General features: G+C 35.7%; 12 protein-coding genes, 2 long non-coding RNA genes and 1 other non-coding gene across 38 annotated transcripts; 8 read left to right on the plus strand and 7 right to left on the minus strand.

Moving 5' to 3' along the window:
* Positions 1-15,050: 15,050 nt before the first annotated feature.
* Positions 15,051-17,886, minus strand: LOC147759531 (uncharacterized). The gene is made up of 8 exons (XM_086997482.1): positions 17,616-17,886; positions 17,234-17,360; positions 16,997-17,050; positions 16,566-16,616; positions 16,328-16,390; positions 16,027-16,080; positions 15,778-15,825; positions 15,051-15,073 (listed from the first exon to the last, which is right to left on the minus strand). Exons 1-8 carry the CDS (start codon positions 17,814-17,816, stop codon positions 15,051-15,053), a joined length of 621 nt encoding a protein of 206 aa, XP_086853608.1. The 5' UTR covers positions 17,817-17,886.
* A 51,198-nt stretch (positions 17,887-69,084) lies between these two features.
* Positions 69,085-73,284, plus strand: LOC106155544 (uncharacterized). The gene is made up of 3 exons (XR_001237620.2): positions 69,085-69,299; positions 69,551-69,639; positions 70,428-73,284. It is a non-coding gene; the product is annotated as an uncharacterized LOC106155544 (long non-coding RNA).
* Positions 73,285-78,312: 5,028 nt separating this feature from the next.
* On the plus strand, positions 78,313-112,043 carry LOC106155540 (WD repeat and FYVE domain-containing protein 2). Of its 2 annotated transcripts, none has more exons than XM_086998070.1 (11): positions 78,313-78,581; positions 102,489-102,630; positions 103,744-103,798; positions 104,303-104,453; positions 104,673-104,785; positions 105,231-105,357; positions 106,181-106,286; positions 106,696-106,797; positions 108,569-108,699; positions 109,027-109,135; positions 109,723-112,043. In XM_086998070.1, the coding sequence occupies exons 1-11, from the start codon at positions 78,454-78,456 to the stop codon at positions 109,750-109,752; spliced, it is 1,194 nt and encodes a 397-aa protein (XP_086854196.1). In that variant the 5' UTR covers positions 78,313-78,453; the 3' UTR covers positions 109,753-112,043. The 2 variants fall into 2 exon arrangements, with proteins under 2 accessions (XP_086854196.1, XP_013385878.1); XM_013530424.3 differs by lacking the exon at positions 78,313-78,581 and adding an exon at positions 100,825-101,007.
* Positions 83,598-90,475, minus strand: LOC106155538 (uncharacterized). 2 transcript variants are annotated; one of them, XM_013530421.2, is made up of 6 exons: positions 89,854-90,475; positions 88,416-88,778; positions 88,129-88,209; positions 87,745-87,808; positions 86,313-86,447; positions 83,598-86,157 (listed from the first exon to the last, which is right to left on the minus strand). In XM_013530421.2, the coding sequence occupies exons 1-6, from the start codon at positions 90,268-90,270 to the stop codon at positions 84,344-84,346; spliced, it is 2,874 nt and encodes a 957-aa protein (XP_013385875.2). In that variant the 5' UTR covers positions 90,271-90,475; the 3' UTR covers positions 83,598-84,343. The 2 variants fall into 2 exon arrangements, with proteins under 2 accessions (XP_013385875.2, XP_013385874.2); XM_013530420.2 differs by having other exon boundaries at positions 88,416-88,781.
* LOC106155543 (uncharacterized) lies at positions 93,268-98,076 on the plus strand. Its single transcript, XR_015331525.1, has 3 exons — positions 93,268-93,429; positions 96,279-96,464; positions 97,830-98,076. It is a non-coding gene; the product is annotated as an uncharacterized LOC106155543 (transcript).
* LOC106155541 (dehydrogenase/reductase SDR family member 12) lies at positions 111,464-118,514 on the minus strand. Of its 4 annotated transcripts, XM_013530426.2 has the most exons (9): positions 118,343-118,514; positions 117,768-117,865; positions 116,803-116,936; positions 115,343-115,521; positions 114,560-114,641; positions 114,232-114,299; positions 113,711-113,909; positions 113,124-113,261; positions 111,464-112,929 (listed from the first exon to the last, which is right to left on the minus strand). In XM_013530426.2, the coding sequence occupies exons 2-9, from the start codon at positions 117,821-117,823 to the stop codon at positions 112,817-112,819; spliced, it is 969 nt and encodes a 322-aa protein (XP_013385880.1). In that variant the 5' UTR covers positions 117,824-117,865; positions 118,343-118,514; the 3' UTR covers positions 111,464-112,816. The 4 variants fall into 4 exon arrangements, with proteins under 4 accessions (XP_013385880.1, XP_086854199.1, XP_086854198.1 ...); XM_086998073.1 differs by lacking the exons at positions 116,803-116,936; positions 117,768-117,865; positions 118,343-118,514 and adding an exon at positions 116,647-116,690; XM_086998072.1 differs by lacking the exons at positions 116,803-116,936; positions 117,768-117,865; positions 118,343-118,514 and adding an exon at positions 116,491-116,559.
* On the plus strand, positions 118,399-146,988 carry LOC106160166 (AP-1 complex subunit sigma-2). 5 transcript variants are annotated; one of them, XM_086998082.1, is made up of 6 exons: positions 118,399-118,567; positions 119,514-119,692; positions 126,787-126,895; positions 132,486-132,623; positions 134,616-134,664; positions 145,526-146,988. In XM_086998082.1, the coding sequence occupies exons 1-5, from the start codon at positions 118,565-118,567 to the stop codon at positions 134,631-134,633; spliced, it is 447 nt and encodes a 148-aa protein (XP_086854208.1). In that variant the 5' UTR covers positions 118,399-118,564; the 3' UTR covers positions 134,634-134,664; positions 145,526-146,988. The 5 variants fall into 5 exon arrangements, with proteins under 5 accessions (XP_086854208.1, XP_086854206.1, XP_086854207.1 ...); XM_086998080.1 differs by lacking the exon at positions 134,616-134,664 and adding an exon at positions 136,858-136,932; XM_086998081.1 differs by lacking the exons at positions 134,616-134,664; positions 145,526-146,988 and adding exons at positions 136,858-136,932; positions 141,413-144,747.
* On the plus strand, positions 119,703-122,505 carry LOC147759532 (uncharacterized). 2 transcript variants are annotated; one of them, XM_086998077.1, is made up of 6 exons: positions 119,703-119,948; positions 120,938-121,001; positions 121,292-121,396; positions 121,633-121,737; positions 121,846-121,950; positions 122,169-122,505. In XM_086998077.1, exons 2-6 carry the CDS (start codon positions 120,938-120,940, stop codon positions 122,285-122,287), a joined length of 498 nt encoding a protein of 165 aa, XP_086854203.1. In that variant the 5' UTR covers positions 119,703-119,948; the 3' UTR covers positions 122,288-122,505. The 2 variants fall into 2 exon arrangements, with proteins under 2 accessions (XP_086854203.1, XP_086854202.1); XM_086998076.1 differs by having other exon boundaries at positions 119,707-119,948; positions 120,938-121,061.
* A 12,980-nt stretch (positions 146,989-159,968) lies between the features above and the next one.
* On the plus strand, positions 159,969-173,467 carry LOC106160164 (contactin-associated protein 1-like). 2 transcript variants are annotated; one of them, XM_086998074.1, is made up of 5 exons: positions 159,969-161,782; positions 163,334-163,467; positions 164,270-164,488; positions 164,707-164,931; positions 168,052-173,467. In XM_086998074.1, exons 1-5 carry the CDS (start codon positions 161,589-161,591, stop codon positions 168,216-168,218), a joined length of 939 nt encoding a protein of 312 aa, XP_086854200.1. In that variant the 5' UTR covers positions 159,969-161,588; the 3' UTR covers positions 168,219-173,467. The 2 variants fall into 2 exon arrangements, with proteins under 2 accessions (XP_086854200.1, XP_086854201.1); XM_086998075.1 differs by lacking the exon at positions 164,707-164,931.
* Positions 173,468-177,549: 4,082 nt separating this feature from the next.
* On the minus strand, positions 177,550-199,542 carry LOC106159484 (uncharacterized). 3 transcript variants are annotated; one of them, XM_086997021.1, is made up of 18 exons: positions 199,342-199,542; positions 198,833-198,926; positions 198,377-198,487; positions 197,999-198,114; positions 197,521-197,589; positions 193,595-193,619; positions 191,846-191,932; positions 190,941-191,080; positions 190,307-190,505; positions 189,378-189,548; positions 189,082-189,156; positions 188,594-188,707; positions 184,542-184,623; positions 183,650-183,755; positions 182,830-182,898; positions 179,713-179,922; positions 179,096-179,200; positions 177,550-178,898 (listed from the first exon to the last, which is right to left on the minus strand). In XM_086997021.1, the coding sequence occupies exons 2-18, from the start codon at positions 198,921-198,923 to the stop codon at positions 178,635-178,637; spliced, it is 2,034 nt and encodes a 677-aa protein (XP_086853147.1). In that variant the 5' UTR covers positions 198,924-198,926; positions 199,342-199,542; the 3' UTR covers positions 177,550-178,634. The 3 variants fall into 3 exon arrangements, with proteins under 3 accessions (XP_086853147.1, XP_086853148.1, XP_086853146.1); XM_086997022.1 differs by having other exon boundaries at positions 189,393-189,548; positions 198,833-198,969; XM_086997020.1 differs by having other exon boundaries at positions 198,833-198,969; positions 199,342-199,541.
* Positions 199,543-203,837: 4,295 nt separating this feature from the next.
* Positions 203,838-210,167, minus strand: LOC106171380 (uncharacterized). Of its 4 annotated transcripts, XM_013551697.2 has the most exons (5): positions 210,010-210,052; positions 209,804-209,902; positions 205,595-205,816; positions 204,850-204,964; positions 203,838-204,677 (listed from the first exon to the last, which is right to left on the minus strand). In XM_013551697.2, the coding sequence occupies exons 3-5, from the start codon at positions 205,805-205,807 to the stop codon at positions 204,439-204,441; spliced, it is 567 nt and encodes a 188-aa protein (XP_013407151.2). In that variant the 5' UTR covers positions 205,808-205,816; positions 209,804-209,902; positions 210,010-210,052; the 3' UTR covers positions 203,838-204,438. The 4 variants fall into 4 exon arrangements, with proteins under 4 accessions (XP_013407151.2, XP_013407149.2, XP_086853150.1 ...); XM_013551695.2 differs by lacking the exon at positions 209,804-209,902 and having other exon boundaries at positions 210,010-210,167; XM_086997024.1 differs by lacking the exon at positions 210,010-210,052 and having other exon boundaries at positions 209,804-209,989.
* Positions 210,168-214,695: 4,528 nt separating this feature from the next.
* Positions 214,696-220,090, minus strand: LOC106180042 (beta-1,3-galactosyltransferase 1). 4 transcript variants are annotated; one of them, XM_086997562.1, is made up of 3 exons: positions 219,825-220,090; positions 219,167-219,274; positions 214,696-218,003 (listed from the first exon to the last, which is right to left on the minus strand). In XM_086997562.1, the coding sequence occupies exon 3, from the start codon at positions 217,668-217,670 to the stop codon at positions 216,435-216,437; it is 1,236 nt and encodes a 411-aa protein (XP_086853688.1). In that variant the 5' UTR covers positions 217,671-218,003; positions 219,167-219,274; positions 219,825-220,090; the 3' UTR covers positions 214,696-216,434. The 4 variants fall into 4 exon arrangements, with proteins under 4 accessions (XP_086853688.1, XP_086853689.1, XP_013419358.2 ...); XM_086997563.1 differs by having other exon boundaries at positions 219,161-219,274; XM_013563904.2 differs by lacking the exon at positions 219,167-219,274.
* Positions 220,091-222,351: 2,261 nt separating this feature from the next.
* Positions 222,352-229,191, plus strand: LOC106171378 (uncharacterized). 3 transcript variants are annotated; one of them, XR_015331326.1, is made up of 7 exons: positions 222,352-222,478; positions 224,933-224,979; positions 225,284-225,433; positions 226,477-226,648; positions 227,337-227,555; positions 228,049-228,884; positions 228,956-229,191. XR_015331326.1 is itself a non-coding variant. In XM_086996983.1 (6 exons), the coding sequence occupies exons 2-6, from the start codon at positions 224,959-224,961 to the stop codon at positions 228,138-228,140; spliced, it is 654 nt and encodes a 217-aa protein (XP_086853109.1). In that variant the 5' UTR covers positions 222,352-222,478; positions 224,933-224,958; the 3' UTR covers positions 228,141-229,191. The 3 variants fall into 3 exon arrangements, 2 of the variants coding, with proteins under 2 accessions (XP_086853109.1, XP_086853110.1); XM_086996983.1 differs by having other exon boundaries at positions 228,049-229,191; XM_086996984.1 differs by having other exon boundaries at positions 222,354-222,478; positions 225,296-225,433; positions 228,049-229,191.
* A 20-nt stretch (positions 229,192-229,211) lies between these two features.
* Positions 229,212-240,446, minus strand: LOC147759533 (uncharacterized). The gene is made up of 2 exons (XR_015331327.1): positions 240,321-240,446; positions 229,212-230,425 (listed from the first exon to the last, which is right to left on the minus strand). It is a non-coding gene; the product is annotated as an uncharacterized LOC147759533 (long non-coding RNA).
* Positions 229,808-243,562, plus strand: LOC106171381 (uncharacterized). Of its 3 annotated transcripts, none has more exons than XM_013551700.2 (5): positions 229,808-230,007; positions 240,904-241,047; positions 241,421-241,592; positions 241,874-242,095; positions 243,066-243,562. In XM_013551700.2, the coding sequence occupies exons 1-5, from the start codon at positions 229,999-230,001 to the stop codon at positions 243,167-243,169; spliced, it is 651 nt and encodes a 216-aa protein (XP_013407154.1). In that variant the 5' UTR covers positions 229,808-229,998; the 3' UTR covers positions 243,170-243,562. The 3 variants fall into 3 exon arrangements, with proteins under 3 accessions (XP_013407154.1, XP_013407155.1, XP_013407153.1); XM_013551701.3 differs by lacking the exon at positions 229,808-230,007 and adding an exon at positions 239,289-239,504; XM_013551699.3 differs by lacking the exon at positions 229,808-230,007 and adding an exon at positions 240,356-240,525.
* Positions 243,563-243,793: the final 231 nt, after the last annotated feature.

Consider the following 243,793-nt stretch of genomic DNA (forward strand, 5'->3'; position numbering starts at 1 on the left):
CATGTTAAAAAATCCTTATCAAATTCGTATCAAAAACTACAGTTGTCGAAAAGATCTGTTTTGGGGTAATGGGTATTTCCTAGTAATTAAACGAACTTTTGTAGACTGTCAACTTTTGTCAATCCTCTAAAAACACGAAATTGGTCAGTTAATCGCCAATTTACTGACTTATCGTCTAAAAATCCTTTTTCTTTTGTAATTTTTTTTTTTTTTTTGTCTAATCAAATATGAAAAGTCAAAATATTATCAGAAAAATGACACTTTGATTGGTTAGAGTAAGTTTTACACAAACTTGGAAGTTCAGTGTTTTAATTAATGTTGATCTTGCACTTGGTACTTTCTTAATTCTGCTTTGCAGTCGGGATCAAGGGGTGATTGAGAACAAAAGGCCTGATTAGGTGCCAGTCCTGCAGTGCTGTTGGGTTATTTTTACTGAATGTTTCTTGATCACTGAACACCAGAGATCTTTGAGTTGATTAGCATTTTCTGAGTAAATGTGATTAGTTGTTTTAATTTAACCGGTTTTCGCATAACCTTTTCAATTTTGTTTACATATTGTTCTTAAAAATGACTATGACTAGGATAAGGTTGTAAACTGACCATGTCTTCATGCTGTTCTTGATTCGCACGACGCATAAATTTAATTGTTCACTCAAAATTGTGCCATCAAAATCCTATTTTAAGATTTAAAGAAAAGAAAAGATGACGCAAAATATGAGGTACATATTTATTTATCTATGAGAAAAGCACTCATCAAATTTGCATAATTGAATAATGTTTGATTGCTGTTTGGTGTTGTGTGTGATCATCAGCATGGCGACATAGAAGAAGTTGTGGTGTCATGAGTGTGTACCCGCGTGCGGGGTGGAATGCTTACATGAGATCATATGCATTTTGAATTTTCATTTTGATACCACCTTTGAATTTGGATAAAAATGCCCCTCGGTGAAATTTTGTATCAGTCACAAGACTAATACACCAATGTCAACTTTGAACAATGGCTGTAAAATACTTCACGTCAAATCTTCAACTTTCTCGTCGCAGCAAAAACCTGAGAATTTCTTGTTCTGGCGAGTATTATGTCGTCTCGTATGTAGTGTTCTTGAACACTTTTTCAAAACCAAAACGATTGATCTTGAGCGACAATTTTCAAAATGCATAGAACCTCCGACACATTTAGTTATAGATAGTTGTATTTAAGCTCGATTTACATCTCGAAATGCGAAGTCTTTATAAAAATTACTTTTTATGTAGAGCCAAAACGTAATGTATGGGTTTTGCATACATCTGTATAGTGGAATTACTTGTATTTGTTATAATAAACGTACATAAAAGTTGTAAGATATGTAGTTTTAAAAATGTGCAAAATGTCATTCCTGACTTTCTTTTCTTCAGCTCGACCCGAACCTTTGTTTATTAACTTAGTCTTCTTCTCCTTCTTGGTCTGTCGCCTTACCCACTGAGCCACTGCCCCAACTTACTTTTTCCTCATTCGTATGATCCTCTTGTAGTAGTCTAAATTGTTTATTTGGGTTTATTTTTGTAAAAGGTAATTTGCTAGGACCTAGAAGCTCCAGGAATCGAACTGGGGACCTTCTGTCTCAGAGGCAAGCGCGTTACCTACTTCTCTAACTGTTCCCACCCACCCTCCCCGGGCAGACTTTCTTCTTATAGTAACCGAAGAAAAATTTTGATAGCACCCCTTTGTAATTCCAAAGTGCCCAAGCTAGAAATCGGACCCCAATCCCAGGCTACCACCGAGCCGTGTAGCCATCAGGAAAACACCAAGACATTTTGTATATTCAGTAAATTTTTTATTAAGAACAATTCAAATTTATTTTACTGTATTCAGTCATTAATAAAACATGTATCTATAAAACATCATTGTCGTAAGTCTATTTATTACTGCAAATATCTGTGAGAATATGATTGATGTCTGCATTTAAATTCACTTAAAAGTGTAAAAATATAACATTCTTATCTATTCGACTTGACAAATAAATTGTCTACCACATTAATGGTCTTATGTTTGATCTTAATGAAACGAACAAAATCTTTCAACTTCTTCTTTAAAAAAAAAAACAATGGTGGATCTAGTCTCCGCCCTCCCCGAGGAGAGAGACCCATTCTGGACTCACATAATCAAGTCCTCGAAAGAATCCATCACGCCCCAAATGTCAACATCTGTCCCCTTTAAAATGTCCTGGATCCGCCATTGTTTTATCTTTATATAACAATGAAAACTATGAGACATTTGTTAAATGCTCTGTTTAAAATTGCACGCTTTTTTTTAAAGTCGGACACTTATCGTTGGGAACAAAAAACGGACACGCACTTTCGTTATATTTGGCAAAAAAGTGTCAAAAGTCCTACGTAAAATCATATACAACGTTTATACAGCTAATGACAAAATGTAAAGACTAATGAACATTAGATAATAAAATGAATATGAAAATTTAAAAAATCGTTACCCAAAAAAAAAAAAAAAAACTATTTAGAAAACAAACTACATGTTCACTTATGAAATCTGGATTAAAATCCAAGGTACATATCACGATATTTCTCATATTTCCTACATCTATTTTCAATTTCAAAAATCTTGTAACAAATAATTTGCAACCTTCTGAACATAAATTGTTCTAAATACGAGAAAATATCACGATATTTCTGCATCATCTGGTCAATAGAAGGAAAAACGCTGGTTAGAAAGAATTGCCGAAAACAGTTAAATTTGAAAAATAAAATAATCTTCAATCACATAAATGGTCCTATCATCTTTACCCAGAACCTGTATTTGTTCAACAGATTAATGGCAAAAATATAAGTCATTTTCATGATAAAAAGTGCCATATTTTACATTGTAAGAACTACATTCAGAGATAAATACTAAAAAACAAAATAAGTTGCTTTTCCATCCTATGAATGGCATTTACATGTACAAAATTAGCTTTTCAAGAAGGGAATTTTCGCAAATGAAAATTGAAATTTGTAAATTCTACATACTTCACTAGTAAAACAAAATAATCGATCTTGGTTCGTAAAATTACATTTCTTTTTCAACAAGTCAGCAAATGTTCAAATTTCAAGGGACGAAGTGCCTGTTTTCTCATCTGAACATTAAAAGAAAGACACACAATGATCGTCTGTTGCTACATTCTAGATTTCAGTCCATTTGGAGAATGAGACTGAAGCCGGTAAAAACAGAAATTAAGAATTCGACACCGGGATTGTAGAATTTATCAGCGGTTTCGATAGTGTTCCTTGGCGATTTATTTGAAATTGCTGAATGTTACAGAAAAAAATTTGGGCTTTAAACCGACATAAAATTTGGAATATTTTGCTTCCTTAATTCGCATTCGATCTAAACTAGAAAGTCACCCATTGCTGTCTTGCTGAAGAATACAACAAATAGTATCATTTTACATGTCACGTGTGACCAACTTGAAACTACGATAGTATAGAACATATTCCAATTCAATAAAATAAGCTTTCTAACGGATGACCATGCATTCTGATATATGATCACGTTTTAAATATATTACATTTAATTCCTATAAGACCTCAAATTCGTGATGTTATATTGATAAATAAAACACGTGAAAAAAAATCGCCTTTAGACAGAGCCTTTTCAAATCCGTCCCAAACAACATTTCGGGCTATCAACTCGCCCTTATTTCTTGAAGGATTCATCTTATAATCTGTCACGCAGAAATCTCAGTGACTTCAATTTAGCTCACACATGAAATGAAATATTAAATATTAATTTATGAAATCTTGTCAATATTCGAAATGGAAGTATATTACTGTACCCCCTTAATACTTGAATTATGTTCTTTACTCCAGAAATGGACGTTATATACCTAAAAGGCTATATCATATTCTATAATTCCACTGCCAACTGCTCACTAAATATCAACATGTCAATGGCCAGACCCTCACAAGTCATTTCACAGCATTTTCCCCTCCTTGGCCATTTCTCACGGTAAACTTCCACTGCCACTACTATTTCTACCGACGAAGGTCAAAATACTGAAAATGAAGTGCAACTGCATCTTCCTTTGTTTTATGAGATGCGATGAGATGAAGTGGTGGAGGAAATAAATAGTACGTTGGGAAAATGTTGGGAAATGACCAAAACCACTTTAAAGCAAACGGGTGTCAAAATACTTTTCAAAAATTAATCACAATTAACTTATCACTAAATACCTGACATTGATTTCTTAAAACGTTATATTGATATGGCTGAAATTACGACATTCTTATACTTATAATATGCAATACGCCTTCGCTCCACTTCCTGATCACTCAGCACTGAGGCAGTGACGTCTCCTTCCAGGCTGTCCATCCCATTACATTCATGGTAGGGGGAGGTGGCAGGCTAAAGTGGCCGTCTTTCCTTTTCAACTCTCACCAATATTTTACAGATGAAACTTCATTTGTACTTTACAACATTAAAAATACATTGGACGAATTTGTGTTTAGCATATTTCAAAAAATGCCAGACGAAAATTAACCTCAGATCCTTATCAACCCCAAATTGAAACGACATTATGTAGGTCACTGGCTATCTTGATATGACGCAATATGGTACAATGATTTAAATATCTGAGCAGTTTTTGTTGTTTGACCAACAAACCATGAGATTGAGCCATTTGGAGGTAAACAGAAATGCTGCAATCGGAAACTCGGTACTTTGCTCGAGATTTATAAATTTATAGACATAAAATAACCAGCGAATTATTTGTGAATATACGATGCTTCGATATTTTTATCTGTACAATAAAAGATATTTTATGCATATAATTCTCTCATCTTTGTTCATATTCTTTCATGAATGCATGTGTGAGTGTGTGTGTGCGCGCGCGCATTCTCTATTGTTAGCAAATGTAAGATCCAATGGCGATATGGTACCATACAATTAATGATTTATTGTAAATAAAGTGATAGACAAATATGAGAAAAACAGTAGAGTTGTAGGTTATCTACAAACTATAAGAGCTGTTCACGTACAGTTGCCGCCTTACTGAAGGTCAAAACCACATCAAGCGTGAGGAGTTCGATACGTTAGTAAGGTCAGCGTTTGACAAAACAACATTTTTCAATATCTCTAATATGAAATACGCATCTTGATATTAACGCAATAAAAAATAATAAAATAATTTGACTACTGCATATCTGCACCCTATGGCTGTACATAAGAAAGAATGAAAAACTGCAGCGAATCAAAAAAAAATTCATCTCGTCTTTTAACCCAGGGAGACTCATATCACACTTATTTTAAAACAGTTGCACTGGCTCCCTGATAGAGCACGCATTTTATTTAAAAATTTAACTTTTGAGCATGCAGTTTTTTTTTTTAAATTAACACTCAGATTAACACTCAGATGATAACTAAAAGCTGTCGAAGAGAGCCACGGTCTTCAGATGTATAAATTGGAGCGGGAGAATACAAAGGAACTCTTTATTTGCGTAGTTTAAAATATGCATGTTATCACTAGCTGGTGAAACACACTACATGTATTGCGGTCTATTTTATCACAGGTGAGGTGAAAATAGCTTAGCTTAAGCTTTCTTCATTGAAGAAAAATGATGAACTTCTGAGAGCTGTTTAAAAAAGAGATGAAAACCAAGTTTTCAGCTCACCTTATCTACACCTGAATGAAATTGACAGTTATATAAACACACGTCAATCATTACACTGATAAGTTAATATAGGTGTAATATAGTGATTACGCCAAAAGACAACGCGATATCTCCAGAGGTATTGATGAATGGAAAAGAATTTCTTCTTTTTTATATTTACACAACTTCATTTGCCGCCAGTTTTAACTCGACTGCTGGGGAGGTTGCAACTGCAATTGCCAATACTTCCATGTACCAGTTAATAAACAGTTATTATGCACGAATGGTAACAATTTATTATACCTCGCCAATATCCTTCAGTTATTTCAACCGGGCAGTACTATTCCATACACACATCTCCAACACATATCATATATCACATGATTATTCGACATACAACACTCAATGTTTTATCTTATAAAAGAAATGAAATTTAAAGCGCTTGTATTTTATTTCCCCGGGAAATGATATTTTAGCATGGGTCCAAACGTAAAAACAACTTTTCATATACGCGGTATATGCTAACGTCTGTCCTGTCTCAACATGGTTGTGACGACAACCACAAAATTATAGTCCGGTTGCTTAAGGCAAAAAAATGGCCAAATCGTGACACAGCGGATAAAAGCACCAAATTTTGCATGTGGGTACCTTTTGATATACTAAATCAAATAAGAGCCGTAGCCCACGGGAAAAAATTACCGTTTGGCCAAAAAATCCAAAATGGCCGCCAATTTGTGAAATTCTGTAGAAATATATACATACCTATGTTGATTTTTATCAAATAAAGTATTTTCTCAATGTTTTCCACATCCTTATTACCCATATTATGCACATATGTCAGATAACAACCGCATTCGAAAAGGACATCTTTTTTTTTTTCAAATGAAAGTCAAAGAAATTACGTTGTAGCTTAATACCACAATCTAACGTTAAATAAATCCTCTCTCGAGCGTGCGCACGCAAAAGCAATAAGGTCACAGGCAGACTACACCTATTCCCTGTGCACCTACAGTAACTATGTCATTTTTCTTTGTTTCCTCTAATGTCAAAATACAACTTTGTATCCATTACAGAGAGAGAGAGAGAGAGAGAGAGAGAGAGAGAGACGCTATTTCTACATTGAACTTGAACTGTAAATGAGCATAAAGCTTAAATTTTTCCTGTGAAAAATGTAATTTTATGTAATCTGTGTCGACGATATATTGTTTAAGTCTCTATTTGCCTGTCATATCGTAATTTTTCTACTGGTTATAACAAGGTAACAAAGATGAAGATGAATGTTCAATGACTCAATATTATACATAAAAATCACGAATTATTCGATTTCAAGAAAGCGAGATCTGGAGCACAGAGAGAAAGCCGTCTCCAAGACATACCCCCACCCACTCCATAATACCGTGTTTTCAGAATCATATACAGAATATGCCTCATTTCGAGAGTTCAGAACTAGGGGTCAAAATCTGGTATTTGAATTTAACTCCTTTCATGCAGAAAACCAGATTATTACCATTGGTTTGAATGAATAGTAATAAAAAGTACTGAGTGAAACTATTTCTGGCAATCAAGTTATCATTCGTACCTGCTACGTCAGTCTTTGAATCAAAATGGATGTAAATAGTTTATACGTTTTTAATTATGGTCATTTAATTTGCATCAGTACTTGAAATACACGTAAGGTAAAGCTTACACAAAAGGAGATCTAATGACAGAAGTCCAGTAACAGAAACACACTTCCTCGTCTTAATACATGTATGTACACATTAGTTGGGCCAAAGAGGGCAGTCCTGAGAAAGTTCCGTGCGTTTAATTTTTAAAATTAAAATAGATCATGATGAAATAAGAAATCTTAAACAAAATTTAATTTTGAAGGAATTAAATTTTGTTTTAATTAACACACATTTTATACATGTATGTACATTATGTAGAATACATATATATTTACTACTATCTCTGTGTCAGTTATTAAACTCATCACACAAATCTATGAGTTGCAGAAGATACAGGTATATCTAATTATGTCAATAACAATACCTTACGACATTTTGGAGGTGTAGATTGCCACTTTAAATGAAATTAAATTGGTGTCGGTAACTCATTCAAAATACAGAACATATAGACTAATACGAGTATCACTTAAACTTGCACAAAAGTATGAAAGCATCACGGAAGGATTATTGGGGATTGGGGAGGGGGGAGGGGGGCAGGGCCATCCGCGCACATTTACGTCTTAGAAGCACTCGAGCTTCAATGGAATAATGCTCGCCTGCAACGCGGGCAGTCCGTGTTTGATTCCCAACAGATGCAAAATCTGTTAAACCGACAACTATTTGGAAAAAATGATGTGCATTAATCCTGTCTTTAGAAACGTATTCTTTGCACAAGGGAGTTTCCTGGGTAGAATACTTTATGGTACGGCAGCTATGGATATGTTTCTAAATGAATTCCTGGGTGGCAGGCTTTGTCAGTGATGCGCTTTTATAACTGTTCTCTGATAACTACAAGAAACTTTTGTTATTTGTTCTAAAAACTGCTTGTAAAAAAAAGAACCAGAAACAGACCTCTTTCAGGTTGTTTTACTTCGACCAAGTGTAGTATAGTTGTTCTCAAAAATTGCACATAGTTGGTGCCAAAATAAATCCTAGTTAGCATGTGGCCCATCCTAATGCATGGCTCAATTTTTGGGGCCCACCCCTAGCCTTTTAGTAGACAAAAAGAATGTAACCCACCCCCTCCCCCCTCTCCCCCCGATATATAGCAATTGCTTTTTATAAGCACCTCGATATTAGGAATCGTTAATTCATAAAAAGGTAAATGGATACTGAATACATATATAAATAATCTAACAGTGTGTAGAGGGTACACGTTGTCTGCCCACCGGATAGGACATACATGTAGAACAAATTGGAGTAGATAGAGGGAGGGGGGAGTACTCTCAGACCCTTCTGGCTGTTACTAAATTCATCCCAATAGAAGTATATATATATCAATGCACCTTGAAAAATCTACATTATAGTTGTTAAATACAATCCGAGCTTTCGGCCCCTGGACCTTCTTCGGGGATTAAAAATACTTCTATTTTTATCAAGATCTATACTGTGAATCAACATGAATCCTTAAATTCATCCCAGGAACGAGTCGAGCTTTGGTTCGTAACAAGAAAAAATTCCGTTTGGTAGCTTCAATTAAATTTTTACTGATAAAAATATTATCGAATGATTTAATATCAAAATAAAGATTAATAAAAATCGCCACCTTTGGAATCTCTGGTTTGAGCATCACTTCCTGTCAGCTTTATTACTAAAGACAATCTAATTTGCATATAAGAGAAAAATGCATTTTTTTGTTTGTTTTGGGTTCATTACACATTTTTTTCATAATTTTCAAATATAAATGTTCCTTTTTCACTGATTCACTTATGAATATTTTATCAGTACGCGCAATTTATTAGTTAAACAATCATAAATAACCATCATATCCCAAGTGTATATGACGTAATCTCTCCCAGTTCATAAAAGTGGTAAAATAGCGATGATTGCCGCCCAGCTGGTGAAGTAGGTCAATTGCCTGTATAAAACTGCCATACGATTATCGATTTTTTCTAGTGTGGAACATTTTAGGGGGAAGACGGTGAGAGAATGTTATCAAGTTACCAAAAAATATTTGACATGAGTTAAGTTACTGAAAGCAAAGTATATTGTAATATTTTACAAAGTTAAAAAAGAGTCCCAATTATTTAATTTCACAGTGAATAATTTTGCAGATATCGTGAGACATTTTTATTTCATCTGCCTCTCCCTAAAATGGCGCTGACCGCGTTAACTCTTCAACTGCCGGGAAACGCAGAGAATCCAGCGCGTTGTGACAGCATGAGAACCGATATGTAGACATAGGAGCTGGGGTGGATTAAGAGAGAGTTAACCCCCCCCCTCTCACACACACCCATTTTCCAATCAGCAGGGAGAGTATGTGTTGGACTAACATTGTAAACTTTCCCTCAGCTCCAGGGCGTATATAAAGATGAAAAGCTATGTGCTTGCAACACTATTTCTACCCGGCAACCAAAGGCACTTCTTGAGAACAGTAAGTGGGTCACTCGTAGTGGACAGTGGTCAACAAGTCAGGAAGATAGCACTAGGGACACTTAGGTAAACCTAAGATCTAATAAACGTATATTAGATCTTAGGGTAAACTGACCCGTGTATATAAAACCCAGTGAGAACAGAGGGAAGAGATACAGGGGCGGATCCAGGATTATTTAAAGGGGTAGGGTCCGTTTTTTAGGAATGACAGGCAGCGGATGCAAAGCCGACCCTCGACCCCCCTCCTCCACCCTCATTGGCGTGGGGTTGGGACCCCACTGAAGGGTCCTGAAATTTTTTTGTATTTTAGAGGGGCAACGGTGCCATTTAGTATTGTTTGGAAATATGATTCAGCAAGTCAAAATTTTAATTTCAGAAAGGGACCATTGGTGTGATTTTTTCTAGAAATCAAAGGGGGTCAGGATCCCACTGACACCCCCCCTAAATCCGCCACTGATTTTGGTTTAAGCAAGCCCCTAAGAAGAGGGAATCATTAAAAATGTTCAAATGTGTAAAAGCAATTGCGACAATGTAAATTTTTAGAAAAAATACAGTATTTGGCAAATAATTCTGCAAAGAAAATACCACTTTGCTGAACGCAGTTTGCAGGTGGTAAGACAGGGGCAGTTCCAGGATTTGAAGAGGGGGGGGGGCAGTTTGTTTTTATGAATTACAGGCCTTGGATTCGAAGCTGACCCTTGGCCCCCTTGCGGTAGGGTTCAGGACCTGCTGAAGGGCCCAAAAATATTTTGGTGTTTTGGAGGGCAAAATCGGGCCATTTAGAATGGTTAAGAACTATAAATCAGCTAGTTTAAATTCCGATTTTGAGAGGGGGAAATTAGTGTTGTTTTTTTTTTTTCTTTTATTATTATTATTTTTTTTGTAGAAACCGAAGGACCCCCCAATCCCCCTCTAAGACCCCATTCCCATAGATTTTAGATCGATCTATCCCTGTGGGGAGTCTCACTAGATTACTGTCAGCTTAGCCGGCTTAAGCGTCTGTCCCGCCTACTAAAAGCTGTAAGGGGGTAATTAACTATGGTGCCCGCTCGGCTGACTGCAATTTAGCGTGAACCCCCAGGGAGTTGGGTTGATCTAAATTTAAATCTCTGGATCGATCTAAATCTCTGGGAATGCACCCTAAATCTACCACTGGGTTAGCCTTTTTTTAACCACTAAACTTCCCATGTTTTGTCATTTTGATTTGTTCACGTATACATTTATTTATTATTATTATTGTTAGTATTGTTATGCTAGAATTTAATTTGTTGACTACAGCTCAGCATTCCTTATGAGTAACTAATACAGAATGTTGACAGAGTTAGGTGGACTGTTGTGTTGATTGATAACTTCTTAAAATATTGAAATGACACTCTTTGAACTGGGAGAGAAGAGGGATTGTAAAAATTCACCAAGTGTGATTAACAACAATTTCTAACATTTTTCAATCTGTAGTAGAATGCAGACAAATGGAACAAAATATAAATAATGGTTGTTTGCAAATTTATTACTTATGACATGCAATTGAAATATTTAGTAATTAAGTTTAAGAACCAATTTTTGTCCAGTGACAGAGTTAAAAATGTACATTATTACCATGTTTTTTTTGCTGTGTTGTCTGTCCTAGAATCATTATGAAAAAAGTTATTAATAGAGTTTGATGACATGTGTAGAAACTGAGGGGACCAAGAAACAAACAAACAAACAAAAAAAGGATTTTGGTTGTGATTCATTTCTTAATAAGTAGCTAATTAATAAAATTCATCTGTTTATCAGCTCATTTAGCAAAGCAGGTCTTAGGGATTTTGTGTGTGAGAAACAGAGAGAGAAAAACTGAGCCAGGGAGAGAGAGAAAAAGAGAAAAACAGCCAGAGAGAGAGAGAGAGAGAGACTCAGAGTTAAAGAGCAAAAGAGAAAGAAGAGAGAGAGAGAGAGAGAGAGAGAGAGTGTGTGTGTGTGTGTGTGTGTGTGAAATGAAATGATTTCATTTTACCCACTCATTTGTATGGAAAAGACTGCTGGTACTCTTGGAATAATTGTTTTAGAAAGTGAAAAGGTTTGTGAATTTTGTCTATAACAAAGTGACATGAAACCTAGGAAATATTACTGATGTGAACATATCCCTTTTTTAATAAGACCAAAATCAGCTGGGATTTTAAAATTGTTTTTATTAATTTGTTTTATACTTTTCAGTTAGAACTCATTTACCTCTAAGGATCCGAAGTAATTGGAATATTTCAAGCTGCCCAAATGTCTGAACACATTATGACCCGTTTTAAATAAAGCAAGACAACTACAGGCCATGCTTGCAGCTTCTTATGAATACGGTAATGTGCCAAGCATTTCGACAGGCCCAGTCAATCCGACCACAAAAATTATTTTATAAAATTAATTTTTCTGGGCTCAAACAATTAGTCCATACGTCAAAATCATGGGACAGAATTTTTTTCTTGTTCCGATTGTTCGACCACATCGTCGACAAGACTCCGTAAATTTTCAAGCCAGTGAAATAGATGCTGCATGCCTCGGCCCTTTGTCAATTGTTGTCCTTTCAGTAGCTCTCGTCAATGAGGAAGAAACAATTAATTGAAGATCTAATCTGGAAGCATGACGTACCTGTCTTTTCCTTTGTCCCCTATGACAATAATAGTGCTTATAGACATACAAATTTTGCTATTAAGCAGACTTGCCCTCGCTGACTGATTCATCACGCCCGTAACTGGGGAGGGGGGGGGGTTAAAAAAAGGTCTATGCTGGATGAAACCAAATATCGACAGTGGGTAGAATACGTCGTAAACACCTTCATATAGACCATATATCGCGTTTGCTAGCACTAATAAAAAGTTTGGGAAGAATAAGCAATTTATTTTCAAGTTCGATTGAAATATATATGCAGATGGGGAAACGTTCTTGAAGTCAACACCGCAAGATTTTACATTTACTACAATCGACCGAAAGATCAGCGGGATCGACCGCCCAGACTTCTTGGCGCCAAATACCATGCGCTGTCAAAATCTGACGAACACGTGTCGCTGTTCACCTACATGGATAACTGATTTGTCAACAATAAAAATGACGTCTTCCTTAACTCCATGGGAGCTTCATAGAGAGTTCCACTGGGTATTTACGTTACCTGTGAGTCACTTTCTATTTCCCCAGATGCATGAAATGTTGATAATATTTAGCGTATTCCACGGCGAACTCCATTCCTGTGACCCCCTCCCCCAAAATGGGACCGTCTTCATTAACATGTGGATTGCGCTATGCTAGAGCAGACCAGATAAAACCAGTCTCTCATTTCTGCATGTGCTCAATTCTCACGTCAAATTATAAATGCGCCTGTTTTGTGAAAATTATGGCAAGTAAATGCTTTTTTTACGTTCTGGTTGTATCAGTGGGGTTTTCAATATGCACCGTGGTTTGTGCACAGCGAGAGTATATAAGTAAGAAAATCGGAAGAATGCCAGCAAAATACTGTATGTCTATCGGCACAGGTACGCTCCGTATTTTGCCTTTTGTCAATATGTTTTTATATGACGTTTTTTAAATAAAATACTTAATAGTAATTTGAAGTTACACTGATTTCCGTTTGAGTACCAGTTGGTATTCTTTGATACGGGTGATTGAATTTTCTTCGGAAGTACGTACGTCTACGCATCGACGCTGAGCAAGCCTTGCGGGTTGAAAACAACTGATCTCAGACTGGTAAAAAATTTCAATTCGGTTGATTTCAGTTGTCATATTAAAATTCAAATAGGGCGTACGTAGATCACATAACTATTTGAAGTCCACTAAAGCCACCGGTTTCAAATATAAGTGACCGGCCTTTGTTTACAACACCTGTCTCCGGGGAAATACTCGTCCCACTTGTGAAGCGCATCATGAAAGTGATCGTAGGTGAGGGAAATATATCATCAAAAATTATAATTGTCGTCTTTTTTAATGTTAAGTAATGTTAGCACATATTGTACACAGCAAAATAAGATTTCAGGAGGATAAAACATGGCTGAAACACATGTAAGGCGAAAATTGCGGCTTATCTTGCGTAACACTTCCGGTAAAATGCAATACTTCCGGAAAGATGGATGTTTTGGCAGATGCCCCTAACAATCCGACGATATCAAAGGTTTCCATTTGCTGTATTTTAATCAATTCGACCAAACTGACATTTCCATGAAATTAATTAATTAATCTTGGTCGAATTGTTTGGCATATTACCGTACCACTATAATTACTGAAGACAGTGATTTCTTTTTGTATTTTTAAGTATCATATATAAACTGACAATTGTTTCTCATGAAAACTAGCCATATCCAGACATTTCCTTGGTACTGCGCACCTTCTGTGACATTCCATCCCTTGATATTACAATTTGGATTAAGAAACTTGCATAATTAAAGAATTGTCATATCTATTTTATTTAAATGTGAAAATGCTGAAATGTATAAGCAAAAATATAATACTCAGTAATTGAGCTGTTTTTGGGTAAGTACATATACCACTGTTCATGTATGTATCTATAGTTAAATGTTTTTTCAATGTAAAAGAAGTAAAATAAGAAATGTGATTAAACATTTTGAGATAAATTAGCTAGCACTGGGATCAGGGAGTCAGAATTTTTTGAAATAAAGTAATTGATGTAGTACTTCATTTATTGTGCATTGGAATAAAGTAATTGATGTAGTATTTTATTTATTGTGCATTGGAATAAAGTAATTGATGTAGTACTTCATTTTATGTGCATTGGAATAAAGTAATTGATGTAGTATTTTATTTATTGTGCATTGGAATAAAGTAATTGATGTAGTATTTTATTTATTGTGCATTGGAATAAAGTAATTGATGTAGTACTTCATTTATTGTAAATAAAGGTCAGTAGTAATAAGTACTTAAGCTATGAGGTGATGACTTTTTCATTATTGATATGTCTTATTGTTATAATTATTGTTATATCTCACACACACTACATTCATAAGTAATGATCAATGTAGCTATCTTGAGCATAATCAGGCGAAAAAAAAATAAATAAATAAAAATAAAATAAAATAATAATCCTGTCTGTTGGTATTGGAAGATCAGCAGATTATAATGTTAGGGACATGAAATGGATGTGAAATGTTTGTTAATAAAGTTTTTAACATTGTGGTTGAGAGATTCCTGGGTTCAAAGCACTGCCTTTTTGCTGGAAAAGTCCACTCTTAATCAGAATTTAATCTAGGCTCTTTCTCAAGTTTGGACAACTATTGGGGTTTACTATTGGGGTTTACAGAAAATTGCATTTTTATTGTAAAACTAAGATAATGATATACTGAAGTTTTTTTAATTGACTGCCACAGTCGTAAAAATTCTCTAGTAGTTCTGCACTGTCCTCCCTGCAAAATAAGATAAAAACATTAAAATATAATTCACTTAAAACATATTAGTTATTAAAAGGCAGCAATCCAACAACCACCAGCTCTTGGCTGCTATCATATAATAATTGCCATTAAAATACATTTTTTACCAGTTGTTTGACATAGTTTGCCTCTTAAAAACTTCAACTTAGCTATGATGCCATCCAAAAAAGGAAGCAAACAAAACTTTCATATGACAGTAAAATTAATCTGTTCTTTTGAAAATGATGTCAAATTTTCCTAATTTCTGAATGTTTGAAGTGATAATTTTTATTTAATAATAATAATGAATAATAATAATAACCATTTATGTCCTTGACCTGTGCCTAAAGCAGGATGTAAAAATGTTAAATAATCTCCGCCACCGTGAAGGACGGCGATCCTTGGGTGCTGAAATATATGACAAAACATTACTCCGTAAAATGCTATAATATATTATAACCTTCAATATACAGTCTGTGCACCATCTTATTTCATAAATAAATCAACATTGAAACACATTTACCACTGTTAAGAATAATCAAATTTTGAATGTCAATTAATACTTGCCAAGAGAACAAATACTAACTGTTTGCACAACATAAGGAGTGTATGTATGTGTGTGTGTGCATGCAAGTGCATACACAATCACATTTTAACACTGTAATAAGTAGATACCTATTATATAGACCCTGTCGTCTTACCTCTCTCCTTCACGTCCTCTATCACAATTTTTGTGTCTTTGACCTCAACTGAAGAAAAAAATGGAAAACAAAATAATTCTGTCCATGAGCATAACAAGGATATCACACACAGACAAAGATACAATAATGAATAAGATCACCTGACAGTGAATTAACACAATGATTGTGTATGAGAGCCTGCTTCTCTGTGTGTATGTGTGTGTGTGTGTAAACTTTTTGGGTGTGTTTAAATGGACCTAACTTTCTTACCTCTTTTCTTGATATCCTCAGCAAGTGACACACTGTTTGCATCTTTAATGTCGGCTGAAGCAAAAAATATGGAATAGAAACCAAATGAAACAAAATCCATGTTCAAACAGAATTCGGGCACAAATACAGAATTACATTGGTGAAAACACATTCAAATACAATTCACTTAAAATAAATTTGGATCTTCTTAAGTATGCTAAAGACAAGACTTTGGATAAGCAACGTGGTGTGTGTGTGTACTGTGTGAGAGTGCATGTTAGTGCATGTGGACACATGTGCATTACTGAGTTTCTGGTCTCACCTATCTCCTCAATACTTTTAACAACTGTTAAAACTGTTGCATATTTCTTGTCTTTGGTATCAACTGAAAGAACAGAAGCAAATTTAAAGGAGTGCAAATCATGTTCAATCTTTACACAGTTAAAAGCATGGATTTTTCTGAAAATAAAGAGTGTGTGTGTGTGTGTGCAAGTGTGCACATGTGTACATTTCATATGTGTATTTAAATAATAAATATTTTACTGAGATTTCTGTCTTACCAGTCTCTTCAGTGTTAGGAGCCTTTACTCTGTTATCATCCTTGGTATCAACTGAAACAGAATAATTAAAATGAAAAGGAATACAATTTATATTGAATCTAAGCTTAACACGTTACGTTACGGCAGTAGTAATGTAATTACAGGTAAGTAAGAAACAAGAGGGGATGTGTTAGTCAGTTATGTTTTTTTATTAATCTGATTGCATTCTGAAGTTTCCATGGAGTTAGTGCACATTGACTAGGTAGACAAAATTGACCAAATTCATTGTGAATGGTCCCTGGTAATCAACAGCTTCAAGGGTCAAGACTTGCACCCTGAGAGTTAAGGTGTTTGTAGTCAAAAACATTGATAATTTTACTTCAAGATTCCTTGCAAATAGTGAGAATGAACAAACACACCAAGTAAATTGCTAAAATCAACTGAATTATTACCTGCAATTTGCTTATCACTGGTGTGGACTTCAGGTTCATATGTGTAGTTAGACTCTGGAATAAGATGCATACATTTTTTGTTATTCACAAATCATGATAAAGACATTGTGAATGAAATAGTCTAAATTTCATTAGATAGAATTAAAGGGCCATTTCCTTCCATATCTTACATTTTATATAATAATATTGTTAATTCGCCTTTCTTTCCATTAGTTAGATTTAATAGAATTACAAGACCTTTTATTTCCATGTCCAGTTCTCCCCATGTACAGGTCACTTCCATGCTGTCCTTGGTGGTCACCTGGAGGCACCTGTTCCTAAAGGGTTCAGGCTCCCATATCCAGCCAGACCCAGGGTGGTAAGGCTAGATAAATAAATAAATAAATAAATAAATTGAAGATAAGTTGATGTCTGAAATGAAAAAGAAAATTCAAATGAAAAGATACATATATTTAAAATTTGACTGATCAAATACATTGTAATCTACAAGAAATGAATGAAGCTAAAAAAAAAAAACACTTAAATTTGTTGAACTTAGATTTTATTTTTCAATAAAAAGGAAAATTATTTTCATCTCAGTTCATTTGTCATTACAAATAAATTAATATATTATACTTACGTTTTGCGGTCTAACAAACTTCCACTCTATATTTGCAGCCTTGGGCAGAAGAACTTCCGCCCTTAGAACAGGGACACCCAACTCGGTGCACCTAGCAAGGTTTACACCACGTTGGGTGTCCCATGTTCCAAGGGCAGTTCCTCTGCCCACTGCTTTGGCTTTTAAGATATTGTCCTTTAGGACTATTCGAACAGTGGCCATGGCTGTTCAAAATGAAACAGAAAATAGAAAGAAATCTTGTCAATATATCTTTTTTGATGTTGTAATTGCAGACATTCAAATCACTCACTAAATATAAAAAAGGGATATATTGCATTCTTATTATGAATAAGTAAGTCAATTTCTTTTTCATTTATATAAGAACATTTAAAAGTATGCAAGAGCAGTTTAGGAAAATGTATTGATTTGGTAGAACATGTATTAGACTTGGTCCCCATACCTAGATCTATCTTACATAGGATCAATCCATCTCCAAGGGGTTTCTCCCTAAATTACAATCAACTTAAGCAGCTTATATTAGAAGTGTGCCAGAAGCTGCTAGGGGGATATTAATGATCATTTAGCACCTTCAGTAGGAGTGGCAGACATCTAAGACGCTTAAGATGAAAGCAATTTTGGGAGAAACCCCTTGGAGATGGACCGGTCCTGTTAGATCGATCTAGGTATGGGAACTCAGTCTATGACTCATACAGTGTACAGCCTGATTATATATTAATAACTCCTCGTGCATGCACACAGACACACACACACACACACACACAACTTACGAGCACACTGCTCTTCTTTATTATTTTCAATTTCCATATCAACTGACATCTGCAAGAAATAAATCAAATCATACTTTAACAAGTTCCAATATCTTTCTTTTGTAGTGATACACACCATTATATTGGGATGATCAGCAAAAAATTAACGTTGTGTAACAAGAAATTCTCCATAACTAGGGAGGTCAGGTCACAAAGCTCACGCAGTCGAAAACGGGAAGAAATCTAACCTCGCTGTTTGTTTTCTATCATAACTTCCAAGATTTGGGTCCTATGATAAATATGAAAATATATTTAAAAAGTGCATTGAATGGGCTTTCTAACAATATGTGTAACAATGTATCATGTCTCCGTTGTAAGCCTCCAGCCACGAAAATGCTGTGAGAAATCGCTGGTGATTTCACTTCCTCGTTTGGTTCCCACTATTTACGAATTTTGCTCAACATGCGCGTTTCGCGCCATTTTTCTAAAAGCTCCGTACGGCGTCCCGGATGTTATTTCCTCATATTTGGACACATATTCATGAGAAAAATGAATCAAGCGTTCGAGTGAGGGGTTACAGAAGTTTACTCAACCGAAAACAGCAACCAAAACTAGCTTGTAAAGTTTTTAATCGTGTTTTAGAGTTAGAATAACGAATTTCTGAAAGTTCTGTAACCCCTACCTAAATTTTTTAACTAATTCTCGGTTCAAATCAGTTTTTTATTTATCATTTTTTGGTAAGATAGAGCCGTAACAGCCGTTAGAAAATCAGTGACTTTGATCTTACCGCAAACAAAATGGCGGACGCACCAAGCTGTTCTGCTGATGAAAAAGCAACTGCACTTTCAGTACCCAAAGAGGATCAAGATATCAGAATATCTAATCAGAAAATCTTTGAATTGTTCACGAAACCCAGTGATATTGATAAAACGCCTACAATTCAATAATATAGAGTTTATTTTATTTTTCAAACAAAGTATGAAATAACGTATGATATTGATGGGGCTAATGCTTTTTTCGTCTTTGAACTCGTCAGTGAACATAAAAGGGGAATGTTAATTAAAATCATGGAGATATGCAATAACTCTAGAATGGTTTATGACAGCCGAACAAAAGGGAACAAAATAAATAAATATTTATTTATTTTTTCTTAACAACAAAAAACGGAAAATTCCTAAAACTGCCATTATGTTATGGCAGTCTCCCCAAAAAATCTCGCTGGTTTTTGTATTACCTACCTGCTATGATGTCCAATATCAATTAATTTTTTTTGGCAAAATTATACCTTACCAAAATCGGATATTATTTATTTTCATTGTGCATTCTTGTATTTTTTACTAGTTAAACCTTAAAATCGTATATGCAATTGTCATTGTAATATTGGTTGCCATGGCAACAGTGACAGAGTATTTGTTTACTACTTAACTTAAATTAATAAACTGAGTACCAAGAGTGTTTCCCACTTCATATTCAGTTTCAAATTCATGATAATGTGTAAAAAGTAATTCAAACAGTTACCATAGCAACAGCTATCATAATGACGATTTTCATAGCAACAGATACATTAGAAGCTATCATTCTTTATTTTAGTGATGGCACATTATTTAGCATTATTTTCATCCAAAAGTAGCCTTTGGGCAGTGATGCTGAAGCCTTAGGTTGAAAAAAAAAAAAAAAAAAATATCGATCGCTATTGATATTTAGCAATGGTTGCCATGGAAATAATGGATAAATTACAGAAAATTGAATCTTGTCAGATTCTTCTTGGCATAGTGTAACTTTCCAGAAAATTTCAAATGGATATTTCACTCCATTCAAAAGTTATGCCAATTTTGTTCTATTGATTGGGCAATTAGGTGACACTTTTGGCTTCCACTGTTACATATGCTTGCATACAAGACATTTTCAAAATTTTGTGGCCGACTAGCATTCTTGAAAATTTAATAACTTTTGATTGGCTTGCTTGATTTTCAAAAATTAAAATGTTTTGGAAAGCTCATGAGTTGCTCTATCAGATAAAATCATTTTGGCTGATATTTATGTTACTATCAAAGTTGACCTGACCTCCCTACCATAACCTGGATACAAACTTTCATGGTCAATTTTGAACAAAAATATAACTTACCAGCGATTGTGCAAGATTATCTCTTTACTTTGTTTACTAAAGCAATAAACAGGAATAATTACTGTATAAAGAAATTTGATTGGACGGCTCCTGTATTGTTCCTTAACTTTAAACCAATCGGAATGGCGCTATTTTGACGGTCTCGACGTGACACTCTCTGCTTTACAAATCACACTATATCACACACAACTAGAGCCTGGTTATCCTGTGTAAGATGCTTATGCCCCCATCCTTGCACGGTTTTTTTGGGAAGCAGGCGATGAACCTCTGACTCATATCGGTTGGGGTCTATGGTGTAAACCCAAAGTCTCACCTCTTGCACAGCGCCATCTATACTCAATGTTAACATAGCGTCAGTGATAATGCCGAAAATTTCATCAAACTTTCTGCACACTGAGTGTCATCCTCTGTCAGGGCCTTCTTAAATGGTTCTGTCATAGTGTCTATTGCAAAACTTCACCTATGAGGTCAGGATAAAACATCTGAAATGAAGGATACATATATAGGTATGGACTGTGTCAGTTGTTCACTGTTCACATCACGATGCAATGTGCTTGTCACAATGTGACGATATTTTAAGTTTTATAGACCGCAAGTGCTTATGGAAAACAGACAAGATTGAATGCCGTCATCCACTTCAACTTTTTCATCTGTAATGATGCAACATTTTGCGATGGCAGGTGAGATGATTATAAATCAAAGCACAACTGACGTTTTGTCTTCTTTTATAAATACAATTTCTTATTGTTCTTCTTGAGTCATCTGACGAAATAGTAATAACTTGACTGTGGAGTGATCACTTACGTGTATTAGTACCACCGTCCCGAGCTTCAGACACCACTGGAAATCCACTTCTTCTGTATTACCAGCACTAGTATAGTGTAACTAACAAAAATACTAATTTTTTACTCATTTCCTCACGGTTTATTTGTTGAACAGAACTAATATAATGTCATTACTCTCAGACTCTGGAACTTCTTGAGGAAAATGCCTGACCATTGAGTTTTTTGTCCCTTCCAGTCCATTATATGACTTAAGTCTACTTCACTGACCTAAGAAGAACAGAAATCACTGCCACAATGGAACACAATGACTCCAGACTGCTACACTATGCTAGGAAGCACAGGACTATACTGCCACAATGGAACACAATGACTCCTGACTACTACACTGTACTAGGAAGCACAGGACTATACTGCCACAATGGAACACAATGACTCCAGACTGCTACACTATGCTAGGAAGCACAGGACTATACTGCCACAATGGAACACAATGACTCCAGACTACTACACTGTACTAGGAAGCACAGGACTATACTGTCACAATGGAACGCAATGACTCCAGACTACTACAGTGTACTAGGAAGCACAGGACTATACTGTCACAATGGAACATGATGACTCCAGACTACACTATACTAGGAGGCACAGGACTATACTGCTACAATGGAACACAATGATTCCAGACTAATTTTCAAGATGGTCAGATAACAACATGAGTTTCATTTATTAATTCATTTATTCTTTATATGTAGATCATATTGTCTTCTGGATCTTTTCATATTTCAGGGAATTTTTGATTCTATAATGCTGCTTGATTTTAGCCTTTCAGTAACTTTTCATCTAGTTCAATGTAATGCTACCCTGAGTGTCAGGGCACAGTAAAAGCTAGCTTGTTAAAAATCTTGTGATGGGGTCGCTTTAACTAGCCCTGAGGAACAGTGACAGTGTACGATTTCTGTCAATCAAAAAGAACTGCTCCGCAGTTAATCTGCTGTTGAATGTCATTAAACCAAAATGAAACGTAAAACAGATTTAATTCTGCTTTATTTAATTTTTTATTTACTGTATTTAAGATGTAAAGTGAAAAATAAATAATATGTTTCTAAAAGAAAAAGATATATCCAATGTTTTTGTATTTTTGGCTTATCAAAGAACATTTGCTCCTGAAGATATAAACACAATACATGTGCTTGCCCTGTACCAAGTTTGACAGCTACACTGTATGCCCGATACCACTATAAAGGCTGCGCAATGGCTAGACCAAACTCCGTTTTTTAAAGCAGAATGTTGCTTGTGTTGTGGTACTGACCTTCGACTGCAAGATATTCTTAGTTCAAACTTCAGTTTCCACTTCAGCCACTTAGCTTCTTGTCTCGTCTAGATAACGTCAGCGCAAGTCGGGAAAGGCAGCTCCAGGCGGTCAAACCTGTGACGTACGAGACTTATGACTTCCAAATATGCAGCTTAGGCGCAAACATCTGTGACATACAAGACTTGTGACTTCCAAATATGGAGGTCAGGCGCATACATCTGTGACATACAAGACTTGTGACTTCCAAATATGGAGGTCAGGCGCATACATTTGTGACATACAAGACTTGTGACTTCCAAATATGGAGGTCAGGCGCATACATTTGTGACATACAAGACTTGTGACTTCCAAATATGGAGGTCAGGCGCATACATTTGTGACATACAAGACTTGTGACTTCCAAATATGGAGGTCAGGCGCATACATTTGTGACATACAAGACTTGTGACTTCCAAATATGGAGGTCAGGCGCATACATTTGTGACATACAAGACTTGTGACTTCCAAATATGGAGGTCAGGCGCATACATTTGTGACATACAAGACTTGTGACTTCCAAATATGGAGGTCAGGCGCATACATTTGTGACATACAAGACTTGTGACTTCCAAATATGGAGGTCAGGCGCATACATCTGTGACATACAAGACTTGTTACTTGCAAATATGGAAGCGCCCCAGGCAAAATTTTGCCGAAGGACGCCTCCAGGTGGCTAGAGTTTCATATTGCTGATATGGGATATATATGAAATCAAGATCGAGCTGGCAATAAGGAAATCTAGAACCTAGGGTATGTAATGCCTGATATTTGGGTGAATTTGTGCTGCTACTGATGTAAGAATTTTTATGTAAATCTCTCAGGTATTTTATTGCTTTGTCAAAGAAACCGAAGAAACAGTTTTAAGACCCATAAAAAGAGTAGATAGTTTTAAAGATAAATTTTTTTATCATCTTCCAGCTGATCACACATGTCCTCCACATAAGTTGGTATGTGGTAATGGCCGCTGTATTAACTTTATCATGGAGATGTGACCACAACAATGACTGTAGAGATGACAGTGATGAGGAAGGGTGTAGAAAGTGTTACTGAGAATGAAGATGGATATCAAAGAAATGGGTTGTCAAGTAGTGGGTAATGGCCTTTCTGAAGCTGTAAAGATTGCTTGTCAATTTAGTACACATAGGAATTTAGAGACAAGTAATAGGTGCATTTTACTCAGAAAATATAACTTCTTTGTTAGAAAACGTGATATAAAATTGTTTCAGCTGTTTAAGTACAAGTATTGTTCCATTTCAAGAACTGTTGTACAGCCAATTCATATACTGCTATTGAAAAAGTTGTATGTAAGCATGTGTTATCAATGCCAGCATTCCAGACTTGTTCACCCGACTAACGTGCAAACTTCTGCTGCATCACACAGGCTCAAGTATGCGATGAAATAGATCACTGTAATGATCACTGATGAAAATGGCTGTCCATCAGCAACTTGTGCCCCAGGGATGACCAAGTCCATCAGAGTGAACAGAGGAAACCGTCAACAGGTAAATTAAATATGTGGATCTATCATAGATGAAAGCTTTCTGACTACAAACAAACATTAATGAATTCATATATATAAATCTACACATATTTGAACTATCATTTTTGTTCAATAGATTGTAGGGGATTATTATTGCCTGTCTGATACAGAGGAGAAAAATGACTCTCAAGATTGCAAAATTTAAGGAAATTGAAAACATATGTGTACATTTTTAAAATGTACAAAGAAAAGCAAAAAATGATATACAAAGTAGTTTATGTTTATCAACTGTGATACAATAATCAATATAGGGTGCCATCTACTCTCAGCAGGTTGGTTGTCATGGATCACCATGCCTCTCAATCTTGTGCCATTGGCTTTATCTGTATTTTTGATTGGTTCAATCTTTAATGTTGTCCATCCATGCTGTTTTTGGTCTTACTTTTCCTTGTTTTCCATTTAACCCAGAAACTCATTGTAAGGAGTTATTTGCATCAGGCATTGGTAGTAAGGGGAGTCTTGTATGGGTATATATTGTTTTCCAGATGACAGTTATAGATAATTTGCAACCTCCTACACAAACAAACTCAAATCATCACATTTTCTTTTTTCTTTGATAGTAAATAATACATTGCAATATTTGTTTTGGTCAATTCTCACACTTCTGATTATCAATTTCCGATAAACTTGGCACTTAAAAAAGACAGTCAACTGATTAGCTTATCACAGATTTTTATTGTTGTTAAGCATCTTTTGTGCAAATTTCAGAAGTATTGGACAAGATTTGACAAAATTATTAACATCTAACTATTTTTAGTCATGGAATTTGTCAGTGTTTTCAGTTTAATTTTCATTTTTTTTAAATATATCGTCTATAGAAAATACTTTTCATTAGACACACAGTCAACTGATCAGATTATCACAAATTTTTATCGATGTTAAGCATCATTTGTTAAAATATCAGAAATATTGGAACAGATTTGACAAAATTATTTATCTAATATATCGTCTGAAGAAAATACTTTTCATTAGACACAGTCCACTGATCAGCTTATCACAGATTTTTATTGTTGTTAAGCATCATTTGTGCAAATTTCAGAAACATTGGACAAGATTTGTCAAAATTATTAACATCTAACTATTTTTAGTCATGGAATTTGTCAGTGTTTTCAGTTTAATTTTCATTTTTCTTAAATATATCGTCTATAGATAATACTTTTCATTAGACACACAGTCAACTGATCAGATTATCACAAATTTTTATTGATGTTAAGCATCATTTGTTAAAATATCAGAAATATTGGAAAAGATTTGACAAAATTATTTACGTTTAACTATTTTAAGTCATGGGGTTTGCCAGTTTTTTTCAGTGTAATTTCAGTTTTCTGAAGTTTATTATTCTTTCTTTCCAGAGTACCCTTACCATGAAAAAGGAGGCAGTGAAAGACAGCAGCAGGAGCAGCACTATGTCTTATCCATGTGTACAATACATGACAAGTGGCAAGATTTAGGACATTGTCAAATATTCTGCTAACAACAACCCATTCCAGAAACCCATTGTGAGGAGTAGCTGACTTCTGACATTGATAGTAAGGAGGAGTCTTGTATGGGTATATATTGTTTTCCAGATGACAGCTGTAGGTAACTTGCAACCTCCCACACAAACAAACTCAAATCATCACATTTGCTGTTTTGTTTGATAGCAAATAATACATTGCAATATTGAAATATTTGTTTTGGTCAGTTCTCACACTTCTGATTATCAATTTCCAATAAACTTGGCACTTAAAAAAGACAGTCAACTGATTAGCTTATCACAGATTTGTATTGTTGTTAAGCATCTTTTGTGCAAATTTCAGAAGTATTGGACAAGATTTGACAAAATTATTAACGTTTAACTATTTTGAGCCTTGGAATTTGCCAGTGTTTTTGTGGTAGTTTTCTGTTTTCCGAAATATATTGCCCCAAAGAACACTTTTCATTTGACATTGACAACTGATCAGCTTATCACAGACTTTTATTGTTGTTAAGCATCATTTGTGCAGATTTTAGAAACATTGGATGAGATTTGACAAAATTATTAACGTTTAACTATTTTAAGTCATGAAATTTCCCAACTTATATTCAGTGTAATTTTGAGTTTTCTCTAATATATCGTCTGAAGAAAATACTTTTCGTTAGACACAGTCAACTGATCAGCGTATCACAGATTTTTATTGTTGTTAAGCATCATTTGTGCAAATTTCAGAATCATTGGACAAGATTTGTCCAAATTATTAACATTTAACTATTTTAAGTCATGGAATTTGTCAGTGTTTTCAGTTTAATTTTCATTTTTCTCAAATATATCGTCTATAGAAAATACTTTTCATTAGACACACAGTCAACTGATCAGATTATCACAAATTTTTATCGATGTTAAGCATCATTTGTTAAAATATCAGAAATATTGGAAAAGATTTGACAAAATTATTTAAGTTTAACTATGTTAAGTCATGGGGTTTGCCAGTTTTTATGTACAGACACAGATGTGTCTGTACATATTGCCATCACCTGCGTCTGTCGTCGCCGTCGTCGCCGTCGCCGTCGCCGTCGGCGCCGTGCACTTTCCTTGTAAACACGATAAGTGGAGGGCAGTTTTACTTTTTGGCTTTATATTTACAGAGCTGATGAATATTCATAAAACGCAGGTCAAGTTCGAAAATCAGTATGATCGGGCCATTATTGTAGAAGTTATGCTGTTTTTTCACTTTTCAGCATATATGCAACACTGTAAACACATTTAAAGGAAAACCGATAGGCCTGTTGTCATGAAACTTACAGGAGTACTCAATCTTACTAAAATGCAGGTCAAGTTTGAAAATCGGCATGATCGGGCCACTATTTTAGTACTTATGCTGTTTTTTCATTTTTCAGCATATATGCAACACTGTAAACACAATATAAGAAAAACAGATAGACCAATTGTCATTAAACTCACAGGAGTGGTCAATCTTTCTAAAACGCAGGTTGAGTTCAAAAATCAGCATAATCGAGCAATTATTTTAGAAGTTATGCTGTTTTTTCACATTTCCTCAGATTCAATTCTTAGGCATGTTAACAGTCTCATTATTTAACTAATAAGATACGTAAAAGTGTTTGTTTGACATATCCTGCATCTTTACAACATTGTTAGTTGATTTTGTAAAAATGATGGTAAACTTGTTATCGTGCATTGTGTAATAAAGTTTCAAAAATGGAAATAAACTCATATCATTGTAGTTTGTCAGATTGAATCATCCACTATGTTCAGAATCTCAGAATGGAGGAAAATGGACATTTAACACTGCTCTATTGATATTTTTCCCATCTCATCAATTTTATTAGTTGATCATATAAAGATGGCAGTAAACTGTTAATTTTGTTTTATGTTAAAAATTGTTAAAAATGGAAAAAAAAAACATTTCAGAACAGTGCTGTCTTGTTTACAATTTGGCATATTCAAGTTGTGACTTTGAAGTTCCATGGGCCTGAAGACCTTTGCTAGTCACATTTTCTGAATATCCATAATACTAATATTTTATTATTAAAAAATTGATGGTCATTATGCTGTTAAACATTATGTAATATTGCATCAAAATTTGAAAAAAACCTATTTTGTGCACTGCTTCCATGATGACCATTTAAGAAAAACCATGTCACTTCAGAATCTCAGAATGAAAGAAATTGGATGTTTAACACTGCTCTATTGATATTTTTCCATTCTCATCAATTTTCTTAGTTGATCATATAAAAGTGGCAGTAAACTTTTAATTTTGTTTTATGTTAAAAATTGTTAAAAATGTAAAAAAATAACATTTCGTAACAGTGCTGTCTTGTTTACATTTTGGCATTTTCAAGTTGTGACTTTGAAGTTCCATGGGCCTGAAGACCTTTGCTAGTCACATTTTCTGAATATCCATAATACTAATATTTTATAATTAAAGTTGATGGTCATTATGCTGTTAAACATTATGTAATATTGCATCAAAGTTTGAAAAAAAAACTATTTTGGGTACTGCTCCCATGATGACCATTTAAGAAAAACCATGTCATTTACTGTTCTCAAACTTACAGGAAAGAAACATGGGACTAAAATACAGCTTCAGTAGGAAATACAGTCTGTTTGGTAATTCTTGCTGCCAGTTAAACAGTTATTTTGTGAAAATTTAATTTTTCACATATTGGCATTTTCAAGGTGTGACTTTGAAGTTCCACGGGCTTGAAGACCCATGCTAGTCACATTTTCTGAAAATCCATGATACGTATATTTTATTATTAAAATTGAGTTATTATGCTGTTAACCATTATGTAATATTGCATCAGAATAGAAGAAAACACAATTTTGGGTGCTGCTGCCATGATGACCATTATGGGAAAACCATGTTACTTATGATTGCCAAACTTTCAAAAAAGAAATACAGGACTAAAATGCAGTCTGAGTTGAAAAAGCAGTCTAAGGAACTTCTTTTTCTGGAAGTTATACATTTTCAAAGTGTAAACTTGTCACATATTTTAATTACATTGGTATTACCTGTTGAGGATAATTAAAATTTGATGTTGAATTTGCAGTTAAACATAATGTATTTTTGCATCAGAATTGACAGTAGCCTATTTTGTGCATAGTTATTTCCTGTTTTTTGTCTGTACATTTGACAGCTTTGCTGCCTTGTTTTCAGTGTAATTTCAGTTTTCTGAAGTTTATTGTTCTTTCTTTCCAGAGTACCTTTACCATGAAAAAGGAGGCAGTGAAAGACAGCAGCAAGAGCAGCACTATGTCTTATCCATGTGTACAATACATGACATGTGGCAAGATTTAGGACATTGTCAAATATTCTGCTAACAACAACCCATTCCAGAAACCCATTGTGAGGAGTAACTGACATCTGACATTGATAGGAGTCTTGTATGGGTATATATTGTTTTCCAGATGACAGCTGTAGGTAAATTGCAACCTCCCACACAAACAAACTCAAATCATCACATTTGCTGTTTTGTTTGATAGCAAATAATACATTGCAATATTGAAATATTTGTTTTGGTCAATTCTCACACTTCTGATTATCAATTTCCGATAAACTTGGCACTTAAAAAAGACAGTCAACTGATTAGCTTATCACAGATTTTTATTGTTGTTAAGCATCTTTTGTGTAAATTTCAGAAGTATTGGACAAGATTTGACAAAATTATTAACGTTTAACTATTTTGAGCCTTGGAATTTGCCAGTGTTTTTGTGGTAGAGTTCTGTTTTCCGAAATATATTGCCCCAAAGAACACTTTTCATTTGACATTGACAACTGATCAGCTTATCACAGACTTTTATTGTTGTTAAGCATCATTTGTGCAGATTTTAGAAACATTGGATGAGATTTGACAAAATTATTAACGTTTAACTATTTTAAGTCATGAAATTTGCCAACTTATATTCAGTGTAATTTTGAGTTTTATCTAATATATCGTCTGAAGAAAATACTTTTCGTTAGACACAGTCCACTGATCAGCTTATCACAGATTTTTATTGTTGTTAAGCATCATTTGTGCAAATTTCAGAAACATTGGACAAGATTTGTCAAAATTATTAACATCTAACTATTTTTAGTCATGGAATTTGTCAGTGTTTTCAGTTTAATTTTCATTTTTCTTAAATATATCGTCTATAGAAAATACTTTTCATTAGACACACAGTCAACTGATCAGATTATCACAAATCTTTATTGATGTTAAACATCATTTGTTAAAATATCAGAAATATTGGAAAAGATTTGACAAAATTATTAACATTTAACTATTTTAAGTCATGGAATTTGTCAGTGTTTTCAGTTTAATTTTCATTTTTCTTAAATATATCGTCTATAGAAAATACTTTTCATTAGACACACAGTCAACTGATCAGATTATCACAGATTTTTATTGATGTTAAGCATCATTTGTTAAAATATCACAAAAATTGGAAAAGATTTGACAAAATTATTTACGTTTAACTATTTTGAGCCTTGGAATTTGACATGTTTTTGTGGTAGTTTTCTGTTTTCAGAAATATATTGCCCCAAAGCACACTTTTCATTTGACATTGACAACTGATCAGCTTATCACAGACTTTTATTGTTGTTAAGCATCATTTGTACAGATTTTAGAATTATTGGATGAGATTTGACAAAATTATTAACGTTTAACTATTTTAAGTCATGAAATTTGCCAACTTATATTCAGTGTAATTTTGAGTTTTCTCTAATATATCGTCCGAAGAAAATACTTTTCGTTAGACACAGTCCACTGATCAGCTTATCACAGATTTTTATTGTTGTTAAGCATCATTTGTGCAAATTTCAGAAACATTGGACAAGATTTGTCAAAATTATTAACATCTAACTATTTTTAGTCATGGAATTTGTCAGTGTTTTCAGTTTAATTTTCATTTTTCTTAAATATATCGTCTATAGAAAAAACTTTTCATTAGACACACAGTCAACTGATCAGATTATCACAAATTTCTCGATGTTTAGCATCATTTGTTAAAATATCAGAAATATTGGTAAAGATTTGACAAAATTATTTACGTTTAACTATTTTAAGTCATGGGGTTTGCCAGTTTTTTTCAGTGTAATTTCAGTTTTCTGAAGTTTATTGTTCTTTCTTTCCAGAGTACCCTTACCATGAAAAAGAAGGCAGTGAAAGACAGCAGCAAGAGCAGCACTATGTCTTATCCATGTGTACAATACATGACATGTGGCAAGATTTAGGACATTGTCAAATATTCTGCTAACAACAACCCATTCCAGAAACCCATTGTGAGGAGTAACTGACATCTGACATTGATAGGAGTCTTGCATGGGTATATATTGTTTTCCAGATGACAGCTGTAGGTAAATTGCAACCTCCCACACAAACAAACTCAAATCATCACATTTGCTGTTTTGTTTGATAGCAAATAATACATTGCAATATTGAAATATTTGTTTTGGTCAATTCTCACACTTCTGATTATCAATTTCCAATAAACTTGGCACTTAAAAAAGACAGTCAACTGATTAGCTTATCACAGATTTTTATTGTTGTTAAGCATCTTTTGTGCAAATTTCAGAAGTATTGGACAAGATTTGACAAAATTATTAACGTTTAACTATTTTGAGCCTTGGAATTTGCCAGTGTTTTTGTGGTAGAGTTCTGTTTTCCGAAATATATTGCCCCAAAGAACACTTTTCATTTGACATTGACAACTGATCAGCTTATCACAGACTTTTATTGTTGTTAAGCATCATTTGTGCAGATTTTAGAAACATTGGATGAGATTTGACAAAATTATTAACGTTTAACTATTTTAAGTCATGAAATTTGCCAACTTATATTCAGTGTAATTTTGAGTTTTATCTAATATATCGTCTGAAGAAAATACTTTTCGTTAGACACAGTCCACTGATCAGCTTATCACAGATTTTTATTGTTGTTAAGCATCATTTGTTAAAATGTCACAAAAATTGGAAAAGATTTGACAAAATTATTTACGTTTAACTATTTTAAGTCATGGGGTTTGCCAGTTTTTTTCAGTGTAATTTTCAGTTTTCTGAAGTTTATTGTTCTTTCTTTCCAGAGTACCCTTACCATGAAAAAGCAGGCTGTGAAAGACAGCAGCAAGAGCAGCACTATGTCTTATCCATGTGTACAATACATGACATGTGGCAAGATTTAGGACATTGTCAAATATTCTGCTAACAACAACCCATTCCAGAAACCCATTGTGGGGAGTAACTGACATCTGACATTGATAGGAGTCTTGTATGGGTATATATTGTTTTCCAGATGACAGCTGTAGGTAAATTGCAACCTCCCACACAAACAAACTCAAATCATCACATTTGCTGTTTTGTTTGATAGCAAATAATACATTGCAATATTGAAATATTTGTTTTGGTCAATTCTCACACTTCTGATTATCAATTTCCGATAAACTTGGCACTTAAAAAAGACAGTCAACTGATTAGCTTATCACAGACTTTTATTGTTGTTAAGCATCTTTTGTGCAGATTTTAGAATTATTGGATGAGATTTGACAAAATTATTAACGTTTAACTATTTTAAGTCATGAAATTTGCCAACTTATATTCAGTGTAATTTTGAGTTTTCTCTAATATTTCGTCCGAAGAAAATACTTTTCGTTAGACACAGTCCACTGATCAGCTTATCACAGATTTTTATTGTTGTTAAGCATCATTTGTGCAAATTTCAGAAACATTGGACAAGATTTGTCAAAATTATTAACATTTAACTATTTTAAGTCATGGAATTTCACAGTGTTTTCAGTGTAATTTTCATTTTTCTCAAATATATCATCCATAGAAAATACTTTTCATTATACACACAGTCAACTGATTAGTTTATCATAGATTTTTATTGATGTTTAGCATCATTTGTTAAAATATCACAAAAATTGGAAAAGATTTGACAAAATTATTTACGTTTAACTATTTTAAGTCATGGGGTTTGCCAGTTTTTTTCAGTGTAATTTTCAGTTTTCTGAAGTTTATTGTTCTTTCTTTCCAGAGTACCCTTACCATGAAAAAGCAGGCTGTGAAAGATAGCAGCAAGAGCAGCACTATGTCTTATCCATGTGTACAATACATGACATGTGGCAAGATTTAGGACATTGTCAAATATTGTGCTAACAACAACCCATTCCAGAAACCCATTGTAAGGAGTAATCTGCATCTGACATTGATAGTAAGGAACCTCCCACACAAACAAACTCAAATCATCACATTTGCTGTTTTGTTTGATAGCAAATAATACATTGCAATATTGAAATATTTGTTTTGGTCAATTCTCACACTTCTGATTATCAATTTCCAATAAACTTTGCACTTAAAAAAGACAGTCAACTGATCAGCTTATCACAGATTTTTATTGTTGTTAAGCATCTTTTGTGCAAATTTTAGAAGTATTGGACAAGATTTGACAAAATTATTAATGTTTAACTATTTTGAGCCTTAGAATTTGCCAGTGTTTTTGTGGTAGTTTTCTGTTTTCCGAAATATATTGCCCCAAAGAACACTTTTCATTTGACATTGACAACTGATTAGCTTATCACAGATTTTTATTGTTGTTAAGCATCATTTGTGCAAATTTCAGAAACATTGGACAAGATTTGTCAAAATTATTAACATTTAACTATTTTAAGTCATGGAATTTCACAGTGTTTTCAGTGTAATTTTCATTTTTCTCAAATATATCATCCATAGAAAATACTTTTCATTAGACACACAGTCAACTGATCAGATTATCACAGATTTTTATTGATGTTAAGCATCATTTGTTAAAATGTCACAAAAATTGGAAAAGATTTGACAAAATTATTTATGTGTAACTATTTTAAGTCATGGGGTTTGCCAGTTTTTTTCAGTGTAATTTCAGTTTTCTGAAGTTTATTGTTCTTTCTTTCCAGAGTACCCTTACCATGAAAAAGGAGGCAGTGAAAGACAGCAGCAAGAGCAGCACTATGTCTTATCCATGTGTACAATACATGACAAGTGGCAAGATTTAGGACATTGTCAAATATTCTGCTAACAACAACCCATTCCAGAAACCCATTGTGAGGAGTAGCTGACTTCTGACATTGATAGTAAGGAGGAGTCTTGTATGGGTATATATTGTTTTCCAGATGACAGCTGTAGGTAACTTGCAACCTCCCACACAAACAAACTCAAATCATCACATTTGCTGTTTTGTTTGATAGCAAATAATACATTGCAATATTGAAATATTTGTTTTGGTCAGTTCTCACACTTCAGATTATCAATTTCCAATAAACTTGGCACTTAAAAAAGACAGTCAACTGATTAGCTTATCACAGATTTGTATTGTTGTTAAGCATCTTTTGTGCAAATTTCAGAATCATTGGACAAGATTTGTCCAAATTATTAACATTTAACTATTTTAAGTCATGGAATTTGTCAGTGTTTTCAGTTTAATTTTCATTTTTCTCAAATATATCGTCTATAGAAAATACTTTTCATTAGACACACAGTCAACTGATCAGATTATCACAAATTTTTATCGATGTTAAGCATCATTTGTTAAAATATCAGAAATATTGGAAAAGATTTGACAAAATTATATAAGTTTAACTATGTTAAGTCATGGGGTTTGCCAGTTTTTTTCAGTGTAATTTCAGTTTTCTGAAGTTTATTGTTCTTTCTTTCCAGAGTACCCTTACCATGAAAAAGGAGGCAGTGAAAGACAGCAGCAAGAGCAGCACTATGTCTTATCCATGTGTACAATACATGACATGTGGCAAGATTTAGGACATTGTCAAATATTCTGCTAACAACAACCCATTCCAGAAACCCATTGTGAGGAGTAACTGACATCTGACATTGATAGGAGTCTTGTATGGGTATATATTGTTTTCCAGATGACAGCTGTAGATAAATTGCAACTTCCCACACAAACAAACTTAAATCATCACATTTGCTGTTTTGTTTGATAGCAAATAATACATTGCAATATTGAAATATTTGTTTTGGTCAATTCTCACACTTCTGATTATCAATGTCCGATAAACTTGGCACTTAAAAAAGACAGTCAACTGATTAGCTTATCACAGATTTTTATTGTTGTTAAGCATCTTTTGTGCAAATTTCAGAAGTATTGGACAAGATTTGACAAAATTATTAACTTTTAACTATTTTGAGCCTTGGAATTTGCCAGTGTTTTTGTGGTAGTTTTCTGTTTTCCGAAATATATTGCCCCAAAGAACACTTTTCATTTGACATTGACAACTGATCAGCTTATCACAGACTTTTATTGTTGTTAAGCATCATTTGTACAGATTTTAGAATTATTGGATGAGATTTGACAAAATTATTAACGTTTAACTATTTTAAGTCATGAAATTTGCCAACTTATATTCAGTGTAATTTTGAGTTTTATCTAATATATCGTCTGAAGAAAATACTTTTCGTTAGACACAGTCCACTGATCAGCTTATCACAGATTTTTATTGTTGTTAAGCATCATTTGTGCAAATTTCAGAAACATTGGACAAGATTTGTCAAAATTATTAACATTTAACTATTTTAAGTCATGGAATTTCACAGTGTTTTCAGTGTAATTTTCATTTTTCTCAAATATATCATCCATAGAAAATACTTTTCATTAGACACACAGTCAACTGATCAGATTATCACAGATTTTTATTGATGTTAAGCATCATTTGTTAAAATATCACAAAAATTGGAAAAGATTTGACAAAATTATTTATGTTTAACTATTTTGAGCCTTGGAATTTGCCAGTGTTTTTGTGGTAGTTTTCTGTTTTCATCAATATATTGCCCCAAAGCACACTTTTCATTTGACATTGACAACTGATCAGCTTATCACAGACTTTTATTGTTGTTAAGCATCATTTGTACAGATTTTAGAATTATTGGATGAGATTTGACAAAATTATTAACGTTTAACTATTTTAAGTCATGAAATTTGCCAACTTATATTCAGTGTAATTTTGAGTTTTCTCTAATATTTCGTCCGAAGAAAATACTTTTCGTTAGACACAGTCCACTGATCAGCTTATCACAGATTTTTATTGTTGTTAAGCATCATTTGTGCAAATTTCAGAAACATTGGACAAGATTTGTCAAAATTATTAACATTTAACTATTTTAAGTCATGGAATTTCACAGTGTTTTCAGTGTAATTTTCATTTTTCTCAAATATATCATCCATAGAAAATACTTTTCATTAGACACACAGTCAACTGATCAGATTATCACAGATTTTTATTGATGTTAAGCATCATTTGTTAAAATATCACAAAAATTGGAAAAGATTTGACAAAATTATTTATGTTTAACTATTTTGAGCCTTGGAATTTGCCAGTGTTTTTGTGGTAGTTTTCTGTTTTCATCAATATATTGCCCCAAAGCACACTTTTCATTTGACATTGACAACTGATCAGCTTATCACAGACTTTTATTGTTGTTAAGCATCATTTGTACAGATTTTAGAATTATTGGATGAGATTTGACAAAATTATTAACGTTTAACTATTTTAAGTCATGAAATTTGCCAACTTATATTCAGTGTAATTTTGAGTTTTCTCTAATATTTCGTCCGAAGAAAATACTTTTCGTTAGACACAGTCCACTGATCAGCTTATCACAGATTTTTATTGTTGTTAAGCATCATTTGTGCAAATTTCAGAAACATTGGACAAGATTTGTCAAAATTATTAACATTTAACTATTTTAAGTCATGAAATTTGTCAGTGTTTTCAGTGTAATTTTCATTTTTCTTAAATATATCGTCTATAGAAAATACTTTTCATTAGACACACAGTCAACTGATCAGATTATCACAGATTTTTATTGATGTTAAGCATCATTTGTTAAAATATCACAAAAATTAGAAAAGATTTGACAAAATTATTTAAGTTTAACTATGTTAAGTCATGGGGTTTGCCAGTTTTTTTCAGTGTAATTTCAGTTTTCTGAAGTTTATTGTTCTTTCTTTCCAGAGTACCCTTACCATGAAAAAGGAGGCAGTGAAAGACAGCAGCAAGAGCAGCACTATGTCTTATCCATGTGTACAATACATGACATGTGGCAAGATTTAGGACATTGTCAAATATTGTGCTAACAACAACCCATTCCAGAAACCCATTGTAAGGAGTAATCTGCATCTGACATTAATAGTAAGGAGGAGTCTTTTATGGGTATATATTGTTTTCCAGATGATAGCTGTAGGTAACTTGGAACCTCCTACACAAACAAACTCAAATCATCACATTTGCTGTTTTGTTTGATAGCAAATAATACATTGCAATATTGAAATATTTGCTTTGGTCAATTCTCACACTTCTGATTATCAATTACCGATATACTTGGCACTTAAAAAAGACAGTCAACTGATTAGCTTATCACAGATTTTTATTGTTGTTAAGCATCTTTTGTGCAAATTTTAGAAGTATTGGTCATTTGACAAAATTATTAATGTTTAACTATTTTGAGCCTTGGAATTTGCCAGTGTTTTTGTGGTAGTTTTCTGTTTTCCGAAATATATTGCCCCAAAGAACACTTTTCATTTGACATTGACAACTGATCAGCTTATCACAAACTTTTATTGTTGTTAAGCATCATTTGTACAGATTTTAGAAACATTGGATGAGATTTGACAAAATTATTAACGTTTAACTATTTTAAGTCATGAAATTTGCCAACTTATATTTAGTGTAATTTTGAGTTTTCTCTAATATATTGACCAAAGAAAATACTTTTCGTTTAGACACAGTCAACTGATCAGCTTATCACAGATTTTTATTGTTATTAAGCATCATTTGTGCAAATTTCAGAAACATTGGAAAAGATTTGACAAAATTATTTACGTTTAACTATTTTAAGTCATGGGATATGCCAGTTTTTTTCAGTGTAATTTCAGTTTTCTGAAGTTTATTGTTCTTTCTATCTAGAGTACCCTTACCATGAAAAAGGAGGCAGTGAAAGACAGCAGCAAGAGCAGCACTATGGCTTATCCATGTGTACAATACATGACATGTGGCAAGATTTAGGACATTGTCAAATATTGTGCTAACAACAACCCATTCCAGAAACCCATTGTGAGGAGTAATCTGCATCTGACATTGATAGTAAGGAGGAGTCTTGTATGGGTATATATTGTTTTCCAGATGACAGCTATAGGTAACTTGGAACCTCCTACACAAACAAACTCAAATCATCACATTTGCTTTTTTGCAATAATATATTGCAATAATACATTGCAATATTGAAATATTTGTTTTGGTCAATTCTCACACTTCTGATTATCAATTTCCAATAAACTTGGCAGTTAAGAAAACAAAGTCAACTGATTAGCTTATCACAGATTTTTATTGTTGTTAAGCATCTTTTGTGCAAATTTTAGAAGTATTGGACAAGATTTGACAAAATTATTAATGTTTAACTATTTTGAGCCTTGGAATTTGCCAGTGTTTTTGTGGTAGTTTTTTGTTTTCCGAAATATATTGCCCCAAAGAACACTTTTCATTTGACATTGACAACTGATCAGCTTATCACAAACTTTTATTGTTGTTAAGCATCATTTGTACAGATTTTAGAAACATTGGATGAGATTTGACAAAATTATTAACGTTTAACTATTTTAAGTCATGAAATTTGCCAACTTATATTTAGTGTAATTTTGAGTTTTCTCTAATATATTGACCAAAGAAAATACTTTTCGTTTAGACACACAGTCAACTGATCAGATTATCACAGATTTTTATTGATGTTAAGCATCATTTGTTAAAATATCACAAAAATTAGAAAAGATTTGACAAAATTATTTACGTTTAACTATTTTAAGTCATTGGGTTTGCCAGTTTTTTTCAGTGTAATTTTCAGTTTTCTGAAGTTTATTGTTCTTTCTTTCCAGAGTACCCTTACCATGAAAAAGCAGGCTGTGAAAGACAGCAGCAAGAGCAGCACTATGGCTTATCCATGTGTACAATACATGACATGTGGCAAGATTTAGGACATTGTCAAATATTGTGCTAACAACAACCCATTCCAGAAACCCATTGTAAGGAGTAATCTGCATCTGACATTGATAGTAAGGAGGAGTCTTGTATGGGTATATATTGTTTTCCAGATGACAGCTATAGGTAACTTGGAACCTCCTACACAAACAAACTCAAATCATCACATTTGCTTTTTTGCAATAATATATTGCAATAATACATTGCAATATTGAAATATTTGTTTTGGTCAATTCTCACACTTCTGATTATCAATTTCCAATAAACTTGGCAGTTAAGAAAACAAAGTCAACTGATTAGCTTATCACAGATTTTTATTGTTGTTAAGCATCTTTTGTGCAAATTTTAGAAGTATTGGACAAGATTTGACAAAATTATTAATGTTTAACTATTTTGAGCCTTGGAATTTGCCCGTGTTTTTGTGGTAGTTTTCTGTTTTCCGAAATATATTGCCCCAAAGAACACTTTTCATTTGACATTGACAACTGATCAGCTTATCGCAAACTTTTATTGTTGTTAAGCATCATTTGTACAGATTTTAGAAACATTGGATGAGATTTGACAAAATTATTAACGTTTAACTATTTTAAGTCATGAAATTTGCCAACTTATATTTAGTGTAATTTTGAGTTTTCTCTAATATATTGACCAAAGAAAATACTTTTCGTTTAGACACACAGTCAACTGATCAGATTATCACAGATTTTTATTGATGTTAAGCATCATTTGTTAAAATATCACAAAAATTAGAAAAGATTTGACAAAATTATTTACGTTTAACTATTTTAAGTCATGGGGTTTGCCAGTTTTTTTCAGTGTAATTTCAGTTTTCTGAAGTTTATTGTTCTTTCTTTCCAGAGTACCCTTACCATGAAAAAGGAGGCAGTGAAAGACAGCAGCAAGAGCAGCACTATGTCTTATCCATGTGTACAATACATGACATGTGGCAAGATTTAGGACATTGTCAAATATTCTGCTAACAACAACCCATTCCAGAAACCCATTGTGAGGAGTAACTGACATCTGACATTGATAGGAGTCTTGTATGGGTATATATTGTTTTCCAGATGACAGCTGTAGGTAAATTGCAACCTCCCACACAAACAAACTCAAATCATCACATTTGCTGTTTTGTTTGATAGCAAATAATACATTGCAATATTGAAATATTTGTTTTGGTCAATTCTCACACTTCTGATTATCAATTTCCAATAAACTTGGCACTTAAAAAAGACAGTCAACTGATTAGCTTATCACAGATTTTTATTGTTGTTAAGCATCTTTTGTGCAAATTTCAGAAGTATTGGACAAGATTTGACAAAATTATTAACGTTTAACTATTTTGAGCCTTGGAATTTGCCAGTGTTTTTGTGGTAGAGTTCTGTTTTCCGAAATATATTGCCCCAAAGAACACTTTTCATTTGACATTGACAACTGATCAGCTTATCACAGACTTTTATTGTTGTTAAGCATCATTTGTGCAGATTTTAGAAACATTGGATGAGATTTGACAAAATTATTAACGTTTAACTATTTTAAGTCATGAAATTTGCCAACTTATATTCAGTGTAATTTTGAGTTTTATCTAATATATCGTCTGAAGAAAATACTTTTCGTTAGACACAGTCCACTGATCAGATTATCACAGATTTTTATTGATGTTAAGCATCATTTGTTAAAATATCACAAAAATTAGAAAAGATTTGACAAAATTATTAACGTTTAACTATTTTGAGCCTTGGAATTTGCCAGTGTTTTTGTGGTAGAGTTCTGTTTTCCGAAATATATTGCCCCAAAGAACACTTTTCATTTGACATTGACAACTGATCAGCTTATCGCAAACTTTTATTGTTGTTAAGCATCATTTGTACAGATTTTAGAAACATTGGATGAGATTTGACAAAATTATTAACGTTTAACTATTTTAAGTCATGAAATTTGCCAACTTATATTTAGTGTAATTTTGAGTTTTCTCTAATATATTGACCAAAGAAAATACTTTTCGTTTAGACACACAGTCAACTGATCAGATTATCACAGATTTTTATTGATGTTAAGCATCATTTGTTAAAATATCACAAAAATTAGAAAAGATTTGACAAAATTATTTACGTTTAACTATCTTAAGTCATTGGGTTTGCCAGTTTTTTTCAGTGTAATTTTCAGTTTTCTGAAGTTTATTGTTCTTTCTTTCCAGAGTACCCTTACCATGAAAAAGCAGGCTGTGAAAGACAGCAGCAAGAGCAGCACTATGGCTTATCCATGTGTACAATACATGACATGTGGCAAGATTTAGGACATTGTCAAATATTGTGCTAACAACAACCCATTCCAGAAACCCATTGTAAGGAGTAATCTGCATCTGACATTGATAGTAAGGAGGAGTCTTGTATGGGTATATATTGTTTTCCAGATGACAGCTATAGGTAACTTGGAACCTCCTACACAAACAAACTCAAATCATCACATTTGCTTTTTTGCAATAATATATTGCAATAATACATTGCAATATTGAAATATTTGTTTTGGTCAATTCTCACACTTCTGATTATCAATTTCCAATAAACTTGGCAGTTAAGAAAACAAAGTCAACTGATTAGCTTATCACAGATTTTTATTGTTGTTAAGCATCTTTTGTGCAAATTTTAGAAGTATTGGACAAGATTTGACAAAATTATTAATGTTTAACTATTTTGAGCCTTGGAATTTGCCCGTGTTTTTGTGGTAGTTTTCTGTTTTCCGAAATATATTGCCCCAAAGAACACTTTTCATTTGACATTGACAACTGATCAGCTTATCGCAAACTTTTATTGTTGTTAAGCATCATTTGTACAGATTTTAGAAACATTGGATGAGATTTGACAAAATTATTAACGTTTAACTATTTTAAGTCATGAAATTTGCCAACTTATATTTAGTGTAATTTTGAGTTTTCTCTAATATATTGACCAAAGAAAATACTTTTCGTTTAGACACAGTCAACTGATCAGCTTATCACAGATTTTTATTGTTATTAGTACCACCAGCGTGTACGCTGGCGGTACTCATGGTTTTAGTCCCGACCCGTCTCGTACAGCTCCGCCGGCTCCTGCGGCTCCGCCGGCTCATGCGGCTCATGCGGCTCCGCAGGATGGCGTGGGATACAAGTCACCGTTACCGCTTCTCCTCCTAGACCGCAAGGACCTGTGTCCCCATCTCTTGGATTTTGGTCACATATAATCTCAACTTGAACCCCCTGGGTTTTTTGTCTCAGTCGGTGCATTGGCCTGGGCGTGGCACTCGTTATAACGCACCCTTGTCAAAATTTTTGAAAATTCAATGCTAAATATCTCCCATACTGAAGGAATTATGTGAAAAATTTCTACAGATGGCTGACCGAAAGTCATATGTGGAGATTTCAAATATGCCCTTGGATTTGACCTTTGACCTTTATTTCAAGGTCAAACGGGCCAAAATTTTCTAAAAATGGGATTTTTTTGCAAAAAAATTATTATTTTATGCCGAATTTCAGAAACTTCACAGATCTAACTTATAATATTATGGACAGGTGTTACCCTTAGGGTCTTCTTTCATCTTCGTGATTTTGGGGTCAATCGGTGCATTTTCACGGGCGTAGCGGCCATTAGATGCCAAAACTGAAAACTCTCTCAAATTCTGGAACTGTTAATGCCAGAGACCTCTTGTTTTTTTCATTTTGTAGAGCTTGTCAAGCACAACACTGAAGGTGGTGTCCGTTTTTTGTTTTCGATACGGCTTACGCATTGTACTATATCGACAGTTCAACATCCAATATTTAGTGGTGAAAATAAAATGTGAAATACTACAAAATTAGCAGAGATATGCCCATAGTTACTATTGAACTTGAATAGGAAGTCATATACTTGTAATCTAACTGACTTGAAATTGACCTTTGACCTACTTTTTATGATGAACTGCACTTAGCAAGTTTTCTGATTTTTATATCTCCAAAACTGGCAAAGATATGCCCATAGTTACTGTTGAACTTGAATAGGAAGTCATATACTGGCAATCTAACTGTGATCCTGAAATTGACCTCTGACCTACTTTACACCATGAACTGAACTTTACAAATATTCTAGCCCTTATATCTCTTAAACTGGCAAAGATACGCCCATAGCTACTGTTGAACTTGAGTAGGAAGTCATATACTGGCAATCTTACTGTGACCTTTAAATTGACCTCTGACCTACTTTTCACCATGAACTGAACTTTGCAAAATTTTGTTCCCTTTTATCTCCAAAACTGGCAGAGATAGGTCCATAGTTACTATTGAACTTGAATAGGAAGTCATATACTGGCAATCTAGGAGTGACCTTTAAATTGACCTTTGACCTAAATTTCATCATGAATTGAACTTTGCAAATTTTGGTTCCCTTTTATTTCCAAAACTGGCAGAGATAGGTCTATAGTTACTATTGAAGTTGAATAGGAAGTCACATACTGGCAATTTATCTGTGACCTTGAAATTGACCTTTGACCTACTTTTCACCATAAACTGAACTTTGCAACTTTTTTAATGCTTATACTTTCAAAACTGGCAAAGATACGCCCATAGCTACTGTTGAACTTGAGTAGGAAGTCATATACTGGCAATTCACTGTGACCTTAAAATTAACCTTTGACCTACTTTTTACCATGAACTGAACTTTGCAAATTTCCATTCCCTTTTATCTCCAAAACTGGCAGAGAAAGGTCCATAGTTACTATTGAACTTGAATAGGAAGTAATACACTGGCAATCTAACTGTGACCTTGAAATTGACCCTTGACCTAATTTTTATGATGAACTGCTTTTTGCATGTTTTCTGGCCTTTATATCTGCGAAACTTGAAAAAAAATGCCTATGGTTACTATTGAACTTGAATAGAAATTCATATACTATGATGTTGAAATTGACTTTGACCTACTTTTTCACCATGAACTGAGCTTTGCATATTTTCTTGCTCCTCATATCTTCAAAACTAGCAGAGATGTGCCCGGTGTTGCCCCAAGGTTTTCTCTTTTGTCAGCATATATGCACCACTGACAACACATTTTAAGGAAAACCAATAGGCCTTTTGTCTAGAGAATCACAGGAGTGATCAATGGTAGGAAAATGCAGGTCAGTTCGAAAATCTGCTTGATTGTACCATTTTTATTCATATTTTTTGGCATATTTTGAGAACTCTTGTTGATTGCATTTTATAGAGCTTGTCAAGCACAATACTGGTGATGGTGTCCCTTTTTTTTGGGGGGGGGGGGGGTCTATACGAATGCGCTTACTCCAGCTGGTGGTACAATATCCGGAGGCGGTATCGCCTCTCTGATCCTCTAGTTAAGCATCATTTGTGCAAATTTCAGAAACATTGGAAAAGATTTGACAAAATTATTTACGTTTAACTATTTTAAGTCATGGGATATGCCAGTTTTTTTCAGTGTAATTTCAGTTTTCTGAAGTTTATTGTTCTTTCTATCTAGAGTACCCTTAGCATGAAAAAGGAGGCAGTGAAAGACAGCAGCAAGAGCAGCACTATGGCTTATCCATGTGTACAATACATGACATGTGGCAAGATTTAGGACATTGTCAAATATTCTGCTAACAACAACCCATTCCAGAAACCCATTGTGAGGAGTAGCTGACTTCTGACATTGATAGTAAGGAGGAGTCTTGTATGGGTATATATTGTTTTCCAGATGACAGCTGTAGGTAACTTGCAACCTCCCACACAAACAAACTCAAATCATCACATTTGCTGTTTTGTTTGATAGCAAATAATACATTGCAATATTGAAATATTTGTTTTGGTCAGTTCTCACACTTCAGATTATCAATTTCCAATAAACTTGGCACTTAAAAAAGACAGTCAACTGATTAGCTTATCACAGATTTGTATTGTTGTTAAGCATCTTTTGTGCAAATTTCAGAATCATTGGACAAGATTTGTCCAAATTATTAACATTTAACTATTTTAAGTCATGGAATTTGTCAGTGTTTTCAGTTTAATTTTCATTTTTCTTAAATATATCGTCTATAGAAAAAACTTTTCATTAGACACACAGTCAACTGATCAGATTATCACAAATTTCTCGATGTTTAGCATCATTTGTTAAAATATCAGAAATATTGGTAAAGATTTGACAAAATTATTTACGTTTAACTATTTTAAGTCATGGGGTTTGCCAGTTTTTTTCAGTGTAATTTCAGTTTTCTGAAGTTTATTGTTCTTTCTTTCCAGAGTACCCTTACCATGAAAAAGAAGGCAGTGAAAGACAGCAGCAAGAGCAGCACTATGTCTTATCCATGTGTACAATACATGACATGTGGCAAGATTTAGGACATTGTCAAATATTCTGCTAACAACAACCCATTCCAGAAACCCATTGTGAGGAGTAACTGACATCTGACATTGATAGGAGTCTTGTATGGGTATATATTGTTTTCCAGATGACAGCTGTAGGTAAATTGCAACCTCCCACACAAACAAACTCAAATCATCACATTTGCTGTTTTGTTTGATAGCAAATAATACATTGCAATATTGAAATATTTGTTTTGGTCAATTCTCACACTTCTGATTATCAATTTCCAATAAACTTGGCACTTAAAAAAGACAGTCAACTGATTAGCTTATCACAGATTTTTATTGTTGTTAAGCATCTTTTGTGCAAATTTCAGAAGTATTGGACAAGATTTGACAAAATTATTAACGTTTAACTATTTTGAGCCTTGGAATTTGCCAGTGTTTTTGTGGTAGAGTTCTGTTTTCCGAAATATATTGCCCCAAAGAACACTTTTCATTTGACATTGACAACTGATCAGCTTATCACAGACTTTTATTGTTGTTAAGCATCATTTGTGCAGATTTTAGAAACATTGGATGAGATTTGACAAAATTATTAACGTTTAACTATTTTAAGTCATGAAATTTGCCAACTTATATTCAGTGTAATTTTGAGTTTTATCTAATATATCGTCTGAAGAAAATACTTTTCGTTAGACACAGTCCACTGATCAGATTATCACAGATTTTTATTGATGTTAAGCATCATTTGTTAAAATATCACAAAAATTAGAAAAGATTTGACAAAATTATTAACGTTTAACTATTTTGAGCCTTGGAATTTGCCAGTGTTTTTGTGGTAGAGTTCTGTTTTCCGAAATATATTGCCCCAAAGAACACTTTTCATTTGACATTGACAACTGATCAGCTTATCGCAAACTTTTATTGTTGTTAAGCATCATTTGTACAGATTTTAGAAACATTGGATGAGATTTGACAAAATTATTAACGTTTAACTATTTTAAGTCATGAAATTTGCCAACTTATATTTAGTGTAATTTTGAGTTTTCTCTAATATATTGACCAAAGAAAATACTTTTCGTTTAGACACACAGTCAACTGATCAGATTATCACAGATTTTTATTGATGTTAAGCATCATTTGTTAAAATATCACAAAAATTAGAAAAGATTTGACAAAATTATTTACGTTTAACTATCTTAAGTCATTGGGTTTGCCAGTTTTTTTCAGTGTAATTTTCAGTTTTCTGAAGTTTATTGTTCTTTCTTTCCAGAGTACCCTTACCATGAAAAAGCAGGCTGTGAAAGACAGCAGCAAGAGCAGCACTATGGCTTATCCATGTGTACAATACATGACATGTGGCAAGATTTAGGACATTGTCAAATATTGTGCTAACAACAACCCATTCCAGAAACCCATTGTAAGGAGTAATCTGCATCTGACATTGATAGTAAGGAGGAGTCTTGTATGGGTATATATTGTTTTCCAGATGACAGCTATAGGTAACTTGGAACCTCCTACACAAACAAACTCAAATCATCACATTTGCTTTTTTGCAATAATATATTGCAATAATACATTGCAATATTGAAATATTTGTTTTGGTCAATTCTCACACTTCTGATTATCAATTTCCAATAAACTTGGCAGTTAAGAAAACAAAGTCAACTGATTAGCTTATCACAGATTTTTATTGTTGTTAAGCATCTTTTGTGCAAATTTTAGAAGTATTGGACAAGATTTGACAAAATTATTAATGTTTAACTATTTTGAGCCTTGGAATTTGCCCGTGTTTTTGTGGTAGTTTTCTGTTTTCCGAAATATATTGCCCCAAAGAACACTTTTCATTTGACATTGACAACTGATCAGCTTATCGCAAACTTTTATTGTTGTTAAGCATCATTTGTACAGATTTTAGAAACATTGGATGAGATTTGACAAAATTATTAACGTTTAACTATTTTAAGTCATGAAATTTGCCAACTTATATTTAGTGTAATTTTGAGTTTTCTCTAATATATTGACCAAAGAAAATACTTTTCGTTTAGACACAGTCAACTGATCAGCTTATCACAGATTTTTATTGTTATTAACCATCATTTGTGCAAATTTCAGAAACATTGGAAAAGATTTGACAAAATTATTTACGTTTAACTATTTTAAGTCATGGGATATGCCAGTTTTTTTCAGTGTAATTTCAGTTTTCTGAAGTTTATTGTTCTTTCTATCTAGAGTACCCTTAGCATGAAAAAGGAGGCAGTGAAAGACAGCAGCAAGAGCAGCACTATGGCTTATCCATGTGTACAATACATGACATGTGGCAAGATTTAGGACATTGTCAAATATTCTGCTAACAACAACCCATTCCAGAAACCCATTGTGAGGAGTAGCTGACTTCTGACATTGATAGTAAGGAGGAGTCTTGTATGGGTATATATTGTTTTCCAGATGACAGCTGTAGGTAACTTGCAACCTCCCACACAAACAAACTCAAATCATCACATTTGCTGTTTTGTTTGATAGCAAATAATACATTGCAATATTGAAATATTTGTTTTGGTCAGTTCTCACACTTCAGATTATCAATTTCCAATAAACTTGGCACTTAAAAAAGACAGTCAACTGATTAGCTTATCACAGATTTGTATTGTTGTTAAGCATCTTTTGTGCAAATTTCAGAATCATTGGACAAGATTTGTCCAAATTATTAACATTTAACTATTTTAAGTCATGGAATTTGTCAGTGTTTTCAGTTTAATTTTCATTTTTCTTAAATATATCGTCTATAGAAAAAACTTTTCATTAGACACACAGTCAACTGATCAGATTATCACAAATTTCTCGATGTTTAGCATCATTTGTTAAAATATCAGAAATATTGGTAAAGATTTGACAAAATTATTTACGTTTAACTATTTTAAGTCATGGGGTTTGCCAGTTTTTTTCAGTGTAATTTCAGTTTTCTGAAGTTTATTGTTCTTTCTTTCCAGAGTACCCTTACCATGAAAAAGAAGGCAGTGAAAGACAGCAGCAAGAGCAGCACTATGTCTTATCCATGTGTACAATACATGACATGTGGCAAGATTTAGGACATTGTCAAATATTCTGCTAACAACAACCCATTCCAGAAACCCATTGTGAGGAGTAACTGACATCTGACATTGATAGGAGTCTTGTATGGGTATATATTGTTTTCCAGATGACAGCTGTAGGTAAATTGCAACCTCCCACACAAACAAACTCAAATCATCACATTTGCTGTTTTGTTTGATAGCAAATAATACATTGCAATATTGAAATATTTGTTTTGGTCAATTCTCACACTTCTGATTATCAATTTCCAATAAACTTGGCACTTAAAAAAGACAGTCAACTGATTAGCTTATCACAGATTTTTATTGTTGTTAAGCATCTTTTGTGCAAATTTCAGAAGTATTGGACAAGATTTGACAAAATTATTAACGTTTAACTATTTTGAGCCTTGGAATTTGCCAGTGTTTTTGTGGTAGAGTTCTGTTTTCCGAAATATATTGCCCCAAAGAACACTTTTCATTTGACATTGACAACTGATCAGCTTATCACAGACTTTTATTGTTGTTAAGCATCATTTGTGCAGATTTTAGAAACATTGGATGAGATTTGACAAAATTATTAACGTTTAACTATTTTAAGTCATGAAATTTGCCAACTTATATTCAGTGTAATTTTGAGTTTTATCTAATATATCGTCTGAAGAAAATACTTTTCGTTAGACACAGTCCACTGATCAGATTATCACAGATTTTTATTGATGTTAAGCATCATTTGTTAAAATATCACAAAAATTAGAAAAGATTTGACAAAATTATTAACGTTTAACTATTTTGAGCCTTGGAATTTGCCAGTGTTTTTGTGGTAGAGTTCTGTTTTCCGAAATATATTGCCCCAAAGAACACTTTTCATTTGACATTGACAACTGATCAGCTTATCGCAAACTTTTATTGTTGTTAAGCATCATTTGTACAGATTTTAGAAACATTGGATGAGATTTGACAAAATTATTAACGTTTAACTATTTTAAGTCATGAAATTTGCCAACTTATATTTAGTGTAATTTTGAGTTTTCTCTAATATATTGACCAAAGAAAATACTTTTCGTTTAGACACACAGTCAACTGATCAGATTATCACAGATTTTTATTGATGTTAAGCATCATTTGTTAAAATATCACAAAAATTAGAAAAGATTTGACAAAATTATTTACGTTTAACTATCTTAAGTCATTGGGTTTGCCAGTTTTTTTCAGTGTAATTTTCAGTTTTCTGAAGTTTATTGTTCTTTCTTTCCAGAGTACCCTTACCATGAAAAAGCAGGCTGTGAAAGACAGCAGCAAGAGCAGCACTATGGCTTATCCATGTGTACAATACATGACATGTGGCAAGATTTAGGACATTGTCAAATATTGTGCTAACAACAACCCATTCCAGAAACCCATTGTAAGGAGTAATCTGCATCTGACATTGATAGTAAGGAGGAGTCTTGTATGGGTATATATTGTTTTCCAGATGACAGCTATAGGTAACTTGGAACCTCCTACACAAACAAACTCAAATCATCACATTTGCTTTTTTGCAATAATATATTGCAATAATACATTGCAATATTGAAATATTTGTTTTGGTCAATTCTCACACTTCTGATTATCAATTTCCAATAAACTTGGCAGTTAAGAAAACAAAGTCAACTGATTAGCTTATCACAGATTTTTATTGTTGTTAAGCATCTTTTGTGCAAATTTTAGAAGTATTGGACAAGATTTGACAAAATTATTAATGTTTAACTATTTTGAGCCTTGGAATTTGCCCGTGTTTTTGTGGTAGTTTTCTGTTTTCCGAAATATATTGCCCCAAAGAACACTTTTCATTTGACATTGACAACTGATCAGCTTATCGCAAACTTTTATTGTTGTTAAGCATCATTTGTACAGATTTTAGAAACATTGGATGAGATTTGACAAAATTATTAACGTTTAACTATTTTAAGTCATGAAATTTGCCAACTTATATTTAGTGTAATTTTGAGTTTTCTCTAATATATTGACCAAAGAAAATACTTTTCGTTTAGACACAGTCAACTGATCAGCTTATCACAGATTTTTATTGTTATTAGTACCACCAGCGTGTACGCTGGCGGTACTCATGGTTTTAGTCCCGACCCGTCTCGTACAGCTCCGCCGGCTCCTGCGGCTCCGCCGGCTCATGCGGCTCATGCGGCTCCGCAGGATGGCGTGGGATACAAGTCACCGTTACCGCTTCTCCTCCTAGACCGCAAGGACCTGTGTCCCCATCTCTTGGATTTTGGTCACATATAATCTCAACTTGAACCCCCTGGGTTTTTTGTCTCAGTCGGTGCATTGGCCTGGGCGTGGCACTCGTTATAACGCACCCTTGTCAAAATTTTTGAAAATTCAATGCTAAATATCTCCCATACTGAAGGAATTATGTGAAAAATTTCTACAGATGGCTGACCGAAAGTCATATGTGGAGATTTCAAATATGCCCTTGGATTTGACCTTTGACCTTTATTTCAAGGTCAAACGGGCCAAAATTTTCTAAAAATGGGATTTTTTTGCAAAAAAATTATTATTTTATGCCGAATTTCAGAAACTTCACAGATCTAACTTATAATATTATGGACAGGTGTTACCCTTAGGGTCTTCTTTCATCTTCGTGATTTTGGGGTCAATCGGTGCATTTTCACGGGCGTAGCGGCCATTAGATGCCAAAACTGAAAACTCTCTCAAATTCTGGAACTGTTAATGCCAGAGACCTCTTGTTTTTTTCATTTTGTAGAGCTTGTCAAGCACAACACTGAAGGTGGTGTCCGTTTTTTGTTTTCGATACGGCTTACGCATTGTACTATATCGACAGTTCAACATCCAATATTTAGTGGTGAAAATAAAATGTGAAATACTACAAAATTAGCAGAGATATGCCCATAGTTACTATTGAACTTGAATAGGAAGTCATATACTTGTAATCTAACCGACTTGAAATTGACCTTTGACCTACTTTTTATGATGAACTGCACTTAGCAAGTTTTCTGATTTTTATATCTCCAAAACTGGCAAAGATATGCCCATAGTTACTGTTGAACTTGAATAGGAAGTCATATACTGGCAATCTAACTGTGATCCTGAAATTGACCTCTGACCTACTTTACACCATGAACTGAACTTTACAAATATTCTAGCCCTTATATCTCTTAAACTGGCAAAGATACGCCCATAGCTACTGTTGAATTTGAGTAGGAAGTCATATACTGGCAATCTTACTGTGACCTTTAAATTGACCTCTGACCTACTTTTCACCATGAACTGAACTTTGCAAAATTTTGTTCCCTTTTATCTCCAAAACTGGCAGAGATAGGTCCATAGTTACTATTGAACTTGAATAGGAAGTCATATACTGGCAATCTAGGAGTGACCTTTAAATTGACCTTTGACCTAAATTTCATCATGAATTGAACTTTGCAAATTTTGGTTCCCTTTTATTTCCAAAACTGGCAGAGATAGGTCTATAGTTACTATTGAAGTTGAATAGGAAGTCACATACTGGCAATTTATCTGTGACCTTGAAATTGACCTTTGACCTACTTTTCACCATAAACTGAACTTTGCAACTTTTTTAATGCTTATACTTTCAAAACTGGCAAAGATACGCCCATAGCTACTGTTGAACTTGAGTAGGAAGTCATATACTGGCAATTCACTGTGACCTTAAAATTAACCTTTGACCTACTTTTTACCATGAACTGAACTTTGCAAATTTCCATTCCCTTTTATCTCCAAAACTGGCAGAGAAAGGTCCATAGTTACTATTGAACTTGAATAGGAAGTAATACACTGGCAATCTAACTGTGACCTTGAAATTGACCCTTGACCTAATTTTTATGATGAACTGCTTTTTGCATGTTTTCTGGCCTTTATATCTGCGAAACTTGAAAAAAAATGCCTATGGTTACTATTGAACTTGAATAGAAATTCATATACTATGATGTTGAAATTGACTTTGACCTACTTTTTCACCATGAACTGAGCTTTGCATATTTTCTTGCTCCTCATATCTTCAAAACTAGCAGAGATGTGCCCGGTGTTGCCCCTAGGTTTTCTCTTTTGTCAGCATATATGCACCACTGACAACACATTTTAAGGAAAACCAATAGGCCTTTTGTCTAGAGAATCACAGGAGTGATCAATGGTAGGAAAATGCAGGTCAGTTCGAAAATCTGCTTGATTGTACCATTTTTATTCATATTTTTTGGCATATTTTGAGAACTCTTGTTGATTGCATTTTATAGAGCTTGTCAAGCACAATACTGGTGATGGTGTCCCTTTTTTTTTGGGGGGGGGGGTCTATACGAATGCGCTTACTCCAGCTGGTGGTACAATATCCGGAGGCGGTATCGCCTCTCTGATCCTCTAGTTAAGCATCATTTGTGCAAATTTCAGAAACATTGGAAAAGATTTGACAAAATTATTTACGTTTAACTATTTTAAGTCATGGGATATGCCAGTTTTTTTCAGTGTAATTTCAGTTTTCTGAAGTTTATTGTTCTTTCTATCTAGAGTACCCTTAGCATGAAAAAGGAGGCAGTGAAAGACAGCAGCAAGAGCAGCACTATGGCTTATCCATGTGTACAATACATGACATGTGGCAAGATTTAGGACATTGTCAAATATTCTGCTAACAACAACCCATTCCAGAAACCCATTGTGAGGAGTAGCTGACTTCTGACATTGATAGTAAGGAGGAGTCTTGTATGGGTATATATTGTTTTCCAGATGACAGCTGTAGGTAACTTGCAACCTCCCACACAAACAAACTCAAATCATCACATTTGCTGTTTTGTTTGATAGCAAATAATACATTGCAATATTGAAATATTTGTTTTGGTCAGTTCTCACACTTCTGATTATCAATTTCCAATAAACTTGGCACTTAAAAAAGACAGTCAACTGATTAGCTTATCACAGATTTGTATTGTTGTTAAGCATCTTTTGTGCAAATTTCAGAAGTATTTGACAAGATTTGACAAAATTATTAACGTTTAACTATTTTGAGCCTTGGAATTTGCCAGTGTTTTTGTGGTAGTTTTCTGTTTTCCGAAATATATTGCCCCAAAGAACACTTTTCATTTGACATTGACAACTGATCAGCTTATCACAGACTTTTATTGTTGTTAAGCATCATTTGTGCAGATTTTAGATACATTGGATGAGATTTGACAAAATTATTAACGTTTAACTATTTTAAGTCATGAAATTTGCCAACTTATATTCAGTGTAATTTTGAGTTTTCTCTAATATATCGTCTGAAGAAAATACTTTTCGTTAGACACAGTCAACTGATCAGCGTATCACAGATTTTTATTGTTGTTAAGCATCATTTGTGCAAATTTCAGAATCATTGGACAAGATTTGTCCAAATTATTAACATTTAACTATTTTAAGTCATGGAATTTGTCAGTGTTTTCAGTTATCATTTTTCTCAAATATATCGTCTATAGAAAATACTTTTCATTAGACACACAGTCAACTGATCAGATTATCACAAATTTTTATCGATGTTAAGCATCATTTGTTAAAATATCAGAAATATTGGAAAAGATTTGACAAAATTATTTAAGTTTAACTATGTTAAGTCATGGGGTTTGCCAGTTTTTTTCAGTGTAATTTCAGTTTTCTGAAGTTTATTGTTCTTTCTTTCCAGAGTACCCTTACCATGAAAAAGGAGGCAGTGAAAGACAGCAGCAAGAGCAGCACTATGTCTTATCCATGTGTACAATACATGACATGTGGCAAGATTTAGGACATTGTCAAATATTCTGCTAACAACAACCCATTCCAGAAACCCATTGTGAGGAGTAACTGACATCTGACATTGATAGGAGTCTTGTATGGGTATATATTGTTTTCCAGATGACAGCTGTAGGTAAATTGCAACCTCCCACACAAACAAACTCAAATCATCACATTTGCTGTTTTGTTTGATAGCAAATAATACATTGCAATATTGAAATATTTGTTTTTGTCAATTCTCACACTTCTGATTATCAATTTCCGATAAACTTGGCACTTAAAAAAGACAGTCAACTGATTAGCTTATCACAGATTTTTATTGTTGTTAAGCATCTTTTATGTAAATTTCAGAAGTATTGGACAAGATTTGACAAAATTATTAACGTTTAACTATTTTGAGCCTTGGAATTTGCCAGTGTTTTTGTGGTAGAGTTCTGTTTTCCGAAATATATTGCCCCAAAGAACACTTTTCATTTGACATTGACAACTGATCAGCTTATCACAGACTTTTATTGTTGTTAAGCATCATTTGTGCAGATTTTAGAAACATTGGATGAGATTTGACAAAATTATTAACGTTTAACTATTTTAAGTCATGAAATTTGCCAACTTATATTCAGTGTAATTTTGAGTTTTATCTAATATATTGACCAAAGAAAATACTTTTCGTTAGACACAGTCCACTGATCAGCTTATCACAGATTTTTATTGTTGTTAAGCATCATTTGTGCAAATTTCAGAAACATTGGACAAGATTTGTCAAAATTATTAACATCTAACTATTTTTAGTCATGGAATTTGTCAGTGTTTTCAGTTTAATTTTCATTTTTCTTAAATATATCGTCTATAGAAAATACTTTTCATTAGACACACAGTCAACTGATCAGATTATCACAAATCTTTATCGATGTTAAACATCATTTGTTAAAATATCAGAAATATTGGAAAAGATTTGACAAAATTATTAACATTTAACTATTTTAAGTCATGGAATTTGTCAGTGTTTTCAGTTTAATTTTCATTTTTCTTAAATATATCGTCTATAGAAAATACTTTTCATTAGACACACAGTCAACTGATCAGATTATCACAGATTTTTATTGATGTTAAGCATCATTTGTTAAAATATCACAAAAATTGGAAAAGATTTGACAAAATTATTTACGTTTAACTATTTTGAGCCTTGGAATTTGACATGTTTTTGTGGTAGTTTTCTGTTTTCAGAAATATATTGCCCCAAAGCACACTTTTCATTTGACATTGACAACTGATCAGCTTATCACAGACTTTTATTGTTGTTAAGCATCATTTGTACAGATTTTAGAATTATTGGATGAGATTTGACAAAATTATTAACGTTTAACTATTTTAAGTCATGAAATTTGCCAACTTATATTCAGTGTAATTTTGAGTTTTCTCTAATATATCGTCCGAAGAAAATACTTTTCGTTAGACACAGTCCACTGATCAGCTTATCACAGATTTTTATTGTTGTTAAGCATCATTTGTGCAAATTTCAGAAACATTGGACAAGATTTGTCAAAATTATTAACATCTAACTATTTTTAGTCATGGAATTTGTCAGTGTTTTCAGTTTAATTTTCATTTTTCTTAAATATATCGTCTATAGAAAAAACTTTTCATTAGACACACAGTCAACTGATCAGATTATCACAAATTTCTCGATGTTTAGCATCATTTGTTAAAATATCAGAAATATTGGTAAAGATTTGACAAAATTATTTACGTTTAACTATTTTAAGTCATGGGGTTTGCCAGTTTTTTTCAGTGTAATTTCAGTTTTCTGAAGTTTATTGTTCTTTCTTTCCAGAGTACCCTTACCATGAAAAAGAAGGCAGTGAAAGACAGCAGCAAGAGCAGCACTATGTCTTATCCATGTGTACAATACATGACATGTGGCAAGATTTAGGACATTGTCAAATATTCTGCTAACAACAACCCATTCCAGAAACCCATTGTGAGGAGTAACTGACATCTGACATTGATAGGAGTCTTGTATGGGTATATATTGTTTTCCAGATGACAGCTGTAGGTAAATTGCAACCTCCCACACAAACAAACTCAAATCATCACATTTGCTGTTTTGTTTGATAGCAAATAATACATTGCAATATTGAAATATTTGTTTTGGTCAATTCTCACACTTCTGATTATTAATTTCCAATAAACTTGGCACTTAAAAAAGACAGTCAACTGATTAGCTTATCACAGATTTTTATTGTTGTTAAGCATCTTTTGTGCAAATTTCAGAAGTATTGGACAAGATTTGACAAAATTATTAACGTTTAACTATTTTGAGCCTTGGAATTTGCCAGTGTTTTTGTGGTAGAGTTCTGTTTTCCGAAATATATTGCCCCAAAGAACACTTTTCATTTGACATTGACAACTGATCAGCTTATCACAGACTTTTATTGTTGTTAAGCATCATTTGTGCAGATTTTAGAAACATTGGATGAGATTTGACAAAATTATTAACGTTTAACTATTTTAAGTCATGAAATTTGCCAACTTATATTCAGTGTAATTTTGAGTTTTATCTAATATATCGTCTGAAGAAAATACTTTTCGTTAGACACAGTCCACTGATCAGATTATCACAGATTTTTATTGATGTTAAGCATCATTTGTTAAAATATCACAAAATTAGAAAAGATTTGACAAAATTATTTACGTTTAACTATTTTAAGTCATTGGGTTTGCCAGTTTTTTTCAGTGTAATTTTCAGTTTTCTGAAGTTTATTGTTCTTTCTTTCCAGAGTACCCTTACCATGAAAAAGCAGGCTGTGAAAGACAGCAGCAAGAGCAGCACTATGGCTTATCCATGTGTACAATACATGACATGTGGCAAGATTTAGGACATTGTCAAATATTGTGCTAACAACAACCCATTCCAGAAACCCATTGTAAGGAGTAATCTGCATCTGACATTGATAGTAAGGAGGAGTCTTGTATGGGTATATATTGTTTTCCAGATGACAGCTATAGGTAACTTGGAACCTCCTACACAAACAAACTCAAATCATCACATTTGCTTTTTTGCAATAATATATTGCAATAATACATTGCAATATTGAAATATTTGTTTTGGTCAATTCTCACACTTCTGATTATCAATTTCCAATAAACTTGGCAGTTAAGAAAACAAAGTCAACTGATTAGCTTATCACAGATTTTTATTGTTGTTAAGCATCTTTTGTGCAAATTTTAGAAGTATTGGACAAGATTTGACAAAATTATTAATGTTTAACTATTTTGAGCCTTGGAATTTGCCCGTGTTTTTGTGGTAGTTTTCTGTTTTCCGAAATATATTGCCCCAAAGAACACTTTTCATTTGACATTGACAACTGATCAGCTTATCGCAAACTTTTATTGTTGTTAAGCATCATTTGTACAGATTTTAGAAACATTGGATGAGATTTGACAAAATTATTAACGTTTAACTATTTTAAGTCATGAAATTTGCCAACTTATATTTAGTGTAATTTTGAGTTTTCTCTAATATATTGACCAAAGAAAATACTTTTCGTTTAGACACACAGTCAACTGATCAGATTATCACAGATTTTTATTGATGTTAAGCATCATTTGTTAAAATATCACAAAAATTAGAAAAGATTTGACAAAATTATTTACGTTTAACTATTTTAAGTCATTGGGTTTGCCAGTTTTTTTCAGTGTAATTTCAGTTTTCTAAAGTTTATTGTTCTTTCTTTCCAGAGTACCCTTACCATGAAAAAGCAGGCTGTGAAAGACAGCAGCAAGAGCAGCACTATGGCTTATCCATGTGTACAATACATGACATGTGGCAAGATTTAGGACATTGTCAAATATTGTGCTAACAACAACCCATTCCAGAAACCCATTGTGAGGAGTAATCTGCATCTGACATTGATAGTAAGGAGGAGTCTTGTATGGGTATATATTGTTTTCCAGATGACAGCTATAGGTAACTTGGAACCTCCTACACAAACAAACTCAAATCATCACATTTGCTTTTTTGCAATAATATATTGCAATAATACATTGCAATATTGAAATATTTGTTTTGGTCAATTCTCACACTTCTGATTATCAATTTCCAATAAACTTGGCAGTTAAGAAAACAAAGTCAACTGATTAGCTTATCACAGATTTTTATTGTTGTTAAGCATCTTTTGTGCAAATTTCAGAAGTATTTGACAAGATTTGACAAAATTATTAACGTTTAACTATTTTGAGCCTTGAAATTTGGCAGTGTTTTTGTGGTAGTTTTCTGTTTTCCGAAATATATTGCCCCAAAGAACACTTTTCATTTGACATTGACAACTGATCAGCTTATCACAGACTTTTATTGTTGTTAAGCATCATTTGTACAGATTTTAGAATTATTGGATGAGATTTGACAAAATTATTAACGTTTAACTATTTTAAGTCATGAAATTTGCCAACTTATATTCAGTGTAATTTTGAGTTTTCTCAAATATATCATCCGAAGAAAATACTTTTCATTAGACACAGTCAACTGATCAGCGTATCACAGATTTTTATTGTTATAAAGCATCATTTGTGAAAATTTCAGAATCATTGGACAAGCTTTGTCCAAATTATTAACATTTAACTATTTTAAGTCATGGAATTTGTCAGTGTTTTCAGTTTAATTTTCATTTTTCTCAAATATATCGTCTATAGAGAATACTTTTCATTAGACACACAGTCAACTGATCAGATTATCACAAATTTTTATCGATGTTAAGCATCATTTGTTAAAATATCAGAAATATTGGAAAAGATTTGACAAAATTATTTACGTTTAACTATTTTGAGCCTTAATTATGGGCAAAAAGGAATTAGAAAACAGCAGCAAGAGTATTGCATTTTTTCATCCATGTGTACCATACATATGTGGCAAGAATTAGGACAAATGCTGTGCCAACAACTGAGTCCAGAAATCCATTTTAAACATTCTAATGGATCTGATAAGGGTTGTAACGGTAAATCATGAAATGGTATAAATTAATTTGCAGGTGACAATTCTAGGTTATTGGGCACTTCCATACACAAAGAATCACAAGTATTGACATTTGATGTTTTTATGAGACTTTGTAATTCATTTCAATATTGAAGTGTTTTGTTATCGGTAATTCTCACTCTTCACATAAAAATTACCAAAAAAATTACACTTCAATTGGAGACAGGTAGCTAATAAGCTCAAGTGAGATGTATATAGTTGTCAAGCTTCATATGTAAAAATTGCAGAAAAATTTTAACAGATGTTACAAAATTAGAAGCATTTGAGTATTTGAATTGGGAGGAATTTACCAGATTTCAGTGATTTTTTTCCTCAGTCAAATAGTATAACATTGTCCAAAGGATATATTTCATTAGGTATAGTCAACTGATGAGCTAATGTCAGATTTTAACAGTTGTCAAGGTTTATTTATAGAATTTTCATCAAGGTTTTTACAGATATTCACAAATTTATTAGCATTTGAGTATTTTAATTGAGAGGAATTTATCAGATTTTTAGTGATTTAACCTGCTCTCAAATAGTATTACATTGTTCAAAAGATATACTTTTAAAAGGCTTAGTCAAGTGATTAGCTAATATCAGATTTTTACAGTTGTGAGGATTCATATTTACAAATTTCACAAGAATTCAAACAGATTTCACAAAATTATTAGTGTTTAAGAAATATAATTTCATCAATCTTTTATATTTTTCAGCTGACCCTTGCCATACAGTGTGGTGGTTCTTGGTAAAAAAAACAACACTTCAATTGGACACAGGTAGCCAATAAGCTTATGTCAGATTTTTTTAGATGTCAAGCTTCATATGTAAAAATTTTAGAAATATTTTAACAAATGTTACAAAATTATAAGCATTTGAGTATTTGAATTGGGAGGAATTTACCAGATTTTTCAGTGATTTTTTCTCTTCAGTCAAATATTATTACATTGTCCAAAGGATATATTTCATCAGGTATAGTCAACTGATGAGCTAATGTCAGATTTTAACAGTTGTCAAGTTTTATTAGTAGAATTTTCATCAAGGTTTTTATAGATTTCACAAATTTATTAGCATTTGATTATTTTAATCGAGAGAAATTTATCAGATTTTTAGTGATTTGACCTGCTCTCAAATAGTATTACATTGTTCAAAAGATATACTTTTATAAGGCTTTGTCAAGTGATTAGCTAATATCAGATTTTTACAGTTGTCAGGATTCATCTGTACAAATTTCACAAATATTCAAACAGATTTCACAAAATTATTAGTGTTTAAGTATTATAAATTCATCAATCCTTTGTTTATTTTTCAGCTGACCCTTGCCATCCAGTGTGGTGGTTCTTGGTCAACTGACTCTACCTACTGTATACAGTCATGGCTAATAGGTATGAGCAAAAAGGAATCAGAAAACAGCAGCAAGAGTATTGCATTGTATCATCCATTTGTACCATACATGATATGTGGCAAGATTTAGGACAAATGCTGTGCCAACAACTGAGTTCAGAAACCCATTTTAAACAGGATAATGGATCTGATATGGGGAGTAATGGTAAATCATGAAATGGTATAAATTTTTTTAAGTGACAATTCTAGGTTATTGGGCATTTCCATAGACAAAGAAACACAAATGGTAGCATTTGATGTTTTATTTGATTTAATTCTATGTTGTTTATTTTAATGTTGAGGTGTTGTTATTGGTAATTCTCACTCTTCTCATTTAATTTGCAAAAAAAAAAAAAAAAACTACACTTCAATTGGACACAGGTAGCTAATAATCTTATCTCAAATTTTTACAGTTGTCCAATTTCATTTTTAAAAATTTCACAAAAATCTTTACAGTTTTCACAGAATAATTAGCTTTTAAGTAATTTAATCTGGAGGAGATAACCAGTATTTTTAGAGATTTTCTCTTTCGTCAAATACTGTAGTATTACATTGTCCAAAAGATATATGTTATTGGGCATTGTCTACTAATGAGCTAATATCAGATTTTTACAGTTGTGAAGCTTCATTTGTACAAATTTCACAAAAATTCAAACATTTTTTTCAAAGTCTCTTAGGGTGCGAATATTATAATCTGTGGAATATACCAGCCTTTTCAGTGATTTTCCCATCTCTCTAATAGTATTACATTAAAAACACTTTTATTAGGAATAGTCAGCTGATGAGCTTATATCAGATTTTAACAGTTAACATAATGACAGTGATTTTGTTAATTGAAAATAAATTAATTTTATTCCAGGTTAGTTAGATAAAGATGAGTTGGTGGCAGAACAGTCAGTTGAAGAGTGCAAACCTTTAAGTGACAAAGAACTGTTACATCTGGAAAGAATGGTGAAAGTGTACAAGAAGTCCTTTTCCCACATGGTGAAATACATCTCATTCATCTTCTTTTGTCACTCTATCGATCCGTCATTTTCCTTCACTGCCATTTATGGAATGTCACTGCCAAAAGACCATGTAAACCACTGATCAATTGATGCTTGTTAGCTTGTCTTTACTAGAAGACTTCTTCATCTTTCAGCCCATCAAGTGTTTCTGTGTTTAGTTTTATTATATATACAGTGACTGTATATATTCTGATTGGTCTGTCTGTCTGTTGGTGCCATCGCCGACACTGTCCAACACGATATTGGCCCTATAACTTCCAAACTATATTTTTGTTTTATTTTAAATTTACTGAATGGCTTTGTTTGGTAAAGAGGCAGGTTGCTTTTGAAAAATCAGTATGATTGGTTTACATTTTTGGTAATTAGTCTGTTTTTTTTTCTCACAATTTCTGTGATGTTTTCTCATATTTAAGTGACAAACCGTATTTCTGTTTTACTTTTTTTACTGAGTAGCTTTGTTTGGTTAAAAAAGGCAGGTAGATTCTAAAAATCTGCTGGATCAGATTACTTTTACAGTATTTTTTCTTTTGTTCTTTTCTTTTCTTTTCTTTTCTTTTTCTTTTCTTTTCTTTTTTTTTTTTTTTGCACAATTTTGGCAATTAATGTTTGCCCCCTTGAATACCAAACCATATTTAAAAGGTTAAATTTACTGAGTAGCTTTGTTTTGTAAAGAGAAGGTTGATATCTTCATTGGCTAGATACATATACTATCAATCCATTGATTTGAATTACTTGTTAAAGATGCGTATGAAGTCAATTTTTTGCCACAGAAGTCAATCAAAGGCCAGCATATAGCTACAAGTAGTACTGGTATTACTAAGAGAATTACCAAAAGGCATTGTTTAATTTTACCCGAAACATGATATTTGATTGGATTTTTCTGCTGGCATTCTATGCTGTATACCAGTGGGGCCGAAAAGTACATGTAGGTACGAAAGTAGGTTAAATTTCTGACCAAAAATTTAAGGAAAGGAGCAGTCCAAAGCTCTTTTATGGCTGATCGAGTGACTTATTCAGTTTATCCCTTTGCATGTCGAATTTATTTGAATCATATAAGAAACTAGTAGTACCTTTAAATGATGTAAACTAAAAAAGCACTCAGAGAGCTCAGACCTCCGCCAAGGCAGCAAAGTCTCCATCCAATGCCGTTTCACCCCTAAATTTTCGATATTTTTTATTATTGATTATTGATTGATTATTAATCCGGATCGCCACCAAAAACTAATCATCTGTTCCTTGGCTCACTTCTGACAGTTCCTGAAAATTTCATCAAAATCGGTCCATGACTTTTTTAGTTATGTTGATGACAGACAGACAGACAAACAAACAAACGGGTGAAAACATAACCTCCTTGGCGGAGGTAAATGAAGGAAATCATACACTTGTATAACCTTGTCATACTGTAGTTTCTTTTGTCAACGTTCCCATCCAAATGAGTATGAAATGAAGTACTAGATAATGGTAATCATCTCATATTAACGTCAGGTAAGACACTCATACAGAAGACTGCAGGAATTGATAACTGCTTTCAAGGAAAAAGATTCCAGACAATATTTTTTGTATATTTAATTGGTTTCAGTTTCTTTTTTTATCTGTCCTTTGCGACCCAGGGGGAGGGGCATATTGCACAAATATACAAGTTAAGTTATTTTTCCACCCATAGGACTAAAACACATTGCTCATTCTCATTTGCATGGGAACGTTTGCTATGCACAGTAACTCAGCGTATGAAATACATGTAACAACACTGAAAAGAAGCAAATTTTGTTTTTTTAACAAAGTTTTATTTTAAAATATAATAAAATCAAGTAAATAAATCGTAAAATAGCCACTATGAGGTTTTATACGAGGTAAAATGAAAGAATTTTGTGAATCTCAGGGCCTCCTTTTTGACTGCCAAACCATGTTTTGTTTCACTTCTTATATTCTGAGTGGCTTTGTATGTTGGTAAGACAGTAACATTTTAAAAATCGGAAGATTTTTTTTATAGAAGTTATTGATGTTTTTTCTTTTTATTATCTATGTATTGCCAGCTTTTCTGTCTTGTTTCTTCTTGTTTCCACTACACAGAAATCAGTTTTACCACCCAATATACACCATAATGAAATAAATGACTTGTTTAATATGCTTATATAGTTCCACACATACTTTACAATCTCAACGCATCTTATTGTTATGTGTTTGGAATATCTGATAAGAGAGACTTTAAAATAACCATTGACTTGACTTTTATTCGGTAATGCCACTTTTTTCATGTAAAATATGTACTAGTATAATTATAATAGAAAATGTAAAAATCGAGGATAGCTTGAGTAAAATTGAAACCCGATGATATGTATGTTTACTGCTTTGTACCTTTCAAAACTCGTACGGAAAAAAACACTATGTACTAATTTGTTTATTCTTTTCACAGATACCCCCCCCCCCCCAAAAAAAAAATCCTTTTTATTTACAGACCGATCCTGTGTCTGTTCATGTGTTTTTGTTTCTCTTTTTATTTGCTGAGTAATGTTATTGACCTCTTTATTGAAAAAAAGGGTGGGTTTTGTTTTCAAATTCAATCAATCCTTTAAAATAATTAATTAATAAATAACCAACAAAATCCAGCCCTTTCTGGTCTATCCCGAAAATTTAGTCAAAATCCACCCATAACTTAGGCTGGTGACAAGCAAACAGACAGCTGACCAACTTGTACTTGGGACACCACCAATAAGTTAGGTATAAAAAAAAGGTTTCTACCCTGCGTAGAAACTTAAGATTGCAACCAAGATACAATATTATGAAATTATATTGATCCATACGGTTTACGAAAAAGAAGCTTTTGTGATAAAAATGTGAGGATGGTATGAGTCAATATAATTTCATAATATTGTATCTTGGTTGCACATCAAGTCATATGTCTGCTGCTGCCGTCCGAGGTCCTGGATGCTATACTATACTATTTACCTCAGTTTTCCACCTTTCCGTGCTCTAGGACGCTGTTCACCCGGCAATATGATCTTATTTGCTAGGCGTAACACTGTACTATACTGTGCCACAAACGATTAGCTGTGGTGAGTACCGTCGCTTGTAAGATGTTCATACATGTACGCAAGTAATTCCTATCTAGGTTCTTCATATTCTAATTGAATCTCTAGTCAAAATTGACAATATATTATATATATAGTCATATAAAACATGGTTGTATATTCTGCATTTTGATTGAAAGTTTTTAGCCCACGCTAGCGTTTAGAAAAAAAAAGTCGTGCGAATGGCTAAAACAATATGTTTATTCTCACTAGAGCAAGAATGTAGTAATACCCATAAAGTTTGGTTGAAACATACAGCATGGTTCTATAATGTGTCATTTGTCAATGATCAAACGGATCAGGAAAAGCTCTCAAACTTTAGGCCATACATTTTTCGGAGACGTGAAGTATATGCAGGAAGCCTACTGGTAGGTAACTTGACATGTTAGCCCTTTGGCACAGGGGCATTCCAGAGGGCGCTCCGTGGTGTAGGAGACGGCAAACTTTTGGCCCAACAATGGCGAAGCAAATGCTCTTAGCATTTCATTCGAGGTTACTCGTGGACGACATCGTCTCCACGCATTTCTGACTTTTTTTTGGCTCCACGAATAAAAAATAGTTCATATAAGGCTTCTTTTGCTGTCAGCATGCTGCATTTTTTCTTTTTATAATATTCAGTGACAAATAAACTAAAATCATACAAAGAATTAATCGCCTTATGCAGAAGATTTTCATGTTTTTACACCGTTATACTTGCAGGGGATACATTAAAGAATAAAACCAGTGCCTGATCGAATTTTCAACGTGATTAAAACGGTTCCGCGGCTGAAGTTCTCCAAATGAGACAGTAACTTATGTTCCTATTTGGGATTAGATGATGAATCATTATTTATTCTTCATGGTCACAGGACAGTAAAACTTTGATACGAACTTCTTCATGTGGGACCCTTAAATTTTCAAACACAGATGTTAAAAAACTTTCATCAGTTTAGTGAATAATATTAGTAAAAAATTCCATTTTTCACAAATATCTCTTGTAAGTAATTCTGAAGTTTGTGGCAAAAGAGCATTTTCACTGTTATCAAACATAATTTCTAACCCGTGTACTAAATAATTTAAGAGCGTGCCTGTGGCATCATTTGCACCTCTACATATTATTTCTGGGTGAAAGCAGTGGTTGTTCGTCATGGCGCAAGTCTCCCCGAGTGGTTGACATTCCCCGCGGTTGTTACTTTCACATGACGTGCCATAAACAATCTAGGGAAATATTTTCACTCATATAACATAGGCCTACGACAAGAGCTATCAGTGTATCTCTATCATAAAACTTCATACAGAAGGCATCCAAGCATTAAAACTGTAACCATGAAAAATAATTTATTCCTTTTGTTTTTATTTGAAAAATAATATATTTATGCATTAGAGATATCGATGTTCAGTGTATCCTACAATTCACATTAATTCGCGAAGCTGACTGTGAAGGGGTCAGAGCCACGCCCAGCATAAAGCGCTGTACGGAAAAAAGACTACACAAATAATTATAATACAAAAAAGAAGAAGACATAAAAACCTCGCTTAAAAGTTAGAATTTACATCTTTTGACATAACACGACAAAAATTTCTAATATTTTCTGTTTCTGCACTTGATAGACTCTGTTACATTGCATCTAAAGGAAATATTTTAGCCCGCATTCACCTCACCTTCGCGTGTAATGTACTTGGTAGTTTAAGACAGTGATCGCTACTTGCATGGACTTTGTAAGAAATGATTAATAAAATGTTTGCACGTCATAACAGTTTACTAATGTGCATTTTTGGCTACATAGGAAGATGAACACTAAAGCCGTCAACAGCAAGCAGGTATCGAATAAACGCAGCACAGGGAAGAGTGTGAGGACGCCCAGCGCTGGCTGAATAACTAATAATTACTTTAACAGATTCTCATCATCCCTTTATATTATCCCAGTGGGCAGTACTACTGCTTCTTTACTAGGCTCTTTGATTTTAAACTATTTCTCTATTTTCATTATTCTAATAACATAGTATTTTAATTAGTAATCAAATGCGTTATAGTAGACATTACGGGAACAATGCATCAAAACAGAGGTTGTATGTTTGTAGTTGTAGGCCTATACATTCTCTTCAAATACATGTAATATAATAAAGGGAAAATGTTGCCCTTAATGGTCTAAACTTAAACTATATACAGACTTGTGGAGATAGCGCGCTCTCTTTTCGGCGTACTCTCTGTTTCTCCGCTATAGTGATCAAATGCGCGATGATTGACGTTTGTTTATGTAACCCGTCAATCAAGCTGTTATCACTTGACAGCATCTATCAAAACTGAATGGATTTGATTGACGCCTTGTCAATCAAAGGATGTAGAAAGCTGGAATTTTACATGTCGACGACTATGGTCAACAGTAATGCTTGTGATTGACGGTTGTTTATAAAACTGCCAATCAAAGTCGTATGTTTTAACAGCTTCTATCAAAATTTAATTATACCGTATGTCTATCACAACGCCATGTAACCCTCACTCAGAGTCAGTAAGTAGAAAACGTATAAGTTAGGGCCTACATTTTTCAAGCTCTATAGAAAAACGTCTCAATATACATATATACGTCCCGATAGGTAGGTTGATTATAAAAGTTACAAGTATTTTTTATATTTAAATCATGAATCTGAGAGTTAAACATGATTATTAAGAATCAATAATACTTTGATTTATTAATCACTATTGACTGATTAAAAATGTAGGTTCCTAAAAATTATGTACGGTTCCTGTATTAGCAGGTAAATTATCTCATAGCATTGGTGCAAATATCATAAAAGCCCGTTCACCAATAATAATTCAGAATGATCTAAAGGATGAAAGATCGAAAACAACAATACTTTGCTTTATTAATCACTATAAACTTATTTTAAAATATGGGTCCTTAAAAGTTTGCTAAAACTTTCTTAGTCATATACGGTTCTTGTAAAATCAGTAGGTAAATTATTCCAGAGCTTTAGTGTAAATATCATAAAAGCCCATTCACCATAAAGTCGTAGTGATACGCGTCCCCGCTGATTAGTTCATTGAGTTCTGAAATATATTGTGGTTTCTTCTCTGTGACCGCTTTATAAATATACATAGAGTAGAGCTAAATATGTAAACAAATTGTATAAAATGTGAAAACTTCTTCATGAGCTACGAAGAAAAGAATATGGTAGGAATAATAAAGACAGTGGCCAGTAAATAAGACGGTTCGGCCCGCATGTTTTCTACCGATTAGATTCATTGTTCGTATAAAATATCTTTGTTATTGGAAAGTAAATGGAAACATATTTTTGAATGAATACCAGAACTTTTTATTGTCATGTATATGGTTAATTTTGGGAGCCATGCATCTGCATGTGCATGTAAGCTGGATGGCACCTTAAATAAGCTAAACTCTTCATAAATCGGTCATTAAAATGACCATGGATATCACAAAGTGGATAGCAAAAAGGCATTCCCCGCGAAGATTTCGCGGCAATCTTTTAAGTGGGTCGGCCATATTTGATCAGCGGATTTGTTAGACCTATACAGAATACAGGCCTATGATGGCCCCTTAGAAGTATACGATGTGAAGACATTGATATGAGCCCAGATTATGATACTGTATATCGGAAGAAGAGAAGCACTATTAGATAGTATTAGATAGTTACACGTCCATTATTAAATATTGGATCGGTTATCTCTTTACGGCTGAGCTAAATTTCGGATAATAGTCACCAATTTTACATTTAGACCACGGTTCACACGGTTTTGAGAAGTTTGTGAATTTGTTACACATACAGCAGTTTTGTGACCAGAGTTACTAGATTGTATATCCAGCTGTATTCTACTGTGTAAAAAAAGCCGAGGTTACATTTGCCATGCGATGTCCGAACCGATGTAACAGGAATGGAAGTCTGGGGTCCCATATATATATATATATATATATATATATATATATATATATATATATATATATAGACAGGTTACGGTTAGTTGAAGTATTGGGGTTAGTATATGGGACGAATGTCACCTGAACAAAGTAATGGGAAGCGGACAACAGTTCTTACTGTTACAGCGGGCATGGTAACACCCCATGGCTCTATATAACCGCATTTACAAAAGGCTTGCAATTTAAATAAGATATAACAAAGGATTATTTATCATTGTGTAGTTAAAGGACTGCTCTAAAGTAACTAAATTTATGTAATATTGAATGATGATAAGTAAAGTGGGGTCAAATATCAAATGAGGTCGAATTTAAAAAAATTCCGAAAAAAGCATTGAAGTTTACTTCTATAGGGGATGTGCACCAACAGTATATTTTTTGGGTCTGTTTGGTAAATCCCATAAAACAATTGTTTAATTATCATTTGAGACTTAATATTTCAATTTGTAAGAATTAAATTGCCGATTGATTGGGATAGGGGAAGAAAGTCATTTATAACTTGACATTTGAATAAGACATAACAATGGTTAATATATCATTGTGTAGTTGAAGGCATATCATAAACATATAAATAAGATTTTTTTATCATTTCATTTTGAATGTTCCTTTGCAAAAATGTGCCCTTAATATTAAATTGATCTCCGTAGAACGAATAGGACTCATTCCCAATGAAACTAAAAAACGTAAGATTTGAAAACAGAACAAACATTGTCAGTGACGCAGATCTGTGCATTCCGGCTTCATTGCAGAAACTGCACAGAAATAACAAGAAATAACCAGAAAAATATAGATATGCAAAAATTCTGGCATCATTTCAGATAAACCGGCCGCATTATGTCTTCTCTAGCACAATCTTCAGCTATTTATTCATTCGACCAATGAAATCTGGTTGCTTAGCCTGATAATCTGATATCAAATATAATGCTTGATAAAATGTCATTGTCTTTATCATTTAGATACCAGCAAGCCAAATTATCATTCACAAATTATTAAATGTAACATTTTTAGAATCGAAGCTTGAGTGCCGCTGGTGAGCTGATTATATAATTCATGATTATGTAACCAGGTTAGCATTTTGGTGAGAGGTGTTCAGATAGGACCAAGGTCAGTAGAAGATGGCGAAGACAGAGGTTCAGGGTACGTTATTACAATTTCCACATGTTGGTCTAAGATTTATCACCAAAAATGACAGCAAGCTGCCTTATACCTTTTTGTATAGATATATAATATAACGTTTACCAAGTTTGCATTAGCGAAAATGGTACATTTCGCAACTTCAGTCCTTTTGAACGATGGTACATTGTACCAGTACTTAACGTCAAATACATTCCACTGAAAGTCTAAAATCAGCTTGAAGTTTAAATAGTTTATTTTCTGTCATTTTATAGAGGGAACGCATTTGCCATTGAAGAAGTGAAGGGCTTGTCTCCGCTGTCCAAACGAACGAGTCCTTTCTTCAATATTATAAGTCGACAGGGTAGGTGGACATATACACTCCCTTGTGGGCACTGTTTTATTGGCGACAATATGGACTTGTTTTTTAATGGTATCCTACTTATTTAAGTAAACATTAAAGGAAAAACGATGTTAGACTATTATGTTACTTCATTCCTGGAAACGACGGAACCGATTGGGTAAGTGGGTGTGGGTGGGTGGGGGGTTGTGGCGTGGTACAGTGGGCACGTGTCCCCCCCTTAGTTTAAGAGGTATGTCTGCGTCCTCATAAAGAACGAAAACAAAACAATAATAATTTAAAAAACAGTTCATGAAACCAAACTAGACAAAATCCAGTTATTTTTTCATTAACATACCCTACAAATAACAGAAAGTTGATCTTTGTCTTCTGTTTTTATTATCCTCTCCCCCCCCCCCCCCCCGGCCATAAAAATCAGGGTTTGGCCAGTGAAAACGTGCCTAGATAATCTTTTTTAATCTTTCTATCACACGTTTTCATTTACTGACTTTCGTTTCCGTAAATACCCCCGTAATCCGAGCGCTTGGTCTTTATGAATTGCATCTTACTTATGAATGCAAAGAAGTATGTCGTCGATAAATAGTCTGCACAGGGTATAAAAGAATAGGAATGAAACTGTTGTAAAGTGTATGATTGCAGAGAACGTTATTCTTCATTAAATATGTTTATATCATTTTTAAGTTGAATAGTATTTTCCTACATAATAACGTGCATACCAAAGCGAGATGCTGAAATTATATATGCTTTATCAAACAGTTTTATGAAAAGTCATGTTCTTTGTTTATTTTCAGTGACTCCTTCCTGTTGTTCACTAGGTGATTGGATGCGCCCCCCTTCAGAGACTTTAGATTCGTGCCAAGATTGACTCGCTTCTTGAAGTTTCCCAGTTAGTTTATTAGCAGGGTTGACATAGTCATTTGGTATGAAACATAATATTTGGCTTGGGTTGTAATACTCTGCATAAAATGTTTATCAACTGAACTGTTGAGCGCAAATACCATTTTAATTAAGAAACAACTGAACAGAAAAAAGAAAGAAATGGACTTCGTCAACCCTGCATGTCGCTGGATATGTATTATACATTTGCAGTACAGTGGCAGTACACTACTATATCCGCCCATGACGTTTCATGGTAGTTTATTAAAAGTTATTATAAAAATGCATCTATGAAGATCTACTATAAGGAAAAAACACACCCTTAGTTCCCTCTTGAAATTAGAATTTTGACAAGCTGAATCATAGTTCTAATCCGTACCAAATGGCACCGTTCGCCCTCTAAAAAACCAAAATATTTTGGGGCCCTTTAAAGGGCCCCAAACCCCACACAAAGGGGGGGGGGCGGCTTTGCATCCACCCCCACCCCCTTCAAATAATCCTGGATCCGTCCCTGCATAGTATAGCGTTATCCAGTGTTCATGAAACTGGGTCCTATGTGCTAGCGCAATATTCTACCTGAACATCACTTAATGATAACTTAATAACTATCATTTCTGTTTACATACATTACTAAAGCTAAACACTTTTTGCACTGAAATTATTTTGTTTATGAGAATTCCAAAAACTACCGTTTTGGTTTGAGAACTGATGGGTACCTTGCCCCGACACAAAAAGTATAATATTAGATAGATATAGTAGATATTCATATATGCATTTTTATAATAATTTCTTAAAGATATATACGGTGATTTTATATAAATCTTCAAAATGGTAGTTTATTTAAACATTTTAACATTCTCTGGACAGTTATTCTGAGGAAAGCAGCCATTTTTAATCACTGGATAGCAATATCAGAGTCAAAAATAAGTAGCTGGCGTTGAGAAAACTACTTTATCCACAGGATAACCGTTTTCTGTTTGACGTTTATAAATTATCTGTGGACAAATCTTCAGTTAGTCACTTAGCTGTGCCTTTGAAGATTGTTTTGAAATATTTATTTTGAATTATCTTAAATTGAATTCAGCTACTGGTTTTGATGTAAAGTAGACGTTCTTGAAATAATAATAGAAAAGAAATAATAATATTTCAAATTCATTACGCATAATACTTATACAAGAAACTTGAGAGATAGTCAGATGCATGTATTCAGTGATATATATATTATTGTCAATATGGCAAAGCGGAAATGTAACCGCTCTTCTAGAAAAACATCTTTGTCCGTATACATTAAAATATCAATGTAGGACTGGTATTTATCAGAACCTTTCCGTTTTAAATTTCGTAAGATTCCAGCGCAATTCCAATTAATTACTTCAGCCGTCTGAGAAACCCTTGTTTGAGGGACGAGGGGGTGGGAGGGGTTAATGAGTTTTCTTAACTGAAACATGAAGAACCGTCAACATAAGTTAACCTTGCCCAAATAAATTATGAAACAATTAAATACGCAATTAAGTTACAGAGAAGTTTTAGAAAAATTATATGAATATGTCCTCTAATATTTGAAACACACTACTTTTAGCGGTTCTTTTCGCTTGGTTAGTTATTTGAGAATTTACCTAATAATCGCAAAATTACTTTATTCGAAACATTTGTTATCTATAAATATGCAAATTGACTCTCTGTCATATAATACAAATGATAATACTTTGTTATTTGAAGTTTTTTTTAGTAAAAAGATGGACCAAAATTTTGTAGGCCAGTCTGCTATTTAAAGTTGGACTACCGAGTGCTTTGTTAATTTTATTGTATCTTCGGTCAGGAGAGGAAGAGGTCTGATTAGATACCAGTCCCGCAAGCCCTATTGGGTCATTTTACTGGGTGTTTGTTAATATCACTGAACATCAGAGAACAGAGTTGAGGTTTTTAGTATTTCTGAATGAATGTGTTACGTTATGTAATGTAAATTATATTTATGCAATCTTTTCATTTTTGTTTGCATACAATCCTCAGTGATTGCTATGGCTGGGATAAGCTTGTAAACTGACTTATTTTTATGCCGTTCCTGTTCATGATTAGCACGCTGTTCAAATAGAAGTTGTCACTAAAATTGTGCCATCTATTTAAGCTTTAAGGTTTAATGAAAAAAAAAAAAACAGTATGATTTAAGTTATTAGAAACATTTATTGATGAGCAGAACAACCACGAAACTTATAAAAAAGGAATTATTTTTGCTACCACTGGTTTTGTGCGCGAGAATCTGCACCAAGATGTAGAACAGGGCGTGTGCGCGTGCGAGGTAACGCATCATGAGATTAAATGCATTTTGAAATTTTGATATGGCTCACATCACTGCATTTGTTCTCGGTGAAATTTGCAGTTAGTTATACGCCAAATACACCAAGGTCAGCTTTGAACAAAAGTTGCAAAGTGAAATATTATAAATCTTCCAAAATGTCTATCAGTTCTGATCAGAAATATCTAAATATTCTGTTCTGTACAATGCAATGTTCAGCGTGGCATCCCAGCCTTTTTAAACCGAGAGGATGAGTCGTTTTTGCAGCGATTTTCAAAATGTATAGAATCTCCGACACACTTCAGCTAGAGACGTTGGGACTTGTTTGTGTTTGCATTGTGGTTTTACATATATTGCGTTGTACGGTTATAGAAACTGCTGTTAATGTAAAGCAAAATTGTAATTTCTAGTTTTTATTAACTCTGTGATGTATTACTCTATATTTGTTTAGACAGTAATAAACGTATACATTTGTTGTACTTTGTTTTTAGATATGCAAAATTATTTTTTTTCCATTGTACTCTCAATTGTGAGTCTTCGGTCCTAAGTCAAAAAAAAAAAAAAAAAAAAAAAAAAAAACTTTTTACCGATTGAGCTAACTCTACTTCCTTCCGTTTGTGTGTATTGCCTCTCTTGTAGTAACAACATAATTGCTGATTTAAGTTTATTTTTGCAAAAGGTAATTTGCTGGGACCCAGGAGAGCCAGTATTCGAACTAGGGACCTGTTGACTTGGAGGCAAGCGCGTTACCTACTCCTCTAACTGTTCCCACCCACCCTCCCCCGGTAGACTTTCTTCTTATAGTAACCAGAGGAAAATTTTGAAAAATTCTTCTTGAAATGCATTCAATGATTTTTAAGTATCCGAGCCAGAAAACGAACCACAGCCAGTGGGGTACCACGGAGACAATGAAAATGCAACGACATTTGCATCATTGGAAATTGTTTATTCAGAACAAGCAAATTTCCATTAATGTATATATTCATTTATCTTTTAAGCATCTACCTGTAAATTTACATTGTTGAAACAATATTTTCAAGTTTAGAATGTTCAAATATAACACGTTAGACAAGGTTAATGATGTCTGCATCAGGACTCACTCAAAAGGACAACAATTTTAATCTATTTATTTGATTTGGAGAATAAAATTATCACCTAACAACGTAACTACTAGTATTATATTTGCATGTGATCTTAATTTAAGCAAAATATTTCAGAAAGTCATTTTAACGTTTCCCTTTTTATATAAAAAACAGCGCCAGTTTTTGTATTCCTCCCACCAACACCATCACAAGAAAATAGAAAAAAATTAGTCTGGACTCGCATAATCAACTCCCAAAACACTCCAAATTGACCAGAATTTCAGAATTTTGCCTCATAGAAATCTCCAACATTTGGCAATGTTATTTTCTCTCTGTATAACCGTAAGTATTAAGGAAAAATTCAGCAACTTTTGATGCGACGATGGAAAGTGGTGGTTAATGTTGGGAAGGAAATAGGCGCACACTCTTAGTACACGTGTTTTTCCAAAATAATCAAAAATCGTTTCTAAATCAATTTTCATTGTCCAACCAGGATTGGCATAATCACATAACATTACGATGTGAATAACATATGATACACTGAACGGGGAAATGAAATGTCAAAAATACTATTACATAAGAAAAGATTTACAAAAGTATGTACAACTCGTACGTTAATTACAATGTGATATTTGTCGAGAGACAGAAATAATACGTTATATAAGCTACAGTCATTGTCAATACCAACTTTTGTAACTTTCCAAGCATAACTAGTTCTTACATGCGAGCAAATTGACTTAACTAGGCGACTTGGTGGAAAGAATGAAGTTGACTGTAGAGAGAAATTCCTAATTTTTTTTCCGAGCACTAAAGTAAAACCAACGTTTAAGACACACAGTGAGCGTAAGATTCTTACTGATATGTTGCAAACATTTAATCCTCTAAAAATAGAAAAACACTTTCCCCTTAATGACCAAGGAAATACAATCCATACACAGGAAAATTCGGTTCTAGGGTCCCTAGAAGACAGACACTAGCAAGTTTCACTCGTGATGACATAAGAGTGAAATGCAAAACTCGAAAACGAATTTATATTTATTGTAAACCTTAGTGAGACGCAGTGGAATGCGTTATAACAGGCCCAGACTATGCTTTTTAATATTATACATACACATAGACAGGACTAGAATAAACTCGTAAATAATTGCCTTTACGCTCACATTTCGGATAGCACGTATTCTGTGGTCACCGTCTAATTCCTTTGCATTTAAATGAATGACATTTAACCCATGACGCCATTTTTAAGATTTGGGGTAACATAGCAAAATCCGTTTCTCGAAATTCTCCTATATCTTACCTCAAATATTTTAACGTTTTGATATGTAGCAACTTTATGACGTAAAACATGTATACTTATAATTACATTTTAATTCGGAAAAGAAAGTACATTGTATAATACTTAACAAATACTCACTAAATATTCACATGTTGATAGCTAAAACTTAATTTACGTTAACGTTTTACTACCACTAGTATGTCTACTTTCAAAATAGTAAACATGAAGCTCAATTACATTTTTATCGTTTTAATAGGATGAGAAAGGCTGAAGGAAATAGTGAGGACGCAAAACAGGAATGCTCGGGGCATTACGAAAAAACAGCTTTACGCATTTAGACATAAAAAATAAAACACAAATAAGTTATCATCAAATACCTAACATTAATATCTTACAACGATGTACTAAATCGGTTAAAACTGATATATTCGTATACTTAGTATCTGGACCGCCTCGCATCCACTTCCTGGTCACTCAGAACTGATGAAGAAATGACATCTCTTTCTAGAGTGCGCGATCAATTCGATGCATGGGGGAGGAGGCAGGGTGCATTGGGTGCGGTTTTAATCAATACTCAAAATTACCTGCTAGTTGAACCATTCATTTACAATTTACTGCAATAAAAATTCAAAGGACCAATCTGTTTTAGATATATTTCAAAACACAACATTGATAAAATTAATCCTATGCCCTTATCCACCCTAAACGAAAAGACGATATGAATGTCACTGACTATGGTCGAATGCAAATTTTTATCTGAGCAGTTTTCATGTATGTTTGACCAACCTCAGCGTGCTATAGAGCCATCTGGAGGAAAAAGAAATACATCTTCTCTACGGCAGTCGGCAGAATGGCAAACAGTTAAAGAGTTATTATTTAGGCCACGAAATGCCAAGAGAAACATTAAATCTGAATGCAAAATATTTTAGCCTTCTTCACAATCATAAATAAACGTTGGTGCAAGTACCGCATATTCTCTCAGGCATTTATTTATTCATTTATTAACGTGACATGTATCAGTATACAAATCACCCGGTCTCATGGGCCTACAAGTCACCACATATAATATTGTATAATTATCAAAACCTGCATGCGTGTGTCAACCACTGGCCATGGTTTAATTATCCCCAATTTTTGCAAAGTTGTGGCGAGTGTCAGAATAGGGAGAATCAAAGGTTGTTAAAAAATACCATTTACACCAGGAAAATTCGTCAAGTATGAGATTTTTATGGAAAAACCTTACACTGCGCACCTCTGCGTAATTCAACAAGCTACAGTACAAAATGGCATGAAGATATTTCATACTTAATACGATAAAGCATTTTTACACAAATTGTTATTATTATTATTTCAGTTTGCACCAATGTCCATTGGTTTTAAGTTGAACCAAGTCTGCAAGTGATATTGAAAGGGTTATGTCCTCTCTTAACGAAGTTTTGTTCAAATTCCATTCTGAATTATATTCAGTTGAAAACAATATACCAATATTTACCATGGAATTATGCTGTGCCTTTCAGTTTTATTGTACTTTCGTAGTAATCTACGCTTTAAAAAGACAGCAGTTAAAATAACCTACAGTTTATCTGACAGTTACAAACAACAAAGGTCAATCTCAGTAAACACTGAGATGATACTATAGCGGTCGAAGAGAAAAAAGGCCGAAGAAAGCCACTGAAGTATTAATATTAGTGGGAGAAGGAAAAAAAGGAATTCTCTTTTTACATACATGTACAGTGTTTATTGCGTTCTGATGATGATCATTAATGAAGTCTTACTAAAGGGTTTCAAGTATCCACGCATTTCCGCTTTTGCTGCTCATCTTCCAGTAACGATATTAGCTAAAATATTATTCTATATGATTTTGAAATAAGTCACTGTATTTGACCACTACGTAGTACGTACTTTTCATCTGTAGTAATAATCAGGCGCCTGTCCTGTCTCAACATGATTGTGATGTCTACCACAGAATGGATGGAAATGTGCTAGATGTGACAAGCCGTTGGCCAAAATGCACGAATTTGTTACCTTTCATTTTACTTAATTAAAAATATTGTTAAATTTAAAAATGCACGTCTATTTGCACTTTTTTCCTCATCCACTGATCCAAATAGAAGATCCCTCTGAACAGTTGTTGAATTTCAATTTTAATTTGAGAAATTGTTCGTTAATCTTTAAAATGTAGGATTACTTTAAAATGTAGGATTACGCTCGGGACACGGTATTCCAAGACGTAACGCTAAATATATAAATCATGTGACCACTTATTCAATAGCAGATCTAAGGATGGGAGTCGGGGCGTGCCTCTCACTTATACGTATAACTCACAGATAAACCATTTCCATCGATGTGCATTATATATTAGAGTAAAATATACTGGTTTACTGTTTTATATTTGCAGATAGGATTTGCAAATGCTAGTTTTTCTGTCGGTACGAACAATCATTCTAAAATATTCACACGGCTATACGTACTATTTTTAGAAAACTGCAGTCATTATACCGAATATAATCCCTTGAGAGTTAAAATTATTATCACCAATGAGGTTTGCCAGTTGCAAGTCGATGACCAGTAACCAGCCCTGAGAAAAATTTTGCATATGGATGCAAACTGGTTTCAGACGAGAAACAATATGGGATAAGCCGGATGACATTTTTGTTTCACTTTTAGGGTGCTTACTTCTACATTTTCATTAAACCATAATTGTGAGCTTTACTCAAAATATTGAGAAGTTAACGCACATCTCGACAATTTCAAACTGATATCACCACGCCCACTGTTATAATGTTAACAGCTTAATGTGTCTCAAGCAAAAATTAAATCACGAAGCTCCGACTTGGAGACTCTCTGTTCCATTTTGTTTCGATCAAAATTCGATAAGGCGGGAAAGTCCAAAACAGGATACCTTTAACATTTAAATAGTTATGCCAAAACTATTGACAAAGAATCCAGCTGTATTTACGCGACACTCCTCCCTCTCGCAATTAAGCGCGCTTGTAAAACATTGTAATTCGGCACCGATCCTTCAACGTGGGCATCTGTCCCACTGGTTTGACGAGGTGCATAGGGCAAAACTGATCACCTGGCGGTTTTCTCTCCGCTGTGCCACCTGTATTCCTCTCTGCTGATACAAAATGGTAATCTTCCTTGGTCAGCAGTCAATTCTTACTTTTAATTACAATTGTTTGACTCAATCTAAGTAAAGTGAACATACCCTGTTCATCTGCAAGATTTGGCCCGGAGCTGATTTTGGCAATTTGACGACTTGTGTTCAAGTGCATGTGTTCAAATGCATGTTTTCATTTCCACCGACTCTAAAGCATGAGTATGGCGAGAACACAAAGATGGTGTATTTGCACGATACAGGAAAATGGGAAGAGTTCGGTCGTGTCAGCCCAAAGACATCATGGAAATTTAATGTGTAAGTACATAACAGAATTTGAATTGATATCAAGATATCAAATGAGAATTATGGTCGCTCGGCCGTCACTTACACATGGCAAGTGGTGGTTGGTGGTGGTGGTGGTGGTGGTGTGTGTGTGTGTGTGTGTGTGGGGGGGGGGTAACCGTTCAGGAGGAAGGCACGGTGGAGGGGAAGTAACACGTGGATGATACATGCGTATTAAAGATTGAATACCGACTGACTAGGGCCTCAGTCCGCGACTCATTATTTCACTGACTTATTCAAAAGTATACATTAACTTAGCCAAGTGGACAGGTCACCCTCCACCACCCCTTTCTGCGCATCCAAACACAATATAGAGGTGCAAATGTCACAGGCACGTTTTTTTTAATATTTAGTGCACAGATTACCGGTACAAACCATGTTTGATAATAGTAAATTTCTCTCTGTTACAAACTGTCTTGATGGTCAACTAATTAGACATGAAATTGGTGGACTGGTGGGCCGACGTCATGCAGCCTCGCAGACTTCTGCAATGCTGTCCGCAATAATGTGGAGATGCCATGCATAAACCGAGTCACGACAATGATAAAGGCAATATTTCAGATACTAAATGAATGAATGGCTGAATGAATAAATGAAAAAAGATTACATTAAATCTTTTCAGTTAGCTATAACAAAAATTTGCTGATTTTGTGGCATTCCTCTGTTGCTTCTGTCTCAACCCCCCCCCCCCCCCCCCAAAAAAAAAATGTTGCTCGTTTAAAAACAGTGAACGTAATAACAGGTTGCTCAGGCTTGCACCCTTCGGTTAATAACATATGTGCCGTATAATTTTAAAGACATGTCTGCTGAAATTGTTTAGGAATTTTTAAAGTGGTTTAAATGCCCCAAAGTCAAATTTTACTGTCTAAATAACCTACAAAGCTACTGTTCAATGTCCTTCCAATGCGGACATAGACGTCAAAAAAAGTGCTTGATATTTCATTTTTAAATGCCAGACTGATATAAATCCTTTTTAATTCTATTTAATATTGAATCCATGTGCAGGGACGGGCCAAGCAGTGATTCATTGGTAGGAGCAAATATTTTTTTTTTCTCTAAGAAAAATGATATTTCAATATCACAACAAGGCAGCAAAGCTGTCAAATGTACAGACAGAAAACAGAAAATAAAGATGCAAAATAGGTCATATTGTCAATTTTGATGCAATAATAAATAATGCTTATAATAGCACTGTCAGTCAACACTGAATTTTAATCATGCACAACAGGTAACATGGTCAATAACAGGAGCAAACCCAGAGATATTTTCTGACAGCATTCCAAAGTATCTATGTACATCCATCCTCCATTTTGATGGTCTTCCAACAGAAAAAAATAGATACCAGTCAATATAAACTTAATAACCTGACCGTCTTCCGGAAGACCCAGAAGATGGTCTCAATCCACCCCTTCAATAAGATTACAGCTTGAGGACCATGAGAGACCAAAGTCACATGATGAAAGTCTCAATATTTGAAAAATGAAGATAGTGCATAAAATAATATTATATAATGTTTAAAGACATAAAAAACAATACAATTGCTTATGTGGAAATACAGAAAATATGCAGAGCCTCGAGCGGATGAGAGTTGAAAAGTCACAAATGCAAGTATTTGAGAAAAAATTGTAAAGGAAAACATAAAAAAACTAGAAAACCACTGAGAGTGCAGACCTCTGCCAAGGCAGCAATTGTTGATTATTATTGATTATTGATTAATTATGAGCCAGACCACCACTAAAAACTAATCATTATCTTCTTTGGCCCAATTCTGACAGTTCCTGAAAATTTCAGCAAAATCGGTCCATAACTTTTTGAGTTATGTTGATGACAGACAAACAGGGGTGAAAATATAACCTCCTTGGCAGAGCCTGAGGTAAATATAATTCCAATGAAGCTGCTATTCAAACTTTTAATCTTCGATTATATATAAATATATATATATAATATATATATATATATATATATATATATATATATATATATATAATAACCTGCATAATTATCACTGCTTCCTTATTATTAATCTAGCAGAGAGCTTAACTTTTGGGAGTTTACAAGGAAATATCAACAAGTGTGCTTTATGTAATTTCATTTAATGGCCTATCAATTAGGCAAATGACTTTATAACTCAGAAATTAGCTAAGTGATACCCAAGGGATATTAACAGACTGACCCTCTCAAAGGTCTTTCAGGCCCATAAGTCACATCTTAAGAAAAGCACAAAACAATAATGCACAAAATAGGAGACTACCAATTCTGATGCAATAATACATTATGTTTTACTGCACAGTCAACATCAAATTTTAATTATGCACAACAGGTAACACCGACGAAAGTAAAAGCATAAGGCTTCAGGCCCATCAGAGTTCAAGTTTATACTTAGAAAGTGTCAGAATGAGAAAAATGAAAATTTCACACAAAATTGCATAAATTCAATAATAAAAGAATTGACCTGGCTTTCTTATTTGAACTGCATGCCAATCCTAAAAATCATACTTGTATGTTAAAAATAATAATAAGTAACACAGTTTTCTTTTTATAATATTTGCAGTAGCAGTGCAAAAAGATTTTTGTCAATTTTGATGTAACATTACATAATAAATTATAGAATAATTATCACCAATTTTTTATTATTGACTATAAATAGCAAGGACATGTACAAAATTTGATTACCATTCGGCTTTATGTCCATGGGAGTTCCGAGTCCCACAATGAATATGCCAAAAAGATAATAATGAATATTTCACTAAAACTTCCAGAAAAAGAAGTCAATTAGACTGCTTTTCCAACTCAGGCTGCATTTTAGTCCTGTGTTTCTTTTTTGAAAGTTTGACAGTCATAAGTAACATGGTTTTCCCATAATGGTCATCATGGCAGCAGCACCAAAAATTGTTTTCTTCTATTTTGATGCAACATTACATAATGGTTAACAGCATAATGACCATCAATTTTTAATAATAAAATGTATAATGGATATTCAGAAAATGTGACTAGCATGGGTCTTCACAAAAATTTTCACAAAAAACTGTTTAATTGTTAGAAAAATTTACCAAACAGACTGCATTGCCTATTGAAGCTATATTTTAGTCCCATGTTTCTTTCCTGTAAGTTTGAGAACAGTAAGTGACGTGATTTTCCTTAAATGGTCATCATGGGAGCAGTGCCCAAAATAGGTGTTTCTTCAAATTTTGATGCAATATTACATAATGTTTAACAGCATAATGACCATCAATTTTTAATAATAAAATATTAGTATCATGGATATTCAGAAAATGTGACTAGCAAAGGTCTTCAGGACCATGGAACTTCAAAGTCACATCTTGAAAATGCCAAAATGCAAACAAGACAGCACTGTTCTGAAATGGGTTTATTTCCATTTTTAACACTTTTTAACATAAAACAAAATTAACAGTTTACTGCCATTTTTATATGACCAACTAAGAAAATTGATGAGATGGGAAAAATATCAATAGAACAGTGTTAAATGTCCAATTTCCTCCATTTTGAGATTCTGAACATAGTGGATGATTGAATCTGACAAACTGCAATGATATGTTTATTTTCATTTTTGACACATTACACAATATACAATATTAAGTTTACCATCATTTTTACATAATCAACTGACAATGTTGTAAAGATGCAGGAAATGTCAAACAAACACTTTTACGTATCTTATTAGTTCAATAATGAGACTATTAACATGCCTAAGAATTGAATCTGAGGAAATGTGAAAAAAAAAAGCATAACTTCTAAAATAATAGCCTGATTTTGCTGATTTTCAAACTCAACCTGTGTTTTAGTAAGATTGACCACTCCTGTGAGTACAATGACAATTGGCCTATCTGTTTTTCTTATATTGTGTTATCAGTGTTGCATATATGCTGAAAAAAATGAAAAAACAGCATAACTTCCATAAAAGTGGCTCGATCATGCTGATTTTCAAACTTGACCTGCATAATATGAATATTCAGCAGTTCTATAAGTTTCAAGCCAAAAAGTAAAGCAGTTTTTCATTTATTGTGTTATCAGGGTTGCATATATGCTGAAAAAAGTGAAAAAATAGCATAACTTCCATAAAAATGACCCGATCACGCTGATTTTCGAACTTGACCTGATCATTATGAATACTCATCAGTTCTGTAAGTTTCAAGCCAAAACGTAAAACCGTTTTCCACTTATCGTGTTTACGGTAAAAGTGCACGGCAACGGCAACGGCAACAGCAACGGCGACGACAGACGCAGGTGACGGCTATATGTACAGACACATCTGTGTCTGTACATAAAAATTAAGTGCAGAATACCTTTGATTTTTACTTTTTTATTTTCCATTTGGTACGGGTAGACCTTAATTATACTGGTTTAGACTTGGATTCTCGACTTGGTTATATTAGTTATCTGCTGCTTTTGAATTTACATAATAATAAAATGATAACAATTTTATTTAACCACAGCAACCAAAATGTTGAAGTTGTACATAGACTGGATAACAAAATATACAAATTAAAATATTTACATAAAATAAACGATATACAATAAGACCAAAATGAGCTCGAAAATAAATAAAGCACAGACCTCTTAAAAGTTTGATGAAGGGAGTAAAAATAGAAGACAAAGACAAGTTCGAAATCAAAACCCTGACCACAGAAAGTTTAATTAGGCAAAGGGATAAAGTTGTTTTTAGAATGTAAGGTTCTAAATTTTTGGTACACTAAATTTTGACTAGTTATGCCTTAGTTTTCTGTGTTTTGCATGTCATAGGTAATTCAGCTTGTCTCTGTTGCTTTGTATTTTTGCAAAGAATAATTTGCACGTTTCATGTGCCGCTCTTTTAAAGTAACGAGCTTTGTTTTGATTAGGGCATTAACTTATGGGAGCTCAGGGGATATAATTCTATGTGCTCTGGACTGGATAGATTCTATTGTTTTGCACTGCACACCAGGTAATCCAGGTGCCACACAGGACAAGAATATTCAACAACAGACCTGATTAAACTGCATAATACATGAACAAGTTTATTTTCATTTTAAAACCATTTCAGATTTCATTTATAAAATTGTTTACAGCTGAACTCAAGATGGGGATGGGGGGGAAGGTAGCGATGTTGCAGTGTGAAAATGTAAAGATTGTGAAATAAAAGATAATATTGCCTCTCTTAACACATGCCGCCCTTCCACCCACCCATATGCCTGGAGTATATATTATGTTTTCCTAGCTTTAAGTATTGACTATCATATAGAGCGCAATCAGAACAAAGTGATCTGCTGATTAAATATGGCCCACCGACTTAAAGGAATGCCTCTAATCTCCCCACATCTCCCCATGGGGGCTGGCAAGTAAACTTTGGAGCAAAGATTTAATTTGTTAAATGGGCCATGTTGAGGGCAGGAGATCATTAGGGAATTTAGCGGCTTGCTTTTAAGCGGGGTCAGCCATGTTTAGTCAGCAGAACAGGTAGTCTGCGGCTTATCTGTTCTGCATGTACTCAAAGACACTAAATGCCATTATTATTATTAAGAAATTCAACTAAGTGCCATAAGATACAAAATAATTTGCTAAAATTAAGCTGAATTTCTGAAATCAAGTTTGTTGGTTTAAAAGTCAACATAATATTTTCAATTGAACTATACATATTTGTAATACTTGAAAAGCTTTAATTTCTTGTTAAACATTCTATTGTGTTGCTGTTACAGCAGAAAATGAGTGATAACAAGGTTCCATATTTAACTTCACCATCATTCCTTATTATGGTGCTTTTTCTCATGGGCTTTGCGGCTGACATTGTGGTTAAATGCCTCATCACAAAAGCTGCACTTGTATGGTTTCTCCCCTGTGTGCACTCTCTCATGACAAGAACGACCTATTGCCTGTATAAAAGTTTTGTCACAGTACCTGCACTGGTAAGGTTTCTCACCTGTATGCACTCTCTCATGATTTATAAGATGATTTTTTACGTGGAACATTTTACTACAAAACTGACATTGGAATTCTTTAGCACCTAAATGTTTCTTTTCATGCAGATTTCTAGCATTTGCATTGAAAAACCTTCTATCACAAAATTGACAAGCAAATCGTTCTTTTTTTTTAGGCTTGCTATGCTCTTTCTCATGTCTAGAACAATATTGGGCAGTTTTAAAAGTTTTGGAGCAATACTGACATAAATAATTTTTCTTGGACGTGTGAAGCATTTCATGGTTTGAGCACCTATGCTTATTGGCAAAGCCCTTACTACAATACTGGCATTTATATGGTCCATCTCTTCTGACACTGTGAACTCTTTTGTGACCAATCAAACTTTTCTTGCTTGAAAATAACTGATTACAAATATGACATTGAAAGTCTTTTACTTTAACAGTCTGATGACTTGAACAGCCTTTATCATCATCATAATCGTTATTATCATCACCATCATCATCTGATAGCAAACTTGCATCACTGGGAACATAAGAATCATCATCCTGATCACCACCGTCATCATCCTCATCAGAAGAAAGCATCTCCTCATCCCATGAAAAGGACTGAGGGGCGTTTGTGACAACGTCTTCACTGTCATCCACATTCAGTGTAACTCCATACTCTTTCAGCAAAGCATCTTGAAAACTGGTGTCAATTTCTACATTATATTTATCATTAACAAACATCTGGTGATCTATGTTAATTTTTTCCACCTTCACAATGGCTTCTTTCAGTTTCCATGGACCTCCAGTAGGAACAACAGCTTTCACCTTGGGTTTAGTGTGTTTACACTGCAAACCCTTCTGTCTTTTTTTTGGTTTAATGCTGGTTTGAAGCAATTCCTGCTCTCCCCTGCTACTGCTAGTGAGTAAAACTGCATCCCCTTTGACACCATCCTGTGAAGTTATATGTGTGGTTGCACTACATTTAGCACTGGAACTGGCTGGCACTGCTTCCTGATGTCTTCTAGTGGGTAAAGTTGTATTCTCTGAGCCATCATCCTGTGAAGTTATCTGTGTGGTTGCACTACATTTAGCTTTGGAACTGGCTGGCACTGCTTCCTGATGTCTTCTAGTGGGTAAAGTTGTATTCTCTTTGCCACCATCCTGTGAAGTTATCTGTGTGGTTGCACTACATTTAGCATTGGAACTGGCTGGCACTGCTTCCTGATGTCTTCTAGTGGGTAAAGTTGTATTCTCTTTGCCACCATCCTGTGAAGTTATCTGTGTGGTTGCACTACATTTAGCACTGGAACTGGCTGGCACCAATGTCTCCTGCCCCCTGCTTACAATAAATATAAGGTCTTTGCCAATGTACTGTGACAGTGGAGTTAGCAGTGTGATGGGAAAATATTTGAAACTGGGTTGCATTGATCCCTGCTGCCCTCCATTGACAAACATATCACCTTTGCCAAAATAATGCGATGTCTTTTGTGTGTTGGGCACCCATGTGGAAGTATTTATTATTGATTTCATCTGCCCTTTACAAAAATGAATGTTCTTTTTACTGGTGCTCTCAAGTGGAAAATGCTGTTCACCAGCTTTAGTACTGGCTTGTGTTGATTCATGTTGCCCCTCAGTGAACAATGGATCAGCTTAAAACAAGAAAGAAAAAAAAAGAGATATACACTTGTTATCAATCTGAATTCCCTTCAGTTCAGTGCTACCATACTGTAATTAACAAACTTATTAATTGTTTAAAAAACTTATTAAATTCAATGGTAAATCAATTTCAATACCAGATCCTTACTTTCCATGTTAGAAGGAAGGCCAGGGTCAGTGGCTGTGTCTGCTCCCATGTCACAGGGTTCTGTTTTCAAACACAAGCCTCTCTGGTCAGTAGAGGGGTCACCCTGAATACTTGATGATGGCAAGTCACCGACTTCTGGAAACAAATGTACACAAAATTAACCTTGTGATGAATATTGCAAAAAGTTTTCTATACTGTGTGCACTCTTTAGAAACTGATGCAGGTTAAGTTGAACATATCACTTGTTAATTGATAATTGATGTAGCTGAACCAACTTTAAAACAAAACAATTATAGTAATTATGATACAAAACATAAAAAAATTACAATTATGTCTTTCATTCAGGAATTTGATATTAATAGACTAAAAGGTGATTTGACATTCCTGCAGTTTTGTAGGCTTGGATTTTAGCCTGGTACTATTTCCCTGTGCAGAACATAACAAACACATGCTTAAACCTATTTTCAACCGGGTTTTGTCAACTGTGAAAAATAAAACCCCTTCCAATGGGCAGTCATATAAGCACATAGTTGCATCTAGACCAGTAGTATATACCATAGTTGGGTGTCACATGCCACAGAGATTGTGCTTCGTGCTTCTCTATAGAAGTGTTCATTGCATGCACACAAGGCATTATTGCAATTTTTAATTCAGCACAAAACAGGTCTAACAGGGACATATCCAGCAAAATTTTAGTCTTAAGAGGCTTGCTGGGGTCTCAAAGAGGCCATTCAGAATAGAAGAAAGGAAGACCGCTTAATCCTGTCATGGTCTCTCGGCCTCTTACACACTTTCCCATGCGCTGTCCCTGCAGTGGCATAGTAATTAAATCTTAGCTCCATTTGACCAGACACGTAGGAAGGCATGTCAGAGACAGAGAGATCATTACAGAATTTAGCTGTCTTCCTTTCATGTAGGATCCACCATATTTGAACCTTGGGGGCAGTTTTACAGATACCTTTTAGGTCATAATACCTTATAATTAGAACTTTCCTAATGTGAAGTAGCAATAAAATTAAAAAGCAGGCCACTCTATAGTTAAGTACTGCTCTATGCAATTAAAGCACCACAAATCAATTATACTAGTAGAAACATAATTTTGTGATAATAAAGTTATGTATGGGAAAATTTGAAAAATATTGCACATTGAAAAGATTGCATCATTACCGTATGTTGACCTGCCCTGTTTAAACCAAGGGTGCCTTCCCAGAGATTTAGATCGATCCAGAGATTAAGATTTAGATCGACCCAACTCCCTGGGGGTTCACACTAAATTGCAGTCAGCCGAGCGCGCACCATAGTTAATTACCTCTTTACAGCTTTTAGTAGGCGGGACAGGCGCTTAAGCCAGCTAAGCTGACAGTAATCTAGTGAGACTCCCCACAGGGATAGATAGATCTATGGTAATGGGGTTCAAGATTCCAACTCTTACCATGCCAAACACCGTCACTTCTCTGCTTCACTTCCACTTCAGGGTCTGCTTTGATCACTGGTGCCTAATAAGAGAATAATAAAAAAATATGAAGTTATTTCTTTAGCTGCAGAATGCACTACAATTATACAGATGCATTCAACTGATAAGACATACAGGGTCCAGACTGGGCCCAGATGAGGCTAAGACAGGGTTCGCCGCACCATTAAGGCCTAGATTATCATCAAGAACTAGAAAGTGAGCTGTTCATCTGCAGCCCAGCAATTACTTTACACTGTATTGGGGCAATTGTTTGGAATGAATGAACAAATGAATGAATTAATGAATGAATACCCTGTCCTCAGGGATGCTGTTTAATAAAAACAAATTACTGTCTTATTTTACCTTGGTCACCTCCTTCTCCTGGTACATGGCCCAAATACTGGTGCTAGGTACAGGTTTCCCCTCCAGAAGATCATACAACTCCTAGAGTAGCCGTACAGAAAAGTGGTTCAGTCAAAATGATTAAAATTTGAAATTTTAAATTTTAAAATTTTATTACTCACACTCAATGGAAATGTTCTTGTTTCAAGAAATTATGACCCAAGAAAAGAAAACAGTATCAAATACTGTGAAATTCACAATTTTCCTGATTGAAAGGATTGAGGCATACCAACTCACCCACCACCTACCTTTCTGTGTCGCCTTTTCTCTTCACTCTCTTCACTTCCATCTCCACTCTTCTCAGTCTTGGGTACAGCAATGGTGGGCACTGCATCTGGCTTCAGTTTCCCACTATGCCCACCTCCCCTAAAATCTGCGTTTGAACTTCCCTCAAAGCAGTGGCCCTCGAAGTGATCTGAGCACACCACTTGTTGCTTGTTAAATCGAAAAGCTCCAATGTCATGATTAATGCCCATATTTTTCAACCAAGCTTCTGCCCTTTCTTTTTCCTTTGGGTTAATTTTTGGATTAGGTATTGTGTAATATGCCACATCACTGTTTTCAGTGGTGTTCTTACACCCATATGCCATGCAGTGTCTCATCTTGTCCATCTGCTGAAAAAGAGACACACCAAAATCAACAATCTCAAAAAATATAATTAGTATAATAGCAATATATTGCTTTAATTGTCTATAAAATTTAAGTCTATTCAGCTATTTTAAACATGATGCCTTTCCATAAGCAATATCCATTTTCAAAATTTTAAGAGTTTAAATGTTGCTATTTTGGGCATAGAATGTCAGACATTTCCAGTCATCTTCCTCACAATGTAAGGATGAAAAGAATTCAGAATCAACCACCCCCCAGGGGCAGCGCAACCCACTGTTGCACTTTAATTCCTTGCCTGATGACAGGTCTTCCAATCCCCAAAGTTTTAACTTCCTTACTAGTACTAGTCTTCTAGTGAGGAAGAGATGGTGGAAATTACTAATTATGCACAGATGCAGGGTCTCATGAAAGAATGGGCAGGACAGCATGATCCCAGAATTTCCACTGATGATGTAATGCCATGGTCACATGAATATTAAATGAACCAATTAAATTAGTTATATACGGTCCCCACTTTTTGGCATGTAACTCACGAAAAATGACTCTATGTCATTGCTGTTTGAATGCTGATTCAGGATCCCAGGGAGCTTTCCCAACTCTGTGAAGTGAAGTGTACTCTTCCCTGATAATTTTTATGTGTTTAATGTTACACTTTCCAAACTTAATGAATATGAAGCAAAATATGATGTATATTATAAATGGAGAGCGTGCACACAAGAGATGATTTCATGTCATTGCTGTTTAACTGCCCATTCATGATTGCAAAGTGCTTTCCCAACTCTTTGAAGTGTACTCTTTCCTAATGATTTTTGTATGTGTTTAATGTTACCTCTTGCATAATTTATGAATACAAAGCAAAATACATTTTGTATTATTCTTAGTGGAAAGCATGCTCACAAGATCGGTGCCATGTTGTTACCGAATATTATGGACGTGCAGTTATATATATATTTTGACATGTAACTGTTAAATGACGATTTTTCCAAAAAAATTTTTTGACAGACTTGTTCAATGGGGTGGTCCAAATGGCTAGTAAGCTGTAAAGTTTATGACACAGACTGCTATTTAACAAAATACCTCTGCTATCAACTGTTTTTGAGCTCTTGAGTTAAACCTCTCCTTTCTTTCGGCGGCCATTTCTTGGGCACTTTTTCCAGACACGAGTCTCGTTGGCAGTGCTCTGGCATTGACTGTCGCATTTTTATATTCCGAAAAGTCGAATATACTCGGGACAGCATCATCTCTGAGCTTTCTCCTCGTTTTTCCGTGCGAGCACAGTTCGGCTCGAAGGTTACGCACGAAACATTCAGGCTCGAAGTGGTCGCTACAAATTCTAGCATATTTATAGTTATCCACTGCGCTAGGATTTTTCAACTTCAAAGCATTGATCCAAATTTGTCGTTTTGCTGTCTCCACAGGGAGACTAAAAAAGTTGATGCCTTTCTTTTCGTTTCCTCGATTACGGCACCCAGGTGCCACACAAATATGCGGCATGCCGTTATATTTAAACACCTTAATGTTTGGTCAACTGTCCGTGTGTTATCATTACAATACGACAATCAAAAGTTCATGAGTCTCTTGCAATAGACGGTTTTGGCAGAGTACTCTGTGATTCTGGCAAGGGTAAACCTGGTAAATCTGGTAAACCGTGCTTCGGTGACCTTCTTCTCCATTTGGAAATTGCATTGTGGGTAAGAAATGCTTCCGCAGTAAATGCATGCCACGCCCACCGTCTATACATTCATAAAGACCATTTTCTGCATTATCTGTAATATTCAATCAAAAAAATTAATTAAGGGTATTTGATTGGAAAAATAGCTCTGATCGCGAGAAGGACAAAAACTTATGAATCCTGCAGAGGTAACAATTAAACCGTCCAAGACGAAGAGGAGCCCAACACATATCGATGAGAGATGAAGAAAACAATTACAAGTACATATATAAAACAAAGAAAATCGTTACCGTTTACATCAATTTTGGAAATCTTATTTATTTATGTTGTTTTCAAGCGTAAATCGAATCCCATTATAGAGCGCACCATAAACACCACGACAACATTGTCAACATTGATTACCTCATTTCCAGTGTGTGCCAAAATTTTTTTTAGACTACTAGCCCTTCGGGCAAGTTTGCAGGCTCTAAAACTTTACTAGCCCGAACCAAAAATCAATAGCCCAATATAAATAATTCATTTAAACAGTTTAAGCAAATGTTGCAAAGAGTTGTGGTATCAAACTTCCTTATAAACCTCTCATATAAAACTCCAAAAGGGATCAAAAGGTGACAACAATGAAATTTGCCTGCTTGAAAAGAATGCTAAGTTATAAAGAAAATAACTGAAAAAGATGCCCAAGATGCGTTAGGTACCGCCACCTAGGTGACACTAAAACTAGACAGCAGAGCTGACAAATATACAAACAACATACTAGTACAAGAAACAAGGCAGCAAAGCTGACAAATGTTCAGACATTCAGGCGCAGAAAAAAGTGCACCAAATAATGTTTTGGCCAATTTTAATGCACTGTTACATAATGCTACATAAAACAGCATAATTACTCTCACCCTCTTACGTGATGTGCTACAGGTAACATTGACATTAAAAAACTAGCAAGTAATTTGGTTTCCTCAATTATAAAAGCCGCTGGAAATGCTAATGTGCGAAATAAAATATTAAAAAAAAGAAAAAAAATTATTACCGTAAATGTAAACTGACCGTACCGACTTTCGAAAGCAACCTGCTTCTTTGCCAAACAAAGTCACTCTGTAAATTTAATGAAAAACAAAAATACGGTTTGGCAATTTTGGGGCGAGCGTCTCCAAAATTGTGCGAAAACAGAATAATTACCGTAAATGTGAATGGATCGAGCCGTTTTTTGAAGCAACCTGCTTATTTACCAAACAAAGCAACTCATTATGTTTAAAGTAAAACAACAATTCGGTTTGGTAGTTAAAGCGTGAGTCATGTGTCGGACAGCGACGGCGACGGCACGGGCAGACAGACAGATCAGAATGTGTCCGTAAATAAAAATTAATAATAGGCCCTATGTATGTAAATCCTTTCCCAAGACTTTACTGGCCATGGTTTAGAATAACTGGATGAAGGAAAAGGTTCATTTTGGTATCTGGATGATAATAAAGGCTTATAATACCCTGACAGGTTTTCTTGCAATTCATTAAAATTGTTTTTATCAGGACAGTTATCCTGAAGATATCAGCCATTTTTGTTCCAACCAGGGAATTATATCGTACGATATAATTTAGTAAATAAATAAACCAGGGAATTATATCGTACGATATAATTCCCTGCTCCGACATTTTCTGGCTATTATTTCAATAGTCTGCAAGGTGCATGTATCACCTAAAAACTATTTTTGACCATTATGATTAGAGGGTTATGAGATAAAACTGAGATACCACGTTTTTCATCCCGAGTTTTAGAGGACACTGGAAACTTTACTCTCTTCTATCCACGTCTCTGTGGCATCCAATATACTGGTACAATGTATGTAGCGGAGAGGCGAGAAAATCAGGATGACGCTCTTCTATTGCCGCCGATCTTGGATTTTCAGTATCAACGCTAAATATATTAGAAATGAATGATTGCTATGGGTTAAATATAGTATTTAGTAAAATACATGCGTCAAAATTCTTGCTGCGACAAGAGAAATTTTGTTTTGATGTGGGGAACTCTATATGCCAGGTCGTTCCTGCAACACGCAGTCATATGGAACTAGGCCACAATGCCCGTTCGGTCTCATTTCAGTGTGGAGAATTAAATGCAAGTGATTGAAACATATTCACCGGTGGATCCAAGATTTTATTTATTTATTTATTTATTTATGTATTTATGTATTTATTTATTTACTAAGAGTGTGGGTAGGAGAGAGGTCGAAGGGTTTAAAGATAACTCGCTTTGCTCCGTGAACGTACATGTAAAGCAATAGATCATAATGTGTATGGTACAAGAATAGAAAATAAATACTGGTATACGTGGTTTTGTCTCGTTTTGTTCCTTATACTGCTTTTAAAAAAGGAGAAGGAGAAAAGAAGGGATGAGGGGTTAATAACTAAGCAACTAAGGGACGGTCACATCCGAATACTTCCCACCCCTGTGTCCACCCGTCGTCTGTCTGTCCCTGTGTTTACAATATACTTTTGAAATCTATATATGACAGATTATTTGTAGGATCCTTAAAATGGAATGATACGATTGTAATTCTGAACGTACGTTTATGTTCCTCTCCTTCACTTCTTAGAAAGGACCTCCTGACAACACCCTATTTGCTTAAAAACCGAGCTTGTAGTCTATTGGGAGACGCCAAAATTGAAGCAAATGTTAACTGCGAAAAAAGGGAAGGTGCAATGTCGCCTGCACGATTAACTCTTTGTCAACTTGGGTAATGCCACACGTCTATTTTACCTTGGACCGACACATTGTTGCATTTGGACGATTTTTCTGCCTATATATAAGGACAAACATAGCGCCAGGAAATTACAGTCTGACTGAAATCAGGTATTGTGAAGGTCGCCTAATAGATACATTGTAGATCCTGCCCTCTGCGGTCAAGATTTGAAACACCATGTCGTTCTTAGTTACATGTACCAATACGGCGGTGCTGTTAGTCGTAGGGATGTCGCTAGTGTACGGCCAAGGTAATGTACAACGTTAATATGATTCATCTGTTGTTTGTTTTATTCTTATTCTAATGACTTTGGCAAATCGAGTGTTGGATCGAAGGGAATGCACAAAATTGTGATATTCATTTATAGATAAAACACTTATAACTGGCAGTGAAACAAAAAATCATTAATAGTAATAATAATAATAATCATAATAATAATAATAATGGTGATGATGATGATAAGAAGAAGAGGAAGAATGATGATGCACTTATTTTAATTATATGAAAGTAGGCCTACAAGCCGCAGACTTGTAGAGAGAAAGATGACGGACAGAATTAACAGTTCCATGCATATGCATTTTTAAAAGTGTTGAATTGTTTACGGCACACTCCAGTGACATTCATGTACATGTATTTACTGTATAACCCATGCCCGAGATGCAGCTTCGCCGGCTTCTTTGCTTGATAAATGAGCTATGAGGATATGGACCAATGGCTTGATTCAGTTGCCGAAGTGAATAGCATAACATTTGTGTTTTAAAATGTCATATTGTAATTACCGCGGTGAAGCCATTTACTTCGTACATATACGGTTATGAGCATATTGAACATATCATCACGTATTTGCATCTAGCTGACACCTTGGACACATTATACCAAGCTTATACACTACCACCACGGTAAAGTTGATTGTACTTTGCTAGTACTGTATATCACATCGTGTCAATCTCGCATCTATGGAGTTCAGTAAGTGGCGAAAGAGATACAGCCATGTCTTTTTCGGCTCTCAAAGCTCTGTAGTAAAAGACGAATTCGGCATAGGCCTTGTCGTTTTCGCATGTTAAAGGGCGTCTAAAAGACGCACGCGTAGGCTCCTATGGGCCATGGTATGCCTGCTTGTTGTTGGTGCAAAATTAATTGTACACTGGGAGTGTTAGGTTTAATTAATGTATGGAACAGTTCTTTCATCCAAGCGCTAATTAAGCTGTGGTAAGATGGATGCTTTTTAAAGCTAAATAAGACTTGTTGCTCGGCTATGGAAGTTGTCATACATTTCAGTGAAATCTTTCAGGTGAATTTGCATTTTTATCTTAATATCTAGTAAGGGGAATGATATTACGACTTTAGTTTTGGTCAAATTTAGACCAAGCCTTTACTTATTGTAAATAAATAAATAAATAATAATAATAATTAAAGAAAGAAAATTGGTGAATATGGTGAATAGGAATGAGTTCCGTATAAAGTATGAAACTATCAAATGAAAAGAAATAAAAAACACCCTGCTTTTATGTATTATCTATTTGAAACAAACGATTTCACTTTGCCTTGTAACAGCACTCAATTACAATGGTATTTTTTTTTACAAAAATTAGAAGTGGATTGCTCTCAGCAATGAATATAACAAGTGGCGGATTTAGAGGGGCGGTCAGGGGGTCCTGACCCCCCTCCCTTCTGTTTCTGAAAAATATATCACACCAATAACCCCTCTTAAAATTAGAATTTTGATTAGCTGTTTCATAGTTCTAAACCGTACCAAAGGGCACCGTTTGCCCTCCAAAGCACCAAAAATTTTTCAGGGCTCTTTCAAGAGCAGGCCCCGAACCCCATGCCAAGGGGGCGATGGTCCGCTTCGCATCCGAGGCCTGTCGTTCCGGACCTCCCCTTCAAATAATCCTGAATCCGCCCCTGATAACTCAAATAAAATCAATTTCAACCTCCCTCTCGACCGACCTATTCCTCACAAACATATGTGCATATCACCAGCGTGCACGCACGCGGAGTCGTACACGCGAAGTCCTACGATTTACAAATGTGTATGTATTTGTATCATAATTAAATGGGCTTGAAATGAATTTATCAAAGACCTATAATGCACTAAAGTTTTAGACAATACCAGCAGAAATTTTCGCTCAGGCTCTGTGAGACCTTTTCATCTGTCAAATGATGTTGTAACCAACCAGAGAAGAATTTCATCACCTGCATGTGTTATGTTTATAACGATAAGTAATTTTTTCTTCAATCAATAGCTCACATTAAGATTGGTTACCTCTGAAAAGGGCATTCTACATTCGACAGACATTACATTTTTTGAGGTAAACTATTTCATATATATATATTTTGTATAGCACATTATCTCATGGTATAAGATGTCCTTGTTTATCATTTTAGCTCCTTTCCCACGTCCTAGCTTGATTTAGAAAATTTTGATACCGTGGTACATAATGTTTTGCTGTCGGAAAGTTTGGCCCGGTCAAAGTAGGCCTAAATGCTACCGCGAGCAATGCCAATATCAAGAGTGAGGTTTATTACTAAACAGCAATATGATGGATGTGATTGAATAATAATAATAATAATAATAATAATAATAATAATAAAGGATAGAGTGGTCTAACGAGCTGGGTGTATCAGAGGCTTCAACTACTCTCTACCGGTGCCGCATTTTTAAAATTTGGACTTTTTTCTCTGACGCGAAAAGTACAGAAAAGTTCCAGCACTTATCTAGAGACAAATCCGTGAATATCTAGTGAAAAATCAGCCCTTGGTAGAGGGTAAGCTTCAACGCCGCCGAGGAGATATGGGTGTCCAATTCTGCTGTTTCTGGTACACAACGTCACTAGGGATCTATGAGTCGTCTGTATAACATTCTTCGTTTGACTCCGGGCGTGGACTTTAAATGTGTCCTTGGTTTCTCATACTACATGAAGTTGTTTTTGTTTACACGTAATATCATTTTATAAGCAATTTAGTTCTTACTTCATGCCAAATTCTTATAATATACCACTAGATTTTGGATTAATACATAACATTATGTTAGTGTTCATCGTTTTCTTTATTGGTTTATAAATTGATCATCTAATGAATGATTAAAACTTGCTCTAGACACATGCGATACAATCCAACCTATGGAACTTAACCAAGCCTGGAGGAACAGAGGGTTTACTGTGACCTGGAGCGACACACACCACTGCGACAGAGAGCCTGATAACCAATACAGCAAATGCTGACGGATGGACGGAAGGCTGGTATCGATTCACCGGTGACGCCGGAACAAAATTAGCAAATGAGGTTAGTAATCTTTCTTCTTGAACTAAAACATATGCTCTTTATGGCAACATCTCCTAACTGTTGTCCCTTTACTGGTGTGGAAATTAATACAGAAATTCTGATATTGTGCAGGGGATACAGTTTCAGTAATAAAATAATATTGTACAACACGTACATATATCACTGATTTAGTTTAGAATAAGAGGAGAAAACCACAAATATCATACATGTATCACTAGCTACATGTCTTTTATTGTGTTCAAGTCGATAACTTCGGGTAATTTTTTCTCTTTTAAATAAATCTGTCGACCTCGTGAAGATACAGGAAAGCTCTGATTTGGTGATTTTATAATATATTGCTGACAAATGCAGTTTATTAAATTCCTATTCCTCTCCATGATATGAATCATTATATAGTCAATTCATAGGACTACTCAAACCTGCTGGAAACATTTTGACGACATTTTAGGAAAATGTTCTATCCTGTTACATGTTTCGGTGATGTCAATTTTGACTAAAGATTTTAATCTTTTCGGTGGACAAAACTAAAAAGGTAAAGCCATGAAATTTTCAGCATTTATTAAAAACATCATTTTCCTGATTCATCCCTAATTCCATTTGCAATATCTTCAAAACTGATGAAGTTTTTAAACTTTGAAATAAATGTTTTTTAGCCGAGCGATATATATTAATAATAAAAAGTTTTAAAAGTTTATTGAGTATCAAATTATAGCATGCTATTTATCATGCAACAATTCCTTAATTTCTACTACAAATAATAAGCTTCTGGTATAACTTACAACGTATAACCCTGTCAGTTCATACAACTTGGGTCAGCGCTCGCGCAACGCGTGCACAGAGAGAGAGAGAGAGAGAGAGAGAGAGAGAGAGAGATATCAAATCATATTAAGTCTGGTTTATTTCAAATACTTGACTAGAGCGTTTGAATTGCAACGTTAGATGATAGTGCTGACGCTGTGCTGATTACCACAGGCAGAATACAAACGATGAGCTCGCCCGCATTTTTGGGTTGGTCGCTTTTTGTGTCTGTATGTGTTTGTGTAAAATTAAGCTACCGGCAGGCTCCACTTTAATGTTTGATGCTGGCATATACCTGGCAATTGTAGCTCAAACTTTCATCTATGAAAGCGTTCGTATTACAGTGTGGTGAATTAATTACAACAATTCAGAAAAGACGACCCGTGGTCCGTCCGTGCGCATGACGATATACTGTATGCAGAGACCACTCCTGAACACGGAATAAATATGAATAAACACCAGTATAATTTGGAGAAATGGAAAATTAAATTTTTAAGTTTCAAAAACAATCTGACATTGTTTAATTATTTAAAGCTGTTTCATTACTTAAAGCATCTTTCGTTGCAGTGTGTACAACCTTTCCATTGCGGCTCCTACGCCAACATGTGGCTAAGCGACCCTGAACCAGCTGAGGCCGACGGCTCGGTGGACAGGCAAGTCTGTGTCAGCTCGGAGCCAGATTGCTGCGTCGACACCCTAACAGTGAAGGTTCTCAACTGTGGCTCACACTTCTTGTATTACTTGCCACAAGCGCCTGCCTGCTACGCAACTTTCTGTGGAGATAACTAGGCTCAGTCGCACAACCCGCCTAACAATAATTTGATTTAAGTTTAAAAGGAATTTAATACACGAGAACTTACGTACATGTACACACGCGCTCGCTCGCCCAAAACACCCCCCCCCCCCTCCCCCCCCCCCCCCCCCCCCCCACATGCTAATCAATCAATAATCTTACTTTCCAGCAAATGCAACTTCTCGAGACGATGAGCCAGGTATCACCGCATTGATGACTAGGAGGGTTCCACACGGTCTGTGGCAGACGTTCTTTTTAGAACTTTATTTTCACTCATCACTCAAACAGATGCCGGCAAACATGCATAGCACGTGCACGCCTACACACACGCACATAATGCCACAAACCATGAACACACAATCACAAACAAACAATTGGCACTTCAATCGATAATGTTCCTGGAAAAATTATTTCAAATTCTATAACGTTTGATGAACAAAAAACCATTTAGAGGGAAAGGTCTCGAGAGCAATAAAAAGAAATAAAAAAACTTTCATGTATCATTTGTTTGACAACATTTGAACACAATGAATGAAACCCCCATAAAAGGCCAATTAAATCGCTATTGATTCTCTTATACTAAACATGGGAAATAATACGTTTTTTAAAATATAATTTTTTATTCATATTAAAATTAAAGAAATTTCCTTAATAAAATTATTGATTTTGATAGTGGTTACTTGTAGACTAGGCTCAACCTGAAGCAGGAACCATTTACCCACACCGAGTGTCAGAGCCTTTCTCTCTAAATGAGAGAGAGAGAGGAAAGAAGAAGAAGAAAAAGAGAGGGGGGTACTTTGTTACTTGATCGTGTTCTTGCGCTTTGTCACTCTCTACACATCCGGTTTCTATCACGATTTTACTCGGAGCTTGTGAGCAAAAACGGCAAATCTGGCTAGGGAAGCTTTTACTAATATATGTACATGTATTTTTGTAATTTTACTTTTAACTTTCACAAAATATTGTGAAATCTTTGCTATCTGTTTAATTTCTTTTGCACATTTTCCGGAAATAGTCTAAACTTATTAAGTATCAATAATGATCAGAAGTCCAAAACTATTTTCCATCGTACCTTTTCATTTTGTTCTTCTTGAAATTGACGGAGAGAAGAAGAGAGGACGGTTTGGTGATGTCATAAACTATGGCAAATAATCACATTTTAAGTTGGTATTTGTCCCGTATATAGTCAATAAACCAAGATGGCAACAACAACAACAACAACAACAATAAAAATATTATTAATAATAAAAATAAATTTAATTTACGCATCCTTTACGCTATCAGGAGGCTATGAAGATAAACGAAGTTAGTTTCAGATGCAGAAAACGTTTTATTTGGACTCGCGACTGAAGTAATTTTTTACCACTAACGCTCCCTTGGCGTTACAAGATTACGTGATCATATATTTTTAATCTCGTATGTACTTTTTCATAGATTGAAGAGGGGTCCAACTACTCCCGGTTCCCCTACCTATCCTAAAAAGTTGAGTAAAAAACCTTCATAAACCTGTTTTTGAGTTAGAAATTCAATCTCTTATCTATATTGTCACGACTGAAATTTAACAGTCTCTATACCTCTGTTACGAGAGAGGGCCCCCAAAACGCCTTTAAAAGGTTTACGGTCGTGGCGGGGCTAATTGGCATAAGCGTCCGAGTAAGTTTGCACACTATAGGCCTACAGTAAGTATTCCATATGAACGCCTTGAGATAAACTTTTACACATTTTAAAATTTCACGTGTATAAGATTGATTTTTAGAGCCTTTGATAAATTAGTAGTCCAAATGAATCAGATATATCGAGGTTTTTATGCGTTACTTCATTATTTTGAATGTGTTGAAAAAAACGTAACAACAGCCCATGGCAAATATCTATGAATCAAACTTGTTTTTTTTTATTTAGAATAATCTTATAGTGGCATATAATAGGTTTTCAATAAATGATAACGAATAATAAACTTTTGTTTTACAAATACCTCATAAACGCAGCCTTCAACTGGTAGCCTATTAATTTAACAAACCCTTGACTTTGTTCTAACATCAAATTCATGTATCACATATGTTGTTTTGGTCTCCTGGGAGCCGTTACTCGAAAGCATCGCGTATTGCTAATGGCGATATTAGAGGCTACAGTGTATTGTATGGGGCGAGTACGGGCGAGTTATGGAATCGAGACGCTTGCGCTAGGTCGCAATGCGCGATGCTTTCGAGCTACGGGGCCTGGTGTGCGTCTTTCATATGACCAATTCAAACAACGAATACATCTTATTCGACCACAAGCCTATGAAAATAGATTTTAAAATCTTTTTAGCAAAATTACTTTTGGATGCAGAAATTCTTCATTTGGGTTCACCGCTTGACTTTAGGCTAACTATTTTGGGACTGACGTTTTCTTGGCATTGATGGGTACAGTCACTTTCCATGGTTATGAGATCATTTTTTTACCTCTTGGGCCTACATGTAGTTACATTTTCATAAATTGACGAGGGGCGAACTTAGGCCTACCCTGGGGTCCAACTAGCCCCAGTCTACAGATTCTAGGCCCTAGCTTGGTGATTATGCGAATTTGAAGTTGAATGCCAGGCAAACTGCAAAGAAAGTTGATAAAATTGATGATGTATATTTAAACAAAAAAATTAAAAAGTCGTCTACTGTGTAGACCTACCGATATCCATAACATTCTTAGGGCAACTGTAGATAACGAGTGCAACTGGCAGTTGCACTCGTTATCTACAGTTACCGTAAGAATGTTATGGAGAAGATGCGTGAATTGCTACAGTGGGGATGAAATCACGTGACGGTTCAAGATGGCGGCGGAAATCAAGTCTCCAGTTCCTCCGCAAGGAAATGTCCGAAAACCTCAGCTAATAAACAAGTTAGAGGGCATTTCAGATGCTATAAATATGGCTGTGATAATTCCGCGAGAAGACGGTGTCATTAGCGTGAGTGACGATAAGTAAGTAAAGCGGGTGGAGCTTTTGTAGGCGTTGCATTGGGGATCGCTATGTCTCGGTGTATCTGTCAGTATGACTGTGCAGAGATTTTGAGTTGACTGTTGAGTGCTGGGAGCCTGTGGACTGCCCTCTGTGACTGCCTCCTTTGGTCCGGTACTGAGTAGCATCGGGGACCGTTCCATGCCCACTGGCTGTAATTTTTTCTGCCATTAGATGACACATCCATTTAAACTCAGAATTATTTATTTATTTATTGTTGATTTTTGCATTTTCCTTATAAGTTGGAGTACCAGTATGTTACCCTCAGGTGGTTACCCACCCCCTTCTGCACACAATCACATCACCTCAGAACTTTTCTGTGTATTAGAGGGTTGATAACCACCACACCATTAAATGAAATGTTTTGGTGTTTGAATGATGCAGATGTTCAGATGTTATCAGTGGATTAATTAATGCCCTTTGAACTTTGTGTTGTACAATGTTAACATTGTGACACTTCATTCATTTTTAGTGCCATGAGTTCTGGCTGAGTATTTTGTATTATTGAAAAACGATATCAAACAGTGTTATTTCTAATTTTGAACAATGTTGGAAAAGAAAAAAATCTACTACATACAGGCTATACTTGTCATCTCCCCTCCCTCCATTCTCCTGACATGCTGTATGTTTCACTGTCTACATGTACATGTGCCCAGTATTTTCTGTGTTGATCATAAGATCGTGACTCAGTCTTGATAATAGCCTCCTCTTTTGTTGCTCTTGTTATGAATACAGCTGATGACTCATCGATTGAGATGACAGCTTGTTACATGTGCTGGTACACATCACTAATTATTCTTTATTTAATTAATACATACAGTTGTACTTAAAATGTTAAAGTTTATCTTATGTACTACTTATTTCAATATTTTACTCATACTTAGAGATTTACTATCTTTAAAGGTACTATTTAGATGGGCTTTGGTGGAGTGTGAATTCTCAGTAATGTATATAACTAGTACTTCTACTAGTTTCTTATATGTCTCAAATGAAGTCAATATGTCAGGGGATAAGCTTAATTAATCACTTGATAAAAGAGCTTAAAACTGCACCTTATTCAAATTTTGATCCCATATTTGACCTACAACTTATCTGCCCTATTTATATATATACTAGCACAACACAGAAAGCAAACAGAAAATCTGTTTAAATATCATTTTTTGTAATATTGCGTATGTCTTTTGGTATTTCTCTGAGTTATACTGTTTGAAAATATATGGTGGCAATTTGCTGGCTTTTGTAGCAAAAAAATTGACTTTAAATGCATCTTTAGTTGCTTATAAACATGTATTTTTTATATGTGGCATGTGGACTTGAGTGGTTTTGAAAACTAGTAGTTGTGATTTATATGCATTAAAGAGAGTCTATTCTTGCTTCATATGCAGCTTTAATATGACAGTACTAATGATATGACTAGCAGCAGTATTACTGATGTCCACTTCAGGACTGTGCGGGTGTGGTTGAAGAGGGACACTGGGCAGTACTGGCCCAGCATATGTCATAGCATGCCAGCCGAAGCCTCCGCTCTGGACTATAATGCTGAAACCAGGAGATTGTTTATTGGGATGGACAATGGAACCATCTCTGTAAGTACCTGGACACTTATAGCTATATTTCTACCATGACAGATATATCAAGAATAAAAGACCAAGGGGTTGTTTAGCTCATATCACTGCATGGACGAATGCCAGCTAATTTGGAAGACTGACAGAAAATATCTCTGGATCTGCTCCTGTGTAGTATAAATATACAGTAGGTCTGACTTGGATATTAGTCCACCACAGGGGGATTACTAGACACTCTCTCCCAGTTCACATTTATGCTCGTCATCATAAAATACCCCCTTGATGACCAGTGGGGAGGGGGGGGGGGGTATCTATAAGATATTTGAAAAAGAAATTAGCTCTTTTATTCAATTGCTTGTTATTCAGTGAAATGCATCTTGTGGCTCTTGGTCTACTGTACTTCCAAGTCATATTGAGTAGAAGATGAAATATCAAATAGTATCATTTTTTTCCCCTGAAAATAGGAAAATGATTTTATATTCTGTATGTAGAACTAGCATGCAAAAGAAAATAGGTCTTTAAGTAATTTTATTTTTGGTAATTAAACTAAGTAAATCAGTCAGTTAATAGGTGAGTGTCCAAACGAACAAAAAGAAACAAAAGAATGTGCAGTATAAGGATAAAAACCAAAAAAGTAAATTACAGAATAATGTGCTATTGTACATAATGTTTATATATAACAAAAAAATCGAATTTATTTTTAGATTGGAGTAATATATATGTATCTGTAATAAAATGATTCCACTGTCACCATGCATAATTTTTACACCAGCCAGAATTCAGCTAAAGAGATGACACCTCCTAATGTGAGATTGAAAGTTCTGCAATAAGTACAGTGTAAATAACATATAACTAATTTAATTTTAACACCAAAACAGCATATATTGCAATTAACCATAAATCTTTGTTTGCCATGAGACCACGTAAACCTCCATAGATGGCTACCCTCCTTAATAATCTTTTAAGAGATTATTACAAAAAATGTTTAAAAAAAAAAACTATCCATTAACTTTGAATGTCTGAATTGATTCATTAACCATTGGTAAGTATGGGAACATCTTCATTTACCCCAGGAAAATCCTATTTATGGCACTTTCCCCACCAAAATGAAGAATTGCTATCAATATTTTCCAGGAATTCCAGTTGGCAGATGATTTCAACAGAATGACGCAAACAAGGGATTATTTAGGTTAGTTGTGCAAAGTAGTACACCAGGAAGTTTTAATACTTCTGAAATTACATTTTAGCATCTTGTTTAATTGAGATATGAATACAAGTGCAGTGTGCTGCCAGCAACTTAGCCTTATTGTAATGGATAGAAGTGTACTGCATTGTTCCCTTTGCTTATCCTTTTCTTCGATGTAGACAGTCGGGGGTAGCGCTAGCAGTTTTTTCCTGTAGCCAAATTTCATTACTTTGTTTGCAAAATGGTTTAAATTTGACTAAAACAAGTCAAATTAGCCCTATTTTGTTTAGCCATTTGAAGTCAGTTTTAGAATTTGGCTAAATAGACAAGTGTTCAAATCTTTACCTTGTGCTATAAAATTAGTTACAGTCTAATGCAGTGACACGACCATAAATGTGATGATTATTCATTTATTTATGTACAGTGTGTGTGTGCGTGCATGCAGGTTTCTTTTTGCAGTGTATCCATTATGATTTGACAATCATATCAGTAGTGTTAATATTTCAGCTCACCAGAACCGTGTGACTAGTCTGTACTTCACACTGAACTGTGAGTGGGTTCTCAGTGTTGGCAGAGACAAGTACTTTACCTGGCACTGCTCTGAGACTGGGAGAAGACTGGGAGGAAGTCAGGCCAATGCCTGGTGCACCAGTCTCAAGTGTCCTTCACTTCAGGAATAGTGGCTGATATGGGAAAAACTTAATAAAAAAAGTTATAATAATAATAATAATAATTATCAGAGGAAATCAAATAGCCCTGAGTGAGTAGAAGGCTTAATCTGTACAGTAGTTGCATTTTCTTTAATACTAACATAATAATTCTAGTTATAATTGTGGCCAAATAACATCAGGACCAGTTTGCCTTAATTAGTGTTCAGATTTGATGAGCAATCCAAGGTGGCATTTGTAGGTGACTACGGGGGGCACATCATGGTCATCAAGGTGACAAATAACTCCTGTGACGTGTCAACCACATTGAAAGGACACCAAGGTGAGTGGAACAGTACAGGTGTGTTCAGGTGTGTTCTTTGGACTGGAAAGCTTGTACATGTACCCTAGAGACATCTGGTGTCAGAAATAACATAATGATTATCAGATCGAAGCAAAAGATGGGGCATAAAATAATATTATAAACACTGTTCATTATACAAAAACTTAGTTTATAGAATCTCCCTCAAGTTATACATTTGAATTCTTAAATTTGCATGCAGTGTTAAATCCTTGAAGTATGCCAAGTTTCAATTGTATTTTTCTAAGTATTTATAATTTTATTTATATCTTTATTATGTATGGAATGAAAATTATATTTACAATTTATATTTAGCTTTCTAAACAACTATTTGACTACAGTGTTCATTACATGGACTTGTACAACATATTTACCCTGAAGCTGATAAAACTGTCTTCTGATAATGAGCTATTAGTATAAATTGCAGGCAGTGTGCGGTCACTGGCGTGGGATGCAGAGAGAAGTTTGTTGTTCTCAGGCAGCTTTGACCAGTCTATTATAGTGTGGGATATTGGGGGTCAGCAGGGAACAGCCATAGAACTACAAGGACATCAGTATGTATTTAGGATATACTCTGTATTTTGTCTTATACCGAGCTCATAGATGGCTCTACTGGTAGAGTGCTAATCTCTGGTGCACTAGGCTGTTTATTTCCCATTGTAGGGTTATACCTAAGATTAGATGATTATAAAAAAGTTTCCTTGCTAAGCACTCACCATGTACAGGATGAGGCAGTGAATATAGACCTGGTCATATGGTAGTGCTGATACACTGACCTAATGGGATTGTGGAGCAGGAGGACCATGTTCTACCCTGTTCTTCATGAGCTTACTTTTTGTTTCCCCTCTCGGCACTCTGCAGGTTGAGTTGAAGCAGGGGTTGAATTTCTAGTCAGGCAGTGAAAGATATTGTTTAATTGCTATCTTTCAGTGCCTCATATGACAGCTATGCTTTATCCTCCCCAGGGAGGCAAGAACATCATCACCTATCTGCATCAGGGCCAAAAATGTATGATGTAAACAGCACAGAGATGCTTGTGGAGTGCAGCATTTAAGACTGTGAACTTTATTTTAATTGTGAATGATAATCATATTATTGCCACATATGCCATTGTTTGGGCTGTATGCGCCCCAGGGAGATGTGATCATTTCTTGCTTCCATTTATTTGTATTAGTTTCTAATTGCAACTGGCTCTGCATGCTCTTTCCTTTTCCGTCTCTCTCTCTCTCTTTCTCTCTCTGTCTATCTCAATTTCTAATTGTAACTTTTGCACATAATTCTATATGTGGAATGAATGTCATACACAGTACAGTACAAGCTGCCAATGATGTACTTCTTATTTTAACACACTTTATTCAGAAATGTTTGTCAATTCAGGGACAAAGTAGTCAGCTTAGTATATGGTTCCTCCTCTAGACAGTTGTTTTCCTCTGGAGATGACAATATGTTAGTTATATGGAATATGGATGTACAGAGGACAGAGGTAAGAAGTGGCCTCCTGAAATAATTCATTGACATTTTTGAAAATAAAAACATTAAAGAGATAGTATACTATAGAATCTGTAGAATTAAAAGTTCTTTTATAATAAAAGAAAAGAAAAATACAGGAAATTGGTCTTGTTTAAAATGTGCATACAATTTGACATGATGAGTGGTAAAATTGGATTTATTAATAAAACATCTTGGAATTATAATGATACAGTGCTGAAAGCCAGGCTCAAATTCTATATTTCATCAAGGTCAGATCATAGATTCTTGAGGTATTTTTCAACAAAAAGGATGCAGTTGCATTATCCACATAACTTGTATGTACATGTAAAAAGGTGGAAACCATTTTAGTTTTATTTTTATATATTTATCTGTTTCTGATTTTTATATGATTTTGATTTCAGACACCTGAGTGGATAGAAAGTGATATGTGCCAAAAATGTGATTGTCCTTTTTTCTGGAATTTTAAAAGAATGTGGGAACAAAAAACAATAGGTAACAGACAGGTAAATAATAATATACTTGTCATTGCTATTATCTTAAGATATTGACATATGATATTTTATGCAATGAAATACTGTTATATAGGATAAGACACATGTTACAGTATTTATACCTGTTTTCTATATAAGGCCACACTTTTTTATTTTTATGGATGACATCCTGTGGGGACCCCGAAATCGGTGCGAGAGGGCGAAAAAAAAAAAAAAAACAGTCAAAAAAAAAAAAATACTGCTTAAGTAAAGGAATGCTGTCAGTATATAGCTAAAAACACAAATTTACCACAGAATCACGTATCAAACTAACACTATATGTCTTTATCCATGCTCTCAAAATATTAAAGCATTGTCAATACTTCGTAGAAAGGTAAAAAAAGTCATGAATAGATATGCTGCATATTACCAAATCTATTTAAAGTTATTTTATGCATTTTGTTGGTATACCAATCAATAAAACAAATATTAAACAAACAGTATGTCTTTATTTGTGCTCTCAGAATATTAAAGCATTAAGAACACTTCACAGAAATGTTAAAAAATCATATTTTAATATACATTTTGAAAAAAAATCAGTTATGCTTAATACTACCAAATCTATAAAAGGTCATTTCGGTCAATGCCGCTTTGTCTACTTTGACTCGCACGAAGCAGCCACACTGTCGGGTGGTCTGTCCGACCTTCAGCCCACCAAATACGTCGACCCCCTTGTCAACCCTGTTTTCGCTCCTATAAAAAAACCTGGTATGTGCTGCTTTGGACGGAATGTCACTGAAATTTTCCGGGCGATAATCGCTGGTCGCCGCCAGCCTTTCGTATAATTATAGAAAGGTGATATCTCCATGCCCAATATCAATGGCATACCAATCCAAAACGACGGCCTCCGTCCTCTTTATGACTTTATTTGTTGTGTAATATGACAGTAATCCTAGAGATGAATTTGACGGCAAAGCGCCAGTTTCCACATGGCAATAATACATATACGCAGAAAGCTCATTTCCGGGAAAATTGAATAAAGACGTTTGTGACAACCGACTTTGTTTGGGGTGAGTTTTTTTTTTTCAGAGAATGGACGAAAATCGGTGCACGCGCAGGATGCCATTGATTAAAAATGAAAAAAGTGTGGCCTAAAGAAAAATAAATATAGTAGTTACTGTTAGTACTAGTACATGCATGTAACATGCAAATAAACTTTATTTGTATCTATGCGGATATAAAATAAAATGGCAAATTATTGATGTCATAAATTGAACAAAGTACTTGTCCTATGCAGTTAGAGCAGAGTAGAAACATCATTCTATTTTATTGTCAGAGTATGAAGCACTGTGTAACAGCAGCAGTGATGGCGATGCCAGTCTGAATTACTAGAAGTTGCCTGGTGCCAGAATTATGTGTGATATTGTAGTCACCACAGAAATAAATGCATAGTTAGACAGTTTGATAACATTACTACACCCTGCCAGTGAAAATTAAGTAATTAAGTGTTAAAATGGAGTATACATATCATAGCCGATGCTCATAAACAGTTGGTTTGAGCTCCTGCGGTTTGTCTTTATCCAGTAGTTTTCATCAGGATTGTCAGAGCTCCTATACCATCTATGTATGGGTGTCCTGTACATTGTGTATGATATTCAAATTTTATCCTTCATTTCATAGAGCAGGATGAATGAATTCTATATACTGTAGACATCCTAGCCACCCGTATACTTCCAGTTGCACATGTATGTTTTTCAAGACTGACATTTCTTTCAAATACATGTATTAAGTACCTTATTTCCAGCACCACTGCAGAAAATGTGGGAAGGCTGTGTGTAACAACTGCAGCAGCAAGCGGTCCACGCTCCCAGTGATGGGCTTTGAGTTTCCAGTGAGACTCTGCGATGCTTGTTTTGATTCAATCACAGATGAAGAGTAGGTGGTCACGTGATAACATGATTTCTTTTCTTTGATAAATGAGCAATCAGTATGTTTCCTAGCTTCCTGTAAAAACATATTGATGTAAACTTTAAACATTGTCAGTGATCTTCTTAGAGACAATGTTTTGCATACAGTCCCTGTGCAAAAATTCATATCATACATGTGAATATTACTTTACTATTATGATAATGCTACTAGTGATATCATGATGGACATATCTCTTTGACCTATGTTCTTTGAATTATATAATATGTAACTTCATGAAAAAATTACAGATGATGAATTTGATGTTATTTTTTATTCTGCCAAAAATGTTTTCAGTCGAGCACCGATGGCCACATTTCATGACATGAAACATGCTGTAGTTTTCATGCATTTAGATGAAACTAAGAAAAGGTTGCTCACAGTGGGCAAAGATAGAATAATTAAGGTAACTTTAGATGAGTTTTGATAAAGGTGATAGCAGTGTGGCACAGCACTGACAGTGATCATGACCATTAAACAGCAATTCTTCCAGTGGAACTACTTGAGCTGTGATTTTTTTCACCAAATTGGAGTCACATTTTATTCATCATTTCTAATTCTAAATCCATGATGATGTTTACAAATTGAAAATTAAACAATGCTATGAAGTTTGCTTTGAAATGGACAAAAATGGTAGTTTTAAAATATCCATCACATTTTAGTTAATTAATAACCACAGTACTGTTTATCTATACTGTGATGACCTAACATGATCACCCACACTGTGCTGTATTTATTATACCTTTTAGTAAAATTTTAAGGTCTCTGATTGCATGGTCAATAACCTTGCTCTAAAGTGTATATTGCAACTTCAAATTTTTTGTCATATAAGATGTTTGCGCGATGTGTTTTTAACATATCATTAAAATACAGATTATTTTAATAATATATCCTGTATGGTATAGTGAATTAATTTGATATCTTGCATTTGAAAAATAAAAATAATGTCAGGTTTTGATTTACTGCTATAATTTATTGCTGTATACTTTTCAGCTCTGGGATGTGAGCAGTGTGCTGCATTAGTGAAACTGATCTGTGGACACAGAGATATTGGACTCCAGTTCAGCAGGAAGCAAAAGGACAAATTCTACTTTTAAGTAGAAATATTCCAAGGAATACAAACCAGAAATCTGGGAAAATCAAGAAATATTTGTACAGAAACTTAATATGTCATATTCTTCTTCATAATAATTCCTTTGTCAAGAATTTGACAGGATCAGAGCCAAGAGGTCAGGAATAAAAAGCCACGACGATCAAAAATGATAACTATATATTGGTACTTTGAAGTAAACTGCTTTCAGGAAAAACAGACATTAAGTGATCCAATTTTAATTGATAAAACAACAAAAAAAGGGTCAGTGCTTGAGATAGCATATGTGCAAGGTATGACAGTGAACTGAAGGAGTTCAGTTTCTCAAGTGCATTATATCTCGGTGACCAAACAAATATAAGAAAATGGACTTACAGTACCTGTATAAGCATGAAGAAGGTACCTAACAGTCGGAGTTTCTTGGCAAATAAACTAACATTGCCATGCAGTAGTTTCATCTGATGAGAAATAATAATATTATAAATATATTATATAATTGTATGGTGCTGCCTCTAGGTAAAGTTGAACCACACAGCAGCTCTACCTAATTATGTGGTGATTGCATTGACAAGCTAAGGGTGTTGAACTGTGAGTGATCATATTGTTATCAGGTAAAGCATTCTTGTCTGTCTATGGAGGATTAGGAGTACAATTATAGTATCTCTTGCAACTTGATAAAAATTAGAGGATGTATGTGTTCATTGCAAGTGATTGATTTCAATGATCTGTGTACATATGTATTCATAAATGTAGAGTTCTGATATGATCATGGATTTGATACCATGTGATTGGTAGGGGTTGAACTTTAATCAACGTAGCACCCTAATTAGATCAGAAAAGCACTGCACTCCACTTTGCTTAAATTGTAAGTTAAAGGAACATTCATAGGGAGTACAAGTGGAGAATCTCTCTCTCTCTCTCTCCCGTGTGTAGTGTTATAGCAAATGTAATATGTTCAAATTCATACAGCTGTAGTTGTATACTGTTCATCATTCCATAGCCAGCATTTTATGTAGCAAATCCTCAAAAGCTTTAATTGAACTGCAAACTATTGATTAACCATTTCAAGACAACAGTTTCCAGCAGATAACAACACCAACTTAATTAGTAAGTGTTATTTCCTGTCAAGAGATGGCTTACAAAATCCAGTGTTGGTCAGAATTTCAACCCAAGTACAGGCTCTCTGATATGTAATATTGCATCAGTTTAACTATCAAAAGCAAATTGCTGGCTAAAAAAAGTAAAGGTAATATTTTTTTTTCATCATGTAACACTTTGTTTTTATCATTGAAGATATACAAATTGTGCCATCTTGCCTGCTTTACCAGTATGTGTTGTTCACTCATTTGCTTACTGGACAGGTTCTTCTACATTCTCATTTCTATGTGATTCACTCATCTAGAAATTCCTTAACGACTATCTAACATTGGTTGAGACAGTCTCACAAGAAATGGCTATTTATGCAAGTTTAGAATTATATTAGCATATGTATTTGGATACACTTTTCATTGTGGTGTGTATTATTTAAAAAAATTGTTGAAATATTTTTGGGGAAGAAATTAGTTGATAAAAATCATTCTTAAAAAATTATGAAGTGAGGTTATTGAAATGGGGGAAGCAATTTTAGTGTTGTAAGAACATCTGTTGTAGTTTACATATTTTTTTATTTAGAAAATATATTACAAACGTCAACATTTTCAGGTTGACAACACAAAATGAGCATAGATTGTATTAGGAATAAGACAGTAGCGTGCAGTCCACCAAACTGATTAAGTCGTTTTCAAGCAAGCAGTGGTCTAGATCTGTATGTACAGTGATGCTACATTGTATGCAGCAGCTAGACTCCACTTCACATAGGAATAGCCTTCTTACTGTCACAATGGTAACACATGCATACATACACCCTGAGAAAAATTTTGTTTCCAGTTGTCTTTACTGTTATCTTGAGTTAACTAATATAAAGACACTAAGGACGTGAAAAGAATACAACACTCTTTCCCCACATGGATGGTACTACAAATTAGCAAATTGCCCACTGTATTTATAATGGCAAATGAAATCATGTAAATAGTAACCATGAAATGGTTATTAAAAAATCTTTGGTTACCTAATGCTAGCCATTAGACTCTGTTTATTTTATGATGAAAAGTATAAAAATTACAGAATATTGGAAATTTAATGAGCAAGCAATTGTGGATATTAAAATAAAATATGCTCCATTTTTGTTGTCTGCTTTGTCTTTTGCTGACAACTGTGTTGTTGTTTATACATATTGTTTCCTTTCATACACCCCTTTCAATTTTCATTTTAATAATGCCCACCTTTTCTGTTAATTTGTTTTTTAAATCTACAGAAATAAATGTGTCACTGATCCTTTCTTTCTGACGTCTGCTTTACAACCGTAGTGCTAAAAAGACAATTATACAATATGGAAATCTTTATACTGACATAATGAAGTAAAAGTTCATACTCTGATTAAATAGGGCTTATAATGCTAACCTACATCCTCCTGATTGCTGTCAGTCAATACTACTGAAGAGTACAGTGTGCAACAAAATAATGGTTTAAATATCTGGTTGTACTACAGGCTGTGCTCAGACTCTTAATTGGCATTCATAATAATGATAATAGCAGTAATAATAATAATAATGACTTGCTAACTGTAATATGACACCATCTAAAAAAATAGAAATGATTCACATCTTATTTTAGGAAAGTAACAACACGTAATTGCCATCTGGGCCATACAGCACCATGAACATCTAGGATTCTTCTCTTATATGGCATTTCTAATACAACTGTTACAGTTGAAAAATAAATATAACTTCTGTAAATCCTTTGTAAATCTACTTCAGGTGGATCCCTGAAAGAAGGGCCCACTTGTTTAGAACAAGAGATTGCTGACATATTGTATACAGTTATAGTATATATCTAATATTTAAGCTATCTCTCTTGTGCGTACATTTCTCCTCTTTGATTTGTAAACAATTCAATACATCATGAGGAGAACTTCTTGGTCAACTCATCTAGTGTCTTCATTAGCAAGGCTCTGTCTTCCTTGGAGGACTTGCTCCAAGCCAGAGGGAGATGGGTGTTCACTGCCTTACGATCTGAAACAAATACCACAACATAAACACACTACTACTGGCTTCTTGTCTTGATAATAAGGACACTACTTCCATAACTCTAGAGTATGAAAGAAATTAAATTTAATGAAACTTATTCGACCTTCAATATTTTTTTCAAATTTTCTTCAAAAGGTACCATATCTATTACTTGGAAGATCCCACTTGTTTTCACCTACCTTGGAAGAAGGCCCCGCTTGTTTGCTGTAAAGCAGCTTTGGATATTGCCAGCCATGTGATGGTGTCGGCACCCTCCTCCACTGTCCGCAGCTTGCCCTCCATCTTGGCGCGGAACTCTGGCATAGCTGACTGGACCGCTGGAATGGTACAAGTTTGTGAATTTAGTCAATAAAAACACACCCGGACAATACACACTGTAGTACCCTAGCCTTTACACACTGTTAAAACAACAGTCAAATTTTGTTGCAATACAAATGTAGGTATTTTTTTCACATCAATAACTAATAATAGTAATGATATGTATTTTACTAAATATGCTAGACATTTTGCTTAATACTAAAGTGTAACGTTTAAAAGGTGTTATTAACAACTGAAATAAGTCGCCTTAAAGATATATATGATGTACATATCAATCCAAATTTTTCTCCAAGTTCTAATTTAGTCTTTTTTGTGATCAAAATGCAATTAAATCCCACCTTCTTCAATGTCTGGGAAAGAGATTTCTGGCCTGGTACATCTTCTCACATATTATGTTATCAGACATAAATAAATACATGCACACACACATACACATGTGCACTAATACCTGGAGTGTCTGCCCAGCCAGGATGCATGCTGGAGAACTGAATGTTGGGATATATCTTGGCATACTCCTCTGTCATGATCACCTGCTGTCGTTTGTTCTGGGCATAGGCCATAGTACCGTCAAATGGCCTCATGTGCTCAAAGCTGAGATCTTTGGGGTCAAGTTTTTGTACGTACATCCCTCCAGATGACACCGTTATCTGTGATAAAAATAAGAGATAAAATTAAATCATTATTATTATTATACAGATATTTTCTTGAAGAATAAAATGAGCCAGATGTAGAAAGAAGCCATATGAAAGAGTACAATTAGTAAATTAAAAGACTCAATTCAGTTACCTGTACCTGCAGGACTTTGCAAGTACTTTTCATTTAGTTTCCATTTCAAACAGGCTTTTTTTTTCTCAAAAAGAGGTTTTGATTCAGCCTTCATTTTCCCTTCATTTACTCAACATGGTATCATAATACATGTACTCATGCTTTCAAGATGTAGGAGTAAATGAAAAGTTGTTTAAAACTTACCACTCTTGGTTTTTCTCCTGTCTGTCTTGAGAGGAGTGGAATCAGACCAACTGTTAAAATGTGTGTCCCTAAAAAAGTAATAGTTAAAAGTACGTTCCATATATATCTGTGTTATATGCTGTCACCAGGATCTATGTGTGTTAAGAGTCCAAATTTCCACTTTAAAAACTTGTAAATAATAAAAAGACGCTTTCATATTGACAATAGATAGCAGTAAGACAATTGTACATGTGAAATGAGAAAAATGAAAATCACTCACACAAAGGCAGACAATGATATTTTAAGTTTTGATCTTTCCCAGTCTGCCCCTAGCCAGTCAACTATTTACCTAGTGTGTTTGTTGCAAAATTACTCTCCAGACCATCTGCATCTAATGTCCTCTCATGGATCATACAGCCTGCATTGTTTACCTGGAGTCCACAATAACATTCAATTATCACTTCAAACACACAATTTTGTACTTCATTTATACACTGAGCAAAAGTAATAAGGCCCCATGCAATATTTAAAATTCCTATCAACATTTTGGATTATATATACACTAGTATATATGTATATATATACAAACTTCAAAGTGAATTCTGTTGTACACTGGCTACAGACTACTAGTACTGTCCTTGGCTACAGACTACTGTCCTTGGCTACAGATTACTGTCTGCACCACATTACATGTCACAAAAATAATTCACACAAGTTTATATTTTTGCTCAATATGTATGAACTTAATTGTCAAATGCCAAATCTTTAAAATATGTTTTTAAAAATATGTGTTTCCCAAGAAAATTGATAAATATGACCATTAAGTTAAATAAGAAATGCAATATCATATTGATTCCAGGGCTCTAGCCCTGTAAGTGTCTGATACATTGTGGCTGGAGGAAAAGAAAACAATTGTTTTCAGTTGTGGTCATGACATGAAAGAAATAAATTGTGTATGGCATGGTCAATACTTTTAAGACATCTACTTCAATTTAAATTGTTACAAATAATCATCTCATTAAAAATTACTTATTCAGTAAATATAATATTTAAAATAAAATATGAATCTTTTAAAGACAAAGCCTTTGCATTAAAATGAAATGGTAAAATGTAAGTAAAACTTTTTTCATACTAAAACATTAAGCTGTTGTCCCGAAGCCTGGAATTCCTTGGCAAATGCAAACACTTTCCTAGGTTGTGACATATCTAAGATGTGAACATGGACATTCTGGTTTCCAGAGGCTGCTATGATCTCCTGCTTGGCTTGTTCTGCTCTCTCCTCATTCCTGCAAACCATGTGCACTGTGCCACCTAGGAAGATTTCATTAAAGTTAATATGCTTCAAGTTATAGTCATTTACACATATTATACTAGTTAAATGTAATTAAACAGACTGACACCATATATAATTATAAGTTATTTCATACTGATTATGTAAAATCTGTAAACCCCACGGTATGTGTATTTGTTAAATGAAATAGAGTAGCTAAAGGATGAGATTATATCAAATATAAATTATTAAAAGGCAACATCCCTTAGCAGATACCATAAATATGCCCACAAATATGAAATACAATATCAATTTAAATATAAGGATTAAGTGCACATTCAATTAATCATTCACAATCAAATTAAATTGGTGTAGTTGTTAAGACAGCTAGCTAATGGTACCTGAACAGACATGCTGAAAACTTTTCAGAATGGCCGGAAATTTGGACCAGCAGTAATGAAAAATTTGCCGGACCAAATGGATTTTTGTCGGACCGAAAATCACTATTCGTTTGAGACAGATACTACCAGTACGATTAGGTAGCTTACTTTGTTTGTGAATGTGAAATGGAGGGGAAAAATGCTTTGGGTTTTATATAATTTTATTAGTGAAGTATGTTGAATGATGACTGTAAATTCAAAATTGTAGTTCTTAAAACTCTTGTCGGTCCTTTGGACCGACCAAGTCCAATTTTTTACTGGTCCAGACAAATTTTCCCAGTCATGACCTATCGGACGGACAGTTTCAGCATGTCTGCATGAACCTTTTTGCATAATTTTGTGTTATAATTCCCTCTTTTCTATATATCAAAGTTTATAATCATTCAAAATAATATTTCTTTTTGATATCTCTATGTGAGCTCTCTCTAATCTGAGCAGCACACTTGCCCAGGCTGCTGTTGGCCCCTGTGTCTATGTTAGCGAAATAATTACCTCTCTTGGCCATGTCCAGAGCAGCACACTTGCCCAGGCCGCTGTTGGCCCCTGTGTCTATGTTAGCGAAATAATTACCTCTCTTGGCTATGTCCAGAGCAGCACACTTGCCCAGGCTGCTGTTGGCCCCTGTGTTTATGTTAGCGAAATAATTACCTCTCTTGGCTATGTCCAGAGCAGCACACTTGCCAAGGCTGCTGTTGGCCCCTGTGTCTATGTTAGCGAAATAATTACCTCTCTTGGCTATGTCCAGAGCAGCACACTTGCCCAGGCCGCTGTTGGCCCCTGTGTCTATGTTAGCAAAACAATTACCTCTCTTGGCTATGTCCAGAGCAGCACACTTGCCCAGGCTGCTGTTGGCCCCTGTGTCTATGTTAATGAAATAATTACCTCTCTTGGCTATGTCCAAAGCAGCACACTTGCCCAGGCCGCTGTTGGCTCCTGTGATCATGAAGCTCTGACCTGTGACATCCACATCAAGGTCAGATGGAGAGAAGGACTTCGCTGCTGCCTCATAGCCCTGTCTATGAATGATACGGATAACATCCAGATATTCAAATTTAATATATCATAATAATGATATTAGATATCGTTATAACATGTTCAAAACAATTTACATGCCTTGTGCTATTTATCTATTCGTAAGTATTAAACCCTTCACTATTTCAAAATTTTAATTTTTTATTAAAATAAAAGGCAAAAATGCAATTGATGATTAAAAAATTCAGAAGTAAGGCATGTTACATACATGTACATTGTATAACATTTATCAGTGTAAAAAAATCCTTATTTTTAAGGCCTTTCAAAAAATTCAGCACCAACCCCCCAAAAAATTTTACTAACTAATAATTATAATAAAATAATAAAACCGCAGTTCTCTTTAAATTTCAAATGGTGTTCTTAGAAACCAAGGAAAAGTTCACACAAACAACCAGTAACTGCAAGCACATTTGTACAGTGTACCAAAACAAAAATATTTTCCTGAATGAAACTACATGTAGCACAAGGTTTCCTGCATTAGTCCTCCTATGTGTGTGGTATCTGGTATGTACCATATGGTTTCAAGATGACATATCTGGTAGACAAACAGGTTAATCTTACCTTACACACCACATGATGACAAAACTTTTTCTTTTTTCTGCAGTGAATGTATTGAAATAGGTCAGATGTAAGCAAAAGATCTGACAGCTTTCGACACATGTGCACCAGTTAGTCTGTGTGCAGGCTGCCAGTATATGCAATTACAGTTGCAGGAGTATTTCTTTCATTTGTTAAAACAATTAGCAAATATCAAGAAGGGTACCTAGGAGTGCTAATATAAGAGTATATATACTTTGCACTAAAATAAAACCTACTTAGTGAATTCTTTCAATCCCTTGGCATACCAGACCACTTTTCTGTACAGTGACATTTTTCATCTATGGTATTATACAGTGTATCAACAGATCAGCTTCTGCAAATAAATAATGATTAATGTTAGAAATAATAACTTACAAAGTACTGGTTGTACACGGCAACAGCTAGAGAGAGAGAGAGAGAGAGAGAGAGAGAGAGAGAGAGAGAGAGAGAGAGAGAGAGAGAGAGAGAGAGGGGGGGGGGGGGCTGGGGGGGGGGGGGCTTTAATTTCCAAACATTGTGTACGAGCCTGCTGGCCCATACACGCTAATTGTTTTCTCAGAATCCAAAGTCGAAACGTACAGATGGGCGTTCTTCCGCCAAACGCTTACATAAGCTTATGTAATAAAGTCCAGATCATTGACAATTACAGCGTACTAATGATATCTTGCTAGAAAATAATTTCAAGCAAACACTGAAACCAAACCGCATAAAACAGACAGAACTGTAATATCTCAACATCAAATGTTAGTGGAAAATGTGCGAATGGGGAAAAATACATAAAAGATAGAAATAAATGTTCAACTACACTTACGAAATAGCAGCCGACTTCTACTTCCTGTGCTGGTGAAGGTCACTTGTGCACTACGTCATCAATCTGTGTGCCGAGTGACGTCAGCACAGGTGCTTGCGGAGGCGGAGAAGAAATATACTAACTTGATGCTTAATTTGTTAAATGTAACCATCTTGTTGTAAAAGAAAATTAACAAACATCATTTTATCATTCCCTGTGTTACACAGAAGTGAAATATTAAATATGGTGAGTATTTGTTGGTATTTTTAGTACGAAAATCTCATTGTTAAAGTGTATATCGTCTTCCGCACCCACCGGCGACAACATAATACCAACGTTTTATTAATTAAGGTTTTCATATCTTCGTTTTATGTAAACTTAAGGCCTAAATTACATGGTGTTAAGGGCGGTTGCACAGTCTGTTCAGTTGGCAAAGACACCATATGTGCAGTTTTATCTAAACTGAATTTAAATGAATAGTGCTAAAATAAGTACCGGATTGTTTTTCTCGAGCTTGCATTAGAGTTGAATTGATTGGGATAACAACTCTTCATATGAGATTCAAAATTCCACAATAAATACATTGTTAACAACAAATATAAAAGTTCCATTTTACCACCAAACAATGTTTATCACAATTATTATGAAGCCAGTGTTTGCAATCAGACCATGTGGAACGTCATAGATGGCTACCATCTGTATTTATCTCTTAAGTTAAGTTAAAGGATTATTTCAAAAAGCACAAAAAAAAAAAAAAAAACAAAAAAAAAAAAAAAAAAAAAAAAAAAAAACACTACTAACTTTGAATTAGAACAAATTCATCAACCATTGCTAAGTATGGGAGATGGTGTTTACCCCAGCAAAATCCATTATATGGCACTTTTACTGCCAAAATAATAATAAAAAAATATCCCTCTAAGTTTTCCTAGCCAGACTATTGCCATTTCTTTAATTGAACAAGGTTTAGAAGGTGCAAATTTTGTGATTCATTATTTATTCTTGTTTCTTAAACTGTACTATCCAATGAGTACTTGTTGTACCACCAGTGTAGGTTTATGCAAGAGCCAATTTGTAAATTTTACTGGACATATTGAAAGGTACTTCAAATATTGCACATATTCTGACCACAAGTTTTAGTTAATTGCTGTACATGCTAATTCTTAACCCTCAAAATTTTCTTCATTTTTTCCAGATGCAGTTCATGCTCCTATTTAGCCGTCAAGGCAAACTGAGGTTACAAAAATGGTACACTGCACAACCAGATAAATTGAAGAAAAAAATCACTAGGGAATTAGTAACAACAATTCTGGCCAGAAAACCCAAGATGTGCAGTTTTCTGGAGTGGAAAGATATGAAAATAGTATATAAAAGGTAGGCAAGTATCTGGAGCTAGGATCCAAAATAAAGAGGATAAGACAGTGGCTCAAACTTCAAAGGGAGTCTCCCGCGGCGCGCGTCTCATGATGCCTTCGGGTTGGTACGGCGAGCCTCGTTTTCAAATGACCAGGTAGCTTGTCTACGGCAGAGTGAAACGAAGGTCCCGCTTTAGTCGCGTTTTTTTCATTGTATCCGGAGAATTTCGTCAAAAGACAAGAGGAGCTGATTAAGGAATATGCAGTGAAGCACCGTGAGTATTTATATTGCAGTTTGTAGCTTCAATAGACAGTAATATCAATTTCAATATCCCCGTCCGTTAGATTTGCAAAGATGGCGGGCAAATTTACACTGCCGTGCATGTTTACGCTCTCGTTGTTATTTGGCGGATGCACTTTCCGAATATTTGTCAATGCAGAGTTATTCGGAGTACAGTTTTGATATGGCAACACCTTGTAATGTGGGAAACGAAATAAGTTGGATTGTAAAAAGAGCGTAGAAATAGTGCCCCCAACGCCAATAATGGCGGAGCGATAGTTCTGGGAGGTAGTTTACCTATACAAAAAAACTTTACATGGGACTGGCTTGCTAATTTTAAACCCACATCTATATTGTACGTTTTATAACAAAAGACGTTACGATGGATATTAGTGGATTAGAGTTTTTATTCCAGAGATATCAAGGACTTAAATTGCCTAATCACTCTAAATTCAACATGGCCGAACGATGTAACGCCGCGGGCCCCTTCTTTTAGATACAAATGCACACAATTATAACTGATATGTCTCATTTTAAACCTGCATCTATATTGTATGTTTTGGGACAAAAGACGTTACGATGGATATTAGTGGATTAGAGTTTTTATTCCAGAGATATCAAGGACTTAAATTGCCTAATCACTCTAAATTCAACATGGCCGAACGATGTAACGCCGCGGACCCCTTCTTTTAGATACAAATGCACACAAATATAACTGATATGTCTCATTTTAAACCTGCATCTATATTGTATGTTTTGGGACAAAAGACGTTACGATGGATATTAGTGGATTAGAGTTTTTATTCCAGAGATATCAAGGACTTAAATTGCCTAATCACTCTAATGTCAACCTGGCTGAATGGTAAAAAACATGACCTTTTTCTTCATAAAAACATATATGTTATTTATTTTTTAACAATGTGGTCCAGAGTTAGTATAACACTGACTGGTCGGGTACATAGTAATACATATTTCTTTCCTCAGATGCCAATTAAAAAGAGAAAGAAGATAGGCAAGAAGGTTAAGAATGCCCAGGCCAAGAAATATGGTAAATCAGCAAAGATTTCCAAAGACACAACTACGTATCCAGGGACAAATGACAACAGTGGTAAAGGTTTTTGCATTGTGTATTATACAAATAACCAGGTGAATTTTATAAATGAAACAAAATGTTGCTGTTATATTCTTATTTAATCTGCCAGCTTGCAACCAGAGTCTTTAATTTTGGAATGCTGTGAATGTGGTGTATATTATTATTATCATCTTAGATGCCTGTAACATTAAGTTATTTATGATTATTATTAAAACTGGAGTTCTAAATGTTTCTTTCTTATGCAGAATGTGTCGTGTCACGTCAACAGTTCATTGACTCTGAGGATGACATGCCTTTGAGCAGTCTGAAAGATGTTTCTTCTGACAACTCAGAGACTCAACAGTCAAATGGTAAGTGATTGATACTATGGATTGGTTTATTTTAATTAATAAAGTGGTTAACATTAATTTATTTGGTATTATTAAAACTGGAGTTCTAAATGTTTCTTATGCAGAATGTGCAGTGTCAAGTCAACACTTCAGTGAACCTGAGGATGACATGTCTTTAATATTACTTGTTAATTTGCAGGTGTGAGTTATACTAATGGAATATAGAGCTTTAAATTTGTCTTTCTGTTCTTACATAGAGTGTGCTGTGTCACGTCAACAGTTCATTGACTCTGAGGATGACATGCCTTTGAGCAGTCTGAAAGATGTTTCTTCTGACAACTCAGAGACTCAACAGTCAAATGGTAAGTGATTGATACAATGGATTGGTTTATTTTAATTAATAAAGTGGTTAACATTAATTTATTTGGTATTTTTAAAACTGGAGTTCTAAATGTTCCTTTCTTATGCAGAATGTGCAGTGTCAAGTCAACAATCTAGTGAACCTGAGGATGACATGTCTTTAAGCAGCCTGAAGGATGTTTCTTCTGACAACTCAGAGATTCAACAGTCACATGGTGAGAATCTTATACAATGAATTGCTTCGTTTTCATCTACTTTGTTCCCTACAACATGAAATTCATGAAGTGTTAGTCAGTTACATTAGTTCACGTATGAATAATCTTAAGGTGCCATTTAAATAGTTTTATATTTAAGGATATTCTATAGAATTTTCCAGTGACACCTTTATAAATTTTATTGTTTCCAATAACACATATTTTCATTTTTCATTTAGGGTCCAGTATACCAACATTTTTTGACAGTCTGCAAACCTGTGCCACTGGGGATTGGCACTTCATGAAGGGTCCATGTAAAGTGCATCTTTACAAGATGGTGTTCTTTTTTTTTTTGTAACTTTAATAAGCCATGATTAATAGATAAATGGTGTTGTGGTGACAATTTTGTTGATCATAAATGAAATGTTTTGAAGTTTTTTGGGGTTTCAATTTGTTGATAAACTTAGATAAGTAAATGTGTACAGGTTACATTTAACAGGCTGCATCTTATTGGGAAATTACAGTGATGAATTGCATGAACAAGTGAATTCGTTTAATAAACTTATTTGAACTGTACATCTGGATTTTTTTCACTTAGTGTTTAGGGGGAGAGAGAACTTTCAAGGGATATTAACTGTTCATTTTGGCCAAAAAATGGCTTTTCCTGGGGTAAAGGACAATTAACCCGTGCTAACCAATGGTTTGTGAATTCATTCTGACATTCAAAGTTAGTCCCTGATTTTTTTTCTAAAAGTTTTCTTTTTGTAGTATTTTCTTAAGAGATTATTACAGAGTGCAGACATCTATGGAGAACACACAAAGTGATGGCAAGCATAGATTTCAGAATAATTTGATTAACCGCTGTTGTTGTGGTATAATAGCATTTATTGTACCACCAGCGTTAGCGCTGGCGGTACACATGGTTTCGGTCCCGTCCGGATCGTTCCGCCGGCTCCGCCGGCTCCGCCGGCTCCGCCGGACGGCTACCGTTACCGCTTCTCCTCCTAGACGGTAAGGGCCCCCGTACCCATCTCATGGTTTTAGGTCACCTATAATCTCAACTCGTTCCACGTAAAATTTGGGCTTTGTCGGTATTGGGGTCTGGGTGTGGCACTCATTGCAATGCACCCTTGTCTAAAAATGGCAAAATTAAATGCTAATTATCTACCCTACGGAAGGAGTTATGGGAAAAATTTCTATAGACGGCTTTCCAAAAGTCATATGTGTAGATTTCAAATATACCCTTGGATTTGACCTTTGACCTCTACTTCAAGGTCAAATGGGCCAAAATTTTCAAAAAAATGAAATTTTTTACGAAAAAAATTTTTTTTGCCCTGTTATTCAGACACCACACAGACTTAACCAATAATATTATTGGAAGGTGTTACCCTTCAGGTCATCTTTCATCTCCATGAATTTGGGGTCAATCGGTGCATTTTCACAGGAGTAGCGGCCATAAGATACCGAAACTGAAAACTGTCTCTAATTCGGGAACCGTTAATGCTAGAGACCCATTCTTTTTTGCATTTTGTAGAGCATGTAAAGCCCAACACTGGAAGTGGTCTCGGTTTTTTTGTATTCCATACGGTTTTCGAGTTACGCTGTATCAAAAAGTACATATTGGTGGTAAAAGCAAAATGTGCAGTACGGTAATGGATAATAAATTTTGAACTCTGGAAAAATAAAACATAAGGCTTGGCAAAGCAGACAACTTGTGTTCAAAAATGACATTATTTCATCAAATTTGAACTTCTGAAACTTCAGAGCACCTCCTATTTCAAGAATTTTGACCAAAATGACATTTTCTTTATTTTAATTAATTTTTTCTGTACGAAATTTAAGGCACATTATGGTAACTCCAAAATTATAACATTTAGTCCCTTATATCTCCAAAACTGGCAGAGATAGGTCTATAGTAACTATTGAAGTTGAATAGGAAGTCATATACTGGCAATCTAAATGTGACCTTGAAATTGACCTTTGACCTACTTTTCACCATTAACTGAACTTTGCAAATTTTGCTTTCCTTTTATCTCCAAAACTGGCAGAGATAGGTCCATAGTTACTATTGAACTTGAAAAGGAAGTCATATACTGGCAATCTAAATGTGACCTTAAAATTGACCTTTGACCTACTTTACACCATAAACTGAATTTTGCAAATTTTGCTTTCCTTTTATCTCCAAAACTGGCTGAGATAGGTCCGTAGTTACTATTGAACTTGAATAGGAAGTCATATACTGGCAATCTAAATGTGACCTTAAAATTGACCTTTGACCTACTTTTCACCATAAACTGAACTTTGCAAAATTTGCTTCCCTTTTATCTCCAAAACTGGCAGAGATAGGTCCATAGTTACTATTGAACTTGAATAGGAAGTCCTATATTGGCAATCTAAATGTGACCTTAAAATTGACCTTTGACCTACTTTACACCATGAACTGAATTTTGCAAATTTTGCTTTCCTTTCTATCTCCAAAACTGGCTGAGATAGGTCCGTAGTTACTATTGAACTTGAATAGGAAGTCATATACTGGCAATCTATATGTGACCTCAAAATTGACCTTTGACCTACTTTTCACCATAAACTGAACTTTGCAAATTTTGCTTCCCTTTTATCTCCAAAACTGGCAGAGATAGGTCCATAGTTACTATTGAACTTGAATAGGAAGTCATATACTGGCAATCTAAATGTGACCTTGAAATTGACCTTTGACCTACTTTTCACCATGAACTGAATTTTGCAAATTTTGCTTCCCTTTTATCTCCAAAACTGGCTGAGATAGGTCCATAGTTACTATTGAACTTGAATAGGAAGTCATATACTGGCAATCTAAATGTGACCTTGAAATTGACCTTTGACCTACTTTTCACCATGAACTGAACTTTGCAAATTTTGCTTTCCTTTTATCTCCAAAACTGGCAGAGATAGGTCCATAGTTACTATTGAACTTGAAAAGGAAGTCATATACTGGCAATCTAAATGTGACCTTAAAATTGACCTTTGACCTACTTTACACCATAAACTGAATTTTGCAAATTTTGCTTTCCTTTTATCTCCAAAACTGGCTGAGATAGGTCCATAGTTACTATTGAACTTGAATAGGAAGTCATATACTGGCATTATAAATGTGACATTTAAATTGACCTTTGTCCTACTTTTCACCATAAACTGAACTTTGCAAATTTTGCTTCCCTTTTATCTCCAAAACTGGCAGAGATAGGTCCATAGTTACTATTGAACTTGAATAGAAAGTCATATACTGGCAATCTAAATGTGACCTTGAAATTGACCTTTGACCTACTTTTTATCATGAACTGAACTCTGCTAATTTCTTTCTCTTTTAACTTCAAACTTGACAGAGATAGGTCCATAGTTACTCTTGAACTTGAATAGGAAGTCATATACTGGCAATTTACTGTGACCTTGAAATTGACCCTTGACCTACCTTACGAAGAACTTAAATTTGATTGTACCATATATATTTTTTGCAATAGTTTAAAAATTCTTGTTGATTGCATTTTTACAGCTTGTCAAGCACAAAACTGGTGGCTGTGTCCCTTATTTTGTGTATGTGGGGGTCTATACGAATGCGCTTGCTCCAGCTGGTGGTACAATATTCGGAGGCGGTATCGCCTCTCTGATCCTCTAGTTTTATTTCTATGATCAATGCATTCATTGTGAAATTTGGATCTCTTAGACAGTTAAATGACAGTACAACGCAACAGAAAAATGCAACAAACCCAATGTCTATTCAATCTATCAAATTACACAAGAAATCTGAGTTGAGTGTAAAAAGAGTGCTAAAGAAATTCCTTTACAAGATACAGTAACTATTTACTAACAAATCATCTACTTAACACGCCCTAAATAATTTCCAATTTTTAAGTCACCAGCATTGTTGAACATCATTGGTGAAATAGCTTATCTGTATGTTGTGATCTATTAAGTACGTTCTGTTAATTATCTAAAGTTTGTTTGTCACAGCGACACTCCGAGCTTGGCCTTCGCCGACAATTTGCTGTTATTGTCCTTCTTGGAATCTTCTTACAAAAACATATTTTACGTACAATAATGTCACATGATACGAAGTGAACACTTCATGTCGCATAGATAATTCAAAAATCACCGGAACGACTGGCAAAACCAATGCACATTGTCATCTATTTCATGTCTGCGTGTTACAATTACCTGTTATAGCCCTTTTTTCTTCTTGTCTGAAAGCATGCTGTTCTTCATAATATTCCAGTGACAACTTTATTTTTTGTTAAACACAATATCAAAAAAGAACGTTATGGTATACAGACCCATTTTTTAATACTTCCTGCAATATTTAACGTTAAAACATTTCACGAAATCAACAGCGTTTTGAAACTTACAACCAACATGGCGGACGGGAACGTAGCAACCGCGAGAATATACGGTAATGTGCGATAACTGCCTGTGCACGCTTCGTCACGCTAGCCTGACCACACGCTGTCTAAGCTATCAAAACAGCTTAACTAGACAATAGGGGAATGTTTACCCGAAGGTATCATGGTTCAAAGGCGATTTGCCGCTTTCTTATCCTCTTTATTTTGGATCCTAGTCTGGAGTAAGCATCCAATGACTACTGGGCATGACATTTTGTCAATTTCTTCAAAGGATTTGACTGACTTGTGATTAAAGGGTTAAAACAGCATGCCTTCCTTATGCTTAAAACGCACAACACTTTCAAAAGTATCAAAATTGATTTTCTCTTTTGACATCATTTCACAAAAGACACTGGAAATTATGGTAAGTGTTTATTTACTTCTTATGTTTAAACCAGCCTGTTTTTCTGCCAGTTCAGTGTTTTTTTGTCCTGTTCTTTACTAGGTATGCCAGTCTGTATTTCTGCTGTGCCATTGAACACGATGACAATGAGTTATTGACACTGGAGATCATCCACAGATACGTGGAGTTGCTGGATAAGTATTTTGGAAGTGTAAGTATCCCAAACACACACACACACACACACACACACACACACACACACACACACACACACACACGTGATAATTACACGAGTTCACCATATCATTTTATATGAGAATATGGAGATGCAAAGCCACAATCTAATAGTTACCTCTTTAAAAATTATAACATTACCAAGTCTTCATAATCTGCTACAGTGACCTTTCTTTTTTATGTACAGACACAGATGTGTCTGTACATATAGCCATCATCTGCGTCTGTCGTCGCCGTCGTCGCCGTGCACTTTTACCGATAACACGATAAGTGAAAAAACCATTTTACCTTTTGACTTGAAACTTACAGAACTGATGAATATTCATAATACGCAGGTCAAGTTCGAAAATCAGCATGATCGGGTCACTTTTAGGGAATTTATGCTGTTTTTATGTACAGACACAGATGTGTCTGTACATATAGCCATCATCTGCGTCTGTCGTCGCCGTCGTCGCCGTCGTGCACTTTTACCGATAACATGATAAGTGGAACACCGTTTTTGCTTTTGGCTTGAAACTTACAGAACTGGTGAATATTCCTAATACGCAGGTCAAGTTAAAAAATCAGCATGATCGGGCCATTTTTAGGGAAGTTATGCTGTTTTTTCACTTTTTTCAGCATATATGCAGCACTGATAACACGATAAGTGGAAAACCATTTTACTTTTTGGCTTGAAACTTACAAAACTGATGAATATTCATAATCCGCAGGTCAAGTTCGAAAATCAGCATGATCGGGCCTTTATTTTAGAAGTTATGCTGTTTTTTCACATTTCCTCAGATTCAATTATTAGGCATGTTAACAGTCTCATTATTTAACTAATAAGATACGTAAAAGTGTTTGTTTGATATTTCCTGCATCTTTACAACATTGTTAATTGATTTTGTAAAAATGATGGTAAACTTGTTATCGTGTATTGTGTAATAAAGTGTCAAAAATGGTAATAAACTCATCATTGCAGTTTGTCAGATTCAATCATCCACTATGTTCAGAATCTCAGAATGGAGGAAATTGGACATTAAACACTGTTCTATTGATATTTTTCCCATCTCATCAATTTTCTTAGTTGGTCATATAAAAATGGCAACAAACTGTTTATTTTATTTTATGTTAAAAATGGAAATAAACCCATTTCAGAACAGTGCTGTCTTGTTTACATTTTGGCATTTTTAAGAAGTGACTTTGAAGTTTCATGAGCCTGCAGACCTTTGCTAATCACATTTTCTGAATATTCATGATACTAATATTTTATGATTAAAAATTGATGGTCATTATGCTGTTAAACATTATGTAATATTGCATCAAAACTTGAAGAAACCCCTATTTTGGGCACTGCTCCCATGATGACCATTTAAGAAAAACCATGTCACTTACTGTTTTCAAACTTACAGGAAAGAAACATAGGGCTAAAATACAGCTTCAGTAGGCAATGCAGTCTGTTTGGTAATTTTTTTCTGGCAGTTAAACAGTTTTTTGTGAAAATTTAATTTTTCACATATTGGCATTTTCAAGGTGTGACTTTGAAGTTCCATGAGCCTGCAGACCTTTGCTTGTCACGTTTTCTGAATGTTCATGTTACTAATATTCTATTATTAAAAATTGATGGTCATTATGCTGTTAAACATTATGTAATATTGCATCAAAATTTGAAGAAACCCCTATTTTGGGCACTGCTCCCATGATGACCATTTACAAAAACCATGTCACTTACTGTTTTCAAACTTACAGGAAAGAAACATGGGGCTAAAATACAGCTTCAGTAGGCAATGCAGTCTGTTTGGTAATTTTTTCTGGCAGTTAAACAGTTTTTTGTGAAAATTTAATTTTTCACATATTGGCATTTTCAAGGTGTGACTTTGAAGTTCCATGAGCCTGCAGACCTTTGCTAGTCACGTTTTCTGAATGTTCATGTGACTAATATTCCATTATTAAAAATTGATGGTCATTATGCTGTTAAACATTATGTAATATTGCATCAAAATTAGAAGAAACCCCTATTTTGGGCACTGCTCTCATAATGACCATTTAACAAAAATCATGTCAATTACCGTTCTCAAACTTACAGGAAAGAAACATAGGTCTAAAATACAGCTTTAGTTGGCAATGCAGTCTGTTTGGTAGTTTTTTCTAACAGTTAAAAAGTTTTTTGTGAAAATTTAATTTTTCACTTATTGGCATTTTCAAGGTGTGACTTTGAAGTTCCATGATCCTGAAGACCTTTGCTTGTCATGTTTTCTGAATGTCCATGTTACTAATATTCTATTATTAAAAATTGATGGTCATTATGCTGTTAAGCATTATGTAATATTGCATCAAAATAGAATATTGCATCAAAACACAATTTTTGGTGCTGCTGCTATGATGAGCATTATGGGAAAACCGTGTTATGACTGTCAAACCTTTAAAAAAGAAAGACAGGACTAAAATGCAGAATGAGTTGGAAAAGCAGTCTAATTGCCTTCTTTTTCTGGAAGTTATACATTTGAGTGAAATATTCATTATCTTTTTGGCATATTCATTGTGGGACTCGGAGCTCCCATGGACATGAAGCCGAATGGTAATCAAATTTTCTACATGTCCATGCTATTTATTGTCAATAATCAAAGATTGGTGATAATTATTCTATAATTTATTATGTAATGTTACATCAAAATTGACAACAATATTTTTGCATTGCTACTGCAAACATTATGAAAAGAAAACTGTGTTACTTATTATTATTTTTAACTTACAAGTATGATTTTTAGGATTGGCATGCAGTTCAAATTAGAAAGCCAGGTCAATTGGGTTATCATTTATTATTGAATTTATGCAATTTTGTGTGAAATTTTCATTTTTCTCATTCTGGCACTTTCTAAGTATAAACTTGAACTCTGATGGGCCTGAAGCCTTATGCTTTTACTTTCGTCGTTGTTACCTGTTGTGCTTAATTAAAATTTGATGTTGACTGTGCAGTAAAACATAATGTATTATTGCATCAGAATTGGTAGTCTCCTATTTTGTGCATTATTGTTTTGTGCTTTTCTTAAGATGTGACTTATGGGCCTGAAAGACCTTTGAGAGGGTCAGTCTGTTAATATCCCTTGGGTATCACGTAGCTAATTTCTGAGTTATAAAGTAATTTGCCTAATTGATAGGCCATTAAAGGAGATTACATAAAGCACACTTGTTGATATTTCCTTGTAAACTCCCAAAAGTTAAGCTCTCTGCTAGATTAATAATAAGGAAGCAGTGATAATTATGCAGGTTATTAATATATATATATAATCAAAGATTAAAAGTTTGAATGGCAGCTTCATTGAAATTATATTTACCTCAGGCTCTGCCTAGGAGGTTATATTTTCACCCCTGTTTGTCTGTCATCAACATAACTCAAAAAGTAATGGACCGATTTTGCTGAAATTTTCAGGAACTGTCAGAATTGGGCCAAAGAGGACAATGATTAGTTTTTAGTGGTGGTCTGGCTCAATAATCAACAATTGCTGCCTTGGCAGAGGTCTGCACTCTCGGTGGTTTTCTAGTTTTGTTAGGTTTTCCTTTACAATTTTTTCTCAAACACTTGCATTTGTGACTTTTAACTCTCATCCGCTCGAGGCTCTGCACATTTTCTGTATTTCCACATAAGCAATTGTATTGTTTTTTATGTCTTTAAACATTATATAAAATTATTTTATGCACTGTCATCATTTTTCAAATATTGAGACTTTCATCATGTGACTATAGTCTCTCATGGTCCTGAAACTGTAATCTTATTGAAGGGGTGGATTGAGACCATCTTCTGGGTCTTCTTGAAGACAGGTTATTAAGTTTATATTGACTGGTATCTATTTTTTTCTGTTGGAAGACCATCAAAATGGAGGATGGATCAACATAGATACTTTGGAATACTGTCAGAAAATATCTCAGGGCCCGTCCTGTTATTGACCATGTTACCTGTTGTGCATGATTAAAATTCAGTGTTGACTGACAGTGCTATTATAAGCATTATTTATTATTGCATCAAAATTGACAAAATGACCTTTTTTTGCATCTTTATTTTCTGTTTTTTGTCTGTACATTTGACAGCTTTGCTGCCTTGTTTCACTTTTTTCAGCATATATGCAGCACCGATAACACGATAAGTGGAAAACTATTTTACCTTTTGACTTGAAACTTACAGAACTGATGAATATTCATAATACGCAGGTCAAGTTCGAAAATCAGCATGATTGGGCCATTTTTAGGGAATTTATGCTGTTTTTTCACTATTTTCAATATAAATACAACACTGATAACACAATATAAGAAAAACGGATTGGCCAATTGTAATTATACTCACAGGAGTGGTCAATCTTACTAAAACGCAGGTTGGGTTTGAAAATCAGCATAATCGGGCCATCATTTTAGAAGTTATACTGTTTTTCACATTTCCTCAGATTCAATTATTAGGCATGTTAACAGTCTCATTATTTAACTAATAAGATGCCTAAAAGTGTTTGTTTGATATTTCCTGCATCTTTACAACATTGTTAGTTGATTATGTAAAAAACATGGTAAACTTGTTATCATGTATTGTGTAATAAAGTGTCAAAAATGGAAATAAACTCATATCATTGCAGTTTGTCAGATTCAATCATCCGTGACTATGTTCAGAATCTCAGAATGGAGGAAATTGGACATTTAACATTGTTCTATTGATACTTTTCCCATCTCATCAATTTTCTTAGTTGGTCATATAAAATGGCAGTAAAATGTTTATTTTGTTTTATGTTAAAAAAGTGTTAAAAATGGAAATAAACCCATTTCAGAACAGTGCTGTCTTGTTTACAATTTGGCATTTTCAAGGCGTGACTTTGAAGTTCCATGGGCCTGAAGACCTTTGCTAGTCACATTTTCTGAATATCTGTGAAACAAATATTTTATAATTAAAAATTGATGGTCATTAAGCTGTTAAACATTATGTAATATTGCATCAAAATTTGAAGAAACCCCTATTTTGGGCACTGCTTCCATGATGACCATTTAAGGAAAATCATGTCACTTACTGTTCTCAAACTTACAGGAAAGAAACATGGGACTAAAATACAGCTTCAGTAGGCAATGCAGTCTGTTTGGTATTTTTATTTATTTATTTTTTTTTTTGGCAGTTAAACAGTTTTTTGTGAAAATTTAATTTTTCACATATTGGCATTTTCAAGGTGTGACTTTAAAGTTCCATGATCTTGAAGACTTTTGCTTGTCACATTTTCTGAATGTCCATGTTACTAATATTTTATTAATAACATTTGATTGTCATTATGCTGTTAAACATTATGTAATGTTGCATCAAAATTTGAAGAAACCCCTATTTTGGGCACTGCTCCTATGATGACCATTTAAGGGAAATCATGTCACTTACTGTTCTCAAACTTACAGGAAAGAAACATGGGTCTAACATACAGCTTCAATAGGCAACGCAGTCTGTTTGGTAAATTTTTCTGGCAATTTAACAGTTTTTTGTGAAAATTTAATTTTTCACTTATTTGCATCTTTATTTTCTTTTCTTTGTCTGTACATTTGACAGCTTTGCTGCCTTGTTTCCCTTACAGGTCTGTGAGTTGGACATCATTTTTAATTTTGAAAAGGCCTACTTCATGTTAGATGAGCTGTTGCTGGGAGGTGAGGTCCAGGAGACCAGTAAAAAGAACGTTTTGAAGGCAATAGCAGCACAAGACTTACTTCAGGAGGTGAGTACACAAGTGTAGAAGACACTGTCATCAGTACTTTTACTCCCCAGTAGGTGGGGCTGAAGTTAATAGAATTTGCTTAGTAAGGAGTAGAAAATGTGCCCATGATCAATGTGATTTCTAGCCAGGACCTCGGCTCACACTTGAGGTAAATATTTCTACCAAAGCCCAAAAGTAGTACTAATAGTCTGCAAGGAAATTTTTTTTTGCTTATTTATCAAAAATTGGTATAGATTTTGTAACAAAAGCCATTCACAACAGAGCCCAGAGATATGGCTAGAACATAAGTTTGTCCAAGTTCACCTGATAATGGAACAGAGTTGGTGCTTGTTGTCAGTCCAGCATGGTTCCTGGAGCATGGTGTCTAGACTGAGGCATGCGTAGAGAGTAGTGCCTGCCTGCTGTGTTGTGTGTGCATGCTGTCTGCAGATTAACTTGCATTAAAGCCATAATGATTTGGTATCCTTTTTTACAATTGATAGGTCATGGATTATTTATTTTGGAATCTGTGGGTGCTTACTGCAGCAGTTTTTCTTGTCATCAAAGTGTTATCTTGAAAACTCTCTATTTGTGAGAGATGAATAGTGCCAGAGGAGAAGACTGATTCATATTTTGGATATAGAGTTTTAGTTGAAGTGTTTACTTCAACAGAGGAATATCTGGTGTTCAAAGGAAACAATAACAATAGCCCCCAAGCAGGGATGTTCAGGGTGTTCCAAAGAACCGTCCTTTTGCCAGGAAAAGGTCCTTTCTGGGTAAATTTTGATCTAGGTACATGAATGTTTCATGGTAAAAGGTCCACTTTTTTAAAAAGAGAACCCCTCCTTTGAAACTGCTGGCTGCTGGCCTGAACAAATTTCAACAAGGCAAACGGAAATCATTTTTGTAAATCATTTAAGATGACCCAAATGAACCCTTTGCTGCTACATGCATGTCATGATTTTTCTTTTAGTTACAAATGTGTTGTGAATGCTTTTGTGTTTATATAAGTGGCTGATCATGTGACTAATCAGTGATTAGTCATATGGCGTGTGTACATGTGCCTGTACATGTGCTCCTTGTAGAGTAGACCTGTTTTATGTGGAATGAATCTTTTCATTTGTGAATTGGATTGCTGTACTTCATATAAAGTGACTGTTCCTTGTTTGTTGCAAGCATTTAAAAAAACAACAGCTATGCATTGCTTTCCACATGACATATGGACATCCAGTGATGAGTGATGACACTGGGGATAGAATATCCCTGCTTAATGCCACAGCTTGAGGGCTCTGATTCTACTTCAGTCGAATTTCACCTCTGGTTTTGGTCTGACTGAGAAAGGTATGGTTTAGGTGTTTCGCCTAGCGTGACTGTTTGCTGTGCAATCTGGTGCTCAGATGTATCACACTTCTGGAAGGAAGGATTTTGATAAGTATGTGCCAAGGAGGCTGTTGAAATAAAATTCAGATTTGAGAAAGAATTCTTTTCTTCATTAATAGTTTCTGTATTGATCTAAACGTTCAAAAAATCCCTGTTTGTTAGTAGGTGAGGGAAATTAGATTTAAGATAAAAGACTTTCTTTGCCTTTTTGTGTGCTGTGTGTAAAACATCTCTTTTTGAGATTTAATATTTGTTTTAATTTTTATTTGAAGATGTATGTTTTGCTTTGGATGGGGATGTTGTTGTTTGTTCATTTCAAAATTGCTTAGAATGCATGGATTTTACAAAGTTATTTTCTGTTGAACAGGTGTTTGGGTTTGGAGCCATTATTGTGCATGGTTTTGGCCAAAGTGGGAAGTTCAACTGTCTTAAAAATGTGACATTGGCATCTAGCTCCAATCTAAACAACACATGGTTTTTGAAATTGTAACTGTATTTAAATGTATGGATAGATCGAGCAAACTATAGTGCAGGAATGAGCAAGTTTGTTTTAGGTTTTTTACATCTATGCATTTAAAATGGTTATAAATGATAACTGAATTTTTACTATTTGCATTTTAAACTGTTCACCAGGCTGAGCAAGCTATGTAGAGCAAGGCAACTCTAACAGTAGAAACCCAAGGTATTCTGTGCATGAGTTGTATCCATTTCCAGTTGAAAATGATCTCTCTTTCAAAATATTAACATTTCTGATAATTGATTTTTGAGGTTATGGCCATATTTTTGCCTGTTCTTGGTTTTAGTGTTACGGTTTTCAGCAGCCTGTTTGATTCTTTTGGATTCAATGTGGTGTATGGTTAACAGGGTTTGCATAGTTGTGACATGAGGATGTGTTCTCTGTATCAATATCCCCACCCCTAAACCACCCAGAATAAGGATGAATTACTAAGTAAAAAAAGAAAGAAATGAAGACTCTTAAAAATTGCATCGTAAGCCGCGTGCATGTGTGGATGTACATGCGTGTGTGTGTGTATGTGGGACACATCTATTTATTTAAGCCCATGCTATACAATTTAACATCACATGGATAATAAACATTAGTTTCTGGTTAAAACATTCTGTTCAAAGTGAGTTCAAGATTGCTTTGTTTGTCATCTGTGTGTACATGTGCCTTTGTTTTCAGTGTCTCTTTTTCTGGAATCAAAGGCAAACACAACTAATATTATTGCACTGCTTTATTTGGGTATGATTTCAAATGTGGCAAAGTTTCTGTCTTGTGTGCCTATACTAGTCATCTCTGAATAGAATACTACATGTTATGTTGCTTTCTTGTAGACTTGGTATGCAAGTGTCATATATGCCTGCTTTATTTTCTGTGGCTGTTTCAATCAACTGTGTGCATCTACACTATCCAAGAGTGTTTGTACCCATTTGACTAGCACTACGTAAGCAAAATATAATTTAAATGGTTCAGAATCAGCCTACCAATCTCTATAAAACTTTGACTCTGAATACATGTGCTGTTTTATTGCTGTGCATAGTGTCAAGTGGCATATCTATGGGCCTGTTTATGTAGCCTTCTATCTTTAGTGTTTGTAAGAGATAGTACCTTGTCATTCCACTACAGGGGACATCACCCACTTTCACAGGATTTGTTTCTTATGACATATCTTGGGACCCACAAAAAAATTTGTTTTTTTGATAAACATTGCACAAGAAGCTAGCATTTAGTTTTTTTTTCATTAGTCCATTATGCCAATTGCTATCTGACTATACATTTTTATCCTCAGACATTTTGTTAGTTTACTAGTGACATGACCATTGTTACAAGAGTGTGGTGGTAGGCCTGCACACTTCTCAGGTTGGGGAAAGAGACCTGTAAGAGGGAGAGTACAGACTGAGCACAAACCCCACTCTGACTATCTTACATGTTGGTAATGCAGTCCAGTGAACAGTTAGCATCACGTCACTTCAAAATTTAAAACTGCCAGTTAAACTCTGTATTGAGTGGCAAAATTTTCAGTTTAAATTCACATGTCCTGTGTATTTGTTTAATACTAAATAGTATTTGAAACAAGAAGTCATATATAGTAAACTAATCATTTTAGCACAAGGAGCACTTATATTTTTTATATCAAAATGCAATAAGAAATTGTCAAGTAATGTTATAATAAAGATTAATCTTGTGTTTGTTTCAATTGCATTGGGAGGGGGGGCTGGTTAACCTTAAATTATAGTCTTATACTTTGATTAGAACGCTTACAACTCCTACACTTTTAATGAATAAAAATCAGGATTATGTTTAAATGATTCAGAAATTGCCTTCCATTCCAATTTCTTGATTAACTGACCTGGCAGTGCATGATAGCTAAATGCAGTATATATACTTAACAAGTAAAACAACATAACTTAAACCCTGTAATCAGTCTCTCTCTTTGGCATGCAGTGACCAGTAGTATTGCATACATGGTATACTATTAATTATAAGTACATGTAGGCTTCAGTTGCATGGTGATTTAGTAGGAAACCCCTCATTTGCATTGGTAACACGTAATGTTCTTAGTGGTGGCCTGTGGAATCCATTATTAAGTGCAGTAATAGATAGCTGTGTGATAACAGCTACTTACTGATGTAGAGTGCACCTCTAGACCTTGGGGCATTAGTTACCTCTTGAGCATGTGGTGCCATCTGTTATTTTCCATGTTTACAGGTACTGCCATTTCCCCCCAAAATGTGTTTGTTCTAGTTGAAATAAATGTTAAGGGTTGTCAGTCATATATTCAAATGACTAAGTAATATATTTTTATTTAATTTGTCCATTTTCTGTCAGTTTTTATTCTCTGAATTTTATTTCTACTTTGTTTTTAACCTGCAGGATGAAGCAATTGAAACAGCTCTGAAAGAATATGGTCTTGCCTAAATCTCTCTACAACTAATTCGGAAGTCAATGGTTTGATTTTTTGTCTTCTTAGTGTTTATGTGTTCTATTTATAATCCAACTTTCATTCTTTAACCATGATGTGACTGAAATGGCACACAATACAAACATTTTAATAAAATATTCTATTAGCAAAAAATGGAAAAGATTTTTAAAAATATTGAAACATTTGACGTCATTATGTAAGAAAATTAATGGCCTTTGAAGGGAAAGTTGATGTCATATCTGACATTTCATGGTTGAAGACATTTTTTATGTTTTTGTTCCCTTCTTTATCTCTGTACTAATTTGGTTTCCAGTTCCACCCAAGAAGGTGGCACCTAAGTCCATATGCATGAGAATGGGTGTGCCCTGCATGCATGCATGGAGTCACTAGACACTGAGTCAGTAGACTGTGTGTAGAGCAGGAGCATGGCAGTACACAGGATGCAGACGAGGCACTCACCCACAGGTCTTATGTAGTTTTTTTCTTGCGAGTGCTTTATTGGTCTTGTGACCAAAAATTAGTATTATTTGATTGCCATGTGAAAGTGGTGTAAAGTGGACAAATGAAAGAAAAGTGGGACAATACTGTAGTCACGGTGTTCTGCATCCTGTGTTATTGTCTTGTCTGTATCTGTCATGTGCTAAAGGCATCTTACACATAATTTTATAAACTGTAGAACAAAAAAAATGTATTATATAATATTAGTTCTTAGTTATGGCATATATAATCCTTTATTATATTTCAGTAAAAAAGAACGTATTATACTCAAAATATTTCAGTCCACATAAGATGTTTGATAAACTTTCTGTGCTTGATTTGAAACTAGATTATTTCATAGACGCTGATACCTCTCAGTATTCTGAAGCCAAGATTCAGTAAACTCTGGTACCTTAATTACAGTTAAAGTAGTAGTAGTATAAATTATAAATAAAAAGAATGTTTTTTGTTAAAAAACATAACTTTCTAGTTTCTTTAAGTGCTTGATGATTGGTTTCACTGGAGGAGGTAGTGAATGAAATCATGTTTTTAATGTATATTGATAAATAATTGAAGAGAGTCCCCTTTCTCTGGTTGTCTTGTGTGTAAATGGATTGCACAAATTTTCATACCATTCAAGTATGCTAGTTGTGATTTCTTTATGTGTTTGTATGTGTACAGCATGTGCAGTATTGTAAAAAGATGCTGTCCATAGTCAAGCCTACCTAACTAACAGACTCGGCACCGAATGATCCTGAATTCACCGGTATATTGGACCACACTACCCGTTATCAAGGTGTGCGTCAGTATGCGCTTCGAAGTATCAGTCGCGACACTGCTCTTGCCTAGTAAGCAATGTGATAGTGATGATTCTCAGTGGGGTTGGAAAGTAGTGCATCTCATCTCAAAATTTGTTCTGAGGTATGATACTGTGAAATGCATACTGATGCAGGCATTGAAAACGGGTAGTGTGGTCCAATCTACCGGTAAATTCGGGATCATTCGGTGCCGACTCTGGTAGTTGGGTAGGCCTGATAGTTGGACGTGAGCCCCAAGGCTCAGTTTCATCAACACTGGATATAGCATTATCCTATGTATAATACTGACCATTTGATAAAAACTGTTTTCCTCTTGACAGTTAAATTAAGTAATATTTCATGAATGCTGCATACTTTTTTCTTGTCTCTGATATTGCTACCCATTGGTTAAACATGGTTGCTGTCCTCATAAAAACTTTTGAGAGGATATCAGTTTTAATCCTATGGACAGTGTTATCAGTAGTATTTTGCTCTCTTTTGCCAATGAAACTGGGCATATATATACTGTGTTCAAACATGGTCGACACAATGCCCTGTCTGCAAGTGTAAAGTAGCAGTTGCAGTTTTGTACAAGGTAGGAAGGTTCAAAGTCTTTGGACCAAAAAAAAATGAGTCTGTCCCACCTTTCAAAATACTCAATGCCATTTTTCCTTCAAATTTCTTTAATATAATCTAGATTTTGAAGATGGGGATCAAATATGGCTCCAAATTGCAAAATCCAGAACAATTCTTTTTTCATGGTGATTGAAAAGTGGCTTGTATAAAAGACAACTCCATAGGATTTACCCACCAAAATGGATATTCCACAGGAAATAAGCAATTTTCACATACACCCGAATCATTTATCTATCCCTCTCCATACTTGGATGTGACCTTTAATTAAATTTATAAAGGTTGATTTAGTTTCTTATGACTGGTCAGTCATTATAACATGTAGAGACCTTCTTCATAAGATGTCAGCATATGCCAGCCTCCAGAAAAAAAACATGTAAGGGGTTAAATCATTTGAAGGTATATGTAAGGTTTTATAAGAAGTTGTGGATAGCAAAAAAAGAATATTTAGGGGATTTTCAAACCCATAAAGGGTACCTTTAAGGAAATACTTTGGCAACGAGTATAATGGCTCTCAGTGGAATCCTGCCCACTCAGGGATGTATTTGTTAAAGCCGCCTTTTGCTGTCTGCAGTTCTACAAGAAAACCTCATCCAGACATGCCTCTCTCTCTCTCTCTCTCTCTCTCTCTCTCTCTCTCTCTCTCTTAGTGTGTGTGTGTGTGTGTGTGTGTGTGTGTGTGTGTGTGTGTGTGTGAGAGAGAGAGAGAGAGAGAGAGATTATATACAGTAATGATATTGAATCATAAAGATAATCTAATATGAAATTTTTGGATTTTCATTTAAAGAGGTTAAATTTATTTCTGAACAGTTTTGACTACTGCTGGACTAGGTGTTGGTAGTGGCTGTGAAAGGTACAGAGTCTTTGAGGCCATTCAGAACAGAAGATCCGAGGATCTACTGATCCATGGATCAAGTATGGCGGGCCCTTCGTGAAAGAAGAGCCAACTAACGTGCTGATGGTCTCCCTGTAGAGATTGTTTGTTTTCATTGCCTTGTGCCTCTATTAAACCTAGCTCATATTTAAAGCTTGGTTTAGTCAGCTGTTCTTGTCACTTTAAAGTATTGGTCAGATTTAGTTTTCAATAGAAAAAAATTGTTGGTGATTTGGGAAAGAGAACACAACTTAACAGAATGAAGTTCTTCCATTGTCTGTGCTTTGCTTTATAAACTGGAATAGACATACTATTAGAGCAATATTGGAACATTGAGATCAATTTTGTTTAAGAAAAGCCCATAATGATCATTCTGTTGGAGATCAATCTGTTGAAGTTACAACCTTGCAGAACTAGTACCAGGTACCTGGAGGTCAGTAAGAGCAAGACTGTGCTTGAAATTTGCTCACCAAAAAAAGACATTTAATTAATATATAAGTTGAAAGGACAATAAGGAAGGGATGCACTATGAAATGGCTGTGCTTTTGTTTTTCCCTGTTGAAGGTGGTGTGACTTTAGGACTTTTACATCAGGGTTTTTAAGCAGTTTGATATATTTTGCATTTGTCCAGTAACTTCTCCCTGTTTTCAATATCCCCTTCAAGAACACCAGTAAGGGACAAGTTTAATCTGAATATTGAAATAAAAATGGTTGTATTATGTTCAGTTTTGTGTATGATAGCAGTTGCTAGGTATTCAGGAAGCTTTGTTTATGGCGTTGAAATATCTCTCAATGGCTTTGATGTTCTTGATTTTTTGGTTACTCGAGTTGGTATCCTTTAAAGGCATTTCTTGAATGATTTAGAATAAGGCTATTTCTCTTTAAAATTAGCTTAATTATGGATAATGAATTTAAAAACAAATTGTTATGTTGATTTTATTAATCGATTTAAAGATTGATTTACAATATATTTTATTTCATTTGGCATGGTTTTAAATTTGTACTGCAGTGCAGTAAGAATATCAGCATGTTCATTGTGGACATGTGTTTTTTTGTTTATTTGGACAGTTGCAAAGTGTAAAAGACTAGCCAACCCTGGTTGTTCTTACTGCACTGGTCTACTTTATTACCTGGGCTTACTCAATTTATTTCTTTCGTACAGTCAGCAATGTCAGTTAAAATTTTGACATTTTTGCATGATGAAAACTCTGATTATCAGATGTCTAGGAAGTCTATGAAATGTACCATTCATTTTACCAAGTCGGAATGTTCTCATTTTAACAGTGTTCTAAACAATAGCCATTTTGGCATGGTAGAGAGAGCCCAGGGTTACATTTTTAAAACTAGAATAAAATTTATGTGTCTGAAAGAATCCCTTTGTTTCAAACCATCTACTTTAAGATTGACCCCGCAGATTCAATAAGTAGAATAGGCATGAGTGCTGATCCTTTAAAATGAAGAAATCTGAAGACCATTGAAAAAAAAACTGTAGTGTATGGCAACTTATGTAAGGGAAAAGTTGTGATATGTATTTGACATAATTTGACATTGGGTTTTGGAAAAAGAAATTAAAGTTTCAACATCTGAACCAGTTTTCCAAAAAAGAAAACATATATATATATATATTTCTTGTATAGGTGCAGGGATTATTTATTTATTTAATTTCAGTTAATTTGACCTTTGATTGATCTAATTATTTGTGTCTTCTTTTCTGCTGCATATCAGGAGGAGACACCGCAGGGATTTTTCGACGATCATGGCTTGGGATGATGATAGCATGGTGCATGCTTGTAGCTACATATGCATTACTCCTTTAGGCTTGCGTAGCAGTAACACCCCTTTCAGTGAATGCATTTTAGGACATCTTCTGGAAAGCAAAACAGATATTATACATGACTCAAGAGATTCAGCTACTTTATTTTGTCATTTATTAAGCATAATTAGCATTTATTCTGTTGTTTAGTGTTTGTTAACAGGGTGGCCTAAAAAGATGTTTCCATTTGCTTGCAAAAAAACTTACACCACAGAAAACTGTCTGTTAGATGGCATATGAAAAAGAATTAATAAGTTTTTTTCAATAGAAAAAGCTATTTTATGAAAAATGGAAATATCTTTTTGGACCATCTTATAATTACTTCAGATTCAGTGTTTTATTATTATTATTATTATTATTATTATTATTAACATTATTATTATTATTTGATAATGATATTTCACTTTTGGTGTCTGTGAATAATTAGATATACAAGAATGATACCAAGAAAATGTGATATGTAGTTCGGTTTGTTACAAAGTTAGTATAACAAGTTGCTTTTCATGAAACTAGGGTACTGATTTGAAATCTACATATGAAAACATTTTTATGACTTAAAAAGGCTTCAGATTATGCAGCCAAGATTTATGGGCCATGTTTTATTTTACATATGGCAGCTAGCACAAGTTTTTGTTTTTATTTATTTATTTAATTTATTTATTTAATTTATTATTGTTTTTTTTGTAGTAGATAAATCACCAATTTACATGGACATTTGTCTAGTAGCCCTATGTAAAATGAAGTAAGTTCCAGTTGAATTGGCAGGCCCTGATGTCAGTGGTTTAAGGCTGCCAGTAGGGAGGTTTCTCACGCCATGAAGTACAAAGTATGAGACAGTGCAATCTATGAAAATCCTAATGTGGATTCACTATGTACAGTAATGAAGTAAGAATTATTTTAAAGATCATAATGTATTTCATAAGATAACATAGGTTGCAAGTGGTGCCATGGGTTTAAAAAGGTAAGTTCACAACTCAATTTCTTCTCTTTTACATGACATAAGTGGTCATGAAGACACTCGATTAAATTAATTTACCAGAGAAGTGAAATGACAAGTTTCTTACTTGTGTTTACTATATGCAATTTAATTTCTTACTTAATATTTTTGACAAAATATTTTTCATAATAATCATAAGCTGGAATGATGAACTACAAAAAACAATGAGTTGTGGTATCATAAAGTGATGATTTATTTCGCAGTTCAGGCTTTGTACTGCATTCTCCATTGTGTGTGAAACCTCTAATATGTTTCTGTGTTTACTGGACATCCACTGGCTACAGATTTATCTTCTTTAAAATGAATAAAAATGTCCCATTTCATCTCAGATTCCTTTTTTTTTTTGACATGTTATATCAGATTGTTTAAGTCAACTGTTTGATAAGTTACGAAAGTAGTCTCTTCATACTACAGCTAAACTCAAAGTTATTACCAGACTTATCCAAGATCTCAGTGTCTCAAAGACAGAGGCGGATTGTGGCCGTCTTCTAAGTCTTCTGGAAGACGGTCAGATTTTCAAGTTAACATTTGATGGGTATCTAATTTTTTCTGTCAGAAGACGGTCAATTATGGAAGGTGGATCAACAGAGAAAATTTGGAAGACTGTCAGAAAATATCTCTGGATCCACCCTTGCAAGACACATAGTAGCCGCTGGGTCTGAGTATAGCTTTTGTTTGAAAAAACAATTATAATAATTATATCTGTGAGTGTGACACACAAACTATGGAACTCTACAGGGGACACCTTTATAAGTAAAGGTTCCCATATAAGATCTGATTTGCAGTGCTCTGAAAGTTACAATGTTATGTAATAGTAAATGATATGCATTTTAGAATTTGGTTTAGATCCAGAGGTGCTTTAAGGTTCTGCAAGTATTATAATTATATTTAGAATTTTTCTTGCATGATGTCATCATTATAAGTGATTGGAGTAATTTTTTAAGTTTTGTTTTTGTAGCAAGTGGTTATCCTATGTCATATGGTTGGTTTTTGTGTAAGTGCAGTGCAAATTAGAAAAGTTCTTGAAAAAATCTTGAGAAAAAGTTGCTTCTTTTAATAATTTTAAGGAAGATGTTCAGATACAATGTATTTTTGGTGATGATTATAATTATTAATCCCAAAACAAAGGAAGACGACATCAGGATGTTTCATGATATATTCATTTATTAATAAAATATCATACTGATAAGAATGTTGTTGAGGTTTTGAAAAAGAAACACATATAGTTAATTTTTTAAAGATAGATAATCAATGAAATTGTATTTGAAATTAATGGACACTGTCATGTTCCCTCAAGTACTCTTTTGTTGCCACACCCTTGGCTATAGTTCTGTATTGCTACCAGTAACTATTAAGAAGCAAAATGATCCACTATTGAAAAGAAAACAATGAAAATTGTGAAAACTTTTTACTTTTTATGCCAGGATATATGTGGCATCATCCTGAGTGCCAGAGGGGAGATATTGAACTAGTCAAATTTGATGGAAACTTTATCATGTGGCCATAGTCTGCATGCTCTCACACAGAACGATGAACTGCATGCTCTCACACGGAGCCATAATCCACATGTTCTTACAGAGAGTGGCATGCTGTCATACATAGTGATAGTCCTCATGTTTTCACATGCAGTGATGCATGCCCATACACAGGGAATGTTGCCATAATCTCTCCATGAGGGTGGGAGAAGATGTCAGGACATATGTTACTGTATTTTGGTAGCACCCACACTAACCTTAAACCACCCTGCACACTAAACACTAACCTTGCTTGAACTGTTCTTCCAACTGCTTGCTGCAACCATAACCCCAGCTTCTGGCTTCCCCGCTTTATTTATTACTGTGCTGTATTTACAAATTGACCCAGTTGACTGATTGGTTTGAGGATTGTTCTAATTCTGTTTAGTTTGGACATATACTTTAGAACAAAAATAGTGCTTCATAATTCATTGTGGTTATTTTACAATTGTCTAGGAATGACTGATTGTTCTTTCTGTTCATCATTTTTTATTATTAAGAGTGTCTTTCAGTGTTTTTTATGTCATGTTTGTTTGTGATTGGCACTTCGTGTCATCAAACAAACAATCTCCTTTCTTTCAGTGCAGATGGTGGTGGGCCTCATTTTTCTTTTCTTGTATAATTATTATACTGCTGTGTTGGAAGTATTTCTGTATTGTCACTCTGGCTAGTAGGCTCTTCAATTAGACATGGCACAAAATCTATATAAATTAGCATTAAAAAGTGTTTTCATTGACTCACTTTGGTTTGTTTTATTATGCACAATTGTATTTTCTTGTACGTGTTGTGTTGATAATCTTATTTTTGTTGGTCAGTGTTCCAAGAGTAAACACTGATCTTATATATTTATGTGTTCGAAGTAGAACAGGTCATTTAATTTTTATGTGCCTAAACTTTAACATTTGCTTTCTAAAAGTCAGTCTGTATATTCCTTTTTTTCTTTTTGTAAAGTATCAACTGTATACTTTCTGAATCAATTATGTATTGCTCATTGTATATCATTGATAACTGTCTTTTTTATCAGGGATGAGATTTTTCCTACTATTGGCTGATTTCTGACTTTTTGAAAGCCCAAAATATCATTGGCCCCCTATTTCCCAAGTCACGTTTTCCTTCATTTTCACTAAATGGCAGTCTCATCCCTGTTTTATTATCCCCATGTAATTGATGTACAACAATACTGTTTGAAAAAATTTAAAAAATGCTTCTTTTTTTCATCTTCCCAGCAAACACACATGCCTAGTTTTTTATACTGCGATAGTACCTATAACAATGAGCAGTATAGAACTGTTTCAGATGCTTACTACTTCTGCTTACGTGTCTTTGGCTCTGTTCACATCGACTCCCATTTAGACTGTTTTTACCAAACATTCCTCACTCTGTGAACTCGTTGGTACGAGCCAGATTTGTCCTGTGGTCAGTGGGTGATTTTAGAAATCTTCTAAATGCGTGGCTGTGAACAGAGCATTACTGTGCTGCCCTTTGTCTGAGTGTTTCTTCTTTACCCTACCTAGGAAACTGACGACACCAAAAGTCTACTAGAAGAATTGGGGCTAACAGGATAAGTTGACTAACCCGCACACTCATTCACCGTAAGCCGGCTGTCAGAGAGCACACAGACAACTGGTGTAATGCAAATGTTTTCATTTCAATTTCTGCGATACAGCACTGAAATCTTCAGAAAAAAGTCTACTCAGAAAAGCTTACTTAAAGATGTTAACATCCTCGTGACCGATGACACTTGGCACTTTCACTTGACTTTCTTAAGGGAAAGAGATAGAATAGGTTTCATCAAGTGCCATTACTTCAAAGTACTTTTAATCTGGTAATGACTCCATTCACATCTGTTGTAAGCCATTGGAGGACCACGGTTCAGCTGGTGATATGGATGTGGTATTGATTTAAAATTAGTCAGTGACAGTATGACAGTACATTCCATTTTGTGAAATACTTGGTTTCATTTGTGCACGAAAACGTTATCATATTATTAAATAGGAAAATTGACACTATTTGATGGCACAGATTTTTCTGAAAGATTCTTTAATGATTGCACATTTTTCATCAGCTTTTTGCGGAACCGAATTTCAAAAGAACCAATGGATTGAGAAATGAATATTTTCACTGAAAGCTGTTCTAATCACATACGTTTACACTCTGCCGTTATAAAATGGGGAGAAGAAACCCGTTTATCGGAAAGGCAACTTTTTTTCAGATTTATGGTGTACAAAATGACTTTCGGTGCTGTAAAATGGCTTTAATTTTCTAGTCCAACTTCTAGTTGTTAAAGGGATAATAACTCTTTGTTTTGGCCAAAAAATGAATTTTCCTGGAGTAAACAATTTTCCCATACTTACCAATGGTTAATGAATCCATTTTTACATTCAAAATTAGTCCCTGTTTTTTTTTTCTAAAAAGTTTGCTTTTTTGTTATAATCTCTTAAGGGACCGTTCATATGAAAAATCTATTTTCTATTCGCGGTATCTTGTGATCACGGTCTGTGCCCTGAATACCCCGCGGCGTAATTACTGGCAGCGCGACCCAGTTACTTCCCAAGCTGTAATTAATTCTCGGCTGCGCTCGGAATGATAACAAGATACCGCAAATAGAAAATAGATTTTTAGAAAATAGATTTTTCATATGAACGGTCCCTAAGGGATTATAACAGAGTGTAGCCATCAATGGAGGTCACGTGGTCTAAAGACAAACTCAGATATCAGAATAATAGCTATAACTGCCGTTTTTGTGGTATTGTATAACAGAATATATTATATTTCTGTGAGTTGTTCACAATGTTTTTATTGTGAAATGTAGATCTCATACAATGAGTTATTATCCCTTTAACCGTGTACAGAATGACTATCGGTGCTGTAAAATGGCTTTAAATTTCTAGTCCAACTTCTAGTTGTTAACCAAGTCTAGTCTTGAAAATAAATTGTTAAAAGTGGATATTATGAGAAGTAAAATCGTTTTTACGCATATAGCTTCCTTTTTTCATAGGGTTCACATAAATGTCAAAAAATAAGCACATAAAATTAGAGTTAAATAAAATAGTCCTAATCAGTATACCGGACTCAAAAATGTATCGTCTCTAAATTGAAAACTATCAGACCTTCAAAGATATTCATACCATGGACACTGAAAACTTTTAAGATTAAAAGACATAAAGCATGATTTTTGATAGTGCACTTTAAATGTCCTCAATGTACCAAATATGATTTCAATTCATTTAAACACTTTGTCATTATATATAATTTTATTTGATGTAGTTATTAATTGTAATTATTTAGTTTATTTATTGTACAATTTAACTACTTCAAGTTGTAAGAAAGCGTTATCATTACTGAATGATACTTTGCACACCATGCAGGCCTTCCGCGGCGCGACCGTTCCGCGATCAAGCCGTTCAACTGTTCTCGGCCAACGGGGTCTTTCAAAATTAACATTGCTCTGACAGAGGAGAAATTCTTTCCAAATTACGGTCTTAAACCGTGCGTACAGTACTCTTTACCAGGCCTACCCAACTACCAGACTCGGCACCTAAGGATCCTGAATTAACCGGTATATCGGACCACGCTACCCGTTTTCAAGGTGTGTGTCAGATCGCATTTCGGAGTATCATACCCCAGAACAAATTTTGTAGCACGACTGCGGGCTCATCCACGCTCGGCTGAACAACCTTAAACTGTACTCTTACTTTAGAGTACTCTATTTTATTGTCTCTATGGGGATATATGGGGACTTAACGACATTCGGTTTGAATGTTTTAACCACTTTTGATAGGGCTTTTTTGCATTGTATTAGATTAATGTGGCAGTCTAAGGTTCATCTAGGTGGCTTTCAAAATTATGCACCCGGTTTTAAAATCATATAGCGATTTTACGACAATCGTTTACTATCCAATCAAGGTGACAGCCGAGCATGTCAGGGCTTATCCTGTCGGTGTTCTGGCTGATACTCCGAAATGCGATCTGACACACACCTTGAAAACGGGTAGTGTGATCCGATATACCGGTTAATTCAGGATCCTTAGGTGCCGAGTCTGGTAGTTGGGTAGGCCTGTTTACCATACAAACAGAAACACAAGGTTTATTTAAATAAGGACGACTTTTTAGGCACGAACGTGCAGGAATGGAACAAAAGCCATCTGTTATGCAAAGTTCCACTTCGTAACAGTCGATTTTGTTTGATAGGTTGATTATCACAATATTGTGTGATTAAAGTGATGAAATATGGACAAACATTACTGAGACAACTTTAAACTACAAGCTATTTTCTTGTGACGTTTGAACACGACGACTGAAGGCCAAAAAACATTTTGAAACGCACATGACCTGCGGAGAAAAGACTCCAATGGACGATTTCAATTACATTTTGACATATTTATCCAGAAGTTTGATACAAGCTTATTTTGAAGGGAAAATTTATATCTGAAACTCAAGGCATGCAGTACAATTGGTTATAGAACGTTTTTGTCTTTCTTCGTAAATCCTAAAAGACAAAGTGGTCGAATCATTGGTTCTATAAACTTTTTTTATAAAAGTAGGTGTCGATCTTGTTCTCAACACTCCATTGTTGGTGCCCTTATTGGGGAAGGATCAAATGTATAGCTTAAGCAGAAATGCAGTCACTCAAAGACTAAGGTGTCTCCAAACGCTGCACCAGAAAATCGATCGGTATATCGCAATAAGAATAAAAGTTTTAGACGAACAAAAATATTCCCGGTAAGTTGACTAAGTGATTCTATGTAAAATACGACCCCTTAGGTACAAAACGCCCCTGTATTCTTTAAGTTTGTACCCGCAAAATGCAAAATACTCTCTCCTCCGGATTTGAGACCTGGGACACCTCAACATTACAGTGTATGTGTCAGTACTTGGCAGGTGAACTATGTATCTATTCATTTAATTACCTAGATTCCGATGCATCAACCACTTCGGACCATAGTGTAGGAAGCACTTCTTGGAGACACACGCGAGCCCTACTACTGTTTATAAATAAAAGTAAAAATAAAGTTGACAAATGGGACAGTACAGCTACATTATCTATGGCGTGAGCGAGAAAGTTTATATAAGGAGCAGAAGTCCCGAGTCCTAGCGCCCAGCATAAGCCGCAACTGATGAAGAAGGTAAATAAATAAATAGATTATCAAGTCATAATAATAATAATAATAATAATAAACAAATGATTAGTAATAAATAGATAAGTTAATTAAAAGAAATATGTTTTGTAACAAGCTCAGACAATCAAAGAGCTTCTATATCCAAAAGGTTAGAACTGTTAGATCTGCAAAGACTTGTCCCATGGTATTTTAAAGAAATTAATTGATTTAATATTTTAATATTAATTGAAATCTTTAATGGTGTGATTGAAAGAAACAGTTAAGATATAATATTTTAATCAGTGAATTATTTTGTTTAGTTGTTTTTATCACTTTAGGGACAAAACAAAAAGATCTTTGTTTTAACGATGACGAAAATTATACACAGGCCGTATAACAGATACGCAAAAACATTTCGAGTATGTTTTTCAAATTAGGAATATATAATCACAGTCTTATTAAAAGTTATCATGTAAATTTTTACGAAGCAAAGATCCAAGCTGCAGCATCTAGTAACGCAATGCAGTGCGTCAAGATTTCAAGCTCGAGTGAACGAAGTGCGGGAAACGATACATAACCTCCACTGGAGAGGATAAAGGTCGTCTGGTGAAATGTTGTTTATGCTCATATCAAAGCACGCCCGAGCGTGCGGAGGCAGGCGGTGGTCGATTGAAATCTCGAGCTCTTTAAAATATTCAAATATTGCATTGAGATAGGCCTACATCTCAGAAGATTTTGTATGTTGGTCATAGGTCAGACCGGGAGCCCATACCGGTGTCCTCGAGACAGCTTAATTCCTATTATTTTTATATTATTAATGAGCTCTGTTCTTATAATTTTTTCGTTCAATTGCTGACATAATCTAGCCCACTTCTGACCTTTCCTGAAATTTTTATCAATCTAGATCTCATCATTACTTTTTTGTATAGTGTTGATAACAGACAAATATACTTTATTGATTGACAAATTGAATATCTATACATATTGGAATAAGTCATAAAATTTATATTCTAACAGTTCAAGTAATTTTAAAACACCACGAGAAAAAAGTAGTTGATTGAATGTGCCCTTGAATATATTCATTTTATGCTATTTATAGTTATATATTATACGGGTATTACTGCTAATCAACTGAAAGAATCTAAAGCATAACGAGGTAAATATCCAGTTTTGAAGAAGGAATTCTTCTATAGTAGACAGCGTATGGAGTATTGCTCTCTACAAAAATCGCCCCGTTCATGAGAAGACGCGTTACTGTCTACCATTAAATGGGTAAATGAGGCAGAGCAAAGATGCTGTTGTTAATGCTGAATTAATTTTATTTTTACTTAAAAATAGAATAAAATTAATAATAGATAAAAAGGTATGTTTTCACGTAAATATTCGATCAAATATTAATTCTTATACGGCGTAGCATCCATTTTATATATAATGAAAAGATAATTTTTTACCAATCTGATGAAATACAGTTTAAAATATTGAACGGACAACTTCAGTGAATTAAACCAAGAATTTCAAGTCTTTGATTAAACCAGCCCGACTTATTCCACTATTAATTTAATAATTTTCACACGTTATTGAAATCTGGAGTTTTTTTTATACTGATGAAGTACTAACAATATATTGCAGATTAAAGCTCGAAAGATTGTTAACGCATTGCATAAAATTGTTTTTGGTTTAAATTTGGCAGTTTTAATTGTGTAGTTTATTTAAAAACAACAGTTTTCACGCACGCTCCTGTCAATATACAGAGACGGGCTACTTATTGCCCCGGCCCTTTATAAGGAACGAACAAAACCGGTAGTTTTTAATTTTACCTGGCCCCTAAAATCATTATCTCGGCATTTTTTACCCGGTTTTACTTTTTATACCATTCTTATTTTTAAATGATCCAATAATATTCATTGGGTGTAAAAGAAGTATGATTAAAGTATGATTAAAGTATGATTAAAGTAATAAGTTCAGTTCGTATACGAAGTTCCGATTTCGTACGAGCACCAAAGAAATGATTATGGAACAACAAACATCGACAACAACGTTAATTCATGTATAGTCATTTTACATCATATCCAGAAAAAGAATAACAACTGATTTTTAGTACAATTAAAAACACCTGTGAAAGAACCCGGGACTCTTTCACGTTGTCAAATTTCAGTCTCTCGGTTGAAATAAGGAACCCGACGTTTTTTAACGCGCTGCAAAAAATAAATAAATAAATTAAAAAAATATAAAAAAAATAATAACATAAAATAAAATAAAATAAAATAAAATGCCCCCTGCCTCCAGAATGTTACGACATGTATTGTTATAGACAGGTATGAATCAAATTCAAACAGGATAATTCAGCTTTGATGGAAGCTGTAAAGCGCATGAATGACAGTTTTTTAAACAAACGTCAAACACACTCTTCTCTCCGAACATGTAAAACTCCATATCCTTTGATTGACAAGGTGCCAATCAAATTCAGTTAGTTTTGATAGTTGCTGTCAAGTAATAACAGCTTGATTGGCAGGTTATATAAACAAACGTCGATCACAATCATTACACAGTGGATCAATATAGTCGACGAACACGTTTAGTTCAAGCTTCCTACACCCTTTGATTGACAAGATGCCAATCAAATTTTGTTAGTTTTGATAGTTGCTGTCAAGTAATAACAGCTTGATTGGCAGGTTATATAAACAAACGTCAATCATCGCGCACTGTGATTTCTCTCGCTGTGAAACAGTGAGTACGCCGAAAGAGAGCGCTCAAATCTGAAGTTAGTAATTAACTTGCAAAATATTTCAAGGGAATATATACAACGTGTTTCCAAAACTAGTTCTCTTTCTGAACCCTTCAGCATGTCTAATACGACACTCTAGATTACAAACTTTTTTGTAAAAGGAAGAATTAAGCAAACGAAACCAATTTAAAAACTGATTCAAGCAAAGAAATATGACACGATGATATGTAACCTGGCACGATATCTTAGCCAAGCAGGAAGGCTTCGGCATGAGATCTAATCTAATTTGATCCAATTTGATCTCATTTGATTCAATTTGATTTAATTTGATTTATTTAAGTAGTTTATTTATTTAAGTACTCAGGTACTATTATTATTGTTATGATGATTATGATTGCGATTATTACTATTATAATTATTCTTTGTAATAACCCTATAGTTGTTGTAACTATAGTCGTTGTAACATTTGTACCAGTTCTAGACTGATGGTCCTCAAGAGACCAAGGTAATAAATAAAAATGACATTTGATGTAATTCTGGAGGTAGCGCATGAGTCATTTCAAAATTAGTACAACTATGTGCCCCAGTATGTGCGTGGAAGAAGGAAGAAGAAATGTATTTGCATTATGTGTGGAATATTGACAGATTCTTTTACTGTCAAAGTCTACTCTCTGCAAAATAATAAATAAATAAATAAATAAATAAATAAATAAATAAAACGACACTAATTCATCTTCATTAAAGGTGACATTCGTGTTGTGGTTGAGGTAAGTGGTTTTTGACGGGGCTAAATGTTAGCAAGGACCTGTGATAATAAGTGAATGGGAAACAAAAAAAAAATATCTGTAAACAAAAATATTATATCCTATTTAACAAACAAACCGCTACTCTTGTAACTATTTTGTTAGTTTATTTTACTGCAGTAAAGCGAGGATAAAATAGTTCAAATCGACCTCATAGTGCCGTTGTTTTTGCGACTTCAGCTGCTGCGTTTAGGTGAAGGGGCGAGGACAGGGACAGATCCAGGATTATTAGAAGGGGGGTCCGGAACGACAGTCCTTGGATGCAAAGCGGACCATCGCTCCTTTGGTGTGGGGTTTGGGGCCTGCTCAACGGCCCCGACAAAAATGGTGTTTTGGAGAGCAAACAGTGCCCTTTGGTACGGTTTAGAAATATGATTTAACTAGTCAAAATTCTAATTTCAAGAGGGGAATATTGATGTGATATATTTTTCAGAAACCGAAGGGGGGCCAGGACCCCCCTGACCCCCCCTCCTCTAAATCCGCCACTGGGTAGGCCTGTTATCGCAATTATTCTGGAATCTTTGTTTGGCATTGGATTACGTTACTTCCATAGATGACTACCCTCTGTAAAAAACTCTTAAGAGATTATACAAATAACCAAATTTAAAAAAAGGGACTAACTGTAAAATTCATTTAAGGCCAAAATGAACAGTTGCTATTTCTTCAATGTCTTTTTGCGCCATAGAGGCAGTGTTGGGAAAGTCAGCTGTGGTTTCAAAAATTAAAACAGAATAAGAAACGGTAATTCCAAATTAACACGAGCAATGTCTCTTAGGGCATCTTTTGTTTAAATGACTTATGCAATTCATGTTTCTTGTTCAGGATGCGATGAACGAGTGAAACTAATACCTGTATAACACCCTTTACACTGGTTGGCGTCCTTTGTGCGATCATGAAACTGGCATCGCTGTGGTCGTAGAAAGGTTGTTTTGGTCGGATGTTTTGTTTGAATGTTTGGTAGGATGTTTCGGTCGGTTGTTTGGTCCAGCATCTTTTTGGACAAGCTCCCCATTTGAACCAGCAACTTATTTTCCTAAGTGGCAAACACTGGATACATTTGACATTTGACTAAAAAGGATTACTTTCTTTTCAATAAATTTGCATACTAGTAAGTCCAAACGTGTTTGAAAATATATGTGTGTGTGTGTGTGTGCGTGAGCGCATGCGGAGGTGGGGATGGGGCAGTGAGCGATCAGGTCATGAATACGACCAGAAATTTTGATGAAATTGAGGCTTTTTTTGGCATGTAGATTTCATTTGGTCTGTCAGAAGTAATTTGTGTGCATTACAACGAATGTACTGTCGTTTATTTTGTATTTTTAACAAGCCAGGCCCGTAGCCAGCAAATTCAAAAGGGGGTTCTTTTTCTGAAAAAGTGCACCTTTTACAATAAAACTTATGTGCACCTAGATAAAATTTTACCCAAAATGGACCTTTTCCTGACAAAAGGGGCGGTTCTTTCGAACCCCCCGAACCCCCCTGGCTACGGGCCTGCAACCGGTGATCTTTTGTAAACAGGATCGGGAGACGAAACAATTTTTTAATGTGTGGGTGAGTATCGGTGCTGGGGAGGAACGGCATGGGGACGTAAAGAGACGTAACGACTCCCCAGAAACCATACCCCCCCCCCCCCTCTGCATCGATACGTCACTGCACCGATACATCCCCGCACCGTTTCTCCCCACAGAATATATTCCCTTTGCTGAAAATGCAACATCCAAACTCCATTCTTAATTATGAAACCTTGGCGTTATATGTTTTTCAACAAAAGTATGCAAAATTAAACGAGACTCACCTTTTTGAAAAGTCGTGAAAATTACCGAAATAGTTACATAAATCGGGGCTCCGTATTACTTATATGTTTCAGGGCAAAAGGCGTATGCAGCTCTATCCTATGGTATTCTTTCTTTTTCCATCGATTCATAGTTCTTACTAACAGGGTTTTACTCTTTTTCTTATTTTTTTCTTTTCTTGTTTGTTTTGTTATTGCATTCTTATAAGCCGGCGACTGTATTGTGCGCAAACAAAACCTGTGCATTGTCACGTTTTACCGATATAGATAACTAACAGCGCTGAAGTACGATATTATGAGTCTCAAATACCATCTAAAAGTTTGAAGTTTTATACAAGTGAGAGGAGAGAGAAAAGCCCAAAAATCTAATGATTAAAATGAGTTTTTTTTTATATTCAACAATGAAATAGAGAATTATCAGTACCCGTGTTGAAGGCTTGTCGAGCCGTCTACAGGAGATGATTGCAGTACGCGGTAGACGCACACGCTATTAGGCACGTGCCCTTTAACGAGCACACCCTAATGCTAATTGTGTGTGAATTTGGTGACATTTGATGGCGTCTTTTCAATTTAATAGACATTTGTTTACATCTGTAGAAGGCATAGTGAAACAGTGGATTTGAGGAGGTGCCTCATATAAATTTTACTAAATGATATAAAATATGTATATTTTCACCACTATTTTGTATTTTTTAAACCATGAATCATGTTAGACACATTATCTGTAATAAAAAGCACTATTTCTAACAATTTACAGCTGTGATGTGATCATTTGTAATTAAAAGTACGTGGAAATGGGGGTGGGACAACCTTTTTGACCAATGTTGTATGTTGGGGTGTTCCGTATAAATCGGTTTAACCTTGTCGTCTGATAACAGAAAGCAGAGTCACATTTTTAAATAGACAATCTAATATAGTCAGGTCAGATTACCAAGAAACGCGAGGCTGAAAATAAAAGGTGCGCTGCAACCTTACGCGTATTTAACCTCTGAACATTTTCGTTTATGGGTCGCTGTACATCATTTGCTAAGAGGATATCTAGATATTTTTTATTATTCTGTTTTTCGAAGGGCCTGTGCTGTCCCGAGCATTTTTATGTACAGACACAGATGTGTCTGTACATATTGCCATCACCTGCGTCTGTCGTCGCCGATCATGTCGCCGTCGCCGTCGCCGTCGCCGTGCACTTTCAGCGTTAACACCATAAGTGGAAGACAGTTTTACTTTTTGGCTTTATATTTACAGAGCTGACTAATATTCATAAAACGCAGGTCAAGTTCGAAAATCAGCATGATCGGGCCATTATTGTAGAATTTATGCTGTTTTTTCACTTTTTAGCATATATGCAACACTGTTAACACATTCCAAGGAAAACCGATGGGCCTGTTGTCATGAAACTCACAGGAGTAATCATTCTTACTAAAACACAGGTCAAGTTCGAAAATCAGCATAATCGGGCCATTATTTTATAAGTTATGATGTTTTTTCACATTTCCTCAGATTCAATTCTTAGGCATGTTAACAGTCTCATTATTTAACTAATAAGATTCGCAAAAGTGTTTGTTTGACATTTCCTGCATCTTTACAACATTGTTAGTTGATTATGTAAAAATGATGGTAAACTTGGTATCATGTATTGTATAATAGAGTTTCAAAAATGGAAATAAACTCATATCATTGCAGTTTGTCAGATTTAATCATTCACTATGTTCAGAAACTCCTAATGGAGGAAATTGGACATTAAACACTGTTCTGTTGATATTTTTCCCATCTCATCAATTTTCTTAGTTGATCATATAAAAATGGCAGTAAATTGTTAATTTTGTTATATGTAAAAAAATTGTTAAAAATGGAAAAAAAACACATTTCAGGACAGTGCTGTCTTGTCTACATTTTGGCATTTTCAAGGTGTGACTTTGAAGTTCCATGGGCCTGAAGACCTTTGCTAGGCACATTTTCTGAATATCCATGATATTAATATTTTATTATTAAAAATTGATGGTTATTATCCTGTTAAACATTATGTAATATTGCATCAAAATTTGAAGAAACCCCTATTTTGGACACTGCCCTCATGATGACCATTTAAGGAAAACCATGTCACTTTCTGTTCTCAAACTTACAGGAAGAAACATGGGACTTAAATAAAGCTTCAGTGGGCAATGTAGTCTATTTGGTAAATTTTTCTGGCAGTTAATCAGTCTTTTGTGAAAATTTAATTTTTCACATATTGGCATTTTCAAGGTGTGACTTAGAACCTCCACGGGCTCTAAGACCCATGCTAGTCACATTTTCTGAAAATCCATGATATGGATCTTTTATTATTAAAAACTGATGGTTATATGCTGTCAAGCATTATGTAATATTGCATTAAAATAGAAGAAAACACAATTTTGGGTGCTGCTGCCATGATGACCATTATGGGAAAACCACGCTACTTATGATTGTCAAACTTTCAAAAAAGAAACAAAGGACTAAAATGCAGCCTGAGTTGGAAAAGCAGTCTAATTGGCTTCTTTTTAGAGATATATTTATTTTTATCATGTTGGCATATTCATTGTGGGACTCGAAGCTCCCATGGACATGAAGCCAAATGGTAATCAAATTTTCTACATGTCCATGCTATTTATAGTCAATAATAAAAAATTGGTGATAATTATTCTGTAATTTATTATGTAATGTTACATCAAAATTGACAAAAATCTTTTTGCACTGCTACTACAAACATTATGAAAAGAAAACTGTGTTACTTATTATTATTTTCAACTTACAAGTATGATTTGTAGGATTGGCATGCAGTTCAAATAAGAAAGCCAGCTCAAATGGGTTATCATTTATTATTGAATTTAAGCAGTTTTATGTGAAATTTTCATTTTTCTCATTCTGGCATTTTCAAAGTGTGACCTAGTACTCCCATGGGCCTGAAGCCTTACGCTTGTTACACATTTCACTTACATTGGTATTACCTGTTGAGCATAATTAAAATTTGATGTTGAATTTGCAGTTAGGCATAATGTACTTTTGCATCAGAATTGACAGTGGCCTATTTTGTGCATTGTTATTGTCTGCTTTTTGTCTGTACATTTGACAGCTTTGCTGCCTTGTTTGGTTTTTCTATAAAATTCGATTATAGCATTTTCAATTAACGAATGTCTGCAAACGCATGGACATATTTTGCACAAAAGAAGTTAAAAACATAGTAAGATTAAAACAATATAAGCATTTAAATATGCTGTTTGCTTCGTGCATGGGTAAACTAGATGGTTTCATAGATGACAATATATCTTTCCTATCTTACACATCAACTCCAGGAATGGCTTTCATAGGCCTATAGGAAAGGGGGGGGGGGTCCCACACAAACTAATATAAAGCAAGTGTTTCGTCTGCCATGAAGTCTGTACAAAGTTTGAATCATCAAAGGTAAAAGGGAAAAAATCATATACATGTAGTTGGTGTACATGTAGTGTGGCTCTCACTTCCCGCTTAAGACCGATAACTCCCAAATAAACATTGTGCGTGGCACCCAACCCAACAACGTGATACCTGCTGGACCCAAGACTAATATCGAACTACGTGTGTGGTTGAATGCTATAACGCTTTTTTTTTACTATGATAGCAGAAGTAGTTTTTAAGGACAGCAATAGATAAAAAACCTCGAGATTAGAAACTGCATGGTCAATTGAACAACAGTGTAAAAAGTCTAGAACCACCACAACACGTACATGTTATGCAAGGAAAAACAACAACACAACTAACAAAAATCCTTGAAACATAGACTACGTTTACCGATCATTCTCGTCATCAACCCTTTTTTCTCCAGGATCTACCTTAAGTAAATAACCTCTGTACCACACATTGTTGTTACTACATGGAATATATTATTATTATTGTTGCTGTTGTTATTGTTGTTGTTTTGTGGACCGAAAATTAAACATGCTGCAAACCTCAGGGCCACGCACACGTTAAGATTGAGGCTTGACCATTTGAAGACCGATAGGTTAGCTTGTATTCCTAAGACCGCATTCACAACGATTTGAGCCAGGCTTTACAAATCCTGGGACTATGGCGGACGTACATGAAAGGAAAACCGCCTAATCTTTAAGAAGTCTCTCCGCCTCTCACACGCCTCCCCACACGTTGTCCCTGCGGGGTCATCCCCAGAAATGCACTGCATGACGTCACGCCTAGCCCACTGCGCATGCGTGCATTTTTAATGAGTTGCTAGATTGCCACAGGAAAATGAATGGGTTCGCGATTCGTGGGTAATTCGTGAGAATTGACAAACTAACGGCCTGATGCCGATAGACAGCAACGCTGTGCTATGCTTCAAGCAACTCCTGACCAAATATCGCTAGGGTTTTTAAAAAAATTCTGTTGTACACACGTACTAAGAAGTTTGCCGTATATTGCCTAGACTACCCTCAGCAAAGCGCAAATATTTTCAGTAATAGTGATTTTAGACGGTTGATTCACTCAGAAACAAAGGGAAATTAATTCGTTGCCGATAGCACCAGCTGATAGCAGTAACATACAGAGTCTGATTAAAAAATTTCATGGCAATTGAAGATTTTTTACCACTGTACAATGGAGTCCAAAAAGAGCACTTGGCACAAATGTAAAACTGCTCAGTGCAAGGCCAAGAATTCAATCACTATTTTCAATCATATTGTCAGATTCTACATAAATTGACTGACCATATCACTACTCAGTATTTAACTAATCTCTAAATCCAAAATCCCTATCATCATTTAATAATTATGCAAAATTCTTATTTCAGATTGCTATTTATTTAAATTTTTAATGCTGCAACTGTTCCAAAATAATCTTGTAGTAAAGGAAAAATGCAAATAAGAAGTGGAAGACCAATTTTACCCACAGTATTCAATTATTTGAATATAAAAAGAATAAGATCACGATTTAACAAATTAAAATAATCTTTCATGAACTCTTTCATAAATAACATATTAAACAAAAATGAAAGTTATAAATCAGTGGTAATGGCTTATTTTGGAATATATGACCTCTGTACACCATCAGTACCTGACTTAGTAGGCCTACATTATAGTTACTACTTGGATACAGAGTTAGATTTAATAATGTAACAATAAGAACAATATATATTATAATAATAAACTTCTCTGCACATATCAGACACTTGTTACCATGAACTAACACTACTTGACAATGGGCTGAGCACTTATCACAGAGTCAGTGTGCGATGCCATTCTTGTGCTGTGATTGGTTAGTTGAGTCACGTGAAGCCCTACTGTTGCGCCCTCGCGTATCGCGTCAATGCTGCACATTTCTGGCCATGGTACAGTCATTAAACCCATCATTAAATCATTAAATCTTCTACATGGCGAACGGAGCCGAGATTTAATGACTGTACCCCGCAGGGACGACGTGTGGGGAGGCGTGTGAGAGGCGGAGAGACTATTAAAAGATTAGGCGGTTTTCCTTTCATGTACGTCTACCATATTTAGTCCCAGGATTTGTAAAGCCTGGCTCAAATCGTTGTGAATGCGGTCTACTGACTGTAAGCTGGGTTTTGGTATCCGATTTGATACATTAGACTAACGACTTTCAGCGTTATCGTGATATCACTAAAGTAAATCAGCTGTCAACCAGCGTTTGTCCTTTGTTTATACCCTTAACAACCGGCATTGTGAAATATCTGCACGTTCCGTTCGTGTGAAATTGCTTTTTAAATACGCATTTTACTGTTCAGTGATTCATTTCTAGAATGGCTTTCGGAAAGTCTTTCCGACTCTCTAAAGAATATTTGTGATCAATGTTATAACATAGAACAGCAGACACAGTATACATGTGAAAATTATTAGTTCACTGACCGATAGTTACCCTCATTTGACATAATCTATATCAATAAATCCTGTACTGTCATAGCATTTGTTGTGATATTTAGCAGAAAATACGGAGGCGTGACTGATGCATCCCAGCTCTTCTGGAAGTTGTGCGAGTATTTGGACAAATTAAATTTTCACGATCAAAATCAATGTCGTCTCATTATTGGATTTTGTATGATACAAACATGCAGGAATCATGTCCTAGGCGAGTAAGTGCATGTGTGCGTGTGCATGCGTGCGAGCGCGCGCGCGCGCGCGCGTGTGTGTGTGATTGTTGCAGGGGCGCAATCAGAAACCAAGGTTTTGAGTTTGATATCATAATAACGCTTTGGCACCAACGTGGCCAAATTATTTAGTAGACCTTTAAGGCTTAAGTGTCACAAATACATAGTCTGCATCATGTGTGGAAGGTTTCAGAATTAAGATATCATTATGAGCGAGGAATGAACGAGGAATACATTAAAGCACAACTCCGTGCATTATGTTTTTGTGTTCAGTGAGTACGGTAACCAATTAGTTAAAAGCGAATGCATCTTGAAAATTGTATTGTGTACAGTAAGCAATTCCTTCACAATGCAAACCTCAATGCAAACCCCAGGGAATCGATCTAATCTTGCAAAACAAATGATAACGGTATTGCTTGCACCAAGGTGATCGATATTGTTGACAAGCACAGAATTCCAAGCGTTTGTTTAAAGCCAGACAAGTCCAAGAAATGTCGTCTAAGCCAGTTTAATCAAGTAAAAATTGGCGGAAACATCCGTCTGTGATTTTGTTGTCTGCTTTAATTTTATTGTACTTTGGTGTCTGTTTTTAATGCAGCTATTATCAAGCAAAAGATGCATTAGTAATAGCATACATCGTACAAAATGACAATTAGCTGACAAAACTTATGCTTCCTATCCATTTGGATAACTGATTAAAGTGAATTCCACGCAGTTGACAGTCGAACGATCAATTAAAACGACATATAAGCGCTCTGAAATGTGAAATCTCTTATTTCACAAAGACCATTTGTATCTCCCCCTGAGCACTGATGTCCCATTGTGTCCTTTCACTCGGTCTGCATCCCATGAAATATTGAGTAGCTGATGTATGGGTTGTGGCCTCTAAGTGCTATTCCAATTTCACTGTGTATAACTACGTGTAGTGATCTGTTAAGCTGAACCGGTCTTACGTAAGTTCATTTGCTTTAATTGGTTAATGGAAAGCAGAGAGACGACTTAAACATACTAGAGGATAAATTAGACTGTCGACGAAACACTTCAAACATTAAACGCATCAACAGTAAAGCATGGCAGTCCTTTTGAACGCAGTTTTCATATTTTTCTGTTCCCTTATTCCGTTGGCCTTCACAATGTCTGCCAGCAAAGTAGCAACTTTCAAGATGTTCAGAGATTACGAGTTATCGGATGGCGGCTCTTTAACAGCAGTCACACACAGTGGGCGGCACATGACGCTTGTGACCTGTAGTGGGGAATGCCTCGGGTAAGGGAATATACCTATCAAATGGTTTTATTTATTTATTTATTTATTTATTTATTTATTTATTTATTTATTTATAATTGTGAATTTTAGATGATTCTGTACAACATTGCACATCGTCATATTTAATAGCAAACATTGCATATTCACGCTTTTCAGTTTTTATAAAACAAGATAAATTCAAGAGATCGAAAACGATTTAAGTCGCTTCTGCATTACAATATAAATTATATATAAGTTGGTATCAACAAAAAAGGAAAAAACATCTAGAAAAGAATGGAAACAGTCAAAACTAAATGAGCATAATTCTGATTAACAACAAATAACATTGATGTATTAAGGAAGAAAATATATCCAAAATATTATACATACACACAAAAATATACACAAATATACACACAAAAATAAATACAATTTGAATTAAATTAATTTAAGAAAAGAAAAAAGTGGTACTGTTCAAGTATTTTCATATTTGTCAAGTATGAATCTAGATACGGTAACAAAGATAATTTCATTCTATCAAATGGTTAAATATTTATGACCATGAAGAAGCAATGATAGCTGTTCTTTTTTTTGCTCTAAAACAAGCACCCAACTCTCGCTCTGTTAAGCGTTTTTTTTTCTTCTTTTTATTCTATAGAGCGTTGGTTGCATTCAGCGCTTTTCTGCATTCAGATTATTTTTAAGAATGCACTTAAAAGAGATTGGAAGTAGAGATGTAGTTGCGGTGGAGAAGTAATTGCAAGAAGACAAAGTAGTTTACTGAATTGTGGAGATATTTTGATGGAAATTTAAAATCTCTTTTCATGGTTCCCCGTGTTGTTATTTTTGAATTGGAGAAAGATTTTCGAAACATAGGAGTAGGCCTTGTTCCCCATTGGCATGCATATTTTTGTCATAAATTGAAATCCAGTTAAAAGTTCACATGAAAAATCCTAATTCCAAAAATCCAAAAATCCATTGGCGGTATCTAGTGATCACGGTCTGTGCCCTGAATACGTTCAAAAGATATAAGCACTACAAGAGCTAGGTAAAGCTCCCAGGACAGTTATACCAGCTGCGTATTGCAGTGAAAAAACTTTCCATAGATCCCTGCTGAAAATTTGGAAATGTTTTAAATACATGTCACCTTTTGATAACTTTTGTCAGTTTATACAGTCATACTTAAGGTTTAAAAAATCAAGTCAAATTATTAGATTTTTGAATACGTGATTGATGTCATTTGTACAATTGCAAACAATTGCAAACCGCACTGTTTTGAAATTTTGATATTCATTCTTAGCTAATCACACTAGCAAAATGCTTACCTTTCAAAGGTGCAAAACTATGCCATATTTGACAAATCTTCCTTTATTTCAGAATATTTCATGTGGAAGCATAACAATCTTAGTCTTGGCCCTTTTTTGATATGTAGTTTTATGTGTATGTACTCACTTCTCTGAGGTGGCAAATAAATAAATAAATAAATAAATAAATAAATAAATAATATAAAATGCAGACATGCAAGGTCAACTGATGGGGGTTAATCACTGGTTCACCGTGTATTGCTTTTAGAGCCGGTTGGGACGTATGCAAGGCAGTGAACTTCCAAGAGGACCGACGATCATGCGTATTGCTGTCAGAGCAAAGGAGCGCCGCGAACACTGTTGTCCAGACTGCTGGTACTACGTATCTGGAGGCGAGCATTGGTAGGTCGAACATTAGCATTAAAAAAAAACATATGCGTGTACTTGCAAGGACTTTTGCGATCTGTGTAAAGGTACAATCGCAAAATATTCTCTTGAAAAGCTAGCCAGGGTGATAAAAAACACAGTGTGTATATACAGGACGTATCGCACACTCCAATGTATCATATCCCATTATGGATGACAGTGCATTAAGTGGTCAGTTCAGTCTAATATCGATCAGGAAACATTTAAACGAATCTAGTTTATAATTTATCATGATTGATGGCCAGTTTAAGTTAGCATCAGTTCAGGCCCAGGGAACAGACGAGCCAGTCCTCAAAATGAGAAATACATAATTATACTGAAGACAAAAGAACTGAAGATTTGTTCTTTTGTTTTTTTCATCCCGTCTGGGTCTTTTATCAACACTTCCAAGTCTTTTTGTTATATTGGAGGCTTTCTGGCTACCTGAGTTTTATTCTAAAATTGCATTGTCATACAATGTACATAGTCACTTAGGAAATATTTTACAATTACTATTTTTATCAACAATGAATTATTATATACACTTAAAAAATACATTTCCGTACTTTTATGAGCATTAATACAGAGGAGATAGATGTACGTACTGTTCACCTGTTTATCTCTCTAAACCACCCAGCAAACACGTCACATTGGTACCACGTGGTTAATCCGTTGCTATAACGTTATAACGTGGTAGCAACGTGCTGACCACGTGATCCGAACTTGACGAGTTTACTGGGAAAAATTGCGACAGATAGATCATTACTTTTATAGAAATCGTGTGGTATTATTTTCACAGCACCACAGTCGTGTCTAGACTGGAATCGCGTGTACGGCAGCACAGTCAGTGGCAGTCACGTGATCGACCCAGACGGCCCGTACACCGGTCTGGACCCCTTCCCAGTCTACTGCGACTTCCAAGAGAATCCACCTGTTGCCAAAATATACCATAACAAGGCCTCGGTCACCGTAGACGGGTATGAGCCAAATGCCTCCTTCCAGACTGACGTTGTTTACGGTGAGAGACTTTTAAAACTCTTTGCGTAATATCAGATATTTTCATTTATTCTTATCTACAAGCATTTAAAAAGGTATCTAGATATTTAAAACGTATCATATCAAAGTAAAAAAACGCCTTTGTATTAAAACATGATAAAACAAATTCAAATTTGATGCAAAAATACCTTAGCTAATATCAAATTATTTGGTTTTCCTTCTAATTTTCTTATTTCTCAGAGTTGTCCATGGCACAGATGCTCAGTGTTATTAACGCATCAACGAGCTGTAAACAGTATTTGAAAGTGAGGTGTATTGGGACGTACTTTTTTGGGTCGCTAACAGAGGCAGGGCACAACATCTACTGGAGTTCTCGCGATGGTGAGAGGATGCTCTACTGGGGCGGAGGAAATCCGAACGGATGGGGCTGCGCATGCGCTCTTGATAATACCTGTGTTTCCTCCAGTGAGTTTTGATTGTTTTATTTCCAAGGATAGCAGTGTTTTGCTAAATAATATTTTTCGATAGTTTTTATAACAGCATAAAATGTGGAATGTTACCGCTGCTTTCAAGCATGTGTGCGTACCCTAGTCTCGGGTTGATAGGGCTATAGCCGAATATTACCTCAGAGTCTAGCTGTACCGCCTATCTCTGGTGCTTGATGAAACTGTACATGTAGATAAGAGAGTTAAAAGGTTTACCCAAAAGACGACTTTATGCAGCAACTTAAACAGTGGTTCGTTTCTAAGTTCAAATTACGATTTAGATACTACAGACTTGACATTTAATATGGAATATTTCAGTTTTGAAGGTATGCCTAGGTAAAAATGCGTTCTTTTTTCAAAAAACTCCGATCCCATATAAGATATGTTAATGGAGAAGTGTGTAGTCAGGTGTGTCGCTACCAATTAACTGACTTTCATGTATGTAGCGCAGCTACATTATGTAATATGCAGTGATTTAATTGGGTAGTGTCCCTTTGGGCTGGTCAAAGCTTGGCTTAGGATAAGCTTGGTTCTGTCAAAAAAGTATCCATATGTCGGCAACTACTGCATAGAAGAATTTGAAATTTTGCATGCAAGCGGTCAGTTTTGCAGTGCGTAAAATGAGCTAAGTAGTGCATTACAAATTTGTTAATCTGTGGCAGAATGGCCTTAGCGAACACACCAAACTGGTTTTAGCAGGTTAGAATGCCAAACGACCTCCGAGGCACCCACTGTAAACAGCAAAACATCGTGGTCTGTTTATCTACTGAATTGGGGGCCATGACCGTTTCTGGGTAGAACACTGAAACCGCGTGGCTTTCTTTATTGAGGTCAGATTTCACCTGTACCGCCCAATTAGACAAAACACAGTTTACAGACATCCAGAAAGGGCCTACGACGAAGCATGTGCCGGGTCTAAAGTGACAAGGGTCATTGACAGCGTCAGTATTTGGAGTGGATAACACATTGGTGCCAAAACACCAATGGTAGTCAACGACGAAAACCTGAACCAGATCAAATAAAGGAAGGGAACCAAGGGAATGAGCAGCTACGCTGGTCATCAAAATCACCACATTTGAACCACATAGACAATATGTGGGTAGGCCATTACTCGCCGAATCAACTGCCTACATGCCCTACAACAAAACTGGACCAAATTGGACAATTTTTGACCGACGACTGGAATATTATTCCAGACTGAACCCTAAAAACCTACCCCAAGGAATGCCTTGCCGCTTGAGAGCGCTGGTAACGGTCAGAAGAGGCCAGGTGTAACAGCGACCCTTACTGTGACTAAAAACTGACATGGGGGTCTTTTGTGGAGCGTGTAACTCTTTTACAGACGATCATTTGGAAAATATGGAGATCCAAAATATCTCTTTTAATGGATGTCGTATGACATAGAATAGGCAATGTATTTCTGTTTGCTTCACTGTCGTTTCCAATCAATGAACTGATGTCACCATGACATCAAAGATATAATTTAAAAGTATTAAAACACTATTTTAATCCTTATTTTCATTTATCAGTCAGCAAAATAGGAAAAAACTGACGAAAGTATCTCGGAAAAAATATTCCATATTAAATGTCAAGTCCGTATGATAGCCAATTAAGCGCTGGGAACCGCAATTTTTTTTTTTTTTTTTTTTTTTTTTGCAGAATGTTGCTTTTTTATACATAGGAGGAAATACAAATATAAAAAGTCGCGGGACCCATTTTAGAAAATTATTGTTATTGTACCTGTACTGTGAAACCCACACATTAATTACTTTCAGTGTGTTCGGCAGATTAACGAGAGTACAGGACTTTCGCATAGGTATTAATGAGCCGTAAGAATAACTACGTTCTTTTATCGCCCTATTCTGTCGTTGATTTCCTCTTTTGTTTTCCTCTCTGAATGATAATGTAATACATGTAGAGGTGCAAAACATCTCTTCTGTCAACGTTGAAGTCCTGATAGTGTCAATGATCAATGCTGCACATCCTACGTCATATTAAAAATGGTTAACTCGAGTAAGAAAAATGTAATTTATTCTTCTGTTGAAAAGGCATATTAGTTTGTATGTTCGGAAAGGATTATTTCTGTTTACTAAATGAGCTGCAGTTGGCTGTGCCATAAAATATAGGCGAAATTTCAACGAACACAGAGATGTAGCCTACCAGTATGCTATTCCTGACACATGGGCTCTTCTTGCCTGTCAACCAGGCAGAGCAGCTATTTATGACGTCACGGGCAAGGGCTTTATAGTAGCTTGGACATAGTACCAATTTTGGCCATGATAGTAGTTTGGTTCAAACTGTCTGGAGTGTTAATAGCAGCATCTCGCTTACTCGCTTTTTACAAGTATTTTTTCCCTTAATATGCCACCTAGAATTGTGATGAGCAGATATTTTTATAAGATCCGGGACCGCCCTTTTTCTGGAAAAATAGTCGATCTACCGGTAGGTATACGAGAGTTTAAGTAAGAGGTCCACTTTGTCAGAAAAAGAATCCCCCTCCCTTGGTCACTACGGGCCTGTGACAAAGTATCCGTTTTGTGGCCTTTTACTGTGTTGTTGTTCGTCGCACTTCCAACTTATCATTTCCTGTAGGATTACATGGTATTTCTAGTCACCAGGGTCCCTACAGCGGTCAGGGGGACTTAAGTGCAAATCAATTAGGGATCATTCCCAGTCCCTATCGTACTAACTGTGGATTGATCTATCTCCATGGTGATTCTCGCTAAATTGCAATCAACTTAAGCGGCTTAGATGTCTGTCGCGCCTACTAAAGCTTCTAGAGGGTAATTAATTATCGTTTAGCAGCTTCAGTAGGAGCGCCAGACATTTAAGCAGCTTAAGCTGATACCAATTTAGGGAAAAACCCCTTGGAGATAGATCGATCCTGTTAGTTCGATCTAAGTATGGGAACCCAGTCTTATACAACAGGAACAAAACTTAATGCTTCATCAAAAGCTTTGATGTTGGCTGGAATCTAAAGTATTAATTAACACAGCGCTCTGAAATATGGTAAGAAAGAATATAGCTTTAATTTATATATAAACAGGGCCATCAAAGCATGCACGGCAGATGACAGAGTAATATAGATGTTTCTTTATAGATCTGGGGCTTTGCAACTGTAACACTAACGACGGCAACTGGAGAGAGGACGAGGGCTACGTCACCGACACATCCAAGCTGCCCGTGTCTCAGCTTCACGGAGGAGATACCGGAAGTTCCGGTGAGGAAATCCATTTCACTGTCGGCCCCCTCGAATGTGTTCTCTAGAGTTCACGCTAGATTTGTTGCTCAATCTTCAGGGGACCACATTATATGCTGTGAACGTCTCGCGTTTTGTTACCACTTTTTTCGTTAGTTAGATGCAACGGACTGCTTGAACTGGACCGGATACAGTATAATTTTAGTGAAAATATAGAATATGCCACAAAGAATGTTACTTTTTTTATATACATAGGAGGAAAGACAAATATAAAAAGTAGCGGGACCCATTTTGGAACAATTTTGACACTTTTTCTATTCTTGCTTAGAAGTGGGTTGCTAAATAAATGTGAAATTTGTCACACATCAAGAAAATACATAACCGTATATGATAACACATAGGCAGCCATTTGTAGAATGTAATACAAGCGCCTCACGCACGATGTATTAGTAGTTACTCTGGCCCCGTATCTCGAAAGCATCGCGCATTGCGACCGTGCGCAAGAGTCTCGATTCCATAACTCGCCCATACTCGTCCCATATAATACATTGTAGCCTCTATTTGATATAGCTATTCGCAATACGCGATGCTTTCGAGATACGGGGCCCTGGACACCTGGACACTCGCGCAGTACCCGTTTTGGACACTTGAATTTAAATTCTTGTATCGTTAAAATGATCGCAGCTGTAGGGCATTAAATTCAGCCACGTGAAATACACACACACACACACACACACACACACACACTTTACAGTACTAATTTCATGTTAAAAAGATTTTGCTAACCATCTTCAAAAATTTATGAATTACCCATTTACAATGTATCTGTGTCGCGCAAAACTGCCCCACGTCGGGCGCCTGCGAGCACTGCATAGTTTCCGAGTCAACCCTGACTTATTATAAGAACTGATTTTAATCAAAAGCTTTGAATATGGCTGGAGTCCCGAAAAAATAGTGCTACGTTTAGTCAACCCGGGCTTATTATAAGAACTGATTTCAATCCTAAAAGCCAACAAAAATTACTCTGATATACATTTTTTACTAAGAGACTCAGGAAAATCCACATTTCATTCTTCACGATAATCTTCTTATCATTTAAAAATGGTATGCACGGCGTAAAATTCCAAAACAGTTGCAATGAACATGACGGCATAAAAACAAATAAGGCAATTATGTGCATATTTTAATTTTCGCCGACTTATGTAAACATGTACCGTACCATCCAAAATCTTACTTTCCTAGTGAACTGTGACATACTGGGTTTGTTTAGTGTTAAACAATACTGTAAAAGAATTCGCTCGTTTCGAAAATAATACAAACATTTTGCTGTCGTAAAATTTGTTTTGGTGGAAATATAAATCAAAAGCGACACAATTTAGTCGGAAGCAACCTGGTATAAAGTAAGTGACAGTTGACCCGAAAAATGATTTTCTTTCTGAGCTCTTTCGAAAGGGACCGGACAAAAACGCAATTGTCATGTCGCTCCATTTTCGTTTTCACAACGATCATTATATGGAGTTTTAAAGGTACATACAAACCGAGCATCGGTGGAGGCTGGATTCCCAGTAACACATGTAAACCACTTCTACTAGATTCTTATATGACTCAAATAAATTCGACATGCCAAGGGATAAACTGAATAGATCACTCGATCAGCCATAAAAGACCTTTAGAGTGCTCCTTTTTTTTTAATTTCTGGTTGTAAATTTAACCTACTTTCGTGACCTACTTTCCTGTCCCATTGACATACAGCTTAGAATGCCAGCAGAAAAATCCGTTCAAACATCATTTTCGGGTAAAATTAAACAATGCCTTTTGGTAATTATCTTAGTTATACTACTTGAAACTATATGCTGGCATTTGGTTGGTTTTTGTGACAAAAAATTGACTTTGTATGCATCTTTAATGCCAAAAACTGTGCTTGTGTGACAGAAAAGAGTTCCTACATGAAATGTACACTTGATTTCATGAAATAAATTTAGCATTGGAAAAACAACGGGAAATACGTACGAAGTGTCCAACATGGGTTTTGCAATGTTAGATAATTTTGTTGTGAGCCAGACTGCGCAACTTCACAAAAGAGACTCCTGGGTTATATTGTTTCAGCATACCACGGGTCTGCTGGTATATTTATATTCCACAAAATGTCCAATTGCAAGTGATTTCAAGTTAATGGAGACTCTGTGCGCATACTAGTTTTATTTGAAATTGCGAGAACAAGTGGATACTGAGCCAACCTTTGAGCCTTCCGTCACAACACTACATGTAAGTTTTGACCGACATGTACATGTAGCTCACCAAATTTTATCAAAGATTGACAGTGATCAACGTTTTTTTTCATTCGTTTCTGTATATTATTTCTGTAGATTATTATAGGCTAAGATAACTCTAATTTTCAAGACATCAAGTTTGATGAACACCCCACTCTTTCTGTAGCTGTAACACACAAGTCTGCTACATTATACCGGTAGCTATGATTATAGTGGATGCAACGCAATCCTATGACTTACAAAAATATTGTAATATAACCATAATATATGTGTAAATCCTGGGCGTAATTCAGCCTACAGCTCTCACATTAAGGTACAACTTGGCAGTCTTAGTCTTAATGTTTCAAAAAGGTAATATTTTTTTTTCAATTTCACTTGGCCCTTCTGGGATTCCATAAATTATACATATCACACAGATATTCATGTTGTCTGTAGTGTCCTTATGTTGTGTGAGGGAATTAAACAAATCGCAGAGTTGGAATCTTTTTAAATAATTCAAGATTCTTGCTATATAACTAACATTTTAAGTTAGTTTGCTATTAAATTTTTATTAATTAGAGTACACATAAATTAAAGATAACTAACTGTAGATTCTCTTTTTGTCAGATTCATGACTTTATCTCATCATTTGATAATCTGTTTAAAAGCCCATAACTCTGTATAAAATGCATGACCAACAAATATAACCACCCTACACCAACTCTGATATCACTATGAGTGAAAAGTGCGTGTATCAAAGTTAATTTTTCAATTTGAAAAAAAAATCGTTGAAACATCCCTGAAAAGATTTTGATCTAAAATTATATTCTAAAACATATGATAAGTTTCATTAGAGGCGACCAATTTTTTTCCCTCCAGAAGGCACCGTAGTATGGTCTGGTTTGTCAAATACTAGCACAGGCTTCAAACAACTGCTCATGCGCGAAAAGTGCGCTGTTTGAAATAAACAAGTTGGTGAAATTGACAAAGCCTGCCGGTGTTTACCGTCTGGTTGATTTTATTTCATTTCCTCTCTGGTGTCTTTTTGAAAATTTATATTAGAAATGTTCTATTGATTTTATGTTGTAAAAAGTAAATCCGTCGGAATTCCTTAGAATAACATTTATTTTACCTTCATTTTAAGGGGATTCCCATTGTATTTATAGTGTTATATGTGGCCCCAATGGGGATTTTTCACCCCTCCCCCACTCTTGATTAATAAAATTCTTTATGGGCCAGATTGAAAATGAAGTTGCAAAATACATTAAAAATCGTAGGAAGGTTAATTGCAGATAATGCTGTAAGGATTTTCTTATCGTGGGGCGAACTCGGCCAATATAAAGTTTTTAACTTCGTCTTACGATTTTGGAGCGCCTGTTCTAATTTTTGAAAGCGAGGCAATGGAACCAAACAATACGGTGGAATTTGTAATCTCGTAAAAATTGCTATTTTTAAATATAGACCATAGCATGGAGTACATTGAAATGCGATTCTTTTTTTATAATTATCTTAAATAATAATTAATTTAAAAGATACGATGTAATAAGTTCTTATCGAGGGCCAATTTATTAGCTTTATTGATTTTTTAAAGTATTTGGAGATTAAAAACACAAAAGCTGACAGGTTTCAAATCGAGGCCCCACATATTGTTCGTGTGCTTCAAATACTACAAAAACTGTTCTGATAAAAACAGACCGTATTCCATTTTGGGTGGGTGAGGGTCTGGGCTTTTTTTCTTCTGATATATTTTGAAATAGGTTGAACAAAAATGCGCTCACTGTTTACTTAATTCATTAAAGTTTAAATGATGTTCCAACTGCCAGGCAATGGTTAGTTTTGAATACAAAAAGACGCCAACTTCATGCTCTCCCTTCTCCCCCACGCATCTCAGTCAACCTACGCTCTAGAAAGAGATGTCCCTTCTTCAGTGCTGAGTGAAAAGATGTGGATTTTAGGCACCCTTGAAACTAAGTATACGGGTATTTTAGTTTCAGAGGATTCAGTTTAAGATTTCAAATGCATTAATATGTTAGCCATTGTTATATTTATAATCCATTTGCAGGTATTTTGACGCGTGCATGCTTAAAACTGACATTGGACATTCTAGTAAATATTCCTCACGTAACTGGTTGTTTCCTCCATTACTCAATCCTTCTCTTGACGTCCTATGAAAATAACATGCAGATGCTCGTGTTGTTAACCGTTTTAAACTCTATAGATAGAAATGGTAGAGGCAGCAACAATTTTAAGTACAAAGTTTCCAAAAAGGGGAAAGTACTGTGGAATGACCGTTTAATACCTTACCTGTTACAACTGGCATGCTAATAATTAGTGAGGGATTGGCAATAAACTTTAAGAAAACAAAGTAAAGATGTAATAATATGCTTCCATTTTTTGATATCATTTAAGAAGAGGAATTTTATTCATATTCAGCGTTTTGATGTACTGTTTAAAATTCGTTCGATTATGTCAATTGCTGGCTTAATGTTAAAAATTATTCACAAACGACCAATGACACTTTTTGGTAAAACAAAAAGCTTGCTCCTTTATTTTGAAAAGATTAATTGTTGAAATATTTTATAGCACCTTATGTTTATAAAGAGATAAAGAGATTAAAAAACACTTGCGGATATTTTTAAGGGGTGACATTTTGAGATTTTGGACATTTTGAGACTTAATTGCTTGAGTCCTAAGCGGGTCTCTTTTTGTCTTACCTTTTGGCATTTTTATTATTATTGTATATTTTTGGGAGGGATATAATTGTACTTTAAATTAAGAGATTGTAAACATTTTGCTTTTTATAATATACTATTAGGTAGATCAAATACTAAAACCAGTAAATTTTGAAAGTTTATTTGTCAACTCATATTGTACCTGTTTAGCCTTTATGTGAATCACACTGCAGAACTTAATTATTTTTCTCTTACAAACTTGAACTTAAAATTTTAGTAATTTTAAGACTTTGAAGTCTTTTTACGTGTAGAAGCTTTGAAAATGAATTAGTTGCAGCAATGGAAATCAATTTTTGGTCTTAATAATAAAAGCTTTTCCTATTCCAAATATATCAAAATGTCCTTGCGTTTTCTGTAACGGTTGCAGTGCACAGTATAGGTAACTCGAGGCTGGGGTTCTGTTTCTGATTCGGGCACTTAAAAGAATATTCAATTCTCTCGCAGGGGGAGGGGGTCTTTTAAAATTATTTCTTGGATTACTAAAAGAAGAAAGCCCACCCAAGGGGCACTCGTAAGGGAATAGGTAGCGCGCTTGTCTCGGAGTCAGCAAGTCGCGGGTTCGTTTCCTGACATTTCTGGGTCCCAACAAATTGCCGAAATTTTGCAGAAAAAGATCAAAAGAAGTCATTTAAACTAATAGAAGAGGATCCCTTGAACGACCTTACTGAAAGCTGAGTCGGCGGCTCGGTTGATATGATTGTATGCTCACAAGCAGGGGGTCAGGGGTTTGTATCGAACTGAAAAGTTTATACTCCTCTTTGAAAATCATGCAGTGCATTTTTATAATAAAGCAGATATACGTTTATTGTTGCGTGAATGGTGTCAAACAATCGCAGCATAGAGATATTATATTCACAAAGAAATCAAAAACTGACAATTATATTTTTAATCTACATCAGCAACGATTCCTATATGCACATGGTACTTTTAAACCAAGCCGTTACAAAGAAAAGTCCTCAAAATGTCCAAGTTTGAATTACGCTGCTCAAACGACCAATACTTTCGGTTTATGATCAATACTAAGAGAATATTGCAGTTGAATGATCCGAACCAGAAGATTCGTGAGTAGGAAAAATTAGTTGTTAATTTTTCGAGGAAAATTCAATTTGTTGGGAAAAGGCTGACAAAATATCATTCACAATATTATACTTTGCAACATTTTGTCATGGGTGACTTTTTTGTTTTTTGACCAGTTACGTATTGATCGTAACATTCATTGATAACGTTTTGTCCACATTCAGTGGTGTGAACGATTTCGAAAATTTAAAATGCATATCTCACATTAATTAGTGTTTTAGTTACTTTCAGCTTTAGCAATCGATACCTCGGCACCGATCTCAGATAGGCAGAGCGAGCATGAAAGGAAAATGCAAATTACTTCATGTCACTAATACAGTTCACAACTAGCTTGCGATACATTTTTTTTGACAAATTTGGCTCTGTGCTTTTTCATGTTTTATTCTCTCAAATTTATACAAGTACAGAAATAGAATTTAAAATCCAACGACAAAAAATATACTCGATGAAATATACTCAATATAAAGTATCAATCTTGTAAACAGCCTTATGAACGAACTTCTGCGAGCTAGATACTATTTGCACAGGGCGACACAAACGCCCCTCCTCCTGGCGGCGGAATAGTCGGTATCTGAAAGTAAACATGAAATGTGCACTTAGGAAAAGAGAATTGTATTTTAAGTGGCAAACTACGTACGCGTAAACCAACAATCATATCTGCTATAAAACAGAATCTTCAGAAGACAACAAAACTATCATAATTGTGATGTGATAGACACAAACACTAAACATATGTTTGAACGAAGACCAAATTTCAAAAGAAATTCTGGAACACAAAGGTGGCGACATTAAAATTTAAAATAAACAATTTTTACAAATAAAATCTGTCTCTGGGATTTCACGTGATTTTGCTTAGATATACCTTTAGTAGACTTATTTTGCACCACGTGATAACTGAAACTGACAGCGTATTCCTCATGTCAAACACATCACTTACAACATCTGCTGCTGGTATTGATAATGCTCCTTGGCAACATAAGTGCAGCGTTCAAAGGAATGGCAGCCATGCCACACTCTAGACCTTTCTTCGTAACATTCACTTTGGTCCTACTTGATCACCACTCATCATGATCAGTTGGTCATGTTTTGCATATAATTATTCTCAGTCCAACCCTTCCTGGTCAGTGTGACAGTCATTGAAGTCCTGGTCCAACATGACAAGTGCAGGAGTGTTGTTAGCCTGAAATGTATAGGGGGTAAGTACATGAGACGTTTGTCTCCGATACAGGATATTGAGACAACGGATGGGTTTAGACGGTTGTTATATAAGAAAGGATGTGAAATATATACAGCTTGTTCAACATTAGAAGGGCCAAACGTTGGTAATATACAAAGAAAGACTGGACTTTGTATTGTCTTGCACCTCTTGATTTAACACCATGACTATGCTTCCTGTCTTCTGACTGACGTGGTTGAAATGAAGGAGGAGGAGCCTACCCCCCCCCCCCCCCCCCATCAAACCCCGGCTCATACGCCAATACGTAACTTTGAAAAATATTTTCCACGCATTCACAGGGACTTATTGCAAGACAGTACTTAAAATGATAATTTCACGGCAGTTTTGCATTTTCCTTTGTAATCAATCATCAAGTGTATCGAGTTTACTAGATACTTATTCGGACAATCACAGAAGGATCAGTCGGTGGAATATTAGTGTCTTTCTTTTAAGTTTAGTCGATTTGAAATATAATTCGTGATTCAGCTACTCTGAGTCATCAATGTTGGTATATATTTATTAAAAATCATCGCAATAATTTTGGTTTTATTAGACGACAGACAATCGTAGAAAACATTAAACAAACCACTTTTTGTAAACAGTCGTTTCCTTTTTCTTTTTACCCCAAGGCTGGTCAGAAGTTCGGGAATTTATAATTTTTGTACGAAAGGGGAGAATTGACGGGTAAGTTTAAATATTGACATAATACTTGACAGGTCAGAAAAATTGTTTGTGAAATGAATATGTCCACCCTTATTAATGTATAAATCTACCATGCATTGATGAGTTAGTTCAACACAACGTGCTCTTTAGGAATTGTGCAATAACAATTTTCGTAAGTCACATTTCGTGATTTAGTCCCTAACTGAAGTGATGTTATGTTAACTGCCGGGGTATTTTGATGTATTTTACGTACTTAATTTCTAGTAAAGCAGCTAACATTATTCGCGGGTTTACAGGTCGACTGGGTGACAGTCGATTGGAATGGATGTGGGAACTGCCACAAAATACTCGATTAATCCTCTTCATCTCTGCTCAGATCCACGAGTTTCTCTTATCAAACTGGTATGAAAATTGCCAAATTTATTTCTCTCTCACAAGAACTTATCGTTTATCCAAAGCGAATATTTTCTATTATTCTTCTAAAATGAGTATTCGTTAAAGAAACCAATAGGTAATTTTAATGGCATAAGGAGATAATGCGATCGTTGCTTATTTTAATCTTATCGGAAACTGACCTTGATACAATTGATACATTCGTATACTTAATGGACCAATGGTGTAATGAAGGGCGAATGTTAATTTAAAATTACAAAAGAGAAAAAAAAAAAACAAAAAAAAAAAAAAAAAAAATCAAAATGTCTACATTAAAGACATTAACATTAAGAATGCACGGCATATATAGTATATATATTTTGGAGACACCGAATAGAATGGGTAGACAAATATAAATATCTTGGATATGATTTTCACGACACTTCAAAATTTCTCTCAGTCTGCCACAAGAGGTCTTATATTTGGTTTAATCATATTAAAGCAAAGGTTGGTCAGATGAGATTTCACTTATCAGAAGTTATTCAGTAGTTGTGCAGCTCCAATACTAGAGAAACGGTCACACTTTGGGTAAATTCCGTGAAATGAGGAATAGGAAAATGTTGCGTACCTAGGGGTTCATCGTTTCCAGCCAAAGTTAGGTGTATATGGCGATTCAGATTTGATCCCGTAGAAATATAGTTATCTTGCTCTGGCTGTGTTAAAAAAAGTAGCTAATGGAATTCTTACAAGTCAACGTACTGTTAACAATTCATGGTAGCATTTATTCAGTCTAAATTACAATACGGTCAAAGTGATTATTTATATATGCAGGTCTTTTTGAATAAAATTATTTGCTAGATTTTATATCATTATAAATATATGTTGGCGAAAACGGGAGTCACCGTATCGAGCGTAGGTTGGGAATAGAGAGATAACGATGAATAAACTTCGCTCTAATGATGTAACACACAATTATAAAAGCTGAGGCGTATTATATATATATATATATATATATATATATATATATATATATATATATATATATATATAAATGCCCAAAAGAAATAGAATGTGAAAAACACTTATTACGTCAGTTTGCCTAACGTTTTATTTTCAGTATTTCATATATACACAAAAACACAAACATTCTAGGTCAATACTGCCAACAGTATATCTTAGGACAGCCACTAACAATCTGTGTAATTTAAAGATTTGACAAAATAGCGACTTTTCTAATGAAAATTTAGCTTATTTTGTTTTTCTAGAACTGTCAGCCTCAGGATTGTCCAAATGATGTAAAGGAGGTGTAATTACTCAATCTTTTCATAGAGGAAAATTGTGAATTTTACAGATACTGTATCGTTTAAGTCATAATCATATTTCTTATAATTGGAGCATTCCTGTTAAGTGGAAGCAACAAAATTAAACTGCAGGCTATTCTACATCTATTCTATGTGGTAAAAATGTTATACAGAACTATAATTTTTGTGATTATAAGATTATGTATCTAGAAAGCTGATAACTTTTGCCCATTGAAAAGATCAAGAAATTACCATAAATTATAATGTATAAAAGGAGAAAATAGAACATTGATGTAGCAATGATGTAGCATTGACTAGCAGCAATGCTACTTACTTGCATTTTTGATCAAGCAGTGGGACATAAATCAATTCCCCCACGTCACATCATAGTCCATTTGTTAATTGACTGATTAGTATGCCATGAATTTGATTAAAAAAATGAACAATTAAATTATAAGGGATGGCACTGTCACTAATGCTTAAAGGCCAAAAGAAAATTAAAAAAAAACAAAAAAAAAAAAACTGAAAAATGCTTACTGTAACCGTTTTATGTATGAATGCCAAAAGTTACTATCAATTACCAAGAGAAAATTACTAATGTGGTCATGGAAAAAAAATGTAAAAAATTCATTTTTTGCACAAATAAATTGGTTTCTTTGCCATTAATTTTCATAGTCACTTATTGGTCCACATAAGAAATTAACCAAAAGAAGCACTTCATGGCCTGTAAGTCATCTGCCCCATTAAGTTGATAGGACGTGTTCTCTCCTACTGACTTTGTGCAGAACTTCTGAGCTGTTCCAGGTGAACACAAAACTATAAAGTGATCCTCTCTTCCACTTTGTACAATCCCAAGCCATCCCTGCTGTCCACCTCAGGATTGTCCAAATGATGTAAAGGAGTTGTCTCTGTAGGGGTCATAGTCTTGTCCATAATCATCAGAACTAGGGAAGTTTGAGGGGTAACTGCTCTTGGGTAGGGGTGGAGGTATAGGCTGGAGCATAGGTATAGGTGGCACTGGAGGCAAGGGAGGGGGTTGGAGTTGACGTTCTGATGTCACATTTGACTGAGAGCCAAAAGTTGTGGCTGCTCCTGATGAACAACTGGCTACAGAGGAAGCTGATGGTGCTGGGTTTGACTGGAATTGGTAAAAGATACTAATACGTTATTCACAAAAAATAAAAAATAAATCATCACATCTTGGTTTATAATTTAAGAGATGAAGCCTATCTACACTGAGATATTGGTTTATAAGAAGAATGAAGTGCTATTGGTTTATATTAAGACTACCTACCCCACAATATTGGTTTATAATAAGACACGAAGTCTACTTACCCCACCAGCCTTATTTTGTCTGTATGCCATCAAAGCTTGGGACAGTACATTGGACACCTGCAGAGCCATGGCCGCCTCATCCTCATTGTTCACCAGACACTGCGACTGAAGACATTAATTCAGTTATAATGAAAATATACAACTTAAAATCATATATCAAATAAAGAATAATTAATATTCAATAAAGCTATAAAACGAGTTTGCAGGGGTTTGCAAGAAAAAAATTATTGCTGCTAATTTGCAGCTATATTGCAGCAAATTTGCAAGGAATCACAGACCCATAGAAGTTCATAGTCATACCTTGAAAATACCAATTTGTGAAAAATAAACATTTCACAAATAGATTAATTAATTAATACATAAATTGATAAAAATAAATTCAAGAAAAAAATCTGATCAGCCTGGTTTCAAACTCAACCAGTAAATTAGTAATATTGATCACTTTTTAAAGTTTGAAGTCAATAGGTCAACTGGTTTTCCACTTTATGCCTTATTCATCATTGTACATTTGCAGACAAAAGGTCTGAATATATCACTTTTGTCACATCATGATATTTCACATACGTCACATCTAAATACATCACATACTTCACATATAAATATATCACAGAGCTCACCAGTGTCTGCAGCATCCCTTTCATTCCACTGCTTTCACTATCAAGTCTCTCAGCCAAACTGTCTCTCTGAACACCAGGCTGTGGTAGCCCTCTGCGGTACTCTGGGTCTCTCTCCCTGGTATACTCTGGTTTCTCATAGAAGTCACTGCTAGAGCCTCTAAAAGCATCCCTTGATTCTAGTCCACGGGAATCATCATAAGAATAGTTTCTCTAAAAAACAGATAGTTATTACCCATCTATTTGAAGTGTGTGAGAAAAAATTATGAAGTAAAATTTACACCTCTTTCTTTTAATTTTCAACAATCTATTCAAAAAACAAAGTGCAATGTGAGACAGGGAAAAAAATGAAAAGTCAAACATATGGATACAATCCTTAATACTGTTCTGTTTTATCTTGGTCATTAAAACCATGAAAAAAGTCAAAAGGTTTTTGTTTACCTTCTGACATTTACCAGACTTAAACATTTATAAAAACAAGGCCGCAAAGCTGTCAAATGTACAGACAAAAAGCAGAAAATAATAATGCAAAAAATAGGCTACTGTCAATTATGATGCAAAAATACATTATGCTTAACTACAAATTCAACATTAAATTTCAATTATGCTCAACAGGTAATACCAATGTAAGTAAAATGTGTAACAAGCATAAGGCTTCAGGCCCACGGGAGTTCAAGTTCACACTTTGAAAATACCAGAATGAGAAAAATGAAAATTTCACACAAAATTGCATAAATTCAATAATAAATGATAACCCAATTGAGCTGGCTTTCTAATTTGAACTGCATGCCAATCCTAAAAATCATACTTGTAAGTTAAAAATAATAATAAGTAACACAGTTTTCTTTTCATAATGTTTGTAGTAGCAGTGCAAAAAGATTTCTGTCAATTTTGATGTAAAATTACATAATAAATTACAGAATTATTATCACCAATTTTTGATTATTGACTATAAATAGCATGAACATGTAGAAAATTTGATTTCCATTCGGCTTCATGTCCATGGGAGCTCTGAGTCCCACAATGAATATGCCAACAGGATAAAAATGAATATTTCACTAAAATGAATAACTTCTAGAAAAAGAAGCCAATAAGACTGCTTTTCCAACTCAGGCTGCATTTTAGTCCTGTGTTTCTATTTTGAAAGTTTGACAATCATAAGTAACATGGTTTTCTCGTAATGGTCATCATGGCAACAGCACCAAAAATTGTTTTCTTCTTTTTTGATGCAATATTACATAATGTTTAACAGCATAATGACCATCAATTTTTAATAATAAAATATTTGTATCATGGATTTTCAGAAAATGTGACTAGCATGGGTCTTCAAGACCGTGGAGGTTCTAAGTCACACCTTCAAAATGCTAATATGTGAAAAATTAAATTTTCACAAAAAACTGTTTAACTGCCAGAAAGAATTACCAAACAGACTGCATTGTCTCCTGAAGCTGTATTTTAGTCCCATTTTTCTTTCCTGTAAGTTTGAGAACAGTAAGTGACATGGTTTTCCTTAAATGGTCATCATGGGAGCAGTGTCCAAAATAGGGGTTTCTTCAAATTTTGATGTAACATTACATAATGTTTAACAGCATAATGACCATCAATTTTTAATAATAAAATATTCGTATCATGGATTTTCAGAAAATGTGACTAACAAAGGTCTTCAAGCCCATGGAACTTCAAAGTCAGACCTTGAAAATGCCAATATGTGAAAAACTAAATTTTCACAAAAAACTGTTTAACTGCCAGAAAGAATTACCAAACAGACTGCATTGCCTCCTGAAGCTGTATTTTAGTCCCATGTTTCTTTCCTGTAAGTTTGAGAACAGTAAGTGACATGGTTTTCCTTAAATGGTCATCATGGGAGCAGTGCCCAAAATAGGGGTTTCTTCAAATTTTGATGCAATATTACATAATGTTTAACAGCATAATGATCATCAATTTTTAATAATAAAATATTAGTATCATGGATATTCAGAAAATGTGACTATCAAAGGTCTTCCTATATTTAACAAATTTTTAACGTAAAACAACATTAACAGTTTACAGCCATTTTTATATGATCAACTAAGAAAAAGTTGAGATGTGAAAAATATCAATAGAACAGTGTTAAATGTCCAATTTCCTCCATTCTGAGATTCTGAACATAGTGAATGATTGAATCTGACAAACTGCAATGATATGAGTTTATTTCCATTTTTGAAACTCGATTACACAATACACGATAACAAGTTTATCATTATTTTTTCATAATCAACTAACGATGTTGTAAAGATGCAGGAAATGTCAAACAAACACTTTTATGTATCTTATTAGTTAAATAATGAGACTGTTAACATGCCTAAGAATTGAATCTGAGGAAATGTGAAAAAAAACAGCATAACTTCTAAAATAATGGCTCTATTATGCTGATTTTCAAACTCAACCTGCGTTTTAGTAAGATTGACCACTCCTGTGAGTTTCATGACAATTGGCCTATCTGTTTTCTTATATTGTGTTTACAGTGTTGCATATATGCTGAAAAGTGAAAAAACAGCATAACTACTAAAATAGTGGCCCGATCATGCTGATTTTCGAACTTGACCTGCGTTTTATGTATATTCATCAGCTCTGTAAATATAAAGCCAAAAAGTAAACTGTCTTCCACTTATGGTGTTAACGCTGAAAGTGCACGGCGACGACGGCGACGACAGACGCAGGTGATGGCAATATTTACAGACACATCTGTGTCTGTACATAAAAAGTACATAACTAGAGAAAAGAATTTCCCCAAAGACTAGCTTTCAATGCCAAAATCTAGCTCATTTCAGATTAAAGTTGACCAATAGGAAAAACCGGGGCTAGTTGGAACCGGGGTAAGTTGGCCCCCAAATCAATTTGTGACACAGTGACTATGGGGTAAAAGAATTGATCAAATCATTTTGTAAAGTGATCATATCCAATAGTGCTAAGAAACTTCAGCAGTGAGTCCAAATGAAATAATTTAGCATCTTAAAGTAACTTTATTAAAGAGACTTGATGGGGGACCAACTTACCCCAGGTCCAACTAGCTCCGGTCTCCCCTATCTTTCTCATCTCTGCTGAATATATCAATGCTTTTCCCCAATAGTAGCCACTCACCTCTCTATCCTCCATTCCTGGTCTTTTCTGCAGCTTGTCCATTGACAATTGAGTCATTGGCTGTTTATCCTTGGAAAATAGAAAGGTCAATAATAAAAGTTCTGGACGAACCATTTCAATGGATTTCAGTTAATCAGTGGTTTCAGTGTTAAAAGGGATAAGACATAAGAACTCTTCATTTTGGTGGGAAAAGATCCATAAAGCAGACTTTCCCAAGGTAAAGCACAATTTTCACATACCTTCCAATGGTTAATGAATCTGTTCCCAGATTCAAAGATAGTAAATTGCTTTTTTTTCTTTTGAAGTGTAGTTTTTGTAATTATCTCTTTAGAAATTATTACATAAGTATAGCCATTTATAAAGGTCCATGTGGCCTGATGGCAAGCACAGTTTCCAGAATAACTGGTAAGGGAAACAATGTATTATATGCACTTAAAGATTAAAATGATTGTAAAACTAGACACATGAAATGCTATGAAAGTTTCCTGGTCTCTAGATGGGATGATAAAATTAGAGTTTTCCTTTACTTAGTTTAGAGACTAAATAGCAAGAGTCCAAAGCAATATGGTGGAAAGTGGGAAAATACATACTAAGAAGTAAAATGTGCATGAAGTGATATCCATAGGGAACATATCTAAGTTTAATGAACCCAAATGTGACTATTTTACAAAAATGCATGTTCTACTTACTGAAAGTAGTTAAAACATTTTTTAAACTTAAAACTGCCAAATTTTTAAATTTTATCATTGAAAAGATGTAAAACAAGCTATTATTGAACTACTAATATACCACATATCTAGTTTTATGAAACACAACTTACAATGTAGTAATCTTTATTGTATTCCCTCCCTGCAGCAAAGTTATCAAACTGTTTAGAGTAGAAATCCTCCTCCTCATGTGACCTCTCATACAGCCAGACCCTCGACCTGTGACATAAAACAAAGAATTAAAGAAAATTTAGAAGAAACAAAAGATACCTTGAGGAAAATAACTTACAAACAGAAAGAGTTCAATTCCCTGACTGAATATAACAAATTCTATTTAACATCTTTCAACCTTAAACTGGTGACTATAAAATCCCCAAATGCCACTAAAACCCCCATTCAAAATTTTTTCCAAGTTAACCTCCAAATGTTCAAGATAATTTGGACATGCATTGATCTGAGAAACAAGGTTTATTTTTGACTTCAGCCTTAACAAGGGGACTGTATTCCCATGGCAAGCAAAAATTACATTTTGTAGGTTGAGTACTAGACAGGTTAATCTGAAGTTACACTTAGCCATTTTCATATGCAATGACAAGACAAGATTCTGTGATATGGAGCTCTACCCAGGTTAGGACTGCTGTGCTACTAGTACAGAGGTAATGTAGGACAATGGTTTGGCAGAAAGCGTTTACAGGAATATAAATATTTTCAGTTAAGTACTACACTCTATCTACAGTCTAATCATCATTTCCATATATAACTTATCATAGTGTTCTACAACAGGTCTATCTACTGTCTGTTACCTAATAATGTGCTCAGAGTGACACAATATCTCACCTTCTGTGTCCCAAATGTTTTCATAAAATATGGCCCAGGTGTTGACCTACTGCTTTTCAGCTTGCTTCATGTAAAACTGTTCAGATCAGAATAATGAACTGACCTGTAGCCTCTCAAAGCACGCAAAACTTACTGTCAAAATATATGCAAGAATAAAGATAAACTTACCCTCGACCACGCCCTCTTCCACGTCCCACATAGAATTCAGCATTGAATGATTCTTCACTATCTGCCCTTGTGAATCCACGACCTAAAACAACATTTTACAACTAGTAAAATTTTAATTTAGCTTTTCAACTAGAGGATCAGAGAGGCGATACCGCCTCCGAATATTGTACCACCAGCTGGAGCAAGCGCATTCGTATAGACCCCCACATACACAAAATAAGGGGTGCAGCCACCAGTCTTGTGCTTGACAAGCTGTAAAAATGCAATCAACAAGAATTTTCAAAATATGGAAAAAATATATATATAACTAAAAATGGTGCAATCAAAGTTAAGTTCATTGTAAGGTAGGTCAAAGGTCAATTTCAAGGTCACAGTAAATTGCCAGTATATGACTTCCTATCCAACTTCAATAGTAACTATGGACCTATCTCTGCCAGTTTTGGAGATAAAAGGGAAGCAAAATTTGCAAAGTTCAGTTCATGGTGAAAAGTAGGTCAAAGGTCAATTTCAAGGTCACAGTAAGATTGCCAGTATATGACTTCCTATTCAACTTCAATAGTAACTATGGACCTATCTCTGCCAGTTTTGGAGATAAAAGGGAAGCAAAATTTGCAAAGTTCAGTTCATGGTGAAAAGTAGGTCAAAGGTCAATTTCAAGGTCACATTTAGATTGCCAGTATATGACTTCCTATTCAACTTCAATAGTAACTATGGACCTATCTCTGCCAGTTTTGGAGATAAAAGGGAAGCAAAATTTGCAAAGTTCAGTTCATGGTGAAAAGAAGGTCAAAGGTCAATTTCAAGGACACAGTAAAATTGCCAGTATATGACTTCCTATGCAAGTTCAATAGTAACTATGGACCTATCTCTGCCAGTTTTGGAGATAAAAGGGAAGCAAATTTTGCAAAGTTCAGTTCAAGGTGAAAAGTAGGTCAAAGGTCAATTTCAAGGTCACAGTAAAATTGCCAGTATATGACTTCCTATTCAAGTTCAATAGTAACTATGGACCTATCTCTGCCAGTTTTGGAGATAAAAGGGAAGCAAAATTTGCAAAGTTCAGTTCATGGTGATAAGTAGGTCAAAGGTCAATTTCAAGGTCACAGTAAGATTGCCAGTATATGACTTCCTATTCAACTTCAATAGTAACTATGGACCTATCTCTGCCAGTTTTGGAGATAAAAGGGAAGCAAAATTTGCAAAGTTCAGTTCATGGTGAAAAGTAGGTCAAAGGTCAATTTCAAGGTCACATTTAGATTGCCAGTATATGACTTCCTATTCAACTTCAATAGTAACTATGGACCTATCTCTGCCAGTTTTGGAGATAAAAGGGAAGCAAAATTTGCAAAGTTCAGTTCATGGTGAAAAGAAGGTCAAAGGTCAATTTCAAGGTCACAGTAAAATTGCCAGTATATGACTTCCTATGCAAGTTCAATAGTAACTATGGACCTATCTCTGCCAGTTTTGGAGATAAAAGGGAAGCAAATTTTGCAAAGTTCAGTTCATGGTGAAAAGTAGGTCAAAGGTCAATTTCAAGGTCACATTTAGATTGCCAGTATATGACTTCCTATTCAACTTCAATAGTAACTATGGACCTATCTCTGCCAGTTTTGGAGATAAAAGGGAAGCAAAATTTGCAAAGTTCAGTTCATGGTGAAAAGTAGGTCAAAGGTCAATGTCAAGGTCACAGTAAGATTGCCAGTATATGACTTCCTATTCAACTTCAATAGTAACTATGGACCTATCTCTGCCAGTTTTGGAGATATAAGGGACTAAATGTTATAATTTTGGAGTTACCATAATGTGCCATAAATTTCCTACAGAAAAAATTAATTAAAATAAAGAAAAGGTCATTTTGGTCAAAGTTCTTGAAATGGGAGGTTCTCTGAAGTTGCAGAAGTTTAAATTTGATAAAATAATGTCATTTTTGACCACAAGTTGTCTGCTTTGCCAAGCATTATGTTTTATTTTTCCGGAGTTCAAAATTTATTATCCATTACCGTACTGCACATTTTTACGGAAGCCGACTGGTGCCATATGTTGAAAAAAAAAATTATCTCGAAATTTCGAGATAGCATTTTTTTTGTTCAAATTTCAAAATACTATCTCGAAATTTCGAGATAAATTTTTTTGCTCAAATATCAAAATGCTATCTCGAAATTTCGAGATAATTTTTTTTTTGTTCAAATTTCAAAATGCTATCTCGAAATTTCGAGATAAAAATTTTTTTTGTTCAAATTTCAAAATAGTATCTCGAAATTTCGAGATAATTTTTTTTTCTACATATGGCACCAGTCGGCTTCCGTACATTTTCCTTTCACCACCAATATGTACTTTCTGATACAGCGTAACTCGAAAACCGTATGGAATACAAAAAAACCGAGACCACCCCCAGTGTTGGGCTTTACATGCTCTACAAAATGCAAAAAAGAATGGGTCTCTAGCATTAACGGTTCCCGAATTAGAGACAGTTTTCAGTTTCGGTATCTTATGGCTGCTACTCCTGTGAAAATGCACCGATTGACCCCAAATTCACGGAGATGAAAGATGACCTGAAGGGTAACACTTTCCAATAATATTATTGGTTAAGTCTGTGTGGCGTCTGAATAACAGGGCAAAAAAATTTTTTTTCGTAAAAAATTTCATTTTTTTGAAAATTTTGACCCATTTGACCTTGAAGTAAAGGTCAAAGGTCAAATCCGAGGGTATATTTGAAATCTACACATATGACTTTTGGAAAGCCGTCTATAGAAATTTTTCCCGTAACTCCTTCTGTAGGGTAGATAATTAGCATTTAATTTTGCCATTTTTAGACAAGGGTGCATTGCAATGAGTGCCACACCCAGACCCCAATACCGACAAAGCCCAAATTTTACGTGGAACGAGTTGAGATTATAGGTGACCTAAATCCATGAGATGGGTACGGGGGCCCTTACCGTCTAGGAGGAGAAGCGGTAACGGTAACATGGCGGCGGAGCCGGCGGAACGGACCGGACGGGACCGAAACCATGTGTACCGCCAGCGCTAACGCTGGTGGTAAATTTTTTTGTTCAAATTTCAAAATAGTATCTCGAAATTTCGAGATAATTTTTTTTCTACATATGGCACCAGTGGGCTTCCGTACATTTTCCTTTCACCACCAATATGTACTTTTTGATACAGCGTAACTCGAAAACCGTATGGAATACAAAAAAACCGAGACCACCTCCAGTGTTGGGCTTTACATGCTCTACAAAATGCAAAAAAGAATGGGTCTCTAGCATTAACGGTTCCCGAATTAGAGACAGTTTTCAGTTTCGGTATCTTATGGCCGCTACTCCTGTGAAAATGCACCGATTGACCCCAAATTCACGGAGATGAAAGATGACCTGAAGGGTAACACTTTCCAATAATATTATTGGTTAAGTCTGTGTGGTGTCTGAATAACAGGGCAAAAAATTTTTTTTTCGTAAAAAATTTCATTTTTTTGAAAATTTTGGCCCATTTGACCTTGAAGTAAAGGTCAAAGGTCAAATCCGAGGGTATATTTGAAATCTACACATATGACTTTTGGAAAGCCGTCTGTAGAAATTTTTCCCGTAACTCCTTCCGTAGGGTAGATAATTAGCATTTAATTTTGCCATTTTTGGACAAGGGTGCATTGCAATGAGTGCCACACCCAGACCCCAATACCGACAAAGCCCAAATTTTACGTGGAACGAGTTGAGATTATAGGTGACCTAAATCCATGAGATGGGTATGGGGGGCCTTACCGTCTAGGAGGAGAAGCGGTAACGGTAGCCGTCCGGCGGAGCCGGCGGAGCCGGCGGAACGATCCGGACGAGACCGAAACCATGTGTACCGCCAGCGCTAACGCTGGTGGTACAATTATACTTACTTCAAAATTGTATCATCATTAAGAAAAAAAACATAATGAAACTGAAAAGACCGTAATTCTATCTTTTATTTACCCCTTCCTCTGTTTCCTGCCTATGCCCTCATGCCCCCCCCTCTCCCCCTGTTTCCAGTTCTATCCTTACCTCTTCCTCTCCCTCTGTTTCCAGTTCTATCCTTACCTCTTCCTCTTCCTCTGTTTCCTGCCTGTTCCCCTCGCCCTCCTCTTCCTCTGTGGCTGCCAGGAACACTCCTCTTGGTCTCCTGGTAATATGGGTCATCCAGCTGTCTGCTACCTGCAGTTTGTCAATTTTGCTTAATATTATATCATTTATATTATATTGAATTTTACATTGTATTTTCTAGTTCTAAATAAATCCCTTGAAATAGAAATTGAAAACAACATGACCTGGGAGTAAGAGAACAATTTCATGTTGTTTTTCAACTTCCACACAAAATACTTTTTTGATTCTGTGATATGGAGCTCTACCCAGGTTAGGACTGCTGTGCTACTAGTACAGAGGTAATGTAGGACAATGGTTTGGCAGAAAGCGTTTACAGGAATATAAATATTTTCAGTGAAGTACTACACTCTATCTACAGTCTAATCATCATTTCCATATATAACTTATCATAGTGTTCTACAACAGGTCTATATACTGTCTGTTACCTTGGAGGCCACTGCTCTCACTATATCTGTTCATGTTCCCTTTGAAGTAGTATGGGTCATCCAGCTCTCTGCTGCCTAACAATGATAAAAAACACCCAAACTTAGGGTGCCACCCAAATGATAATATTCTCTTATGTACATCAATCACACTCGAAAGGGACTCTTGCTGAATGCAGTCAGATTAACATTAACAAGATGGTGATTGTACAAGTATATTGGAAACAAGGCCCTTAGCCTAAAACATAATCCTACCACTTCACAATAATGTAGCAACTGTGACCAGCTTGACCCCTTACCTGACAGCACCTCACCCCTTCCTCTTCCCCTTGGGGCCCCTCTACTCCCTCTTGGGCTGCTTCCTCTGTTGGCCCCTCTGCTTCCTCCATAACTGCCCCCTCCGGAAGCCCCTCCACCTCTTGGTGCACCCCCACGGTTCCAAGGCCTCTCAAAACGCCCTCTCTTTGCCGCTAAAAATAAAAATGGACATAAATATACAGAGCAATTGAGACAAGAAGTAACCCTGAGATATACTGCTGACACAACGGTGGACGATAGGACATTGATCATTAAAAATCTATATGGCAAAACTGAATTTTCAAATGTTGGCAAAGGGGAAATTTTAAAATACTTCATCACATGACCAACATGGCAGCTGTCTGTGCAGACACTGAAGAAAGAGGAGAAAACATCATTCTTTTTGACTCAGAATCTCCTAATTCTCTAACGTGCAGTTTTTTGTATCTTTCAACATACTGAAAATAGTTCTGGGTTGAGAAAAGAACCTGTATGTATTCAGCTACAGACTTGGGTAAATGTTGGTAAAATTGTTTGGCAATGTGTTCTTTGATGTGATGCTCATGACCACTTATTTTAAGTTCATGCCACTAAATCATGGTTTGAGTCATTGATTTTGTGTTGGTGTTTACAAATCTGATATTGAGCTTGCAACATGCAATTATCCTTAACTATTAGAACTTAATTTTTGACATTGATAAGGAGCAGGTTTGTCAAAAGGCAGATGGGCACAGATTTGCCCAGAAAGCAACCCTATCCCTCCCCACAGCCTCCCCCCCTCCCTACAGCCACCTCCTCACACACCCTCTCCACAGCCCCCCCCCCCCCCCCTCCCTACAGCCACCTCCTCACACACCCTCTCCACAGCCTTCCAACTTCTATACTTAAGATTTTCTCTTCTGGTCACCCAACTCCAATACTTTGTACCCACCTGGTCCCTCCTGCACCTTGGTCTTACTGGCCACCTGATTAGGGTTGTAGAAGGGGTCTAGCTCCACCTTCAGCTTCACCTTCTGTTTGCCCTCTTGCTTCTCTATCTCTCGCGCATACTCCTCTACAATGGCAGACTTCTCAGACTTCTTGATATCATGCTGTCGCATCAGCGCAAAGTAGTTCATGTAATGTTCTTTCTGTAAAAACAAGATGTTTATTGATGTCGGATATATTTCTGTTATTGTTCCCAAATATGTACACTTCAGTTATTGTCAGATGTACAGGTGACAGCTTGTACGCAAAACATCTTCTATAATTAACAGAAAAAGCATTTTCTGCTTTAGTTCATAACAAATATCTAGTGTGTGGGAGTTTATTTGTGTGTGTATGTGTGTGTGTGCATGCACATGCAAAACCATCACACTTTTCACCTTGTTGAAATAAGATCAATCAGGTAGACATAGTCAGCCTATGTAATCCGTGTGCAAGTATCAACAAAGATTATCCCAGTAACTTGCTGACACTACAGACAACAAAAATGGCATCCCCAGAGGTAACACGTACAAACACTGCTGGCAAGTCTTGCATGCTTGTTTTCTAAGTGTGTGTGTGTGTGTGCAAATAAAACTTACAATATAAGCAGCCCTATGTTTAGCTCCAATGACGTGAGAGATCAGCGTTCTGGGGTCACACTTGGACTCGCACAGGTTACACACATACCGATGCTCCATGGACTGATTCTCTTTCTGAAACTCAGTGATGTACTGTAAACCTGGAACAGCATAACATCAGTATTTACTCAGTCCTATATGAACTGCACCTGATAGTACCTGGGTTTGGAAAGATCTTAATATAAACCATACCGACCTCATATATTTTCCACTTATTCTACTTAAAAGAAGTTAGGGAACACTTAGAATAGCAGATATTAATATAATGTTTACTATAAGTTGGGAGGCAAAGCAATTTTACCCCAATTTTTACATATTTCACCCCACAAAATAATAATTATACATATTAATTACTTTTAATGAGAGCAAAATTATTTTTATTGCATGACAGTTAAAGTATCCAAATGTTATCCAATAGTTTTTTATTTTTTCTTAAAATTCCTAAAATTTCATAATAGTAGTCATGTTTTAAACTTCTCAAATGGCGGGGGTTGCCTATATACATATGTACTTCTTTTGAGCAGTGTAGCCCGACTTCTTTTGAGCAGTGTATTTAAACTCAACATGTAACCAATCTAACTGCAAAGAATTACCATCAACATGCATCTGTTTTAAATACCACACATTAATAAAAATAAACATGTTGCTTAAAAAACAATAATCTAAGACAAAACAGCTAGCCTATATTTCCACCAAAGCTGAACCACACGAAGCTGACATAAAACAGATATAAATTTAAATGTGGATGCTTTGGCACACACAGTTTTGCAGAATTGTGACCAAATTACATGATATAACAAGCAAGTATATTTCCTTGCTTCTTTATCCTAAATAACTGCACAGTGGAAACTGCCAGCAGAACTCACCTATTGTAGGTTCAGTGATGGCATCCAATTTTGACTGAATCTGAGCCACAGCTACTTTGGTGCTACTCTTCTTTTTAGGAACCAGCTCTAGAAATGATATAAAAAAATCTTATTTCTACAGAATTAAGACAATTAAAATACATACTACATTATATTATTTTAACTACTAATCTGTAACGGATTCTGTGCATGAGAAAAAATCATTTTCTCCCAGCCTAAGAACTAAGAACTGTGTAATACACAACATGTTTATATATACGTATCTGCAGCAATGCTTAATCACACATAACCTATGGTAACTATAATACATGTAATCATAGTGTTTATGCACAAAATGGCTTTAGCAGATTCCTTTATTTGTCTTAACTCCATAGTAAACTTAGTTTATATTCTGGCTGTGATTAAAAAATATATCTGATGATGGACAGTGATGTTAAGCAAAATAAATTTAATCCAAACTCAGAATGTCTGTGTAGAGCTAAAAAGATTAATGTAAAGAATAAAATTATAATCTGATCTTGACAAGCTTCATGGCAGGCAAAGATATGAGTATTTCCCCTGCTTTGCCATGCCGACATTCGGTCTACATGTCAATCTGACTTCCTGACTGAATCTCTCACATGACACTTTCCAATGTTTTTAAGGTTACTGAAATGTGCAGCTTGACTTTGCTGCTTCATGCAGTGATATGTTTAATGAAGTAACAATTGTTGTGCTTTTCAGTTTTTACTCTCAGCCTGGATACTGTGTGGAGCAAAGAACCTCAGACACCTTGGCTAAAACCAACTGTCACATTCTGTTCATGCTGGTGCCACAGATTTCAGGCCTACCCAACCACCAGACTTGGCACTGAATGATCCTGAATTCACCAGTAGATCAAACCACACTACCCGTTTTCGAGGTGTGCGTCAGTATCAGATGCGACACCGCTCTTGCCTAGTACGCGATGTGATACTGATGATTCTGAGGGGGTTGAAAAGTAGTGCATCTCATCTCAAAATTTGTTCCGGGGTACTGTATGATACTGTATGTGAAATGTGTACTGACGCACACCTTGAAAAGGGGTACTGTGGTCCGATCTACCGGTGAATTCGGGATCATTCGGTGCCAAGTCTGGTAGTTGGGTAGGCCTGGAGTTGCAGCCAACATATAAAACTGCTACAGTACAAAGAAAAGTTGTTTGAAAATGTGGATGTAAGGTTAATCTGTCCTTTACAGAGAGGGTTGCTCTTCCATTAGACCCATTTGCTCAGCTGTTCCATTTGAGCACCTATCAGAGGGGCCAGCTGTTACAGAAAATGACAAGATATGTTGCAGAATACCTTGACATCAATACAATATAGATTCACTGCATCAATTAATATTATAGTAAACCTTTAAATGGTTTAAAGATGATACCAGTATTACCTCTAAAAGTTTGCTTTCCATACAGTGAATCTTTACTGTGCTGACAATTACGTAATACGCAACAAATGATATGCTTCAGAGGACAACTCTGTTCACACAACAAAAGGAAAGTTAATCACATTACCCCAGGCAGAAATCATCTCTGGTATCTGCACAGTATAAAGCAATCAACTTCCATTCGACTATGTGATGCATGAATTCATCTTCCACTGGTTAAAATTTTTTAGTCCCAGACAAAGGGATTAGATGTTTCAAGAAACATCATGACCCTAGTATATCATGCAATACTCTTTTGGAGTTGTCATCTCTCTGATTTCTGACCTCTTATGCTACTTTACTCACCACCATTACTGACTTTCTTCAGGTTCTGGAGAGAGAAAAGATCAGAAAATATTTTCATAACATACAATCTCAACAAAAATGTTTGTTTCTTGAAATTGTACCATAAAATCACTGACTAATAAACAGATTACTTTGTTTTGAAACTTTCCTTTGTTTAATGTATTGTATAGGAACATTGTTTTCAAATTAGTTTGTGATCATTGTCTTTTAAAAAAAGTAATCTATATCAGTCAGTGAAAAATAGGCTCCAAATCTGGAGTCTCCAGTACCTGGCCATTTTACATCACTTCTGTGAACTGAAAAAGGGGAAGTGTCTGAGTTTTAATAGCTTTATTAGAAATCAAGCCAGCCCCTAAATACCATTACTAGATCAAGACTATCTGCTTTCAAACGAAAAATATTTGTTTAGGAAGTGCTGTAAAGATAAAGCTTGGGAATGGTTTTTACAAATGACTTCATTTTGATGGAGTCATGTTCAGACTTTTAGAGGCCAGTGTGGAGATATCCTGTGACATCAGGCCTCATAAACGGATTAGGCATTTCCTAGCATGAGCCTCAGATTCCCGAGCGCAAATGCCAATTTTAACGAGCCCCACCTCAGATTAACAAGCACAACGTTAAGTTAATGAGCACTAAATTGCTGCTGTATTAATATGCGATATGGATAGTGGAATATACTAATGCAGAAGTGTGGTTTGTTTTGAGAATTTTTATATATTCTATGTTTATTTTGCTCAAGTTAAAATACTGATACATGGAAACAGATATTTCTGAGTCGGTGAAAATAGCTGATGAATCATTTTTTACTTGCGTCCTAAAATCTGTTAGTAATGATCTAGCCACTTTATTTGGCCGTGGCGTGGATGTTCAAAATCCTTTCTCTTTCGTCAAAGAGACAGAAAGGGGAGATAAAATTACTCGTTTGCGCCCAGAAATCTCTGAAAGTTCAACCATTATGTCTCTTGTATCTTCTGCCATCTTGAAAATAGTCCTAAGTTGATAAAAAGAACCCGTATGTAAGTAGCCAGGGGGGCCCCCGATGGAAGCTGGACAAATTGATAGTGCTTGGAAATGCTAAGTTTGTGCTCAGTAAGTTGTGCTTGTTAATCTGAGGTTGGGCTCATTAATATTGGCGTTTGCGCTAGGGAATCTGAGGCTCGTCTTCGGAAATGGCAATTAGCGTTTATGAGGCCTGGACATCATAAATACATGTGATGTCACAAAACAGATATGATATCATAACTGAATGTGATGTCATATACCAAGCACATGATATCATAACTGCATGAGATGTCACACATGAAGAATATGACATCATGCCACAAAGATATGACATCATACATTAAAAGGCAACAAAATAACAGTACTTGCAATAATGTAGCTGCAATACCTTAGTATTTTCAGTCTTTTTCTTTCTAAATTTAAACACATTCTGGAAGTTATAGGTACTAACTAGTGTTGACCTAGAAAACCCCCCTCCCCAAGGGGTTTTAGACAGGGTTCCCATACCTAGATCGATCTAACAGGATCAATCAATCTCCAAGGGGTTTCTGCTAAATTGCTTTCAGCTTATTAAAGTGGCTTTGATATCTGGCAGACCTACTGAAACTGCTAAATGATAATTAATTACCCCCTAGCAGCTTTAGTAGGTGTGACAGACATCTAGGCTGCTTAAGTTCAGTGCAATTTATAAGGTTTCCCTTGGAGATCGATCCACGGTTAGTATGATAGGGTCTGGGAATGGTCCCTTACCCTGTGAGTTGTAGATTTTTTGTGCAGATTTATTCAGTTACAGGAGTGCAGCATACGGAGAGATGCTCTCCCATGTTCTGCTGCTAAACTTCTGAGGATTTTGTTGAGGACTCAGGTGACAATTTCAGTTTTCTAATTATGCAAAATACTTCTTTACTTATTTGTTTCATGTTACAAATGTAAGTAAGGGACCATTCAGAATGAGAAGAGCCGCGGACCTACATGAAAGGAAGACCACTTAATCCTGTTATGGTCTCTCTGCCTCTCACATGCCTCCCCACGCGTAGTGCCTGCAGGGGCACAGTAATTAAATCTTAGCTCAATTCAACCGGTCAAGGGACGATGCCTGGGGAATCGTGTGAGAGGGGGAGAGACCATTACATGATTAGGCAGTCTTCCTTTCATATAGCTCCACCATATTTAGGTCGTGGCCTAGCTAGCACTTGACTCTTCTCATTCTGAATGGGGCGTAACACATAGCTCCATTCAAAGATCTAGGGAGTGTTCCCATAAACCCATGGTACTAGCTGGATTGATCTAACTTTGTAAGGATTCTCACTAAATTGCATTCAGTGTAAGCAGCTTACATGTCTGGCATGCCTACTGAAGCTGCTGGGAGGTAATTAACGATAGTCAATTCCCCCCTAGTTACTCAAGGAGGCATGGCAGACAATTAAGCTAATTACACTGAAAGCACTTTAGTGAGAAGCCCCGCAGATTTAGATAAAACCAGCTATTATGATGAGTTTATGGGAATGAAGTCCAAGATCATATTCTGAACTAGGTAGAGCAACTCCTACGGATCATTCCCAGAGATATTTGGATCGATCTATCTCCCTGGGAGGCCCCCTAAATGGCTATCAACTTAACCGTCTTAAATGTCTGTCATGCCTAGTAAAGCTGTTAGGGGGTAATTATCTTTACCCCCTAGCTGATTTGGTAGGCGTGACAGACATTTAAGCTTGTTAGTTGATAGCAATTTAGTCAGACTCCCCAGGGAGTTAGACTGTCCAGATGGATGGATCTAGGGATGGGAACCCAGTCCTAGATTTCAGTACAGGTTGTTGAGGATTACAGTGAATGAGGAGCCACACTCCCACATCCTGCTGCTGAACTGCTGACGACGTTCTTGAAGATTTTTATCACAGTTGGAAAGAGCACCTGCAGATAACTACATTTAAAGATAAGCTAGCTTCTGCACTTTAAAATTTTCAACTTCAAGTGCACCCTCAGTGTTCCAGTCAGCATTGTATGTGGTGTCAGCAGTCACTACTGTCAAGATGAAGACTACAGCTAGTTGATGACAGTGGTGCAGTCTCCAAGGTAAACAACTTCTGTATTGCTTTAATTGCAATATTATTTGGAGTAAGAATGCCATGATAAATTGAAATAAATCTTTCCATCCCCATTCCAATTCATCATATTTTTTAAGTACTGCTCTCATCAACTATTTGTGTAACAGTAATTTTAAAGTATCAGCAGGTAAAAATTAAGCACATTCCACTTGTAAAGTTGTTATTTATAAATATAGAATTTCTTGTGCATTTAAATATTATTACCTGTTAACCTTAAAGATGCACACTTGAAGTAAAATTTTGCTTAAAAACCCTATTAAATGCCACCTTACAGTTTCTAATATCATAACTTACAAAATTACCTAAGTAAGGGCTTCATTTCCTATTTCCTGAAAAATGATTTTTGAATGGGTATTTTCTGCTATTTTCTATGCTACATAAATAACCCCTGGTTGTTGTTATCGGCAACTCATTTGAATAACTGAGCAAGCTGCAGTAACATGCCATTCATTACTACATCATCTGGCATTCTGTTAAGAACTGGAGAGAAAGACAAGTAGGCCAATTTATCACCACAAAATTGAAGGTGTTGTTTTAAAGCTCTGTTATGGCTGATCAACTGATTATACTGGCTTATGTTTTGGCATGTCATCTTTATTTGAGTCAAATAAGAAACTAGCAGAAGCAGATTATATTCTTTATAGCTAAGGGCTTGCTTCATATGTACTGTAACTTTTGGCCAAACACAGTAATGCACTGATATGCACCAAACTAGTGCACGTGGGAAGCAAACAAGACAAAGAATAACAGTTTCTTTTTTGTCAGTAAGTACAACTATATTAACCAGCCAAGGAGTAAAGCTGCCAGCAGAGAGCCCACCTTCATGTGTCTGGCCCCAGCCATGTGGTCTTCATAGGACTTCTGCCCTGACATCTGACAGCTGCAGACCTGCAAACAATCAAAACAGCACCATGAGAGAGAAAGAGAGAGACAGAGAGAGAGACAGAGAGAGATTTCAGAACATGGGTCATTTCAGAACAATTACGCCCAGATACATGCAACGATTCTCTTTACAATGTAAAATCAAAACCTTTAAAGTCATTTTATACTGTAATCTTCAAATATGCCTTCTACATGTATGCTCTACACTTGCATGCACATATCCCCAAGTTACAAGTTTCAAATTTTATTGTCGCTTTAATCAAAATTATGGAGTTGGAAACTGGTAAATTATTGTTGTAATGGAAGACTAACTTTTTTCAACAATTTGGTATCATTTATAACTTGATTTCTACAGCAAAAAATGTTGTAATCTATATGAAATTTTAATTTCCCTGTACAGAGGAAAAAATCTTACATCACAGTAGAGTTCTGGTTCAGTCTTTTTCTGCGTCCACTGCAAGGTTTCCCCAGGAGGTTTCACCATCATCAACACACTTGATGGCTCACCAGGGTCAGTCACTTTTCTCTGCCCTGAAACATGGATGCCAGTTAACACTATAAACTAGGTTTCTACCCTGCAACATAGCCAACTGTGCACTGACTTCTATCAATTACAAAACAGCAAGAATACCAACAAGGAGTGCTCACCAAGACAGTCTGCCATCTTCATGAAGGTTAATGGTTGCCATTGTGTTGATGAATGACATAGACAAACTCATATGATTTCATCAAAAGGGCCAGGGGCTCGAAGACAAACCTCCCTCCCCCTACTGTAACCACAGGCTTTACTCACCAAGCTGATGGTTGCCCCCAGATGGGTCAGTTCTCAGACTGTCTCCAGAGGTCTTCTGGCAGCTGATCTCCTCTCCAACACCAGCTTGATTTGGGTTGGCGTCAGATATCTCTGGTAAAATGAGTGCATAGAATTATACATGAAAATTGCTTCCAAACTTATCTTTATATTGCTACATCCCTTATAAATAATAAAAGTAATTCTAAAAACACCTTTCAACAGCATACAAATTAAAAAAAGGCAAAAAAGTGAGACAACTATGATTTTATTCTTATAACATCTGACTGTGTTTTTCACATTAAATTATTTCAGTGACCTTTACTGTCAATTGTCTTGACATGTTCTTGTCCTTTTCACATAAAAACAAAAACATGCAAATGCACCAAATCTGAAAGTTTAAGTCAATAAATTAATGACAGCCATTCTCCCAATTGTAAGATGTAAAATGATGCTTACCGTGTGTTTTACCTTCAGCTGTAGGTTGTAGTTGTGAAAGGGGTTCTGACTTGAAACTCGTGGCACCATAATCGTCACTCGTGAAATCCATGGTCTTATTAAAATGCACTTATAATGGGATTAAAATCTTCTAAGTTCTACAGTTAAAAGAAATAAACATAAATACTATGCCATTCTCAATGAAAAGTGAAAGTGCAAAACGATAACAATAACCATGTACATTTTTTCACACAGTCATGCTATAATTTAGCATACTAAGAAGGCAAACAATAAATACATCTCACTACTACAGACATATCCGTATACTCTCTCACTCTCTCACTAATCGAGTCCGACACATGCACGCACGCACCGCACCGCACGTACGCTAGCGCACGCACACATATACACATACACATCAAACATGATCAAATGAGCATAAGAATGGAAAGTACACGAATGTAGAGAAATAATACATCGACATGAAGTTGAACGTCATGATTTATAATTTATATAGCTTATACTCTTACCCTGGTTGTAACCGTCCGTTATTTACAGCACACTAATACAGATAGCAGCTTCTAGAAGTCCTCCCAAGAATCCCGTGCCCTCCACTGATCCCTTCTAAATTATCGGATGTATTCAATTTGACGATTGCTTAACTTCAGCGCTGTTCACTGGCGTTAGGCAAAGGAGACGCCATGTTTGAAATAGTCTCCACCGACGCAATCAATACTCAGCTCCTCTAATGCACCTTGAGACAGGAGCAAGCGCGTCTTAGTTCTCCTTAGGTCGGGTGGGGTAGAGTGAGATGGAGTGGTGGTAGGGCAAAACCCTTGAAAATATTTTTTAATCAGTCGCGAAACGCGCAGATCCAACAACAGCTCTTTCTTTTTATTCTCATTGTTAAGCACGCAGCTCAAATACTGAGATGTTGCAAGCCCGAACCTCTAGAAACTATTCCCCTTTCCCAAGCCACCATAGGGCGGAAAACGTCCCAATACTTAGGCTCATTCGCTGCATCCAAGTTACAGTGCTGACAATTATTTAGATCATAAAGAATGCGACTGCTGCATTGTCAGCTTGGATCTCTTTTTACCCACCCTTTTTGAAAAACTAAAAACTTTGAAAATATGTCGGCCAAGTAGGCCTACATTTTATAAATCAAGAAAAAGGTGTAGCATGCAAACAATTAGGGCCTACTTAGATTTATTTGTAGCACAACCTGCTGATGTTTTATTAATTTATCTTAAGGTGCTGATGTGAATAATGTATAACTTCAGAAGAATTATCTCCGAAAGGATTGTTGATAAGTGCACACTGAACTCATTCTTTCACCCCATTCTCATAGATTAGATCGACCTACATTGGATCGACCTAACTCCCTGGGGGTTCACGCTAAATAGCTGTCAGCCGGGCGGACACGAAAGTTAATTACCCCTTAAAGCTTGTAGTAGGCGGGGACGGACACTTAAGGGGGATTATCTGACAGTAATCTAGTGAGACTCCCCGCGGTGATAGATCGATCTAAAAGTTGTGAGAACAGAGCCTTTAACACTGGTCACAATACACACAAACCCAACATAGAGGTGCAATTGATATCACAGGCATGCTCTTAAAACATTTAATATTCAGATTGCAAACTATGTTTGATTATTTTAGGGTCCCACGTGAAGAAGTTTGCATCAAAGTTGCACTTTCCTGGAACCATGAATAATAATTAAAAAAGTCATCGTCTAACCTAAAAAAGGAATAGGCCTATACGTTACTGTCACAAATGCAAAACTGTGAAGCGTTTTACTCACTTTGAAAATTCAATAATCACTGGTTTTGGTCTTTATCTCCTACAAGTATAACGTTGTAAAAATATAATAATCTTCTGTATAGAGCAATTAATTGTCTTTGAGCAACTTTAGTTTGCTTGTCACTGAATATTAAAAAAACGGGGAAAATAAACCCTACCGACATTAAAATAAACATTAAATAAATAAATTTTCCCTTGGTGGTCCAAATATTATATCAGAAATCAATCTATCATGGAATCACAATATATTTTTCTGTCAGCAAAAGAAAATATGGTTTTCTCTTGCGCCAAATACTTGAACAAAATGAAACATTTTGACAATTTTTCTAGCTAGGGAACATACGTTACCTACTATTATCCATGACGCAAACTCCTTGTACGTAATGTCTAATTTACCATGACTGAACCACTACAAAATATCGGGACGCGGTATAAAAATGAAAATTAAATGACCCGGAACATACGTTACCGTACGTTTTTGGAACATACAGGGTTACCACTTAATATGGAATATTTTTTATCATTGTTATTTTTGAGTGCTGATTAATTTTTTTTTTTTTTTTTGGCTTGAGTCATTAAAAAAGTATGTCACTGAGTGATAATAACATCCAGTCTTCTGTTGTGAGATATTTTGGTCAATAATATTAAATCTGACATAAGATGCCATTCAAAAGAAAGGAACACCCTCAGAAAACCATATCAACAGTTTGATGTCAGTATAAAATATAAGATAAGATATTAAAGAAAGTGATAGCCTCCGGACAGTGATATGTTACACAGTCAAAGAACTCACTACATAAATCATGAGAAGTCAGTAATTGCGGGTATGACCTCCAGCAGCCGCTTGCAGCGCCCTCATCCTACATGGCATATCCTGTGACACGTTTTTTAGAGTTTGGGTGGGGATATCATTCCACGCAGTGATATTTGCCGGTCGCAGTTCATCACTATTTACCGGCAGAGGACCATAGCTATTAATTCTGTGAGTTACTTCCGCCCACAGATTTTCAATTGGGTTCATATCTGGAGAGTTTGCAGACCAGGGCAGTTGCTGAACCCATTGGTTTTGAAGAAAAACAGTGATTCTGCGGCCTCGATGTGGGGTTGCGCAGTCGTCTTGGTACACAAAGTTGTTCCTGAAGATGAATCTTACCAATCGAAGTATTGTTTGCTGTAGAATGTCTCTGCAGGAATCCTGGATGAGGTTGCCTCCTAGAAAAACCGACTGGTTCTGGGCACCGACATGAAATACTCCCCAAACAGAGACGTTACCATCCCCTGCTTGCACCCTAGGCAGTGCACAATCATTGTTTTATGCCCCTCGTACACGTCGGTGGCCACGGATTCGACGATCAACCCTAAAAAATCCATATCTGGCCTTATCACTGAAAACAACGTGATTCCAGTGTTTTGGCTGCAAATGCACGTGGTCCCCAGCCCTTTGCAGACGTCGCTGTATATGACCTGCTGTTAACAGTGGTTTCCTTACTGGCCTTCGTGCAAAATAACCGACTTGCAGAAATCTCTTGTTCACGTGGGACCTTGAAACGGGCGTTTGAATGACATTCTGCCTCTCTTTTCTGAGGACACTGGTTGTCTTTGTACGACCAGCACGGCCTCCACTAAGGAGAAGGCGATCCTGTCGAGGTATTGGAGTAGGTGCCCCTGTAGCAGCATTTCTTTGGAGGACTTCACAAACGGTTCCTGATAAATGTTGAATTACCTGGCAGTGGCTGTCCGTTTCTGGCCATTTTCTCTGAGAGCAAGAATCCCATAGTAAGCTGCGTTGCTTTGCTGTCGTACCATATCTTCACTAAGGTACCTGTCAAGTTTCAGAGCGATCCCTTTGTTGCTTCTCTAAACACGCTCCAAAGATTGACCAAACCCATGCGTTTTTATACAAGGGCAGAAATTGCCGAAAAGATCACCCCTCACATTTCTGACCACAGAACATGCAACTGCATGCATCAATTGTTTCGAGAGTTGTGTGGTAATTAGGTAACACATCTGGCTACACATGGAGTGACACCTCAGCTTTGGATTTAAAGTAGTTAGAGAGAAATTAAATATTTTGTAGAAAATTTATTGGGCAAAAAATAATATTCCATATTAAGTGGTAACCCTGTACGTTACCATGTTCTTTGCATGGTAAAATTTAAAATTTGAATTTAAATTAAGACAGTCGTAGATTTTTGTCCATGTTTTGAAAATTGAATACAACTTTAAATTCATTCCATTTTATTTTCTGACACTTCAGCATGTGAAATGCACCTCTACATTGGGTTTGGGTGAATAATAGTAATAATACATTTTAGTTCTTAAAATTTCGTGCAACCTTCACCAAAACACCTGAGGCACTTTACTTTTGAATATTTAACCCCCTGATAATATGGTTTTTATTATCTTAGGCCCACTTTTCTTTTTTTGGTGGTGGTGGGGGGGGGGGGGGGAGAGTGCTAGTATAAATAGTTTTGGAGCCAAACTTCGAAGGCCTTAAAAAAGGGAAGAAGAAATTGAGTCATATAATATTGCTGAATATATCGTCAGAAAGCCTGGTACCTGGAGTTTACTTATAAATCTGCTTATTCGACAAATTGCATAAGTGCTCAAAAATCCAAAGACCGATGGCTATGGCTAACATACAGAAAAAGAATCAATTATCAAAAGTGCTTGATAATTTTAATTTACTTTATTAAAGTGAAAATATCTTTATTCCTTTTATTGGCTGAAAAATGTGGTTGCAACCGCTTTTATCAAAAACTGTTCCTTTTCATCGGACACTTCTATCAGTTGTTCTCAGCTACATGTAGTATCAGCTAGTAAGCACGTGTTTCCATTGTGTCAGTACATGTAGCACTCCAACATTTGATATTTTCTGCCACAGCCAGATGTGTGTGTGTGTGTGTGTGTGTGTGTGTGTGTGTGAATCAATCTGGAAAAAGTGACCATTCTTCGGGAAATCCCAAGACACAAATTTAGGAAAGGTAGATACGTCTTAAATGAGCAGAAATATTACGCCACATTATTTATGTAACATGTAATGGGCTACGGACAGAAATCTGTAGCTCATTGAACAGCAAAGTTTACTTTGTTGTAAATTAATAAATTTTTGTTTGGCGTATTTTCATTATGTCTACTGAGTACATGGACCCCCGCCCATTTACCAGAAATGCCGATATTATTTTTCTAGGAAAATTAATGAACTGATTACCACACACTATATAAGACCGCGAGTTTAAGAGGTTTATTTACATCGAAATTGTTGACATTGTAGCACCTTAAATTTTTTTCCAGTGCAGGAGGAAGAAATAAATAAAGATCTTCCGATCCGTGCGGCCCAATGGGCTTCCTGATGACCAGTATGCATATGGCGATTTCATTGTCAAACATAATAATACTGAAAAGATCTATATATGGGAAAACAAATGAGACCAAATCTGTTTAATAATATTAATAAATATAAAATTAATTTATATTATTATCTTTAATACGATAACTAATACCGCAAATATTATATAGGCGTAATTTCCGTCTTCATTAGGCCTATCACCACCACCTTTCCAACCGTAAGATAAATATGACGACGTAAATAAATAAGACATAATCGACGCATCTTCACAGCAACTTCGTGCCTACGTTATAATATATGATAGTTCATTTAGCGCAGACGGTTGAAATAGAAACATAATGAAAATGGAATGTGGGGTCTCTTGGCAGCCAGTGAAACAAATGGTAATGACGTTTACGATGATGATGAACATGACTATAATGATGGGCACCCTCTCCACAGGTGAGCTTGTTTCTTGAAACAATACATCTATTATCAGCAACTTGTTAAATGACAAAAGTTCCACTGCTTTATAAATCGTGATATTCCTTTCCAAAACATGTGAAAACCACGTGATACGCGGTTGAGAGTGACGTCAGGGCACAGCGAGGCTTCGTTCTGTAGAAAGTCCTCCTCTGCTTGGCAAAAGTTTAAGCCGTAAATGACGCGCTCCACGTGCCGAAAGAAACCCTTTCCTGCATCCTGCACAGCATCTTCTGCGCATAGTATTTTACCTGTTAAAAATAAATCGAATATTTATACTATAACTTTATCATATGTTTAAAAGTAAATTAGGCAGAAAGTTAAAAAAAATATTTCAAAAACAGGTGAAAGGGTACAAGAAAAATGGCACACACACACACAGAGAGAGAGAGAGAGAGAGAGAGAGAGAGAGAGAGAACTTACGATGGTTTAGATCATCTGTGACTGCGAGGGCTAGTTCCCGGCTGATGTTAGTATGTATCCATTTCAGTTCCTCAAAACCGCTGTCCTGGTGACCCGAGAAGCAACCAACTGCTGCCTAGACAATGTCATATACAACACATAAGTCTACAAATTTGGACGAACCTTTTATCTTGTTGGTTTGTGTTTGTGTTGTCACATGCTGTTTCAATTGTATATGCCTACTATTAGGCCTACACAAAGTGAACTTGTGAAAAAGTCAATGGATAGAAAGATGACAGTCTCATACATATTGTTTACACTCAACAGGACTTCAGAAACATCAGACCATCAAAAACTGTGTTTTTCTAGGAACAATTAGGCTCATGAAGAACATGGCTGATTTGAATGGATCGTACTGCTTATCGCTGCTTTTACGCTTTTTCTGCTATTCCACATGTCTGTTCCTCATTAATGCTAACTTTACCTTAGAGTTAATGAGCAATGTAGTTAGGGAAGCAGGTATAAGGAAATGGACTTGTCTATAGCTACTGGTCAATATTAGACAAGCTTTGTACACCGCAAGTGCTTTTTGAATTTGTATTAACTAGAATTGCTCGATAAAGAAATATTTGCTGACAAGAGATAGTCACGAAGTACAATCGCCGCCTACCTTCGAATTAAAAAAAAATGAACAAAAAAAATGTATATTAGTCAAAGAAACCAATATTTTAGCATTATAAAAGAACTGAGAATACTGTGTCATTACCCTGAGTGCGGCTGACCCGGCCCGCAGAATGGACTGGCGGTCTTCATACGCCTGGTTATAATACGTGGACACCACGGCACACGTGCAGTTTTGTATTACCGCCAACACGTACTTCTGGGATGAACTGGGGGAAGAGGGGGTCTCCAGCCCACGTGCCACGCGCACGGTCACACAGAACAGACTCAAAAGGACGTTTAACTTCCCAGACGTCATATCTATAACCTGAAAATATAAATGTCTGAACTTAATTTTAAATATACGTCACGTTTAGTGTGAAAACAGCTCGAACACGAGATCGTTTTATGTGCAACTGTATGTATCAAGCTGCTGTTTTTTACTTTTAATACTGGCTCTCGTCTCTTTTCGTTAAACCTATTAAAATTTCATTCTTCCAGTCAAAAAACGGAAAAAAAGCATTGATGTTTTTCGCACAACTAAATCTATACTGTTTGCGAATTTTGCAAAAGACATAGACGGAATGTTTTTATAAACCTCAGACAAATTTATAGAAACAACCTAATTATCCGCTCATATGTCAATGATAATCTGAAAGGATAGTTGAGAACTGATATCATCTAAGGACAACAATCAACGGTTCATCTTCATCTTTTTCTTATAAAGCAGTTCATATTACATTTAAGAAAGCATGGCCTATTTATGCGGAGAATGCCTAAGTTCAGTGCTGCTCTTGCTAAAGACACTGACAGTATGTAAGTTGAAAGAAGTTACCCTCTACCAGGGCCGTAGATAGATTTTGCTCTAGATACGGATACGGCTCTTCTGGTGTATTATGTGCACATTTCTGTACCGCGAATATGTGTCATGAGTTAGCCAGAGACACATCTCCGTGGTATCAGTTAATATCAAGTGAAAATCAATCTGTGGCCCTGGAAAGAGAGACAGAGAGAGCCTGACACAGTTAAGTTGATTGATCCTCTCCATTCATATATTTTATTGTCATCTACGGCATCCACGTCCTTTCAATAACTTCTAGTCTCTTTAAACTCTTTGTTTGGCTTTTGTTCGAAGTTTAATCCACATTTTTTAAAAAAGTTATTTTACTTTTAAATTTCATAGTGCATGTACATACGTTGAAAATGTGTAGACACACAATGTAAAAAGAAAGAAAGAAACGAATTACTTCGAAGCAGGAAAAAGACCTGACCTTTTAGACTTAATTTCTATAAAAAGGCTTTATTTGTGGATAGTAAAAAACGGAACTCGAACCTCTTCCCTTCTTAAAAAAAATCTATCCGACTCGTGGTGCTGTGCAATACCCCGTACATGTATTGTGATTTGAAGTGACGTGTTCAGGAAACCTTTTTACTACACAATTTGAACATATATTATATTATATATAGAATGCACCATGCAGTGCACTGCCACATTATGTAGACAAGTCTGTTTTGCTAAGTTTTTAAGTTATAGCGGTACATTTATAGAAACTACAGCTTAATTTAAAGCGTATGTGAAAACATGAGTCGCAGGCAATATTGAAATTTAAGCAGATATAAATCCTTGTAGGCGAGATAAAAATCCAAGTCATAGATTATTTTAGATAATAAACTTAATAAAATTAATTTTATCATAAGAAAGCCAGGGAGGACTAAAGAAACCAACCTTTAATCTTCCTTTCCTGACACTCGCCATAACTTTTTAACAATTTTGGAAAAGGCAAATATTGAAACCCACGCATAAGAGGAAGTTTTTGATTTTCGCCTTTCAATTCCATGGACTCGCCTTCCTTGTAATCTCCGAAAGCTATAATGTGCTGTCTCTTGTATCTCTCACCATATTAAAATAGGTCATCAGGGTTGAGAAAAAGAACAGTGAGAGACCCGGATGAATTATTTTTGCTCTATAATGCGATGCTCGTAACAGGTATTTTAACATTCGCGCCATGAAATCGCGGTTTGAGGCGTTAATTCGGTGTTCACGAGCACAAACCCGTGACAAACGGCAGTTTTGGTTTCTGATGCTTAAAGTTCCGGGTTACAGAATAATGCTAGATAATACTGTTAAACCTTAATGGTTTACTGGTTGTTAGGGTAAATGTGAGTTTGGTGGCACCCCTCCCTCTCTCTCTTAAACGCATAAAACAGAAACAACACTTGCACAAGTACACACACGTGCGACGCGCACACACGTGACCCACCAGACACAGTCGTGAGGACATCCCACATGCATGAAGCACTAATCTAGAATCGCGATATGCTCTTTGTCTTTAATTTAATAAATCTTAATGATAATGTGTGTTAATTATAATTAAAGACATTAATGTTTCTGTCAAATCTTGATCCCCATTCCATGTTTCCAGTGTGGAACACTCATTCACATTCAGATGTAAAAAGTAGACAATGTCGTCAATTTTGAGGCTATATGCAAAGAGACCTGCACAAGTTTCGATTTTATTTTCATGGTGTAAGCGTTTGACCTTATCAACTTGTCGCGAGATGTTAACAGTTAAGGTTAACGCTTACATTTCGCCACTGTCCAGAATAGTAATGACTTATCAGAACCCCTGGAATATCTTATTTTGTAACATTACACAGAAACACTCAAAGTTTTCATTTGTGCACACAATGAATTTCGAATTAAGATTCCAGAACCATAAAACAGTACTTGTGGTGTACAGCGCTGAGTTCTTTACATTAACAACGCTTTGTCAATCCGCAACTGTTACTTAACATCCAAATACTTATTTAACTGGGACGTCACAAACTATAAGGTGTCGTGTTCAGTTGTGAGGCCCTCAGTTGCCAAAGGTGTCAGTGGAATAATAAAACCAACGCGTATCAGTGTTAATTGTCGCCGTGAAGCTCTCCCGTCCCAGCGCTAGTTACAGGGGGTAGGAAGCCCTCACCGATAGAAAGAGTAAATTGTAAACTCTTTCACAATTCTGCTGTGAATTATCCAATTTTTCAGTCAGCTGATGTGACATTGATGATAAGACGGCGGACAACATGTCTGCCCATATTGAGGTGTAACATGTTTGCAACATGGCAAATGAATGTTTGAAATGCAACTAACCTGCCGATGGTAGACCCGGACTGCCTCTATTCCCTCTTTTCTTTCGAGTCCCACGAAGGCGAGAGAGCGTGTGGCAGTAACTTTACCCCCATAGTATATACATGTACATACACATATGCATGCATAGATATATGTTTATCTGTCTATAGGTCCCTGGGCCTCCGTGAGACAAGTCATTTAAAGTAGGGAGATAGCGAACGAGCAAATTATAAATAATGCCTTCTTCACTGGTTAAGCGGCAAACGCCGTGCGTTGTAGAGTGTCATTAACATAGGATCACGATATGCACAGAGGGCGGTTTTATGGAAGATTTGGTGACAAACGCTAAGGCTGCAATTATACAATTAAACAAAGAGACGCTCTTTTATCACTTACGATCAAAACACTTTAAATGATGGGATCGGGAATTATTTAGTCTGGATTGTCTGGGTAAATATTGGCACCACAAACGGTTGGCCCTAGTTTGGTATGACTTTCGGCCTAACAACGGCAAAATCATCTGCCAACATCTCTTTCTACGTACCTGTAGAACTACTGTGTGTAATTTGTTCGATTATATAGTAACACTTGGGTAGAATGTCATTCCATTGTCAAAATGCGTTAAATAAGCCCTTCGTATGAAAATATTTGTAGAGTTTACAAGAATCCTAATTGGATTAATTTTGTTCTTAAAATAAACAACCGGCATAGTGCAAATGTGTCAAAACTGAAAGCACTAGCAGAGCAATAAAAATACGGGTTTTATGTCACACGGTGTTTTCATATGATACATATCATGCATATATAAAGTGAATTTTATTTCAAATACTTTTTTCGCTTGCAGCAAGTGATGGTAGGTCGTCGCTTGCGGTCAAACGTCAGGGAACGTGATCAATATGAAACATAGGGCATAGCAAACGAATGAGTCGACAATTAAACCCATCGCTTAAAGTTGATAAATTAAATGAACGTTAAATACATTATTATTAAAGATCCAAAAATCAGAGAAACGATCTGCCTGAGCTCAGAGTCATAGGTGCGCAACAAAACGCATTTTGTCATCAAACTCGGCGCTGTACATAGCGTCCACGTAGCACATCACGGCGGTGGGCATAGAAACGGTTTGATTAATATTTCTGTTGCGTTTCTTTAAATTTACAAAGTATGTGACAGATACCTTATGATGTTCACTTATCTTACCTTACACTTCCTCCTTCTTTTAAAGTGAAAACAAGTGCCACCAGTCCTTCTGTGGATCTCCCCTTCTCAGTTAGCCTTTCTGGTATTTCCCTCAGTCTTCTATGTTGTGTTAAGCAAGGGGAGAGGTTCATTAAAGAAGCATCTACCCAGCAAAGGTAATGCCAACTAAGTTATCGTCTTTATCTCATTATAACAAAGCTACTTACCTGTTTTCATGTGGCAGTGTAAACCTCGAGTAGCAAGGAGAAGCAGACGCCAAGTTCACGATATGATCAGCTCGCACGACGAACTTTGGCCTCGCTACAGGTTTATGATCAACTAATGACAAATGCAAAATCGTGTACCTGAAACCGAGGTCTTTTTAAGGAGGCCGCACAGTAAGTTTGCCCGCATGATCTAGCCTCAATATTCATTGTACTATGTTAAACGCCGCATATGCTTCGGCTTACATCAAATGTAAGAGATGCATGAAATCAAATATTTATAATTGTAAAACGATATGAAGCGTAGAGTAGTGTATATGAAGTCATATTACAACTCCTTGGTCATATTCTCTGCACTGCCGACTTCAGTGTAAGAGGAAACTGTTGCTTTTTGTTGTATTATATCTTTCTTATTTCTGCTCACTGCTCCAGTGATATGGCCTTAAAGAACGTGAGAAGTTATGGCGAAGATGAGTGTCCAATAGCTAAAATTTATGTTCCATGTCTATCCAAGTAGAAAAAAATGGTTTGAGTCAATCCCGTAAAAATATTTATCTCTAAAAAGAAATTCAATCCGCTAGATTTGAACGTTGGCGTTGATCGCAAATGTCAATCTGAGAATTCACCCCCTCCCCCGGTCTCTCTGCTTGTAACCCCCCCTCTCTCTGCTTGTTTCATCCACACCCACCCTTCCAGTCTCACCACTTGTGCCATGCAGCCCCCACCCCACCCCAGCACCTTATATTATAACAGTTAGCATTGATAAATATATGGTTCTTTTAGTCCTGTAGATTGCCGTATGAAAACTAATAAATTTCTTGCCGCTGGTTATACTCAGTGGATTTTTATTTTTAACATCGTATTTTGTATATTATTGCGAGTGCATTTAATGTACTACTAGGTACTGCAGACCTACGCTAGCATATACACAAGACAAATCTGAATCTACGTATTTACCGGTATCTACGGTGAACAGATCTTTTATTTACCAAAAGTAAAAAACAAAACCATTATAGTCAATTTTGATCATACATGTTAATAAATGTATATTTCCTAATGATGCTGATCACAAGAAAGGACACATAACAAAAAAAGAGAAAATGATAAATAAATAAATAAAAATACGTGAGTATCTGTTTTTATTGAATTGTGAGGAAAATGAAGTTGTATAATTTTTCAACTATGTGTACAGTAATCTCAAATCAAAAGGACATCTTATTTATGCACCCAAGTCCGTTGTGTGACAGAGAAACGTCGCTGACCCATACTGATTTGGCAACGCGGATACAGGGAATGGGGAGATGGCTGTCCCTACTTTTGGGGCCTCTGGGTTTTATACGTTGACATTTTCAATATAAGACGTGAAAACTACGTATTCTTAATCCCGTGTCCCCTCCTTGTCGACACCGTAGTTCTATCCATAGCCCCCCTAATATTAAACCCTTTTCCTTGAGGGATTTAATGTCTTCTGCGCCTCAAAATGTCGGGGAAACACCGGCATGATCGCAATGGTCAAACTTGGCACTGTAGACGTGGGCTTGACCAAGTGGAAGTTTTCTTTCACTTAACATCATGCTTTATGCCTTTGTGACGTGACTTCTTCAAATGATTTTCATTGAAGCAATACCAGATATTTTATTCTTTATTTTATCCCTTATTTATATTTTTTGATGTAAGCACAATAGAGTAGTTTCTGCAGTAGCCTAGGCAGCGAACAATGTTAAATTGTAACATTTAAAGCTGAATAAATTATTATTAATAAGAGAATGGAGTGTACACAGCTCGATAAACAACAATAATAACTGTTAACCACGCACATGAAATCAATTCCATACTGGCAGAAATCAAGAAGGTGGCAGCATTAGACCCTGGTCTCAGTTTGTTATTGAATTATACACATTTTGAACAGAAACTTGCTGGCATTGATCCTTAAAGCTTTATAGGAATGAAAGTGCCACAACGACGTTATGTGTGGTTCTTTCTTCTCTTTTTACTTACCTGTTATTTATATTATTTGTTAGGGAGGGAGAAGGGAGGGTGAGTTTATCAGCCATCACAACTGACCAGCTGTTTGTAGTCCTGATAAACACGTATCTGACATGGTTTTTACGATAATAATTATGTTAAGATACCTCTACCGACATCATTAGTACTAGCTATCATGATCATCATTTTGATCAATTAGCAAGCATAATGCGACAGTAAAGATACCAGCCACCAAGGGCTGAGATCGCCAAAGTCGTCGTGTACGCTGTACTCCGCAAGAGAAATTTTATAGATTATTTAAGAGATATATTTATAGTGTCGGTAGATGCACATTTGGCTTGGATGTGATTTTATCTGCCTGTGTTTTTACTCTTTTCCTACTGACGTGCGACATGTAATATCGTACCTTTATGTCACCATTTATCAGTGGCGATCAGTACGCTGTGTCTCGTCAAGGATTTGTATCTCATTAGAAGCTCAATAATATTAATATAGGTATCTGAAGAAAGATATCTCATTATCTTGGAGTATCAGTTTTTCAGAGCTGCCCAGTCATCTTTGCTTTGTTAGTGCTGAAGACACTAAGACCCCATCAGACAAACGGGCCGAAAGTTTGTGATATCTTAATTTTTCTCACGATATCTTGATTATTATCATGATACCTTGCTTTTTCTCATAAATCTTAATTTTCCTTATGATATCTTGATTTGTCTTAGTCTATTTCTTATTATACGGAGCAGTAAGAAAAGAAAGCGGATTACGTATCAAGTGCAATGACGGCGAAAATCGTTATATTATTCCACAATGAACTCCAAACATCAGGATTCCCCCAATCATCAAATGCACGATTGCCATGGAACAGTGTTTTCTCCGTCACTGAGGCCTTGCGTTCCAACCCTGGGTTTGGGGTATTAGTCGATAATGCGTCTTTCAATATCGTTTCAAACCATGTTCATAATTGCGAGTGTAATTAATGTTTAAAAATTTTGTTTAAAAGAGACCACAATGATAAATATTGAAGACCGTAAACCACACTAAATGTGGTAATTTTTCGTACATGTAATTAAGCCATCAGTAAAAAGAATAACTCTTTATCCTTTTGGAACAATTTATACCTTCTAACTAATACAAAGGCCTATATTGCGGTAATAAGGAACATTTGACCTTGACGTTTTTGAAGGGATTGGCTTGGTTGCTGAACAGACCTCCTAGCTTTCCTATGATAGCAACAGCCAAGGTCACAAGAGAGAAGGTGTCAATTTGACTGCTCCTGTTGAATTCCAACTCACCACATTGATAGGAAAAAAGGTCCTAGTCTAAGTATTCAAATCATGACATAGTGGCAAGGTATATGAAAGGAGCGGACCCAAAGGTAATAATATTGGGACATTTGGGATTTACAACACTCCAAAATTTTACTCTCGCAATAATGGAATAGTATGTTCCTTTCTAAGCGTATTTTCTGGCCAGACCTTATGGGGTAAATTGACAATCTTCTCGTGAATATGACTTGACTGTGACTTGATCACGTCTGCACACCCGTTGCATAGCACCGAAAATTTGAATACTTATCTGGAACAAACGCTACTCGCAAACATAGGGGTCTGTGTTATTAAGAGGAGACTGGATGCATTTTAATAAAGTGTTTTTACTTGTCAATCCGCTATGCCTGTATGTGCTATCAATATTCATCTGCCACATATTAATATATTAACGTATTTGCTATCAGTAACGACCTTGTTTATAGAGAGGTTTGTTTTAAACAGTTCGATACATAACTGTGAATAATCGTATCAATCTCTATCGCTGAGGGAAGTTTTAATTGTGGTCTGTGTCTTTAAAACACAAAAATATCACGTAACTGCTTTATATACGCTCAGGAGCTGATCACAAGAGAGCTCTACCAAAATGACATCGGGGGAGTGGGGGGGGGGGGGGGACTCACATTACCGCTTAGAGGAAATGATGCCTAGAAATCATATAGATATTTAAAATTAAACTTGACAATGGTCTAGTGGTTTTTCGTGAGTGATTGTTTTAAATTAATTAATTAAAAATGTCATTATTTAAGATTAGGCAATGTTTTGACAGTGACTCGTGTTAAATTCATGTGCCAAAATGATAACAATAGTTCTAAGAATAATAAGAGTTTGACTGAAGGGAGTGTGTTAGAAGAGACACCATGTCACATCCGGTACAATGTAATGCTCTATGATATGAAGGGGCAACCGAGATACTTGTTTGTCAGTTATATTTTCGTTTCTGATCAAATCGGAATGTTGGGCACTTTTAAGTTATATCGTGTAGTTCAGAAATATAAAACAATATTCCACGGCTTTGACAGTGCCCCTTTTTGATACAACCAATGCAACAATATTGAAATCAAGGCATTGATGCTAGTGTACATGTAGTGGTTCTATATGGAGTTCGATAGAAATATGAGGTTTAAATAATTTTGTCACGACGACAGTCTATTGTTTAACATGTATGTGATATTTACCGGAAGATTCATCACTTAATCATGAAGACTGCTGGTCACTGTGATCATGAACGAATTTGCATAAATACTGCAACTGAGAAGCCAGACCCTGTGTTTGCAGCACCAGATCTGATAGAGATGACGGGGTGCACGTCTATAACACGTCTATAACAGTGGAAATACCCGGAGTTTAATGAAAACACGTAGAGCTAAATGAAAAGATGTACTTTTCAAAATACACGGTAAGTTTATTGAAGTATTCTTGTCTGACAACCATGCGCCTTGCAACATATATGACAATATAGATTCTTTAGCTCTTGCAGAGATAAATGTCTTGTCAATGCTATATGTCTGTCCCTTTCAGGGCCACTTAATATAATACTGGTTACTAGTAGCCATGAGAATGAAATTAGTCACTGTTAACTTTATATGACAAGGAATGTTACATCTTCTATAACCGTTTTACAATAAAAAAAATTGTGAAAAGAAAGATGTTGTCCTAAAATTCTAGAACAGAAGGCCGCTGCAAATCATGTATAAACACCTTATTATATTAAAATTACCAATTACACCCCACGTCAACTTACGGACTGTTTAAAATAAACCGTTTACAAGTATCGTAAGTACGGGTGTGTGGGTGTGTGTGTAGGGGGGGGGGGGGGGGGTCATGGGGGAGGGGAGGGGGGTCGTCCTTGGGAAGTATCCCCGACTCGGTCTCCACGTATGATGTATCCACACAGTAACGTTATCGTTCACTACAATGGCGGTGAAACATATTGGCGCAAAACACTCCTTGCACTGGCCCCTGCATATTCTACCCTAGTTTCAACTTACAAAATCATACAAATTATTGCGTCCACTAAATAAAAGCTATTCGCTTATAAAGTAGCTTTTTTTTTTGCAAAGATGAAAAATGAATCGTATGTAAATCATATCATCATGAATTATTACACGACATTCCATTATCTATTTAGTAAAAATATATATAAAGATGTTAATAAGTAAATCTCAATTCGTATTTATAAAGCCTTATACTTCGGATGACTAGCTTAGTTGCTTCAAATGTATACAAGTCACTAAGATTACATTTTTATAACGATACAATTGAAGTAATAAACTTCGTGCAAATCAGCTTTCAAAAAGTCAACAATTAAATAATCCATCGAAAATAGCAATTTCTTACTACATTAACCATAATATTGACCTGTTCTGAAGTATCTAACAATTATTCACTGAAGTTTTTATTGTACATGGATATTGAATGATGTAAATAAAATACCCGAAACATTCATTCTAAGGTTATTGTATCCTTAGGTGAAAGGCTGTTCTAACATTTGCAGATGTGATTGGTATTTGATGACATTTATGGCGACGACGACACTACAATATCCGCAAATAATACAGAATAACAATGACGTTTGTAAAAATGAACCTGCACTGTTAGTTTTCTATACTACTAATAATGGTATAACATCACATTACCTAATGCACAAAATGTCACTGCCTTGATATGTTTCGCTACATCCCTGTGACTCTCAATACAGAAACCCCCGTCCAAAATAGTTGTGTTTCACCTGTACATTGGTAGAAAAGTGATTATTCAGGCTTTTGAAATACATCGGTTATTTTCTATTCATTTCACTTGATCAGTTATGCTCATATTCTTGACCTGTAGGCGTATTTCTATCACTGAAAAATACTAGAAAATTAGAAGGTAAGAAAAACATGGTTTGTAAGTATTTGAGCAAAGAGCGTGTATCAAAACACAATGTCGACAGTGACGATATGGACGCAGATGAAAATATTATGTAGAAAATGTCTAAGAGAATACACCACTACAAAGGTCCATTTGTCTCATAGACTACGGTGAACTGTACTGGAGGTTGCCTCAGCATTTCCAATTACCCCATGAGAAATTTTGTCTGAAAATTCCAGTAAACCTTAGGATCAGTGTTTATGCCAACTATTTCTTTGGAATTTTTATGGAAGGTACATGCTCACGAGAGAGTAACCGGTTAAAGATAGTCCACATAAAATGAACGCCCGGGCTCTGCAAATGTGCGAAATAATATCCACGTTTGAGAAAAGTTTTATCAATGTCTCCCATAAACCATAGTGCCATTTTCCCGTTAATTCTGCGGAAGTTCACACCTCCAACTTTGGCGGCTAATATCCCAACATATACGTCATCAATCCAATAAAACGGCGTTGTTAGGGACGCTCTAAACATTCGGTTAACTGCACGAGTTGTTGTGACGTATGCCAATCCCATTGGATACGTCTGATAAGTGTTGTCTCTGTATTCTTCTGTTGTAACATACCACTGTGTGTTTTTCTTTCTGTAAACTGATGGAGTTGTAATGGCGCCCATTATAAAATCTTTCTCTTTCTCGGCTTGAGGCAAATGCTGTAAGAGGCGGACGACAGTAAAAATGTCTGCCATGACATCATCATCCGCCTTAAGTACGTACTTTGAATTGTTGCAATTTTGAGAAATCCACTTAAAAGATGCCATATGTTTGTAAGTCATGTTCCGATAATGGTCCCTATAGTCCTCCTGAATGAGATCGTGATACAAAGCATTTTCTTGGTCAAGTCTGGCGTCTATTGTATTATTTAGTGACAACCCCAAGACAAAGACGGTTTTTACTAACGAATCCCGCGACCCGTTGACAAGAAAATATTCCGGGCTACCCCACGTTTTACGGATAATATTCCGATTTTTAAAATTCTCCGGTCTGGAGTGAATGATAATGAGCAAGAAAACTTCTCTTTGAATATCACAGATTCCTCTTGGTTTCATGTAATAATTAAACTCGTGTAAATTCGCTCCTTCAACTTCAAGTTTATGGGCACTAATTTGATATTTCACTGAGTGTTTTCCATAATACTGATTAGGTCCTTCGTAAGGTCCCAATGGCTGGGACCGCTCGACCCGCTTTTGTCCTGGTGCTAGACTTACTAGCTTTCCTCTTCCTTGAGTCAAGTTAACCGATAGCCTTCCTCCGCCTGAGAGCATCAAACCAGGCGATAAAGACTCGTAAGTGACCTCTGTTCCTCCTTGTTCCAGGCGAGGTCCAGCTTTTAACAAGCGCGGTTTGTCCAAGAAAAAGAAATAAACCATTCCTTGCACAGCTAAGATGAGAACGCTGATTTGGCAGACGCAATAAAGCTTTGTGCGTGTATGTTTTCGAACCATGTTACGGCCGGCAGAATTGATAGGTTCTTTTGCCTATGAACCTGATGGCTGTATACAAAAATGCAAAAGTATTTTTTTAATTTTTGTACGTAAAATGTGGCTTATTTCTTCACAGTCTACGCCGAGACTTCCTATGAGGTGGTGACCTGACTAGGTTTGTAGCTCAGAAGCGCTGTGACGTCATACACATCTCTACCTGACGTCAGTTTTCCCCGTGCTGCAGGTAAATCCTGGTATTTGATGTATGTGCCTTGACATTTACATTATAAAACTCTCTCAGAACGACACTGTTTGCCCCTTATGTCTGGTATATTGCTGTCCACTGCCGGTTGTCTAAAAAATAAATAAATAAAAATAAAGATAAACTGCGTTATAGAATGCAATGTGTATGATTTCGCGAATGTGAAACTCTATAGAAGAAAGTGAATAGACTACTGCTTACGTTCCTGTAGTCATAATCAGTCGGAAAAATACAACTGATAATAATAATAATAATAAACAAGCCCGCACATACGCGGCTCACCTCTGTGTAAAGGGTAAACTCAATGCATATGCAAATAAATGTTACAGTAAGAATTCAGAAGGCCAAGTTGGTAACTAAAACCTACACTAGAAACTTAAATCAACATCGTAAAAACTAAAATATTCTATATTAATATTATTTCAAAATATAATGAATGTAAATAGCGTTTAAAATATACATATAAAGAGTTGCTGAAATCAATTCAGATCTTGTGGAAATAAAAAATATTGATATTAAAATCATGAAGAAGTTTGGAGACTCTCCTGAGGATTCTTAAGTCTAAAAGCACTGCAAAGAGCAGGCTGAAAATGAATAGATATAAGACGCATAAACCACTAAATTACATGTCCATAGCAGTCTGGGGGACACAATGTGAAGTTTTTCTATATCACTTAACTGGCCACTCCCTTCCCATCTCGTCACGTTCATAGACTTCCAAGAAACTGTAGGTGTAGCACTGTAGCGAACCTGGCCATGGAGGGGTGAACAGTGTGAACGTGTCATATTTATACTCGACATTGACCATTCGAAAACCTAGTCTGGAAGATGGTGTTCACATTACTCACATGTATAGGCCTACCTCAAGGTGTGAACTCACCTGTTAAGGGGAGCCCCACATTGTTAACAGCTTACATACAGTGTACTAGTAGTGCAGGGAAATGAGTAAATGTACATAGGCGTCCGAAAACATAGTTCCATGTCTCTGCATCGTTATTTTTCTTGTTATCTTAAGTGCTTAACGCTGCCTTAACACCTGGATGCATGTCGCCATGTTTTCACGCACACTGTCTGGCAGTTGCTGTTTATCCACCTGAGGTACTGCATTGAACCACAGTGATAGAAAACACAGCGCCTAGCAGATACATGTGGTCGCCACAGGCCGAGGCCCAGACAAAGATGGATACAGCGTACCAGTACGATCAATGGCGAAATGAAAGGACTCGCCAGGTGCCTTAACATGACCTACTTTTACCTGTCACCATCAGGTGTGCTCCGCAGCAAATGCAGGACATCGTTCCCTGGGGTACAATGACTGCTTAAACGACTGGAGACCGATCGGCTACTGCTGTGACTTTAACCCCTTAGTATAAAGAGTCTGTAATTAATCCGATTGATCGGGACTTCACCGTTCGCCCGTTCTGGGTGCGTTCAGGACGCTTCCTAATATACCAGTATTAAAATGGTCAAACTGAAAAATTACTCTAGTAGATATACTTGTTGTCCAGTATAGGTTTCCGGGAATGCACCAGTTTACATATACCTAAATATACCCACATACCATTAGCTATGATGTATATTGGTTTGTAAGTACTGTAGATAGATAGTATCTATCTACTTACAAACCAATATACATGTGATTACTTGTCAATATATATATATATATAGGTATATATATAAACGTACCAGTTTAACAGTACATATACTTACATCCATATGTACCACTATACATAGGCCTATATTTACATTACATATATATACATACAAATACATATAGCTCTTTGCGGTCACAGAAAATTAAAGTGCAAAGTTTTTCATATTTAAACGATTAACTAAGAAAACAAATTCAGTAATGCTTGCATTAAAAATGATGAGCAAAGCGAAGATGCCCAAAAAAAGTCCCCAAAACCTACCTGAATGTGATATTTGGTGAGCAACAGTTCAAGTACGCTTATGAATTGGAAAGAGTACACGTACGATGTGGCCGCTATTCAAGATGTTTAGCTGAGATACATGCAAGGACCGGGGTTGATACGAATCATTGTAATTATCCAGCGGAGTACGAGGAAGTTCCGATATGCATCACTCGTGTAATTACAAGCACTACTACAAGCTAGGCGGAGGCGTCTACGGACCAATGTTGCCGAAATCACAGCACAGTGCCTCGTTCTCGATGTCTGATTATATTCCTAAGTCTCGCTGTGCTACTGACCGAGGAGATGTCATAGACCGGTAGCTTTACGTGACTAGCAGTTAATGTTGTCCTGTTTTTCTTCTTTGGGATAAAAAGATTTTGTGAGCAAAGTGTCTTCAGAGTTGTTTGTTGTATTTAGACACATTTGTTTTAGGCCGTCTTCCCACGACTTTGAAAAGACCGTTGATTACGTGTATGCATTGTCTACAAAGGAAACTAAGATAGTTTTACTGATTTTCATGAGCTACGACAACGTCCAATGCCTTCGCCCGGCGGGAAAAAAGGGAGCGTGAATCTATTTCAACCAAAACTGTCTAACGGAATAAGACAGATGCTTATTACGCAAAAAAAAAAAAAAAAAAAAAAACTGAATTTGCAATTTAGCCGTTTACCATGAAGTTAAAATCTGCTTAATGTAATGCAATCGAAATCCACTGTCAAAGCTCGAGCAGACAACTCTGTGGAGATTTGAAAACCCTTGTCAAGTCTCCGTAAAGGACGTAGATAAAGCACGGAGAGAGAGAGAGAGAGAGAGAGAGAGAGAGAGAGAGAGCTGTTAACTCACGAGCAGCATCCTTAATATGATTAAAAATCAATATAAAATAATATATGCCTGTGCCAGGTATACTGACTCTCTTTTCTTGTCAACTCCATAAGTCAATACTTGGTGGCCATGTTATATAATATACTGCGGAGAACACAGTTATACGTGAATAGCAATATAGGCAATTGTAATATATATATGGATGATTAGTAGAAAGTGAAATACAAACTATGTTTGAAAGCAAAGCAATATAGCCTACGTACAGAGTAGACTTAATATAATATGTTCCGGGATGAGCTGACAGCGCGGTGTGCAGTCGTATTTAAGTCGTGGCTGTACAAATCTTATTTAATTTTTCTGGATAATCTTGTCTTTTAGAACTACCCCAGCGTCATAGACCAGATCCCAATTTACTCCCGTTAATAACTGGACTAGGGCAGATCCTAATCTACTCCCGTTACTAACTGGACTAGGCCAGATCCCAATTGGGCCTTTGTCATTATTGACAGCATAGTGAGCGTTTTTATATTGGCCAAGTAATTTACACGTGACCTGCCAGTGTAGTCGTATAGCATACGTAATTGAATTGTGGGTGTTATAGATCAAGGTCTATCATATTAAATTTACATGTCTGGCAAATGAAATTTAGCTTAAAAAATCATCTGTTGATGATGGACTATTGAATTAATATTTAAAGAAAAATCATTTTATATCGATAAAAAGGAAAGGAATCTTTTATTTTAATCTTTTATTTTAAAAAGCAACAGATTTTAGGAAAAAGCCTGCCCATTAATATTTTGTACAGCTTTTTAGATAATCTCTTCATTTTCTTAAGAATATATGATATGTACAAAGAAAAGTGTGAGTCGTTTGCCACCCAACAGTTATAAACTTTGTAATACTTGCAGGAACATCTATTTAGTATTCAGGTACCTTGAAGGGGAAGTTATATAGATCAGCTAAAAAAACTAATTGAACCCAGTAATAACTACTGTGAAATGACCAACATCAATTGTGAAGGTTTGAAGGTATTATATCTTTAAATCTTCATTGCCCAATCAATGCCTTTGGTGACTCGCACTCCCAGTGTACTGCCATGGAGTCTGGTTCACATTCAGGGCCGTAGCCTGAGCAAAATGCCAGGGGGGGGGGGGGGGGGGGGCAGTTAGCGGACACGAGGGGGCGAAGCTACCGAGGGGGGTGGGTGTGGTGTGTAAAATTCCAAATTCCAGGGGGGGGCAGCTGCCCCCCCTGCCCCCCCGGAGGCTACGGCCCTGACATTGACGAATCTTAAAACTCATTGAAATACATGCATGATGACTGTAAAAAACGGCTCCTATTAATTAGTGATTCACTGGACACAATCCATGTACAAAATTCATGTACCGGAAAAAACACGTGCAAATTTGCCTATCACCCAGTGGCGGATTTTTGAAAAAACTCACACCGATGGTCCAGTCTTGAAGTTACAATTTTGACTGGCTTAATCATATAGTTCTAAATTGTATCAAATGGCGCCGTTCGCCAAAATATATTGAAGGGCCACGTCAAGGGGGAGGGAGCGGCTTCGCATCCGTGGACCCCGCCCCCCACCCCTTCAAATAATCCTGGATCCGCCCCTGTCACCCACAAGCCGAGTAGCCTAATTCAGTGTGTTAGCGGGCATGACCAATAATAACATTGCTATAGCTGTGTATAGCGGAAGCCCATAAAGAAAACATCTTAGAAACGACCTTGACCTAGTAACAGACCAAGTCGCACTTAACTTCATCGGAATCGTGACCTTAGGAAAGTCGATCACAATTACAAGTGTAGTAGTAGGCTAAAAGGTGGGTGATCTCTTGTAAAAAATCAAATGCACAATTAGATTAGCATTAGCACGATTGAACAGGTTCTACCCCCGTGTTAAACGGATATGTCTTTTTGGGGCTTTTAATTTCTTATGCTGATGCCTTCTGTACACAAAACACAATTATGCCACAAATAAATACACGGCCTATAAATTAGCTCTCACGTTGCCAGCATATCGATCCTTCTGTTGAAGAGCTCAAGCTCTATATGAGTGCCTCTAAATAACGGCAATCCGTTTGATGCTGAGGCGGTTAAATCCTGATACATCCTGATACATTGTACACTAGTGCATATCTACTGTATTATACATGTGTACTGCATGTATACATGCCGAGAAAGGTACCAGTAGGGCCTATACCGATAATTGGGGAAGAGACGGAGACACAGACAAGCAGGTTATTTGTACATGTGTAACCCGGATGGTTACTTAATTGTGAGCGGGTAGCAAACTTGAAAACACCGAAGACATCAATGGTATCTCATGAAGATCTTTATTTGCTGACGGGCTACAATCTGGCACGCAGGCAGGGACAGTCACGACGATCTCCCGGGGTCTCTCTCCCACTAACTGAGAAGCCCTCATTTTATAGGGAATCGCTCTAAGTCCTGCGTGTCCAATCACTATCACTAAATGTGTGTAATTTATAGGAATAATAAGGGAACTAAAGGTAACATACGTGATTAATAGGAAGTATCAGAAAACTAAATACAGGGACTATATTACATTTCATAGTAGCCCTGAACACGGATATGTTCTCCGGGTAGGAAGGTTACATAACGCTCGGACCTGGGAATGGCCTCAACTGAAATTTCCCCAGGTGTAGTGACTGTTTTTGGTGGAAGAGATCAAAAGAGCGAAATGACTATAATGAGGCCAAAGTATTTCTACAATTTTAGAGTCGGCACCGGGTTTCCATTTTCTGTCATCTGGAAGGGGTGTATCTTCAATTACTTAAATAAATTACTCTACTGAGATATTTGTTTCTAATTTTGGTTTCTCTTCCGTGATTGAAAATGTGATTTAAAGGCAGAGACAAATTGTATAACACTACCGTGTTATACATGTACCGCCTGTGGTACTCATCTAGACGTTTAAGATACTTCTTAAGGATTGAAAAAAATTGATTAATTAAGGCTGACATTCTTTAAAGATAAAGCCGTCTTAAAATTTTCTAATATCCCGGGGCTGGGGATAGCACTCATGTGCGAAGTTATGTGCCGCTATATTTCCTTGTTTGCGGGTAGAGTTCTCTTTAATTTTTCTTTGGGTATATAAAGACCTGGCAAACCTACCAGAGGGTCTGAAAGCCGATGGGTGACTTTACACAAGCTTTGCTCACTTTGGTTTCGTTTTTCCAGCAGGTTCCTGAGATTATCATAGAACCATCATCAGTTGGGAATCAATCGTGCGATCTCTCTCTCTCTTCGACTGTCTCTTCTTGCCTTAATTGTTTTCTATAAGTTACGCAATAGCTTCAGTTTTGCCATAAAACCAACAAGTGTTGGCCCAGGAAGTTATAAAGAGATCTTTATAACTTCTTGGTTTGCCGAACATCGAATTGTAAGCTGACTGATGAATTACTATATAGCACTTGCCGTAAGCAAACATCGAGTCCAGGAGTAGCTACATTTGTTGTAAGGTCATAATGATGTAAAGTAAAATGCGATAAAGACTGTAACTGTGCTTCTGTGCAGCAAATTCCTGTATACCTCTTTGTATGTATTACCAGTGCTCTGATTTAACTAAATTGTTGATAGAAAATAGCAGCATGCTTTTATTGCACCTGCTTATTGAACCTTACTTAGTTACATGTAAAACGATGGGCAGATAGGCTATGTATTATGTCAAAGTTGGTGCACTCACATTATGCCTATTATTTAGATAGCGTTTCTAATATAGTATCTTAACAATAGAAAGGCTGTGGAAGGTGCGTCGAATAGGCGATAAAGAATGGGATAAGAATTCAATTGGTATTGATATGTATTGATATGTGCCAATGCGTTAAACTGTGAGTGGTAATGCTATTGGCCGCAAATGACCATTGGATCTCAGTGACCTGTCCGTAATAATATTCAAAACCTCATAGATCGTTGAAGCATTTGTTGTTTTTAGGTATACTGTTTTGATGTGCGTTTTGTTTGTGTGTGTGTGTGTGTGGGGGGGGGGGGGGGGGGAGGGGGGTTGAAGTGGCAAAAGGGAGATTTAAAAAAATCATCACAGCATAGCGTCGGAGCAATTTATAAAACATCATCCCCGGAGATAATTTTGCACAAACAGAACGGTCACTGCACAACTGAGACCAAAAGACTTTGACGTCTAGTTTGCTGGTCATCGTAGATAACTGATCCAACAACTTCGATATTCTTATTTTATTTCATCCTTAAATTTGTTGCAGAAGAATGTTAATTTTATTACCTGTTTCCTATTCCAGATTGACGACGTCCCCTCATCAACAGTATGTCGGAGCAGCAGCGTACGGTGAGTAACGAGGCACCAGCAGCCGCTGAACACAGCACAGTATTGTTATTTCTTTGCGTCAATTCAGTAAAATATGAAAGTTTTTCTTTAACAGAAAGCGTTTTTTTTTTAGATATAATACCTTCAAATGATCAAGATACACGTACAATGTTTCACGTCAGGTTGCATGATCTGTTTAACAAGATTATTGGTTGGGTTTTAATATGTATATAGACCGTGCAGAGACTTTAAAATATGATGTATGGTTTTTTGATAATTTGGGTGCTGATTAATCCTCTTCAACTCTCCTTTCTCACCTGGAAAGGTTTCATTCCAGGACGAGGCTCCACAGTTGGGCGTCTATCTCATCATACGGTATGAGTCGTCATTATATCAGAGGTTCCTCAACGATATCATAGCCGGCAGATCTGTGCTCGAGAACTACGGAGGGCGACTGACCTGTGTCGCGAGTGAGGTAAATATTGCCATCAAGAATAATCTATCGGTATTGGTAGTTTGAATAGCAGTCTGGCAGTGCAATGAATGCGATGTTTTAGTATCTATGGCCTCTGTTTCAAACACACACATACAAAACGAAAAAAAAAACTTAAGTAAATTTCCCTGCCTAAGAACTTGGTTACCAACGTTACGTGATCACATGCACACATCTTTCCCTATCAGGAACAGTATTACAGCAGTCAAAAGGAAATCCTAGTAAACTAAGCCAGGGAACTGACTTCATTTATTTATTTATTTTATTTTATTTATTTATTTTTCTTTGTGAAACCAGGGCCTGGTATCTGAAACCCGGCTCGCATTGTTTGTTTAATACTGTGTGATTAATTACTGAGGTATTTACAGCAAAACGGTGGTGGATGTTTCGAGCCTGTCTGGCCGCGTAATGATTGGTGCTTTGCATTTGTGTTTAAGTTATGACTCTTCATGACTCCTACACTGGAATTTTAACAGAAATTACAAAAAGCACTCAGAGAGTGCAGACTCCCGCTAAGGCCACTCAGTTTTTCTTGTCATTGATTATTTATTTTAAATGAACTAATTTATTAGCTAAACTCTCATTATTGGTATGAAAAAATCTACATAATTAAAAAGTAAGCAAAAATTACCAAACTCGCCCTATCTCCCAATGGTGAAAAATCCTTTAAAAATCCCTGAGTCCAGATGGTTATTCGGATCATCTCTAAAATATGATCATTTTAAATTATCTCATTTCTGACTTGTCATGAAATTTTTCATCAAATTCCATCCATTTTTTTAATAAGGCTGGTAACGAACAGTCAAACAGGCAAACCCTAAGACAAATACAGTATAACCTCTTTTTCGGAGGTATGGTTTTTCTGTGTCCCGTAATCTCTGACTTCAGAGTGCCGTCATAGAAGTGTTATACTATTATGTATGTATATATATATGTTTTGGTAACAGGTTGATTTGAGAGAATATTTCAGAGCAGTGTTTTAGCATTTCCAAACCTTTGATAGTCTGCTATCATTTCTGTTTTAGGTAGAGCTGGTTGAGAATTTCTGGCCCGGTCAGAAACTGCCGGCCATGTTGTGGTTCCCAGCAGAGGACTTGGCAGAACGCTGGCTGGCCAGTGACAAAGTGATCAAGCAGCCTGACTGGCTCAATGGTGTGGATATCATCATGGTGCCCGCCACCAGGAGAGCCGCCAGCGGTGGGTCTATTCTCTTTTTATTGTACTTTGTTTTATTACCTCCGCCAAGGAGGTTATGTTTTCACCCGTCTGTCTGTCTGTCTGTCTGTCTGTCTGTTTGTCATCAACATAACTCAAAAAGTTATAGATGAATTTCGATGGAATTTTCAGGGTAGGTCAGAAATGGGTTAACTTAGAAATGATTAGTTTTTGGTGGTGATCTGGATCAATAATCAATCAATAATCAAAAATCATAAAACTAAGTTATGGACCGATCTTGATGAAATTTTCGGGAACTGTAAGAAGTGGTCCAAGGAACAGATGATTAGTTTTTGGTGGTGATCCGGATCAATAATCAATCAATGATCAATAATCAAAAATAAAAAACTAAATCATTATAGAATGAAAATTTAGGGATGAAACGGCATTGGATGGAGACTTTGCTGCCTTGGCGGAGGTCTGCGCTCTCTGACTGCTTTTCTAGTTCTGGATTTATTTTCTCTGGTCGGTGACTAAATCGTCATTGGTATGGTATTGGTGCTTTATTGTTGCTATATATATATAAATAAGTAAAAAGAAACCTTACATTTGCATCAACTGATACCTTTCATAGATGGAACTTGTGATCCATACATTCATTTTCATTTATTGATCAATAATTAATAAGATAAGCCGCGTGTTTTATAACCATGCCTATTAACCATTGCAGATAAGAATGTTTTCTCCTTCATGGACGTCCAAGTCCGCGACGGCAAGTCATTTAAAGAGTATGTGGAGGGGTCTCTCCCCGGGGCGGAGAAGGCGAACTGCACCCCTGCTATCGCTCTGTCGCCGGAGCCGGCCAAATTGCGAGGCCCGTGGAATCCGGGGCTGGTAGTGATAAACCAGTGGAACAGCAAGGACCAGTTTTACCAGTGGTTTGAATCAGGTCAGTTTGCAAATAAAAAATGTACTTTTTTGCTTTTCCGTATTTTTGTGTGATAGACGCGTAAGGCAAACACTCGGGTCAGTTAGGTGTATGGAATTGTGCACCTGGATATTCTTTTTGAAGTTTTTTTTAAAGAACCTTTTAAAGTTATAACATTTTCATTTAAAATAAGATGGGGTCTGTTTTTAAGATTTGATTTAATAAAAAATGTTTTAACTTTAAATGATTCTTTAAAAAAACTTCATTTTGAAATTAGTTGAAAATTGTTGGAGAAAATAGCAGATAAAATTGCGTTGTCAAAATAATCGAAGATGTTGAAACCTTTTGTCCTATGTCATATTACAACATATGACGCATTGCCTTCTTTTTTTACTGTTGTTAGATATTTGCTAGATCTATGTCATATAACCAATGATTTGTAAGATCTATCTCATATGACCCCGTTTTGTTAGATCCATGTCATACAACCCTGTTTTATTTGTTTTTCGGTTAGCTGAGTACCAGCCGTGGAAAGAGAAACGCCATAGCTGTTCTGAGAGCAATTTCGTCGTATTTGAGGGGACGCCCACCTCTCCTCGGAAGTAAGCCTGAAGAAGTGTGCCTTTCATTCCACACCCGGTTTAAAGATACAATATGATAAATTGAGTAGTTTTTTATACCTGGTATTTAGGAAATGAGTCTTACCATATTCTAAAGTATCACACGGAAGCAAACGGGACTATAAGAATGACTTAGTTGACAAATTTAGGACAGCTCCAACCGAAGGGAAATAATATACACTTTAAATTTCAAAAATCAATATGGCATATCTGAAATAGCGTAACTGGAATAGCAGCTTTGAGCGAATATCTATTTGAATTAAACATCGCTCATAAATTGTGATGTTTGGATTATCAGATTAATCCGTCCATCGGCCTTCAAAATGGAAAAAAAAATGCGAAACCTAAAACCCACCGGTATATATTTTTTCTAGACTTTACTTCGGATCAGTTCTAGTTAGGTCTAAATTTCTGATTATGTAGGAGACAACTTGTGCTGATGTGAAATAGTCGGCTAACAGAGTGGTAGTATTGTACCCCCACTGCACTCAGTGCAAGATTGTGACAACATATGGTTTCATCTCGTTTACCGCTTCACTTTCGAATCTCTCTCACATCTCCGTCGTGTCGTTCCTCAACTCAGCCACTGCACTAGACTTCCAACGCATCTGATTGAAATGACAGCATTGTAAAGATATTACAACATTGCGTTTTACACAAAATATGGTATACGTTTTTTCGCTTTTGATTCAAAGGTTGAAATTGTAACTTAATTATAGATTCATTCTGAGTACCAACCGTAAAGCCCTAATGAAATAATGTGTGTATATCATGAAATCAATTTCAAGACCAGTAGATGAGTTTATCCCTCCAAATAAAACTCTTATTGTTGTTTGTCTGTTATTGTCCATGTAGAAAGATGTTATAAACATTTGATGTAATCTTATATTATGGTTGTAATGTCAAGGTTGACAATTAATGCATGCATGTGTTCACAATAGTTTGTTGAATGTGCACTCATACAATGTATTTTCTGGCTCATGCTCTTCCTTTCATGCTCTACTTTGATATGACAATAAATAATTTTGATATATAAATGGGCTGGTCAATGTGTTCATTCATTCATAAAACAACATTAAAAGGTTTTAAAAAAGACATCGGTTATCATATTCTGAAAAGATATTATCCAACTTGACCTTTGATTTTCGTCCCTGAGTTAATATAACCGACAATAGCTATTTTCAGAAGTGTTTCAGAATATCGCAAGAACGTTACCTATGCGGTGACAAAGCAAAACAAAAACATTTGCTTAAATGTAAACAATGACGCCTGCAGGAGTTTTTTTTATACAGTATATACCATAAATTTGTCATCGCTTACTCTATAAAAACTTGGACCTAAATATAAAAATAATGAATATTGGAATAATTAATAAATAAGAAATAAAATGAATAAATAAATGAATTTTTATTTCGTATTTAAAAAAAGAACTAACTAGATTAAGACGGAGGAGTCACTTCCAATATTGCTGTACATGAATCAGTACTTGGTGAGTGGAGAAATACGGTTGTGACATGCTGAAGCAGCTTCAGTAATTTCATAAACCACAGAGTATTACAGTAGAGTGGTAACGAATTAATGCTCCTAGAACTGGGTCTGTGAGTGCTATGATGATCAGAATAAATTGCTTTTGTGGGGCTCTGTAATCGATTTCCCATTCGTGTGACGTGCTGTGAAGATAGTGCCTATATAAGTTCTATTGCATCTGCCTGGAGGTCGAGTAGAGGCGGTCTATGTATTGAGAGATACAAGAACATGGTACGATAGAGATAACCGCATATTTGATCCACGTACATCGAACTAGTTATAAGGTTCAACTGATCCATCACGTATACTGTTAGATAATGGCAGCGGTAAGTGGTGGTAGCTAGTTTTCCACACACACACACACACACACACACACACACACACGGTACATTACTATTTAGTACGGTCATTTCCGCTCTTGAATGTATATCAACCATGTAAAAGCTTAGTGCTTCCTTTTATCGTAACTATTGATTTTTTAACCTAACAGTAGGCTTTGGTTATTTAACTACATACATGAAGTTTCTCGCGATGATTACTGGGGTAAAACGGATGGTAAAATTATGCTATTTAAGTGTTAGATGCTGCTGTTTCACCTTGCTGACATCGTCCGCTCTGTGTGTATAGTCCTTGCAGTCCTTGTATGGAGTCCCACGCTCTCGTGTCGTGGGTCAAAACAGCAAATAACAATCTCCCCAAGACGGGGAGTAGTACCACAAATCAGTGTCGGGATTCGATCCTTACCTAGGGAATTATAGCAATAGAATATAGAAACAGACTGTAGCATTAATATTAACATATTCGTTTTGCGCAACATATTCGTTTTGCGCGGAAAGCAAGTGCATATTTTACTGGTCGTGAGAAAATAATGGAAACTCATCAAACTAAAAAATAAAAAAACATTATGTTAAGGCTAGATCTCATCTTTGCCAAACTTCACACTTCCGCCCTCTCCCCTGTCCTTCCACTGCGTACATGGACATACTCAGACATAAAGGTCCATAAATTAGGACAGACGAATAAGGCTTATATTGTTTGTTCACCCCTGAAACATTTCCCGGGTCGCTTGAATATATCAGTGGTTGTCTAAATTGCTTATCTGATTTCAGATTGGTATGTTGTTAACGTACATGATTGTTTTACTAATACATCTCCTTTGCTTATCTTACTAGGTCGTGCATTAAATGACATTTTATAATGTTTACATTATATACTTTGAAATGGAATATCTTATCGGACACTGGCCAAAAAACTCTATACAATACAAACTGCAAGGCGTTGTTATTATATGAAATGTAGTGTTTACAACTTTGAAGTCATTGAATTGGGGTTTGAAAAATCGAAATCGTGGATAATGGCTGGAAATGATTAATTAATATGTTTACGTCATTTACACAACGCTTTCGGGTAGAGTTTTGGGATGTATGTATAACACGGTAGTGTTATACAATTTGTCTCTGCCTTTAAATCACATTTTCAATCACGGAAGAGAAACCAAAATTAGAAACAAATATCTCAGTAGAGTAATTTATTTAAGTAATTGAAGATACACCCCTTTCAGATGACAGAAAATGGAAACCCGGTGCCGACTCTAAAATTGTAGAAATACTTTGGCCTCATTATAGTCATTTCGCTCTTTTGATCTCTTCCACCAAAAACAGTCACTACACCTGGGGAAATTTCAGTTGAGGCCATTCCCAGGTCCGAGCGTTATGTAACCTTCCTACCCGGAGAACATATCCGTGTTCAGGGCTACTATGAAATGTAATATAGTCCCTGTATTTAGTTTTCTGATACTTCCTATTAATCACGTATGTTACCTTTAGTTCCCTTATTATTCCTATAAATTACACACATTTAGTGATAGTGATTGGACACGCAGGACTTAGAGCGATTCCCTATAAAATGAGGGCTTCTCAGTTAGTGGGAAAGAGACCCCGGGAGATCGTCGTGACTGTCCCTGCCTGCGTGCCAGATTGTAGCCCGTCAGCAAATAAAGATCTTCATGAGCTACCATTGATGTCTTCGGTGTTTTCAAGTTTGCTACCCGCTCAGGATTAAGTAACCAGCCGGGTTACAAGGTGGTGGAGAACACGGTTGATTCCTTCTCCCGCAGCTGAGCCAACAGCAACGTCCCCGCATGTTTTCCAGGCCAGAAAACTATTGGTCGACGCCGTTAGCAAATACCAGGCACAAAAAGGCAGGTGAGTCACGTACGTCGATTCCCGTTAAAGAGCCAACGTCTCCTCCGTCGGCACACACCTCACCGACTTCTTCCCGCTCCGCTTCACCAGCATTATCGCAACTCAACGATATCACCGACCCCACTGTTATTCAGCCTTTAGAGAGCAGCGTTTCCGACACTGAGAGCTCCACGCCCGCAGATTCTGCCAGAAATTCACCAATTCCCCCCACGTCCCCCACCGCCTGCCCACGCTGATAATATGACGGCCGATTCGCACTTGATGCCTGAGAAATTCACAGGTTCAACGCACGAAGATTACAATCGTTGGCTAGCCCATTTTAAAAATTACGCAGCATACAGAGGGTTGTCAGACGAACAACAACGTTCGGCCTTCCCTCTACTGTTGCGTGGGGCCGCCCTTGATTGGTATGATACATTACCAGAAGAGCACCGCCGTGACATGACAACAATTGAATTGGCCTTCACCCGTCGCTTTCGGCCAACTGAAAGCGCAAAATGGGTGGCAGTGTCCAATCTTTTCCACAAAACTCAATCTCCGTCCCAACCAGTCCAGGACTATATTGCAGAAATGCGACGAGAGGCGGCTAGAGTTCAACTGCCAGAAGAACAAGCAATTCAAGCCATTTTACACGGTCTGCTACCTGAAGTACGACCGTTTGTAGCGCAACATGAGCCCCATACCTTCGAAGAACTCATCGCACGCGCACGCCAGGCGGAAACAGCCATTCAACCTTCATCGTCGCCATCTGCCACGTTAACGGCCCTAAGCACGCAATTGTCCGAAATCAAGGAAAAGATTTCACAACTGTCAACTTCTCCCCCGACACCGGCCACAGTAAATCCTGTGCAGCCTACGGCGACATATCCCCAGAACCCCAATTTTCAGCGCCAACCCCCCTCTACTCATTTTCAGAATGCGTACCCTGAGTACATTCCACACGGGCAATTCCAGCAACCACGCCGCTCTCACAATGGACCTCCACCCCCTCGATTCCAGGGACGTGCTGGAGCCAGACAGCTGAATCGCAGAGGAAACAGACAATTTGCCATGAATCAAGAGACACCAAGCTGTAACGGCTGTGGTATGTCGCATTTACGTAAATTTTGCCCCGCTTCTCATTTAACGTGTAGAAATTGCGGTAGAATTGGTCATTTAGCTAGGGTCTGCCGTTCTGGTAGGCGCCAATGACGGTTAAAAGCACGAAAAAACGAAAAGGCTGTCGGTACACTGTCAAATTCTGTTAAACAAAATTCTATTTTTATTTCGGCACAAAACTGTAGAATAGACACATTGGTAGATACAGGTGCTTCTGTTTCATGTATATCAAAAGACGTTTTGCATAAAATGGGTATTTCACTATCTCAGTTAGCTCCGCCTTCTCATTTGAAAACGATTATAGGCGTAGGTGGTGTATCCCAAAATATTTTAGGTGTGTTACGTGTCCAATTTTACATTGGCAAAGCAAAATTTACTCACAATTTTCAAGTTATACCAAAACTCACTCGTCCTGCTATTTTGGGCCTTGATTTCCTCCATAATCATGGAGCCACTCTCAATTTGTCCACCCAGGAATTGATCTTGCGTAACCCCGACATTACAGTCCCCTTTACCGTTTCTGACCAATTGGGCCTCGCACGCAATACATCCACTGTCACCATTGCGCCCCACACGGAACAATTAGTACGTGTGCATGTCTCTCGCGTTCACCTAAAATCCCAAGTGTCAACTCTTGTTTTATTGGAACCGACCAACATTGTTTCTACGTTATTAGGCGCATCTTCAGTGAATGCTTTGTCAACGCGATATTGCTTTTACCGTATGGCAAATGTGACTCCTAATGCTATCACAATACGTCGCAATACTATTTTGGCCAAAGCGTCCCGTATTGATTCATCTATGGTAAATCAAATTGATTTCACTTCCAGCCCCGCCCCTCCAATCCCTCCTGCTTCCCCTCAAAACAAGCAAGCGGCTCTCTCTCTCGGCATTCCCTTTGATCTCACTCATCTTTCTCAAAATCAGCAGAATCAACTGTTATGTCTTATTGGTAGCAACAAAGACATTTTTGCCTCAGATTTATCTGAAATTGGTCACGTTCCCCTCTACAAACATACTATTGAAACAGATGGGCATCCTCCGATTGCGCAACGATTTTATAGGGCCAGTCCTCAAGCCAAAGCAGAGATTGATCGTCAGATAGATAAGATGCTACGGCACGATATCATAGAACCATCTACTTCACCTTGGAGTAGCCCCGTGGTCCTAGTGAAAAAGAAACAGGGTGATTTTCGATTTGCTATTGATTATCGGAAATTGAATGCCGTTACCAAAACAATCAGCTTCCCCCTCCCTCGTTTAGAGGACATTTTTGACTCTGTTGCCGACTCCAAAGCTACCTACTTTTCCCTTATGGACATCAATACAGCTTTTTGGACGGTAGGTTTGTCTGACGATTCAAAGGAAAAATCAGCTTTTGTTACGCATAGTGGTCAATATCAGTTCAAACGTATGGCGTTTGGTTTGAAAAATGCTCCTTCTTCGTATCAGTACCTTTTGAGCAACTTATTTCGGCACCTAAATTGGAAATCAGTCATCATTTACATCGATGACATCCTGTCATACTCAAAAACATTCGAGGAACACCTTTTGCACCTCCAAGAAGTCTTCCATATTCTTCGTCAGGCGAATCTCAAATTAAAACCATCCAAATGCACATTTGCCATGCCTAAAGTACTTTATCTCGGTCATTACGTTTCAAAACAAGGAATTGAAGTTGACCCCTCCAAAACGGAAGCTGTGAAAACTTTCCCACAACCCAAAAATGTCAAGCAAGTGCGTAGTTTTCTTGGTCTCTGTAATTGGTACAGACGATTTATCAAAGGCTTCAGCACTATTGCAAAACCTCTCAATGCATTGTTGCAAAAAGATGTGAAATTTCAATGGTCAGAGGAGTGTGAAACAGCATTCACCACACTCAAGCATAGGCTTATTAACCCGCCTATTCTGAAGTTCCCCGACATGTCCAAACCTTTCATCCTAACGACTGATGCGTCAGGTCACGCTCTTGGTTACATATTAGGGCAATTAGATGATTCAGGAAGGGAAACGGTCATATGCTATGGTGGCCGCTCATTAACTCCAGCTGAGAAACTGTACCCAATTACGCAACTTGAATGCTTAGCTGTGCTTGAAGGAGTGAGAACGTATCAAACGTATCTACTGAATCAGCCATTCGTCATTTACACAGATCATCAGGCTTTGAAATGGCTGAAACAAGTTAAGCATACTACCCCTCGTTTGATTAGATGGGCCTTAGCTTTACAAGAGTATGATTACACAATTCATCATCGCCCTGGTGACAAAAATCCCGCTGACGCTTTGTCCCGCCGAGATTATGATGCCCCAGTCCCCAAAGTCACCGATGATGATTCCCCGTTGCTAGGGAAAGCCAAAGATGAAAACGAGGCGCCCGTGCGCACCATAGTTGAGCAACCTCCAATTCCGTCATCTACTGTTCATATCCTTACTGAGATCATTAGTGAAACACAACCTGATGTTTTCTCCGCTATTAGTCACTCAGACAAAGATAGTTTATCTCAATTAGCCCTTGCTCAAAGACAATGCGCTGATTTTCAACACATAATCAGTTACCTTGAGACAGACACGCTACCTAGCGATCCCAAATTGGCGAGGAAAACGGTCTATGAGTCTGACCAGTACATAATGGATGGTGATCTCCTGTTCCATATTTATCAACCTCGATCAAAGAACGCTAGTTTGGCAGACAAGAAAATTATACGCCAATTAGCGGTGCCTACACCTTACAGGGATGATGTTTTACACGCATATCATGATAGCTTAGCAGCAGGTGCTCATTTTGCCTTTGATAGGAGTTATGAGTTGATCAGGCACAGATTCTACTGGCCTCGCATGTACTCTGAAATTATGCAATATGTCAAAACATGTGAACCCTGTCAAAAGGCGAAACGTCATCACGGTCAACGGCCTGCTCCGTTACAACCCCTTCCCATTGTAGGTGTGTGGGACAGACTACATATGGACATACTGGGTCCCTTACCTAAATCGACAGAAGGTTACAAGTATATTCTTTTAGTGGTCTGTTCTTTCTCAGCTTGGCCAGAAGCGTTCCCTCTCAGAACTCAAACTGCTGAGGAAATAGCTCACGTTTTGTACTCTGAAATCTTTTGTCGTTTTGGAGCGCCCCGAGTGATTGTGTCCGATAGAGGTCGGAATTTTACGTCCCTGTTGATCCAGACATTGAGTGACCTGTTTCATGTCAAACGTTCACTAACCTCAGCCTATCACCCGGCCTCAAACGCAGTCGTTGAAAGAAACAATCAATCCATTGCGCAATCCCTTAGAATTTATTGCAATGAAGCCCAGGATAACTGGCCTTCCATTCTTCCAGGAGTTATGATGGCTCTCAGAGCAACGCCAGCTACAGAATCGACCGAGTTTTCCCCTTTTCATTTAATGTTTGGGAGAGAAATGAACACCCCCCTTGAGTCCATTCTGAAACCCCCGGATCACTTGCCTTCCTCCGTAGAAGATTACATTGACAATATTCAAAGAAATTTGGAAACAGCACGAAAGATAGCCCACGACAATAGATTACGCGCACAAGGAAAATACACGCGTAATTTTGACCGCACAGCAAATCCGCCCCCTTTCCATATAGGTGACAGAGTATTGTTGAAGTGGTCACGTGTCAAACCGGGAAAGAGCCCCAAATTGACTTCAAAATTTGTTGGACCTTACTACATAACAGACAGAGTGTCTAGTTATACATTTTTGTTGCGTGACTGCAAAAATAACAAAGCGCACCCGTCACCCATTCATGCCAATCGGTTGAAATTGTACAAAGATCCACAAGATCGCCCCTTGAGACCACAGCAGCCGTTACCCATTCCCAATCAGGCTGACCCTGCCCCGGCACCACCGGCTGATGAGCCACCCCCAGTGCCCGATGAATGGTTCGATGTTGAAAAGCTACTGAAGTGTAAAAACATACGCGGCGTCAAACATTACTTAGTGAAGTGGAAAGGATATACCCCAACTTGGGAGCCCCACTTTAACGTTGCGCCTTCCTTGATCAGAGAATTCCATATCCATAAAACCCTCAGTGGGAAAAGTCGCAAAAGATAAGTCCCTTCATTAGGCATGGTTATTATTCTACGTAGACCTATTTCGAGTTTAACGGTCCCAGCTATTTCAATGTGATATTTTAAACCTGTTATATCATGGTTTATTCTACCCCTACTGATTTTCCTGGTCATACGGTAATCAGCGGTACGTCACGAACTTATTATAGCAGTGATTAAGAAACAATTGCCGTCCCTTTAGCATCTATTCCACATGCTATGTATTCTTATGAAAATTGCGATAAAGTTTGATTAGACAAGTACTTCAAAGATTAATGTTACAGTTTCGCGCTCATGCACCTTAAACACGTATTTGCGACATGAAGATAACAGTTCGGGCGCTCGAGATTCTCCGTGCGTTCGGTGACACGCACACATGTTCATAGTAATTATCAGTACCAAATTCGAAATTAGATGATTTACATACTAGTGGGCCCACATGAGGGATTCCTAGCGTCATCCGTTTCATCTGAGCCGGCTACTCTACTTTCTACTAACACGCACTTATCTCTTCAAAAGATGAAACTGATGCACGCATGAGAGTCACCTCACAGTATGTACCATCGAAACCTCTGTCTAGGTTTAAGTTACTGCCGAAGATTTGCATAGTCAGCTTGTTGATGATGATGATACCCGTTACGAAAGCGTTATACCATGAAGATAAAGTTATCCACCGCGTTAATTACGGTACCATATGTATTTACACCTATAGGGAAGATATTGCCTTCCGCTGAATTTTGGTCTCATACGTATGAATTAACCATGCCTGATTTTACCGTAAAGAGTCTCCCAACTTTCTTTGTCCCTTTTAAAGTCATTGGGTATAACTATTTCCTATATAAATTGCGGATTGAAGCACTTGATATTCTTGTTTAGGTAACTTCTTGCCTTCAGTCTTCACGTTTTTCGTGCTTTTTAATGATTAATAATTTAATAATTTAATGATTTAGTACTATATCAAAGACATATTTATTGTAGGGGCAAAGTTTATTCTGCGACATATAACAACCTTATTTCATGCCTATTCCTTAACTCTTTGGATATAGTATTTTACCGGTTAAATGCATTTTTCGTTATGAACTTACTTGATGTTTATTTCTAGTGTTTATTGTGTCACTCTTTATTAATGCATATTAATGTATACTGGTTTAATGGACTTTACTTAGCTATAAATATGTATATGAGATGTCCTTATTTTTAATCACGTCTATTTTCCATTACTATCTTTTATGATGCCGCACTCCTGAACGTGATTCTTTATTTGATGGTCATTTGTCCACGCCAGGAATCTCCAACTGTTATCAACTTAACCACTTTTGTTGTGTTTCTTTACTTATAGTTTTTAAGTGTTTTCTAGTGTTTTTGTTTTGGCCGGAGGCCAAACTTCTCGCGGACGGAAGGTCATATAACACGGTAGTGTTATACAATTTGTCTCTGCCTTTAAATCACATTTTCAATCACGGAAGAGAAACCAAAATTAGAAACAAATATCTCAGTAGAGTAATTTATTTAAGTAATTGAAGATACACCCCTTTCAGATGACAGAAAATGGAAACCCGGTGCCGACTCTAAAATTGTAGAAATACTTTGGCCTCATTATAGTCATTTCGCTCTTTTGATCTCTTCCACCAAAAACAGTCACTACACCTGGGGAAATTTCAGTTGAGGCCATTCCCAGGTCCGAGCGTTATGTAACCTTCCTACCCGGAGAACATATCCGTGTTCAGGGCTACTATGAAATGTAATATAGTCCCTGTATTTAGTTTTCTGATACTTCCTATTAATCACGTATGTTACCTTTAGTTCCCTTATTATTCCTATAAATTACACACATTTAGTGATAGTGATTGGACACGCAGGACTTAGAGCGATTCCCTATAAAATGAGGGCTTCTCAGTTAGTGGGAAAGAGACCCCGGGAGATCGTCGTGACTGTCCCTGCCTGCGTGCCAGATTGTAGCCCGTCAGCAAATAAAGATCTTCATGAGCTACCATTGATGTCTTCGGTGTTTTCAAGTTTGCTACCCGCTCAGGATTAAGTAACCAGCCGGGTTACATATGGATAAAGTGAAATAGGCAGCAACCAGTAAGAACGTTTTGAACTTCATCACAGCGTCATGGGATATTTCGCGCCATTAATTGACCTCCTATATTTGCAAACATGAAACGTGCGTTTTATAACATATATCCCACTGAGTCAGAGAGCCATTGAGGAGAGGAAGACTTAGTACAAGATGTTCTCGCTCCCGGACACCTGAGCTAATCTAAACACTATCTCGTTTAATGGTTCCTAGAGTTAATTGCTGTATGCTGACAAAACCTACGTGTGTTTAAACGAATGTACGTCGAATTTTAAATTTCTGTTTTAAATTACTCGAATATTCATCGTGATTCCTATTGGAAATTCCCTGAAGTTCCAGTGCACTGAGAAGTGTTGCCAAGTATATTGTATCAGGTAAATCATGCGATTATGCACACAGGCAGCGAGGCCTCTTGGTGAAATTTCACGATGATTAGCAATCTTATTGACGATACTTTCGAATTCTGTCAATGCGTGATGGGATATTTGTGTAGGGCGGATATACATTCAAGCAGAACGGTTTACCAGCAAAAGGTCGCACATCAAAACCATCCTAGCAGCCGTCACTGCAGAGACAGATCCATAAAGAGAACGAGGATAAAATAACAAAATCGAACACTTTCGATTTACATGGAATGAGCTTAGACAGCTGACTAAATTAAAAACGAGTGGACCCCGCTTCACATCTTTATCAACCAGTAATCAACAGATCCCTTGATAATCTCTTTACCCTCACTGACATGTTGTCCGGAACCGCGCAAATTTTAGATATGAATGTAATTTAGAAATGGGCTCGTTATACGGACACCGTTGGAAACTTTTAGTTCGGATAACGCGTTAATATTACATACCAGGTTCGTGGTCAAAATAGTTACGTGTAAATCGCTATGAGGAAATCCAACACTGACAACGATAACCAGTTTCAATCATTTAATGTTCACTCGTTGCTTGCTCAGGTACATTCTGATGATATGTTGAATATTACACCCTATAGTATCTAACCAAGACAATGGCTTCATGAACTTCCTAATCAATAGCTTCTTAATCAGAATAGTAAACAAGCCTACTCTGCCTCTTTACACTTTACCTAACGTATTATGAGGAGTTAAGCCTACAGTAAAAAGTTATTACGGAAATTGCCTGTGAATTATTTGATGTCTCCGACAATGTGAATAAAAGCTGAAGACTTACCGGTATATCATAATATTTACAACGCAACAGATATTGTGCAACCTCTACACAATCGTGCTGCCTTCATGTCATGTTGTATCACTTCAAGTTGACATTGGTCTGTCAGTAGTGATTACTTGTTAAACTGCCTTACCAAAGGACAGCTGAAAACGCACTGAAAGCTCAAATTAGAGTGCAGATGAATGTCGATCTAATCGCAAAGCAGGTCGTTATCTTGACTGAGATTTTTTAGTATATCCAATCATTTTTCAGAGTGATGTGTACTAGAAACGCCCAGTCATTTCTGGGTTAACTATGAGGCATGTTACATGCTACAGAGGCATATGGGTTTTATTATCTAATATTCATTGTTGTTAAAAAATTGCTAGATGCCTTGATGCCATATTTCACAACAGAAGAAATTATTCCCCTGTGCAATCTTACAGTAGAATCCAAATACTTAATATACGGCTATATACTCGTACAGCGTATGCATAGACGTTCCCTTTGAACGCAGGCTTGCTGTATGGTTTTACAATATTGATTTGCTTCCTTCCTTAATGCAAAATGAGAATATTTTACGTGTATTTTTTTCTTTCTTTAGAACCAAATTGGCCAGACACCGTGGGGAGTATATATGTTTATCTCCTACAAAGCATCCCTCGTGGATTACTTTATAAAGGATCTCGAGGAGGGAAAGCTGATGTTCCAGAAATGCGGTGGTGAAATCACGTGTATATCACGAGAGGTATAACAAAGCACTCTCAAAATCAGCAGTTCTTACAGTCGCAGTATCGCATAATATGCTTTATAGAAATGAAAAAAAAAAAAGAAGACGGACCTTTAAAATCATCGTTTTGGATTCTATCAGTTGTCATGTTGATTTGCACCTCAGTGAATGATCTATATGTTTCATAAATTGTTACCAAAATTAAAAAACATCAACATTGATTTCAAGCTGTTATTCACTGCTGTGATCCGGACCGCCACATATTTCAGGTTCTCAATACTTTCTTTCACTTGCTTTAATTGTCCACCGTAAAATTTAAGTCCCTAGGTCAAGAAGAAAAAAGATAAATTCTGACATTTATAACAGGGAAGGAGGAATCTCTTCATTTCAGCTCCATGAAATTGAAGGCAAGTGGAAACGTGACATGGTGATAGCCGTGCTATGGTTTCCGGACGTCGCACGTGCCCAGAAATGGCTGATAAATGACCCGATCGCGCAGAGTCCTGACTGGCTGGAAGGTGCAGAAATAGTAGTACTGCCGATTGCAAAGGAACCGCCCTCAGGTTTGTGCCACTATTTATGCAATGGTGCTTGGTTGCTGTGACCTATTTTCAGTGGTAATAGAATGTCTTTTTGTTCTCTTAAGTAAGCCTAAGTAGGCCTATGTAGTTGTTCCGTGGACAGTTATTTTCGTAAGAGCCGGTATTTACAACTTTTACAACATGTAAAGATTGTCTTCATTGCTGAACTAAAAAATCACACAAAATTGTTCAAGAGCGTATTGACATATTTTCCTTGTGATTGTAAACAGAAACTACATATTGGCCGTTTCAACATTTTACAGAGAAAAAGATGTTCCTTTTCATCGACCTAGAGATTCATGACGCAGCAAAATTTCATCAGTATATGGAGACGCTGCAGCCGAGTCTAGAGGACGTGGGCTGCACTCCCACCGTGGTGGTCACTCCTACCCCGGTCAACTCTCGTGGTGACCAATGGGTCCCGCGGTTTGTAGTGGTCCATCAGTGGGACAACATGGAAAACTTCAACAATTTCTACAATTCTGGTATGTTATACCGTAACAGTTGTTACACCACAGCTATGACCTTACGACTGAATGATTTCTGCTAAACAAAATATTAATATGAAACTTCAAGTATGACGTTGTTATAGCAACATTTCTTTTTATAATAACAATCACGCGTGCTTTTACGTTATCAACCTTAGTTACCATTCCGTGTCATAAAGATAATGCAGTAGGTATGAGGTTCACAACTTGATTTGTTTTTCATTGTTACTCGCAAAATGAAAAATCAAGGTCTAATGAAACTAGCATCACTCATTTCGCACAATTACATCAACAAATAATAAAATTAGAAAAAAATAATGAAATAATAATAATAATAAGTTTATAAAAACATAGCAAACAAAAGGTTAAAACTTTACAGATAAATGAAGGGTATACAATAAAATCAAAATGAGTTCCAAAGTAAAACACAGACCTCTAAAAATTAGATAAAGAAAACGGATAAAGGTGTTTTTGAAACGTTCTGTCCTGATTTTTGGTACATTGAAATTAGACTGTTATGTCCTAGCTTTATGTAAGTTTTGGAGCATGGAGCATAAGAGGTAACTTTGCTTGTCCTTGTCGTTCTTTATTTCCTTGAAGAAAGATTTGCAGAGTTCCATGTGTGAGTTCTCTCGACTGAATAGAATCTATTATTTTGCATTGGGGTGTGCAATAAATATGAAATGATGATGATGATGATGATGACAAAAAGAAGAAGTATACATATTTATACACATCGTAGTTGTTATTATAGCTGTTTACCTTTTTTCAAATTGAAGATATTACTAAATTTTACAATTATTGATGAAAAAGGACAAGGCAATAACTCAGTTGGAAATTTAAATAGCTAGTCTTTTATCATACATGACATGTTGTTTCTTTCCAACATCAATTATCCTAAGTTTCAAATGTACTGTTAGACGTTAAGGCTGTCTCTTCGTCTACATAGAATATCTCACTTTTCCAGAAGAATATCGACCATTAAAAGACCTAAGACACAGCTGCGCACAGAGCAACATGGTTTTATTCTCCAACGACGTGTCCATAGCAACGCAGGCCTCGCCATCGTGACCTCTCTTCGAAATTCTAGCCGTATTTATCAGACGTATTTATCAGGTTGCGCGCTGAACGAAGATAATGTAAGAGACTTCTAATGGGCAGGAAGAAAGATAAATGTTAATACTTTATAAAGATATAAATATGAAAATCTTTTCTTAAAAAATCTATGGAGATTGTGGTTGTTCACCTGCAACCCCCCCAGGTTGCCGACACACACGCCATCGCGCAGGTGGCCTTTAACAAGCACATGCTGACGCTAATTGTGTTTGAATTTTGTGACATTTGGTGGAGTCTTTTTAATGTTATGGTCATTTTTACCCATGTGAAAATCACTGTGAAACGTCAGATTTCCGAAATTTGAGGGTGTGCATACTTTGAATTTAAATAAATGGTATAAAATACGAATATCTTCATTGGTGTTTTAGCTTTTTCTGTAACATAAGTCACGTTAGAGATGGTATCTAAAATAAAGAAGTTTGTAAAAACACATGAAATTAAAAGTGGGACATCCTTTTTGACCAAGTGTTTATTGAGGAAAGTACTGCATTAATAATAATAATAATAATAATAATAATAATAATAATAAATTTTATTTAAAAAGGGTAAAACATGTTAAATGTACGTACCTGTCTTCCA

This window comes from Lingula anatina, chromosome 10, assembly GCF_051362555.1.
Source record: "Lingula anatina isolate TDL-2025a chromosome 10, LinAna3.0, whole genome shotgun sequence".
Lineage (NCBI taxonomy): Eukaryota > Metazoa > Brachiopoda > Lingulata > Lingulida > Lingulidae > Lingula > Lingula anatina.

Bases quoted from the DNA above. Each gene is read 5' to 3' on its own strand.
- LOC147759531 (XM_086997482.1), bottom strand. From the start codon at position 17,816: ATGGCCACTGTTCGAATAGTCCTAAAGGACAATATCTTAAAAGCCAAA. The intron at 17,361-17,615 runs GTAAGTATAATA...TTATTTATCTAG, and splicing joins AGTTTGTTAGACCGCAAAAC to CCTTACCACCCTGGGTCTGG. The intron at 16,081-16,327 runs GTGAGACCAGAA...TTTTTGCTTCAG, and splicing joins TAAAAGTATTGAGGAGATAG to CCGACATTAAAGATGCAAAC.
- LOC106155538 (XM_013530420.2), bottom strand. From the start codon at position 90,270: ATGCCGCATATTTGTGTGGCACCTGGGTGCCGTAATCGAGGAAACGAA. The intron at 88,782-89,853 runs GTATTTTGTTAA...TCTCTTTTTCAG, and splicing joins AAAAACAGTTGATAGCAGAG to CAGATGGACAAGATGAGACA. The intron at 87,809-88,128 runs GTAAAATAAGAC...TTCTCTTATTAG, and splicing joins AGGAGAAGGAGGTGACCAAG to GCACCAGTGATCAAAGCAGA.
- LOC106155540 (XM_013530424.3), top strand. From the start codon at position 100,859: ATGGCGGCGGAAATCAAGTCTCCAGTTCCTCCGCAAGGAAATGTCCGA. The intron at 102,631-103,743 runs GTAAGTACCTGG...AATATTTTCCAG, and splicing joins TGGACAATGGAACCATCTCT to GAATTCCAGTTGGCAGATGA. The intron at 108,700-109,026 runs GTAGGTGGTCAC...AAATGTTTTCAG, and splicing joins GATTCAATCACAGATGAAGA to TCGAGCACCGATGGCCACAT.
- LOC106155541 (XM_013530426.2), bottom strand. From the start codon at position 117,823: ATGTCACTGTACAGAAAAGTGGTCTGGTATGCCAAGGGATTGAAAGAA. The intron at 115,522-116,802 runs GTAATTATTTCA...AAATCTTCCTAG, and splicing joins TTTGGACATAGCCAAGAGAG to GTGGCACAGTGCACATGGTT. The intron at 113,262-113,710 runs GTATTAGTGCAC...GTACCATTCCAG, and splicing joins TGGCTGGGCAGACACTCCAG to CGGTCCAGTCAGCTATGCCA.
- LOC106160166 (XM_086998078.1), top strand. The intron at 119,693-126,786 runs GTAGGCAAGTAT...GTTCTTTACTAG, and splicing joins ATGAAAATAGTATATAAAAG to GTATGCCAGTCTGTATTTCT. The intron at 132,624-145,525 runs GTGAGTACACAA...TACCCTACCTAG, and splicing joins CACAAGACTTACTTCAGGAG to GAAACTGACGACACCAAAAG.
- LOC147759532 (XM_086998076.1), top strand. From the start codon at position 120,938: ATGCCAATTAAAAAGAGAAAGAAGATAGGCAAGAAGGTTAAGAATGCC. The intron at 121,738-121,845 runs GTAAGTGATTGA...TTTCTTATGCAG, and splicing joins AGAGACTCAACAGTCAAATG to AATGTGCAGTGTCAAGTCAA. The intron at 121,951-122,168 runs GTGAGAATCTTA...TTTTTCATTTAG, and splicing joins AGAGATTCAACAGTCACATG to GGTCCAGTATACCAACATTT.
- LOC106160164 (XM_086998074.1), top strand. From the start codon at position 161,589: ATGGCAGTCCTTTTGAACGCAGTTTTCATATTTTTCTGTTCCCTTATT. The intron at 163,468-164,269 runs GTAGGTCGAACA...TTATTTTCACAG, and splicing joins GTATCTGGAGGCGAGCATTG to CACCACAGTCGTGTCTAGAC. The intron at 164,489-164,706 runs GTGAGAGACTTT...CTTATTTCTCAG, and splicing joins CCAGACTGACGTTGTTTACG to AGTTGTCCATGGCACAGATG.
- LOC106159484 (XM_086997021.1), bottom strand. From the start codon at position 198,923: ATGGATTTCACGAGTGACGATTATGGTGCCACGAGTTTCAAGTCAGAA. The intron at 198,488-198,832 runs GTAAGCATCATT...TCATTTTACCAG, and splicing joins AGCTGAAGGTAAAACACACG to AGATATCTGACGCCAACCCA. The intron at 193,620-197,520 runs GTGGGCTCTCTG...TTCTCTCTCCAG, and splicing joins CTGGGGCCAGACACATGAAG to AACCTGAAGAAAGTCAGTAA.
- LOC106171380 (XM_013551695.2), bottom strand. From the start codon at position 205,807: ATGACGTCTGGGAAGTTAAACGTCCTTTTGAGTCTGTTCTGTGTGACC. The intron at 204,965-205,594 runs GTAATGACACAG...GACATTGTCTAG, and splicing joins CCGGGTCAGCCGCACTCAGG to GCAGCAGTTGGTTGCTTCTC. The intron at 204,678-204,849 runs GTAAGTTCTCTC...TATTTTTAACAG, and splicing joins CACAGATGATCTAAACCATC to GTAAAATACTATGCGCAGAA.
- LOC106180042 (XM_013563904.2), bottom strand. From the start codon at position 217,670: ATGGTTCGAAAACATACACGCACAAAGCTTTATTGCGTCTGCCAAATC.
- LOC106171378 (XM_086996983.1), top strand. From the start codon at position 224,959: ATGTCGGAGCAGCAGCGTACG. The intron at 224,980-225,283 runs GTGAGTAACGAG...TCACCTGGAAAG, and splicing joins TGTCGGAGCAGCAGCGTACG to GTTTCATTCCAGGACGAGGC. The intron at 225,434-226,476 runs GTAAATATTGCC...TTTCTGTTTTAG, and splicing joins TGACCTGTGTCGCGAGTGAG to GTAGAGCTGGTTGAGAATTT.
- LOC106171381 (XM_013551699.3), top strand. From the start codon at position 240,499: ATGAATGTCGATCTAATCGCAAAGCAG. The intron at 241,048-241,420 runs GTATAACAAAGC...TCTTCATTTCAG, and splicing joins TCACGTGTATATCACGAGAG to CTCCATGAAATTGAAGGCAA. The intron at 242,096-243,065 runs GTATGTTATACC...TCACTTTTCCAG, and splicing joins CAACAATTTCTACAATTCTG to AAGAATATCGACCATTAAAA.